The sequence below is a fragment of the Podarcis muralis genome, chromosome 12, assembly GCF_964188315.1.
Source record: "Podarcis muralis chromosome 12, rPodMur119.hap1.1, whole genome shotgun sequence".
Classification (NCBI taxonomy): Eukaryota; Metazoa; Chordata; class Lepidosauria; order Squamata; family Lacertidae; genus Podarcis; species Podarcis muralis.
Window position 1 is genome coordinate 5,315,348 of NC_135666.1, and position 262,393 is coordinate 5,577,740.

General features: G+C 48.3%; 2 protein-coding genes and 1 non-coding gene across 3 annotated transcripts; 2 read left to right on the plus strand and 1 right to left on the minus strand.

Annotated features, from left to right (window-relative positions):
* The first annotated feature begins 1,799 nt into the window (after window positions 1-1,799).
* LOC114607930 (5S ribosomal RNA) lies at window positions 1,800-1,918 on the plus strand. The gene has a single exon (XR_003709255.2). It is a non-coding gene; the product is annotated as a 5S ribosomal RNA (ribosomal RNA).
* Window positions 1,919-9,755: 7,837 nt separating this feature from the next.
* NBEAL2 (neurobeachin like 2) lies at window positions 9,756-209,567 on the minus strand. The gene is made up of 55 exons (XM_077936672.1): window positions 209,288-209,567; window positions 126,026-126,114; window positions 121,718-121,882; window positions 116,361-116,442; window positions 115,083-115,207; window positions 110,340-110,422; window positions 106,572-106,657; window positions 104,548-104,854; window positions 99,537-99,643; window positions 92,422-92,490; window positions 84,877-84,960; window positions 81,464-81,562; window positions 79,879-80,148; window positions 78,506-78,819; window positions 77,762-77,894; window positions 75,681-75,800; window positions 71,723-72,133; window positions 70,443-70,535; window positions 66,168-66,348; window positions 65,326-65,459; window positions 63,008-63,167; window positions 61,064-61,166; window positions 59,952-60,105; window positions 57,306-57,464; window positions 54,805-54,961; window positions 53,761-53,846; window positions 51,575-52,324; window positions 49,081-49,259; window positions 47,590-47,749; window positions 46,353-46,490; window positions 45,199-45,504; window positions 44,228-44,377; window positions 41,307-41,464; window positions 39,180-39,304; window positions 37,874-37,994; window positions 35,184-35,341; window positions 33,732-33,865; window positions 32,724-32,831; window positions 31,929-32,024; window positions 31,131-31,255; window positions 28,503-28,643; window positions 25,829-25,959; window positions 24,547-24,656; window positions 23,061-23,178; window positions 20,096-20,193; window positions 18,568-18,687; window positions 17,481-17,570; window positions 16,844-16,953; window positions 15,908-16,080; window positions 14,480-14,574; window positions 14,276-14,392; window positions 13,311-13,472; window positions 12,322-12,470; window positions 10,997-11,132; window positions 9,756-9,990 (listed from the first exon to the last, which is right to left on the minus strand). Exons 1-55 carry the CDS (start codon window positions 209,336-209,338, stop codon window positions 9,889-9,891), a joined length of 8,382 nt encoding a protein of 2,793 aa, XP_077792798.1. The 5' UTR covers window positions 209,339-209,567; the 3' UTR covers window positions 9,756-9,888.
* A 17,048-nt stretch (window positions 209,568-226,615) lies between these two features.
* On the plus strand, window positions 226,616-261,896 carry CCDC12 (coiled-coil domain containing 12). The gene is made up of 7 exons (XM_028750300.2): window positions 226,616-226,768; window positions 249,055-249,128; window positions 254,165-254,244; window positions 256,811-256,872; window positions 257,010-257,044; window positions 258,815-258,891; window positions 260,145-261,896. The coding sequence occupies exons 1-7, from the start codon at window positions 226,676-226,678 to the stop codon at window positions 260,222-260,224; spliced, it is 501 nt and encodes a 166-aa protein (XP_028606133.2). The 5' UTR covers window positions 226,616-226,675; the 3' UTR covers window positions 260,225-261,896.
* The last annotated feature ends 497 nt before the right edge of the window (window positions 261,897-262,393 follow it).

Sequence of the window (262,393 nt, forward strand, 5' to 3'; positions counted from 1 at the left end):
AGCTTTGTGTAGTTCGAATCCCTGTGACAGGGTGAGCTCCTGTTGCTCGGTCCCTGCTCCTGCCAACCTAGCAGTTCGAAAGCACGTCAAAGTGCAAGTAGATAAATAGGTGCCACTCCGGCGGGAAGGTAAACGGCGTTTCCGTGCGCTGCTCTGGTTCACCAGAAGCGGCTTAGTCATGCTGGCCACATGACCCAGAAGCTCCCTTGGCCAGTAAAGCAAGATGAGCGCCGCAACCCCAGAGTCGGCCACGACTGGACTTAATGGTCAGGGGTCCCTTTACCTTTAACCTTTACCTTTACTTAGATAGGATCTTAAAAAGCAGAGACATCACCTTGCTGACAAAGGTCCATATAGTTAAAGCTCTGGTTTTCCCAGTAGTGATGTATGGAAGTGAGAGCTGGGCCATAAAGAAGACTGATCGCCGAAGAATGGATGCTTTTGAATTATGGTGCTGGAGGAGACTCTGGAGAGTCCCATGGACTGCAAGAAGATCCAACCTCTCCATTCTTAAGGAAATCAGCCCTGAGTGCTCACTGGAAGGACAGATCCTGAAGCTGAGGCTTCAATACTTTGGCCACCTCATGAGAAGAGAAGACTCCCTGGAAAAGACCCTGATGTTGGGAAAGATGGAGGGCACAAGGAGAAGGGGACGACAGAGGACGAGATGGTTGGACAGTGTTCTCGAAGCTACCATCATGAGTCTGACCAAACTGCGGAAGGCAGTGGAAGACAGGAGTGCCTGGCGTGCTCTGGTCCAGAGTCGACTAAATGACTAAACAACAAAGAGCTACTTGTAATTTTATTATGAATGGACAATAAGTAATTTTAGTGGTTTTTTAATTTATAATGGACTTGTGGTATGCTGATAAATAAGAATGGAGCCAAGGAAGGGACTAGGGGGAAGTCAGTTTTTTGGTTTGGTTTTGAAATTTATTGTTGTTTTATTTTTGTTATTTTTGGAAAATTAATAAAAATATTCCAAAAAAAATACTAGGTTGCCAACTTTTTCAGCGGCCCCTGCTCCTCTGCCCTCCCTTCTGCAGCATGCAGCATCGTGCTGCTTGCCAGCACCACCAAAGCCTCCCAGTTTGCTCCCCTCAATTAAAAATATTGCAGGATCTCGCCCCAATATATTCATCCCAGGGCTTCCGTGCACGCCGGGCAGGATGGGGTTAACTCTGCCTTCAGCTGAGATTGCAGAACGAGGCTGTCGAGAGAAAGAGCCGATTGCGCCCGACCGCGCAACTTCTGCGCCTCGTCCCGGGAGGAGAGCCGCAGAGCTGCTCCGGACCGGGAGCACCTAATGAACACGCATGCGTGAGCTGGCCCCGTCCGCCGGCGTTTATTCTTGTGGTGGCTGTCTCGCCCGCGCGCCGTTCTTTTCTAAGGGATGGCTGCGCAGCGCCACCTGCCGGCAGGAGCGAGGAGAGCACAGGCTCGTTCCGCCTCTCTGACCGCTGCAACCCAGGGCAAGTTCTGGGATTTTGCAGAGCAGAATGCAAAATAAAATAAAATAAAATAATATAATGCACGGTGAGCGGTTTTTTGCAGCTCTTGCACGGTTGCAATTCCGGAGGAAAGGCGTTCTGCAGCTGCAAAGCCCCCGTTGCAAGTGCCAGCATTTTCCTGCCTGCAAGATTTGGAAGGAGAGAGGGAGAGAAAGCAAAGGAGACGCGGTTCTCCCCAGGCAGGCAGCACTGGGAGGCAGCAGGAGCAGGAAAAAAGAGCTGGGGAGGTGCAAACTCTTGCAAAGGCGGAGTCAGGACCAGAAAAGGGCCATTGAAAGCTCTTCTGCTGCCTACAGCCACACCACCCTGAATGCACCCGATCCCGTCCGATCTCGGAAGTTAAGCAGGGTCGGGCCTGGTTAGTACTTGGATGGGATTCCGCCTGGGAATACTGGGTGCGGTAGGCATTTTTTTGCATTTCTCCTTTTGCAACTCAGACCCAGGAATCCCCTCCTCTTTATCAAAGCCCACGGGCTTCTGCTTTGAAAGGCACATTGGATGCAAAGAAATGCTCTCCCTTCCGTCTCACAATTCCCCCTGAAATTGCAGCCACTTACACCGAATGGGAAATTCATGCATGGGAAAAATCTGCATCAAATCTCCCTTTTAAGGTGTCAGAACAGTCTTTGGGTTTTGGAAAAAAAAAAGAGATGGTTCCTGAGCTCTGAGATGAGAAAGTCGAAGTGACAATCAGTGGGAGCAAAAGCAAGAATCCCACCATTTCCAGGTAGTCTCCCATCCAGACCTGACCCTGCTTAACTTCCAAAATTAGATGGCACCCAATAACATAACTCTAGATGCAGCTGCTGTTTATAGAACTGTCAAGTTTGTATTTTTTGCATTTCCACTTCCATTTTTCCAAAAATCTGCGGGCCTCCGAGTCACCTGGAAAGGCAGATTTGAGCCTAAAGTTGCAACCTGATTTTTTTTCACATGCATGCACCCCGCATTCCAGATGCACGAAAGGAGGTGTGCTTCCTAACCTGTCTGCAATTTCAAGAGAAATTGTGAGATGGGGTGAGACGATCGCCCTTGAATGAGGATGCAGGTGCTCAGCTGCTCAGCTGGAGAGCTTTTTCGCACCCCAAGCCCAAGCTTGCGGAGCTGCACGCGAGATTCCCAGAGACATCTCGTTGCCTGTTGCATGTCTGAACCTAGAGCCACGTGTTTCTGCAAAAACAGGCCGCAAGAACCATTTCCTTGCTCCAAAAGTGTTAAGCTGCTGGAGCTCCCAGCTGCCTTTTCATATATTTTTTAAAAATATTTTTATTAAAGTTTTCAAGATATTACAAAAAGAAAAAAGAAAAAGAAAAAATACAAAGTAAAAACAGTTAAAAACAATTCAATCTTTCTGTGTCTTATCTTTCATTCGCTTGTTCCCCAGACCTCCTCACACCTCCCTTTTTTGTATCCAGTTCAATTAGTTGGTTCAGCAAATCCTTTCCCTCTTTGTTTTTATCCTAATCTTTACTCTTAATATATTATAACTTTAGATTATCCCCTGTTAACAATCCATTTTTACACATCTTTATAACATTACTGCTGAAAACCACTTAACTTCAATCCAACATCATTCTAACATTCATCAATTTCGCAATATTCCTGTAAATAGTCTTTAAATTTCTTCCAATCTTCTTCCACCGACTCTTCTCCCTGGTCTCGGATTCTGCCGGTCATTTCCGCCAGTTCCATATAGTCCATCACCTTCATCTGCCATTCTTCCGGTCTCTGGCTCTGCTTCTACAATATGGACATTGCTCCTTAAACCGGGCGATTGCTTCTTTCTTTCCCAAATGTGCCTGCCTCTGAGCATTGGGGCTTTACATGGGACACTGTGACATGGGCCCAAAGGCCCAAACCCTGAAATAGATCAGGCACTGTGGAAATGCACGATTCACTTCGATGGGAGCTTATGCAGGTGACCCTCCAGGAAGAGGGTGCCCTTAAATACAGCCTTTGTCAACCTGGTACCTTCAAAAAAAATTTGGACTACCACTTCCATCAGGCTGTGCTTGTTGAGCCTGATGGGAGTTGTAGTCCTGAAGGGACAGGATACCCAAATCCTGTCTGTGAAGGCACCCCGAAGTCACCCCAGGCCTCAAAACCAAATTTCCCTTTTCTTCTAAAACAGCTTTTCTCTGCTCTTCTCTGCTTTCTGATGGGGGACACCTGGCTTGAGAGCAGTACATGTGAAAAAGATCTAGGAGTCTTGGTTGACCACAAACTTGACATGAGCCAACAGTGTGATGCGGCAGCTAAAAAAGCCAATGCAATTCTGGGCTGCATCAATAGGAGTATAGCATCTAGATCAAGGGAAGTAATAGTGCCACTGTATTCTGCTCTGGTCAGACCTCACCTGGAGTACTGTGTCCAGTTCTGGGCACCACAGTTCAAGAAGGACACTGACAAACTGGAACGTGTCCAGAGGAGGGCAACCAAAATGGTCAAAGGCCTGGAAACGATGCCTTATGAGGAACGGCTAAGGGAGCTGGGCATGTTTAGCCTGGAGAAGAGGAGGTTAAGGGGTGATATGATAGCCATGTTCAAATATATAAAAGGATGTCATATAGAGGAGGGAGAAAGGTTTTCTGCTGCTCCAGAGAAGCGGACACGGAGCAATGGATCCAAACTACAAGAAAGAAGATTCCACCTAAACATTAGGAAGGACTTCCTGACAGTAAGAGCTGTTCGACAGTGGAATTTGCTGCCAAGGAGTGTGGTGGAGTCTCCTTCTTTGGAGGTCTTGAAGCAGAGGCTTGACAACCATATGTCAGGAGTGCTCTGATGGTGTTTCCTGCTTGGCAGGGGGTTGGACTCGATGGCCCTTGTGGTCTCTTCCAACTCTATGATTCTATGATTCTCACAAGATGCTGCTGCATAGGCAAAATGTTACTTTTATCAGGACGAGAAGGCTAGAAAAAGGCTAATGAATAGGCTTTGTCAATGCCAAGCATAAGCCTGGGAACTGGCTCTTATCTCATTCGGTTGTAACACATCTTGGACACGCTGAACGCAAGGCTCCTCAACCCCCTTGGCTTCTCATCCCCCCTTTCCTGGGAAGGGCGCCAAGAGTCCCAAAGACAGGAGCTTTCTGTTCATGCTCAGGAAACTCATCATGGGGCAGGGTTCCTGAGGAGGAGGAGAAAGGGGAGGGAACTGGAAGGGGAATATATGCTCTGTGCAACGACTGTGAACCCGTGCTTGTTTGTGAAATTATCACACTAGCTCCTTCTCCCAGTTCATGGATGATAGAAATAAAGCTTTTTCTCTGAAATTATTCCTTGAGTGTCTGTTTGACTCCCACTTCCCTTTCCCGAGTGCAATACTCTTCCCACCGGAGGGCAAAGCCTGAAAAGGCTACAGTCCAAAGCATTCAGAGGGCACCAGGTTGGCAATGGCTGCCTTAATCTCTCAGGACTCGGAAGGAACAGCGAGAGCCGGACTAAAAGAATTCACAGGCTGCGCTTGTTTCTTTCCAAAGTTTATTCAAAGTCACGTGAACAGGATACCGTCAGGTCTGTGGGGCAAGCCCAGTACAGCTGAAGGCAAGTAGTCATTTTCAAGTTTAAGGCAGATTTATATTAAAAAATAATAATAATCAGAAGTTCAGATTGTGCTTTTATTTCCCTTTTCGGAAAGAAGAACCGTGGACAGATCCTTGGATTTGCTGCGTTTTCCTGAGAGTAGATAGCCCAATGTGGATTTGTCCTTGTCCCTACCATCTTCCCGCAACTGGAAACATTAATATTTTTTTTGCTGTCACGCTAGAGAGAGTAAAAGGACAATTTGTGTGTCCCTCTAGGCACTTCCATAGCACTGAACACCAAGAAGAAGACCTCAAAAGCACTGATGGAGCCGATCCCTGTCTGCTTTGCTGTGTTCCATTAAGTTTCGCCAGTGAAAACAGGTGCAAATCTGCCTTTACGTTTACCTGGGCAACCTTCATATTAGTTGTGAAAAAGCAGCTACTGGCACAGCGCTTTAGGAATCAGACCAGGGGTGGAAACTTTGCAATATGTTATAATAAAGAGTTCCATTTCCCCTCCCAGGTCTCTCATCTGCTCTCCGCCGACCTCCCTGCGTAAATCATCTCCAATTGCACACCGGAAGGAAAAACTTAAGATGGGAAAAGACCTGGCCAGTTGCATGCTGACATTAAGGAATAGTAAGGCATATTGCAAGTGCTCCAGATGTGGAACTGCTGTGCTCACCAGTCACCGCAGTCCTTCAGGTGGAGGTCTGTATAGTTGCACAAAAGGACAGGAGGTTTTGGAGCAGATTTTCCCCAAGCTGGTGGAGTGGACTACAATTCCCATCAGCCGCGGGAGCTGCGGTCTAGCAACATCATGATGGCGCCAGTTTGTTCTGGAGCTGGGACCACCAGCCCTTCCTTGGGCTGTCGTCAAGCGCTCCAGCCGAGTTGCGAGAAAAACCTCAGCAACTGCAAAGGTGGGAACAGGGGCGATAAGGCTTTTGGGCATGCACAGAGCGCCACTTGGAAAACGGGGTCCGTTTTCTGCCTCGGCTGATGGCAAGAGCCGCTCTGACAGGGACCCCAAGCTAAAACTGGTCCTTCTTCCAGAAATCCTGCTATGCAAACAGATCCCCAGGTGGGAAACAGACAAAGCCACCGAGACAAAGCTCAGTGTTTGTGTCCGCCCCCTTTGCTGCTGCTGTTTTCCCCTTCTGCATCGAGTGTGACTCGGTTAGGGACGCAATCCAGCAGCCATAGGAAGAGGTTCCTCAAAGCCGCCCTCGTTCAACCTCTATTCTGAACCCGTTCCAGCTGGTAGCCCTGGTGTTTTCCCATTCGGAAGCGTTAAAACACAGAATTTCGAAGACACGCACGTGCAAAATGCAAAACAGACACTCGATTGGGAGCCGCCCAGAGTGGCTGGGGAAACTCAGCCAGATAGGTGGGGTATAAATAATAAATTATTACTATTGTTGTTATTATTTATCCCCTCCTAAAGCCAGGAGATTGCAAGGTCAAAGCGCGGAGGTAACAAAGACCTCTCCGGTGAAACGTTTGCTACGCCTTGGGAAGGTGACGAGAGCCCCTTAAAGTCTCATTTGAAACAAAAGGACAAATCCACATAGGGAAACATCAGAGGTGTTTTGAGTCTTGCTCTCTCCAAGCCAGCAGGATCTCAGAAACAGATACCCCCCCCCAATCCACTTTAAATACAAAAAAATAGAAAAGTTTGGATCAACATTATTCATAAAAGATACAAAACCTGTGTGTATATATATATATGTACACAGAAAACAGTGGGTTTTTTGGGGGGGGGTGGGGGAGTCTTTTTTGCCAAAAAAGAGAGCGTGGATATTGCACTTTGTGGAATTTGGTCTTCACCCAGGAATTATTATTTTTGGAAGAGGTCGATGGGGAGGTGGGCGGGAGGAATCGAAGGCGGCCTTTGCTTTTAGAGCCCAGGTCTTCCCTTTACGAATGAGGTGGGGGGGGGGCAAATGCCTATTGCAGCCGCCGGGAGCCATCCAAATGTTTCGGACTACAACTCCCATGAGGTTCGGTGCTGGCTGGGCCTGATGGGAGTTGTAGTCCGAGATGTTTGGAGCAGCCCAGTGGCCTGTTGTACGAATGCAAACTGCTCCTCTGTTGAACTCAGATGGGACAAGGCAAGTTGGCGGGTCATAGGTGGAGAATTCTGCAAGACTCTCCCATTCCTCACCTGGAATATTCACCCTGCCGGAAGGAACCCCAACGGTGCCCGCATTCTGCCATCTTTCTCCTTTCCCCACGGCGCTGATAGGAAGGCGACAGACAATGGGGTCTGCGGAGAAGGTGCCGACAGTCCAGCCAACCGCAGCCGTTTCCCCCCGCCCCAGTCGTAACGGCCGGTGGGAAGGGAGGAAACATGTGACCCTCTACAGCAAAAAGCACAACACAGTTGCTCAAGGGGACAAAGAGAAAGATGGACTTGTTTCCCCACTGAAAACCTTCTAACAGAACCGAGGATCTAGGGTGTGCGGGAGAGTCGTGGCGGAGGATTATCTGCACGGCGGTGCGCAGAGATGGGGAGTTTGGGGCTGGGGTTTCCTCTCCGACTTTCTGCAAATGGAGAGAACCCCAAAGAGATGGGGCCAAGTCGTCAGGTCTGCCCTCCCCACGTAGTGCGTTTGCTAGACTTCTGCAGGACTGGCAACTAGTTTTTCCAAAACAGGGGCAATCGCAGAAGTGTGGCGGAGCTGGACTGCTGCTAGCCCACTAAGGGGAAAGGCCAGCGTTGTTATTTTTTTCTGGCGCTGAAACACCGGGGGGTGGGGTGGGGTGGACTGGGTGATCCTTGGGGTCCCCCCTTCCAACTCTCCAGCCCACAACGACTCCCCTGAATCCACCCTTCCCCTTGCGTCCTTTGGGAATGCAGAATTTGCAGCAGGCGGGTTATTCTCCCAAGTTTCTCACCCGGCCAAAGTCCTGTTGTTGTTTTTTAAAAAGCTGGACCCCAAGGGGAACTTGCTGCGGGTGACATCGGCTTCCACCAGCCTGGTGCCCCCCTCCAAATGTTTTGGGCCGACAGGCTGGGCCTGACGGGAGCTGCGAGCCAAAATACCTGGTGCCAACCGGACTGGCTTTTTATGCTTGTGTGACGCTGCCGGGAGGCTTCCTGCTAACACCAGGCAAGTCGCCGATTTCAGAGTTAAACCCAAACCTGTTTTCTCCTCCTATCCACTGCCCCAGTCCACCAAGATAAGGAACTGAAGCCCAGACCGATATCCAGGGACTGCTGAACAGAATAAAAAGCATCAAGGTCTCAAAATTTGCTGCAACTGGGAAAGGGGAGAGTTGGGGAACGGTGTCTAAACCACACACCTTTCAAATTGGTACAAAAAAAGAGAGCCCTGGAAGATTCGTCTTGAGGGTTGATACAAAGGATCTACTACAGGTAGCTGTAAAAGTAAAAACCAACCTTCAGCGCCGAGCAGGTTTGGTGCTTATAAGAGAAAGCACCTTAGGGTGCAGGTGAGAGTCATTAGCAGACCTCAGCCAGCTCCTTCGAAGGCTTTTCAACGTTTGGCCGGCGACGGCAAAGGGAGCGTGGCCCCCTTAAGAGAGGAGCGCTGGGCTTGTTCCAAAGGGGGGGGGGGGAGAGCAAGAAGTCGAAAGCAGTGGGTCTGCCGGAGGGCTAGAAGGCCAGGAAGCCCACCTCTGTGGGACCAGAAGACTGCATGGATGTCTTCTCCTGAATATGCTGAGCAGAGGCCGCCGGAAACTAAGGCTTGCTGGGTAAAAATTTGGGGTGAAGACACAGAGGTTTACCAAATGGCAGGGTTTTATTGCTGGTGAAGACACTTGCGGGACCCTAAGCTAGCCGTGTGCAGTAAGATTACAGACATCCTGTTGCTCTGCTCCTTGCCCACCTACCCCCATTCCACCAATACGACCCCCTCAACTTGGGGGTCACCGATACCAAGCCATCCAGTTTCCAGAGCAAGTGGGGCTTGTGGGGAGGGGCTCCCTCGCCTCCTCCTTCCCTTTTTCAAACCAGAGGGTAGGTTGAGGGCAGGCGTCCCCAAACCCGGCCCTCCAGATGTTTTGGGACTACAAATCCCATCATCCCTGACCGCTGGTCCCAATAGCTATGGATGATGGGAGTTGTAGTCCCAAAACAGCTGGAGGGCCGAGTTTGGGGGTGCCTGGTTTAGGGGGTCGGGGTAGGACGTGCCGAAGACCCCTGGCTTAATGCTTTGCGGGTTTGCTGCTCTGCCAGAGTTATTTGCCGGCCATTGCTGCTTTCTTGAGAGCAAGAGGACAGAACTCCCGCCTGGGCGAGGGCGAAGCAGCCGTCCTGGGGACCGGTGCAAGTTTCTCGACGTAGTGCAATGAAAACGGGTCCTTTTAAGGCCGTCGGAGAAAGACCAGACCGCAGTCTTGAGGCCGGTGCGTCTATTGCGTTTCTGTCCCCCCAAAACCGCCAAGGATCGGGGGGAGGCGGATAAGGTACTCTCCCCCAACCCCCAATTCCAGTCCTCTGTCTCTTTTCTCAGTGTGACAACCGTGTCACGCAATTGCCCCTTCAAGCGCCGCAGGAATCGAGTGCTTCGGTCGGGGAAACGAGGAGCAGCCGGATGGGCTCTAGGAACCCCTTTCCCCGCGATTGTTCTGTGCGCGCCGCCCTCGGAAGGCTGCTCCAGGCGTGTTAAGAGACCTCCGACTTGCAGGTGGGTCCCTGAGGAAGTTTGTTTTCCTCCTTCTTCTTCCTCCACGCAGGGGAACTCTGCGGATCGCGACGCTCCGGGGACAACGCAAAGAGGCCTCCGGGCAGCGGAAGACGCCCCCAAAGCGGGTGAGGGTGGGCAGATCTCGTGTCCCGCCGTGGCTGCGAGGCTACAGGTGAAAGCCGACCCGAGCTGCTTACTTGGACTCCGCGGGGTTGTATTCTGTCTCCCCGGACGACACCTGGGAGATGCGACGCGTCGAACGCCACAGCCGCCTGTGGAACTGTCCTGACTTCACCTGCAGGCAGAAGGTGGACCAGGAAGTGGGGAATTAGTTTTTTTTAAAATTATTATTATTATTATTATTATTATTATTATTATTATTATTATTATTATTGTTATCAGAATTCTAAGGTCTCAAATATAAATTAAACGTTCATAAATGTACAAGGCAAACGCACACATAGGTATATATGTGTCTGAAATACCACAGGAGAGCAATCAGGAAGCCATTTTGACTCTCCCAAATTGACCTCAAATATTTCTCTGCACTCATGAAGGAAATGGGAAAGGCACCCCCCCCCTAGTCTTTTTTGCTTACAAATCCTCTCTTAAGGGCGTATTTGTGTATGAATAGGGTGAGCCTGTGACCTGGATTCAGGAACTAAGGTATTAACCGTCACAAAAGAATGCCTAGGCTGCCCAGGTAATGCAATCAGTGACCATTATCAGGTATCCTGGCAGGCAAGATTTCTGCTGTAGACCGCCTCCTTCTGTGATGTATGTACAGTGGTACCTCGGGTTAAGAAGTTAATTCGTTCTGGAGGTCCGTTCTTAACCTGAAACTGTTCTTAACCTGAAGCACCACTTTAGCTAATGGGGCCTCCCGCTGCCGCTGCCACCCGATTTCTGTTCTCATCCTGAAGCAAATGTTCTTAACCCGAGATACTATTTCTGGGTTGGCGGAGTCTGTAACCTGAAGCGTCTGTAACCCGAGGTACCACTATATGATGTTTCAGGGGGGTGGTCTCAGGGGTCAGCAAACTTTTTCAGCAGGGGGCCAGTCTACTGTCCCTCAGACCTTGTGGGGGGCCGGACTATATTTTTTTGGGGGGGGGAATGAACAAAGGGTCGGACACGACTACACGACTAAACAACAACATGGGCCGCTTGTGGCTCATAGGGCTTCGGTTGCTGACCCGTGCCATACAGGCTCTTGGATACCCCATAAGGGAAAAGGAGCAGGTTTCCCCCCCTATAACACTAGGAAGAGTTGAGCTGAAGGGCAGCTGTCACTCACTCACCTCCAGAGGCTGCCCTGCTCCGACCACAATCAGTTTCCCATCCTCCAAGCCCACGAGAATGTGGCTCTTCTCCTTCGTCACCGAAACGCTGTGGATGGGGACCTTCATTGCCAAAGGGGCAACAGCAGCTTGGAGGCTGAAAGGAGAGGAGGGGGGGCGACTGCGTTAGGTGCCGAGGCACTTAAAATCTAAAATAGGTAAAGATAAAGGGACCCCTGACTGTTAGGTCCAGTCGTGGCCGACTCTGGGGTTGCGGCGCTCATCTCGCTTTATTGGCCGAGGGAGCCGGCGTACAGCTTCTGGGTCATGTGGCCAACATGACTAAGCCGCTTCTGGCGAACCAGAGCAGCACACAGAAACACCGTTTACCTTCCCGCTGGAGCGGTACCTATTTATCTACTTGCACTTTGACGTTGAGGTTGGCAGGAGCAGGGACTGAGCAATGGGAGCTCACCCCGTCGCGGGGATTCGAACCGCCAACCTTCTGATCGGCAGGTCCTGGGCTCTGTGGTTTAACCCACAGCGCCATCTGCGTCCCTCAAAATAATGAGCATATCAGGAACAGGCAGGAACAGGCGTGGGGAAATCTTAGTGCAGTACAACTGTAAGTTAGAATTTAAAAACAAAAAATCCAAATAATTTTAATTGGTTTTCATGTAAATGTAAGAGCAACATATACCTCAAGGAGCGTCTCCTACACACACACACACACACACACACACACACACACACACCCCTCCACCCCCATCGTTCTGCCCGGACACTGAGGTCCAGCTCCAAGGGCCTTCTGGCAGTTCCCTCCCTGCGAGAAGCTAAGTTACAGGTAACCAGGCAGAGGGCCTTCTCGGTGGTGGCGCCCACCCTGTGGAACGCCCTCCCACCAGATGTCACGGAAATAAACAACTATCAGACTTTTAGAAGACACCTGAAGGCAGCCCTGTTTAGGGAAGTTTTTAATGTTTGATGTTTTATTGTGCTTTTAATCTTGTTGGGAGCTGCCCAGAGTGGCTGGGGAGAGGGCCTCAGCTGAGCTTTGGGGCTCCCGCAATGGGCATTCGGTTAGCTATTGCAGAACAGGACGCCGGATTACATGGACTACTGGCCTGATCCAGATGTGTTGCCGGACTCCAACCCCCATGAGCCCCGGGCCAGTGTGGTTGACCGTCAGGCATGATGGGAGTTGTAGTCCAACAGATCCCTTGTCGGATGTGAAGATTCAGAGGCTGCTTAATGTGGACTGCTTAGAGTTCTGAGCGAGGCATGTGAGATGCTGTCTGTTCAGACACAAGGGCAACTGAGGTGAGCATCAAGGGGTGAGCCTTTACCTCTGCAGGTCCCTGATCTGCAAGGAGCACTGAACGGTCCCCAGAACGACAAACTCTTCCGTGACGCACATGGCAGTGACCTGCTCGTCCAGAGGGATGGAGACCAGATGTTTGCCGTTGACCGAGTACAGGTGTAGGGCAAACTTGTCCTTCAAGAAATGAGAGGTGGAGGTTAATAATAATAATAATAATAATAATAATAATAATAATAATAATAATTTTTATTTATACCCCGCCCTCCCCAGCCAAGGCCGGGCTCAGGCCGGCTAACAAGCAATAATAAAAACAAGTTGAATGAATACAACTTAAAAACAACATTAAAATACAACATTAAAACACTGAAACATTAAAATACGACTGGACCTAATGGTCAGGGGTCCCTTTACCTTTAAGGGCCAGGAAGAGAGTTCACAAGGAGATGGTAAATACTCTTTCCTTGCCATCCTTCCTTCCTTCCCTGCCTGTTTACGTCCTCCGGGGTTTTGCTGAATGCATTCCTCTAGTCCTGTTTTTATTTACTCTCCGATATGTATGCATGCTCAAAGTAGTCCTTGTAGTTAACAGGAATTCTGATCTGACTTTGTCCCACGTGGGGTTTTTGGAAATGCTCAGAGGAAATCTGATTGGTTCTTACGAACACTGTGTGAAAATTCTTTTGTGAATAAAACGACCTGGGCCAAGGGGTGGACAAGAATTTATTATTGCCCTCCGCCCAGAGTCTTGCTGGTCAAGCCTCATGTGTATTTTATTAATCAGAGTCCAATCCTCCCTTGCTTTGGGAACGCTACAATAAAAACCGACACCGAATGATATTTTGGCTCCGTGGGCTCCTTCCGTCCTGATTCTACAAGCTCCCGGTTTGTTTCTACAAAGGTCCCTGCGCTGCAGAGAGAGACCCGTTTGAGAATCGCTCGGGACTCGTCTCTCTCATCCGCCAAGGTGACCCGCCTGATTCGCCCCCACCCCAAGTAAGGCCCCCCGCAGCCCACCTTCAGAGAGGCTCTCCCTTCCACGGTCGTCTGCACCACGACCTTCCCCTCGTGCCCCATGGTGAGGTTGGAGACTGTCACCGGCAAGGAGCTCTCGCAGGGAGGCCTTAGCGACTGCATGAACTGGCCTCGGCGGACGGTGTGCACGATGACGGTGCCGTCCTGGAAGAAGGGAAAGTTTTCCGCGATGAGAAGGATGCCAAGGAAGGGAACGCGGGGAGAGAGAAAGAGAGCGAATAATAATAATAATAATAATAATAATAATAATAATAATAATATTTTTTATTTATACCCCGCCCTCCCCAGCCAAGACCGGGCTCAGGGCAACTAACACCAGATATAAAAATAATTGATTAAAATACAAGTTAAAAAGAAGATTAAAATACAACATTAAAATGCAGCCTCATTTCAGTAGAAACTCAAATCAAAAACTTTGGGGGGATGAAAACGTCAAATCTTCACCAAGGCCAACTATCCAATACGATATAATACCTTTATTGTCATTGCCCCATACAGAACAATGAAAAATCTACATAAGACATTCAAAAACCCCTAAAAACTCTGCAATTTTAAAATACAATATATTCCTGTAGAGACTCCTTATACTGCGTTTAAAACCAGAATTGCCTTTGGGTAGAAACTGTTTCTCAGGCGGCTAGTCCTAGTCTTTATAACCCTGGACCTTCTTCCAGAAGGCAGAAGCTGAAAGAGATCATTTCCGGGGTGCGCACTATCCTGCGCTATCTCTGCAGCTTTCTTGTGGCACCTGGAAGCATAGATTTGGCCCAAGCCTTTGTGAGACTCATAGACACCCTTCTGCCTCTTGTCATCAGAATCTTCTGGGTTCAACTGCGTGTGTACCGGAAGGAGGCCGCGGACAAGAATGAGGTCCCTGCTAAGCGGTGCTCCCACAGGAGATCCAGAAAAGGCGCGTCCAGCCCGGAAGGCACATGCAGACGGCTCACCTTTGACCCCGAGACGGCCATGTCCAACTCGGTGCTGATGGCGACGCACGTGACTTCGTCGTCGTGCCCGTAGAGGACCTGGACGGGCTTGGGTGCCAGGCCACAGGAGAAGCCACCCTGGGGGCAGAGGAGAAAAGAGGCCGTCAACAGAATCTCTCAGAACCGTAGAGCTGGGACGGTCATCCAGTGCAACCCTCCTCTTACCTGCTGCAGGACCTGCCAAACCATGCAGGTGGTATCCCGTGACCCGGATATGAGGTAGATTCCGCACAGATCTAAGGCCAGGCAAGTGACGACGTCTGCAGGGAGAGGAGAAGGGGATCACCAAAACAGAAACACGCGGATAACGGTCCCCAGTTAGTTACCTTATCTACATGTAGGGGGTAGACATATATACTGTATTTTCTGGAGTACAAGACTACTTTTTAACCCAGGAAAATCTTCTCAAAAGTCGGGGGTTGTCTTATACGCCGGCTCCGGCAGCAGTCCTGCAGCAACTCCCCACCAAAGGACAAAACGACAGCAAATTAAATCAGAGGACGCCTAGCTCTCTAGATGAAGCAGAAATATGCTTGAAAATTAGCCTCAGAAGCCCACCCCCCCAATCACCAGCAACAGAATGACCCTAACCGCTCCCGGTACTAGACCACTAGCAAATTGCACGAGAGAGGCTCACCAAAAGCAGTAAAAAAATCCCCCCAGCAGGTCCGACAAAAGCAATAACCGAGCGAAGTTCAGCGACGTCCTAGCGATTGAGGAAGCGAGCCAAAGAGGAAGCCCTCCAGCTCGCTCCTCTGTTTAAACGGACCTGGCCACACACACCCTCCCCGGCCACTGGGAAGTGGAGCGGATTTCCGAGCCGGACTGGAGACCGGTTTTTATAATTTTTATTTGGTGTGTGTTGGAAGAGGGGTGGTCTTATACGGTGAGTATATCCCAAACTCTATATTTTAACTGGGAAAGTTGGGGGTCGTCTTATACACCCAGTCGTCTTATACGCCAGAAAATACGGTACATATGTACAAATGGAGGAGCATTCAAGGACAACTCCCTGCAGGCAGAAAAGGAGTGTGTCAGGGACGCAATAGTAAGATGACTTTAAAGACAGGAAACAAGGAAGAACAACCAGTTTAGCCATTGCTCACTAGGATGATATTCTTCGAACTTTCAGTGAACAAAACGGGAAAGAAACTCTAGGAAGAGGTAACAGAACAATAATACTATTGGAATTATGAGAATGGCTCGTCTGAAAATCCTCCTTCCCTTCTCCATTAGCATGCATTTGCTAGAATTAGTACATAAATGATAGCTTTTCAGTGGTTAGTTAAGCTTGAAGTCCCTCAGGCATGCTTTCAAAATTATTTAGGTTTTCAAATTGCGGGAAAGAAGCTTCACAGAAAAGGAAAACTTGGATGTTTCCATTCTCTTCTCTCCATAGCTACGAGGACTGAAAACATGCCCTTTTAAGACTGAAGACAGAAGGAAAGGGAAGCAGCAACTCTCAGGGTGCCAGAGCCTACACTCGAGGAGGAAAATAATACGCTGGCATTTAGACGTTCAGCATGCTCTGTTTTTTGATTCCTCGCAATTTTCAGAAGGGAGTCTCTCTTCCCGCGAGTTGTGGCCTCCTACCTATGTGCCTGTTGATGTGTCCCACAACCTTCCCTCGGCTGAGGGACGTCACCCGCAAGCTGTTGTCCCAGTGGCCTCCGCTGAAGAGGAGCTTCCCATCATGAGAGACCGTCAGCGTCTTGGAGGACACTTCCACACCTGGAGCAACGGGTCCATACAGGAAGCGCTGGGTCCTAGCAGGAGGGAGGGAGAAAGAGAGACAGATGTTCCTGCCAAGCTTCTGGGTCATGTGGCCAGCATGACTAAGCCGCTTCTAGCGAACCAGAGCAGCGCACGGAAATGCCGTTTACCTTCCCCCCAGAGTGGCACCTATTTATCTACTTGCACTTTGACGTGCTTTCAAACTGCTAGGTTGGCAGGGGCTGGGACCGAGCAATGGGAGCTCACCCCGTCAGGGGATTCGAACCGCCGACCTTCTGATCGGCAAGTCCTAGGCTCTGTGGTTTAACCCACAGCGCCACCCGCGTCCCCTGCTGCAGTGCCCTAAAGGTAAAGCGTAAAGGGACCCCTGACCATTAGGTCCAGTTGTGGCCGACTCTGGGGTTGCGGCGTTCATCTCGCTTTATTGGACGAGGGAACCCGGCGTACAGCCTCTGGGTCATGTGGCCAGCATGGCTAAGCCGCTTCTGGCGAACCAGAGCAGCGCACGGAAACGCCGTTTACCTTCCCGCTGGAGTGGTACCTATTTATCTACTTGCACTTTGACGTGCTTTCAAACTGCTAGGTGGGCAGGAGCAGGGACCGAGCAACGGGAGCTCACCCCGTCACGGGGATTCGAACCGCCAACCTGATCGGCAAGCCCAAGGCTCTGTGGTTTAACCCACAGCGCCACCCGTGTCCTACCATTTATATATATAGCTCAGAATAAATATACTGCGCCAAAGAACCTGGAACTGTGAGCATTTCTGCTAAAGTGGGAGCGAAGCCCAGACTCACTTTGCGTTGGAGACGGTGGGGTCTTTGGTGAAGCTGAAATAGTTGGAGATGTTCTTGTCGTAGGGAAGCCAGCCGTGTGTGCCTAGTAGCCCGTTGGCACTGACAGTGACCTGGAAGAAGTTGTTGGGGGGGGGGCAGATTAGTCAATAAGAGAGGCAGGAAGGCAGCTCACGGCGATGAAGGGGAGATGGGGAAGGAAGAGGGCAAACAGGAATCGCAGCATCCTTCCTAGGACAAGGGGATGCCCACCCAAAGAGCCGTAGAATTGTTGCAGAGTTGGAAGAGGACCCCCCAAATGTCATCTACTCCAACCCCCCTGCAAGGAGGCCTTGGGAGAAAAGCATCAGTTGTCTGATCGGAGGGCCTTCTCGGTGGTGGCCCCCGCCCTGTGGAATGCCCTCCCAGCAGAAATCGAGGCAATAAAACTATTTTACTTTTAAAAGACAACTGTTTAGGGAAGTTTTTAATGTCTGACGCTGTATTGTTTTTAATATTCGGTTGGAAGCCGTCCAGAGTTGCTGGGGAAACCCAGCCAGATGGGCGGGGTACAAATAATAAATTTTTATTATTTTTATTATTTTTATTATTATTATTATTATTATTATTATTATTATTATTATTATTATTTTGAACCTACCAGCATATCGGGGTATCCCTGAGTCATGAAGGAGTGGGCTTGGTTTTTGGGGACCACGGCCTGGACCAGGGGGATCCCATCACTGATGCTCTGAAAAAAGGATGAGACGAGTCACTGCGCTTTGCCGCTTGGTTTCGGCAAAATCTGTGCTGTGTTATGGTTCCCGCCTTTGTGACAATTCCCCACCACCAGCTACAGAAAAGGAACACACCCACCTCCAGCCTTGCTCTGGGAAAGGAAAGGAAGTAGGAGTACATAGGTGGGTGTCCATGCCCTTTCATACGTATCATACAATTGAGGGGCACTCAACGGTCATCTAGTCCAACCCCCTTTCAACGCAGGAATCTCAAACTAAGGCATCCACAGCCACCCAACCTCTGCTTAAAAACCTTCGAGGAAGGAGAGCCCACCACTTCTTGTGGGGGTCTGTTCCCCTGCCGAACAGCTCTTGCCACCAGAAAATTATTCCTGATGTTGAGATGGAATCTCTGTTCTTGTAACTTGCAAGTCGCTGGTTCGAGTCCCACCCTCCAGGAACAGGAGAAAACAGGGTTCTTCTGTCTTCCACGGGACAGCCCTTCAGATATTTAAAGATGGCTCTCATATCACCTCTCGGTCTTCTCTTCTTCCCCGGGCTAAGCATCCCCAGTTCCTTCGACCGCTCCTCATCAGGCGTGGTTTCCAGACCCTTGATCCACTTGGTTGCCCTTCTCTGTGCGTGTTCCAACTTGTCAACGCCCTTCTTGAACTGCGGTGTGTTTGCGTGTGCAAATATCCATTTACAGTGGTACCTCTGGCTGCAAACAGGATCCGTTCCGAAGGCCCATTCGCAACATGAAAATAGCGCAACCCACAGCGGCGCGTCTGCACACGCGCGGGTTGCGATTTGCCGCTTCTGCGCATGTGCGTGACATCATTTTGCACTTCTGCGCATGCGCGAGCGGCGAAAACCGGACGTAATCCAGTACTTCCGGGTCACTGCGGGACGTAACTTGAAAGAACGTAACATGAAGCGGACGTGACATGAGGTATAACTGTATTCTACACGTGGACACACAAAATCACACCCTGGAGGAAATAGACTTACTTCAGCAAAGAAGGACTTCAGCTCACTGAGGTTCTCAAAGACATTGGGGGGGATGGTGTCCAGGCGAGAGAGTCTCTTGGACGCTGCGTTTTCGGCAGACAGCCGGGCTGGATGGGGCTCCTAGAGGAGGGAGGGAGCAGGATATTTCAAACGGGATAGTGGCATGTTGCACCCTATTTAACTTTATGTGTCAAATCTCGGTTTCTTATGGCCCCCGCCTATTTGCTGTCCTGTACAATCCACACAGGACGCGGGTGGTGCTGTGGGTTAAACCACAGAGCCTAGGACTTGCCGATCAGAAGATTGGCGGTTCGAATCCCCGCAAGGGGGTGAGCTCCCGTTGCTCGGTCCCTGCTCCTGCCAACCTAGCAGTTCGAAAGCATGTCAAGTGCAAGTAGATAAATAGGTACCACTCCAGTGGGAAGGTAAACGGAGTTTCCTTGCGCTGCTCTGCTTCGTCAGAAGCGGCTTAGTCATGCTGGCCACATGACCCGGAAGCTGAAAAGGTGGTTCCTACCATCGTTGGTGGGAAACACAGTGATGAAGTCAGGAGGGGGCTTTCCACAGATCGTTTTCTAGGCTGACCTGCCAAGACGTAGCCAAGCAGCCAAAATGATGTTTTGATGTATTTTTAATCTTTTGTTGGAAGCCGCCCACAGTGGGCGGGGTAATAATAATAATAACAACAAAAATATATTATTATTTATACCCCGCCCATCTGGCTGCGTTTCCCCAGCCACTCTGGGCAGCTTTCAACACAAGATGAAAAATGCATTAAATACAGTGGTAACCTCAAGTTACAGACGCTTCAGGTTACACACTCCGCTAACCCAGAAATAGTACCTCAGGTTAAGAACTTTGCTTCAGGATGAGAACAGAAATCGTGCTCTGGCGGTGCGGCAGCAGCAGGAGGCCCCATTAGCTAAAGTGGTATCTCTGGTTAAGAACAATTTCAGTTTAAGAATGGACCTCCAGAACGAATTAAGTTCTTAACCTGAGGTATCACTGTATGTTATTATTGAAAGGCGCCAATGGCGCATTAAACCACCAACACTCCCTCCCCCCCCCCATTCTGATGTTGCAAATTGGGCATGGCGCTGCTGTCAGTGTCAGGCTAGGACCTAGGAGAGAGCTGGATTCGAATCCTCCCTCAGCCACAAAGCGCACTGGGTGACCTTGGGCCCATCACGGCCTCTCAGCCTAACCTACTTTGCAGGGTTGTTGTGGGGTGAAAATGGGGAGGGGGGACAACTGTGTACACCCCCTTCAGCTACTTAAAAATGTGGGAGATACACGCAATGAAATAAATCTGAAACAGAAGCTGTAAGCGGTGTGTGAAATTTAAAAACAGACCCTATTTTCAACGAGAAAGAGAAGCAGAGAAATGCAAACCAGGGCATTGCCCGCCTTCTGCCATCTTCCACCTGGGCCTTGCAAAATGGCCGCCTGCCTACAGGTCAGGTGTGTGCCGTCCCCCCCGTTGCCTTCTGGGCGAAAATCCGCAAGACACCTTGACGGCGGCTCCTACCTTCAGCAGCTGGCAGGGGGTCTGCCCAAAGTTACTGATGATGCCCTCCAGAGCCTTCCGTTGGGTCTCGTCGGCGATGGCATCCAGGTCAACTGCCCCTGAAATGAATTATGGGTGGCATGAGGGACATACGAAGTGCGGTGTAAATCAGGGCTGGGGGACCTGTGGCCCACAAGATGCAGCAGTTAGGGACTGCACTCCGGGTTGGAATAGGGTTTGCTCATGACCCTTTCCTTCTCCCGAAGATATCCCACAAGGCAGAAGGTTTAGGGTCAGAGTTTTCCTTCTCCTAGATGGGCTCCCTTCCCAGGTGGACGAGCCCCATCTGCCCCTCACTTCCCTCTGCAGCCCATGCAAAAACTGCCTTCTTGAATAATAATAATAATAATAATTATTATTATTATTATTATTATTATTATTATTATTACATTTATACCCTGCCCACCTGGTGGATGAGCCCCATCTGCCCCTCACTTCCCTCTGCAGCCCATGCAAAAACTGCCTTCTTGAATAATAATAATAATAATAATAATAATAATAATTATTATTATTATTATTATTATTATTATTATTATTATTATTATTATTATTACATTTATACCCTGCCCACCTGGTGGACGAGCCCCATCTGCCCCTCACTTCCCTCTGCAGCCCATGCAAAAACTGCCTTCTTGAATAATAATAATAATAATAATAATAATAATAATAATTATTATTATTATTATTATTATTATTATTATTATTACATTTATACCCTGCCCACCTGGTGGACGAGCCCCATCTGCCCCTCACTTCCCTCTGCAGCCCATGCAAAAACTGCCTTCTCTAATAAATAATAATGATAATAATAACAATAGTAATAATAATAATAATAATTTTATTATGTATACCCTGCCCACCTGGCTGGGTTTCCCCAGCCACTCTGGGTGGCTCCCAACAGAACACTAAAAAGAGAATAAAACATTAAAAGCTTCCCCAAACAGGGCTGCCTTCAGATGTCTTCTAAAAGTCTGGTAGTTGTTTTTCTCTTTGACATCTGGTGGGAAGGCGTTCCACAGGGCGGGCGCCACCACTGAGAAGGCCCTCTGCCCGGTTCCCTGTAACTTGGCTTCTTGCAGTGAGGGAACTGCCAGAAGGCCCTCGGAGCTGGACCTCAGTGTCCGGGCTGAACGATGGGGGTGGAGACGCTCCTTCAGGTATACTGGGCCGTTTAGGGCTTTAAAGGTCAGCACCAACACTTTGAATTGTGCTCAGAAACATACTGGGAGTCAACGTAGGTCTTTCAGGACTGGTGTTATGTGGTCTCGGCGGCCACTCCCAGCCACCAGTCTAGCTGCCGCATTCTGGATTAGTTGTAGCTTCCGAGTCACCTTCAAAGGTAGCCCCACATAGAGTGCATTGACCGTTGGACCCATGCTTGGTCTCATCCGCTCTATGTGCCACTGCCCGTTTTTGCATTTAGGGAAAATTACCAACTCACTGAGGGTTTGAGCCCCATCGGCTCCCCTCACCTGGTTTAGCCGGCCTGTCAAAGCCATTTCCTGGGATTGTGGACGCTGTTGCATGTAGACAGTTTCTAGGAGCCCCAGGTGAGACAGACTACCCTCAAAGGAGCATGACGTGTCTCCCACCTGAGGTACTACCCCAATACGTACACACAGAATCACAGAGTTAGAAAAGACCCCTGAGGTCTTCTAGCCCAACCTGACGCAACAGATTGAAATAAAATTGCAATACAGTGGTGCCTCGCAAGACGAAATTAATTCGTTCCGCAAGTTTTTTCTTCTTGCGAGTTTTTCGTCTTCCGAAGCACAGTTTCCCATAGGAATGCATTGAAAATCAATCAATGCGTTCCTATGGAGACCGTCCGGGGACAGAGGGGAAGCACTGCGCGCCTTCCCCTCTGTCCCCGGACCTGTTTTAAAGCAAGGGGCGGCGGGGAGAAGATTGCTTCTCCCCGTTGCCTGCCCCGCAATCTCCGGGGACAGAGGGGAAGGCGTGCGCGTATTCCCCTCTGTCCCCGGACCTGTTTAAAGCAAGGGGCGGCGGGGAGAAGATTGCTTCTCCCCGTTGCCTGCCCCGCAATCTCCGGGGACAGAGGGGAAGGCGCGTGCGCCTTCCCCTCTGTCCCCGGACCTGTTTTAAAGCAAGGGAAGGGGCAGTGGGGAGAATCACTTCTCCCCGTTGCCGCCCCTTGGTTCAAAAGGGGTCCGGGGACAGAGGGGAAGGCTGGCAACGGGGAGAAGCGATCTTCTCCCCGCCGCCCCTTGCTTCAAAAGAGGTCGGAGGACAGCGGGGAAGACGCGCTGCACTTCCCCGCTATCCCCGGAGCTTGCGGGGCAAGCTTCGTTTTGCGAAGCAAGCCCATAGGGAAATGCGTCCTGCGAAGCGGCTAAGAAAACGAAGAACTCCTTCGTCTAGCAAGTTTTTCGTCTTCCGAGGCGTTCGTCTTGCGGGGTACCACTGTACTTTATTGTCACTTGTACAACTTGTATACAGTGAGATGACACAAGCACCCCCCACACAGCTCTCTTAGTCTTAATTCCCCTTGTTTACTGACGCACACACTCCAAACCCGAAAGTCAGTTGCCCTGTTGTTCTCTTTTCATTCAGCCCATGGATAGAAGCTGTTCTTTACCTTATTGGTGCGACTAATCCTGCTTCTATATCTTCTGCCTGAGGGCAGGAGACCAAGAAAGTGCCGGCCAGGGTGTGAATCATCCCTGAGAATTTTCCTCACTCTCCTGAGGCAACGTTCTTCCGCTATTTCATCCAGCGGATTCACGGGACAGCCCATAATATCTTGTGCTGTATTCACCATTCTCTGTCGGCACTTCCTATCAGATGATGTCAAACCAGCGTCCCACACCATGATGCAGTATGAAAGGACACTTTCTATTGTGGACCAGTAGAAGGAGTTCATCAAATGTGCAGATCATCAGATGGCAACGAGGTCCCACCTTACCTTCATACGTGCAGTAATAGAAGACGTTCAGCGCTTCCACAGCGGCTGGTCCCCGCTGTTTGTACCCAAAGATCAAGTCAATCCACTCATGGAGGTGGGCAGACACGTACTCTGACTCCTGGCACAGACACAAGGGGACGACGATGAGGTCAAAGCACAGCACAGGCCTGCTTACACGCCACCCAACCATTAAAAAAGAACACCACCGCTTTTCCCGGGGCGCAATCTGCTCAGATACAAATACCGCCGTACCTTGGAAGCCGAACGCCTTGGCTTCCAAACAAATCGGCTCCTGAACGATCGAAACACGGAAGTGAGTGTTCCGGTTTTCGAATGATTTTCAGAAGCCAAACGTCCAGCACGGCTTCTGATTGGCTGCTGCAGGACGCTCCTGCAGCCAATCGGAAGCCGCGCTTTGGTTTTTGAATGGTCCCGGGAGTCGAACGGACTCCTGGAACGCATTCTGGGTACCGTCGTAACTAAAATGCAGGGTACCGTCGTAACTAAAATGCAGAGACACGGCAAGTAAACTTGAAACTTTCTGCATATTTTTGTTTGTTTTGCAAATAATATTAAATAATAATAAAATTTTATTTATATCCCGCTCTCCCCCGAAGCTGGGCTCAGAGCTAACTTCCCTGTGGCCCGGGACCTCCAAGATGTTTTTGTTTGAAGACCGTAAGGTCCTCCGTGGGACATACCAGGAGAGGCGGTCCCGCAGGTACGAGGGTCCTAGACCCGCTTCACGAGGGAAAAAGCAGGGTTCCCCTCCCAAGTCATTCTGCTGATCAGTTTCAGCGGATTTTTAAATTTTAAAATGGATTTGCATATCGCTAAGATGCCGAGGTGTCCTTTGTGTGAGACTGAAAAGAAGGAATTTAATAAAAGTGTGTCGCTAACTGTTTGGAAAAGGGCATGTTGCGTACTTTATTTCCCTAACTACAGCCAGAATGAAATGGCCTCAGAAAAGAAGATACAGAACAGCCCTCGACTCTCAGCAACTTGCCCTCAGCAATTAAAGCATTTGGGCTTAATTAAAACTAAAGGAAAAGGAGGGTAGTAGTATTATTTATAGGGGAGGTGGGTGGCACTGTGGGTTAAACCACAGAGCCTAGGACTTGCCAATCAGAAGGTCGGCGGTTCGAATCCCTGCGACGGGGTGAGCTCCCGTTGCTCGGTCCCTGCTCCTGCCAACCTAGCAGTTCGAAAGCACGTCAAAGTGCAAGTAGATAAATAGGTACCACTCCGGCGGGAAGGTAAATGGTGTTTCCATGCGCTGCTCTGGTTCGCCAGAAGCGGCTTAGTCATGCTGGCCACATGACCCGGATGTACGCTGGCTCCCTCGGCCAGTAAAGCGAGATGAGCGCCACAACCCCAGAGTCGTCCGCGACTAGACCTAATGGTCAGGGGTCCCTTTACCTTTTTATTATTATTTAAAGCAATAAAATCTTCCCCTCTCTCCATTGCCCTGCCTGCCTCCTCTTACCAGGGCTTTACGGTGCTTGTGGATGAAATCTTCTGGGGATTTGGCCCATCTGGGAAGGACGACGTCGCCCACTTTCTCATTCGACATCTGCAGGGAGCCTAGATCAAAGCCTAAAGGGAGGGAGAATGTGTAGAGCAAGCAGCCAAAACCAGCTTTCTCCCCCCCCAACCCCCCCAACCTTAGCTCCCCTTTTGCAAACCACACTTCCGATTTCCTGAGTCAAGAACCAGCAACTCACACTCGGCATGATCAACCTATGGGACTCGTTACTACGAAGTTACGCATCTTACTGGCGGTCCCTGATGTCTCCCCTTGATCTCTGTTTACCCACTTAAGGGAGAAGACATACCGTATTTTTTGCTCTATAAGACGCACTTTTCCCCTCCTAAAAGTAAGGGGGAATGTGTGTGCGTCTTATGGAGCGACTGCAGGCGGGAGGCTCTGCTCAGCGCTCCCTTTAAAGAGCTGCCTGGAGTGTGTGTGTGGCTCTTGGGGGCTTTTCCCCGAGGAGGGAGAAGGGCTGCCCTTCTCCACACTCCACACACTCTTTAAAGGGAGCACGGCAGCCCCTCAGTCCCTTCCCCCACCTCCTGGAAAAGCCAGCAAGAGCCACGCGCCCTTTAAAGAGCTGCGCGAAGCGTGTGTGCGGCTCTTGGGGGCTTTTCCCTGAGGAGGAAGGAGGGCAACCCATCAGTGACGGGCTGCCCTTCTCCCTCCTCGGGGAAAAGTCTGCAAGCGCCACACACATGCTCCACGTGGCTCGTGAAAGGGAGCGCTGAGCAGAGCCTGGGATGCATACAGGCTCTGCTCAGCGCTCCATTTAAAGCATATTTTTTCCTTGCATTCCCCTTCTAAAAACTAGGTGCGTCTTATGGTCAGGTGCGTCTTATGGAGCGAAAATACGGTAGGCCAGATTTGCAGAGCAAGGCAGGGGGGGGGAGAGGTTTTGAAGCATCCTCACCAGCTTCGGGGCAAGGAGTATCCTTCTCTCCCCCCTTGGGCAAACTCTGAAAAGACCCATTTTACAGCCAGATCCCAACGTTAAATGGAGGATAAGAGAGGCCTGACCCGGCCCTGCCTGGCGATTACAGGGACTGAACTTGGGATCTTCTGACTCCATCTTTGGATACAAGCCCTCTCCAAATACTTGGCCGCAAAAGGATGGTGACTTATCTCCTGCTGGTGAACCCCTCTGCGGAATCTGCCTGGTCCCTGTCAGCCAGCAGAACCAGCAGCCCAGATGGCCCAGGAATCCGAACCAGCCCAGGAAAGGAACGCTTACTGTTTTGGTTCTCCAGGAAGTCCGTAAAGTAGAAGAATTCCGGGATCAGCTCCTTCACGTCCACGGGGTTTTCCATGCGGGCTTGCCAGGCGGCGGGGACGGAGTGAAACTGGCGGTCGGAGCAGTCAAACCTGCCGGCGTAAGAGCGAGAGGAGATTGAACCGCAAGGTTGCAGGGTTGGAATTTGTCCGATCCTCTCCGCTAAAGCCGTCCCAAGTCAGCGGCCACCACCGCCTTGTCAAAATGGGCAGAGAGGCACATTCCTGGTTCCTATACAGTAATGCGTCAGTTTGCATTTCCTAGTGCAGAAAGTTATTGATCTGATGTGTAGAGATCTTTCCTATTCTACTTAATTCAAGAGAGCTCTAGAAGCTTCTCTGTGTGAAAGAAAGAAGCAGAAGGTTCGTGATGTTTGGGTTATATCTTCAGAGAAGCTGAGTACAGTGCTACCTCGGGTTAAGAACTTAATTCGTTCTGGAGGTCTGTTCTTAACCTGAAACTGTTCTTAACCTGAGGTACCACTTTAGCTAATGGGGCCTCCTGCTGCCGCCACTGAGCGATTTCTGTTCTTACCCTGAAGCAAAGTTCTTAATCCAAGGTACTATTTCTGGGTTAGCGGAGTCTGTAACCTGAAGCATATGTAACCCAAGGTACCACTGTAAAGGTAAAGGGTAAAGGGACCCCTGACCATTAGGTCCAGTTGCGGATGGGGTTGCGGCACTCATCTTGCTTTATTGGCCGAGGGAGCCGGCGTACAGCTTCCGGGTCATGTGGCCAGCATGACTAAGCCGCTTCTGGCGAACCAGAGCAGCACAAGGAAACGCAGTTTACCTTCCTGCCAGAGCGGTACCTATTTATCTACTTGCACTTTGACGTGCTTTCGAGCTGCTAGGTTGGCAGGAGCAGGGACCGAGCAACGGGAGCTCACCCCGTCGCGGGAATTCGAACCGCTGACCTTCGGATCGGCAAGTCCTAGGCTCTGTGGTTTAATCAACAGCGCCACCCGCCTCCCTAGGTACCACTGTACAGCTGCTTCTGTTATCTTTCAGTCAAGGTCATGCTGACTATAAAAGTAAGCGAGAAGGTTTCACTTTCTCTCTGTTTTCCTTCTGGTGTGGTGTTCTGTACATCAGTGTTTCCCAACCGGTGTTCCGCGGCACACTACTGTGCCGTGAGACATCGGGTGGTGTGCCGTGGGAGGGAGGCGGGCGAGAGGCGGCGGCGGCGAGGATCCGGCGGGGGTGGGGGGAGCGGGGGCCGTCGTGCGCAACCGAACTCACTTGGCGCGCTGCCGGCTTGTCCTCCTTCAACCCGGGTCGGGCCAGGCCTGCTCACGTCCCCGGATCCCCTAGCAGCAGCCGCACGCTCTCCAAAAGCGCAACGCTGCGCGCAACCGCTCGGCCAGCTGGTGCTCTGCGACTCCGCCCTTTCCCCTCCCAGCGCCGGAGGGTTCGCGCGACCGCAGCTGTTCCCTTTCGCAGCGCGCGGGAAACAATTCCAGGCCGATTGCCTTGTGCCGAAAAGCACCGCCTCTCCTTCCAGCTCAGGCCCGGGCCGCCGGCTCCCCGAATGACGTCACGGGGGCGGGGCTTTAATGGTGGTGTGCCGCGAGATTTTTTTCCGGTAAACAGGTGTGCCGTTGCCCAAAAACGTTTGGGAAACACTGCTGTACATAGTACAAGTTTAAGTCAAGTCTGCTGCAACTGGATTTCTGATGGACAGGGACAATCCTGAATGTATTGGATTTGCGACCGTTATCCTTATTTGCCTTCAGTAGCAGTAAAGCTCTGCTGGATGAAATACAATTGCCTCTGGTCTATTTTGGGGGGATCCTGCAACATGTTTAAGTTTTTACTCTGCTAACCATACGTCAAGGGGAAGAAATGGAGGCAGTGAGAGATTTTACTTTCTTGGGCTCCATGATCACTGCAGATGGTGACAGCATTCGCAAAATTGAAAGACGCCTGTTTCTTGGGAGAAAAGTGATGACAAACCTAGACAGCATCTTAAAAAGTAGAGACATCACCTTGCCAACAAAGGTCCGTATAGTGAAAGCTCTGGTTTTCCCTGTAGTGATGTATAGAAGTGAGAGCTGGACCATAAAGAAGGCTGATCGCCGAAGAATGGATGCTTTTGAATTCTGGTGCTGGAGGAGACTCTTGAGAGTCCCATGGACTGTAAGAAGATCAAACCTCTCCATTCTGAAGGAAATCAGCCCTGAGTGCTCACTGGAAGGACAGATCCTGAAGCTGAGGCTCCAAGACTTTGGCCACCTCATGAGAAGAGAAGACTCCCTGGAAAAGACCCTGATGTTGGGAAAGACGGAGAGCACAAGGAGAAGGGGATGACAGAGGATGAGATGGATGGACAGTGTTCTCGAAGCATGAGTTTGACCAAACTGCAGGAGGCAGTGGAAGACAGGAGTGCCTGGCGTGCTCTGGTCCATGGGGTCACGAAGAGTCGGACACGACTAAACAACAACAACCACCACCATACGTCGGAGTTCTGCTCTGGATCAATATTGAGTAGAATTCCATGACACTAAGTGCCCATATGACGAGAAGGGAAATGAGCAAAGGATAAGGAAGGCCTTGGCCATCATGTCTGCGTGTGTTTACTGAAGGAGCAGAAAGGGAGAAGTCTTCTTTTCCATGGCTGGCTTGCTCTCACTCACCTCCCGCTTTGCAACTGGATATGCAGAGTAGTGAAAGGCTCCGTGCGGATCAGGTAGTGCATGACGCCGGCCGCGTTGGAATAGTGGGTGCCGTAGTGGAACTTGTCAATCATGCCCGTGGGATCCTCAAAGCTCTCGTACCTGCGGGCGGAATGGCAAAGCCGGAAAGAGCAGAACTCAAGTCTGTGCGGTGACTCCAAGATGGCAGACAGAACAACAACAACAACAACAATAATAATAGTTTATTATTTGTACCCCGCCCATCTGGCTGGGTTTCCCCAGCCACTCTGGGCAGCTTCCACAAAGACCAAAAATACACTAAAATGTCACACATTAGAAACTTTCCTGAACAGGGCTGCCTTATCTTAATGTCTTCTGAATGTCTTCTGAATGTCAGGTAGTTGTTGTTCTCTTTGACATCTGCTGTAAGGGCGTTCCAAAGGGCGGGCGCCACCACCAAGAAGGCCCTCTGTCTGGTTCCCTGTAGCTTTGCTTCTCGCAATGAGGGAACCGCCAGAAGGCCCTTGGCGCTGGACCCCAGGGTCCGGGCAGAACGATGGGGGTGGAGATGCTCCTTCAGGTATACAGGACCGAGGCCGTTTAGGCCTCAAACACTTTGAATTGTGCTTGGAAACGTACTGGGAGCCAATGTAGGTCTTTCAAGACAGGTGTTATATGGTCTCGGCGGCCGCTCCCAGTCACCAGTCTAGCTGCCGCATTCTGGATTAGTTGTAGTTTCCGAGTCACCTTCAAAGGTAGCCCCACGTAGAGCGCATTGCTGTAGTCCAAGCGGGAGATAACCAGAGCATGCACCGCTCTGGCGAGACAGTCTTCAGGCAGTGAGGGTCTCATCCTGCGTACCAGATGGAGCTGGTAGACAGCTGCCCTGGACACAGAATTGACCTGCACCTCCATGGACAGCTGCGAGTCCAAAATGACTCCCAGGCTGCGCACCTGGCCCTTCGGGGGCACAGTTACCCCATTCAGGACCAGCAACAACAACTGTATACCGCCCTTCATCCAAAAGTCATGGGACGGTTCACATCGTAAAGGTACAAACACGGGAACACAAAATGCAAAACAGAACGAAAGCAAGGCAATAACTCCCTTGCCACAAACACAGCAAGAAGCATTTTCGCCAATGGTGGTTCCAAAATAGCCCCTGCGATTGAGCATGACTCGGCCACTGCTTTTCTGCTTTGAGAAATTCCCCCTACTGGGCAGCTCCCCTTGCCTAGTCCCCTTTCCGAAACCGTATAACACCAGTCCTGAAAGACCTACATTGGCTCCCAGTATGTTTCCGAGCACAATTCAAAGTGTTGGTGCTGACCTTGAAAGCCCTAAACGGCCTCCATCCGGTATACCTGAAGGAGCGTCTCCACCTCCATTGTTCTGCCCAGACACGGAGGTCCAGTGCCGAGGGTCTTCTGGCGGTTCCCTCCCTACGAGAAGCAAAGCTACAGGGAACCAGGCAGAGGGCCTTCTAGGTGGTGGCACCCGCTGTGTGAAACACCCTCCTGTCAGATGTCAAGGAAATAAACAACTACCTGACTTAGAAGGCATCTGAAGGCAGCCCTGTTTAGGGAAGCTTTTAATGTTTGATCTTTTACCGTGTTTTTAATGTTCTGTTGGGAGCTGCCCAGAGTTGCTGGGGAAACCCAGCCAGGTGGGTGGGATATTATTATTATTATTATTATTATTATTATTATTATTATTACTACTACTACTACTACAGTAGTACCTTGGTTCTCAAAAGCCTTGGTACTCAAACAACTTGGAACCCAAACACTGCAAACCCGGAAGTAAGTATCCCGGTTTACGAACTTTTTTCAGAAGCCAAACGTGCTCCCATTTTGAGTGTTACACTTCCGATTTGTGTCTTATGCTTCCGTTTTGAGTGCCACCCGTGCTCCGTTTTGAGCGTTACGCTGAAGTCTGTTTTTGCTATTTATTCTGCGTTTTTGTGGCTCTTTTTGTTTTGTTTCTGTGACTGTGTGGAACCCAGTTCAGCTACTGATTGATTGTGTGACTGCGGTACATTGTTTATTGCTTTCATTTTATGGATCCATGGTCTCGTTAAGATAGTAAAAGTCATGTTAAATTTCTGTTTTAGGGGTTGTTTTGAAATGTCTGGAACGGATTAATCCGTTTTGCATTGCTTTCTATGGGAAAGCGTGCCTTGGTTTTGGAATGCTTTGGTTTTGGAACGGACTTCTGGAATGGATTAAATTTGAGAACCAAAGTAACACTGTATTATTATTATCTCAAATGTTGAGATGAAAGCACTTTCTCTATGGACCATAGCGAGGGGAAAAGAGTTAAACCATCCCTCTTTTCCCCCAGCCGTGATTCTCCCCTTCCTGCAATTTGCTAGGGTTGGCACAGCTGGGAGAGGGAAGAAACTGATGCAAAGGTGACGCTACTAGGGAAGGGAAAGGCTAAAGAGACCGTCGGGAGGAGAGGCGGATTGCAGAGAAGCAAAAGCCTAGAGCGGTCGCTTGCCCTCCAAGTGGCTTTGGACTACAACTCCCATGTTGTCTCAAGGGAAAGAAGTCTCTGGCATTTCCTTCCACTGAGATGCTTCCTGCCTTCCCAGCTGCAACGCCACCGAGAAAACTCTGCACTCACTTCTCTTTGACATCCTTGGCGTGTCTCTCGTTGGCGACTCCGATGGGCTTGGAGAGATCCCGGAACACCGCGGGGTTGTTGAGATCCAGAGTCTCCGAGACGTAATCCTGCAGGATCCACGGGAACTTGAAGGGAGGAGAGAAAGGAGAGCCTCTGGTTTTGCCTGCTTGCAGGATCCATAGCTGTCAACTTACAGATTTGAAAATAAGGGACCAGCAGCTTCGGAAATAAGGGATCAGCAGCCAAAATAAGGGATTTTCAGAGCACAGGTATGTTCGCCTTCTGAGCCCCTCCGAGCCAAAGGCAGAAAGCCCAGCCAGCAGCCAAACGAAGCCTCAAGCGGTGGTTCCCACAGCGCAGCAGCCCGGCAAAGGGGATGCAGCAAGGGAAAACACTGCCCCCTCTCCGCTGGGAAGCGCTGAGCAAAGGCGAATCCCCAGGCAACATGGCCGATTTGATCGGCACAAGGCATGCAAGCTCCAGCCCCCAGTCGTTCTTAGACTCCTTATTGGGTGAGCAACGCAGCCAAGCAACACAGCTGGAGCCTCCCTCCTCCCTGGCCGGCAGGGAGGGAGGGAGAGGAGCTGCTTCCTTTGAAACCCGGGAAATTTAAGGGACATCATCAATAAGGGACAGCAGCGGGACACAGCGCTGGGATAAGGGACTGTCCCGCCAAATGAGGGGCGCTTGACAGCTATGTCGGGATCCAGCGTTTGCAGGGAGGGTGGGAGCAGGAGAGGAAACCGTCTTAAGGAGCACCTGAGGCTCAAGGGCGAAGGTTCGCCCTGGGATGCTTACCACGGGATACTGGGAGAGGTCGTTGTACGTGCGGCCTGCGATGGTGTTGAGCTGCATGAGGTATTCGAAGTTGGAGATCTCCCGGTTAACCCATTTCTGTTAAAGGAGGGTGAAAATAAAGCAGTGGGTTTGGTAAGGATCTGGCAAAACGGACGGGCCAGAATGGTAAATAATTTAAAAAATAATAATATTTGTTTGGTTTTTCAAATTAAAGTTTTACAATCGCATATCCGACATATATCATAAAAACAAGATTCCATAGAATCTCCTGGACTTTCCTCCTCCCTATTGTGGGTCCTATTGTTAACCATTTCCTCTTGCATTTTTTATAATAATCCAAATCTTTAAATCACCATTATGTCCAAAATTCTCCATTACTACAAGTGATATTCCAATCCTACTAACGATTTTAACTGTTTAAAATGGTTTTTAAGATAAATTATAAAATTTCCCAATTCTTTATTAAAATTTTGTTCTTCCTGATTTGATTCTTCCGGTCTTTCTCTCCCCCCCCCCCTCTCTTTCTCTCTCTCTCTGATGACGACGCGCCTCCAAGTCTGAAAAATCTTGCTAATAAATTTGCACGGTGCAATTTACAGCCACCTTGCTCCTCCTGACAACCATTCCCTTCTCCCCACTTCCAGATAAAGAGGGAAAAAAAACACATTAAAAACTTCCCTAAACAGGAGGCAAGGCTGACCACTTTGCAAACCACTTGCCTTCATTCTCAACGATCAGGAGTGTCTGTGAGTATCACATTTGTTTGTGATGAAAAGACAATGTTAAATTAAGCACCTGAGTCAAGCCCGAGGCTTTCAGCAAGTCCTGCGGTGAGCGGCTGGCAAAATAGATCTGATTCGGTGGTCGGAGGCCCAGGATGGAAGAGTAAACCTTGTTCCTGACCTGGGAGAGAGAGGGCAGAAAAACCAGCAGGGCGTTATTATCAGCTGCCGACCCAGTGAGTGACTTTCCCAGAAGGGTGCTGAGTCTGCAGAATAATAATAATAATAATTTATTATTTGTACCCCGCCCATCTGGCTGGATTTCCCCAGCCACTCTGGGCGGCTTCCACAGAGACCAAAAATACACTAAGATGTCACACATTAAAAACTTCCCTGAACAGGGCTGCCTTAAGATGTCTTCTGAAGGTCAGGTAGTTGTTTATCGCTTTGACATCTGGTGGGAGGGCGTTCCAAAGGGCGGGGGCCACCACCGAGAAGGCCCTCTGCCTGGTTCCCTGTAGCTTTGCTTCTCGCAATGAGGGAACCACCAGAAGGCCCTCGGCGCTGGACGATGGAGGTGGAGACGCTCCTTCAGGTCTACTGGGCCGAGGCCGTTTAGGGCTTTAAAGCTCAACACCAACACTTTGAATTGTGCTTGGAAGCTGTGCATTTGCAAATGAATTAATATGTGCTCCACTAGGTTAAACCACAGAGCCTAGGAGTTGCCGATCAGAAGGTTGGCGGTTCAAATCCCCGCGACGGGAGGAGCTCCCGTTGTTCGGTCCCTGCTCCTGCCAACCTAGCAGTTCAAAAGCACGACAAAGTGCAAGTAGATCAATAGGTACCGCTCCAGCGGGAAGGTAAATGGCGTTTCCGTGTGCTGCTCTGGTTTGCCAGAAGCGACTTAGTCATGCTGGCCACATGACCCGGAAGCTGTACGCTGGCTCCCTTGGCCAATAAAGCGAGATGAGCACCACAACCCCAGAGCCGTCCGCGACTGGACCTGATGGTCAGGGGTCCCTTTACCTTTACCACTAGGAGATCAAAAGATGAGGAGGAAGAGGTACCCGTCCACCATTACCTTTTTCTTAAAGTTGAGGAAGTAGTTTGCCTGGTCGATGAAGAAGAACTCCAGGGCGGACCTGCGGAGGTTGTAGCGTCGGAGGTGCAGTTCCCGGAGTTGAGACAGGGGGCGCTTGAAGTCGTAGCCGATTCCTGGGTGGGAGGATCACAGCACTTAATCTCTCAAATGTGGAGAGCCAAAAACGGAGGTCCGTTCTTAACCTGAAACTGTTCTTAACCTGAAGCACCACTTGAGCTAATGGGGCCTGCTGCTGCTGCTGTGCCGCCGAAGCATGATTTCTGTTCTTATCCTGAAGCAAAGTTCTTAACCCGAAGTACTATTTCTGGGTTAGTGGAGTCTGTAACCTGAAGCGTCTGTAACCTGAGGTACCACTGTAGGGCCAGAAGGAGCCTTGTTTTCACTTTCTCTTTCTATCTCTCTTCCTTCTGGTGTGGTGTTCTATACATAGTATTAAGTTTTAGACTTATTATAAGTTACTGTAAGTTTTAGAGGAAGCGGGTGGCGCTGTGGGTTAAACCACAGAGCCTAGGACTTGCTGATCAGAAGGTTGGCAGTTCGAATCCCCACAACGGAGTGAGCTCCCGTTGCTTGGTCCCTGCTCCTGCCCACCTAGCAGTTCGAAAGCATGTCAAAGTACAAGTAGATAAATAGGTACCATTCCGGCGGGAAGGTAAACGGTGTTTCCGTGCGCTGCTCTGGTTTGCCAGAAGAGGCTTAGTCATGCTGGCCACATGACCCGGAAGCTGCACGCCGGCTCCCTCGGCCAATAAAGCGAAAGGAGCACTGCAACCCCAGAGTTGGCCACGACTGGACCTAATGGTCAGGGGTCCCTTTACCTTGATTGTAAGTTTAAGTTAAGTCTGCTGCAACTGGATTTCTTACGGACAGGGCCAATCCTGAATGTATTGGATTTGTGGCCATTCTGTTCATCTGCCTTCAGTAGCAGTAAAGCTCTTCTGGATGAAATATTCATTGCCTCTGGTCTATTTTGGGAATCCTGCAACATGTTTAAGTTTTTACTCTGCTAGCTATACGTTGGAGTCTACTCTGGACCAAAACTAAGTAGAATTCCATGACAGTGAAATCAAGTTCAATGGCAGCTGGCAGGGCTCAGAAACAAAAGGGAGATACAGCGGTACCTTGGGTTACAGACGCTTCAGGTTACAGACTCCGCTAACCCAAAAATAGTACCTCGGGTTAAGAACTTTGCTTCAGGATGAGAACAGAAATTGTGCGGCGGCGGCGCAACAGCGGGAGGCCCCATTAGCTAAAGTGGTGCTTCAGGTTAAGAACAGTTTCAGGTTAAGAACGGACCTCCAGAACGAATTAAGTTCTTAGCCCGAGGTATTCCTGTTTCTTTTTTGGAGAGGCCATGAACTCTGGCCTCTAGACCTGGGTAGCTGGATTTGCTTCCTGGGATCAGATCCACCCCACACACCCTGCCCTTACCTTCCTCGGTCTCATCCTTCTCACAGCTGCTGTCGTAAAAGTAGATGTGCTGAGTGGTGACTTCTAGCCGCCCCGGGATCACGGCCACGATGGTGATCAGCTCGCAGTCCTCAGAGATCACCAGCTTCTCCCTCTGACTTTGTTCTTTGGGCTCCACCCTGGATGGAGGGATGGACGAAGGATTGGTAGGTAACGCTTGGTGTTCCTTTATACCTCATTGGAAGGCCACCTGGATTATTATTATTATTACTACAGTGGTAGCTTGGTTCTCAAACACCTTGGTACTCAAACAACTTGGAACCCAAACACTGCAAACCCAGAAGTAAGTGTTCCGGTTTGCAAACTTCTTTCGGAAGCCGAACGTGCTCCATTTTGAGTGTTACGCTTCCGATTTGAGCGCCACACTTTCGTTTTGAGTGTTACGCTGAGGTCTGTCTGTTTTCGCTATTTATTTTGCGTTTTTGTTTTTGCGGCTCTTTTGCTTTTGTTTTTTGTGACTGTGTGGAACCCAGTTCAGCTTGATTGATTGTGTAACTGCAGTACAGTTGTGCCTCACAAGACAAAATTAATCCGTTCCGTGAGTCTCTTCGTCTTGCGAAGCACGGCTATTAGCGGCTTAGCGGCATAGCGGCTATTAACGGCTTAGCAGCTATTAACGGCTTAGCGGCTTTAAGAAAAAGGAAACAAACTCGCAACCCATAGGGAAATTTGTCTTGCGGAACGACTCAAAAAACGGAAAACCCTTTCGTCTAGCGAGTTTTTCGTCTTGCGAGGCATTCGTCTTGCGGGGCACTACTGTACATTGTTTATTGCTTTCCTTTTATGGATTCCATGGTCTCGTTAGATAGGAAAATCCATGTTCAATTGCTGTTTTAGGGGTTGTTTTTAAAAGTCTGGAACAGATTAAGCCATTTTGCATTACTTTCCATGGAAAAGCGCGCCTTGGTTTTGGAACGCTTTGGTTTTGGAACGGACTTCCGGAACATATTAAGTTTGCGAACCAAGCTACCAGTGTATTATTATTATTTATTAAGTTTATTAACCATCCTTCATCACAGCTACCTGCAAACCACAGTAAAAGGGCCCCATCGGGGTACAGTACAGTAGGCTGCATTCTAGCTATACAGTGGTACCTCAGGTTACAGACGCTTAAGGTTACAGACGCTTCAGGTTACAGACTCCGCTAACCCAGAAATATTACCTCAGGTTAAGAACTTTGCTTCAGGTTGAGAACAGAAATCGTGCTCCGGTGGCACGGCGGCAGCAGGAGGCCCCATTAGCTATAGTGGTGCTTCAGGTTAAGAACAGTTTCAGGTTAAGAACGGACCTCCGGAACGAATTAAGTACATAACCAGAGGTACCACTGTATTGATATTCAATTTCATAGAGAATACTATTTCTTTAGCAAATCAGTCTCTTCAGCTTAAGCGAAGAAATAGCCAAGAAATAGTATCAAGGCTTTGAGATTAGACCACTGAAGAAGCCCGGAAAACTACCTTGGGAGTGGGCTACCTGCAAGCCCCAGTTAAAGGTCCCCCTCGGGGGCAAACATCGGCCTCTTGATTACTTGGACTGCCAGGGCGAAACAGGTGCAAAACGCCAGCACCCTGTCCACAACTTCACTAACATCCATCTACGACTTCACTAGCACCTCTCAGTATTGTGAACAACACCGACCTTACCTTTTGTTGGTATCTTCATGAACTTACTCAAAAAGATAAAGAAAACAAAAGACTGAGTTGAGCATTTGAAAAATCCATTGAAACCAGACATTACAAGTTCATCTCAGGTTGGGTAGTTCGCAAGTCTCTGTGGCTTTGCATAAGGTTTTGTATTTTTCTCAGAAGACTGATAAAGAACACATAATTATTTTGGTAATTATTGTGTACATATTAGTCACTGTGATGGCCTGGGAATCTGATTCAGAGGCTGAACCGGAGGAATCCCAGCCTGTACAGGAGTCCCTGCCCCCAGGGCCGGCTGAGCCGGGGCTGGGGCTTGAGCCTGAAGGGTCCTCACCTGTGCTGGGTCCTCAGGAGCAGACACCAGCTGAGTCTGCTCTGGCTCCGGAGGTGATGGAGGACCCATTGCCTGCAGGTGCTCCTCTCCCAGCCCTGTCAGGGGAAGGTGAGGTTGCCTCTGGGTCCAGTAACCCTCCATCCTCTCCTGAGCTGCAGAGGCTCAGGGCAGAGAGGCGGAGGGAACTAAGTTCCCGCAGGAGGAGTGCTCACCTCCAGGCCAGGAGAGGCGAGTCACCTGTGGACCGGGGCCGCCCTATGCCTCAGAGGAGATAAAGGCCAGTCAGCCCAGTCCCAGGTTGCGGGAGCAACGCCGTTGGAAACCTGTTTCTGCCAGCACCCAGACCTGTTTTTCCGGAGTTCCCGATTACGCCCAGCTTCTTGCTTTGGACCCCACTTCGCCCTTGGTGGACAGTCTCCAGACCCTCGACCCAGGACCAGACTCTGACCACGCCTCACGGTAACACCCCCCCCCCGGACCAGCACAGTCGCCAACGTGTTGCATGAGTTGTACTACTTCTATCGGCATCACACATTACATTTTTCTAACTCTCTTTTAATGGCACCCAGTTTGGTGCCCCATGCAGAAGTGAGTTCCAGAGTTTAACTCTGTGCTGTGCTAGCCCCCCATTGGATTCGATCTATCACATGGTTGCCCGGAAGAGAACTTACAGGTTATCCAGGAAGGAGAGGTCTTCTTCTGCGAGCTGGTCATCCTGCATCTCGCTGACCTTTGCCTCCTTGGCGACGGCTAAGGGGATCGGCTCAGCCGGGTTGTGCAAATAATCGGCCCCTGGAAGACAGAGGAAACAAATGCTGGGATCAGGACCCTGACCTCACGGCCGCACTGGGACAGGGGGTTGAATGCCCGAGGTACAATTAACAATTGCTAAGAGTCACAGAACTGAAGAGGTGGACCGATTGTCCCCTTATGAATGCTGTGCGTCTTACCAGACCAAAGATTATTGAAAGAATGGGGATGTGCTACAGAGTATATGAAAAAACATTGTTCTGGAGTAAGCATATCGGTATGTAACGAATGAAGGGACGCGGGTGGCGCTGTGGGTTAAACCACAGAGCCTAGGACTTGCTGATCAGAAGGTCGGTGGTTTGAATCCCTGCGATGGAGTGAGCTCCCGTTGCTCGGTCCCTGCTCCTGCCAACCTAGCAGTTCGAAAGCATGTCAAAGTGCAAGTAGATAAATAGGTACCACTCCGGCGGGAAGGTAAACGGCGTTTCCGTGCGCTGCTCTGGTTCACCAGAAGCGGCTTAGTCATGCTGGCCACATGACCCGGAAGCTGTATGCCGGCTCTCTCGGCCAATAAAGCGAGATGAGCGCCACAACCCCATAGTCAGCCACGACTGGACCTGATGGTCAGGGGTCCCTTTACCTTTACCTTTTTAATCTACATTAGACACAACAATTTAGAAAGAGTAAAAATTTCAAGGTCTTAGAACAAAGGAAGGAAGTCAATATGTGTATATGTACGTAATGATCAGAATGATGTGGTTTTACTTGTAGATGTGTTTTTGTTTTGTTTTGTTTGTTTTTTCCTCGTGTTTTTTTTTCTTGTTTGTACTGTTTTATTTTGGATTCAATGTTTGTTATTTTAGTTGTAAATTTGCTTTGAAAAATAAAAAATATAATAAAAAAGTGCAGAGATGGAAAGGTCCTCTATTCCAATGCAGGAAGAGGGTGATTTTTCACTGCAGCATTTATATTCCACCTTTCCCCCCCAAGGTCAAGGCAGGGGTCTGGGGCTCTTCTCCCTGTATTTATCCCACAAAGAACCTTGCGAAGTAGTCAAGACTGAGAACCGGTGCCTGGCCCAAGCTTAGCCAGGGAGCTTCACGACCGAGTGGGGATTTGAACCCTGATCCCTAGCCGGCCACACCGATGCTGGCTCACAGAAACGGGGCCGCGCGATGGGCCGTCACCCAAAGCTGCCTGTTTACTCCCAGGGAGGCTCCTCCTCACCCTGATTGTCACGCAGAGCGCTGGCCTCCGTGTGACGGTCAAAGTTGTAGTTGGGTACCAGCTTAAGCCTCATTCGAGAGTAGGTCTCGGCGCATGACAACTTCCAGTGGATCTCAGGAGGATTTCTGGAGAGAGAGAGAGAGAGAGTCAGTTAGGTCCCCTCCTCCAGCATCCTGGGTATTAACAGGAAGAATAAGGCTGAGGCCATTTCTTAATAATAATAATAATAATAATAATAATAATAATAATAACCTGCCCATTTGACTGGGTTGCCCCAGCCACTCTGGGAGGCTTCCAACATATATAAAAACAGCCTTCACACTGGCCAGATTATATGTGATGCCCTCTGCCATCCTTGAGGGCAGATACCCAAAGACTCCAACTGAGAAACAACTCTGCCCCTGTGGAGATGGCAATCTGGAAACAGTGGCTCATGTTCTCCTGTCCTGTCCCCTTTATAAAGACCTGAGGAATGAGATCATCACCCCACTCTTACTTACCACCCCAGGCCGCCCATCTGCGGCCACATTGTTCTTTCTTTTATCAGATCAAAATGATCAAACGACAGCAAAGGTTGCTAGGTTTATCGAGGGTGCAATGAGATTAAGGGCCACTATCTGAATGATAATCTTGGTCATTTGATTGTCCTTTTTACCCACTGCTGTCTTTTTAAAATTTGTATATATTATATTTGTATATACAGTGGTACCTCGCAAGACGAATGCCTCGCAAGACGAAAAACTCGCAGGACGAAAGGGTTTTTGGTTTTTTTGAGTTGCTTCGCAAGACGAATTTCCCTATGGGCTTGCTTCGCAAGACGAAAACGTCTTGCAAGTTTGTTTCCTTTTTCTTAAAACCGTTAATACAGTTGCGACTTGACTTCAAGGAGCAACTCATAGCACGCGGTGTGGTAGCCTTTTTTGAGGTTTTTGAAGACTTTGGTGATTTTTGAAGCTTTTCCAAAACTTTTCCGAAACCGTGCTTCGCAAGACGAAAAAATTGCAAGACGAAAAAACTCGTGGAACGAATTAATCTCATCTTGCGAGGCACCACTGTATTGCTTATTTTATGTTGTTGTGGCTGTTGGCTAATGCGAATAACGTTTATCTATTGTGTTGTGTATATAAAAACATAATAAAACATTATACAGTTATACCTTGGAAGTCGAATAGAATCCGTTCCAGAAGTCTGTTCGACTTCCAAAGCGCGGCTTCTGATTGGCTGCAGGAAGCTCCAGCAGCCAATCGGAAGCCCCGCCGGATGTTTGGCTTCCAAAAGAACATTTGAAAACTGGAACAGTTGCTTCCGGGTTTCGATCGTTCGGGAGCCAAAATGTCCCGAGTTCCAGGGCTTTTGACAACCAAGGGTACGACTAAAAGCTTCCCTATACAGGTAATCCTTCAAATCTAGAGTCATAAATAGCTACCGTATTTTTCGCTCTATAAGACGCATCAGACCATAAGATGCACCTAGTTTTTGGAGGAGGAAAACAAGAAAAAAATATTCAGAATCTCAGAAGCCAGAACAGCAAGAGGGATCGCTGCGCAGCGAAAGCAGCAATCCCTCTTGCTGTTCTGGCTTCTGGGATAGCTGCGCAGCCTGTATTCGCTCCATAAGACGCACACACATTTCCCCTTACTTTCTAGGAGGGAAAAAGTAAGTCTTATAGAGCAAAAAATACGATACTTTATGCCAGAGGAAGCCTATCTAGGTAAACCAGAACAGCCAGTTTAGCCAAGCAGTAGTCCAAGCAGGAGACAACCAGAGCATCCACCACTCTGGCGAGACAGTCCGCAGACAGGGAGGGCCTCATCCTGCGTACCAGATGGAGCTGGTAAACAGCTGCCCTGGACACAAAATTGACCTGTGCCTCCATGGACAGCTGTGAGTCCAGAATGACTCCCAGGCTGCGCACCTGGTCCTTCAGGGGCAGTGACCCCATGCAAGACCAGGGAGTCCTCCACACCTGCCCGCCCCCTGTCCCCCAAAACAGTACTTCTGTCTTGTCAGGATTCAACCTCAATAGCTTACACAGAAGCGGAAGCACAGCTTTTCTAAGGTCACCTGCCCCGTCCGGCCGCCGGTCAAGGCGGCTGGAGACCAGCGGAGGAATGAGAAGAGCCCTACCGATCGGCCCAGGCAGAGCGCTGGGAGGTGAGCAGTCTCCTCAAGGCCTTCCATTGCTTCAGGACAGTGTTCTGGTGGTTGTTGAGTTGCTTCAGCATATTGGTGTGGCGGATGTTCTCGTGTTTGGCCTTCTTCATCACCGGCTCCAAGATCAACTCCTGGCAAAAGGGGGACACCGAGGGCGGGGGAGGGAGAGGGGGAGAAAAGGGCAAGAGGGTGATGAAGGGAAGGGGAATGGGGCAGGGGTCCCCTCGGCTGAAAGGGGGTCCCTGCTGTGGGTGGAGCAAGAGAAAGGCGCGGTTCATCCATGGAAGCAGAAAGGGAGAGAGAGACTATCAACTGATGCCGGGATATTTTCAAGCTCACCTAAGGTGCAACTGCTAGTTTTGTTGTTTTTTTAGAATTCATAGAAATTCATAGAATCATACGAGTTGGAATAGACCACAAGGGCCATCGAGTCCAACTCCCTGCCAAGCAGGAAACACCATCAGAGCACTCCTGACATATGGTTGTCAAGCCTCTGCTTAAAGACCTCCAAAGAAGGAGACTCCACCACACTCCTTGGCAGCAAATTCCACTGTCGAACAGCTCTTACTGTCAGGAAGTTCTTCCTAATGTTTAGGTGGAATCTTCTTTCTTGTAGTTTGGATCCATTGCTCCGTGTCCGCTTCTCTGGAGCAGCAGAAAACAACCTTTCTCCCTCCTCTAGATGACATCCTTTTATATATTTGAACATGGCTATCATATCACCCCTTAACCTCCTCTTCTCCAGGCTAAACATGCCCAGCTCCCTTAGCCGTTCCTCATAAGGCATCGTTTCCAGGCCTTTGACCATTTTGGTTGCCCTCCTCTGGACACGTTCCAGTTTGTCAGTGTCCTTCTTGAACTGTGGTGCCCATTTTTATTGATTTTCCAATAAAAAACATCCAATTAAATATCCCATCATAATACTCCACTTGGAAAACTAAAAAACTAAAATAAAAAAGATCAAATTATAGTCCAAATTGTGTTTATTAATTTCTTGGGGCTCCCCACGGTCTGGATCTCTGGAGCATACAGTGGTGCCCCGCAAGACGAAATTAATTCGTTCCGCAAGTTTTGCCGTCTAGCGAATTTTTCGTCTTGCGAATTATTATTTAGACAAAGGAAACAAAGTCGCGAGACGTTTTCGTCTTGCGAAGCAAGCCCATAGGGAAATTCGTCTTGCGAGGCAACTCGCAAACGGAAAAACCTTTCGTCTAGCGAGTTTTTTGTCTTGCGAGGCATTCGTCTTGCGAGGTACCACTGTATCTCCACATCTTAGTACTGCTTCTCGATATTAACATCTCGATATTAACAGTGTTTTGTCCCTGGGTCCGGGATTCTCATTCATGTCAAACACCATATACTTTCATCTGCTGAATACAGCTTTGTTAATATACTTTTTCAACTGCCTTTTTATCAGCTCAGCTTCGTCTGATTCCGTTCCAATTCCGGGATGTTGTCCAAATCTGTTATCTTTGATGGGGCAACCACTAGTTTTTGAGTGGGGTTCAACCGCATGCCAGGAGTAATAATAATAATAATTCGAGGTGGGAGAAAATTCCCTTTCTGGGGGTTCGGTTAAGGAGCCTCTAACCAGATTCACAAACCGCCAGGCTTCTAATATTAGACAGCTTTATCATACTCAAACTTTTCGTGTCTCTTCTGTCGAAAAAATATACTTTTTGTGCATTCTGCAATTTGCACGTTTAACTGGCGCAATTTTGGCCTCTTACGAAGCTGAAATCATGATAATTAAGTGCGCACAAGGTTTTCCCCAGAGCAAAATGAGCTTTAATGCTTGCTGCCTGCCTCACTGGGAAAGGCCCGTTTGGCATGCTAAACGCTCTTGGGAGCCTAGGGACGGTCCCAGGAGATCTTGCAGGAATTCGGAAGGTCCAGCGAGATCTCGTGAGAGCATTCCAGAGCCAGCGCACCGAGTCGACTTTGCCTTGCTTATCAGAAAAGGCCCCTCGCTCCTTCTGCCAGCTCTGAAAAGGTCAGGAGATGCTTGCTCGGGGCAGTTCGATGCAGTTTTGAGGATACGCAGAACTCTTGCCACTGAACCCCCACGTAAGATGCGATCATACTGCAACGCATTACAGGACAAAGTCCCCATGAGCCTGCGAGAGTGCATCCATTAACGCACACCCTATATAGGAAAAACTGCGCCATCTCGGCTGTTTATTCGCGAGCCATCCACTTTCTGCCACCTTTTAAAGATTTATTAATATTATTATTGTCATTGTACAACCTGTGTACAACGAAATTAAACGAGCCTCCCCCCCAATCTCTTATCGAACAACACACCATCTCACAAGTCAATTTCGCTATGTTATTTTCCGTTCGACAGCCTAACAGCCCACAGATAGAAGCTATTTTTTAGCCTGTTGGTATGGCTGATTATACTTCTATATCTCCTGCCCGAAGGTAGAAGATTAAAGAGGTGATGGCCGGGGTGTGAGTCATCCCTGAGAATTTTTCTCGCTCTCCTAAGGCAACGATCCTTTGCGATGTCATCTAGCGGGCTCAAGGGACAGCCCATGATATCATGGGCTGTATTCACCACCACTTTCTGTCCGTGGCTGTCAGGCCAGAATACCACACTGTGATACAATACGAGAGGACACTTTCTATTCTGGACCGGTAAAAGGAGTCCATCAGTTGTTGTTTAACATTATTCTTTCGCAAGACCCTGAGGAAATGGAGTCTCTGTTGGGCCTTTCTGACCACCTGAGTTATATTGATTTTTCAAGTGAGGTCCTCACTAAGGTGAGAGCTGAGTGGGGGGTGCTCATGTAATCTCACTGTATACAAGTTGCACAAGTGACAATAAAGTATTTCAATTTCATCCCAGCTGTGGGAGTTGTAGCGCAGGGTGCCTGCCCGTCGCCGCCTACCTGGAACCTCCTCCTGCCCTCTGCTTTCTCCTTCTCCCTCGTCTGGGAGCTGCTCATCAAGGCATCGTAGCAGGAGTTCCAGAAGTTCGACATGTGGTCATGACTCTTGGCGAACGTGTCCACTTCAAACTGGGCCATGGTGGGCTGTACCTGTGGAGGAGACCCCATCAGGGAAGATCCATCAAGAGCCCTTTTTTATTAAAAAAAAACTCTGCATCCAATGGCACAGAGGCAGCGGGTCAAACAGCCACATCTGGAGTTCTATTCAGCCTAGTCCTACTCAAGAGCAGCAGGGTGGTGCTGTGGGTTAAACCACAGAGACTAGGGCTTGCCGATCAGAAGGTCGGCGGTTCGAATCCCCGCGACGGGGTGAGCTCCCGTTGCTCGGTCCCTGCTCCTGCCAACCTAGCAGTTTGAAAGCGGGACGGTGAACGGCATTTCCGTGCGCTGCTCTGGTTCGCCAGAAGCGGCTCAGTCATGCTGGCCACATGGCCCAGAAGCTGTACGCCGGCTCTCTCGGCCAGTAAAACGAGATGAGCGCCGCAACCCCAGAGTCGGCCACGACTGGACCTAATGGTTAGGGGTCCCTTTAACTTTACTTTATATATACAAATATCTACAGGCTGTAATACACGAGCAGTTCATACAGTCAAACGGAGTACAGTGGTACCTCAGGTTACATACGCTTCAGGTTACAGACTCTGCTAACCCAGAAATAGTACCTCGGGTTAAGAACTTTGCTTCAGGATGAGAACAGAAATTGTGCTCTGGCGGCAGCAGAAGGCCCCATTAGCTAAAGTGGTGCTTCAGGTTAAGAACAGTTTCAGGTTAAGAACGGGCCTCCAGAACGAATTAAGTACTTAACCCGAGGTACCACTGTATCTCAATATGAAAATACGGAATAACAGATACACTCTTGCTTAAAACGTATACAGGAAGTGCGGCGTCAGCGATGGAAGTCAATCACTTACGTGCTTCTCGATGAAGGCGATCCACTCCGGGGTGGTGCAAAACTCCTGGAAGTCCTCGTAGAAAGTGGGGCTGCCGTTGGTGGGGGGCAGGGAGGGGAGGAAGTGCTGCAGCCGCAGGGTGCCGTAGCACTTGTCCATCAAAGTGCGGATGATGGGCACCAGCCAGGAGAAGGTCTCCGACTTGGTGTGCAGCGAGTGGCGCAGGGGGGTCTCCAGCTTGCCCAGGACGTAGCAGGCCTCCTCCTTCTTGGGGGCCGAGGCCGTTTGCAGGAGGCTGTGGAGCTTCACGTAGGCCATGGATTGCAGCTGGAGAGGGAGGAGAGGGGCAGTTCAAGGCGGGAAGGAACAGAAGAACCGGCCATTCATTTATTGAATTGATATACCGCCCTATACCCGGAGGTCTCAGGGCGGTTTACAGAATAAAATCAAAATATTAAACCACAAAATACATCATCAAAATAAAACACAACAACCCAATAACCCCCCCCCCAAAAAAACTATTTAAAAATGGCTGTGCTATGCTGTTTTTAACTATCTTTATGTTCATAGATTAAAGGTAAAGGTAAAGGTACCCCTGCCCGTACGGGCCAGTCTTGACAGACTCTAGGGTTGTGCGCCCATCTCACTCAAGAGGCCGGGGGCCAGCGCTGTCCGGAGACACTTCCGGGTCACGTGGCCAGCGTGACATCACTGCTCTGGCGAGCCAGAGCCGCACACGGAAACGCCGTTTACCTTCCTGCTAGTAAGCGGTCCCTATTTATCTACTTGCACCCGGGAGTGCTTTCGAACTGCTAGGTTGGCAGGCGCTGGGACTGAACAACGGGAGCACACCCCGCTGCGGGGATTCGAACTGCCAACCTTTTGATCGGCAAGCCCTAGGCACTGAGGCTTTTACCCACAGTGCCACCCGCATCCCACGCATGTTCATAGATTAGGGATGGGTTAAACCACAGAGCCTAGGGCTTGCCGATCAGAAGGACGGCGGTTCGAATCCCCGCGACGGGGTGAGCTCCTGTTGCTTGGTCCCTGCTCCTTTAAAGAAAAAAACATAGCAAACCTGGGGGAGATCTTTTGCACATGTTGCAAAAGCAGCCCGGAATCACCAGGAACTGGACGGAGGAGGATGGGCCCCCCAAGTTAGCTGGACAACTTACTTGTAGGTCCTCCAGTGAGATATATCCGATGAGCACCCGCAAGCCGATCTGCGCCATCTCCTTCAAGTCGGAGGTGCCGTTGGCCAAGTGGTGCCAGACCCCCAGTTTGTCCAACAGGCTGTTGACCCCCTCATAAACCTGGAGCCAAGGAGGAGAGAAGCAGAATGTGAAGATGCAAGGACGGCTGACATATGAGAGTGCTGGAGGTGAAATAGTTAAACAGGTTACCCAATCAGGACCCAGGGGGTGGAGTCAGAGGGACTATAAAACCAGCACTGGGAGGAGTTTGTTGGGAGTTGAGTTAAGTTGTGTTGAGTTGAGTTGTGGGGAGGTTGAGTTAAGTAAAGGTAAAGGGACCCCTGACCGTTAGGTCCAGTCGTGGCCACTCTGGAGTTGCGGCGCTCATCTCGCTTTATTGGCCGAGGGAGCCGGCGTACAGCTTCCGGGTCATGTGGCCAGCAGGACTAAGCCACTTCTGGCAAACCAGAGCAGCGCATGGAAACGCCGTTTACCTTCCCGCCGGAGCGGTACCTATTTATCTACTTGCACTTTAACGTGCAAGCGAAATAAGTTGAGTCAGGAACAGTAAGGAGCTAGGAAGACGAGTAAATATCTGAGAGGTGGTTTAGCGAGTGAGAGCAGATAGCGGAAGTTATAGGTCTGGATAGGCACCCCATGATTGTAATTGACCGATACCGTTTAGGAAACCACATGCTTGTTAAACTGCAATAAATAAACAGAAGTTTATGTTCCAGTTTAACCCTGTCTGGACTCAGTATTGTACCAGGTAGGGCCTGGGGGGGGGGGCAGCGAGAAATCAAGTGGTGCCACAGGGATCAATAGACGATAAAACGTCCGGGGACCCTGTGTGATCGCCACACCGACCTCTTATGCTCCCTGGAGGCGGAGAATTCAGAAAGCCACCTAGGGTCAGGAGTGAGCCAGCAGGAAATCACACTGAGCAGGCTGGAGTTAACTCTTTATTAGACAAAGAATGATCTATCAGGCCTAATGAGCACAGCAAACCATCTCCGGTCTGTCTTGCCCCTATGAAGCTGTGGCAGAGACTGAAGGTCCCCCCTGCCTCCGCGCAGCTGCCCAAGTCCCCCCCCCCCGGGTTTTCCCCAAGCAATGAGACTTGGAGCAGCGCTGAAGGTGCACAGATCCGTGTTGCCGTTGGAGAGGAGGAGAACTGATAATTTAGGGCCCTGCATCCAGCTAGAAAGCTTCCACCAACCTTCTCGCTCCACAAGGCCTGGTTGCTGTGGCCCTCGGAGAACAGGAAGTCCTGGAGGAGCCGAAGCAGCTTGAGAGCGTTCTGCGTGAGGCTGGGCAGCATGGCGAGGGTGGCCTCTTTGATGTCCGTCAGCGCCGACTCCATCATCATCTCCAGGAGGCTGGGAGAGAAAGAGAGGTGAGGCAGTGCTGACCTTGAAAGCCCTAAACGGCCTCGGTCCTGTATACCTGAAGGAGCGTCTCCACCCCCATCGTCCAGCCCGGACACTGAGGTCCAGCTCAGAGGGTCTTCTGGTGGTTCCCTCCCTGCGAGAAGTGAGGTTACAGGGAACCAGGCAGAGGGTCTTCTCGGTAGTGGCGCCCACCCTGTGGAACGCCCTCCCACCAGATGTCAAAGAGAACAACAACTACCAGACTTTTAGAAGACAACTGAAGGCAGCCCTGTTTAGGGAAGCTTTTAATATTTGATGAATTACAGTGGTACTTCGGGTTAAGTACTTAATTCGTTCTGGAGGTCTGTTCTTAACCTGAAGCTGTTCTTAACCTGAAGCACCACTTTAGCTAATGGGGCCTCCCGCTGCTGCCGCGCTGCCGGAGCACAATTTCTGTTCTCATCCTGAAGCAAAGTTCTTAACCTGAAGCACTATTTCTGGGTTAGCGGAGTCTGTAACCTGAAGTGTATGTAACCTGAAGCATACGTAACCTGAGGTACCACTGTACTGTATTTTATTATTTTGCTGGAAGCTGCCCAGAGTGGCTGGGGAAACCCAGCCAGATGGGTGGGGTATAAATAGAAGAAGAAGAAGAAGAAGAGGAAGAAGAAGAGGAAGAAGAAGAGGAAGAAGAAGAGGAAGAAGAAGAGGAAGAAGAAGAGGAAGAAGAGGAAGAAGAGGAAGAAGAAGAAGAAGAAGAAGAAGAAGAAGAAGAAGAAGAAGAAGAAGAAGAAGAAGAAGAAGAAGAAGAAGGGCCACCTTTGAAGGTGATCCGGAAACTACAACTAATCCAGAAAGCGGCAGCTAGACTGGGGACTGGGAGCATCTGCCAAGACCATATAACATCGGTCCTGAAAGACCTACATTGGCTCCAAGTACATTTCCAAGCACAATTCAAAGTGTTGGTGCTCACCTTTCGAGCCCTAAACTACCTTGGCCCAGTATACCTGAAGGAGCTTCTCCATCCCCATTGTTCAGCCCGGACACTGAGGTCCAGCTCTGAGGGCCTTCTGGCGGTTCCCTCATTGCAAGAAGCAAGGTTACAGGGAACCAGGCAGAGGGCCTTCTCTGTGGTGGTGCCCGCCCTGTGGAACGCCCTCCCACCAGATGTCAAGGAAATAAACACCATCTGACTTTTAGAAAACAGAACGCAAACTTTCTTCCAAAGGCACCCAGAAAAGGGAGAATTTCTGGGTTCAGCGCAGGGCAGTCAACAAGAGCCTTAACCCTGGATCGGCTCCACGGGTTACACTCTGCCCACCTCAAATGCCAGGCCTTACCTGCGCTTGATCTCGTCTGGCTGGCGCACCAACTCGCAGGCCGAGCCCAGCTTGGTGAGGACCGAGAAGACCTGCCCGCGCTCTTTCCAGGCCGCGTCGTCCCAGCCCTCCACCCCTCGCCAGGTGACCGAGAAGACGATGTTGGTGAGCAGGTTGCACAGTTCTTCCTCGGGCGTCTGCTGCGGAGGAAGGAAGGAAGCAACAGGTGAGCTCACCCCAAAAGGAATCCTGCAGGCTTGGGAAAGGTTCAGAAAAGAGCAGCCAATGGGGTTAAGGAGGTGGACAGCCTCCCCTACGAGGAAAAGCTGCCGCGTTCAAGACTTCTCGGTTTATTTTTAATCTTTTATTGGGGGGAGGAGTTATTTTATCACATTACTGATGAGTCTTTGCTGCTCACCTTTGCGCAAAGAAAAGAACGCAAAGATTCAAAGTAAAGCAATTCTAGCGCCAGAGAAATAATATATTCTTGCAAGAGAAGGATGAATCTCATTTAACTCATCTGCACTTCGTATTACAAATAAGCCGTTTGTTTTTTATTATGCTAGAAACAGATCGTTTGGTATTTTGACTTCTAAAGTGACACTAACATTGGTCTGACGGTGGTCCTACCCAAATTTCGATTCCTGGGATTCAGAGACTCCCAGAAACAGAATTACACTTTCTGATTTTTCTAATGCTAGCTTAGTTTTGGATAATTGTATTTAGGATCAGACACATACGATATCTGTAAGTATGTTTAGGGAAGCTTTTAATGTTTAATAAACTATTGTATTTTAATATTCTGTTGGAAGCCGCCCAGAGTGGCTGGGGAAACCCTGCCAGATGGGTGGGGTATAAATAATAAATTATTATTATTATTATTATTATTATTATTATTATTATTATTATTACTACTACTACTACTACTACTAAGAAAAAGAGTTGCACCACCCTGATTAATACTCATGTTTTGAAAAGAGGATTTTCTACATATTAAAATAGCTTTCAGCCTGTATGCCGTTCATCAGTTTAAAAAGCGGTACAGGCAGAGAGTTAAGCAACAGAATTTTCATGTTTGAGTATTTGTAGAAACAGATTTTGCTTCCTTTTGTGTTTCATTAGCTACTGAAGCATTACAATAAAGCCAAAAAAAACATAAACATTGAAGTAGCTTAAGACTGCCTAGAAAGAATACCACTATATTCCACTCTGGGTGTGTGAAGCAAATTTAAAGGAAGGTTGGGTTGTTTCCAAAACTGCTAATTCCTTGCAGGTATTTCTGTGAAAGAGACTTCTCTTTTTTAAAAAATAATAATTTTTTTATTAGGAATTTCAACATAACAATTTATCAAAAATACATCATCCTCATTCCCCCATTTCCCCCTCCCCCCTCCCCTAAAAAGAAGAACCCACTCTCTCACGCTGGCACATAACAATGTCTTAGAAAGAGAGCATGTTTAGGTATGTTGAATGGTCTCTTTAAATGTGAAGGTTCATTATTGTTCCACAAGATGTGTATGTCTTTAAGGGCCAGAGCAAATAACGAGACCCAGTTTTACAGCTGTGAAACAGTATAGCAGGTGCTGCTAAGTTGTGTTAATTAAGCTGCGTCAGCAATTGGGTGTAGTATATAAAGAGCAGCACCTAGCTCTCTCAGTACCCTGGTGGATGGGTCTGTTGATATGTTTAGTGTCCCTGGGACGCGGGTGGCGCTGTGGGTAAAACCTCAGCGCCTAGGTCTTGCTGATCGTATGGTCGGCGGTTCGAATCCCCACGGCGGGGTGAGCTCCCGTCGTTCGGTCCCAGCTCCTGCTCACCTAGCAGTTCGAAAGCACCCCTAAGTGCAAGTAGATAAATAGGTACCGCTTTATAGCGGGAAGGTAAACAGCATTTCTGTGTGCTGCGCTGGCTCGCCAGATGCAGCTTGTCACGCTGGCCACGTGACCCGGAAGTGTCTCCAGACAGCACTGGCCCCCAGCCTCTTAAGCGAGATGGGCGCGCAACCCCAGAGTCGGTCACAACTGGCCCGTACGGGCAGGGGTACCTTTACCTTTATGTTTAGTGTAAAAGGAGTTTTTGTTTTTGTTATTAAAACCTTGTTAAAGTTACCGTATTTTTTGCTCTATAAGACTCACTTTTTCCCTCCTAAAATGTAAGGGGAAATGTGTGTGCGTCTTATGGAGCGAATGCAGGCTGCGCAGCTATCCCAGAAGCCAGAACAGCAAGAGGGATTGCTGCTTTCACTGTGCAGTGATCCCTCTTGCTGTTCTGGCTTCTGAGATTCAGAATATTTTTTTTCTTGTTTTCCTCCTCCAAAAACTAGGTGCGTCTTGTGGTCTGGTGTGTCTTATAGAGCGAAAAATACGGTATTTTTGAGTTTCTTGTAATGCGTGGTCTCCCCAGCAAGCTTTCTGCAGCGCAACTAAACTGCAAATAGCCAACAAGGTGGAGATTGCGGAGTTTGCACACCTGTCTCAGCATCTCACACAGGAAGATGCAGAGGAAAGAGGCTCACCTGTGGGTTGCTGGTGTTGGAGATGCTGTCACTGGGCAAGGTCTCCTGGTAGCTGGTGTCGTCCAGCACGTTAGAGAGGCTGGAGCTCTTCCTTACCCGCGTCCCCGGGAAGGGCTTAAAGTTCTCCAGCGGCGAGGGAGTCCCCGGCAGGCTGACGGGCGTCTGGTCTCCGCTCTCGGCTGTGGCGGCTGAGCTGGTGCTGCCCAAATCCAGGCCGAGATCGAAGGGAGACATGGAGAAGGGAGACAGCGGGTGGTAGACCCTGTCGGCTGGGAGCGTGTCCCCTGCTTGGGGGGCCTCCGTGGCCCCGGGAGCGTCGATGGTGTTGGAAGAGGAGGAGCGGCTGGCCAGGTCGGAGGAGTCGAACGACTTGAAGCCATACATCGGGAAAGCCTTGCCCCTCTGGCTGCTGGTGGGCGAGACCGAGTGGTCCGAAAAGCCTTCCGACAGCTCCGGGTCCGAGGCCTCGTATCCCAGCGGGAGGAAGACGTCCAGATCTTGGAGGTCGGAGGCCGAAGGGGGCGCTGCGCCGGCGGGCTCCTTCCCGGCCTCTGCGCCCGGCTGGTCCGAGGCCTTGGGGAGGTCCAGGCCGCCTCCGCCGTTGGCCGAGCCCGACAGGCTGTGTTGGCGTGACTCGTAGGACTCCTTGACGTAGAGCTTGGTGAGGGTGTCCTGCCAGCCGGCCAGTTTGGCCAGCTGCCTGACCGTCTGCTTGGCCGGGTCTTGCGGCTTGTAGATCAGGCGGAAGAGCTGGAAGAGAAAAAGGGGAGCCGTTGGCACCCAGGCCGGGGCAAGCGAGCTGGCAGCTGTTGCGGATGTTGACCTTGACCAAATATGGCACAACTTGGTGGGCGTAAGTAAGTTGTTGCTGAGAGAGAGAGTGTGTGTGTGTGTGTGTGTGTGAGAGAGAGAGAGAGAGAGAGAGGGAGGAAGGGAGGGTGATGGAGAGGCAGGGCTGGTCCACCCATGAGATGACCACCTCGGGTGGCAGGATCCACAAGGGGCAGCAGATTTGGCCTCAAATGAATGCTATCTGCCCAAAATACAGTCATACCTCTTGTTACGTTTGCTTCAGGTTAAATCTTTTCAGGTTGCGTCCCATGGCAACCCGGAAGTACCTATTAGCCTTAAGGTGCAGCCAGGTACTCTGACTGTATGAACTGCTCATTTATTATAGCTTGTAGATATCTGTATATATAAAGGTAAAGGGACCCCTGACCATTAGGTCCAGTCGTGGCCGACTCTGGGGTTGCGGTGCTCATCTCGCTTTACTGGCCGAGGGAGCTGGTGCACAGCTTCCGGGTCATGTGGCCAGCATGACGAAGCCGCTTCTGGCGAACCAGAGCTGCGCATGGAAACGCTGTTTACCTATTTATCCACTTGCACTTTGGTGTGGTTTCGAACTGCTAGGTGGGCAGGAGCAGGGACCGAGCAACAGGAGCTCACCCCGTCGCAGGGATTCGAACCGCTGAACCTTCTGATTGGTTCTGTGGTTTAACCCACAGCGCCACCCGCGTCACACATTTGTATATATAGCTCACAATAAATATACTGTGCTGAAGAACCTGGAACTCTGAGCATTTCTGCTAAAGTGCCGCGAAGAATTCGCGACAGAGGTTGCCACCCAAAACATCCCAGGGCCAGTCCTGGTGTGAGCAGCGGGTTGTGCATTTGGATTTCTGCCTGGTGCGAATGCGTCCGTGAAGGAGTTTGGCGACAGCGTTACAGCTGTGCTTTTTGCAATCCTGCTTTAAAGAGCATCAGACGGATTTGTGGAGGAGAGGGCTATCGATTTCTCTTAGCCACGACGGCTGTGCTCTGCCTAGTTGGAAGCAGCAATGTTTCTGAACGTAGATGTCGTCCCCCCCGGTGCGCACTTACGCACTGATGCGCGGTGCCGGAAAATAAATAAACAATTCAATTCAAACCTGGAAATGGCGGGAGAGAGCTGGGTGTCCCCTTGGGGTCCCTGCCAACTCTACAAGTTGGCATCTCCCACTGGCAGTTCTTTGCCTAAGACCCTGCACAGCGGCTGCCAGTCAGAGCAGAGTCCACTGGCCGCAAAGGCCCAATGGCCTGACTCTGCGCAAGGCTCCTTTGCATGCTTTTTCGCGTGCACTGGGCTGCTTCGCCCTGCCCGGATGAAGCATCTCAGGAGCTGGTAAGATCCTGGCTCCACCCCTCACCTCTCTGCAGATGTCCAGCCTGACGGTCAGCTCTGCCCGGTGCGAGAGGTAGATCACGGCCAACAAATCCTTGTAGTTTGGGGTGTCTGGGGAGAAAGAAAGGCAGCGGAACACAGTCTTGGTTGGAGCAAAAGGAAACAGCAGGGTGCTCAATGGTTTCTCCCCCCTCATTTTATCCTCACAACACCCCTGCGAGGTAGGTGAGACAGAAAGTGAGCGATGGGCCCTAGATCACACAGGGAGCTTCATGGCTGAGTGGCCGAGTGGGGGATTCGAACCCTGGTCTCTCCCGGGCTCTAGTCTCAACGGTTCCCAAAGTGGGAAGGACTGCCCCCTGGGGGGATACACTGGGATTATCTAGGGCAGTGGTTCTCAAAGGGCGTGTTTCTTCCACGAGAGGTCTGCAGAGCGGCAACATGAGAACAGGGCCTTTTCTGTGGTGGCTCCCTGCTTGTGGGCTGCTCTCCCCAGGGAGGCCCGCCTGGCGCCTTCACTGCATATCTTTAGCTGTCAGGTCCTAAGCTGTTTAAGGCTTTATAGGTCAAAACCAGCACAGTTGGAAACTAATTGGCAGCCAGTGCAGTCAGAGACCAGGATTGGTGCAATATCCTTAAACGGTGAGCAACCTGGCCGCTGAATTTTGCACCAGGTGAAGTTTCTCAACCACCTACCCTTGGCCATAAAGGTAAAGGGACCCCTGACCATTAGGTCCAGTCGTGGCCGACTCTGGGGTCGCGCCGCTCATCTCGCTTTACTGGCCGAGGGAGCCAGCGTACAGCTTCTGGGTCATGTGGCCAGCATGACTAAGCCACTTCTGGCGAACCAGAGCAGTGCATGGAAATGCCGTTTACCTTCCCGCCAGAGCGGTACCTATTTATCTACTTGCACTGGTGTGCTTTCAAACTGCTAGGTTGGCAGGAGCTGGGACTGAGCAACAGGAGCTCACCCCGTCGCGGGGATTCGAACCGCCGACCTTCTGATTGGCAAGTCCTAGGCTCTGTGGATTAACCTACAGCGCCACTTGCATCTCTCCCTGGGCCTTACCTGTCCCAATCACCTGCTCCCAAAGGTACCGGATTAGCATGGACACCGGGATGTCGTTCAGGTACGAGATGAAGCCCAGGAAGCCAACGTCCTTCAGCTTCAGGCGCTGCTTGCTCCGTTCGTTCATCTTCTCGTACTTCAGCATTTTGTACAGGATCTGTGCGGAACAAGGACGAGGAAGCTAGCATCCCGTGAGAATGGGAAACCCACCCACACCATAAGTGTGGGGTGTATCATTATGGAAGCAGTCAAATACAACATTTCCTGTTTTCCTAGAGTGGACACACAGGGGAGGACTTCCTGTCTTACCTGCTCTGGAGCCTACTCCCCCTGTGTGTGGCCAGGTAGATGGGCTGGACCCTAGCTGACCCAATAAAAGGGCTAGCCACACAGCCACCTTCCTCTTTTCCACCCCCATCGTTCAGCCCGGACACTGAGGTCCTGCTCCGAGGGCCTTCTGGCAGTTCCCTCCCTGCGAGAAGCCAAGTTACAGGGAAGCAGGCAGAGGGCCTTCTCAGTGGTGGCACCCGCCCTGTGGAACGCCCTCCCACCAGATGTCAAAGAGGAAAAAAACTACCAGCCTTTTAGAAGACATCTGAAGGCAGCCCTCTTTAGGGAAGCTTTTAATGTTTAATAGGTTATTGTATTCTAGTGTTTTGTTGGAAGCTGCCCAGAGTGGCTGGGGAAATCCAGCCAGATAGGCAGGGTATAAATAATAAATATATTATTATTATTGCTGCCTTTCCCCATTTTTCCTTTCTGACTCTTCCCTGGGCTCTTAGCCAGCAGAATGTGGCTCGTCCTTACAAGAGGATGGAATCCGCAAGGTAGAATACATAGCTCAGACTTCTTTTTCTCTGCAACTGTAACTACAGCCTACCTTAGGGACACCACTGTGAACTGAATGCAAGTACAGTGGAACCTCTACTTTCGGACATAATCAGTTCCGGAGGTCCGTTCGTCCGTAAGTTGATTTGGGTCGCTAGTGCCATTGTGCGCAGGCGCATTTGGTGGTGGTGTGCTTCTGTGCATGCACAAACGGCAGAAGCCGATTCTGCGCGTGCGTGAATTGCGGCAAACCTGGTACAGTGGTACCTCTGGTTAAGAACTTAATTCGTTCTGGAGGTCCATTCTTAACCTGAAACTGTTCTTAACCTGACGCAGCACTTTAGCTAATGGGGCCTCCCACTGCCGCTGTGTGATTTCTGTTCTCTTCCTGAAGCAAAGTTGTTAACCCAAGGTACTATTTCAGGGTTAGTGGAGTCTGTAACCTTAAGTGTCTGTAACCCGAGGTACCACTGTATTTACTTCCAGGTTTGCCGCGATTGCAACTTGGATCGGGCCCAAGTAGAGGCGGTCGTAAGGAGAAGAAGAAGAAGAGTTTGGATTTGATATCCCGCTTTATCACTACCTGAAGGAGTCTCAAAGCGGCTAACGTTCTCCTTTCCCTTCCTCCCCCACAACCAACACTCTGTGAGGTGAGTGAGGTTGAGAGACTTCAGAGAAGTGTGACTAGCACAAGGTCACCCAGCAGCTGCATGTGGAGGAGCAGGGAAGCGAACCTGGTTCACCAGATTACGAGTCCACCACTCTTAACCACTACACCATACTGGCTCTACTGTAAACTTTATCATTACTTTCAAAAGAAGACTGTCATGTCATTCTGGTTTTTAAGAGGGAACTGAAGGGGAATTTACCAGGAACAATCCATTCTGGACAAGCCAGACTGGATTGCTCAACTTATACGATTCTAATGAATTCATCAACTTGCTTCCTGCAATGTAGAAGGGAATGTGCTCTGCTGCCAGCTCGCTAGCTTGAGTGAGGAAGGATAATATTTAATCAATATATCCTCTCCTGCTATCCACAACATTCCCACAAAAACACAAGCCCTTACAAACACATTTAATAGGGTATAGGTTACCAATCAGCCCAAGGCCTGGGTTTAATAATAATAATAATAATAATAATAATAATAATAATAATAATAAATTTTTATTTATACCTCGCCCTTCCCAGCTCAGAAAACCAGGATCAGGGCAGCTAATAACAAATTTAAAACACTTAATTGATGCTACAAAAAAACCAGCATAAAATACGGTATAAAACGTGAAAAACAATAAAATCAAAAATCAATTTAGGGGGGAAATCCATCCAATAAGCATTCGATTATTATTATTATTATCTGCCCACCTGACTGTTTTCGCCTGGTGCCTAGAGGTATATAACGAAGGCAATAGGGAAACTGTCGCTATTTCATAGTGAAATTGCACGGGGAAGAGATTCGGGTCTACAGAAGAGATTCGGGATATGGCTGTTCCATAAATCTCACGCACAAACCCCACCAGTCAGCCTCCCGCTGCGAACTAGGCCTTTGAATTTCTGCCCACGACAGTCCACATGGTTGGGCCCATCTCGACCTGAAACCCCAACCCCATGAGAGTCCGGCGAGAGACCTGGAGCACTCGAGCCCCAGGAAGCCCCCCCAACAGCTCTCTCACCTTGAAGATCCTCTCGCGCACTTCGTCCGAGAACTTCCGCTGGACGAGCAGCGAGAAAAAAATCTCCACGTTCCCCGGTTCAAAGAGGAACGTGTAAATCTGCTCCTGGGATGGGGAGCTTTTCAGAAGGCTGTGGATCACCTCCAGCACTCCGCAGACCTGCGAGACACAGAAGAAGAATATTAAGAGGCTTACAACATACAGAAAGTTGTCGAGGGAAACGGCGAAAAGGCAGGGTTGCTGCACGAAATCACAAGAACTTGAGGAAAGCAATGTGGGTGTCAGAGCTGCCCTCTGTTGTCCGAGTCTCTAGATCAGGGGTCTGCAACCTTTAAGACAAAAAGAGCCACTTGGACCCGTTTCCAAAGGGGGGAAAAACTGGGAGCCGCAAAACCATTGCGACATTTAAAACAAATATATCTCCGGAGCCGCGATCTGACAGTGGGCGGGAAGGTGACGCCAGGACGGTGCGTGACTAACGCACGCACCGCCCCCATGCGACGTCACAGCCAGTACAGCGCCCGCCACAGTGGGGAGTGTCGGGGCGCACAATGCGCCTCCTCCCCTCGCTAGTATCTGCCCCGGAGCCGCAGCAAAGGTGTAAAAGAGCCACATGCGGCTCCGGAGCCGCGGGTTGCAGACCCCTGCTCTAGATATATCCGTGTAGGTAAAAGGTAAAGGACCCCTGGACGGTTAAGTCCAGTCAAAGGCGACTATGGGGTTGCAGCGCTCATCTCGCTTTCAGGCCGAGGGAGCCAGCGTTTGTCCGCAGACAGCTTTCCGGTACTGTGGCCAGCAGGACTAAACCGCTTCCGGTGCAGCGGGACACCGTGATGGAAACCAGAGCGCATGGAAACGCCATTTACCTTCCCGCCGCAGTGGTACCTATTTATCTACTAGCACTGGCGTGCTTTCAAACTGCTAGGTTGGCAGGGACCGAGCAACAGGAGCTCACCCCACCATGGGGATTCGAACCGCCGACCTTCTGATCAGCAAGCCCAAGAGGCTCAGTGGTTTACACCAGTGATACATCCATGTCCATCGTGTTAATACAGCAGTTCACAAAGTCAGCCATTCCCAGGTGGGTGCCCCCCCTAGATGGTATGGGGTGACGGGAATTGCAACCCAGAATCACCCGAAGGGCCGCAGACTCCAAAACCTTGTCTTAAGGACCGATAGAAAGCCCTCCCACCCAATACACGGAAGAGAAAGAATGGCTGACATGGCAGATCCAGAGATATGCCCCTCAGTTACGAGACAAATGGAACTAAAATTTGTGCAAACGCAGGAAGTTTCGGCCGCAGCATCCTATAATCTTCTGTCCTTTAGTACACACTATTGAAGGCACAGTGTGTTGGTCCCGGGGGGGTGGGTTACTGTGCGGCGTGGTCCTTGTCCGGTCCGAGACTAAAGCGGGGTCCAAAGCAAGGAGTCGGGCGTGGTCAGGAACTCTGGCAGAAAGCAGGTCAGGGTGCCGGCAGGAACAGGTAACCAATGATGTTGCTCCTGCAACCTGGGACTGGGCTGACTGGCCTTTATCTCCTCTGGGGCCTAGGGCGGCCCCGGTCCACAGGTGACTCGCCTCTCCTGACCTGGAGGTGAGCACTCCTCCTGCGAGAACTTAGTTCCCTCCGCCTCTCTGCCCTGAGCCTCTGCAGCTCAGGAGAGGCTGGAGGGTTACCGGACCCAGAGGCAACCTCACCTTCCCCTGACGGGGCTGGAAGAGGAGCACCTGCAGGCAATGGGTCCTTGATCACCTCTGGAGCCAGAGCGGATTCAGCTGGTGTCTGCTCCTGAGGATCTGGCACAGGTGAGGGCCATTCAGGTTCAAGCCCCAGTCCTGGCTCAGCCGGCCCTGGAGGCGGGGACTCCTGTGCAGGCTGGGATTCCTCAGGTTCAGCCTCTGAATCCGATTCCCAGGCTATCACACACAGCTGGACAGGGATCCAGGAAACCTAGTGCTGATGCTACTGGCACTGGAGGCCTGAAATCTTCTATACTAGGGGTTCCCAAATTCTCTCCCCCCCCCCCGTGCCGCCCCAGTTGCTGAGGGTCTTGGCGGACCACTTAAATGATTCCCCCCCCTCCATGCCTGCTGCAGCAGTCGTAAAGTGCTATGGTAGATGCTGCACGGTTTTAAATCGCATTGTTATTGCTTCCTCATTTTCTTATACATTGGACTACAATTTGAGATCGTAGAATTGTAGGGTTGGGACCCTGAGGATCATCTGGTCTAACCCCCTGCAATGCAGCTGTCCAATACGGGGATCAAACCCGCAACCGTGGCGTTATCACCGCCATGCTCTAACTAGCTGGGCTACCCAGGCTCCTGTTCCACAGGACTCAAAATTGAAAAACAATATAGGACATAAAAGAAGCAACTGAAATGCAATTGAGAATCATGAAATACAATATAGGAAATGAAAGAAGCAACCAAAAGCCGATTAAAAATAATAAAATGCACGTGCCATCTCCCCTCTTCAAAGTTTGGCATACACACCTCAGACCACCCAGATGAACCTTGTGGACCATTGGTGGTTTGTAGATAACAGCGTGAGAAACCCTATCCCATTCCAATACTCTAGCCTGGGGAGGTTCCCTTTCCTTAACAGGTCATTGCTGGCTTTCCCTGTGCCTCCTCCATACCTGGTGCTCATCATTCACAGCAGCAAGGTAGTTCAAGGTGCTCTGCATCTCCTCGGTGGAGAAGTTCCTGCAGAAGAACTCCTTGATCAGGCTGAAGAGGGACGTCTGCACCGTCTTGATGTCATCAGTTGCGATGGGCTTCTCCTTGTAAGTCCTGGGGGAGAGAGAGCAAGGGAGGGTCACCTAGAGGGGCTTGCTTTGCTGGGTCAAGCCAGGAGGTCCACATGGTCCAGCAAATTTCAAAACCATCGGCATCAATGCAGAAAAATATTGGAGAAGAGCAAGGGGAGACTCTGCAGACACTTAAAGGTCGTGTAGTGATGTATGGAAGTGAGAGCTGGACCATAAAGAAGGCTGAAGAATGGATGCTTTTGAATTCTGGTGCTGGAGGAGACTCCTGAGAGTCCCATGGACTGCAAGAAGACCAAACCTCTCCATTCTGAAGGAAATCAGCCCTGAGTGCTCACTGGAAGGACAGATCCTGAAGCTGAGGCGCCAAGACTTTGGCCACCTCATGAGAAGAGAAGACTCCCTGGAAAAGACCCTGATGTTGGGAAAGATGGAGGGCACAAGGAGAAGGGGACGACAGAGGACGAGATGGTGGGACAGTGTTCTCGAAGCCACCAGCATGAGTTTGACCAAACTGCGGGAGGCAGTGGAAGACAGAAGTGCCTGGCGTGCTCTGGTCCAGGGGGTCACGAACAGCCGGACACAACTAAACAACTAAACAACAACAAAGTTATTTCCACTGAGTTACCCAACATGGCCAACTTTCTCCAACATAGCCTTGCATTTTATTGCAGCCCTGTTCAGGGAAGTTTCTAATGTGTGACATTTTAGTGTATTTTTGGTCTCTGTGGAAGCCGCCCAGAGTGGCTGGGGAAACCCAGCCAGATGGGCGGGGTACAAATAATAAATAATAATAAATTATTATTATTATTCCACCAAGTTTTCTGCAATATAAGGGCAGGTCAACAATAAATCACACCAAGTAAGTGGAGTTAACTCTTGCGTACATACTGTTTATGTACGCAATGACAGCAGCAAGGATGCTCCCCAAACAGTATTTCCTTCCTCTATCCTCACAATATAAGAAGACGCTCCGAACTCACCCGTAATACGTCCTGATGGAGTCTAGGATGTACTGCACGCCGTATTTCCTACGGATTCTCTGCTTGTGGTCCTTGATTACGTTTGACAGGTACTGGATGTGACCTATTAAGTACGGAGGTGGAAAGTGAAGGTAAAAAGAAAGGTAAAGTACTCCTGGACGGTTAAGTCCAGTCAAAGGCGACTCTGGGGTTGTGGCGCTCATCTTGCTTTCAGGCCGAGGGAGCCGGTGTTTGTCCACAGACGGGTTTCTGGGTCACGTGGCCAGCACGACGAAACCGCTTCTGGCACAACGGGACACCGTGATGGAAACCAGAGCGCATGGAAACGCCATTTACCTTCCCGCTGGAGTGGTACCTATTTATCTTATTGCACTGGCGTGCTTTCGAACTGCTAGGTTGGCAGGAGCGGGGACCGAGCAATGGGAGCTCACTCTGTCGCGGGGATTCGAACCGCCAACCTTCTGATCGGCAAGCCCAAGAGGCTCGGTAGTTTAGACCACAATGTCATCTGCATGCCTGGAAAGTGAGGGAGGAGCCCAGCACATTTGAGAAACAGGCTGCCTAATCTCAGGTCAAAGCTGGCAGGTTTTCTGGCGCACATGGAGGCCACTTTCAATCGCGCCACAAGAACATCGGAAGCTGCCTATGTCAGATCACTGGTCCAACTAACTCAGGCTTTTCTACACTGAACGGCAGCTGAGATTCTCTGGGGCTGCAGGCAGGGACTCCGCCTTGCGGCTCTACCTAGGAATGTCACGGATTGAACCGTGGACCTCCCGCATGCCAAAGCAGATAGAATAACAGAATTGTAGAGTAGCTGACCTTTAAAGCCCTAAATGGCCTCAGTCCAGTATACCTGAAGGAGCGTCTCCACCCCCATCATTCTGCCCGGACGCCGAGGTCCAGCACTGAGGGTCTTCTGGCAGTTCCCTCTCTGCGAGAAGCCAAGTTACAGAGAACCAGGCAGAGGGCCTTCTCGGTAGTGGCGCCCGCCCTGTGGAACTCCCTCCCACCAGATGTCAAAGAGGAAAACAACTACCTGACTTTTAGAAGACATCTGAAGGCAGCCCTGTTTAGGGAAGCTTTTAATGTATAACAGACTATTGTATTTTAATATTTTGTTGGAAGCCGCTCAGAGTGGCTTGGGAAATACAGTCATACCTTGAGTTGAATGTGCTTCGGGTTGAGCACGTTCGAGTTGCACTCCGCGGCAACCCGGAAGTAACGGAGCGCGTTACTTCCGGGTTTCGCCACTCGCGCATGCGCAGACACTCACAATGCCGCCACGCGCATGCGCAGTAGCGGCAAAACGCGACCCGCGCACGCGCGGACACACCGTCGCGCCTTGCATTCCGTTTGGGATGCGAGCGGGGCTCTGGAACGGTTTCCGTTCGCAACCCAAGGTACCACTGTAAATAATAAATTATTATTATATTATTATTATTATAATTTATCTTGATGCTATCCTATACCAGTGTTCCCCAACCTTGGGCCTCCAGCTGTTTTTGGACTACAATTCCCATCATCCTTGACCACTGGTCTTGCTAGCGAGTGATGATGGGAGTTGTAGTCCAAAAACAGCTGGAGGCCCAAGGTTGGGGAACACTGCTATACTACAAGAGAACCAGTGCCCTATAGGAAGCTGCTGTATACCAAGCCAGAACAATGGTGCACCAAGCTCAATATTTTGTACACGGGCTGGTAGTGGTTCGCCAGAATTTCATGGCAAGGGTCTCCCCCAGGCATTGAACCAGGCACCTTCCGCACGAGAATCAAGCGCTCTACCACTGAACAGCAGCCTGTCGTAACACAGCCACACAAACAACCTTCTCCTGGGTAGGGGCGACAACGCCCCGAACCAGCAGGAGCACTCGAGTTCAGGTGCACAGCTTCAACCCTGCCACCTGTCCGTCCCTGGGGCTGCAAGGGCTGCTCTAAGCTCACCCAATCGGACGGCAAAGTCGCTGTTGCTCCAGATCCGGAAGTCAAAGAGCAGGAACTGGTACAGGAGGTGCAGCAGAAAGTTGTGTCCTTCCGCGGCCACCTGCTCCATGAGGATTTGAGAAGCCATCAGAACGTTCATGTCCATCGTCTGGCTGGAGACCTGCAAGGCAGAAAAGATAAATTATGGCTGCCTGGTCAAAGAGAGGTGCAGCCACTACGCGACAACAGTGGCAAGAATTTTGATTGCTAGCTATTGGAAAGAAGAAATCATCCCAAGAAAAAGAGAATGGTTGGGGAAACTTTGCAAGTACCTGGAATTAGCAAAATTGACAGATATAATAAGGAGAAAATCCAAAACTATGGTTATGAAGCAATGGGAGTGTTTAAATTTACAAAACCAGGGCTCAATGACAAAAATCTGGTTGTGTTTAGAATAATCTTGTGCATAATATATTTTAAAAAAAATACAAAGTGGGACATTAAGGAAACCCAAAGGGAAAATATGAAGAACAGAGGCTCTGAAGAATGGATTATTAAAAACGCGTGAGGTAAACGGTGGAAGTCGTTTTTCCGTTTTTCCTTTTTTTTCCTTTTTCTGTTTTTTCTTTTTTCTTTCAAAAGAAACAATTTGTTTAAGGACAAGACGAAATTATACAATTGAATGTAAATATAGATGGGAAATGGCTATGTATTGTGAGTGCTTATCTACTTTTTAAAAATTTTCATATATGATCTGTTTTTTTACCTTTTTATTTTCTTTTTGTTCCCTTTTCCTTTACTCTGATATCTTACATTTCATTTCACTGTGTTATCATGAGAGGTATAAATAACTGTAAATATGAAAAGAGACAAAATATTCTCTAATTCCTTTTCCTTGGATAGATGTATTTGTTTTCCTCTTTTGTATTTTCTTTTGTTGTGATTATGTATGTATTTTAATGTCTTCACTTAGGCCTCCCCCTTTGTTCTTCCATTCCACTCTGCGAATCCAACAATACAGAAGTCTAAACTGGATGCTCCAAGCTTAGACTGTGTGGTTTTAGATTAAGATTAAGATTTTTTTTGGGGGGGGGGAATATACGATGAATCAAAAAAGATGATGGGGATAACTTTTATTAAAAAACTGGAGGCATTTCTATTAAGTATTTTAGATAACGAGATCCCAAAACATCCAAGAGAGGTATTCTTGTATGCAACCGCAGCGGCTCGAATACTTGCGGCCAAGGGATGGAAAGATCCCGAGGCTCCAAAAATAACAGATTGGCAAATCAAATTACAGTAATTGGTGGAGACGGCTCAATTGACTAGCAAACTCAGAGGAAACTCAAAGCAAAAATTCGCGGAAAAATGGGGTGGTTATAGAAGATATGTTCAAAAATACAATAATAGTTTTGACTCCGTGCTAGCATTCGAGTCATAAAGGAACTAAAAGGAGGTGGACAACAATTAAGGATTTATTATGTTTTCAGTATATATTGGAAAATTTATATAGAAAGGTTTTTTGTTTCGTGTACATTCGATTGTAAGATAAAATATATGCAAAGGGACTTGACAGGAAGTCAAAGTTGAAGAAAAGATTTTGTAAGATAAAAGGGGGAAAATATTTACTTTTATTATCATTTTTTGTGGGTGGGTGGGTGGGAGGGTGGGTGTCTGTACATATGTGTGTTTTTGTATGGAATGTTTGGGAGGAAATAAGACAGTAAATAACAAATAACAAATTAAATATTGATGTATGTAATTTTTATTTCTTAATGATATTTAGTGGTAGTATGGTTGTATTGTTTTTTGTAACATAAAATCATTCAATAAAAATTATAAAATAAAATAAAATCGATTGTGGTTTATAAACAAGCCATCTTTGTGTTTCTATACAAATAATTTAGATACATTGACCACTTGTGAACCTAACTTACACTCCCTGTGTTTTCTCGCTGCTGTACGGAAAAGCACATGAACCTGACCTTTAAAGAGTTTGTAAGTAAACCACTTTCAACTCACCAAACGTGTGGTCTCTTTCCATGCAAAAGTGAGGAACTTTGGAAGCAGCTGAGAAGGGGATATTTGAAGGTCTAACAGCCTATATTTTGACGCTACGCTTTGCTGAACCTTTTGTGATATTAAATCTCCGCTGGGGTTCTCTCACCATAGAGTACTTGCCCCAAACCTAGACCCTGGCATCTAGGGAATTCTCCCTTTTATTACAGCTCATATTTCCCCCTTTAACCAAAATGCAAAATGCCAACACATTTCACCTGGAAAAGTCAGATACCCTGATCAATCTGGGCAAGTCTGGTACCAGCATGGTAATCGCTTACCTTCTGCAGAAGCGCTCCGATGATGGCTGGCCCCTGGCATTGGACCAGGCTCTCCTGGTTGACTGGGTGACAATGGATGAAGTTCTTAATCAGCAGCAGGAAGGCAGCGACCCCGTTCCTTTCCAGTCTACCTTCTGTGGGTGGAGGGGGAAAGAAAACTGTTTTGAAGGAAAGGATCTTTGACCCATGGGAGAGGGAGGGCTGGCAGGAGCTAACAGTTTCAGGTTAAGAACGGACCTCCGGAACGAATACAGTGGTGCCTCGCAAGACGAAAAGAATCCGTTCCGCGATTCTCTTCGTCCGGCGGTTTTTTCGTCTTGAGAAGCAAGCCCATTGACAGCTTAGCGGATTAGCGCTACAGCAGTCTAGTGGCTTTCAGTGATCAGCTGTTAAGCGGGTTATCAGCGGAACAGCTGATAGGCGGCTTAGCGCCTTAGGAAAAGGGGGGGTAAGCGAAAAAAACCCACGGGGAAGCGCAAGATTTTTTTGTCTTGCGAAGCAACCCCATAGGGAAATTCGTTTTGCGAAGCGCCTCCAAAACAGAAAACCCTTTCGTCTAGCGGGTTTTCCGTCTTGTGAGGCGTTCGTTTTGCGGGGCACCACTGTAAAATTCTTAACCCAAGGTACCACTGTAGTTGGTCAAGGGAGCCATGGACTCAAAAAGGTTGAAAACCTCTGTCACAAATCTTTAATATTCATTAAAAGCAATAATTTAAAATCAGCCTTTATAGAGCAGTGGGGTGAAGTGACCAGTGATGTTCAACAGAGGCTGACAAACAAACAAACAAACAAACAAACAAACAAACAAACAAACGGGTTTACACAAAATTCAGCCTGGATACCTCGATAACCGGAAGATTTCCCCAGCGGAATGACCATGCCCTGGGCGTTGCGGGAAGAGGTCAGCTCCGGGCCCACCAAGTCGTGGGTTTCCTGGTGGTCTTCTGACTCTTTCCTCTGAGACGCCACCTGGTCCAGGAGGGGGAGCAGCACCCCCATTCCACCCACACAATTCACCACGTCCTGCAAGAACCATAAAGCACTGTGAGACCATCAGAGGGCTCTCCCCCAGGCTGGCTGGTTTCTGCACGGCGGTATTCACCACCGAATTCCAAACCAAGATCATAGACTCATAGAATCATAGACTCATAGAGTTGGAAGAGACCACAAGGGCCATCGAGTCCAACCCCCTGCCAAGCAGGAAACACCATCAGAGCACTCCTGACATATGGTTGTCAAGCCTCTGCTTAAAGACCTCCAAAGAAGGAGACTCCACCACACTCCTTGCCAGCAAATTCCACTGTCGAACAGCTCTTACTGTTGTGCTCTCCCAAGCCCTGCTAGTGCAGCGATTTGACTTCACCCCAGAAGGTGAACTCCAATGTCTCATGAGACAGAAAGGTGCCAAGAACCAGTTTTCCTGGGGGTGGGTTATGAAGCTTCATTGCTTGAAGGACAGGGGCCAGCATCTAACTGATTAAAAAAGGTAAAGGGACCCCTGGCCATTAGGTCCAGTCATGGCCGACTCCGGGGTTGCGGCGCTCATCTCGCTTTATTGGCCGAGGGAGCCGGCGTACAGCTTCCGGGTCATGTGGCCAGCATGACTAAGCCGCTTCTGGCGAACCAGAGCAGCGTACAGAAACGCCGTTTACCTTCCCGCCGGAGCGGTACCTATTTATCTACTTGCACTTTGACATGCTTTCGAACTGCTAGGTTGGCAGGAGCAGGGACCGAGCAATGGGAGCTCACCTCGTCGCAGGGATTCGAACCGCCGACCTTCTGATCAGCAAGTCCTAGGCTCTGTGGTTTAACCCACAGCACCACCCGTGTCCCTTATCTAACTGATTAGGTGAGAGATAAATATAATAGTAAATAAACTTCAATGATCTCTGATCCTTGGCCATACTTGTAGGTGTTGATGGAAGCTGGAGTGCATCAAGTTCTAGAGGGCCATGTGGTCCTCATTCTTGCTTTACATAAGAGCCCAAGAAGAACCTCGCTGGGCTCACCTAACCCAGTGGCCAACCAGGTGCCCATTGGAAGCCCACAAGCAGCTCCTGGGCATAGCAATGCTCTCTCGTCAACTGAGGTTTCCAGGCATACTGCCTCCAACACTGGTAGCAGAAGGTAGTTATCATGGCTAGTCGTCCTCGATGGTTTTTAGCAATGGTGCCTCTACAATGGCTTGGCCATATCCACAGAATGGAAGATGGCAGGATCCCCAAGGATGTGCTCTATGCGGAGCTGGCTGTTAGAATTCCTGCTCCGTGATCGCAGTCATGGGATTGTTGTCTATTACATGACGGTGTATGTTTTGACTCCCCAGAGTGGGAAGTGACGGAGACAGGATGTTTGTGTTACTGTGTTCCGTAAAGTGGGACTGTTGTCCTTTGTTCTTTCTCTCTTTGCTGTCTGATGCTAGAGAGAGAGGGAGCCATGTTGCAGTGCTCCGTGTGTGTTTATCTGTAAATAAAGTAGATTAGCCAAAATGCTGAGTTGCTGAGGTCTGTTACACAAACTGAAAAGACTCTGCGGATCCCTAAGTGTGCCAATGTCTGTTGGCATCAGTCTCTGTGATGTTCGGGCACAAGAAAGCTTTTGAAGATCCTGAACGATTGACCAGGAGTCAGGGAACATGCCAGCCAGGCAGGTATCTCTGCCAGGGTCCTACTCGAGTGTAGGACGAGCTCCTCACACCTGCTTCAGGCACCAGGCCTGTGGGCAGACCAACTCTGCACTACAAATATGTCTGCAAATGTGACACGAAAGCTTGAAACATCAACCTCACATCAACCTCCCCCTGTGGGAATCCCTTGCAGACGACCGCAGTGCCTGGAGACAAGCAGGCAGGTCATGCATTTATAGCAGTAACCAGAGGAGGAATGACTGCTGGGAGGAACGCAGAGAGAAGAAGTGCCGTGGTGTATCTGCAGCAACACAACCATCTGCCCTGGCTGCAACAAAACATGTCTCTCCCATATCAGTCTCTACAGCCACAGCAGGCGCTGCAACCACCCAACAGATTGACCTCACCCCCAAAGGAGCATTCTGTGACTTTGCATTTCTCAGTAGAGAAAGTATTGATCTGGTGTGTAGAGGTCTTTCCTATTCTACTTAATTCCAGAGGGTTCTGGAAGCTTCTCTGTGTGAAAGAAACAAGAAGGTTCCTGATGTTTGGGTTATTCCTTCAGAGAAGCTGAATACAGCTGGTGGAAACTGGTTATGTTATCTCTTCTGTCAAGGTCATGCTGACTATAATAATAAGGCCAGAAGGAGCCTGGGTTTCACTTTCTGTTTCTCTCTCTCTCTTCCTTCTGGTGTGGTGTTCTATACATACATACATATTTCAGATAAAAAGGTAAAGGGACCCCTGACCATTAGTTCCAGTCGCGGACGACTCTGGGGTTGCGGCGCTCATCTTGCTTTATTGGCCGAGGGAGCTGGCACACAGCTTCCGGGTCATGTGGCCAGCATGACTAAGCCGCTTCCGGCGAACCAGAGCAGCGCACGGAAACACCGTTTACCTTCCCGCCGGAGTGGTACCTATTTATCTACTTGCACTCTGACGTGCTTTCAAACTGCTAGGTTGGCAGGAGATAGTATGCTTAGTGTTAAGATTTAGACTTATTATAAGTTATTGTAAATTTAAGTCAAGTCAGCTGCAACTGGGTTTCTTATTGACAGCGCCAATCCTGAATGTATTAAATTTGCGACCATTCTCCTCATCTGCCTTCAGTAGCAGTAAATCTCTGCTGGATGAAGTATTCATTGCCTCTGGTCTATTTTTTGGGAATCCTGAAACGTGTTTAGGTTTCTACGCTGCTAACTGTACACTGGAATATACTCTGGATCAATATTGAGTGGAATTTAGATGGCACATTCCTCCTCTGTCTCCTGAGACAGATACCAGGAATAGTATTCTGCAACACTTCACTGATGCAATGATAGTACATTGGTGCTTGGATTATACTGGGCCGTCTGCACATCGTTCTGCTTTATGGGCAATTCTGTGATGTTTCTCCAGAGGCATCACTGACATCCGCAGAGGCCCTCTCGCACTGCGGCACAACGAAAGCAGGACAGAACCCCCCACATAATCCAGAACGTTGTCTTTGTCCATGGAGTTTTCTTGGCAGGGAGACTGGAATGGCTTGCCGGTTCCTTCTCCAGGTGGATCACGTTTGGTCAAAACTCTCCACTATGACCTGTCCATCTTGGGTGGCCCTGCACGGCATAGCTCATAGCTTCTCTGAGTTATTCAAGCCCCTTCGCCACGGCAAGGCAGTGATCCATGAAGGAGAGAAAGGCTCCTTGGGAGAAAGGCGATGGCAAATCTAGACAACATCTTAAAAAGTAGAGACATCACCTTACCAACAAAGGTCCATTTAGTTAAAGCCATGGTTTTCCCAGTAGTTATGTATGGAAATGAGAGCTGGACCATAAAGAAGGCTGATCGCCAAAGAATTGATGCTTTTGAATTCTGGTACTGGAGAAGACTCTGGAGAGTCCCATGGACTGCAAGAAGATCAACCTATCCATTCTGAAGGAAATCAGCCCTGAGTGCTCACTGGAAGGACAGATCCTGAAGCTGAGACTCCAAGACTTTGGCCACCTCATGAGAAGAGAAGACTCCTTGGAAAAGACCCTGATGTTGGGAAAGATGGAGGGCACAAGGAGAAGGGGACGACAGAGGACGAGATGGTGGGACAGTGTTCTGGAAGCTACCAGCATGAGTTTGACCAAACTGCGGGAGGCAGTGGAAGACAGGAGGGCCTGGCGTGCTCTGGTCCAGGGGGTCACAAAGAGGCGGACACGACTAAACAACTAAACAACAACAATCCAGAACGTTTGCAATATAAAAAGTGGCAGGATTTCTGAAGAAAGCAATGGATCTGCGGTGACGGGAAGCAACGCACGATGAATGCATATGCAGCGACTGCAATGGGACTACTCTGAGGGAAACAAGCAACTGGTGCAAACCAATGCACTCCGCAAATTAAGCTCCCTGAAAATTCTGCCCCCCCCCCCCAGGGCCCACCATTCTGACCGTGCCCATAGACCTAGAACGGAATCAAGAGGTGACCCGCTCCACGGCTGCTGCGTCATGACGCCCGTACCTTGACATCCCAGTTCACCACTTTGTGTCCAGTCAGCCTCCCGTCAAAGAAGTGGTTCGGGGAAAGGTCCAGGCAGATGTTGTTCTTGCAGGCCTAGAAAGTCACACGAGAGGAAGGGGAAATAGAAATTTAAGTATAAATCTCTTGGTGGGGGAACTCACAGGCTTGGTGAAAGAGGACACGTCCATGCATGTGGAATAACAACAACAACAACAACAACAACAACAACAACAACAACATATAACAACAACAACAACAACAATATATAACAACAACAACAACAACAACAACAACAACAACAACAATAATAATATATGATTTATACTCTGCCCATCTGGCTGGGTTTCCCCAGCCACTCTGGGTGGCTTCCAGCAAAATATGAAAACACAACAATTCATCAAATATTAAAAGTTTCCCTAAACAGGGCTGCCTTCAGATGTCTTCTAAAAGTCAGAGAGTTGCTTATTTCCTTGACATCTGCTGGGAGGGCGTTCCACAGAGCAGGCACCACCACCGAGAAGGCCCTCTGCCTGGTTCCCTGTAGCCTCACTTCTCGCAGGGAGGGAACCACCAGAAGGCCTTCGGAGCTGGACCTCAGTGTCTGGGCTGAATGATGGGGGTGGAGACGCTCCTTCAGGTATACTGTGCATTTGAAGCCGTTTTGGGCTTTGAAGGTCAGCACCAACACTTTGAATTGTGCCCGGCAACATACTGGGAGCCAATGTAGGTCTTTCAGAACCAGTGTTATATTGTCTTGGTGGCCGCTCCCAGGCACCAGTCTAGCTGCTGCATTCTGGATTAACTGCAGTTTCTGGGTCCCCTTCAAAGGTAGCCCCATGTACAGCGCATGGCAGTAGTCCAAGCGGGAGATAACTAGAGCATGCACCACTCTGGCAAGACTGTCTGTGAGCAGGGAGGGTCTCATCCTGCATATCAGATGGAGCTAGTAGACAGCAGCCCTGGACACAGAACTGAACTGCGCCTCCACGGACAGCTGTGAGTCCAAAATGCAGTGGCGTAGCGTGGGTTGTCAGCACCCGGGGCAAGGCAAGTAATTTGCGCCCCCTAACCCGTGGATTTGCGCCCCCTAACCTGTGGATTTGCGCACCCTAACCCATGGATTTGCCCTAACCCCAGATGTTGCGCCCGGTGCGGCCGGCCCCCCTGCACCCCCCACGCTACGCCACTGCCAAAATGACTCCCAGGCTGCGCACCTTAGGGTTTGTACCGTCTGTCGCTTCTTAGAGAGGGCTGAGGGATGCTCCTGCCTTGACACTCACCTGCGGTGTGTAATACAGCAGCAATTTGCTGCCGAGCTCCAGAAAATCCCCTTCTGGCTTAAAAGGCGACGTCACATTTGGTCCCGAGGAGTAGAGCGCTTTCACTTGAGCAGGCTGGAGGACTTCGTAGAAGATTGAGACGGAGCCCAGGTGACCCTCTAGGGAGGTGGGAACCCCCCATTCGGTGTCCTGGCTGCCGGCCACCGTGACCGAAACCACGCCTTCCCGGGGGGGCTGCGGGGGGATGGGCGTCCAGGCGTGGGGGGCCAGGGAGGCCGGGAACGATTGGGAGCGGTTGAGCGAGGGGTGGGATGGGAAGCCCAGGTCCGGCGAGTGGGATGGGGAGGGGTGGACGGCGGAGGTGGTGGTGGTCCGGTGGCCGGCTGAGCCGATGCAGCAGGAGGTGAACGACTAGGAAAGAAGATTTGCAAAAAATAAAATAAATAAATAGGTTTATTTGCATGAGAAGCATCACTTTTTCTCCTGCCCTGTTGGAAATGCGGCGGCCAGCCACCCAGACTTTTTGCCTTTGCCCACTCCATAGCCGGGCAAGGCTGTTCTCTTTGGGCCGGGCCAAGGTCTCTAACCAAAGCAACATGGTGTTAGAGGCGGGCGCAACCAAGTTGTGGTGTCTGCAGTGCAGGCGAATGTGTGTGCAAGCCTGACTGCGAGTGCTAGAAAAAGCGTCCCCCGCAAACTCCCCACACATCTGCCGGGGGGCTGAGGAGAGCGTTTGCAGGGTTACATCAGCCCCCCCCCCACCGATGGATAAAAATCAACAATTTAAAAAAATAAATCGGATTTAAATCAGATTTTTAAAAAATAAAAAACGAACGTTCGGTCATGCTTAGACTAACCTTGTGAAGAATAAAGATTAGACGGACTATGAAAGAACTTAAGGAAAGGAAGTGCCTGAAGAACAGATGTAAAGGTGAATTAGACAACCAAGAAACGCGTGGTGAATGCGGTGGAAGTCTATTATAATATTTTAACTAGGATTTATATATTGTAATGTTTGAAGTATGAATTTGGAATTATTGATTATGAAAAGTATTTTTTTCTCTTCATTCTTTTCTTTTTCATCTTCTTTTCTAGTCTGCATTCTGGGAAATTGTGTAGCTAAATGTTTTTATGTACGGCTATGTATTATTTCTATTTCTTTTTTTCTTTTCATTTTTTTGTAACATCTAATAAAAATTAATATTTTCTTTTAATAAAAAAAATGGTTTGGAGGAGAAATGTCAAGCTCTTCCACAGGTTTCCGTAAGATTATTTGGGGCAGTTTTTTCTAACGAGACGGTATTATCACGGATGCTCGTTTTTGCAATTCTCAAAAGGGTGAATTTGTGTTTGCAGAAGTAACATGCCTTTTCTTCGCAGGAAAAAGGTTGTAAAATAAAGATACAGTGTTGAGGAAGAAACCTTAATCCCATCGTTCCTTTGCACATTTATGTACACAGAACCAACCCCTTACCTCTTAAATGCGAATTTCCAAGAGGTTCGATGAATAGATTGTTTGGAGTGCATTAGATCTGCACAAGTGGCTAAGCGTAAAGCAGTGAAAATGAAAGCACAACCTTGTGAGCAGAATACTCCACAAGTCTTGGGATCGTTGTGTAATCCTTGTGCAAGTTTGTTATTCCAAAAAATGAAACCTTTATCTGGTTGTAAATACTAAGATTACAGAATGAGTCCTTCTGTAAGGAAATCAAGTCTTACTGGGTAGTGATTTAAATCGATTTGATTTAATTCGATTTGATTTAAATCCAATCCACCCGGCTCCCTGCTGACCTCGTGGACTACAATTCCCATCAGTCCCAGCTCGAGCGGCTGTGGTTGCGTTCCCTGCAATTGCAAACCCCCATCAAAACTAGGGCGTCCTTCCCGGAAAATCAACAACACGCTTTGCTGGGCTTACGAGGACAGCAGGGAACATCGAACCTGTTCCTTGCAAACTGGATTAAATGAACCAGATTGGGTGGCGCAACACCGGACCCCAAATACTGGGCCCCTTCTCTTTTCCAGCCTTTGGCCTTCATTGCTTTGGGGGTCCCGAATGGCAGGGACAGTGCCTTACACAGAAGTCAGACCATTGCTTCACCCAACCCAGAGCACCCCTCTTTGACTTGCAAGAGTTCTCCAGCTGTAATACTGTAATACATTACAGCTGTAATACTGTAATACTGTAATACAGTGGTGTCTCGCAAGACGAAATTAATTCGTTCCGCAAGTTTTTTCTTCTTGCGAGTTTTTCGTCTTGCGAAGCACGGTTTCCCATAGGAATGCATTGAAAATCAATTAATGCGTTCCTATGGAAACCGCTTGCCAGGCTGGCGGTGAGGAGAAGGGCTTTTCTCCCCACCGCAAGCCTTCAGGACAGGTACGGGAACAGAGGGGAAGGCGCGCAGCGCTTTTCCTCTGTTCCCGGGGCTTGCGTGGGAGGAGGGTTTTTCCTCCCCACCGCCAACATTCAGAACAGCCTTCTGAATGTTGGTGGTGGGAAGGAAAACCCTCCTCCCACCCCAAGTCTTCAGGACAGCCATCCGAAGGCTGGCGCGGGGAGAAGGTCTCTCCGCCCCTCCGCCAGAGGTCCGAGGACAGTGGGGAAGACGCGCTGCGCTTCCCCGCTGTCCCGGAGATTTCCCTATGGGCTTTCGTCTTGCGAAGGAAGCCCATATGGAAATTCGTTTTGCGAAGCGCCTCCAAAACGGAAAACCCTTTCGTCTAGCGGGTTTTCCGTCTTGCGAGGCGTTCGTCTTGCAGGGCACCACTGTACATCAAACATTAAAAGCTTCCCTAAACAGGGCTGCCTTCAGATGTCTTCTAAAAGTTTGGTAGTTGTTGTTCTCTTTGACATCTGGTGGGAAGGCGTTCCACAGGGCGGGTGCCACCACCGAGAAGGCCCTCTGCCTGGTTCCCCGTAACTTGGCTTCTCGCAGCGAGGGAACCGCCAGAAGGCCCTCGGTGCTGGACCTCAGTGTCCAGGTAGAACGATGGGGGTAGAGCCGCTCCTTCAGATATACTGGATTTTACATGGCTCCACCATCAGCTCATAAACTTTATTCTCTTGCCAGGAGCCAGGGTGGATTTGATGTAAATCACGATTTAAATCACTAGTCAGTAAGACTTGATTTAAATCATTTTTTACAGAAAGACTCATTCTTGCATATTTACAATTTCATTTTTGGAATAATAAATTTTCAGAGTAGTTTTTGCACTTATATCAAAAATTACTGATTTGGTTATACTATTAGAAATACGTAGACAGATAACTACAAAAATATGGTGAGGCTTAATAAGTTTAACTGTTTATATTTGGACAACTTTTCTGCCGTGCTTGATTGGAGGAGAAAAATAAACATTTCCTTAATAACAATTTAAGCAATTTATTTAACTAAAACAATAACGGCATAGCATACGTATCCATGTTTGTTAACCGATGTGGTTAAATGTGTTTAAAAACAAAACAAAACTTAGACTGAGTTTTAGCACACATGAAAAGCTTAAAACAAATCCTCATTTCCTGATGAATAGCCTTTGGACTAGAATGTAACTTAAATAGAAAAACTCTCTTTAGAAAGATTTTTCCTCCAAAAGCATTTTATTTTAAAAATCCAATTTAAATATAAAAAAATCCAATTTTAAAAAAATAAAATCTGATTTTTAACATTTATTTATTTTTTAAAAATCATGGATTTTTATCCACCTGGCTCCCCAGTAATTGAATCCTGCTACCTGCCAATGCAGGTGACCCACTATGATTTTTTAAAAAAATATTTGATTTTTATTCACCCTGCCAGGAGCCGCTGCCTGGTCTTTTGCCCTCTCCTCTCCTGTTTCTGCGGTTTGATTCCCCTACTCTCTCCAAGGACAGTCTTAACATGTCCCCCCACCCCCACCCCGGCAGACATAATTACGGTTCCCTCAAAGCAGGAGGGGTTGCGGGAAGAGCCTCTACCTCGCCCAGGGAGGGGAACCGCAGTTGAGCCGTCTTCCGGAGTTCCCCGTCCACGTAGATGTTCACGAGGTTCTGGCCGAAGGGACGGCGGCCCGTGATATGGATGACATCGACGCAGTGCTGTTTTGGGGGGGGGGGAGAGAGTGGAAGGAGGCGTTTATGGGTCCATCGAGCAACATATTCCGCTCAAACAGCACCTGTGCAGTTCAGTACACTGGTATCTTGGTTCTCAAACTTACTGTATTTTTCGCTCCATAAGAAGAGAAGAAGAAGAGTTTGGATTTGATATCTTGCTTTATCACTACCCAAAGGAGTCTTAAAGTGGCTAACATTCTCTTTTCCCTTCACTCTGTGAGGTGAGTGGGGCTGAGAGACTTCAGAGAAGTGTGACTGGCCCAAGGTCACTCAGCAGCTGCATGTGGAGGAGCGGGGAAGTGAACCCGGTTCACCAGATTACGAGTCCACCGCTCTTAACCACTACACCACACTGGCTCCCATACAGAATAAGCGTCACAAAGCTATGTTTTGGGATTGTTTGTTTTTTTCAGTGCAATGGATCTGAATTTCCTTCTGTCTTATGCAAAATATCCCAAACCTCAGTTTAGCCAGGGGAAGGCACTTAGGCCTAGAGCCGTGTTCTGAAATTATCGACGACAGTTCATTTTTTGTTGCTCAACCAATTTTATTACCTGTCTATCACCTACAGGCTTCAAAGCTGACCAGAGTAACATGCGTGGTCCAGATAATTCGCTCTTGACTGAGAGTGAGATTGTGTGTCTCTGTGTGTCTCTCTCTCGGCGTGTGTCTGTATTTCTGCTGCCTATTATTGCATACTACACCACACTGGCTCTCATAAAAGGCGCACTTCCCCCCCCTAAAAAGTAAGGGGAAATGTCTGTGCGTCTTATGGAGCGAATGCACTGGGCGGCAGAGGGATCCCTCGTCTGCCGCTGCAGTCGCGAGCTGAGGGATGCCTCTGCAGCCGGAGCCATGGCTCCCGTCCGTCGCTCGCTGTGAAGCCAGCAGAGCAAGAGCTGCTGACACGCTCTGCACAGCTCTCACTTTTCTTGCTTTACAGCGAGGCGGGAGGAGGGACGGACAGCAACCCCTCCCGCCCTCCTCCCAGCTGACTGTAATTCAAGCAAAGTGAGTTCCGCTTACACGGCTCCTGTCCCGGCGTCTCATCCTCATCTTTTTGCTCTGGTTCCGGCGTCACCTCAGAGGCAAGGCAAGGCAAGGCAGCTGCCCGTCACAGACACGTAGAAATGTGAGCTCTCCCTCTCTCTTTCTTCCTTCTTTCCTTCTTTCCTTCCTTCCTTCCTTCCTTCCTTCCTTCCTTCCTCCCTCCCTCCCTCCCTCCCTCTTCCAACTTGAATAAAATATTTGATTCAGAATACCGTATTTTTCACTCTATAGGACACACTTCCCCCCCTCCAAAAATTAAGGGGAAATGTGTGTGCGTCCAATGGAGCGAATGCTGGCTCCTTGGCTTCAGCGATAGCAACGCGAAGCCTCCAAAGCGCAGAGGGAGCACTCCTTCCGCGTTCCGGAGGCTTCAGGTTCCTTTCGCTGAAGCCAGGAGAGTCTTCAGCAAAAGGAACCAGAAGGCTGAGGAGCGCAGTGGGAACTTGCGCTGCGCTCGGAAGGCTTCAGGGATAGCCGCGCGCAGCCCCTCTGGCAGGGAGAGGCTGCACGGGGCTAAAGAGGAAGCCAAAACAGCGAGCGGGATCCATCCTGCTCACTGTCTTGGCTTGTGCCATAGCCGCCCGCAACCCCTCTGGCAGGGAGAGGTTGCGCGCAGCCTGTACACTGCTCTTTGGGGCTGGGGGGGGGAGGGGAAATAAGATTTTTTTTCTTGTTTTCCTCCTCTAAAAACTAGGTACAGTGGTACCTCGGGTTACAGACATTCTGCTTTGCTTTGACAACACCAAGAAACAACAAAGCTCAGCTTCTTCATGGCTCTCATTTACAGCGGAACGTATCTCACATTTACACCGATAATCCCAATAGGGGCACAGAGGCAGGATTAAGGGCGCCAAGGAATCTGGTTGCAGCCAGGTCTGCTCCAGCCCCTTACTCACCCAGGCTGCATCGTTGAACGGAAACTCTTGCAGGGCCACCGTCATGTACTCCTTTTTGGTGCAGACAGCCACCACCAGCGTCCCGTCGGCTGTGAAGAAGGCCTCAAAGCCCGTCCCGTTGGTGGTGAAGAAGCTGGGGGGATCGAAGGACAGGGTAGGTTACAAGCTGGCCGGATGGATTTCTCCCTTGCTCACAGGAGCCACACTGAGACCCAGTGCCGGATTTACGTAGAAGCTAAACAAGCTATAAGCTTAGGGTTCCACTCTCCTGGGGCCCCCAAAAAAATTAAAGGGGAAAAAACTGGATGCACATTTCCAAAATATAAGATAAAATGAAACCTACCCCATTTTAAGTTACTTCTTAATACAGTGGTACCTCGGGTTATGTGCTTAATACATTCCGGAGGTCCGTTCTTAACCTGAAACTGTTCTTAACCTGAAACACCACTTTAGCTAATGGGGCCTCCCGCTGCCACCACCGCACAATTTCTGTTCTCATCCTGAAGCAAAGTTCTTAAACTGAGGTACTATTTCTGGGTTAGCGGAGTCTGTAACCTGAAGCGTATGTAACCTGAAGTGTATGCAACCCGAGGTACCACAGTAATTGACTTTCCATTTCTATTCTTTGTATATCGTACTGTTGCTTTATCGCTATGGCCGATGGCTGACGCAAATAAAGATTCATTCATTCATTCCGCCCCCACCCGAACCCAGCCCGATTTCCGCTGCCCCCTTCCGACCGACCTGTACAGCTGTTTCCGCTTCAGCCTGGCCGCTTCCTCCGGGAAGTCTTTGGCCTCTTCGACGAGGCACACCCAGGCGTGGAAGGCGAAGCCGCTCCCGGGCCACTTCTGGATGGAAGGCACCATAATCCCCGCCATGCTGGGCGTGAGGTCGAAATACTGCAATGCCCGCTCGGCGCCATCTTTCCTGGCCATCCCAGAGAGGGCCCGGATGACTTGGACGGTGTAGGGGTGCGGCCCCTTGCCCTGCTCGGTCCGGAGGAGCTTCAGGAGCTGCCTCAGTTCCCCCGGCCGGATGGAGAGGCCGCCCAAGACCTGTCACCAAAAATGAAAAAAATCGGGTGATAATTAGTGTTGGAGGTGTAATAGAATGACTGGAACATTAAACCACATGTGGTGGTCATGTCCGGAAATTAAGAAATACTGGAAGATGATACACGAGGAAATTAAAAAGCTAATAAAAACATCACATAATAAAAGAGCAGAATCATACTTATTAGGAATTTTGAATGGTGACATCCCAAATGACAAAATTAATATTTGACCTGTACGCGACAACACCAGCGAGAAAGTTAATAGCCAATAATTGGAAAGGGAATTACGTCCCAACCAAAGAAGAATGGCTGAATAAATTATGCGAATTCTTGGAATTAGCAAAGCTGACTGATTTGATAAGACCAAAACCAAAAAATATAATCCAGAAACAACGGAAATGTTTAAATGATTATTTATGTAGACAAAGATTAAGCGTAAGGTATTGGTTGTGCTTAGAATAGATTGATGAAAGATTTAGAAAACTTATTGTTTAGAATTATTTGTATGAGATTGTATGGGAAAAATATGGAATAACAGATACAATCTTGCTTAAAATGTATATTGGAAGAGCAGTGTAAGCGATGGAAGTCAATGAATGAAATTTTATTATTGAGGTATTTGAAGAATAAATTTGGAAGAATTCTTCCAACTTTTCTTCTTCTTCCAATTTTTCTTCTTATTTTTTCTTTATCTTTTCTTTCTTTTTTGTTCTTTTTATATACAGTGCTACCTTGGGTTAAGTACTTAATTCGTTCTGGAGGTCCGTTCTTAACCTGAAACTGTTCTTAACCTGAAGCACCACTTTAGCTAATGTGGCCTCCTGCTGCCGCCGCACCGCCGGAGCACGATTTCTGTTCTCATCCTGAAGCAAAGTTCTTAACCTAAAGCACTATTTCTGGGTTAGTGGAGTCTGTAACCTGAAGCGTCTGTAACCTGAGGTACCACTGTATGTGTGTGCTTTTATCTGAAATATATATGTATGTATGTATTTGCAGTATTTTGTAAGAATTATGTTAAATAAAATTTAATAATAATAATAATAATAATAATAATAAAGACCTGCAGGAGGTAGAGGAGGTTCTCGGAGCACTTGGGGTCCAGCTCCTGCCCCGTGGCACACAGGGCATCCAGCAGGCAGCTCACCATCCCTGCCTTGACGCAGGTGGTACGGCTCTGCAGCGAGGCATCGCAGATCTTCTTGAGCCACTCGGAGAGGAAGATCTGGAGCTCCCGGGACTTCAGCTCTGGGATCCACATGATCAGGATCAAAAGGGGCTGCTCGTTGTGGATCAGGCGTGCGGGAGAAGAGCTGTGGTCGCCTTCGACGGCCTGAAGTGGGGGGAGAGTCAAGTTGTAATCATTTTTAAAAAATAAATAAATATATTTTTATTAAATTTTCTGTTTTACAATTTAAAATACAGTCACACCTCGGGTTACAGACGCTTCAGGCTGCGTTTTTTTGGGTTATGGAGCGCCGAAACCCAGAAGTACCGGAACGGGTTACTTCTGGGTTTTGGCGGCCGCGCATGCGCAGAAGCACCGAATCACAAGCCGTGCATGTGCAGATGCACCACTGCAGGTTGCGGATCCTGCGGGTTGCAAACGTGCATCCCGCACGGATCACGTTCACAACCCGAGCGTCCACTGTACAGTCATACCTTGGAAGTCAAACGGAATCCGTTCCAGAAGTTTGTCCAGCTTCCAAAACGTTCAAAAACCAAATCGCGGCTTCCGATTGGCTCCTGCAGCCAATCACAAGCCTCGTTGGACCTCTGGTTTCCAAAGAACGGTCGAAAACCGGAACACTCAATTCCATGTCTGCGCAGCGTTTGGGAGCCAAAACGTTCAGGAACTAAGCTGCTTGACTTCCAAGGTACGACTGTACTCATTTAAACATCCTTAAAATACCAATGACTTCCCTTCCTCTCTTTCCATGGTTCACTTTGCATAACATAAATCCCTGCATATTTTACGAACACTAAACCATTCAGCATTCCATTATTGCAGCAATCAAAACCGGTCCATGGGGTCACGAAGAGTCGGACACGACTAAACGACTAAACAACAACAAAGGTAAAGGGACCCCTGACCATTAGGCCCAGTCGTAGCCAACTCTGGGGTTGCGTCGCTCATCTCGCTTTATTGGCCGAGGGAGCTGGTGTACAGCTTCTGGGTCATGTGGCCAGCAGGACTAAGCCGCTTCTGGTGAACCAGATCAGCTCACAAAAACGCCGTTTACCTTCCCGCCGGAGTGGTACCTATTTATCTACTTGAACTCTGACGTGCTTTCGAACTGCTAGGTTGGCAGGAGCAGGGACAGAGCAACGGGAGATCACCCCGTCATCGCGGGGATTCGAACCGCCGACCTTCTGATCGGCAAGTCCTAGGCTCTGTGGTTTAACCCACAGCGCCACCCGCGTCCCAGCGCCACCCGCATCCCAACTGTTTGGAGGTAGACTGTTTGAATTGTGCATTGCTGTCTGAATTGTGCATTGCTTTCTAACGATTTGTTGGGTCTCTGGCCCGTAATAAAGATTGATTGATTGATATTACGCCTTTCATGCAACTGAACTGTGGACGGATCCTGCTTAGCTCTGCCAACGTGCTGGCAGATTTTAATTCTCTCTTGTCAAAAAGATCTCACCATGTTGAGGAGCTCCTGCAGCAGTTTCTTGGTCGGCTGACTCTGGCTCTTCAGAACTTCATATAAGTGCAAATAGCCAATTCTTTCTTTGAACACCTCCTGAAAAATGCAGGCTGCCGTTAAGGATTAGCGAGAGCAGATCAGGCCATTAATTCCCGAATTCCCACCCAAAGCAAACTGGGGAGGGGGAATTAGAGAGGGGGGGCTCAAACTTTTCTATTCTGCTTCAAGTACGATTTGGGATTTCTCGTTCCGTTACCCTGACGTCCACATATGCATTTGCCGGGAGCTTATGTGATTAAGAAACAACATGAATATAGCACAGAATTCGGTTGGCCAAGGCAAAAGTGGGTGAACAGCGATTTGTTTTGTGTTTGAGCTCTTTATTAGGTCGCAAAAATTATATCCTGGCTTGATTGTAACCAAACCCCTCTAAGCAGTTTACAGGAAGTGTTGAAATTGCCAATGAAAACAAGTACTTCTAAACATTTAAATGAGCGTTCAGATTAACAGCAAAAGATTTGAACGTGCAAGCATCTACGCGTTTGGGTTTTATGCGGCAGCTGCAGCAGGGCTAAGTCTACAGATCAAATTGGTCGGACGGGTGCAAAAGGGGTAAGGCAATCCCACAAGCTTTCAGCATGAAGACTGTTCAAAGATTAAACAAAACACAAAAACAGTGTCGAGTTCAGTTAAAGCTAAAGAAGTCAGTGGTGGAATAAAATCAGTGTAAAGTCGGAAAGTCCCAACTCAAAATAGAGATGTTAGTTGCTTCTCAAGTTTTGGTTTGTGGCACGTATGAATAATAAAGTGAGCATTCAGATCTAGGTAGGAAATATTGTGGGGTATTGAGAGAAATAGATCATCCATCTCCAACCAGCCTAGAGTTTAGGACTTCGGAAGAACTTTACAAAAGTTCACACGCAAAACACACCGCCCACTTTCAAAACGGCCAACGCTTAGACTAGACCAGGGGTATGCAACCTTTAAGACAAAAAGAGCCACTTGGACCCGTTTCCGGAAAGAAAAAAAAAACTGGGAGCCGCAAAACCATTGTGACATTTAAAATAAACATAACACTGCATATATTGTTTCTTACCTTAATGCTATATATACAGGATCGTAACGCACGCACCGCCCCATGCGACGTCACTGCCAGTACAGCGCCCGCCACAGTGGGGAGTGTCGGGGCGCACAATGCGCCTCCTCCCCTCGCTAGTATCCGCCCCGGAGCCGCGGCAAAGGTGTAAAAGAGCCACATGCGGCTCCGGAGCCGTGGGTTGCAGACCCCTGGACTAGACCCACATAAATTAACTTGGGTCTCTTCATTTGAATGGGTCTATTCTGAGTATAATCTACTTTAGGCATAGGCAAACTCGGCCCTCCAGACGTTTTGAGACTACAATTCCCATCACCCCTGACCACTGGTCCTGTTAGCTAGGCATGATGGGAGTTGTAGTCCCAAAACATCTGGAGGGCCGCGTTTGCCTACGCCTGATCTAGTTGAACACAACCCTATTTTTTAGGTTCCTAGACGCTGACTCTGTTCTACAAACCCCAGATCAGAATCTTAAGTGAGAATGTATCTGAGACTCCAGACCCGAATTGGGCGGGACACCCCAGAATTACAGAAGGCACCCCAGCTTCGGATTGGATCCTGGGATGTCCCGTTTTTGGTTCTCATGAAAGTGCGGCCCCGAAAGATGGGCATCCCGATTTTCCTCTGCGGGACGTTGGAGGGTGTGAGACTCTAATCGCATCTTTGTTTAAGTAATCTTGTTAAAGGTAAGAGGATAATTCTTCTACTTGCTGCCATCAGTGTTATCTCAAGCACTGTACTTCCCCCAAGGAAATACACAGGCAGGTAACTGGTGGGGAATTTGGTACTGCACACAACATTTTCAAGTTTCTACCCCTCATGATTCAAGAAAATAGATCTTGCCTTCTGTGGGTATCAAATGAAGCCACGTCTTGACAATAATATACCGAAGTGTCTTTCAAACCACATGCAGAGAGTTGTGAGAACTCACACCTTTTTTTCTTCCTTGGACTACAAATGCATTTTTAGTAACTCTTTTAGATACATTTCCTCTGGCAACAGGGTTGCTGAGGCTGCTACCTGTCTTCCTAGTTATCTCCCGCTTGGACTACTGCAATGCGCTCTGTGTGGGGCTACCTTTGAAGGTGACCCGGAAACTACAATTAATCCAGAATGCGGCGGCTAGACTGGTGACTGGGGCTGGCTGCTGAGACCACATAACACCAGTCTTGAAAGACATACACTGGCTCCCAGTACGTTTCCAAGCACAATTCAAAGTGTTGGTGTTGACCTTTCAAGCCCTAAACGGCCTCGGTCCAGTATACCTGAATGAGCGTCTCCACCCCCATCGTTCAGCCCGGACGCTGAGGTGCAGCTCCAAGGGCCTTCTGGCGGTTCCCTCCCTGTGAGAAGCAAAGTTACCGGGAACCAGGCAGAGGGCCTTCTCGGTGGTGGCACCCTCCCACCAGATGTCAAAGAGATAAACAACTACCAGACTTTTAGAAGACATCTGAAGGCAGCTCTGTTCAGGGAAGTTTTAAATGTGTGACATTTTAATGTATTTTTAATCTTTGTTGGAAGCCGCCCAGAGTGGCTGGGGAAACCCAGCCAGATGGGCGGGATACAAATAAATTATTATTATTATTATTATTATTATTATTATTATTATTATTATTATGTCTCCAGCTTTAGCTGTATATATTATTATTTATTGCATTTTTCTCCCACTATCTTTTCCTCCAAGGAGCTCAAGCTTGCATACATAAAAAGGTAAAGGTACCCCTGCCCATACGGCCAGTCTTGACAGACTATGGGGTTGTGCGCCCATCTCACTCAAGAGGCCGGGGGCCAGCGCTGTCCGGAGACACTTCCGGGTCACGTGGCCAGCGTGACATCGCTGCTCTGGCAAGCCAGAGCCGCACACGGAAACGCCGTTTACCTTCCCGCCAGTAAGCGGTCCCTATTTATCTACTTGCACCCGGGAGTGCTTTCGAACTGCTAGGTTGGCAGGCGCTGGGACCGAGCAACGGGAGCGCACCCCGCCGCGGGGATTCGAACCGCCGACCTTTCGATCGGCAAGCCCTAGGCGCTGAGGCTTTTACCCACAGCGCCACCCGCGTCCCTTTGCATACATAGTCCTCCCATTTAATCCTAACAACAACCCTGAGAGGTAGGTGAGGCTGAGAGGCAGGGACGGGCCCAAGATCACCCAGGGAGCTGCTTGGCCAAGAGGGGATTCGAACCCTGGTCTCCCAGGTCCTAGTCTGATGCTCTAACCGCTGCGCCACACTGTCTCTCTTGCTGTTCATCCTGTGCTCCTTATTTTACCAAAAATAAATATGGTCCCAAGAGGCGAGGAATGCGTGTCCCTTACCTTGGCCGAAGGAGAGTTGCTCATAATAGATGTGAGCACTCCGATAGCGTGGATGGGAATGGCGTCAGAGTTGTTGTCGAAAACCTGAAGGCGAAAAGGAAGGCGGTAGGTGAGAAATCAAGACCCAACATCTGTCTACCTGGCAGGGTGGAAAATCTCGGATGCGATGGGCCGCCCAACTTCTGAAGCTCTCCCAAGATGGCTTCCCTCACCCTCGAGCGAATACCGTCTCGTAAACAGACTGTACAGTGGTACCTCGGGTTAAGTACTTAATTCGTTCTGGAGGTCTGTTCTTAACCTGAAACTGTTCTTAACCTGAAGTACCACTTTAGCTAATGGGGCCTCCTGCTGCCGCCCCGCCGCAGAGCACGATTTCTGTTCTCATCCTGAAGCAAAGTTCTTAACCTTGAAGCACTATTTCTGGGTTAGCGGAGTCTGTAACCTGAAGCGTATGTAACCCGAGGTACCACTGTAATGGCGACTGCTGCCCTGGGTTCCTGGTTTCTCTTTAGCTCTTTGATAAGCCTAAGAAGGACACTGCAAGAATTCGATCCTCTCTGCTTTCAAGCCAGGAACAGCAGCGGGTTCAAAGCAAGCGCGGAATGCGAGGTGCTTAAATCTCATGAAGCGGAAGGAGGGTTTGGGGATGCAGACCTTCCAACTGTGACATTAAGCCGCGGCACGTATCACAAAAAGCAGGCACATTAAATTAACGTCGCAAGGCACATCACAGGCACGAGCAAGAAAGATACTGAAAAAGAGGGGCAGGGAACGTTTTACCACGGCTGCCTGCTACCCTGGGCTCCTTCGGGAAGATAGATACAGTAAAAAAACTAAACTCTCAAAACCGGTATTTCTGTTCCCTCACTGCGAGAAGCCAAGTTACAGGGAACCAGGTAGAGGGCCTTCTCGGTGGTGGCACCCTTCCTGTGGAATGCCCTCCCACCAGATGTCAAAAAGAACAACAACTATCTGACTTTTAGAAGACATCTGAAGGCAGCCCTGTTTAGGGAAGCTTTTAATGTTTGATGCATTACTGCATTTTAATATTCTGTTGGAAGCCGCCCAGAGTGGCTGGGGAAACCCAGCCAGATGGGCGGGGTATAAATAATAAATTATTATCATTATCATATATTTTTCCAAGGCCTCGTTTTTGGCTGATCTGTTTTTGATCTTCAAGTCACCGTCTCCCCCCCCCCCCCCCCGTGTGGGGAACAAAATATCCCAATTACGTGTCGGCAGTCTCTTTGGCACGCATCCAGAATTGCAAGTAAATTGGCAGCGTGAATTTTCAGAAGTCATTACAACACACGCAAACACACACAGAGAACTCCTAAGCCTCCAATGCCACGAACTAAGTTAGGAAGAACAGATCTGAAAATCCACATGAAATGGGAAATAAGTCTTTGAAACGTCTGCAAAGAGAAGAGGCTGCAGTAGGGTTCGCTGACGGCAGAACTGGAAGGGCAGATGGAACAACAGGATGAAATCGGACCCTAACAGGCTGGCAATACCTGACCCATCACATGCAATCCTCTGCCATTTCTCGGATGGGCAATGGGGGCACAATTCTGGACTCCTTACAAACTCCCTCCCTCCGCAAGTCTCACAGCAAGAATTGCCAGGGCTGCACCCATTATATAGTGAAAATACAACATAAACACAATAGAGCAGTACAGTGGTACTTCGGGTTAAGAACCTAATTCGTTCCGGATGTCCATTCTTAACCTGAAACTGTTCTTAACCTGAGGTACCACTTTAGCTAATGGGGCCTCCTGCTGCACGATTTCTGTTCTCATCCTGAAGCAAAGTTCTTAATCCGAGGTACTATTTCTGGGTTAGCGGAGTCTGTAACCCGAAGCGTCTGTAACCTGAAGCGTATGTAACCCGAGGTACCACAGTATTTACTTCCGGGTTTGCCGCGGTCGCAACTTGGATCGGGCCCAAGTAGAGGTGGCTGTAAGTAGAGGTTCTACTGTTAAATTTATCATTACTTTCAAAAGAAGACCGTTATGTCATTATTGTTTTTAACTCGAGGTACCACCGTATAATAATAATAATAATAATAATAATAATAATAATAATAATTTATTATTTATACCCCGCCATCTGGCTGGGTTTCCCCAGCCACTCTGGGCGGCTCCCAACAGAACATTAAAAACACGGTAAAACACCCAACATTAAAACTTCCCTAAACAGGGCTGCCTTCAGATGTCTTCTAAAAGTCAGATAGCTGTTTATTTCCTTGACATCTGACGGGAGGGCGTTCCACAGGGCGGGCGCCACCACCGAGAAGGCCCTCCGCTTAGTTCCCTGTAGCTTCGCCGTGAAGGAACTGCCAGAATTTGCAGCTCCTGAAACAACCATCTTTCAAAATCCACCACCTCTCTGAATCTTGGGGTGCAGTTCTCCAGACAAAATAATGCGTACAAAAATGCACTATACATATATATTTGGGAACGTGTGCATAACACGCATCTGTTAGTGAAAATAAAAGGAAACCGGATTCTGGTAGCAGGCGATGTTGAAGCAACCTAACACCTTGCAAATCAACCTTGCAAATCGGAAACCAAGAAAGCGGTGAGATGGAGGTAGGAGTTCACACATTAATTTGAGTCGGCCAGCCGGCGGAGTCAAATTCTAGTCCAAAAACCAGCAGGGAAAGATACAATCGGCTTCTCGGTTTGGAAAGGCGGCTCCTATAATTAAGCCGTCCGGAGAGACTCCAAGCTGTAAATACTTTTCGGCTGCCTCACCTTCAGGGCTGACGGCACCTTCCTTTTCTAAAGAGATTACCCTCTGCGACTTCCCTTCCCAAACAGGCTTTTTTTTCTGGGACATACCGCTGCATTTTCTGAAAGGTTTGGGAGCCAACGATGCGAACTTCTAAAGAGCCTTTATCCGTTTCCATGGCTACAGAGGATGGTGGCTATTGGCAAGTCAGGGATGCTGCCGGAGAGCTGGGGCAAAACCATGGCTGTCAACTTACAGATTTGAAAATAAGGGGCCAGCAGCCTCAAAAATAAGGGATCAGCAGCCGAAATAAGGGATTTTAGTCAACCAGCAGCCAAACGAAGCCTCAAGCGGTGGTTCCCACAGCGCAGCAACCCGGCAAAGGGGATGCAGCAAGGAAAACCACCGTCACCTCTCCGCTGGGAAGCGCTGAGCAAAGGCGAGTCCCCAGGCAAGGCGGGCTATTTGATCGGCACAAGGCATGCAAGCTCCACCCCCCAGTCGTTCTCAGACTCCTTATTGGGTGAGCAACGCAGCCAAGCAACACAGTTGGAGCCTCCCTCCTCCCTGGCCAGCAGGGAGGGAGGGAGAGGAGCTGCTTCCTTTGAAACCCGGGAAATTTAAGGGACATCATCAATAAGGGACAACAGCGGGACACAGCGCTGGGATAAGGGACTTTCCCACCAAATAAGGGACGGTTGACAGCTATGGCCAAAACCACTCTGGGGATAGGGAAATCGGCTTACGGCTAGTAAGGAAGCTGCTGGGGTTGCAGCAAGATTGCGAGGACACAATTGCATCCACGGTTTCCTCCTAAGAACATGAGATGAGGCTGCAGGGTCAGGCCAAAGTCCCATCTGGTCCAGCATCGTGTTCTCACAGTGGCCAACCAGATGTCCATGAGAAGCCCATTCCCTCCAACATTCCTCAGATGAAAATAGGGACATTTCTCACTTTTCCCCGTTTTTCTTCCCGCTCTCCTCCTCCTTTCTTCCTCTCCTGCTCTCCAGTAGCCGCTATGGGCTGCCCGAGGGAGGACGGCAGTGGTAGTCATGGAGAGGTCAAGGAGAGGCAATAATAATAATAATAATAATAATAATAATAATTTTTTATTTATACCCCGCCATGCCCGGTTCAGAAAACCGGGCTCAGGGCGGCTAACAACAAATTTAAATTAGTCAATGCAACAAAAAAACAGCATGAAATAAAATATAAAATGTGAATAACAATAAATTCAGAATTCAAAAATCAATCTGGGGGGGAAATCCATCCAATAAACATTAGATGGCTAGCTGGCTAAATTAGTCCTCTTTGGGCCAGCGAGGAGACCAGGGGAGAATTAGCTGTGGGATCCCAGAGTGGGTGATCTTCATAAAAGGGGAGGGGGAGGGAAGGAAGGGGAATAAAAGATCAGGCGGAATTCAAATTGAAGGCCAGGCGGAATAGCTCTGTCTTATTGGCCCTGTGGAAAGAGGTTAAATCCTGAAGGGCCCTGGTCTCATGGGACAGAGCATTCCACCAGGTTGGAGCCATCACTGAAAAGGCCCTGGCCCTGGTGGAGGATAGTCTGACTTCCTTAGGGCCCGGGACCTCTGAACTATGATTATTCATGGACCTTAAGGTCCTCTGCGGGACAGACCAGGAGAGGCGGTCCTGTAGATATGAGGGCCCTAAGCCACAAAGGGCTTTAAATGGGATGCTCCTTCACCGCTGCCGCTTAGAACCAGCGCCGACTCATCCTCTTCCCTGAGCGCGGCGGCAGCAGCACTGGAGCAGGAAATAGGGACATTCTGGAATCAAATCAGAAGCCAGGATAGCATACAGAATTCTGGGTCTGTCTCTGGAAAATCAGGCACGAATGAAGGAGGACAAAACTAAGTTAAAGCCAGCAGAAACCGATCAGGTTTTATTGACTACTGTAGGGTCAAAGTACAGTGGTACCTTGGAACGGAACCCGTTCCGTCTGACTTCCAAAACCTTCGGGAACCAAGGCGCAGCTTCCGATTGGCTGCAGGAGGCTCCTGCAGCCAATCGGAAGCCAGGTCAGACGTTCAGGTTCCAAAGAACGTTCGAAAACTGGAACAATCACTTCTGTTTTCTATCGTCCAGGAGCCAAAACATTAGACTCCCGACGCGTTTGAAAACCAAGGTACGACTGTAATACACCAAAGTAGTCAATATTGGCTCTCATTAACCTAACATCAGCAGCTATTTTGCATCTGTATGTAGCAGAAATAATGCAAGGTATTTAAATATTGACTATTCAATTTAAGAAAAGCTCATTAATTCATTTCCCCTTTCTTTCTTTAATGAGCATCTTTTATACTGTAGGAAGCGATAATTTTCTCTCTTTATAATTCCATCTGTGTACTCTTGTATCGTTGTTTGTAGAATCTTATCAACCTTACAATGCAAAACCAACCAACCAACCATATTTTTTTAATCGCAGTTTGGGGGAAAATCCCAGTTAATTTTAATCACTGCTAGGTCTTATTTGGACGCAAGTGCGAACTACAACTATAGCAAACTACAGAAGAGAAGATAAATCTACTCACGAAAAGAGAAGAGGGAGGAAACTAACCCACACAGAATATTTCCAATTGTCAAGTTGGTTTGGAGAGCAAAACACTTTGATGTCCAGTGACCCATGCAAAAGCATTGCTTGGCTGGTGAGCTATCGAAAGGTGGACACGGCGGGGGTTTGCTACAGATCACTTGACAGGTCACAGAAACTGCAAATTCCCCATTCTCAGGGAGCGGCGCCGGTTTTCCAGAAAACCAGGAACAGAAAAAAATCCCTACACAAATCCGGGGGACTTTGCCTCAGAAAGCTTGTCCTGGAATTTATTCTGGAGTGCGAGCGAACCAATTTAGCATGTTTATTTTCCTTGCATTTAGGAAGCAAAAGCTAAAAGCTAAAACTGTCAGGCTTCCATAATACTGAATTTGCGGTTGGTGCCCTTTTGAGGAACTTAGGAAACAGAAAGGTTTTCGACGGAAAAACAGAGAACTGGGAAATCCTCTGCCCAATACAGTGGCATCTCGGTTTTCGAACATAATCTGTTCCGGAAGACCGTTCGACTTCCGAAATGTTCGAAAACCAAGGCTCAAAGAGTAATCTGCCAATTCAATAAAGAAAATTGTGAAAAACAACAGAGAACACCCAGCGGAAGCCATTTGACTTCTGAGGCGTCTTCGAAAACGGAAGCATTTACTTCTGGGCTTTCGGTGTTCAAAAACGAAAGAGTTCAGCAGCAGAGATGTCCAAAAACTGAGGTACCACTATCAGTGTTTCCATGCCAACAAGCAACGTGCGGCAGCCAGAAGGAAGGAGCCCAAAGTGAGAAAATTTTGTGCGGCAAGTGTTGCATGGCTGGGCCCTCTCATGTGGACACAGCCTAGCTTGGTACTGTCCACACAAAGGAAAACTAAGCGAGTTTGCCTCGATACGGCAAACTGAATGCAAAAAAACCCACATAAAATTCAAGGTGCTGTATGAATGTCAGGGACTGTCAGAAAACTGAGTAGTGTGAACTCGGATAAGGGAGGCAGGAGGCTGGAGTCTGACTCAGGAAAGGAGATAAAAAAATTCTTTCCAGTAGCACCTTAAAGGTAAAGGTAAAGGGACCCCTGACCGTTAGGTCCAGTCGTGGCCGACTCTGGGGTTGCAGCGCTCATCTCACTTTATTGGCCGAGGGAGCCGGCGTACAGCTTCCGGGTGATGTGGCCAGCATGACTAAGCCGCTTCTGGCGAACCAGAGCAGTGCACGGAAACGCCGTTTACCTTCCTGCCGGAGTGGTACCTATTTATCTACTTGCACTTTGATGTGCTTTTGAACTGCTAGGTTGGCAGGAGCAGGGACTGAGCAACGGGAGCTCACCCTGTCGTGGGGATTCGAACCGCCGACCTTCTGATTGGCAAGTCCTAGGCTCTGTGGTTTAACCCACAGCGCCATTCGTGTCCCTTATGTAAATAAAGTAGATTACCCAAAATAGTGAGTTGCTGAGGTCTGTTACACAAACTGCAAACACTCTGCGGATCCCTAGGTGTGCCGATGTCTGTTGGCATTGGTTGCTGTGATGTTCGGGCCGAAGAAAGCTTTCGAAGCCCCCGAACGATCGACCAAGAGGGAGAGAACATGCATGTGTCTCTGCCAGGGTCCTACTTGAGTGTAGGATGAGCTCCTGACAAAAACTTCCCTCTGCAGCAAGGAACCGTCCACTCTCCACCCTTGTAAGTCCTTTCTCGGTTCCATTCATTCTCCCAGAGACGCCTAGCCAGAATTGGCCGGAAAAGCAGACTTTTATTATTCTTACGGGACGCGGGTGGCGCTGTGGGTTAAACCACAAAGCCTAGGACATGCCTATCAGAAGGTCGGCGGTTCGAATCCCCACAAAGGGGTGAGCTCAGGTTGCTTGGTCCCAGTTCCTGCCAACCTAGCAGTTCAAAAGCACAAAAGTGCAAGTAGATAAATAGGTACCACTCCGGCGGGAAGGTAAACGCCGTTTCCGTGTGCTGCTCTGGTTCACCAGAAGCGGCTTAGTCCTGCTGGCCACATGACCCAGAAGCTGTACGCCGGCTCCCTTGGCCAATAAAGCGAGATGAGCGCCGCAACCCCAGAGTCGGCCACGACTGGACCTAATGGTCAGGGGTCCCTTTGCCTTTATTATTCTTACCTCTTCCATATTATTTAATTTACCTCTTTTCAAATCCCGGGAAATCCCTCCGTGCCCCGTGAAGGAAAAAGGAGAGCGCATGCAAGCCCCCGTGCAAAGCCCACCATCTCACACACCACAAGCTGCAGGCAATACCTGGTGGGTTTCCGTCTCGGTCGCGGCAGAATCGTCCCCGGACGCTTTGCATTCCCCACTCAGGTAGAGCTGTCGGAAACGGGGTCAGAAAACCAAGGTCATTCAAGGGAGAAGGGAGAGGGAAGCAAGCGAGGACTGACAAACTGGAACGTGTCCAGAGGAGGGCAACCAAAATGGTCAAAGGCCTGGAAACGATGCCTTATGAGGAACGGCTAAGGGAGCTGGGCATGTTTAGCCTGGAGAAGAGGAGGTTAAGGGGTGATATGATAGCCATGTTCAAATATATAAAAGGATGTCCTATAGAGGAGGGAGAAAGGTTGTTTTCTGCTGCTCCAGAGAAGCGGACACGGAGCAATGGATCCAAACTACAAGAAAGAAGATTCCACCTAAACATTAGGAAGAACTTCCTGACAGTAAGAGCTGTTCGACAGTGGAATTTGCTGCCAAGGAGTGTGGTGGAGTCTCCTTCTTTGGAGGTCTTTAAGCAGAGGCTTGACAACCATATGTCAGGAGTGCGCTGATGGTGTTTCCTGCTTGGCAGGGGGTTGGACTCGATGGCCCTTGTGGTCTCTTCCAACTCTATGATTCTATGAGGAAGGAGGAGAACAGGCACAGGCTAGGCCAGGGCTAGCCACAGCCGCGTTGAGGGCCAGCGCTTCATTACATCTTGCATCGTTGCCAAATGTAGAAAGCTCATGGCAGGTCAAATGCACAGGCTGGTCGAGGCTGAGGCGTCTGAGGGCATCTGAACGCCCGTCTCAGCATTCGCCCCAAGGCTATACGACAAGTCCGTGTTCCACCTGGGAGTCATTTTGGACTCGCAGCTGACCATGGAGGCACAGGTTAATTCTGTGTCCAGGGCGGCTGTCTCCCAGCTCCATCTGGTACGCAGGCTGAGACCCTCCCTGCCCACTGTCTGTCTCGCCAGAGTGGTGCATGTTCTAGTTATCTCCCGCTTGGACTACTGCAGTGCGCTCTACGTGGAGCTACCTTTGAAGGTGACCCAGAAACTGCAATTATTCCAGAATGCGCCAAGACCACATAACACCAGTCCTGAGAGATCTGCATTGGCTCCCAGTACGTTTCCAAGCACAATTCAAAGTGTTGGTCTGACCTTTAAAGCCCTAAACGGCCTCGGTCCTGTATACCTGAAGGAGCGTCTCCACCTCCATCTTTCAGCCCAGACACTGAGATCCAGCGCCGAGGGCCTTCTGGTGGTTCCCTCCCTGCGAGAAGTGAGGTTACAGAGGAACCAGGCAGAGGGCCTTCTCGGTGGTGGCACCCGCCCTGTGGAATGCCCTCCCATCAGATGTCAAGTAAATAAGCAGCTATCTTCTCTTTAAAAGACATCTGAAAGCAGCCCTGTTTAGGGAAGTTTTTAAATATTTAATGCTGTACTTTTTAAACACTTGATTGGAAGCCGCCCAGAGTGGCTGGGGAAACTCAGCCAGATGGGTGGGGTATAAATAATAAATTATTGTTATTGTTATTATTATTATTATTATTATTATTAGTAGTAGTAGTAGTAGTATTCCACCAACATGAGAAACGGCCAAAGTTAGGACCATGTGTATGCTATGAATCTGTAGAAGTGTAAGAACGGCAGCATATTGAGCACCAAAACCCACCTCCTGAGAAGCACAGCTGCATTTCTAAGCCAAAGGACTGCAAGGGCGGGTTTAGAAGGTGTGGGGTTCGTGGTATGTAAAATGTGAGAAACCCAAGAGGCTGAGCATGTGACATTTCTAATAGTGTGGCTGCAGATGCTCCCTTCTTGATACACCTATGAAGAATCCAGTCCCGATATGTGCATCTTAATACAGTGGTACCTCGGGTTAAGTACTTAATTCATTCTGGAGGTCTGTTCTTAACCTGAAACTGTTCTTAAACCTGAAGCACCACTTTAGCTAATGGGGCCTCCTGCTGCTGCCGTTCCGCCACCGAACGATTTCTGTTCTCATCCTGAAGCAAAGTTCTTAACCTGAAGCACTATTTCTGGGTTAGCAGAATCTGTAACCTGAAGCGTATGTAACCCGAGGTACCACTGTACAGTGCTAAATTGGTTCTCAAACGCCTTGATACTCAAACAACTTGGAACTCAAACACTGCAAACCCGGAGGAAAGGGTTCTGGTTTGCGAACATTTTTCGAAAGCCGAACGTGCTCCGTTTTGAGTGTTACGCTTCCGATTGGAGGGCCACGCTTCCGTTTTGAGTGTTATGTTGAGCAAATACATTTGTTGTTTATTTTGAGTTTTTGTTTTTGAGGCTCTTTTTTGTTTGTTTTTGTGACTGTATGGAGCCCAGTTCAGCTACTGATTGATTGATTCTGTAACTGCAGCACATTGTTTATTGCTTTCATTTTATGGATCCATGGTCTCGTCAGATAGTAAAAGTCATGTCAAATTGCTGGTTTTGGGTTTGTTTTTAAAAGTCTGGAACGGATTAATCCATTTTGCATTAGTTTCTATGGGAAAGCGCACCTTGGTTTTGGAACACTTTGGTTTTGGAACGGACTTCCGGAACGGATTAAGTTTGAGAACCAAGGTACCACTGTAATAAATAACAATAATAGCCTCAAAGCTCTAAACCAGCCTTTCTCAACCTGTGGGTCCCCAGATGTTGTTGAACTACAACTCCCATCACCCCTAGCTAGCAAGGCCAGAGCTCAGGGATGATGGGAGTTGTAGTCCAACAACATCTGGGGACCCAGAGAATTGCAGCTCTAAACGGTCTCGGCCCTGTATACCCAAAGGAGAGCCTCTAACCCCCATCATCCAGCCAGGACACTGAGGTCCACCTCTGAGGGCCTTCTGGCAGTTTCATCACCGTGAAAAGTGATGTTACAGGGAACCATCAGAGGGCCTTCTTGGTGGTGGCACCCACCCTGTGGAACGTCCTCCCATCAGATGTTAAGGAGATAAAGAACTACACAACCTTGAGATGACATCTGGAGGCAGCCTAGCTCAGGGAAGTTTGTAAAGGTTGATTTTTTTGTGTTTTTAATATTTTTGTTGGGAGTGTGGCTGGGGCAACCCAGTCAGATGGACGCCATACAAATAATAAAATTGTTATTGTTGCTGTTGTTCTTATTCCGTGGCGCTTGTCCCAACATGTGTATGCGTGCGCGCACACAAATAAAGCCCCAGAATCTTTGAACATGAGCCCGGCTGTATGCGTCCAATGAATAAAAATGCCCGTCAGCTGCTGAAAGCAGTAAGCACGGACTATAAAGCCGTTTCCCAGAGACGCCCCACGGTGCAGGCATTACACTGATGCTTAAATCACAGGGTAGAAGCGGAGAAAAGCCTGGTTAAGATTCCTAAGGAGGATTGTGGCAAACAGCTTCAAAGCAATTGCGGCTAAAATGGGAGCTTAGCACCTCCAGGTCAGCTCAGCGGGGCGGGAAGGAAGGCAGAAGAAAGCTGGTTCAGCCTTTTGCAGGATGTAAGTTTTGTGGGAATGAACGTGTCTACCATCTCTCTCTCTCTCTCTCTCTCTCTCTCTCTCTCTCTCTCCGGTGTTTGCAGGTACTCCCGCTACATCAGCAAGGCCCAAAAGCGATATGAAATTCTGAACCTCCACCTTTGGCCTAAGACAAAGAACTGGACAGCAGCAAAAAGATGTACCATATTTTTCGCTCTATAGAACACACCCGACCATAGGACGCACCTTGTTTTAGAGGGGGAGAACAAGAAAAAAAAAATTATCCCCCTCTTTGCTCAGCGCCCCTTCAGCGAAGCGGCAGGAGAAATGAAACTGAAGCTCTCCCGGCTTCAGCAAAAGGAACCCGAAGCCTTTGGAGCGCAGCGCGAGTTCCCGCTGCGCTCCAAAGGCTTCAGGCAGCTATCCCTGAAGCCGGGAGATCGAGAGGGGTTGGTGCGCACCGACCCCTCTCGCTCTCCAGGCTTCAGCGAAAGCAACGCATAGCCTCCGGAGTGCGGAGGGAGCGCTCCCTCTGAGCTTTGGAGGCTTTGCGTTCCTATCGCTGAAGCCAAGGAGCCTGCATTCACTCCATAGGACACACACACATTTCCCCTTAATTTTTGGAGGGGGAAAAGTGCGTCCTATAGAGCAAAAAATGTGGTACGTGAACAGCTGCAAAAACCCGCAAGAATAAACTCCGACCATGCGAAGAAGTATAAAGGCACAAGAAAAAAAGGGATAAAAATCACTCAGACACAACAATGTATGTTCTCGGACAGTCCAGAACGACGCCAAAGCAGCAAAACAATGCAACAAGGAACAGGGAGCAGTATAAGTCTACTCACTGTTTCGTCACATCAGTTGGGTGTTTAGGAATCTCGATGTACGAGATCATGCATTAGTGTGCTTGAGTAATTTTATCTGTATCTTTATGGCACGTTTATACTTTTTGTGGAATTCGAACTGCGTTTCATATTTTGCTCTCGCCCAATTCTGCGCCTACGTGGCGAGAAAAGGCCCTGATCCCATGACTGGAAGAAATTATGGAAACTGTGTGTGTGATAGGAATTTTGTCTTAGATATATGTTAAATGTTCATAAGTGTACCAACCAAGCACGTACATAGATCAGCACAGTAAGACCGACCTGGAACCATTTTGATTCCTAAACTGAGCAAATGTTTTCTCTCCAAGGTCAAAGTGGGAAACCTCCCCATTGTCTCTTTCCTCACAAATCCTGTCTTAAGGGTATGTCTGTGTTGGAATAGGGTGTGAGCCTGTGACCTGGCCCAGGAACTAAGTATTTATCATTACAAAAGACTGGCCAGGCTCCCCAGGCAATCCAATCAAGTAAGCAATCAAGTAACCTGCCAGACAGGAGATAAATAACGACAGGAGAAAAACAACATTCAAATTTCTGTTGTAGACCGCCTTTTCTGTGATGTAGGTATGATGTATCTGAGGGGTGGTCTTAGGTTACACCCCTTCTGTGATTGATGTATGTATGATGTTTCTGGGGGTGGTCTTGATCTACAGGGTGGCAATTTCAAAAGTCTTTATAAGGCCTTGCGCGCCATTGTTCTGGGCTCCTCCTCCCTCCTTCGTGTGGTGAGTGAGGACCCTGTTGCAACAGATCAATAAAGATCTGATAAAAAATTTGCTTCTCAATATTCTCTGGTTGGCCTCTGTTATTTTCTCCTACCAATAGGGAACCTACGTAAGGACTCTGCAGGATCCGTGGAGGATGCTTAGATACAAAGCACCAAAGCATCTTGATTTGTTCTGCAGGAAGGCTGCTATCATTCCTCCCCTCTCTTCCGACCACCCCCATTGCTTCCTTCTGCAGGTTCACCGGCAAATCTCCAAGCCCAAAGGCCGGAGGTGAGACACTTTTGGCCCTCCAGATGTCCTGGGACTCCAACTCTCATCAGTCTCTGCCACCACGGCCAATGATCAGGAGTCCTGGGACTCGTGGTCCAGCAAGACAGGCTCCCCATCCCCAACGAAGGCAAAAGCTTCGCCCACACTTCTGCCTGCGCCGTGCCTAGAAAACACGGGTCCAAGCGGCTCCCCCCCCCGCCCCATCATCCCTTCCCAGGGAAAACTCGCTCTTTAAAGACAGATTGGAACAAATGGCAATCCGAGTAAAAAACTATTTTTCACAGGGTTTTCATTGTACGCCTTGTTTTTATCTTTTTTCGTAACCTGGCAGCTAGTAGTTTGCAGCCCTCACCCCTCATATTCATCATTGTTTTAAATATAATAATTGTACCATTGTGGGAAGGGGTGTCACTGGTCTGTTTTGCTTTTGTTTCATTATGTATTCTTTGTTTTCGTATGTTGTGAACCACCCTGTGAACTTTGGATGAAGGGTGGTATAATAATAATAATAATAATAATAATAATAATAATAATAATAATAATAATAATAATAGGGAAAGACCTGGGGAATGCAGAGGGACGAGACATACTTCTCCCACCTGACCAATGGCTCATGCCGCTTGAAAAGGCTCAATTTTGCACCCCGGAGATTACCGTATTTTTCGCTCTATAACATGCACACCCGACCATAACACGCACGTAGTGTTTAGAGGAGGAAAACAAGAAAAAAAATATTCTAAACGAAACAGTGGATGTATGATTTTTGTGGTTCATGCTGTGGCCACAGACATGTGATCTGACAGTGAGTTTGGAGTAGCCCAGTGCAAAAATCCTGAGGATCCATGTGGATCCATGCTTTGTAGCCACGTTTTTGCACCACTGCGGCCCCAGGCAACAGTGGGTGCGTGATTTTTTTTGGTGCAAGATGTAGCCATGGACATGCTATGTGATCTGATGGTGAATTTGGGGTGACCCAGTGCAAAAATCCTGAGGATCCATGTGGATCTGTGCTTTGTAACCATGTTTTAAGTGGGGAGGGAAGGAAAAGCACTCAAGGGACAAGGAGCACGCGTGGGGTGGGTGGAGAAGGATGCTGCTAATAATGCAGAAGAGGGGTTTAAGGGGAGAAGGCTCCTCTCCTCTCCCACTTTGCTCCTTTAAAGCAAGCAGGCTCTCTGTCCCTCTCTCCTCCCCACTCCGCGGCTCTTCTCCCGCTTTGCTGTTTCAAAGCGAGCCACGGAGGAGGGAAGGAAGGGGAACCATGGATCCTCTGCTTACGACTGCAGCAGATCCCCCCCGCCATCCGTAGGCATTCGCTCCATAACACGCACAGACATTTCCCCTTACTTTCTAGGAGGAAAAAAGTGAGTGTTATGGTGCAAAAAATACGGTAACTTTTCCTGGCCGCTGTGAACCAGAACACCCCTGGTTTCTGAGCTCGTAAGCTCAGCTTTAGGCATCTCAGACCCTCAACTGCGATGTTATCTGTTCTACTTTTATTCTGCTTTTTCTCCCAAGAGCTCAGGGTAGCAAGGGGAACAGAAAAGGCACACAAAATGCCATTATTTTCAAGCGTGTGTGTGTGTGTGTGTGTGTGTGTGTGTGTGTGCCTTAACTGCACCACGACTAGGGGATATTCAAAGAGAGATTTGAGCATCTCTTGTAAAACTGGCATTGCCTTGGGCGACGGCGTTAGCCGGACTCCTTTCCAAAAGCAGGATTTTTTAAAAAATTGTTTTTTAAAGCCATTTGATAGGACTCAAGTGAATGCAAAGCCAAACCCCCAAGGATGGTACTGTATTATTACTGTACCTTACTGTTCTGGATCAGGCGTATGATGTGCTCGAAGCAGTTGTTGCTCAGGAAGAGGGCCTGCAGGACGGGACGGTCATCGCAGTTTAACATTTCCGGAATGGCATCTGCAGCGGAGGTAGAAGACAAAGGATCTCACTAATAATAATAATAATAATAATAATAATAATAATAATAATAAATTTTATTTATATCCCGCCCTCCCCAGCCGAAGCTAACAACAATAAAATAGTACAACATTCTAAAATCATTTCATTATAAAATTAATTCAACTCAATTTGATGGCAAGCATTAGGCTAAAGTTCTGTGAAGATTGCCAAAGGAGGGAGTCAGACTGTGCCTTGGCTTGGTGGAACAGCTCTGTCTTGCAGGCCCTGCAGAAAGATGTCAAGTCCCACAGGGCCCTAGTCACTTGTGACAGAGCATTCCACCAGATCGGGGCCAGTACTGAAAAGGCCCTGGCCCTAGTTGAGACCAGCCTAATCTCTCTGTGGCCTGGGACCTTCAGGATGTTTTTGTTTGAAGACCGTAAGGTCCTCCGTGGGACATACCAGGAGAGGTGGTCCTGTCGGTACGAGGGTCCTAGGCCGTATAGGGCTTTAAAGGTTAAAACCAGACCTTATACCTGATCCTGTACCCCACCGGGAGCCAGTGCAGCTGGTAGAGCACCGGGTGAATGTGATCTCGCAGCGAGGACCCCGTAAGGAGTCTCACTGCGGCAATCTGCACCCGCTGGAGTTTCTGGGTCAGCTTCAAGGGCAGCCCCACATACAGCGAGTTACAATAATCCAGTCTGGAGGTGACCGCCGCGTGGATAACAGTGGCTAGGTCAGGGCGAGAGAGGTAAGGAGCCAACTGCTTAGCTTGGCGGAGATGAAAAAACCATCAGCACACAACAGCCAGAGCATAAACCTTTAGATTGATGGAGGTGGACTGAAATTCAGGTACCCCAGCATTTTTGCTAAACAGAGAGCCGTACGAGAACAATGATTGCAGCAGAAAGGCTTTCCTGCTCCCGCGACGCTTTGTCCCTGCACTCAGTTCCTGAAGATTTCCACTCCTCCAACTCTCCTTCCAGGAGTCTGTACCCTCCACTCCTGTTTACACAAGGCTTGGGGCCAAAAGGGATGGTCAAAGGAAGAGATCAATATGTCGGACAATTTGTGGAAGAGGGGAAGACCTTTGGGGATCATTTGAAAAAAAATATCATAACCAAATGAAATCGCGGGGAGGGTTTGAAACTTGAGCAACAGGAAGAAAGTGATAGTAGACGGAATAAAGGTAAAGGGACCCCTGACCATTAGGTCTAGTCGTGGACGACTCTGGGGTTGCGGCACTCATCTCGCACTATAGGCCGAGGGAGCCAACCTTCTGATGGCCAAGCCCTAGGCTCTGTGGTTTAACCCACAGCGCCACCCTTCCGTATATGGAATAGAGGAATATAAATGAGAGGGATATGTGATATTATGCAGTAAGTGAAGGGGATGGGGATAAAAACAGCATGGAAGGGAAGGTGGGAAGTCAAATTATCAGAGAGGTGTAGAAGAAATTTGAAATTAATTGGATAAAGTTATGAAAATTTAATAAAACCTAAGTTTAAAAAGGGACGCGGGTGGTGCTGTGGGTTAAACCACAGAGCCTAGGACTTGGTCTGACTCTGGGGTTGCGGCGCTCATCTCGCTTTATTGGCCAAGGGAGCCGGCAGACAACTTCTGGGTCATGTGGCCAGCATGACTAAGCCGCTTCTGGCGAACCAGAGCAGCGCACGGAAACGCCGTTTACCTTCCCGCAAGAGCGGTACCTATTTATCTACTTGCACTTTGATGTGCTTTTGAATTGCTAGGTGGGCAGGAGCAGGGACCGAGCAACGGGAGCTCACCCCGTTGCTGGGAACCGCCGACCTTCTGATCAGCAAGTCCTAGGCTCTGTGGTTTAACCCACAGCGCCACCTGCACCTCATAGCTTGTTTAGCTATGTAAATCTGGCACTGGGCACTGCACCAAGGCATGCCAGTTTGAACAACTGTGATGCTCTGAGAAATAGCCAGGCGCTATTTGCTTTCCTGCACTGATCAAGCCCAATTCACAGATGTCGAAAGCAAAGGCTCCAGAAGGGAGCTTGCTTATTCTAGCAACTCTACAGTCCTTGCGATGCATCAGTCTCTGATGACAGAAGTTGGCAGAAATGAAGGTGCTCAAGGGGCCTTCAAAACTAGAGACTGCCTTTTTGAATGTGATCCTTCCTTCTAATGGACTGATACCTTTTTGGAAGATGGGAGCAAGGAGCTGCGTCCCTCCACGCCACCACCCTAGCAACGTACAACCTGTTTCCATGGCAGCCCTTCCAACTTAGTTCTAGAAGAGCAGGGTACTTGGAATTTAAAGCTCTCCACAGTGGGATTTCCCCTTGACTCGCCACACCACTGGGAAAAGAGCAATATGTTTCCGAGCACAATTCAAAGTGTTGGTTCTGACCTTTCAAGCCCTAAACGGCCTCGGCCCAGTATACCTGAAGGCGCGTCTCCAGCCCGGACACGGAGGTCCAGCTCCGAGGGCCTTCTGGCGGTTCCCTCACTGCGAGAAGTGAGGCTACAGGGAACCAGGCAGAGGGCCTTCTCGGTGGTGGCGCCCGCTCTGTGGAACACCCTCCCATCAGATGTCAAGGAAATAAACAACTGTCTGACTTTTAGAAGACATCCGAAGGCAGCCCTGTTTAGGGAAGTTTTTAATGTTTGGTGTTTTATTGTGTTTTTAATATTCTGTTGGGAGCCACCCAAAGTGTCTGTGGAAACCCAGCCAGATGGGCGGGGTATAATAAATAATAAATAATTATTATTATAGTATGTGCTACCAACTTTAACACTGAGTTTTTTGTTTGTTTTTAAAGATATATATGCAACATGGGTTCATACTGCCTGAAGCAACAATCTTCATTGTTTTGAGACAAGGGACCCATTTTTTTTTACCCAAACATGCATTTGGGGGACCCATTTTATTATTATTATTATTATTATTATTATTATTATTATTATTAATACTCCGCTCATCTAGCTGGGTTTCCCCAGCCACTCCGGGCAGCTTCCAGCACGTATAAAAACATAATAAAATGTCAAACATTTCTTAATTTCTTTGCCGTATACTTGTATGGTGTTATTGCTGCTGGTGCAAACCGCCTTAGGCCAGTCCATGACCCACCAAGTTGGAAGACCCAATGGCCTAGATCGGCCTTTCGCAAGGTTGAGTCCCCAGATATTCCTGAACTACAACTCCCATCAGCCCAAGGCATCTTGGCCCAAATTGGACCAGGGATGGTGGGGATTGTAGTCAAACAACACCTGGGGAACTAAGCTTGGAGATAGCTGCCTAGAGGACCCAATTGGCTGTAGCTTCATGCAGACGTATACGATGGCAGCCAAGGACGAGGCGTGGAAAAGACAACGGAATCCAGGCCAGTGAAAAAAGGACCGTCACGGAACCAAGAAATTACACAGAACAAAAGAAATTAGCGTGAAAATCCCTGAAACGAGAAGTAATTGACTACAGTGGTACCTCGGGTTACATACGCTTCAGGTTACAGACTACGATAACCCAGAAATATTACATCTGGTTAAGAACTTTGCTTCAGGATGAGAACAGAAATTGTGCAGCAGCAGCAGGAGGCCCCATTAGCTAAAGTGGTGCTTCAGGTTAGGAACAGTTTCAGGTTAAGAACAGACCTCCGGAACGAATTAAGTATGTAACCAGAGGTACCACTGTATAGAATAACAAAAATCAAAAAATAAACTAGAATTAAACAAAGGCTTAACGAGAAGCCGGCTACAAAACTCGTTTCACTGAACTAATCAGTTTCCTCAGAAGGAAATAAAGAAGTTATAAGATTTCAAGTGATATCAAACAAGCTCAAGAGCAGGGCTGAAAATGCTTCCTCGAGTTTACAAAGAAGGTATGAAAACCTCAATGACAAGTTTTAAACATGGCCCTATTTAAGAGAACCAAGCAGTAGTAATAAGTAATTGAGGTTTTAAAGTTTCAAACAAACTCAAAAAAACAGGGCAGAAATTCAAAAAAGTTTTAAACATCACCCTATTTAAGAGAACAAAGCAGCAGTAATAAGTAATTGAGGTTTGAAGTTTCAAGGAAACTCAAAAACAGGGCTGAGGCGCTCCTGGCTGCTGATGTTAAAGAAGGTGTTATGTACTGAAGTTCTCACCCTGGGCCAGCAGGGGATACTGTAGATAGTTATGCAAATACGGGGTCGAAAGTGACGTTCAGTGATTGGATAGTTTTAGAAAATTGTTACAGTTACATTGTACTGGAGCTCTATATAAGCAGGCTGACTGAACCCTTCAGTTCAGTTCTGTCCTGGTCTGTGAATAAATAAGAGCTGTTTGAAGAATCGCTGTGTCATCTGATATGTTCACCCACAACTTAACAAAAGGTATGAAACCTAGACAACATCTTAAAAAGTAGAGACATCACCTTGCCAACAAAGGTCCGTATAGTTAAGGCTATGGTTTTCCCAGTAGTGATGTATGGAAGTGAGAGCTGGACCATAAAGAAGGCTGATCGCCGAAGAATGGATGCTTTTGAATTCTGATGCTGGAGGAGACTCTTGAGAGTCCCATCGACTGCAAGAAGATCAAACCTCTCCATTCTGAAGGAAATCAGCCCTGAGTGCTCACTGGAAGGACAGGTCCTGAAGCTGAGGCTCCAAGACTTTGGCCACCTCATGAGAAGAGAAGAGTCCCTGGAAAAGACCCTGATGTTGGGAAAGATGGAGGGCACAAGGAGATGGGGACGACAGAGGACGAGATGGTTGGACAGTGTTCTCGAAGCTACCAGCATGAGTTTGACCAAACTGCGGGAGGCAGTGGAAGACACAAGTGCCTGGCATGCTCTGGTCCAGGGGGTCACGAAGAGGCGGACAAGACTAAACAACTAAACAACAACAACAACGAAACCTCAATGGCAAGTTTTAAACATAGCCCTATTTAAGAGAATCCAGCACCTACCCAACATGTTCACCCTGAGCGCGATGAGCCTCTCCTCCCAGTGAGGGCCGGGAGAGCCTTCCAGCGACGCCATGGGCTGGTCCGAGTTCAAAACCTTGAAGTAGCTGTCTAAGATGGCTCGGATCTCGACTTGGCGCTGGTCAGGGCTGCTGGCGTGGAGAACGTGGACCATTCCGACCAAGCCCTTCAGGGTCAGCTGCAGCAGTTTGGAGTCTCTGGGGGGCCCGCTGACCGGGGAACACCACCTCCGAAGCACCAGCATGAGGACCTCAACCGAGGACGGGGTGACCACCAGGAGAGCGTTTTGCTGTTGAGAAAAGCAAGCAAGACCAGCTTTCAGAGCCTGCGCTTGAGAAAGGCTGTGCTGAAGTATTTCCCACTGTGCCAAAGCAGAGCTTTCCAAAGTTTTCATGTTGCCGACACACTTTTTAGACACACGTCATTTTGGTAATTCAGTTTTATAAGCAAAAGGTAAAGGTAAAGGGACCCCTGACCATTAGGTCCAGTCGTGGCCGACTCTGGGGTTGAGGCACTCATCTCGCTTTACTGGTCATCTTCCGGGTCATGTGGCCTTCTTCTTCTTCATCCCGCTGCCCGGGAGAGGCTGTACGTGGCTATCCCATAAGCCAGGACAGCAAGAAAACAAGAAAAAAAATATTCTGAATCCCAGAAGCCAGAACAGCAAGAGGGATCTGGCTTCTGGGATAGCCGCTTGCTGTCCTGGCTTCTGCCTAAGCCGTGTGCAGCCTCTTCCAGGCAGGGGGAGCCTTCATGTGCAACATGTGTGTCAGAGCTGCCCCCGGTCCCAGCTCACAGAGGACCAACGCCAGTCCGTTGTTATATTAAATAGTTTTTATTGAAGTTCAGTTTCTCATTTACAGCCACGGCGCGCAGCTCTACGTCTTAAACCCTAGACCGCCGAAGCTCCGTCTGAGTCTCCTCCCCCCAGACACCAGTTTAAGACCCTAGCCTTGCTCCACCTCTTTCTCTGCTCCCTCTTCCTCTGGGTCCACCTGTCCGCCGGGGTTTTCCCCTTTCTAGACTCTTCTGACGCTGACTCCCCCGAGTCTTCCCCCTCCCTCCGGCGGGCTTTAGGACCTGGTTCCCAATCCGGGCTTTCTGCTGTCCCGCGCACCTGTACATTTGAACTTGGCGCGCGCGCCCAGCCTGCCACCTTCCTTCTGACCGTTATACTGCTCCTGTCGCTGCTTGCCGAAGGAGACGCTGACTCTGACCTATGGGGCTCTTCCCTCTCACTACGCTCTGGTGGGGAAGCTGGCCCTGATTTCCAGCTACTGCTCTGGGAGTCTCCGCTGGCCCCCTGCTTCTGGTGTGTCCCCCCTGGGACCCCCCTTGCCCTGGCCATCGGCGCCCCCTTCTGGGAATCTTCTGATTCACTGGAGAGGCTTATGGAATCTCTCGGGTCACTGTCATTCTGCCCTCCGCTGCCCTCGGATTCTTCCCCTTCGCTCTCCATTTCCTCTCTCCCCTGCGCCTCTGCTCCTGAGCCCCTGACAATGTGCAAATGGCTTGAGATATTTTTTTTTCTTGTTTTCCTCCTCCAAAAACTAGGTGCGCCTTATGGTCTGGTGCGTCTTATAGAGCGAAAAATACGGTATGTTTCACAGGGTGCAAAAGAAGGGTTTTGCACCTTGCCTGGCAAAGAAACCACGCGCCTTGCGCCCCTCCTGTGCAATGGCCACCCACTCGCGACTCCCAAGCCTCCCCCGATCTGTCAAAACAAAGGGGGCAGGAGATCTGTACCACCGGACATCCCTGGTTCCCACTTGGCAGTGGCGGCGGCAATAAGCAGCTCCTGAAGCCAGCCAGAGCCAACTACCAGGCTGGCTCCAGGCTGCTGAGGCTGCCGCTGCCACGTTTCCCAGGGACAGATTTGCAAATCTGGGGACTGTCCCCGGGAACGTCTGGTAACCCTAGCATAACTGTACCACCAGCAGAGGGTCTCTACTTCCTGGGCTCCTCCAGAAGACAGAGCCTGGAATTTCACAGAGAGGAAAGCTTGCCTTGGCTCCGGAGACGATGGCGCCGAAGAGATGGATCAGCCGCACCTGAAGGACTTCGGGAAGCTGCTCGCCCTCTTGGAAGCACTCTAGCGAAGGAGGCAAGAGAGAAAGGCGTTTTGGATGGGGAAGAAATACATGGGAAAACAAAGAGGAACAACTCTGAGCAGTGCTCGGTTTGTAACACAGAACACAAGTGCTTGCTCTCATTTTGGAAAGATAACCTGTATCCACCCCGATCGTTTCCACCCCGATCATTCAGCCCGGACACTGAGATCCAGCACAGAGGGCCTTCTGGCGGTTCCCTCATTGCGAGAAGTGAGGTTTCAGGGAACCAGGCAGAGGGCCTTCTTGGTAGTGGCGCCCGCCCTGTGGAACGCCCTCCCACCAGATGTCATGGAAATAAGCAGCTATCTTATTTTTAAAAGACATCTGAAGGCAGCCCTGTTCAGATAAGTTTTTAAATATTTAACGCTGTATTTTTTTATTACTTGATTGGGAGCCGCCTAGAGTGGCTGGGGAAACTCAGCCAGATGGGCGGGGTATAAATAAATTATTATTATTATTATTATTATTATTATTATTATTATTATTATTATTTATTATTACTATCCATATTCTGAAAATAAAAAGATAAGTTATTTTAATGCTATACTGTGTGGAAGACAGTGATGGTATAGTGGGCCCAGGATTTAGGGGGAAATATTATGATGAGCCAATGGGAACTGCTGTGGAAAAGAGATATCAAATTTACGGCATGCTATAATTTAAGAGAGAATGTAATGAAAATACCATACAGATGGTACCTGACCTCGGTCAGACTGATAAAAACTGTAGTGATGTCTGATGGTGATGCAACAATGGGGCTGGAACATTTCTACATATGTGGTGGGAGTGCTAAGAGATCGTGGGATTCTGGGAAAATATCTATAACGAACTGAAAAAGATGTTTAGATTTTCATTTGGGGGGAAAACCAGAATCCTTTCTCCTAGGTATCATGTCAGAGGAAATAAAAAGAACGGTCAGACCAATTTTTATGTATGCAACTAGGGCGGCAAGGTCATCGATTGCCAAAAATTGGAAAAGCAGCAGCGTCCCAACTAAAACAGACTGGTTATCTAGAATGATGGAATACTTCCATATTGCCGAACTAACAGGGAGGATAAGAGGAGATATGGTACAAAAAGTGAATGGGCTATCTTTAAGGAATGCATCAAAATTTATGTGGAAAAAGTAGAATTTCTGGCAGATATTGAGTGGATCCAGAAAATGGTTAGAGTGAAAGGAGAGTAAAGTCAAGATAGAAGAAGAGATTAAAGAAATAATGTTAATGTCGCAGAACTGCAGAGCTGGAAGAGATCCTGTGGGTCATCTAGTCCATGGGTAGGCAACCTCAGGCCTGGGGCCAGATCCGGCCCAATCAACTTCTCAATCTGGCCAGATCCCGGGGCCAGATCCGGCCCAATCACCTTCTCAATCCGGCCCGCAGATGGTCCAGGAATCAGCATGTTTTTACATGAGTAGAATGTGTCCTTTTATTTAAAATGCACCTCTGGGTTATTTGTGGGGCATAGGAATTTGTTCACTATTTTTTCCAAAATATAGTCTGGCCCCCCGCAAGGTCTGAGGGGCAGTGGGCCGGCCCCCTGCTGAAAAAGTTTGCTGACCCCTGATCTAGTCCAACGCTCTGCAATGCAGGATCGATCCCCGATAGACTGAGAAAGACCTCTAGCCTGAAGCCCAGGAAAGCTGCTGGGAGTCAGCGGAGGCTTAGCTAGAAAGATGGACCCATGGCCTGATCTGGTATAAGGCAACTTGCTACCTTCTTGGACCAAGCGGGGTTAAGCGTTGGTCATGCTCAGTCGGGGAGAGCATGAGACTCTTAATCTCTGTGTTGTGGGTTCGAGTCTCAGATTGGGCAAGAGGGTTGGACTGGATGACCCTCGGGGTCCCTTCCAACTCTACGGTTCTGTAATCACACGGCTGCACCCAAAACGACCCAAATAGCTCAGAGAAATCCCCCACTGGCAGCCAAAGCCAGTCAATGTGAGTGCCTTGCAGTTTGCAGGCACCTGGCAAGGGGGAAAAAACCCCCCTGAAAACTCCTAGGGAGTTTTTTATAGATACGAAAATAAAAAAAATCAGAAATCTGCCAACAGTTTCTGCAAATCCATTCCCCTGAACTAATTTGATGCTTTTTGAAGAAGAGCCTCTTGACAAACCAGCGGCAAAGACCTTCCTTCTCACGGAGATCAGCCCAGCCTTTATTGACTGTCATCCCTTCAGCAGCCCAGAGGATAAATAAAAACCAACAAAGGAGATGAATTAAATTTAGATTGGCGGGGAAGGGGAGAGATAATGGCACTTTAAATGCCTGGAATTGGCGGGTGGGGGGGGGAATTACATCTCCCTTGCTTTTTTTTTAAATAAAAATAAATAGCTACTCATAGATGCCCTTATTTTTCTTTCAGTTTGCATAGATGCTCCCCCCCCTTTAGAGCTGACATGTGAATCTAATACATATCTTGGCAGGAGAAAAGGCTGACCATGCAAACTGGCAGGGATATCTGGTCTCCCAGGGTAGAAGAAAGTCACTTAATGCAGATTAATTGCTCTTTAATCACTCTTAAAAAAAATTGGCAGGCGTAAGATGGTTGCCCTCAGCACTCTGGAAAACAGGCTTACTGGGAGAGAGGCGACTGGGAATGTCGTTTGTGGGCAGAAGGGGCAGTGGAACCTGTTTATTTTTAAGCAAGGTGAAGGGACCCCTGACCATAAGGTCCAGTCGTGACCGACTCTGGGGTTGCGGTGCTCATCTCGCTTTACTGGCCGAGGGAGCCGGCGTACAGCTTCTGGGTCATGTGGCCAGCAGGACTAAGCCTCTTCTGGCAAACCAGAGCAGTGCATGGAAACGCCGTTTACCTTCCAGCCGGAGCGGTACCTATTTATCTACCTGGCACGACAGAACTTGGAATGAGTGGATCAGGAAAACTTCGGTGTTGCAAACACCTGGATCAGTTGTGTTAAGATGAGTTGTGCATGGACAGCGGGACAGGCGGTGAACAGGAAAACAGTGGTACCTTGGTTCTCAAACACCTTGGTTCTCAAATTTCTGAAAACCCAGAAGTGTTCCGGTTTTCAAACGTTTTTCGGAAGCCGAATATCCAATGCGGCTGTCAGCTATTGCTTCCAGGGCATCTACCCCAAATCAGAAGCTGATCCTTGGTTTTCGAACATTTCGAAAGTCAAACGGACTTCCCAAACTGATTAAGTTTGGTGCTTTTGTTTCTGCTACTTTGCGATTTTGTTTTTGAGGCTTTTTCAGTTAATTCGTTTTTGTGACTATGTGGAACCCAGTTCAGCTACTGATTGATTGTGTGACTGCAGAAATGGATAAAAGCCCCCCATCCAAACAATGGCTATCATCAGTGCAGGTAAGAAAAATATATTATTTTAATTTTTATCACCTACAATACTGTCATATTTATTTTATAGTACAGTCCATTGATTATTGCTTTCATTTTATGGCTCAGTGGTCTCGTTAGATATCAAAATTCATGTGAAATTGCTGCTTTAGGGGTTGTTTTTAAAAGTCTGGAACAGATTAATCCACTGTGCATTGCTTTCTATAGGAAAGCACACCTTGGTTTTGGAACGCTTTGGTTTTGGAACGGATTAAGCTGGAGAAGCAAGGTACCACTCAAGGTTCTTGAGTGGAAAACCCCAGGAAGGCCGCGATGGTGGGGAGAGAGCGAACCTGAAGTATTTACCTTGGAAAAACGAGTTGAACTCCTGAGGCAACACAGCTGGCGCAAACTTGTATTTGCTCTTCTCTTTCATGCTGACGATCTCCCTAGGAGAGGCGAGAAATGCAGAGGGGCGTGAGAAAGGTTTTGTAGACGAAGGAGGCAGCTTTCACACAGGGTGGTACAACACAACACAAGCACAAACGCCAGCGAGAAGCGTTCCTCTAGTTAGGACTCCCTGGTCCTGAGTGGGGTAACTGTGCCCCTGAAGGACCAGGTGTGCAGCCTGGGAGTCATTTTGGACTCACAGCTATGCATGGAGGTGCAGGTTAATTCTGTGCCCAGGGCAGCTGCTTACCAGCTCCATCTGGTACGCAGGATTAGACCCTCCCTGTCTGCAGACTGTCTCGCCAGAGTGGTGCATGCTCTGGTTATCTCCCGCTTGGACTACTGCAATGCACTCTACGTGGGGCTACCTTTGAAGGTGACCTGGAAACTACAACTAATCCAGAATGCGGCAGCTAGACTGGTGACTGGAAGTGGCCACCAAGACCATATAACACCAGTCTTGAAAGACCTACATTGGCTCCCAGTACGTTTCCGAGCACAATTCAAAGTGTTGGTGCTGACCTTGAAAGCCCTAAATGGCCTTGGCCCAGTATACCTGAAAGAGCGTCTCCACCCCCATCGTCAGCCCAGACACTGAGATCCAGGGCTGAGGGCCTTCTGGCAGTTCTGTCCTTGCAAGGAGTGAGATTACAGGGAACCAGGCAGAGGGCCTTCTCGGTGGTGGCGCCCTCCCTGTGGAACGCCCTCCCACCAGATGTCAAAGAGAAGAACAACTACCAGACTTTTAGAAGACATCTGAAGGTATTATTATAGAGGTTGCAGGAGGAGTTAGGAACACGGGAAACTGCTTTATCCAGAATCAGGACAACTGGTCTACCCGAGGGCTCACCAACACTTCCCTATGTCCCCACTGCTTTATCCCAGGAGGGAAATCCTCTTTAAGGCTGTGGGATGTGATACCTAAGTAGCAGTCAAGTATAACATTCCTTGTTTTCCTAGAGTGGACATGCAGGGGAATGTTTGGTCCAGCCAGTTGAAAACTTCCTGTATCCTCCTGGCTGGGACATCCTTCCATTGCATGTGACTAGAGGTGGGCGTGACCTTACCTGCCCAGGTAACAAAAGGGACAAGGCACACAGGACTCTCCTTCTTTTTGACTCCCTCTGTTGTTGGAGCAGCTTTCGAGGGAGCTGTTTGTTGGAGCTGTTCAAGGAAGCTTTTAATGTTTGATGGACTACAGTCATACCTCATGTTACGGACGCTTCAGGTTACGTCTTTTCAGGTTGCGTCCCGCGGCGACCCGAAAGTACCGGAAAGGGTTACTTCCGGGTTTCGCCGCTTGCGCATGCGCAGAAGCGCTAAATCGCGCAGCGCACCTGCGCAGATAAAGCGCTTCAGGTTGCACACTTTTCAGGTTGCGAACGGGCCTCCGGAACGGATCCTGTTCGCAACCAGAGGTACTACTGTATTGTATTTCAATATTTTGTTGGAAGCTGCCCAGAGTGGCTAGGAAAACCCAGCCAGATGGGTAAAGGACCCCTGACCATTAGGTCCAGTCGTGGCCGACTCTGGGGTTGCAGCATTCATCTCGTTTTATTGGCCAAGGGAGCCGGCGTACAGCTTCCGGGTCATGTGACCAGCATGACTAAGCCGCTTCTGGCGAACCAGAGCAGTGCATGGAAACGCCGTTTACCTTCCCGCCGGAGTGGTACCTATTTATCTACTTGCACTTTGACGTTCTTTCGAACTGCTAGGTTGGCAGGAGCAGGGACCGAGCAATGGGAGCTCACCTCGTCGCGAGGATTCGAACCACCGACCTTCTGATCGGCAAGTCCTAGGCTCTGTGGTTTAACCCACAGCGCCACCCGCGTCCAGAGTGCCCAGAGTGGCTAGGAAAACCCAGCCAGATGGGTAGGGTATAAATAATAAATTATTATTATTATTATTATTATTATTATTATTATTATTATTATTACCATCATCATCCCGTACGGGGATCGAACCTGCAACCTTGGCGTTATCGTCGCTGTGCTCTTGCCAACTCAGCTGGGTGAAGGCGAACCAGAGGACGCTGCTGTTTGTGCCCACCCTGTGATTGACCTGTCTCCTTGACAGATCCTTGACACTTGGTTCCCTACCGGCTGGTTTCCTAACTGGAAATGCCAGCAGCTGAACCCGGGAGGTCCTGCGTGAAAATGGCTGAGCTGCCACGGACTTCCAGCCCCGTCCCCAGTCGCAACCCGGACTCTCGTCGTTCCACGCATCTGCAATCACCCTTCGCAGGAATGGATTTTGGCAGCCGGCCCAAAAACCTGAGCCCACAAATCACGGCAGCCGCTCTCCTGCTGCCGGGCGCAAGCCAGCGCTTCATTGATTTCCCAGTAAAATTAAGTGCACTTGATTAATGGAAGGTATAAACAAACCGAAGCTTTTGTTTTAACAGCCCTGCTTGGCATTCTCTGCCTGCCCCAAGGGAAATGGGCATTTTCAGATCTCAAGAGCGCCTTCAAACCGTAAACACTGAAATGCCTTTCTCCGGCTTCGTAGCAAGACCCCAGAGAAACGCAAACCGTATAATCAGCCAAGAAACTCATCCGCCTAGCAGCCTCCTTTGGGAAGCATTTAATTTAATTTTTAATTTGTACACTGCCTTTCTACATCACACTGGGCAGTTTACAAGCCGACGAAACAACAAGGATCACACACACCTTATAACTATCCGATCCAATACAAAAAAAGTCATAACAGAACTTTAAAATAAATAACTTATTTCAAATACAGTGGATGCTCAGGTTGCGAACGTCATCCGTGCGGGATGCATGTTCGCAACCTGCAGCGGCGCGCCTGCACACGTGTGGGTCGCAGTGCGTCACTTCTGCGCATGCGCAAAGCGCAACTTAGCACCCCTGCGCGCGCGCGACCGCCGAAACGCGGAAGTAACCCGTTCCGGTACTTCTGGGTTTTGGCGGTCTGCAACCTGAAAAAACGCAACCTGAAGCGTCTGTAACCTGAGGTATGACTGTAAAGTAACCCTCAATAATCCATCAGAATGTAACAGTGCACAATGAAATTAATTATCAGCAAACAATCATTAACAGGAAGTCAACTGCGATAAATAATTACTAAACTATTAGCAATAAAAATAGCAGTGAGTCACAAGGCGTAAAATACCACAACGCATAGAGAACCATGTAAGAGGTTCAAACAGCGAAACAAAGGTACTTTAAAAATTGTTGTTTTTTTAAATCCCGGAATTCCTCTTCTCTCGGTTTGGCAGCTGAGCAGCACCAGACCCTCAAGTGATAACCCCAAGGTTGCAGCTATCCTGGAGAAGAGGAGGTTAAGGGGTGATATGATAGCCATGTTCAAATATATAAAAGGATGTCACATAGAGGAGGGAGAAAGGTTGTTTTCTGCTGCTCCAGAGAAGCGGACACGGAGCAATGGATCCAAACAACAAGAAAGAAGATTCCACCTAAACATTAGGAAGAACTTCCTGACAGTAAGAGCTGTTCGACAGTGGAATTTGCTGCCAAGGAGTGTGGTGGAGTCTCCTTCTTTGGAGGTCTTTAAGCAGAGGCTTGACAACCATATGTCAGGAGTGCTCTGATGGTGTTTCCTGCTTGGCAGGGGGTTGGACTCGATGGCCCTTGTGGTCTATTCCAACTCTATGATTCTATTCTATGATTCTATGATCACCAGATCCTGGTTTAATGTCTGAGTTGCCTGCCGGTGGCCAAAGCCTCCTTCCTGACATGCAAGGTCTAAACCCAGAGCAGGGAACCGTTGGCCCTCCAGGTGATGCCGAACTACAACTCCCATCAGCCCTAGCAGGCATGGCTAGTGGTCAGGGATGATGGGAGTTGTAGTTCAGCAGAATCAGCCTGCACAGCTCAGTCGGCTAGAGTGTGGTGCCAATAAAAATAATCAATGAATAATCAATGGATAAAAATCAATGAATTTTTTGTAATCGTTTTTTAAATTTAAATTGGATTTTTAAAATAAAATGCATTTGGAGGAAAAATCTTTCTAAAGATAGTTTTCTGTTTAAGTTACATTTTAGTCCAAAGGCTATTCATCAGGAAACAAGGATTTCTTTAATGTTTTTCATGCGTGATAAAACTCAGTCTAAGTTTGTTTTTTAAGTGTTTAACCACATCAGTTAACAAACATGGATACATATGCTATAATGTTATTTTTTTTAGTTAAATAAATTGCTTAAATTGTTATTAAGGAAATGATTATTTTCCTCCTTCTGATAAAGTTCAGCCGAAAAGTTGTCCAAATATAAACAGTTAACTTATTGAACCTCACCACAATTTCATAATTATCTCTCTGTGTATTTCTAATATTATAACCAAATCAGTAATTTTTGATGTAACTGTAAAAACTACTCTGAAAGTTTATCATTCCAAAAATGAAACCTTCCCTCTGGTTGTAAATATTACGATACCAGCAAGAATGAGTCTTTCTGTAAGAAAATGATTTAAATCAAGTCTTACGGACTAGTGATTTAAATTGTAATTTAAATCGATTTGATGTAAATCAAATCCACTCTGCAATCACGCCAAGGTTGCAGGTTCGATCTGGGTATTCCTGCATTGCAGTGGGTTGGACTAGATGACTCTGGAGGTCCCTTCCAACTCTTACGATTCTATGATCCAGTGGATCCCCATACCGGTTGTACAATGCACTCACCCGCTCAGCTGCCTCCTCCACGTCTGGTAGGGATCAAAGAGGCATTCATAGAGGTGCAACACGTAGAGAGTTACGTTCTCCAGCTGACTCCGGTAACGCAAATTCTGTCCCTGGGTGTTCTTCAGCTGCCAAGGACACAAGCGGCTCGGTTAATCTCCAGATTGCAAGGTTCCCCCCCTTCCTTTCTAGTTCTGGAGAAAGCTTTTTCTCCAACCCAACAGCTAGCCGAAATACATTCGTGTCATTAAGCGTGCTTTTGAAGATGTGAAAAGAGCCCTGGGCACTCATTCAATTCATCTGATAAAAAGGCCAAGAGAGCCAGGAGAGGAAAGGAAAAAAGACCGGGCGGGGCGGAGGAAAACGAGCGTGCGACTTGAGGCCTGCTCCAAAAGGAAAACCTCCGTCCGAGAGGTCACCTCGGGGCGTTGTTCTGTGCATTGCAACAATGATCGGAAGGGGGTTTGTAAATTAAGCGAGTATATAGAATTGGCAAAATTAACTTCAGTTATAAGGTATCAATCAAATCAAAAGTTAAGAATGGAGTGGAAGTATTTCGATGATGATGTGTCAAAATATTGTTCTAAAAATAACATGTTAAGAGGCTTAGAATGAAAAATGTAAGCAGTAACAAAACAAATAAAGAAAGAAGGAAAAATCAGGATTTAACAGAAATAATTGCAAGGGGGGGCTAGGTAGAAAGAAATATACAGAAATTGAATTGCTGTGGAGGGAAGTAGAGGGTGGCTGATGGGTTTTATAATTAAGTTTATAATTATGCAACTGTTGTAATTTAGATATTATATTTTGTGTGAGGGAATCATTGGGAATTTTGATTATTATGTATATATGTTAAGATTCAATAAAGACCTTTGAAAATTAAAAATTAAAAAAAAAACAATGATCGGAAGAGGACCAAGGATGCACGTTGAAAGGGATTAACCACTTGGCTCTATCATGTTTCTAGTCCATATTGTTTCTGCCCTGTACTCGTCCAATGGATGTAGCAAGCAACCGGGAAAAGGGAAAGAGGAAAGGAGGCCGTTAAGGGTGGAATGAGATGCTGGCGGTCAAATAATGCATGCATGTTGCTCCTGTATATAACTGGAAGCAAGCCCTGTCTCTTCCCCATCATCAAATCCATCATTCTTCCCCTTAAGGACTCTGAGCTAGGTATGTGAATTTCATCACCTAACTTGAACCACTTGCTAACTCCTCGGTTCCTAGGAATTTGAAGCATCCAGCCCCGGCGAACACACAGGGCGAGGAATTTGAGCTTACCTTCTTCGAGTAAGCAGAAAGCAAACTGGTCACCTCGTGAATAAACACCGGGGGCCGGTCAGTTTGGACGTTTTCGAGATTCCTGGAAAGAAGCAATAGGGGAGGGATGAGAAACAGTCCAACAAGCACAAAGTCCTTTGTCATCTGCAGCCGCCGGAGACCCAAGCCAGCTAATTTCTTCACATGCATGCTAATGCGCTGCAAAAGAGAGATAATGGTAATATTTATTATGTATGAAGCACCTCACACTAGGCGGTAATGAGAGAGCGAGTAAGTTGGCAAAGAGGAGGAGGGGCGGCTGTCCTGCTAATATTACAGTTGCAGAAATTTGCATATAAATTAAGCCATGAGCCTGAGTGCACAGCCCATGAATTTAGGCGACAGCCAATTTTCTAGCCCTCAAGATCTAGGAAAATTGGAGGTGCTCTGTTTGCAAACGGCGTCCGGTACTCCGGACAGTCGGTTCTGCCTGTCTCTCGTTCATGGCTGTCAATTTACAGATTTGAAAATAAGGGACCAGCAGCCTCGAAAATAAGGGATTTTGCTGAGCTTATACAGAAATCTGGCACTGATGAAGCCAGGCTGCTTTGGCTGCGACTGACTGTGTTTTGCAGGGGATTGGACTAGATGATCCTAAGGGTCTACAACTCCGACCAAAGAATAGTGGCAGACAAAACCGATGAACGACGTCGAGATGGCAAAGCTTACAGGCAGAATTAGAAACCAGGAAGAGGACCTCTTTAATAAAGAATGGGGAAAGTTTATAATTTATTTGAAAAGCTATTGTAAAGAGTTACATACATTGGTAGGATTGACAGAAAACTTGTAGTAAAAATTTGAACTATGGATGGACAAATGATTTATAAAAATAGGGTTATGAAAGGGATGCAGAGGGGGAAATCACTACATTAAGATGCTGCACTGGTTGGAGTGGATGCTAAGCAGCAGTCGGGGCTGCCGTCGTCCTGGCGCAAGGAGTTCCATCGGCCCTTCCCTGCATGAGAGAGAGGGAGGGAGGGAGGGAGGGAGGGAGACTCTCGCTCATGCCGCCCGCGAGCCCGGCATGAGGCAGTTGTGGTGCTGCCACGGCCACTGAAGCGCCACCCTTCTGCGTCCCTCCCCATCCCCTCCTCTTCCTCCTCCCTCAGGCTACCTCCTCAGCCGCCTCCAGCTTCCCCTGGCAGCGTGGCAGAAGTCTTGCAAGAGAGGGGCTGCCTGCCTGCCCGCTGCCACCCGTCTCCTCACGACGTGCCCTTGAGGGGGAAAAGGGAGAGACGGAGACGCGGCAGCTCATGCGTGCGCGCTCTCTCACGGCGGAGGACCCCGAGCCGCTGCTTCCCTCCTGAGCCGGGCGAGCATGAAACCCAGGAAATATAAGGGACATCATCAATAAGGGACAGCAGCGGGACACGGCGCTGGGATAAGGGAGTTTCCCGCCAAATAAGGGACGGTTGACAGCTATGCTCTCGTTCCATCGCATCCCCTTCCATCAATACAACGCAGAGTCGAAAATACGTATGAAGTTTGCATGATGACAAGCCTGCAAAACGGGAGAGCAATTTTCTCCATGGGATCATGCTGCTGCTCAAAGGGAAATAATGTTTGTGCATGCGTGTTAATATCAAGATACGACGATGCAGAATTAGGTAAATTAACAGGAAGGATTCGAAACCTGCGGGATCAGAGATTCTTAGAGGACTGGAGTAAATATATGAACTATTTGAAAAGTAATTGTGATGAACGCTAGTAGATTTGCAAGAAGTTTTGTAAGGTGGATTACTTGATTACTTGAAATGTTACAAGAAAGACTATGAAAAGAATTATTAGTTAAGGACAATATAGAAATTTAAAAATGCGGAATAAGTGATAAAGAATGGAAAATCATCAGAGGTGCTGACGGAAGTCTAAAATATCGTATAAGTTGAGAAGGTATGTTGTATGACTGTTGGAACTGGTTTGTTAAAAAACCAATAAAAATGTATATACATATCCCGTATTTTTTGCTCTATAAGACTCACTTTTTCCCTCCTAAAAAGCAAGGGGAAATGTGTGTGCGTCTTATGGAGCGAATGCAGGCTGCACAACTATCCCAGAAGCCAGAACAGCAAGAGGGATTGCTGCTTTCACTGTGCAGCGATCTCTCTTGCTGTTCTGGCTTCTGAGATTCAGAATATATATTTTTTTCTTGTTTTCCTCCTCCAAAGACTAGGTACGTCTTGTGGTCTGGTGCGTCTTACAGAGCGAAAAATATGGTATATATTAAAAAATCAAGATCAACAAACACACACAGAAGGCAAATGGGTCAATGATTCAGTTCTTCTTCCCGCCGGAGAGAAAATTACTGGAGCTGCTTTCGCTTAAACCACCCTCTTCAATACGGACGGGGCAACTGCTCCCTCCAGCCCAAAAACCCTAAATATATTTAAGCTGAATGCTGAGGAAATACTCAAAATCCCCCACGGAAACCCCCCAAAATGCCAGCCTGAAAATTCCCCCAAGCCTAACGTTGAAGCACACTCAATTTGAACACAGCTGTTTTTCACACAGGGGACTCCCCACAGCCTGGGTTCAGTTTTACACAAACTCATAGGCAGCGCAGTCCTCTTTGGGGTTGTCACCTTTTCCCTAGCTGGGCTCCTGCGCTTTTCAGTAGGTGAAGTTTCCCCCCAATAAGAGAGAAAAGCTTTTTCAAGGGACAAGAGCCCTGCTGAGGAAGAGAACAACCCGAAACCCTATAGCCTGACGCTCACAACCTGCATAGCTCAGTTGGGCTGCAGGTTCGATACCCGGATGGGACAACTTCATATTCCTGCACAGAGTGGATAAAAATCAACTCAAGATAAGCGGATGCGGGTTTAACCTATTTTCTCGCGTGCACAGAAGAAAACATCTCCCCTTGGCCTGGTCCACACACACAAAAAAGTCACGAAGAAAACGGTCTGTCTACGCCTTGCCCCTAAAGTGGTGGGTGGGTGGGTGGGTGGGGGTCTGAGTGGGCACAACCGGTTAGCCTGGCCTTGGCTGGAAGCCCTGAGCCATTATTCCGCACAGGCAAATCTCCGCTCCTGACTCACGTCCAAGTTGCCTGTTCCGGGCACAATTCCAGAGAATGCCAGTCACCCAGGGCAGCTCAGCAAAGAGGCTTGTTTCAGTGGAGATGCTGCAGAGGTCCAGCAGGTGTGCAAAAAACAAAGAACCCCCCCCCCCACACCTTTCTCAAAGTCCACCACAGGCCTACTTCAAAGGCATTCTTGGCCCCTCTATTAATAAAGGCACTTCCAGCCAAGACCCTTCTCCTTGGGAATTTCATTTCAGGTCTCTGCCAGCCCCCCGGTAGTGTTTTGTAACTGTGCGAGAAGAGCAATTATCAGCCGGTCCTTATCTCTGGCTCGCAGACCTCACAGGAAGACAGAGCATGGCTTTGCAGCACACCAGACCCAGAATAGCCCAGGGTTTTTGTGTGTGTGTGTGTGTGTGTGTGTGTGTTTTTAAGAGAGGTGGAGCCAGGGAAGCAGAGCAGCCACAGATATTCAGCGGCAACAGAACGGCTGGAGGCGGGCTGGGACTCAGGCCAGGAGGGAGGAAGGAAAGGGAGTTTCGATAGCAGAGCGATAGCTGGTTATTGCAAAGGGACGGCCCAGGCTCTCAGCTGCTGGAAACCAAAGCGGGCGAGGAGCCAGAAAAGGCCGATTCGGGGCAGGACGGCTTGGTGGGACAAATCAGTTTTATGCTGTCTCTTCCTCAGACGCACGAGAAGAGAAGGGGGCAGAGTGCAGCGCCCTTTGGACAAGAGAGTAATAATAATAAATAAATAAATTTATTATTATTATTTATTATTATTATTATTATTATTATTATTATTATTATTATTATTATTAATTATTTATACCCTGCCCATCTGCCTGGGTTTCCCCAGCCACTGTGGGTGGCTTCCAACAGAATATTAAAAAACAGTGGTACCTCAGGTTTAGGGACGCAGGTGGCGCTGTGGGTAAAAGCCTCAGCGCCTAGGGCTTGCCGATCGAAAGGTCGGCGGTTCGAATCCCTGCGGCGGGGTGCGCTCCCGTCGTTCGGTCCCAGCGCCTGCCAACCTAGCAGTTCGAAAGCACCCCCGGGTGCAAGTAGATAAATAGGGACCGCTTACAAGCGGGAAGGTAAACGGTGTTTCCGTGTGTGGCTCTGGCTCGCCAGAGCAGCAATGTCACGCTGGCCACGTGACCCGGAAAGTGTCTCTGGACAGCGCTGGCCCCCGGCCTCTTGAGTGAGATGGGCGCACAACCCCAGAGTCTGGCAAGACTGGCCCGTACGGGCAGGGGTACCTTTACCTTTTACCTTTACCTTACCTCAGGTTAAGAACTTTATTCGTCCTGGAGGTCCGTTCTTAACCTGAAACTGTTCTTAACCCGAGGTACCACTTTAGCTAATGGGGCCTCCCGCTGCTGCCGTGCAATTTCTGTTCTCATCCTGAAGCAAAGTTCTTAACCGAGGTACTATTTCTGGGTTAGCGAAGTCTGTAACCTGAAGCGTCTGTAACCCAAGGTGTTGTTGTTGTTTAGTCGTTTAGTCGTGTCCGACTCTTTGTGACCCCCTGGACCAGAACACGCCAGGCACTTCTGTCTTCCACTGCCTCCCGCAGTTTGGTCAAACTCATGCTGGTAGCTTCGAGAACACTGTCCAACCATCTCGTCCTCTGTCGTCCCCTTCTCCTTGTGCCCTCCATCTTCCCCAACAACGGGGTCTTTTCCAGGGAGTCTTCTCTTCTCATGAGGTGGCCCCTCATGAGGTAAAAGCTAAAGGGACCCCTGACCATTAGGTCCAGTCGTGGCTGACTCTGGGGTTGCGGCACTCATCTCGCTTTATTGGCCGAGGGAGCCAGCGTATAGCTTCTGGGTCATGTGGCCAGCATGACTAAGCCGCTTCTGGCGAACCAGAGCAGAGCACGGAAACGCCGTTTACCTTCCCGCCGGAGCGGTACCTATTTATCTACTTGCACTTTGACGTGCTTTCGAACTGCTAGGTTGGCAGGAGCAGGGACTGACCAACGGGAGCTCACCCTGTCGCGGGGATTCAAACCGCCGACCTTCTGATCGGCAAGTCCTAGGGTCTGTGGTTTAACCCACAGCGCCACCCGTGTCCTTAGGGATGCAGGTAGACTGCCTCTAAATGGGAGGTTCCATCAATTTGTTTGTTAAAGCAACAGTGCCGTATTTACCTATAAGCTAAACAAGCTATAGCTTAGGGCCGCATCTCTCTGCAATTCAATAAAGTATTTTTAATGAATAAAATAAAATAAAAGTCAGAAAATGAGAAGCAGCGCTAACCAGAGTCCAAAAGCGAGGAGGAGTAACGACGCCTACCTGCAAATGATGATGAAGAACTTGATCAGCAAGAGGGCCTGGTTGAGGCCTGCCTCAGCCACCTCCTGGCGGGAGATCTGGTTCACACAAGACGTCAGCTGCTGGGTCAGGGTCTGCAGGACGTCGCAGGGGAGCAGCGGGATCTCGGAGACAGAGTCCTCCGGCCTGCAAGAAAAGGGCATAAAAAATAAGTTTCCAAACTCCCCTCCGTGGAAATCAGCCCTCGAGAACATCGCTCCCTTCCGAAGTTACCCAGGTGGGTAAAACTGGCTTAGCCCACGACGCCATGGGCTCTCTCTGCCAAATCTGCTCCATAGGGGTGTTGTGATGCTATAAGGAGAAAAAGCTACACTCCCTGGCAGAAGGAGGTACAGATTAACAGGCAAGTCTTCTTCCAAGGCATCTGGGTAGTTGAAAAAGAGATGTTGCTGTTATTGTTATTGTTATTATCATCATCACCACCTCAGATGGTGACAGCAGTCACGAAATTAAAAGACGCCTGCTTCTTAGGAGAAAAGCAATGACAAACCTAGACAGCATCTTAAAAAGCAGAGACATCACCTTGCCAACAAAGGTCCGTATAGTGAAAGCTCTGGTTTTCCCAGTAGTGATGTATGGAAGTGAGAGCTGGACCATCAAGAAGGCTGATCGCCGAAGAATGGATGCTTTTGGATTATGGTGCTGGAGGAGACTCTTGAGAGTCCCATGGACTGCAAGAAGATCAAACCTCTTCATTCTGAAGGAAATCAGCCCTGAGGGCTCACTGGAAGGACAGATCCTGAAGCTGAGGCTCCAATACTTTGGCCACCTCATGAGAAGAGAAGACTACCTGGAAAAGACCCTGATGTTGGGAAAGATGGAGGGCACAAGGAGAAGGGGACGACAGAGGACGAGATGGTTGGACAGTGTTCTCAAAGCTACCAGCATGAGTTTGACCAAACTGCGGGAGGCAGTGGAAGACAGGAGTGCCTGGCGTGCTCTGGTCCATGGGGTCACGAAGAGTCGGACACGACTAAACGACTAAACAACAAAATGATAATATGCCACCCTTCATCCATAGATCTCATGGCAGTTTTAAATACAAAATTACAGCACAAAAGACACAAAATGCATAACAAAGACAAGAACAAAAACAAGGCAAAAAAACCCACCCCAATTCCACATCACATTTTAAAAGGGCAAACTATGATGGACTATGCTGAAATGGCAAAGCTGACTGGGAAATCAAGAAGAGGACAAAAACTTTACAAAAGAATGGGGGAAATTTATAAGCTATTTAAGAGACCACTGTAAGCAGATGGAAACATTGGCAGGATTTTGATTTCGCTTGTAGTGCAACAAATTGCCACGGAAAATATGGATTGATATACTAGAGTATGGAAGAAGGTGCGGTTTTAAATGTTTAAAATGGGACTCCAGGGAGCGGGTTGGGGGAAGTCCTGAGATTCGGAGGAATCTCTGTATAGTGGTACCTCGGGTTACAGACGCTTCAGGTTACATACGCTTCAGGCTACAGCCTCCGCTAACCCAGAAATATTGCCTCAGGTTAAGAACTTTGCTTCAGGATAAGAACAGAAATCGTGCTCTGGTGGCACGGCAGCAGCGGGAGGCCCCATTAGCTAAAGTGGTGCTTCAGGTTAAGAACAGTTTCAGGTTAAGAGCAGACCTCCAGAACGAATTAAGTGCTTAACCCGAGGTACCACTGTATATGGGTATGTATTTGAATTTTTAAAAAATATAAACTTTGTAAAAATGATTTCAAACAAAAATAAAAATATAAGGGCATCGGATGTCAACCAGCCCAAGGCCTGGAATGTTTTAAATTAGTTGTTAGCCGCCCAGAGCCTGGTTTTGAACCGGGAAGGGCGGGGTATTAATAATAATAATCATTATTATTATTTTCGCTTAAAGTTGTATATTGAAGGCGCCAGCCAAACCTCCTTGGGGAGAGCATCCCATAAACAGGACAGTGGCAAGGAAGTTTTTTTTCCATCCAGACCGCTTCATTCCTTTCAGGAGCCACAAAAACAAAGGTGGCTCAAGCGATACCCATCCTACGGTCGGCAGAAAAGTCGAAGGGGCTTCCAGGTAGCGGTTTAACGGTCAACCCCTCTTCCCAGGGAACTCTGGGAATTGTAGTTCAGTGAGGGAGATAAGGCTCTCTCTCCCAGAAACACCCAGCACCTTCAACAAGAGATCTTGGCTTTTCAGGGGAGGGACGAGCGGGACCATAAACCGTTTCCGGGACAGAAATTGCGCATCACATAAACAGAGCACGAAGAGCTTAAATTCACCGATCCAAGCCCCCTAGCCGTCCACCAATACTTTGCAGATGAAGCAAAAAACCCCCCAAAACAGCTCACATTTTTCCTCAAAGAAAAGATGGGATGCACAGGTGGAAAAGGTGCTTGCAGGATATATAGCCAAACAATAAGATCAGATAAGGCAATACAGTGGTGCCTTGGTTCTCAAACTCTGAAAACCTGGAAGTAAGTGTTCTGGTTCTCGAACGTTTTTCGGAAGCCGAACATCCAATGCGGCTGTCGGCCATTGTTTCCAGGGCGCCTGCACCAATCAGAAGCCATGCCTTGGTTTTTGAACATTTCGGAAGTCAAACGGACTTCTGGAACGGATAAAGTTTGGCGCTTTTGTTTTTGCTATTTATTTTGCGTTTTTGTTTTTGAGGCTTTTTCAATTAATTTGTTTTTGTGGCTGTGTGGAACCCAGTTCCGCTACCGACTGATTGATTGTGTGACTGCGGAAATGGATAAAAGCCCCCCATCCAAACAATGACTATCATCAGTGCAGGTAAGGAAAAAAAATTAATTTTAATTTTTATCATCTACAATACTGTCTTATTTGTTTTATAGTACAGTGCATTGATTCTTGCTTTCGTTTTATGGATCAATGGTCTCGTTAGAGAGTAAAATTCATGTGAAATTGCTGTTTTAGGGGTTGTTTTTAAAACTCTGGAACGGATTAATGTGTTTTGCATTACTTTCTATGGGAAAGTGCGCCTTGGTTTTGGAACGCTTTGGTTTTGGAACGGACTTCCGGAACGGATTAAGTTTGAGAACCAAGGTACCACTGTATAATATGTACTCCGCACTTTCTCTCTCTTTCTCTCAGACACACACACACACACACACATCTCCTACTCAAAAGGAACGGGGAACTACACCATAGATGGGTCCCCTCCAACAACTGTCACAACAGGCAGTTGTGTGTGTGTGGCAACACAACGGCAGTGTGGAAACCAGGAAGTGTGCTAATCACAGGCCGAGGGAACACACAAATGGTGTTGGGAACAGAAAAGGAGAGGGCTTAAGATGAGGCCTCGAGGCAAGCGATTTCCACCAAGGGCATTTGGGTGTTTTTTCACATGCCTGCAAGCATTGCTCGCCACGCAGAAAAGTCATGCCTTAAGCAGGCCCAATGAGCCAAGGCAGGAACCGCAACTGTGCTTGCCAAAGATAGCGTTGCCACATTTCAGAAAGCGAAAATCCGGACGCAAAAGCCTTTTTTGTCTTTCCCCTGCCCAAAGCTGTAGAGCTTTTCTTGCAAAATCTCCAACAAAATCCAAGTTTTTAAGGTATATTTTAAGGGAAATTGTTTGATATGGGCTGCCATACACCTGGGTTTCTCCAGACATTAAAATCAATTTTTGAAAATTCTGCTCAGATGCCATTCTTGACGGACGAATCCTGGCTATGTCCGGGAAATTCCGGACATATTGCAGCCCTGGCCAAAGAAGGTGATGCTAGCAGGCCAAGCTGGGAACGGCCCTCCTGTTGGGCAAATGGGATACTTCCCCAAGCACTAGCTAAACCAATGGCATCAAGAGCTGCTTGTTATTATATTACGAGAAACGTATGCCTAGTTTCATTGCCTAATTTCCATTCAGCCCCCATCTTCCATCTCACCCTCAAGGGCCGGAAGGGAGTCCTATCCACCAAGCAGCTGAATGACCACCGATATTGTTGGACCAGCAAAGAAGAAGAAGAGTTTGGATTTGATATCCCGCTTTATCACTACCCGAAGGAGTCTCAAAGCGGCTAACATTCTCCTTTCCCTTCCTCCCCCACAACAAACACCTTGTGAGGTGAGTGGGGCTGAGAGACTTCAGAGAAGTGTGACTAGCCCAAGGTCACCCAGCAGCTGCATGTGGAGGAGCGGGGAAGCGAACCCGGTTCACCAGATTACGAGTCCGCCGCTCTTAACCACTACACCACACTGGCTCTACTACACTACTGCTACTACTACACTGGCTCTACCACACTAGCAAAGCGCAAGATGCATTCTGCTTACCTCCTCGGTTCCATCGAATGCACGGTGATGATCTTCTCAAAATTTGCGACGAACGCTTCCAGCCACTGCTGCAGGTACGCCAAGTCCTTCTGGAAGAAGAAAGGAAGGAGAAGAAGCGATTAGAAAGTGCAATCCCCTTCTATCACAGGGCCAAAATATCCCAGGAGGCAAGCCCTCACTGGGCTAATGTCAAAGCTCGTTCGGTTAGGAGGACATTGATTATTCGTAGCTCAATATCCGAAGTTATAGGGCAGGGTAGGCAACCGACAGCATCTTAAAAAGCAGAGACATCACCTTGCCAACAAAGGCCCGTATAGTTCAAGCTCTGGTTTTTCCAGCAGTGATGTATGGAAGTGAGAGCTGGACCATAAAGAAGGTTGATCGCCGAAGAATTGATGAGATTTAGGACGAGATTTAGGGCAAATATTTTTGGCTCTAGTTTTTTTCAGCATGCGTTGATTCTTTGCAGAGAAAGTGGTTAAAATGTATAAGACGGGATAAAAATCTTGTTGGAGATGTAAAGAGAAAGATGGTACGTTTTATCATATGTGGTGGGAATGCAAAAAAGGTCAGAAATTATTGGGAAATGATATATAATGAATTGAAAAAAATGTTCAAAAATACTTATGTTAAGAAACCAGAAGCATTCCTCCTAGGGATTTTACATCAAGAAATAAGAAAAGACAACTGGAAATTATTTGTGTATGCAACAACAGCGGCAAGAATTCTACTAGCACAAGCTTGGAAAACAGAAGGAACCCCGACAAAAGGACAGTGGCAAGACAAACTCATGGAATATGCAGAATTAGCAAAATTAACAGATAAATTACATGAAAGGGACTTAAACCAAAACTTTAAAAGAGAATGGGAACCATATATGAAGAGACAACATGAAAAGTTGGACTCATTGGCAGGGTTTGAGTAAATATTCACAAATGTATACAATAAAAAATAGATGTAAAGGTATTAGGAATTAATTGGGGAAATAATACGCAGGATGAATAAATTGAAAGTAAAACAAAGTGGAGGTATGAGGGAAGCAGGAAAAAACGGAAGATATTTCATAAAGGATGTATATATTGAAAAACCAATAAAAGCTATTTAAAACAAAGAACAAAACAAAAAGACGTATTCGTTTAAAATTGCTCCCCACCCAGTCGTTCATCACCACAATGAGCCAAATCTGATGAGTTGCACTGATCAGCACACACACAAGTTTACTAATGTTTACTAAGCAGTTTTCTTATTCCTTATATAGACTACTTGCTGGTCGCTGACTGCCAAATTAATTATCGCCCTGGCTTTTGCATCTCCTTTCGACCAAGCATTAGTCACAGGGTTAGGAGGGTCATCAGTTACATAGGTCCATACTTCTCTAGAGGTCAAAAGCGCCTCCACCCGAAAAGACCATAAACTATAGTTCTCATCTGTTAGCTGTGGGAAGACCAGAGCCTTCTCAGCTTCAGGAACCCGGTCAACCATTCTGGAACTCTTCCAGACCCACAAAAACTACACTAACAGGAGAAGGAGTTTTCAAACCTTTCTCAGAGTCCAAAAATATGCAGTCATCCACTCAGCAGCTGGGCCCATAACCAAAGATGTTGGCTATTTGCAGTATGGTAGCGCTGCAGATAGCTTGCTGGGGAGATCATGCATTAAAAATGAAAAGGACTCAAAAATAACTTAAACAAGGTTTTAATAAGAAAAACAAAAACTCCATTTACACTAAATACATTAACAACCAAACCAGACCCAACCACCAACCCAAACCCCAGGGTAATGGGAGAGCTAGGTGCTGCTCCTTATATACTAAACCCAAATGCTGACACACCTTAATCAAATACAACTCAGCAGCACCTGCTATGTTTCACAGCTTTAAAGTTGGGTCTCGTTATCTTGCTCTGGCCCTTGCTCTGGCCCCTTAAAGACATACACATCGGGTGGAACAATGATGAACCTTTACATTTAAAGAAACCATTCAACAGGAACATCAGTCAAATATTATGCCATGACATCACCCAGTTTACTATGTGATCTCTGACTCAGTGGGATCTCGCCCGTACGGTTAAATTCAGGAAGGAGGAGGCGGTGGCAGAGGCAGCACACAGGGCAAACAATTGCACCAAACCATATATAAGGAGAATTTTAATTGTTGCATTTTCGCACCACCCTTCCTCCCAAAGGGAGCCGGGGCAGCGTAAACACAATCCAGAATAACAAAATATAACGTTTACACACTCGTATATTTTTTTAAAAGTGCAATAAAGCAATGATACGTCCCGGGAAGCGAGAGATAAAAGGAATAATTGCACAATTCTTTTTAGAAAGGGTCCGCTAAATAGTAGGTTGGATTGGGAAACTGAAGCTTCTGAATACAGTCATATCTCGGGTTGCAAACGTGATCCGTGCGCATAGCTGTAAACCATCCCTTTTTTGGCAGGAAATTCCCTTATTCAAAGCGCCGTTTCCCGCTGCTATCCCGTATCGTTAGATATCCCGTAGACTGTCCCCAGGACAGGTGAGGCTGCTGATCCCTTATTTTCAAATCTGAAAGTTGGCGGCTATGTCCGTGCGAGAGGCACATTTGCAACCCACAGCGTTTGCAGCCTGAAGCGCCGCATTTGCGCATGCACGTAACACGCGTCTGCGCATGTACGTGATTTCAGTTTGTGCTTCTGCGCATGCGCGAGTGCTAAAACCTAGAAGTACAGTGGTACCTCTAGTTGAGAACGGGATCCGTTCCGGAACGCAACCTGCGCATGCACGTGACGTTATTTTGCGTGTCTGAGCATGCGCGAGCAGAGAAACCCGGAAGTAACCCTTTCCGGTACTTCCAGGTTGCCGCGGGACGGAACCTGAAAAGATGTAACCCACAGTATTCGCAACCCGAGGTATGACTGTAACCTACTTCTAGGTTCGGCGTGGTCCGCAACCCGAAAACGCACAACCCGAAGCGTTCGTAAGCCGAGGTATGACTGTAGTCAGCGTCAGTGCTATTTTTTCTAGAAAAAGAGGTGCCAGAACTCACAGTGACAATGGTGCCCACCTGAGAGGGGCCGGAACTCAGTTCTGGTGAGTTCCGACTGCAAAAAACCCCAACCCTAACCAGTATAGTTTTTGAATTATGGTGCTGGAGGAGTTAAAGCTATGGTTTTCCCAGTAGTGATGTATGAAAGTGAGAGCTTGACCATCAAGAAGGCTGATCACTGAAGAATGGATGCTTTTGAATTATGGTGCTGGAGGAGACTCTTGAGAGTCCCATGGACTGCAAGAAGATCAAACCTCTCCATTCTGAAGGAACTCAGCCCTGAGTGCTCACTGGAAGGACAGATCCTGAAGCTGAGGCTCCAAGACTTTGGCCACCTCATGAGAAGAGAAGACTCCCTGGAAAAGACCCTGATGTTGGGAAAGATGGAGGGCACAAGGAGAAGGGGACGACAGAGGACGAGATGGTGGGACAGTGTTCTGGAAGCTACCAGCATGAGTTTGACCAAACTGCGGGAGGCCGTGGAAGACAGGAGTGCCTGGCGTGCTCTGGTCCAGGGGGTCACGAAGAGTCGGACACGACTAAACGACTAAACAACAACAACAAAAACCAGTATAATGAGAACACTTCACTCCATCACCCCTTCCCATAATTCATTCATAGGAAGACCTGCAGAAGTCCTGAACTGATGCTTGGAGCTGATGATGTGGGCAAGGAGGTCAAAACCAAGAGGACCGCTGGCTGAGAAAACGGCCAGCCCAACAACAGATATACCACCTCTGTGCCCGACGTCGCTTTTTTCCTCTTCCCTCCCTCTCACCTTTTCCTTTCGTGCTGCGTCTTTCAGCTCGTAAACCTGCAGGAGGCAGCTGCCTCGTTTTAACCGATTCTCTGTAACTTGCTCTAGAAGCCTTTTTGGCTGAACAGCAGAGTACAAGTGCTTCAAACCAACAAACCTGTGTTGTAGGGCTGGCCGATATATTGATATATCGCCCCAAGCTGGTATGAAGTCCATATCGTGATGTTGGTTTCAGTATTTTTGACCTTACTGTATACAGTGGTCCCTTGGTTCTCAAACTTAATCTGTTCCGGAAGTCCGTTCCAAAACCAAAGCGTTCCAAAACCAAGGCATGCTTTCCCATACAAAGTAATGCAAAAAGGATTATTCCGTTCCAGACTTTGAAAAACAACCCCTAAAACAGCAATTTGACATGTATTTTACTATCTAACGAGGCCAATGATCCATAAAATGAAAGCAATAAACAATGTACTGCAGTCACACAATCAATCCACCAGTAGCTGAACTGGGTTCCACACAGTCACAAAAACAAAACCGCAAAATAAATAGCAAAGTTATTTGCTCAATGTAATACTCAAAACAGAGGTGTGGTACTCAAATTGGAAGCGTAACACTCAAAACAGAACACGTTCGGCTTCCGAAAAAGGTTCGCAAACCGGAACACTTTCCTCCAGGTTTGCAGTGTTTGGGTTCCAAGTTGTTTGAGTACCAAGGCGTTTGAGAACCAGGGTATGACATACAGTGGTACCTCGGGTTAAGAACTTAATTCGTTCTGGAGGTCCGTTCTTAACCTGAAACACCACTTTAGCTAATGGGGCCTCCTGCTGCTGCTGCGCCGCCGGAGCACGATTTCTGTTCTCATCCTGAAGCAAAGTTCTTAACCTGAGGTACTATTTCTGGGTTAGCAGAGTCTGTAACCTGAAGCGTCTGTAACCTGAAGCATCTGTAATCCGAGGTACCACTGTATTGCAAATCAAGATGTGTGTGTGCGTGCATCTCTGCGCTCTGCAAAAATCACAGTGTGGGGAAAACCATGAAGCCAGCCAAAGCTTCTCTCGATTCGCGCAGCCCCTTGTTAACCCTGCCGGGTGAGAGCTCCTCTGCCTATTGCAGGAAGAAGCAAAACACAAGAATAGTCGCAGGCAAAAATCACGATGTGTGGAAAACCATGAAGCCAGTCAGTGCCTCTACATAGTTCGACTCTTATTTCAGAAACTGCAGTATATTGGTATACAGTGGTACCTCGGGTTACATACGTTTCAGGTTACAGACTCCGCTAACCCAGAAATAGTGCTTCAGGTGAAGAACTTTACTTCAGGATGAGAACAGAAATCATGCTCCAGCGGCGGGAGGCCCCATTAGCTAAAGTGGTACCTCAGGTTAAGAACAGTTTCAGGTTAAGAATGGACCTCCAGAACGAATTAAGTACTTAACCTGAGGTGCCACTGTATTGCGATGTTTAGTAGGTGATGTATCATGATGCTGAAAACCAGGTATCGCCCAGCCCTACTGTGTTGTTTGGGGTTTGCATTCTCTCTAGGGACAGCTGTTATTCATAGCATGGGGTGCTATTGGACCTGCCTTGCACCTAGACACTGATGTGACCCAGCCAATAAGTGCATTTTATCAGCTCAGGACTGGTTTGCAAGCTCCACCCTTTCCTGCCGACGAATGACCTAGCCGCTGTGAGTCACAACCTAATCGCATCCAGATTAGACGACAGCAACACGTTCTACGTGGGACTGCTTTTTAAAAGGTGTCCGGAAACTTCGACTGCCATGAAGTGGCTCTTTGCTCCACCCAAGCCAACGTTCTTCCGCAACAATCCCAACAGCGTCAAAGCGGTTCACCGGAAATTTGTGGGGTTCCTCCGCTGAAGAACCACAGCCTACATTCTGCCTGCTCTTGTCTGCGATGATATATTTATTCTCAGTAACAGAAGATTAACTAAGGCCATGAAGACAGGGGCAGGGACCTGAATGACGAAGGGGCTGGACCAAATTCTGGATGAAATTTTACAATGCTTGGAGGTTTTTAGCTCAGAGAAAAAAGACAAGCACAGTGGTACCTTGGTTCTCAAACTTAATCCGTTCCGGAAGTCCGTTCCAAAACCAAAGCGTTCCAAAACCAAGGCGTACTTTCCCACAGAAAGTAATGCAAAAAGGGTTATTCTGTTCCAGACTTTTAAAAACAATCCCTAAAACTGCAATTTAACATGGATTTTACTATCTAATGAGACCACTGACCCATAAAATGAAAGCAATAAACAATGTACTGCAGTCACACAATCAATCCACCAGTAGCTGAACTGGGCTCCACACAGTCACAAGAACAAAACAAAAAGAGCGGTAAAAACCAAAAACGCAAAATAAATAGCAAAAATAGACAGACCTCAGCGTAACACTCAAATCGGAAGCGTGGCACTCAAAACGGAAGCGTAACACTCAAAATGGAGCACGTTCGGCTTCTGAAAATACTTCGCAAACCGGAACACTTACTTCCGGGTTTGCAGTGTTTGGGTTCCAAGTTGTTTGAGTACCAAGGCATTTGAGAACCAAGGTGCCACTGTGCAGTAAAGCGGACCAGAGGCTTATAAAATTATGCACAAAGTGGAAAAAGTCTGGGGGTCATCTAATGAAGCAGAAGGACAAAAGGAAAGACCTATTCGCACAGCACATTCGATCACATTCTGGCAAATTCTGGTTGCACAATTAAAGTTGATTGCGCAAGAAACCCACTTCCCCAGAGTATCTGATTTTCTTTTGTGAAATGGAAAGTGATGGGAAGACCATACAAAGTGTGGGATAACAACTTGCTTTGATGCAACCTTGACTAGCCTCCCCGCAAACAAATCAGAATGAATAAGCAACATCATCTCATCTCCCTGAGTCCTAAAGGTAAAGGGACCCCTGACCATTAGGTCCAGTCGTGGACGACTCTGGGGTTGCGGTGCTCATCTCGCTTTATTGGCCGAGGGAGCCGGCATACAGCTTCCGGGTCATGTGGCCAGCATGACTAAGCCTCTTCTGGCGAACCAGAGCAGCGCACGGAAACGCCATTTACCTTCCCGCCGGAGCAGTACCTATTTATCTACTTGCACTTTGATGTGCTTTCAAACTGCTAGGTTGGCAGGAGCAGGGACCAAACATCGGGAGCTCACCCCGTCACGAGGATTCGAACCGCTGACTTTCTGATCAGCAAGTCCTAGGCTCTGTGGTTTAACCCACAGCACCACCTGCGTCCCCCCCTGAGTCATAGTCCCACTCTTTTCTGCCTTGGTCAGACCACACCTGGAATATTGTGTCCAGTTCTGGACGCCACAATTTAAGAAGGATGTTGACAAGATGGAAGGTGTGCAGAGGAGGGAGACTAAGATGATCAAGGGTCTGGAAACCATGTCTTAGGACAGGCTTCCTCAACCTCAGCCCTCCAGATGTTTTGAGACTACAATTCCCATCATCCCTGACCACTGGTCCTGCTAGCTAGGGATCATGGGAGTTGTAGGCCAAAAACATCTGGAGGGCCGAGGTTGAGGAAGCCTGCCTTATGAGGAACAGTTGAAGCCTGGAAAAGAGGAGACTGAGAGGAGATATGATACCCATCTTCCAAAATCTGAAGATGGAGCAAGATTGTTCTATCCTGCCCTGGAGAGCAGGACTTGAACCCAGGGCTTCAAGAGCAGCAGCAAGACTAGGTCATGCTAAGAATTGGGAAGAAAAAGCAGTCCCAATGAAAGAACAATGGATGTATAAATTGACAGAGTTTGCAGAATGAGCAAATATGACAGCCAAACTGAGGAACTGGGGTGAGAGGCAAACAAGGGGCAAATGGGAATATTTTGGAGAATACTTAAAAGGAGAGGATATTAAAACCAATCTGCAAGTAGGGATAATCTCTTGAGCAACAGTTAACAAAACGAAGGAATTGAGGGAAGGAAACAGGGTAGAGAAATTAACGGATATTCAGCCAACTAAGGTCGCCTAGAAAGTCAAGGAGTGATAGGCGGGGAAGTCGGTATAGAAACAATGTACGACGAAAGATGTACGATGCAGAAAATGCAAAGTGGAAAGTGTATTTTTTAAAAATTACAGCGAGAGAGAAAGATACAATCCATCGTTTTATTGTGTGTAGCCAAAGGCCTTTGCAACGAACAGCAGAGGGCAAGACAAACCACACAACATAACCTATAAAAGTTTACAGGATAAAAAATTTACAGGATAAAGTTTTAAAATTAGAAAGCATTAGCATAGCCGGAACGGAGCTTCGCAGCTGCCAGAGCAAATTTGACTACCGGGTGCGTAATTTGTGGATCTTTATCAGGTTAGAGCTTGACAGTCACTTCATGGGGGGGAATTGACCAGAGAACCAGTTAAGAGCAGGCGATAAAGAATTTTCTCTGGGCATTGCATATATGGGAGAGAGAAAGATGGAAAGATGCTGAAAATCAAATGGGCACAACCAAGGAAAGCAATGTATAAGTCCATTTTAGTGTCCTGTTCAGAAGCCTATGCACTCAGATCTGGAGAACACTTGGCGTTCAGCCTGAGCCCACCCAGTTTCCCAAACATATGCAATGTGGGTGTTTTAGGACGTGGGCACGTTCTGCCCCTAATTCAGGGCACAGAACGGCCTTCAGGTCTGCGGCTGGACCGAGTGACCTTCAGGCTAGTTTCCAGACCAGCCGTTTGCTAAAAACAAGAGCTAACATTCCGCGGTAATCTTTGTCGGCAAACACGGCGAGATGGGGCCATAACACACCGCCAGGCCCCTTCTCTATTTACAGCAAAAATCCAGACCAGAGATAAGGAGGAAAATAAAGCCTAGAGATTATTGTCTTTGCCTAGTTCCCCTTTTCTCCATCGTCCCCCCCCCCACAAAGACCCCCCACCAAACTGCTGCTTGGATAACATGAACATGGACGCTCTGGTGTGGAGAGCATCCGGCCACTCGCCGGCTTTTTAAAGGGGTCTGCTTTAAATTAGGAACTCCTTTGGTTTTCAAAATATCCGTAAGATGCATTTCCATACAAAAATATTAATAACAAGACTAGAGGGACGCGGGTGGCGCTGTGGGTAAAAGCCTCAGCGCCTAGGGCTTGCCGATCGAAAGGTCGGCAGTTCGAAACCCCGCGGCGGGGTACGCTCCCGTTGCTCGGCCCCAGCGCCTGCCAACCTAGCAGTTCGAAAGCACCCCCGGGTGCAAGTAGATAAATAGGGACCGCTTACTAGCGGGAAGGTAAACGGCGTTTCCGTGTGCGGCTCTGGCTTGCCAGATGCAGCTTTGTCACGGTGGCCACGTGACCCGGAAGTGTCTCCGGACAGCGCTGGCCCCTGGCCTCTTGAGTGAGATGGGCGCACAACCCCAGAGTCTGTCAAGACTGGCCCGTACGGGCAGGGGTACCTTTACCTTTACCTAGGAGATTCCAGCTAAACATCGGGGAAAACTTTCTGATGGCAAGAGCTGTTCAACAGTGGAGGTGGTGGCAAGCAGGCTCTGTGGCGCAATGGATAGCGCATTGGACTTCTGGGCTAATGACTGGGTGAAGTCATTCATAGGTTGTGGGTTCGAGTCCCACCAGACTCACGTTTTGTTGGGCTTCCTTCAACAACAACAACAACAATTTATTTATACCCCGCCCATCTGGCTGGGTTTCCCCAGCTACTCTGGGCGGCTTCCAACTGAATATTAAAAACAATACAGCATCAGACATTAAAAACTTCACTAAACAGGGATGTCTTTTAAAACTAAAATAGTTGTTTATTGCCTTGACATCTGATGGGAGGGCGTTCCACAGGGCAGGCGCCACTACCGAGAAGGCCCTCTGCCTGCTTCCCTGTAACCTCACTTCTTGCAGCGAGGGAACCGCCAGAAGGCCCTCGGCACTGGACCTCAGTGTCCGGGCAGAACAATGGGGGTGGGGACGCTCCTTCAGGTATACAGGACCGAGGCCGTTTAGGGCTTTCAAGGTCAGCACCAACACTTTGAATTGTGCTTGGAAACGTACTGGGAGCCAATGGAGGTCTTTCAGGACTGGTGTTATGTGGTCTTGGTGGCCGCTCCCAGTCACCAGTCTAGCTGCCGCATTCTGGATTAATTGCAGTTTCCGGGTCACCTTCAATGGTAGCCCCACGTAGAGCGCATTGCAGTAGTCCAAGCGGGAGATAACCAGAGCATGCACCACTCTGGAGAGACAGTCTGCGGGCAGAAAGGGTCTCAGTCTGCATACCAGATGGAGCTGGTAGACAGCTGCCCTGGACACAGAATTAACCTGCGCCTCCATGGACAACTTTAAAAGAAGCAAAAATAAACAAATAACAGCGGAGGTGGTGGTCTTTCCTTCCTTGGAGGTTTTTAAGCAGGGGCTGGATGGCCACCTGTCGTGGATGCTTTCGGTGAGATTCCTGCATTGCGGGGGTCAGACTAGATGACCCTTGGAGATCCCTTTCAATGCTAAGATTCTATGATTGCTGCGATAGCATCAATAGCACAAATAATCATGACAGCCCAGTGCAAAGAACATCAGGAGGGGCCCTAATTCAGCAGCCCAAGTCGTTTTGTTGCTGTTAAGACAGTTGGAAAGCTTTGCCTGATCTATTGATCTATTGCAGATCACCGAGAGATCTGTCAGTAGATCCCACTCTGCCAACCCCTGATCTCTACCTGATTCCTGTCTGCCGGGCTGGCACAACTCTGCGAAAGGGTGTCAAATTTTGCAAGTGACTATCGGGGGGTGGGGTGGTGGAAAATATTTTTACAGCGCATTAGGTATCTGGGAGTCCTTCGTATCATCGGATTTTTCACCTTGGCTGCTGCTGTCAAATTGTTGTTGTTGTTGTTGTTTAGTCATTTAGTTGTGTTTTTTTAAAAAAATTTATTAAGATTTTTACATTACAAAATAGAAAAATACCAAATAAAAATACAAAATAATAATAGTTAAAAACAATCAATCTTTTCATCACATTATTTTTCATTTACTTGTTTCTCGGACCTCCTCATACCTCCCTTTTTTGTATTCCAGTTCAATTTATTAACTCAGCAGTTTCTTTCCCTCTTTATTCTACCCAGATCTTTAATCTTAAATTATTATAACCTTGAATTTGTACTTATAAAAAAACATTTTTTCATATTCTTTTATACCATTTCAGCTAGAAACCACTTAATTTCAATCCAAGTTTAGTCATTTAGTTGTGTCCGACTCTTTGTGACCCCATGGACCAGAGCACGCCAGGCCCTCCTGTCTTCCACTGCCTCCCACAGTTTGATCAAACTCATGCTGGTAGCTTCGAGAACACTGTCCAACCATCTCGTCCTCTGTCGTCCCCTTCTCCTTGTGCCCTCCATCTTTCCCAACATCAGGGTCTTCTCCAGGGAGTCTTCTCTTCTCATGAGGCTGCCAAAGTCTTGGAGCCTCAGCTTCTGGATCTGACCTTCCAGTGAGCACTCAGGACTGATTTCCTTCAGAATGGAGAGGTTTGATCTTCTTGCAGTTCATGGGACTCTCAAGAGTCTCCTCCAGCACCAGAATTCGGCAATCAGCCTTCTTGATGGTCCAGCTCTCACTTCCATACATCACTACTGGGAAAACCAGAGCTTTAACTATATGGACCTTTGTTGGCAAGGTGATGTCTCTGCCTGGACTCAAACAAGGGACTCACTGGTTCACAGCTACACTCCACTAACTTGGCCAAGTCACACACTGATGGGAGCCACAGTCTATCTGGAGGCCAGACCAGGATGGCGAAGGCTGAAACAGAGGGCACACCACAAAAACAGCACCATTGCCACATCCAGCTAACCGTTGTACAAGCCGGGTTTGAGCGCTGCCATGCAACTCTAGCAAGAGGCGCAGGGCGGACATCTTGACTGAGAAACGCATCCCCTTCTTCTTCCTCCTCTTCCTCCCGGCTCCGAGGCTGCCGAAAGGCTCTCGGAAGAGTTTGGGGGCGAGAAATGAAGTCATCACGAAACCACTTCCTGGCAAACACGTTCCCTTGAAAGCCAGCGGGTGGAATCTCCTTCCAAGTTTAAAGGCGCCTGTAGAGGTCAGGCCTGTCGCCATGCCCCTTTTAGAGTGCGAAAAATTAAAGACCCCCTCAAAACCCAATACAGTGGGTGCTCGGGCTGCGAACACGATCTGTGCGGGATGCACGTTCGCAACCCGCAGCGTTCGCAACCTGCAGCGGCGCACGCATGGGTTGTGATTCAGTGCTTCTGCGCATGCGCAAAGTGCGATTTAGTGCTTCTGCGCAGGCGCGACCCCCAAAACCCAGAAGTAACCAGTTCTGGTACTTCTGGCATAGCTGTCAACTTTTCCCTTTTCTTGCGAGGAATCCTATTCGGAATAAAGGAATTTCCCTTTAAAAAAGGAATACGTTGACAGCTATGACTTCCGGGTTTCGGCGGGTCCATAACCCGAAAAAACGCAGCTTGAAGCGCCTATAACCCGAGGCATGAAGATGCTCTGTCTGGAGTTCATTTCCCAGCATACCCAAGGAGCGAGGGGGAATCTCCCTGGCCAGCTGCTGCCAGCCAGTGTAGACAAAACTAAGTTGGGTGGACGAGTGGTCCTTTATATGGCAGCTTGCTCCCAGTGTTCCTAAGCTGAAACCCAGCGCTGTCCACAAAGACCTCCTTAGGACCGGCAGCCCCTCTTGCTGTGTACAGGAATAGCTCAGTCGGCAGAGCACGATGCTCTTAATCTCAGGGATGCGGGTTCGAGTTCCGCGTTGGACAAAAGATTCCTGCATTGTACGGGGTTGGACTAGATGACCCTTGGCTCCCTCTTCCAAGTCTATGGTTCTATCAGATCTTGAAGGCAAGCCCCAATGGCTAACTGCACTCCTGAGATCCAGAGGGAAAGTTGACTACAAGGGCAGCAGCTCAATAGCGGCCCCTGCAGGTGGAGGAGGAACGCAGGAAGAACAACCGCCACCATCTGCCCAGATGAGAACGGGCTCCTGTGCCCACCATTCATGGCTGGCTAATGCACCACACTAGTATATCAAGGGTTTGCCACAGCCAAATCGTTTCCCGATACTTCTAGCCTTGGCACCCACAAAAGCTCCCAGAGGGCAGAAGAGGCGGGCGGTTGGTTCAAAAATCTGCATCTACTTCCCCATCAATTTCCCCATTCTCAATTCATCGCTTCTTTCTCTGCCTTGAGTCTGGGCTCCCAAGTCTCCCGGTTCCCAAACGTATATTTCACTCCATAGGGTGCACCGGACCATAGGGCACACCTAGTTTTTAGGGGGGGGGGGTAAAGAATTTTTTAAAAAAACTCCCGCCGCACTCCGAAGGCTTGCAGATAGCTGCGCACCGACCCCTCTCGCTCTCCAGGCTTCAGCGAAAGCCTGCGTTCGCTCCATAGGACGCACACATATTTCCCCTTCATTTTTGGAGGGGGAAAAGTGCATCCTATAGAGCGAAAAATACGGTATACCTCAGTAGGATTGCCTATGATCAACTGATCACCCCAGCCAAACTGAACATTTCCCCTTCCCTCACACAAACCGGGCTGCAAGTATTCAGGCAACTCTGTTCTCAGAGCCGCTGGAAGGTTTTGTGGCGTACGCCAGCTCAGAGGCTTCCCACCCAGAAGTGCAATGCGAGAGAGGCTGCCCATCGCGAACTGGGCCCAGCACAAGGAAGAACGTTTGAGAGAAACACGCAGAGCTCAGGGGCAGGTCACACGCTTGGCATGCCGAACGTCCCTGAAGAGAAGCAGCCAAGAATAAAAACATCCACAGAAAGTTTAAGAACCTTCAGGGGAAGGAAGCCTCAATGTCAGCCAATTACCCATCATATCCAGAGTCCACTGAAAAACCGGGTGTTAATAAGAATCAGGACTCGAACCGTGGATTTTAGACACACATCTCTGAGCATGTACAAAGTGCCTTCTGCGCGGGTAGCTCTCTTAACGCAGGCAATCAAGCAGTTTCGCAATGCAGGCTAAGCACACAAGACGGACCGGTTCTAACCCAACACCACTTACCAGGCTTTGCAGATTAAACGGTTTATATAAATACCTTCGATATATACGTCATCAAAGTTGGAAGGGAGCTCCCCCCAAGGTCATCTAGTCCAACCCGCTGCAACGCGGGAATAGGTAGCTGACCAAACCTGCAACCTTGGCATTACCCGCAGCATGCTCTACCCAACACGGCGCAGAAACACAAGCTGAAAAATCAACCGGATGCCAAAGACATGAGAGGGGTTATTTCCCAGGCAAGGGTCCTTTGGGACTCCTTGCAACATCCCGACGCAGCCGGGTCGCTTGGGAGAGAGCGGAGAGCAGGCTGCAGTCAGCTGAGACAGGTGGCTTCAGCGGCCGCGGCCGAAAAGCGGACTTTGGCGGAGGTTTTTACCTGGCAGGGCACGGCCGGGAGGTTTGGCAAACCCGCTGAGGACTCCATCGCCAGCTGGAGGAGGGAGGAGGGACAGCTAGGAAAATAGGAGCAGCCGAAAATCCATGCAGGCGGCAGGTTTCAGGACGGTGTAAGCTCTCAGAGGTCAGATAGCGAAGGAGGCTGAGAGAGCGACGAAAACAAGAAAGCGGCTTTGACAGAGCAACACTTCTTGTGTAAAAGGAAACGTCAAGTCACTATAACCGACAAGACTTCCTTTCCGCGCTGCAAACGAACCACCGCAAAAAGGAACACACACACCACAACCTTGTCTCTTGAGAAAAAGAAACCGTGCCAAACAGAAAAAAAGTCTCCTTTGCTCGCACAATTTCTGGTAGCTAAATACACACACAAACGCACAAGTGCACTCCCAAAAACTTACACTCGCAAGCTCGTTTGCACATTACTTAAAGGGTGCTCATCAATGGTTCCTCTTCATCCTGGAGAAGAGTGACTAGTGGGGTGCCACAGGGTTCTGTCTTGGGCCCGGTCTTATTCAACATCTTTATCAACGACTTGGATGATGGACTCAAGGGCATCCTGATCAAATTTGCAGATGACACCAAACTGGGAGGGGTGGCTAACACCCCAGAGGACAGGATCACACTTCAAAACGACCTTGACAGATTAGAGAACTGGGCCAAAACAAACAAGATGAACTTTAACAGGGAGAAATGTAAAGTATTGCACTTGGGCAAAAAAAATGAGAGGCACAAATACAAGATGGGTGACACCTGGCTTGAGAGCAGTACATGTGAAAAGGATCTAGGAGTCTTGGTGGACCACAAACTTGACATGAGCCCACAGTGTGACGCGGCAGCTAAAAAAGCCAATGCAATTCTGGGCTGCATCAATAGGAGTATAGCATCTAGATCAAGGGAAGTAATAGTGCCACTGTATTCTGCTCTGGTCAGACCTCACCTGGAGTACTGTGTCCAGTTCTGGGCACCACAGTTCAAGAAGGACACTGACAAACTGGAACGTGTCCAGAGGAGGGCAACCAAAATGGTCAAAGGCCTGGAAACGATGCCTTATGAGGAACGGCTAAGGGAGCTGGGCATGTTTAGCCTGCAGAAGAGGAGGTTAAGGGGTGATATGATAGCCATGTTCAAATATATAAAAGGATGTCACATAGAGGAGGGAGAAAAGTTGTTTTCTGCTGCTCCAGAGAAGCGGACACGGAGCAATGGATCCAAACTACAAGAAAGAAGATTCCACCTAAACATTAGGAAGAACTTCCTGACAGTAAGAGCTGTTTGACAGTGGAATTTGCTGCCAAGGAGTGTGGTGGAGTCTCCTTCTTTGGAGGTCTTTAAGCAGAGGCTTGACAACCATATGTCAGGAGTGCTCTGATGGTGTTTCCTGCTTGGCAGGGGGTTGGACTCGATGGCCCTTGGGGTCTCTTCCAACTCTATGATTCTATGATTCTATGATTCTACTTTATTGTGGATGTGAGTTGCATGCAGGGATCGAGCTGCTTTTGAGAATTCGATTCCCTGGGTCTATCGAAAGGGACCGAGAAAGTCTTTGCACATCTGAGGTAGAGATCAGCGCACTGTTTAGGAATCGTAGGTACCGAGATCCCAAAGGAGCAGAAAAGGCTTTTTAATGTGAGCGATGACAGCCGCACGGATGCTGCTAGCCCAGAGATGGAAAGATGATAAAGTCCCTACTAAATGGCAAACTAAGCTGGTTGAACTGTGCCGAAATGGCAAAACTGACCCTAAAAGCTCAGGAACCTAGAAGACCAGAACTTTTAATAAAGAATGGGGGAAATTTACAATTTACTTGAGAGACCACCGTAAGAAGATGAAAACATGAGCAGGATTGCGGTAACACTTGTAACATGGAAAATAAGATGGATAAAAATGGAGAGATACAAAAATTGGAGGATGAAATATTATGTACAGTGGTACCTCGGGTTACATACGCTTCAGGTTACGGACTCCGCTAACCCAGAAATAGTGCTTCAGGTTAAGAACTTTGCTTCAGGATGAGAACAGAAATCGTGCTCCGGCGGTGCGGCGGCAGCAGGAGGCCCCATTAGCTAAAGTGGTGCTTCAGGTTAAGAACAGCTTCAGGTTAAGAACGGACCTCCGGAACAAATTAAGCACTTAACCCGAGGTACCACTGTATGCAGTTGAAAGGACCCACTTTTTCTCGGATTTGATGAGTGAGAAGGACACGGACGTTTTTAGCATATGCACCGCCAGGGAGCAAAAATCCGTCCAGCGCCCCCAAATCATTGAGTCTGACAAGCACCACCGTTGTGAATGATAAGCGTCGCCTCTGGCGCGGCGCATCTTTGGTAAATGAGCACACAAAGCCGATACATTTCAGTTATACCTAGGTTTATGTATTTTGTTTTTCTAGCTTGATCAAAATTATTTATTGTTTCGTAACAGGTAGATAGTTAAGAACCTAGGCCAGGCATAGGTAAACTCAGCCCTCCAGATGTTTTGGGACTACAACTCCCATCATCCCTAGCAAACAGGACCAGTGGTCAGGGATGATGGGAACTGTAGTCTCAAAACATCTGGAGGGCTGAGTTTACCTATGACTGAACTAGATTATACTCAGAATAGACCCATTCAAACGAAGGGACCCAAGTTAATTTATGTGGGGCTACTCCAAGCGTTGGCCGTTTTGAAAGCGGGCGGTTTGTTTTGCATGTGAACTTCTGTAAAGTTCTTCCGAAGGCCTAAACTCTAGATGGATGATCTATTCCTCTTAATAGATAAAGGTAAAGGGACCCCTGACCATTAGGTCCAGTCATGACCGACTCTGGGGTTGTGGCGCTCATCTCGCTTTACTGGCTGAGGAGCCGGCGTACAGCTTCCGGGTCATGGGCCAGCATGACTAAGCCGCTTCTGGCGAATCAGAGCAGCGCACAGAAACGCCACTGACCTTCCCACCAGAGCGGTACCTATTTATCTACTTGCACTTTGACGTGCTTTTGAACTGCTAGGTTGGCAGGAGCAGGGACTGAGCAACGGGAGCTCACCCCGTCGCGGGGATTCGAACCGCCGACCTTCTGATCGGCAAGTCCTAGGCTCTGTGGTTTAACCCACAGCGCCACCCGTGTCCCTATTCCTCTTAATACCCCACAATATTTCCTACCTAGATTTGAACCCTCGCTTTATTATTCAGGGGTGATGGGAATTGTAGTCTCAAAACATCTGGAGGGCCAAGTTTCCTATGCCTGGCCTAGGCGGCTTCAGCGGTGGGCACCCCCCAGAATTCGGTGCCTGGGTGCCCCGCACCCCTTGCACCCCTGAGTAAAGATGGCCCTGGAGAAGGATAGGAGAGGGTGGTCCAGAAAGCACGTGGTTTCTGAATAGGTAGGGAAGACTCTCTCCTGAAACCCTGCCAGTTATCCTGTCCTGGACGGACCATTGCTTTGACCCCCTAAAAGTCAACTTCCTGTGTCCCTACAAAAGCATAGCTTAGCTCTTGCCTAGCTCTTTGTGGCTTTCAATAACACAAGCTTCCTGGTGTTGCGTATTCAGGAGTCATCTGCCACGGGCTCTTTTGACCCTAGCTGTCAACTTACAGATTTGAAAATAAGGGACCAGCAGCCAAAATAAGGGACCTGCAGCCTCACCTGTTCCAGGCACTCCAGTCTTCCTGTCCTCCTGCAGTCTGGTCAAACTCATGCTGGGTAGCTTCGAGAACACTGTCCAACCAACTTTGTAACCAGAGGTTCAACTGAATAGAATCTGAATCACATGCACCACAAGGCCTATGCAGCCTCAACTTAAGATCTAGGAGTCTTGGTTGACCACAAACTTGACATGAGCCAACAGTGTGACGCGGCAGCTAAAAAAGCCAATGCAATTCTGGGCTGCATCAATAGGAGTATAGCATCTAGATCAAGGGAAGTAATAGTGCCACTGTATTCTGCTCTGGTCAGACCTCACCTGGAGTACTGTGTCCAGTTCTGGGCACCACAGTTCAAGAAGGACACTGACAAACTGGAACGTGTCCAGAGGAGGGCAACCAAAATGGTCAAAGGCCTGGAAATGATGCCTTATGAGGAACGGCTAAGGGAGCTGGGCATGTTTAGCCTGGAGAAGAGGAGGTTAAGGGGTGATATGATAGCCATGTTCAAATATATAAAAGGATGTCATATAGAGGAGGGAGAAAGGCTGTTTTCTGCTGCTCCAGAGAAGCGGACACGGAGCAATGGATCCAAACTACAAGAAAGAAGATTCCACCTAAACATTAGGAAGAACTTCCTGACAGTAAGAGCTGTTCGACAGTGGAATTTGCTGCCAAGGAGTGTGGTGGAGTCTCCTTCTTTGGAGGTCTTTAAGCAGAGGCTTGACAACCATATGTCAGGAGTGCTCTGATGGTGTTTCCTGCTTGGCAGGGGGTTGGACTCGATGGCCCTTGTGGTCTATTCCAACTCTAGGATTCTATGATTCTAAGATGGCTCCCTGGCCTGGCTTTGCACTGCAAAGTTTGCAGCAGCACCTGCAACAAAATGGCATCCAGCATTCAAAAAACCCCTCAGGGCATTAACTAGCCACACACAAGGCATGCAAGCTCCACCCCCCAGTCGTTCTTAGGCTTCTTATTGGGTGAGCAACGCAGCCAAGCAACACAGTTGGAGACTCCCTCCTCCCTGGCCGGCAGGGATGGAGGGAGAGGAGCTGCTTCCTTTGAAATTTAAGGGACATCATTTAAGGGACATCCATCAATAAGGGACAGCAGTGGGACATGGCGCTGGAATAAGGGACTGTCCCTTCAAATAAGGGACACTTGACAGCTCTGCTTTTGACCATCACCTCTGGCACTTGACCCATGCTGGCCAATGGCCCCATTACGCAGCCGGGAACATCGAGGACCCCCAAAGCCTGGCTATTTGGGGCTCTCACAGTGAGCCACTAAAGCCTCAGACTCGCAGGAAAGGATGGAGCATGGAATCACAGAATTGCAGTCAGTGGGGACCCCAGGGGTCATCCAGCCCAACCCCCGCAATGCAGGAATCTTATGCCCAACCCAGGGCTCGAACCCACAACCCTGAGGTTGTATGTATGTACGAGATTAAAGCTTGCCAGGTTGCACTGAGTTCGATTTCCCCTTGGCAGTTTGAGACGTCCATTTTCCTGCTTAACCCAACCATCCACACCCGGGTCTTTTCACCAAAATATTCTGCATGATTTGATGTAAATGGATTACAAGGTTTTATTTATGATTACTGAACAGGGGTCGTTAAATACAGTGGTACCTCAGGTTAAGTACTTAATTCGTTCCGGAGTTCCGTTCTTAACCTGAAACTCTTCTTAACCAGAAGCACCACTTTAGCTAATGGGGCCTCCTGCTGCCGCCACACAATTTCTCTTCTCATCCTGAAGCAAAGTTCTTAACCTGAAGCACTATTTCTGGGTTAGCGAAGTCTGTAACCTGAAGCGTATGTAACCTGAAGCGTATGTAACCTGAGGTACCACTGTAAACTGAAATAATGGCGGTGGTGCCGCCCAGCTTGGGCTTAAGAGCCAGGGGGCCGTTAGTCAGCGAATCTGCCTTGCCGTTTATTACAGCTTTTTAGGGCTAGTCGTTTTGGCGAGTCTTTGAGAAAGCTGGAAGAGCACAACTTGGTGGGTTGGTTTTCCGGGAGGAGGGCAAATAAATGAAAATAAGAGCCTCCCCAGAGCAGCAGCCGAAAAGCCCATCAAAAGGAAATAACTGAAATCCTCCCTGAGGAAGTTTTGCAATTCCCCTTCTCCCTCAATTCCCTGCCCTCTTGCAAGAAATTGGGCAAGAGATTGGGCAAGCAGTGATTAAACAACCTCGCTGCTCGCAAGGGGAAGGAGGGGAGCAGCCAGGTCGCAGCTTGCCTGCACCTTGCAAAAGGAAATCCACGTATAAACACACACCCTTTTTTCCCTTTTACAATGTCATCCTCCAAGCAGGTGGGAAGGATGAGTGTGAAGACGAAAGCACAGCACTGGCTTTTTATTTGATATAAGAGACACACAGCCTTTTTGCCGTGTAAACAACCTCCCTAAAACCTTTAAAGCCCTAAACAGCCTCAGTCCACATAACACCCGTCTTGAAAGATCTACATTGGCTCCCAGTATGTTTCCGAGCACAATTCAAAGTGTTGGTGCTGACCTTTCAAGCCCTAAATAGCCTCGGTCCAGTATACCTGAAGGAGCGTCTCCACCCCACCGTTCTGCCCAGACCCTGAGGTCCAGCTCCAAGGGCCTTCTGGTGGTTCCCTCGCTGTGAGAAGCCAAGTTACAGGGAACCAGGCAGAGGACCTTCTCGGTGGTGGCGCCTGCCCTGTGGAACGCCCTCCCACCAGATGTCAAAGAGAACAACAACTACCAGGCTTTTAGAAGACACCTGAAGGCAGCCCTGTTTAGGGAAGCTTTTAATGTTTGATGTATTGCAATATTTTGTTGGAAGCCGATCAGAGTGGCCGGGGAAGCCCAGCCAGATGGGCGGGGTATAAATAATTAAATAATTAAATAATAATAATAATAATAATAATAATAATAATAATAATAATAATAATGTCATCCATTGCACAAAGTTCATTGCATGAGAATTTGCTTCATGGCAGGGTTAGAAACTGCCAGAAAGTTTCCCAGAGGGTCTTACCTAAGATCAGCAGAAAAAACAAGCCTTTACTCCTCAGACGTATAATCGAAAAGAGGTGACACGAAAGGAAAAGGAGGAGGAGGAGGAGGGAAGAGGAAAACGAGCAATTGCTAATTATGCAAATTATGCAGTTAGAAACTCAGATATATAAGCTCCTTAAATGGCTCCTTAAACCTAGCTTACAGCTTAAACGGAATGTCTAGTTCAGGGATTTAAAAAGCAATTATTTCATAAGTGGTGTCTCTTCGCTTCCCAATTTGATCCTTTTACATGGTTTCGCATGTATTGTATTATTTCATGCATTGTGACTTGCAGTTACTTTTATTGACAATAGTTTCGTAATTACTTGTTGCAATTGTGAAGGGTGAATTTATGTTTAATTATTATCTGGTGTTTTGAGAGTTTACCGAACATCGCTTCATTTGACAGAAGTTCCCTTTTCAAAACTACGTTTTGTTATAACTTTCTGTATCGGATCAGATTATTATAAGCTGCAAGTTCTCTGTTGTATGTTTTGCCGCTGTGAACCGCCTTGCTTAGAGCAATACCGAAAGGCAGTATACAAACTGAAAGTGAAATGAAATTTTGGGGCAGGCCAGCTTTAAAGTCTTATTTTTCAAAGGGCAGATTGACTGTGACTGATCATCAGTTAAACATCTGGCTAGTTCAGATTTGATACAAGAGACACACAAACCTTTTGCCGCGCAAACAACGCGGGTGGCGCTGTGGGTTAAACCACAGAGCCTAGGACTTGCCGATCAGAAGGTCAGCGGTTCGAATCCCCGCGACGGGGTGAGCTCCCGTTGCTCGGTCCCTGCTCCTTCCAACCTAGCAGTTCGAAAGCACACCAGTGCAAGTAGATCAATAGGTACCGCTCCGGCGGGAAGGTAAACGGCGTTTCCGTGCTCTGCTCTGGTTCGCCAGAAGCGGCTTAGTCCTGCTGGCCACATGACCCGGAAGCTGGACGCCGGCTCCCTCGGCCAGTAAAGCGAGATGAGCGCCGCAACCCCAGAGTCATCCACGACTGGAACTAACGGTCAGGGGTCCCTTTACCATTTACTAGTTCAGATTGCTAACTTGAGCTCGGTTCAGAACTTTGAGAACCGAAAGAAGAAAAGTCCCTTGATCCAGGGGCAGGTCACGTATCTACTGGGCAATTCTGACCTCTTTTTCTTAATGGCGACAGGACCATTCATAATGTAGGGATATTCTGCAGGGCAGTCAAGCAAAGACAAGCTATAATTAACTATAACGTTGTTCGCTGCAGGGGGTTGGACTAGGTGACCCACGCGGTCCCTTTCCAACCCTGCAATTTTGACTCTATTACCCTGGTTCAGCTTTAAAAGCTGCGCTAAGGATATGGAACTGGAGGGCGGGGGACTTTATTCGGCCCTCCGAAGAGGAAGAGAAAGTCCCCCTTAGGCTTGGCAAACCAGGATCTGAAAGAACCAGCGGTCTTTTCAATTCTTTCAGTGAAAACGCTCTCCCCGCCACTTCCTCTGCTGCCTCCGTCCAAAACAAAAGTCGCAGGTTCCTGCTTTCGGTAGCTCTCAGACGCCTGGGCGGCTGCCTCCAAATCATACGCAAATGTCTTGTACTGCCGGGCTGGCTGCACAGAGCGGAAGGACATAAATCGTACAGGTGAAATGAGCGCTGCAAACCTCACCCGTACAGTGGTTCCTTTTTACGGAGAAACTGATCCAGCAGTTCTCAAACTGCGTTGTGTTGTGTTGTTGTGTTGTGTTGTGTGTGAGAGCACTGGAACACCTAGAAGGGGGTGGGGCAAAATCCTAAGGGTGTGTGTGTGTGTGTGTGTGTGTGTGTGTGTGTAAGTTTCCAGCCAAGCTTCTAGCAGAGAATAAAACTCACATTCCCTAGATCAGAAACTGAGATAAGATAAGCTAATTGCCAATAGCACCTTAAACCTAGGTTGCGGTCGCCAAATCAAAACGTCTAGGCTCCGTTTCCCCCCTCTGCAATGGCATTTACAGTCATACCTCGGGTTACAGACGCTTCAGGTTGCGTTTTTTCGGGTTATGGATGCGCCAAAACCCGGAAGTACCGGAACGGGTTACTTTCGGGTTCCGGTAATCGCGCATGCGCAGAAGTGCTAAGTCACGCTTTGCGCATGCGCAGAAGCGCTGAATAGCAACCTGAGCGTGCGCAGACGTGGCGCTGTGGGTTGGGAACGTGCCTCCCGCACGGATCACGTCACAACCCGAGCATCCACTGTATTGCTATTATAGTCGTACCTTGGTTGTTGAACGCCCTGGAATTTGGACGTTTTGGCTCCCGAACGACGCAAACCCGGAAGTGATTGTTCCAGTTTGCAAAGAACGTTCTTTTGGAACCCGGACGTCCAACAGGGCTTCCGCAGCTTCCGATTGGCCTGTGGGAGCTTCCTGCAGCCAATCAGAAGTTGCGATTTTGTTTCCGAACGTTTCTTCATTGTAGTATAGGATAGCATCAAAATACATTATAATAATACTACAGTGGTACCTCGGGTTACATACGCTTCAGGTTACAGACTCCGCTAACCCAGAAATAGTGCTTCAGGTTAAGAACTTTGCTTCAGGATGAGAACAGAAATCGTGCTCTGGCGGCGTGGCAGCAGCAGGAGGCCCCAATAGCTAAAGTGGTGCTTCAGGTTAAGAACAGTTTCAGGTTAAGAACGGACCTCCGGAACGAATTAAGTACTTAACCCAAGGTACAACTGTATTATAATAATAATAATAATTTATTATTTATACCCTGCCCATCTGGCTGGGTTTCCCCAACAAAAAATTAAAATACAATAGTAAACATTAAAAGCTTCCCTAAACAGGGCTGCCTTCAGATGTCTTCTAAAAGTCTGGTAGTTATTTTTCTCTTTGACATCTGGTGGGAGGGCGTTTCACAGGGCAGGCGCCACCACCAAGAAGGCCCTCTGCCTGGTTCCCGGTAACTTGGTTTCTCGCAGGGAGGGAACTGCCAGAAGGCCCTCGGAGCTGGACCTCAGTGTCCGGGCAGAACGATGGGGGTGGAGACGCTCCTTCAGGTATACTGGACCGAGGCCGTTTAGGGCTTTAAAGGTCAGCACCAACACTTTGAATTGTGCTCGGAAACGTACTGGGAGCCAGCGTCTGCCTTCGCTGCAGTGTGCAAACATTTTGGCTGTGGTTACTAATCCCAGCCTGGCACCCGCAGGAAAGGGAACTGATAATAGATACTTCTGGGTCCCTCCTAAAACCGCACACAGAGAAGTGGACCCAGGCTGAAGAAGCGCCTATTCTTAGCTTGGGCTTCTCCTTATCCCACCCCCCTGATGCTCAGTGTTAGAAATTAGCCAGGAGCCAGGCGTGTTTTGTGACTGGCACTGGTCCAATTGCGACCACGTAGAGATCTCTGGGTGCCTGATTGCTGACTGACATCTCCACCTGGCTGGCCCCTCCAGCTTTCAAAGTAGCTCAGCGGAAGAGCTCATTTATTGTGTTTATATCACACCCTTTTCTCCAAGGCAGGGGTCAGCAAACGTTTTCAGGGGGCCGGTCCACTGTCCCTCAAACCTTGTGGGGGGCCGGACTATATTTTGGAAAAAAATAATGAACGAATTCCTATGCCCCACAAATAACCCAGAGGCGCATTCTAAATAAAAGGACACATTCTACTCATGTGAAAACACGCTGGTTCCTGGACCATCCGCAGGCCGGATTTAGAAGGCGATTGGGCCGGGTCTGGCCCCCGGGCCTTAGTTTGCCTGCCCATGGTTTTGTTTCATATTTTGTGTTCTTACTTTGCAATTTTATGTTGTGAACGCCCTGTGATCTTCAGACGAAGGGCAGTATACAAATTAAATACTACTACTGCAACAACGAGGGACGCGGGTGGCGCTGTGGGTTAAACCACAGAGCCTAGGACTTGCCGATCAGAAGGTCGGCGGTTCGAATCCCCGCGACGGGGTGAGCTCCCGTTGCTCGATCCCTGCTCTTGTCAACCTAGCAGTTCGAAAGCACGTCAAAGTACAAGTAGATAAATAGGTACCACTCCCGCGGGAAGGTAAACAGCGTTTCCGTGCGCTGCTCTGGTTTGCCAGAAGTGGCTTAGTCATGCTGGCCACATGACCCGGAAGCTGTATGCCGGCTCCCTCGGCCAATAAAGCGAGATGAGCGCCGCAACCCCAGAGTCGGCCACGACTGGACCTAATGGTCAGGGGTCCCTTTACCTTTACCTTACTACAACAAAATAATAATAATAATAATAATAATAATAATAATAATAATAATAATAATAATAGATTCAGGTAAGCATCCCTCCCTGCCCTATCTGGAGAAGCCAGGAATCAAACCTGAGACCTTCTACACACAAAATAAATGCTCAACCTACTGATCTACAGGCCTGCCTTCCCTTTGCGAGAGTAGAAACCCAATTCTCGCAACTGCACAAAGAAAGGACCTCAGATTTCTTTATGTGAAGCTGCCTTAACCTCCTTTTGGATTCAAAACACCCGCAGCAAATGTGCAGCATCTGAGAAACGCACTCCCTCATGCGGACAATCAGGACGGGGGATCCCAAATTCTTCCCTAGGCGAGAGGCTCTATTCTGGTTCATTCATTCGATTCATACGCTCTCCTTTATCCAAAGACCTCGGGCCGGTGTACAGCATTAATGACGTAATCTGCGCAGCATAACGGTAGAAGCAGTCGGACCTGTGCCGGTCGCAAAATGCGCCGGGGGGATTTCAAACACTGGTTGGACTCCAGTTCCTGAATTTGCCCCATCCAGCACGGCCAAGGTGTTGATGGAAGATGCAGTCCAAAGGCATCCGAAGTCCCCCATTCCTGGTTTAACAGTTGTCCAGGGGTGACATCTGGGGGGGGGGGCCGAGGAACTGAGGCCCCCAAAACTTTCAAGGAGGTGTCCAGGCACCCTCAATATTCTGCGGCAGAGCCCGTCAGGCTTACCTGTGGCCGCAGCAGGCCCCTTTGGGTCTTCCCATGGCCACAACAGGCCCTGCTGGGCCTCATCCTGCTACATGGTGTCACACACACATGCCGGCACCCCCCCCCCAAAAAAAGGTTGGGCGCCACAAGCTACATTATGAGACAGCGGCATTGCCGTCCGGAAGCAAAAACTTTCTAGTGCTTTGCTTTTAATGACAAATGTTAAACATTTTAATGACATACGTTAAACATTTTCAACTGGGCCCATCACCTCCTGGCAAATAGAAGAGGAAGAAATGGAGGCAGTGAGAGATTTTATTTTCTTGGGCTCCATGATCACTGCAGATGGTGACAGCAGCCACAAAATTAAAAGACGCCTGCTTCTTGGGAGAAAAGCAATGACAAACCTAGACAGCATCTTAAAAAGCAGAGACATCACCTTGCCGACTAAGGTCCATATAGTTAAAGCTCTGGTTTTCCCAGTAGTGATGTATGGAAGTGAGAGCTGGACCATAAAGAAGGCTGATCGCCAAAGAATGGATGCTTTTGAATTCTGGTGTTGGAGGAGACTCTTGAGAGTCCCATGGACTGCAAGAAGATCAAACCTCTCCATTCTGAAGGAAATCAGCCCTGAGTGCTCACTGGAAGGACAGATCCTGAAGCTGAGGCTCCAAGATTTTGGCCACCTCAGGAGAAGAGAAGACTCCCTGGAAAAGACCCTGATGTTGGGAAAGATGGAGGGCACAAGGAGAAGGGGACGACAGAGGACGAGATGGTTGGACAGTGTTCTGGAAGCTACTAACATGGGTTTGACCAAACTGCGGGAGGCAGTGGAAGACAGGAGTGCCTGGCGTGCTCTGGTCCAGGGGGCCACGAAGAGGCGGACACGACTAAACAACTAAACAACAACAATAAAACGTTTTCAATCTAGGAGATACAACAACCAAAACAGCCATAAAGGCATCCCACTAGGAAATGCAGGAGAGGAATACAGAAAATACAGGGAAACAAAGGGACAAAACAGAGAGAAGTAGTAAAGTTAACAACACAGACCCAAAAAACGACCACTGTTATCATTCTCGGAGAGTCCTTGAAGAGGATTTGAAAAGCTTCTCTAATATTCCTTTGAAGGGTGAAGTGCTGTTTGCAGCGGTTCTCTACCTGTGGGTCCCCAGATGTTGTTGGACTACAACTCCCATCTTCCCTGACCACTGGTCAAGCTGGCTAGGAATGATGGGAGTTGTAGTCCAACAACATCTGGGGACCCACAGGTTGAGAAACACTGGCTTAGGGGCTGTTAGGGCTCCAACTGCCATGCGGACATCCCAGCCCTGTGATTGGCTGGGAGACCCTATATAAGCCCTGGGAGAGCTCGGTAGGCAGAGCGCAAGACTCTTAATCTCAAGGTTGTGGGTTCGAGTCCCGCTTTGGGCCAAAGTTTCCTGCAATACAGTCAGTTGGACTAGATGACCCACAGGGCCATCTCTACGGTTCTATGAAACCTTCCACGGGAACCCAACCTGCGCCAACCCCGGTCTTAGAAATTGTGCCACCTCTCTGCAGTTTGGCACCCTATACAGTGGTACCTCGGGTTAAGTACTTAATTCATTCCGGAGGTCCGTTCTTAAGCTGAAACTGTTCTTAACCTGAAGCACCACTTTAGCTAATGGGGCCTCCTGCTGCCACTGCGCCACGGAGCCCGATTTCTGTTCTCATCCTGAAGCAAAGTTCTTAACCTGAGGCACTATTTCTGGGTTAGCAGAGTCTGTAACCTGAAGCGTATATAACCTGAAGCGTATGTAACCTGAGGTACCACTGTACCTCCATTCAGGTGTTGCCATTCTCAGAGAACAACGGAGAAGTTCATGGAGAGCTCCATCCCCTCTTTTTCTGGAAAACCAGCACTGCTTCCATCCGCTTTTTTACCAGCTTCCGTCACAGGATTTCACCACAGATACAGACCACAGCCTCCAAACAGTTGCCTCTTCTCTGAGGAGTCCACAAAACTTCAATTTCATTAGGATCATCTGCCTGAGAGCATCCTCACCCGGGCCCAAACCAAACATCTGGCCCCCACCCGAGAATCGCAGGGGGAAATTTGGCCCAGAAATTTGAGGCTGCTCCTTACCGCGCGCCCCGGATCCAGGCCGCCCGAGTCCATCCTCTCATCCCTGGCCACGGCCGCTCGGAAGAGGCCACCTTAACCGGCTCATCTCCTCTCTCCTCTCTTCCCAGGAGACGGGGTGTGGTTTAGGGCCGTGCCGTGCATGCGCAGCCGTCACAAATGCATGCTCAGGCACAGCCACATGGCCAGGCCCCAATTACACCTGTGGGATTTTTGGAGAGGTGCCCGAACCCCAGCGTTACGCCCTTTCTTCCCCCTTAAGCTCTCGGAGCAAGCAAAAAGGGAAGGCGATTGAAAGCGGCGTGAAATGCGTAAAATGCTTTCCTCTAAGGTCTGGGCGCAAGCCCTCCTGCCCTGACAAGTCCTAGCAGGGAACGGGGAGGGCAGGCGGGTGAACACCCCCCTCCGTCATCAAGCAACACACATGCCTTCTTGCATTTCCTGCTCCCGCAGTAGCAGCTGATACGACATAACCATCTCCCTTCCCTTGCAAAGCCTGTTTGGCTGCTCCCGGGCCAGGGAGATTTATTGACCTGATTTAATATTCTGGCAAGAGGGGAAAAGAGAGGATCGGCTCCAGGAAAGGCCACGTTTTTTAAGGGAGGGGTAGATGCCACACCGCAGCCGAATCTAACAAATACCTCCACGTTCTTCTCTCGGATTCCCCCTCCCAATAGTACCACTATCGTGCCCACTATTAAGCTCAGAGATTGCGTTTGTGAATACATTATTCATACAACCAGTGTTAGGAACTCAGATACATTCACACCTCATGTTATGTTTGCTTCCTGTTACGCTTTTTCAGGTCGCGTCCCGCGGCGAGCCGGCAGTACCGGAAAGGGTTACTTCCGGGTTTCGCCGCTCACGCATGCGCAGAAGCGCTAAATCACGCTTCGCGCATGCGCACAAGCGCCAAATTGCGCAGCGCACCTGCGAAGATACGGCGCTTCAGGTTGTGGGCTTTTCTTGTTGCGGACGGGCCTCCGGAACGGATCCCAACCAGAGGTACCACTGTATATAAGCTAATTGCCAAATTGTACCTTTGACCTAGGTTGCGGTCGGCACAACAGAATATCTAGGCCCCTTCCCCCCCACCACTGGTGGGGATTATTATTATTATTATTATTATTATTATTATTATTATTATTATACCACCTTATACCCAGAGGTCTCAGGGCGGTTCACATAAAAAGATCACAGTACATAAAACAAAAATAAAAGCAATAACCCAATAATAGCCCTCCCCCAAAAGAGCCACATTTTAAAAGGGTATGGGATGTTGATCAGGTCAACCAAAGGCCTGGTTTAAAAGGAACATTTTTGCCTGGCACCTAAAGGAGTATTATTATTAATTATTATTATTATTAATTATTATTATTATTATTATTATTATTATTATTATTATTATTATAGTTCCACTTTATATTTTAAAGGAAGACTCTCAAATAATAATACGGTGGTACCTTGGGTTAAGAACTTAATTCGTTCTGGAGGTCCGTTGTTAACCTGAAACTGTTCTTAACCTGAGGTACCACTTTAGCTAATGGGGCCTCCCGCTGCTGCCACATGTTCTCATCCTGAAGCAAAGTTCTTATCCCGAGGTAATGTTTCTGGGTTAGCGGAGTCTGTAACCTGAAGCGTATGTAACCCGAGGTACCACTGTAATAATAATAATTTATTATTTATACCCCAGCCACTCTGGACGGCTTCCAACAGAATATTAAAATGCAATAGTCTTTTGTTGTTTAGTCGTTTAGTCGTGTCCGACTCTTCGTGACCCCCTGGACCAGAGCACGCCAGGCACTCCTGTCTTCCACTGCCTCCCACAGTTTGGTCAGACTCATGTTGGTAGCTTCGAGAACAGTGTCCCACCATCTTGTCCTCTGTCGTCCCCTTCTCCTTGTGCACTCAATCTTTCCCAACATCAGGGTCTTTTCCAGGGAGTCTTCTCTTCTCATGAGGTGGCCAAAGTATTGGAGCCTCAGCTTCAGGATCTGTCCTTCCAGTGAGCACTCAGGGCTGATTTCCTTAAGAATGGATAGGTTTGATCTTCTTGCAGTCCATGGGACTCTCAAGAGTCTCCTCCAGCACCAGAATTCAAAGGTAATATTTCTGGGTTAGTCTATTAAACATTAAAAGCTTCCCTAAACAGGGCTGCCTTCAGATGTCTTCTAAAAGTCTGGTAGTTGTTTTTCTCTTTGACATCTGATGGGAGGGCGTTCCACAGGGCGGGTGCCACCACCGAGAAGGCCCTCTGCCTGGTTCCCTGTAGCTTGGCTTCTCACAGGGAGGAAACCGCCAGAAGGCCCTCGGAGCTGGACCTCAGCGTCCAGGCAGAACGATGGGGGTGGAGATGCTCCTTCAAGTATACTGGACCGAGGCCGTTTAGGGCTTTCAAGGTCAGCACCAATACTCTGAATTGCGCTCGGAAACTCATTAGTCCATGACAGATGGCCACCCAACCTCTCCTTAACCCCCCACCCCCATGAAAAGGAGTCTACAGCCTCCCAAGGGAGACAGTCCCACCGTCAAACAGTTTTTACTATCAGAAGGTTCTTCCTGACATTTCGTCAGAATCGCCTTCCTTGCAACCTGAAGGCATTGGTTCAGGTCCTACCCTCCAGAGCAGGAGAAAACAAGATTGCTCCATCTTCCGTGTGACAGCCCTTGAGACATAACGCTTGCTGCCTGCACGCATGGCGTTTCCCAAACTTTGGGGTGGGCCACTGACCCCTTGGTTCTCAGTGCCCCCTAGGAAAAGCATTCGGAATAGCGGTTTGCATAGCCCACTAAGGAAGGTAAGAGCACGATAAAATTCAAAACGGCTGACCCTCGATTGCACCTTTATTCAAAATCCAATTATAACACTTTAGTTCAGTTAATTAAAAAAAGGCTAACGGGCTGGATCCAGTGATACCAATCTTTTTGAAGTCAATGAGTCATTTGCATATGCGGCCCTCTTGTTTCTTATCGTGCCCCCCCAGGTAATCCTACCATTGAATGAGAGCATAAAAAACATTGTTTCATCAGCGGAATAATAAGGGGATATATTGATGGAAAATGTATTGTTGCAGGAATTTATGTATAGGTTGGGGAGGGGTTGCCCCTCCAGCAGGTATCAGGGGTGTGATTAACTTGGCTGGGTAACAGGGAAATGTAAATACAGTGGTACCTCGGGTTAAGTACTTAATTCGTTCCGGAGCTCCATACTTAACCTGGAACTGTTCTTAACCTGAAGCACCACTTTAGCTAATGGGGCCTCCTGCTGCTGCCGCGCCGCTGGAGCACGATTTCAGTTCTCATCCTGAAGCAAAGTCCTTAACCTGAAGCGTATGTAACCCGAGGTACCCCTGTACCACTTTTGTTACACTTGATGGGTGTTTGATGGAGGGCAAAGAGAACCATGGGGCAGGGTCCAGGATGCTCAGATTACTGCCACCAGACCTCCCCTTTCATGATGTAACCATGATGTAGTTAGGGGGGTGTAACATGGGGATTAAAGGTAAAGGGACCCCTGTCCATTAGGTCCAGTCATGACCGACTCTGGGGTTGCGGTGCTCATCTCGCTTTACTGGCCGAGGGAGTCAGCATACAGCTTCCGGGTCATGTGGCCAGCAGGACTAAGCCGCTTCTGGCAAACCAGAGCAGCGCATGGAAACGCCGTTTACCTTCCTGCTGGAGCAGTTCCTATTTATCTACTTGGACTTTTGACGTGCTTTCAAACTGCTAGGTTGGCAGGAGCAGGGACCGAGCAACGGGAGCTCACACCGTTGCGGGGATTTGAACCGCCGACCTTCTGATTGACAAGTCCTAGGGTCTGTGGTTTAACCCACAGCGCCACACCCGCGTCCCAACATGGGGATTAGCAGCTAATAAAAGGTTGGGCTCTCTTTTGTTTGGGGCTTCCATCTTGTTCCACCTTGTGGCAGGTGGGAGTCCTGTTGCGACAGTCTTCAATAAAGACCAAGCCTACTGGCTGCTGTTTTGCTCTGGTATTCCTGGCTGGTGTCCTTGTTTTTTGTCCAAGGGAGCCCTCAGATTTCTCCGTTAACAGTTTGTAACTTTTTAATAATAATAACAATAATAACAACGACGGTAGCAAGCTCTTCATCTGTACCAGATCCAAGACATTAATAAGTACTGATGGAAGCAATCGACTAACACTTTTGGTGTACGATTGGCAGATTTTAAAAAGACCTCTATACAGTGGTACCTCAGGTTAAGTACTTAATTCGTTCCGGAGGTCCGTTCTTAAGCTGAAACTGTTCTTAACCTGAAGCACCACGTTAGCTAATGGAGCCTCTTGCTGCCGCTGCGCCGCTGCTGCACAATTTCTGTTCTTATCCTGAAGCAAAGTTCTTAACCTGAGGTACTATTTCTGGGTTAGCGGAGTCTGTAACCTGAAGCGTATGTAACCCCAGGTACCACTGTAAATGCATGGACGTGACACTGGCATCAGCCCCGAAGGGAGAACAATTTAATCTGTTTTTCTCTGCACCAGAGATGAATCCCTTCTATGTCCAAGAATCCGCAGCTGAGAGATAACCTTGCGCCTCGTCTCTGCCCAACATCCTGGCCCCTTCCTCAGCGGGGAAGGCAGGTATCTCTGTCATCTCAGAAGCAGATTAAATTGTCCTCCCCCCAGACCCCTCTGGAGGAGGAGAATCTGGGAAGCAGCAGGCGCGAAGGAGAAGGCACGTTTTGCGACAGCCACAAAAATCAATTTCCTCCCGAGGCAAAGGAGCAGGATGCTCAGAAGACCGAGGAGCAACGGGGAGTAAGGGTTGCCGATTCAAAAGCTCTCAGCCGACTCGTCTGCCCTCGATTTGCACCAAGGAGGTACAGTGGTGCCTCGCAAGACAGAATTAATTCATTCCGCGAGTTTTTTCGTCTTGCGATTTTTTCGTCTTGCGAAGCACGGTTTTGGAAAAGTTTTGGAAAAGCTTCAAAAATCACCAAAGTCTTCAAAAACCTCAAAAAAGGCTACCACACCGCGTGCTATGAGTTGCTCCTCGAAGTCAAGTCGCAACTGTATTAACGGTTTTAAGAAAAAGGAAACAAACTTGCAAGACGCTTCTGTCTTGCGAAGCAAGCCCATAGGGAAAATAGTCTTGCGAAGCAGCTCAAAAAACAAAAAACCCTTTCGTCTAGTGAGTTTTTTGTCTTGCGAGGCATTCATCTTGCGAGGTACCACTGTACTACTAGAAAAATGCAACGTGTGCTGCTGATAGAAGTACAGTGGTACCTCGGGTTACATACGCTTCAGGTTACATACGCTTCAGGTTACAGACTCTGCTAACCCAGAAATAGTACCTCGGGTTAAGAACTTTGCTTCAGGATAAGAACAGAAATCGTGCTCTGGCGGCACGGCAGCAGCAGGAGGCCCCATTAGCTAAAGTGGTGCTTCAGGTTAAGAACAGTTTCAGGTTAAGAACGGACCTCCGGAACGAATTAAGTACTTAACCCGAGGTACCACTGTAGTACGACTCATGCAACACGCTGGTGACTACATACACACAATAATGACCAAAATAATTATACATTCTTTATCAATCTTCTGAGAAAAAACCTTGTGCAAAGCCCACAGAGACTTGCGAACTACCTAACCTAAGATGAACTTATAGTGTCTGATTTCAATGGATTTTTCAAATGCTCAACTCAGTCTTTTGTTTTCTTTATCTTTTTAGGTCAGTTCATGAAGATACAGTGGTACCTCGGGTTAAGTACTTACCGTATTTTTCGCCCTATAGGACGCACTTTTTCCCCCTCCAAAAATGAAGGGGAAATCTGGGTGCGTCCTATGGGGCGAATGCAGGCTTTCGCTGAAGCCTGGAGAGCGAGAGGGGTCGGTGCGCACCGACCCCTCTCGCTCTCCAGGCTTCGCGGACCTCTCCACAAGCAGCGGGAGCGCTCCCGCTGCTTGCGGAGAGTTGCCGGCATGCCGAAGCCTGCGCACGCTGAGATCAGCGCGTCCAGGCTTCGCGGACCTCTCCCCAAGCAGTGGGAGCCAGCGCTGGGCTCCCACGGCTAGCAGAGAGCTGCCTGTTTGGTGGCTGGGGTCGGGGGAAGCTGGGGGGGGAAATAATTTTTTTCCCTTTATTTCCCCCCCAAAAAACTAGGTGCACCTTATGGGACGGTGCATCCTATAGGGCGAAAAATACGGTAATTCGTTCCGGAGCTCCGTTCTTAACCTGAAACTGTTCTTAACCTGAAGCACCACTTTAGCTAATGGGGCCTCCTGCTGCCGCCACACGATTTCTGTTCTCATCCTGAAGCAAAGTTCTTAACCCGAGGTACTCTTTCTGGGTTAGCGGAGTCTGTAACCTGAAGCGTCTGTAACCTGAAGCGTATGTAACCCGAGGTACCACTGTACCAACAAAGGATCTCGAACGCTTCGGCTCCTGAACAGATCGGCTCCCGAACAATCGAAACCCGGAAGTGAGTGTTCCAGGTTTTCAAACGATTTTCAGAAGCTGAACATCCGACAGGGCTTCCGACTGGCTGAAGCCGCGCTTTGGCTTCCGAACGTTTTGGAAGTTGGACGGGCTTCCAAAACGGATTCCGTTCGGCTTCCAAGGTACAACTGTACTTCTTAATTGGGTGGCGGAAAGCTTTTGCTCAGTCCCGGGTTTCCAAGAAGTGCCCGGCAGCTTGGGGAGAGCTGTAACTCCAATTCCTGAGGGCCAAATGTGCCTATGGCTCTGATACAGAAGGGGGGGGGGCATGTCTTCTTCACCTTCTTCTTCGCTACAATATATCCATTTATTTCCATTTGTCAATGTCAAAAGGGACTAAAATCTATAAAATTCATAGAAAATCAACGTGCCAATTTGCTCAATTTCTCTAGGACTCCATGACACCTCCCCTGTCCTCCATAATCCCTCAAGTAAGGTGTCAAGACCCTAATTCTGTTAAATCACTCTGCCAAGCCTTTCCTCCGGGCAATGCCAGGTGACAGAATATGCATACATGGACCATTGACTTCTCATCACCGGTACTCAGGAAGTGCTTATCTGCGCATATCTCCAGCTCTGCATATTCCCCCCTCCCTCCTCCATATGTTAATCCGGTGTAACCCAACCTCTTCTCAATGTATTCATGATTTAACTGGGATGTATTTTGCACCGTATTCTGGGACATGGAGGGAGTTTCAAAAGTTCATGTCACCCCTTTCTCGCTGTTCAATCTCGCCTTGAACCTGTTGTGCAATAAACTTGGATCTTCTGCAGTTTGCTCCTGTGCCCGGCTGAGCTCATTTTCTTCCACAGGGACCCGCGGACTTAGTCCGACGAGCTGGGTGGCAGAGTAGCCCCGCACCCAGATTTTACCGTAACAGCTCTGAGGTCCTGGTCACTGAAAAAGGCACAGAAATACAGTAGTACCTCAGGTTAAATATGCTTCAGGTTACATACGCTTCAGGTTACAGACTCCGCTAACCCAAAAATAGTACCTCAGGTTAAGAACTTTGCTTCAGGATGAGAACAGAAATCGTGCTCCGGCGGCAGCGGGAGGCCCCATTAGCTAAAGTGGTGCTTCAGGTTAAGAACAGTTTCAGGTTAAGTACGGACCTCCGGAACGAATTAAGTGCTTAACCCGAGGTACCACTGTAGCGTGGTGACTGAAAATTGACAACGGAGAGCCTGCAACTTACAGAAATTCTCAGGAGTTGCGCGACTCTTAAAAGGAGGGTTGCACTTTGGAAGATGCAGCTGGGTATCACTAGGCCGACGCAACAACCTGCTCATCTGTTACCTGGCGCTTCCATGCTCTGCGACCCCTTGCAATTTGCTTGCATTAGGAATAGACACCCTTGATAAACAAACAAGCACATTTCCTTTACATCTGCTGCGCATTAAAACTGCTCTGCCCAGCAACTACAAAGCCTTTTGCCTGGACCGACACGGTAAGCAAAGTTACTCATTAAAGAAGCACTGTAGCAGAAAGCGAGCCTCTTGATATACCGTATTTTTTGCTCTACAAGACTCACTTTTTCCCTCCTAAAAAGTAAGGGGAAGTGTGTGTGTGCGTCTTATGGAGCGAATGCAGGCTGCGCAGCTATCCCAGAAGCCAGAACAGCAAGAGGGATCGCTGCTTTCGCTGCGCAGCGATCCCTCTTGTTGTTCTGGCTTCTGAGATTCAGAATATTTTTTTTTTCTTGTTTCCCTCCTCCAAAAACTAGGTGCGTCTTATGGTCTGGTGCGTCTTATGGAGCGAAAAATACGGTATATTCTTTGCCAAAATCTTAAAAAGTATACCCCCTTCCTGGACATAATGATCAACTTTGCTGTAAACTATCAGGTTCCATTGGCTAGAACGACCTATGCAGGAAATATTCTTATTTAGGAAATATATACAGCAGGACGTGGGAAACCATTGTTGGAAAAGAAAACAAAAACCCAATGAATTTGGCCTTTTTTTTCTTGACGACGCAAAGGATAGCTCAAAAAGCATTGACTTTTTGAGGCAATCCTTTTACCACACGCTCTCTCTAAATTTGGCACATGGGCAGAGACCCAGGAAAAGTTGCTTTGCGGACAGGCCACGGGCTGTTGCTCAAGATAGCCCCTCGTCAGCATAGAATACTGCCGGTTTTGAAAGTTCACATACAATATTTCGGTGATGTTCACAACAGCCCTGTAAGGTAGGTGAGAATGCCAGGATGGAGGTCTGCCAAGCCTGAGTGCCACGAATACTTCTACAGTGGTACCTTGGTTCTCAAATTCAATCCGTTCTGGAAGCCTGTTCCAAAACCAAAGTGTTCCAAAACCAAGGCGCGCTTTCCCATAGAAAGCAATGCAAAACGGATTAATCCGTTCCAGACTTTTAAAAACAACCCCTAAAACAGCAAGTTGACATGGATTTTACTATCTAACGAGACCATTGACCCATAAAATGAAAACAATAAACAATGTACTGCATGTACAATCAATCCATCAGTAGCTGAACTGGGCTCCAGACAGTCACAAAAACGATACAAAAAAGAACCGCAAAAGCAAGAGTTTTGATCGCAGCAAAATGGAAGAGTAATGAAATCCCCTCTATACAAGATTGGATCCAAAAGCTGACAGAATATGCCGAATTAGATGGTTTATCAGAAAAAATAAAGAATAAATCAAAACAGGAATTTGTTTCTAAATGGGAGGTTTTCAAAGATTATCTGAAAAATAAATATAGTAGTTTAAATTCTGTTGCAGCATTCGAGGAACTTCAGTAATAGTTGCTAGGTAGATAGAAGAAATTAGATTTATTGAGAATAAGTTTAATTATGAAAAAAATGTGTATTGGCAATAAGGAATATGAATTTGAAATATGGAATAGACGGGAAGTTGGGTCTTTAGTGTTAAGACCTATAGATGTTTTATTGTTTGCCAAGAAAATTATGTGTCTATGGTTATTTTTGTAATTTGTGTGTAATTTGGTATTTGTGGTTTTTTTGTGGGGGTTTTTTTTCTTGTTGTATAAATAAATATTAAAAAGTTTAAACAAAAAAACAAAAAACAAAAATGCAAAATAAATAGCAAAAACAGACAGACCTCAGCGTAACACTCAAAACGGAAGTGTGGCACTCAAAACGGAGCATGTTCGGCTTCCAAAAAAAGTTCGCAAACTGGAACACTTACTTCCAGGTTTGCAGTGTTTTGGTTCCAGTTTGCTTGAGTACCATGGTACCACTGTATCTGGAAGAGAGTTGTGGGCAAATTACATTCGCCAGGAGCAATGCCTCAATGCCTTCCACATGCACCGTGTTCGGAAGATTTCAGGCATCACACGGCAGGACAGAGTCTCAATAATAATATATTAATAATAATTTATACCCCGCCCATCTGGGTGGCTTCCAACCAAATATTAAAATACAGTAATACATCAAACATTAAAAGCTTCCCTAAACAGGGCTGCCTTCAGATGTCTTCTAAAGGTTTGGTAGCTGTTTCTCTCTTTGACATCTGGTGGGAGGGCGTTCCACAGGGCGGGCGCCACCACCGAGAAGGCCCTCTGCCTGGTTCCCTGTAACTTGGCTTCTCGCAGTGAGGGAACCACCAGAAGGCCCTCGGAGCTGGACCTCAGCGTCCAGGGAGAATGATAGGGGTGGAGACGCTCCTTCAGGTATACAGGACCGAGGCCATTAGGGCTTTCAAGGTCAGCACCAACCCTTTGAATTGTGCTCAGAAACGTACTGGGAGCCAATGTAGGTCTTTCAAGACCGGTGTTATATGGTCTTGGCGGCCGCTCCCAGTCCCCAGTCTAGCTGCTGCATTCTGGGTTAATTGCAGTTTCCGGGTCACCTTCAAAGGTAGCCCCTCATAGAGCGCATTACAGTAGTCCAAGCGGGAGATAACCAGAGCATGCACCACTCTGGCGAGACAGTGTGCAGGCAGGGAGGGTCTCAGCCTGCGCACCAGATGGAGCTGGTAAACAGCTGCCCTGGACACAGAACTGACCTGCACCTCCATGGACAGCTGTGAGTCCAGAATGACTCCCAGGCTGTGCACCTGGTCCTTCAGGGGCACAGTTACCCCATTCAGGACCAGGGAGTCCTCCACACCCGCCTGCCTCCTGTCCCCCCAAAAACAGTACTTCTGTCTTGTCAGGATTCAACCTCAATCTGTTAGCCGCCATCCATCCTCCAACCGTCTCCAGACACTCACACAGGACCTTCACCGCCTTCACTGGTTCTGATTTAAAAGAGAGGTAGAGCTGGGTATCATCTCAAGCTAAGATGTGCTCACCCAAGGCCACGTTTGCAATAAGGTCTCAGCGACGTCTGCGCTGGTCATGCCCATGACATGGGACGTGGCAGGATTCCCTAAGCGATGGCAGGGGCCATCACTCCCTCCAGTGGCAGGCAGTTCCATAGGTCGACTGCTCTTCCTTTTATTGGTCCTAAAAAATTCTATTTCATCGGAGGCAACAGGGAGGCGAGAGACCATGGACGACAACGTCACAGGCCGCAGCCAGGAACAGCAAAAGTTCCAGAAAGAAAAAATGGGGGGGAGGAGGAATAAAGGAAAGCAGGGAACTGATCCCAAGGAGCTCAGCCCTGCCCTTGTTCAATATTGACCCTGGGATTAAGGCGCTGTTCATTGTTCCCCACTCCAGAAGGCGAGGGGAAGGGGGGGAGGCAAAGGCATGGCAATGCCCACCCCCTTCCTGTTTGTTCCCCCCCCCCAGGCAGCTGTTCCGGTTGCCAAGGAAACCAGGGCCCACGGACAGCATCCCAAATGCTCATTTGTACCTGGAAGACGAGAGATAATATGTGTGTTTGTGTTGATTCACACCTGGTGCATGAAAGAGCTGGTGGTTCAAGGTTCCTAAATGGGACCCTGTGGAGATTAGAGGAGTGGGGGAAAGTCTATTTTTATTTAAACCATAATGGGATGGAAGCAATTTGCAGGGAGGCTGAAATATAAGCAGCACGTCTTATGAGGATTCCCCATTTGATTTCTGGAACGAAGACAAACCAAAGGCATGGAAGGCAGACATTCAACAGGTGCGGCGTAGTGCAGTCTTTAAAAAAGTTGCTTCCAGCCTGGAAGCTACAACTAATCCAGAATGCAGCAGCTGGACTGGGAGCGGCCGCCGAGACCATATAACACCGGTCCTTAAAGACCTACATTGGCTCCCAGTACATTTCCGGGTACAATTCAACGTGTTGGTGCTGACCTTTAAAGCCCTAAATGGCCCTGGCTTAGTATACCTGAAGGAGCATCTCCACCCTCATCGTACAGCCCGGACACTGAGATCCAGCACCGAGGGCCTTCTGGCAGTTCCCTCCCTGCGAGAAGTGAGGTTGCAGGGAACCAGGCAGAGGGCCTTCTCAGTGGTGGCGCCCGCCCTGCGGAACGCCCTCCCACCAGATGTCGAGGAAATAAGCAACTATCTGACTTTTAGAAGATATCTGAAGGCAGCCCTGTTCAGGGAAGTTTTTAATGTTGGATATTTTATCGTGTTTTTAATATTCTGTTGGGAGCCGCCCAGAGTGACTGGGGAAACTCAGCCAGATGGGCAGGGTATAAATTTATATATATATATATATATATATATATATATATATATATATATATATATAATGATGATGATGAAAATAAGCACCAGCACCTCCTCACCCTTTTTGGACAGCTGCAGGTACACCTGGAGACCCTCTCCAAGGAAGAAGTGCTGGCTTTAGATTTTGGGGACCACTAGGTGAAAATGGGACACGGGTGGCGCTGTGGGTTAAACCACAGAGCCTAGGACTTGCCGATCAGAAGGTCGGCGGTTCAAATCCCTGTGACGGGGTGAGTTCTCGTTGCTCAGTCCCTGCTCCTGCCAACCTAGCAGTTTGAAAGCACATCAAAGTGCAAGTAGATAAATAGGTACCGCTCTGGTGGGAAGGCGTTTCCGTGTGCTGCTCTGGTTCGCCAGAAGCGGCTTAGTCATGCTGGCCACATGACCCAGAAGCTGTACGCCTGCTCCCTCGGCCAAGAAAGCGAGATGAGCGCCGCAACCCCAGAGTCGGCCACGACTGGACCTAACGGTTAGGGATCCCTTTACCTTTACCTTTAGGTGAAAATGACACACCCACCCCACAAAGACACCTTCTCCTCACAACTGGGGCTACTGCCCCCTTCACTCGCCTCTGCTTGTGGGCAGGGCTTAAACCCACTTTGATTTCTAGGGCCAAACCACCTGAGAGTGGCACCCAAGCAGGGTACGGTTTTCTTGCCCGGGGAAGGAGCAGTTTCTGGCAAGTTGGGGGAAAGAAAATGGCAAAGCTGGTTCCAGTTTCTGCAGCTCTCAGCAGAGGAAGGTGTGGCTGCTTGCAAAACGAAACCGAAATCTAAAACGTGCCCTGTCTATAACTCAAGACCGACTGCCAAAATGTGTGCCAACCAGACTGCACCCTGTTCCAAACTGCGGTGATGACAGCTCTCTGCATGTCTCCCCTTTAAAAAAAACCAAAAACCTGTTTTGATTTGTGGCGCTTAGGGAGTTATTCAGCCAAATCCCTGTCTGCAAGGATCAAAGATGAGAGATTTGGCATTGCTATTAAAACATTTCTTTTTTTCCTGCATTGCAGCAGGTTGGGCTAAATGATTCTAGGATTCTTTCTTTCTTTCTTTCTTTCTTTCTTTCTTTCTTTCTTTCTTTCTTTCTTTCTTTCCTTCCTTCCTTCCTTCCTTCCTTCCTTCCTTCCTTCCTTCCTTCCTTCTTTCTTTCCTCCCCTTTCTCTTTTTCTTTTTTAAATGTACAAGGAAAACACTTTGGACAAGGGGGGGACTGTTCCAAAAAAGGTAAAATAGATGGAGAGGTGTGTGACTTTCAGAGGCTGGCTCTGTCCATTTTGACAAATACTGGACCATATTTCCCTTTTCTACACCCTTCCCCCCCCCCCCAGAAAAAACGCTTTCAAGTTAGTGATCCTGGTCATATATTTTACTGGTCACTGTGTAGCTATGGAATTGTGTTTTATGCCATTTTAATTGTGTACTTTAATTCTCTTGTACTCTGGTTTGGGTTTATTATTACAGTCATACCTTGGGTTACAGACGCTTCAGGTTGTGTTTTTTTGGGTTACGGATCGCCAAAACCTGGAAGTACCGGAACGGGTAGTCGCCCTTTGCGCATGCGCATAAGCGCCAAATTGCAACCCGCGCGTGCGCAGACGTGACGCTGTGGGTTGCGAACGTGCATCCCGCACAGATCATGTTCGCAACCCGAGCATCCACATTATTATTATTATTATTATTATTATTATTATTATTATTACATTTATCTATATCCCGCCCCGTTCCCAGTCCGGGATCCAAGGCAGCTTATACAGATAAAATAATAATGAGCCAAAAAATATAGAAGAGACCCTCATTAAACACAAATAGAATTGAAACAGTATGAAAACCCCATTAAACACGGACAATAACAATAAAGGCATCCTGGCCCCAGCCCTCTCCTCAAAGGCAGGGGTCATCTAGCCGTCTGTCTCTTAACAACTGCCAGCCAAAAGGACTCCGCAAGCTGAAACAGGGAGCACAGAGGTCGTGATCCTTCCTTGACCTTTATCCCCAGAATCCGGCCAGGTATTCTAAGGTAGAATGCCTCTAAATGCAGAGTGTCTAATAGACCTCTCCCTGAACGGATCTGTGCAAATCCCCTTTTGAAGCCAACTAAACCAGTATATCATATCCTGAGATGGGGGTGGGTTTTACTTATGGGTACTGACTGACCAGGACGCGGGTGGTGCTGTGGGTTAAACCACAGAGCCTAGGGCTTGCCGATCGAAAGGTCGGTGGTTCGAATCCCCGCGACGGGGTGAGCTCCCATTGCTCGGTCCCTGCTCCTGCCAACCTAGCAGTTTGAAAGCACACCAGTGCAAGTAGATAAATAGATACCACTCTGGCGGGAAGGTAAACGGCATTTCCGTGCGCTGCTCTGGTTCGCCAGAAGCGGCTCAGTCATGCTGGCCACATGACCCGGAAGCTGTACGCAGGCTCCCTCGGCCAATAAAGTGAGATGAGCGCCGCAACCCCAGAGTCGGTCATGACTGGACCTAATGGTCAGGGGTCCCATTATTATTATTATTATTATTATTATTATTATTATTATTATTATTATTATTTAGTGAAGGTAATGGGGCCCTTTATATATCCAGCTGTCCTTTGTCAACAACCAATTGTTGCTGTTTTTTGTGTTGAATACATGCTACAGGTATATGGTAATTTATGGACCTCATAGGTATCTAAAGCCATTTGCACATGCAGAATGTAGGCACCCTATATATAGAATTGAGCAAACAGTGATATTTTAGGGAGCAGGCTAGCAGGCAGGGCCCATGACTTACATCCTAGGAGCCTACACATCAGAAAACACTGTTGCTGTATGTAGGTTTTATTTTACTTGTTTTTTATCTTATATTTTGGAAATGTACATCCAGCAGGGTTTTTTCCTTTAATTTTTTGGGGGGGTCCCCAAGAGAGTGGGGCCCTGAGCTCTAGCTTGTTTAGCTTAGGCGTAAATCCGGCACTGTCCGCGGGCCACAAACACTAATAATGAATTCACAGAGGAAACGAAGCAGGCTTTGAAAAGGTTGGGTGACTAATTGTTCCAAGACATCAACTCTGATTAGATGCAAACTCGACACGGAAGGCATAGCAATGAGAGAGAGAGAGAGAGAGAGAGAGAGAGAGGAAGAGAGCGCCACTGGCACAAGCGCACATTGCAATGGTAGCTACTCAGAAGCAAAATGCAAGCTTTTCACAAAAAAGGTGGGTTCTCTTTCCTTGGGCAGCCATTTGTCAGGGATTCTTCAGCTGAGATTCCTGCATTGAAGGGGTTGGGCTAGATGACTGCTGAGGGTCCCTTTCAGCTGTGTGATTCTAGGAATTCCTCTTTGCTTACAGAGGATGCCATCCAAATTTCTATCTCAGATGCTGCTCAGACAGCGGTACAGTGGTACCTCGGGTTACATATGCTTCAGGTTACAGACTCCGCTAACCCAGAAATAGTACCTCGGGTTAAGAACTTTGCTTCAGGATGAGAACAGAAATCGCATGGCGGCGGCGCAGCAGCAGCGGGAGGCCCATTAGCTAAAGTGGTGCTTCAGGTTAAGAATAGTTTCAAGTTAAGAACAGACCTCCAGAACGAATTAAGTACTTAACCCGAGGTACCACTGTAGATGAAATGTAAGGTATAAAAGCCCCACCAAGGTGCATTAAAATGTCCTTTAAAAGCAGAAAATGTGTGGCTTATTTTCCCCCCAGCAATCGCCACATATTTTTATACCATAGTGCTAAGTTTAGGTCTTTTAGCGTTTATTGACATGTGTGAGATTTCTGTTGTTTTTAACTCTAATTCCAGGGTTTTCGATTGTACACCATGTTGAGATACATATTTTTTATGAAAATGTGGTACAGAGCTAGGAGGGTCCACACCTTTCGCATGAAACAAGGGTTAAGATCTACCATAGATAGAGGGCTTTGTAAAAATATATATGTTTACCTTTTCCCTCTCTTTGTTTTCTTCTTCCTCCTCTTTTTTATTTGTTTTCTATTGTATTGGATGTTGAAAAGTTTCAAAAAAAGAGAGAAACATTTAAATAAATAACATCCCATCAGCCCTAGCCAGCACAATTCCTCTGAGCATGTGTCAATCACTTTCTCTGAAAATAAAGGTGTTACTTAAGAGCAGAGGCAAACAAAATAACATTGGAGAGTGAGTTGCTGGGGTTTGGGGGTTTTTTGCTGCTCTCCTTAAAAATTGGCCCAGTGTCTCTGAGACTCTGCCCATTGCCTCCATCCCTGTTAACCGGTTTTAAGGGAAAGAGTTCCACTGGGCATGCGCAAAGTACCTCTGAAACAGAAAAGCACCCACCTGTTGTTTCTTAACTGATCTTCTATAAAGGAGAGCAATAAAACTGCAGGACTCCAAACTGGCATGTTGACACCTGGCCACAAGGGATGGGGACAAATTTCTAGGCTAATGAAATCCTGAAAAAGTTTGCACAAGGTAAAAAGGTAAAGGACCCCTGGACGGTTAAGTCCAGTCAAAGGCGACTATGGGGTTGTGGCACTCATCTCGCTTTCAGGCCAAGCGTTTGTCCACAGACAGCTTTCTGGGTTGTGTGGCCAGCAGGACTAAACCTCTTCTGGCGCAACGGGACACTGTGACGGAAACCAGAGCTCACAGAAACTCAGTTGACCTTCCCGCCAGAGCGGTACCTATGTATCTACTTGCACTGGCGTGCTTTGGAACTGATAGGTTGGCAGAAGCTGGGACCGAGCAACGGGAGCTGACCCCGTTGCAGGGATTCGAACCGCCGACCTTCGGATCGGCAAGCCCAAGAGGCTCGGTGGTTTAGACCACAGCCCTATCCGCGTCCCCGAATAAAATCCTGAAGAGGTTTGCACAGCCAGCACGATCGGGATGCTGGTACCAGGACAGTCGGAGGGCAGGGGTGAAACGAGGCTTTATTTCACCCGGGTCAAAGACCTAGTTTTGGCACATGCACCCCACACACATTTGCACACACACACGGGCTGGGAGCCTCAATGGCGTCGCTCTCGAGGCTTTAGGTAAAGGGACCCCTGACCATTAGGTCCAGTCGTGGCCGACTCTGGGGTTGCAGTGCTCATCTCGCTTTACTGGCCAAGGGAGCCGGCGTACAGCTTCCAGGTCATGTGGCCAGGATGACTAAGCCGCTTCTGGCGAACCAGAGCAGCGCACGGAAATGCCATTTACCTTCCCGCTGGAGTGGTACCTATTTATCTACTTGCACTTTGACGTGCTTTCGAACTGCTAGGTGGGCAGGAGCAGGGACCGAGCAACGGGAGCTCACCCCATCGCGGGGATTCAAACTGCCGACCTTCTGATTGGCAAGTCGTAGGCTCTGTGGTTTAACCCACAGTGCCACCCGCGTCCCAGGTCAAAAAACGCGGCTAGCCCCTCTCCCAAGCTACAGCTCTGCCAAGGGTCCCTATCTAATACATCTAACCACACTCTTTGCGGCCTAAGTGGCCTTTCTCGGGGCTGCAAATTTTCCGCCTCGCAAGGCACTTACCTCGCCACTTGGCCGCTATCTAAGGAACACATTTAACAAAAAATATTTCCTTTTCTGCCTGCTGTTTGCCAGTCAGAGGCTGATTTATTACCTCTCCGCTGCCTCCCTAATTCTAGGGTGGTAAAGTTCAAATTGATCAAACTGACAAGTCGTGGGGAGGTGGAGGGGTGCGCAGAAAACGAGCTATATTTTCCTTCTGAGTCACCGGCTCACTCATGCACTGGGAATGTACGTTTGCAGAGAGTGCTGGGCTAAACCAAAGCCCTCACCCAAAACAAATGCTTGCAGCTTTCTCACGAGAAACCCCCGAGACTGGCGAAGGGAGATCAAGGGTCAATAGGACCCAGGATCTCTCCGGATGTTGATATCCCCAAACACCACCATCCCACAAACACACACACAAAAACCACCAAGCCTCTATTTACCAAGGATTTGATTTTGTACTGGGTGGAGCTGACCGCAAGGTGACTTGCCTATCAGGTAAAATGACCGCAGACAGGATATGTTGCGCAGATAGGAATCCAAGATTTTCAAGGTGGCATTCTCAGAAAGGATAGCCCCCCCGCCACTGGGCTACCCAGACAGGTATCGGCAGTTTTCTGAAACATTTTGAATTGCGTCGTCGTCCCCCCCCCCATTTGTATTATTTTTTAATTTTGTTGAACAACAAAAACAGGCAACACAAAGAGAAAGAGGAATTGAGAGAGAGAAAGAATGCATTAAGAACAACCCAAAAAGTTCTACGTTGGGAGCTTCGGACAATATAGTCAAAACAAAACAAAAAACCCAGAAGGGAATGAAATGGATGCAATTCTAAAATTATGAATAGAGTAGGAAAACTCAACTTACATCATGCAACGAAGGAGGCTAGGAGAAAAAGCTCTCGCCTGTTTATAAACACTTCCAAACAAAACTGTATTTCAAAGGGGTTTGCCACCTTTGTGACTTTGTTGCCATATATTTAATTAGGTAAACATAAAGGGACCCCTGACCATTAGGTCCAGTCGTGGCCGACTCTGGGGCTGCGGTGCTCATCTCGCTTTATTGGCCGAGGGAGCCAGCGTACAGCTTCCAGGTCATGTGGCCAGCATGACTAAGCTGCTTCTGGCGAACCAGAGCAGCGCACGGAAACGCCGTTTACCTTCCCGCTGGAGTGGTACCTATTTATCTACTTGCACTTTGAGGTGCTTTCGAACTGCTAGGTTGGCAGGAGCAGGGACCGAGCAACGGGAGCTCACTCCGTTGCAGGGATTCAAACCGCCGACCTTCTGATCGGCAAGTCCTAGGCTCTGTGGTTTAACCCACAGCGCCACCTGCGTTCCTTAAAGGTAAAGGGACCCCTGACCATTAGGTCCAGTCGTGATCAACTCTGGGGTTGCGGCGCTCATCTCACTTTATTGGCCAAAGGAGCCGATGTACAGCTTCCGGGTCATGTGGCCAGCATGACTAAGCCGCTTCTGGCGAACCAGAGCAGCGCACGGAAACGCCGTTTACCTTCCCGCCAGAGCGGTACCTATTTATCTACTTGCACTTTGTGACATGCTTTCGAACTGCTAGGTTGGCAGGAGCAGGGACCGAGCAACGGGAGCTCACCCCGTCGCGAGGATTCGAACCGCTGACCTTCTGAATGGCAAGCCCTAGGCTCTGTGGTTTAACCCACAGCACCACCCGCGTCACTTAGCCATATTTAATTAAGGACCCCCCAAACAGAGGTAAAATCAGAAGGGCCAGCGCCATCCTTAGCCGCTCAAATATTACACATCCATTTCTTTAAGATAGCAACGAATGTAACTTTCTTGAACCGGCTATCTAGCGTGCAACTTCTTTCCAGCTCATAGCAATTACTAATCAAACATTTACAAGAAGAAATACCATTAACTGTTTGCATATAAGATCCACATGGCCTTAATAAAATAAAAAATAAAAACCAGACAAAATTCATAGTTAAGAGCCCAGGATCACATTTTCACCTCTAAGCGCACTGATTTCTGCAATCACTTGTTTCCAAAATTCATTAACTATGGTGCAGCTCCACCGCATGTGCCCATGAGTTCCCTCTCTTCCCCACATTGGAAAATGGGTTGGGGGAAGTTTCTCAATGCACATTCAGCTAATCTGCACAGGAACCATTTGCACTGGGTGGAATATGTTCCGATGCTCTTGAGAGTGATCTAGCTTAGCATGTTGATTTCACGTGCATTCGGTAAACAAAATAAATAAACTTTGTGAAACTGCCAACTTTGCCTAACGGTGTATTTGCAGTTGGCGTCCAATCACGGTTGCTAGCGAACTTACAGAACGAAGCATTTCCCGCAGCAAAATTAAGCACTGGAAAGTACAGTGGTACTTCGGGTTAAGAACTTAAATTTGTTCCGGAGGTCTGTTCTTAACCTGAAGCACCACTTTAGCTAATGGGGCCTCCCACTGCCGCCGCGCCGCCGGAGCACAATTTCTGTTCTCATCCTGAAGCAAAGTTCTTAAGGAGGTAATATTTCTGGGTTAGCGGAGTCTGTAACCTGAAGCATCTGTAACCTGAAGCGTATGTAACCCGAGGTACCACTGTATTTTGGTTTAGACATTATGCTGCCCCGATCACTGTCTGTGTGGAGTGCAAGGGTTCAGATTGTTTGGGTGCGAGGGAGTATTTCGGAACAATACAACACAGCGGTGCCCCATAAGGTAAAAGGTAAAGGTAAAGGACCCATGGACGGTTAAGTCCAGTCAAAGGCGACTCTGGGGTGTGGCGCTCATCTCGCTTTCAGGCCGAGGGAGCCACTGTTTGTCCACAGACAGCTTTCCGGGTCATGTGGCCCCATGACTAAACCACTCCGGGTACGACGAGACACCGTGACGGAAACCAGAGCGTACAGAAACACCTTTTACCTTCCCGCCACAGTGGTACCTATTTATCCACTTGCACTGGCCTGCTTTCGAACTGCTAGGTTGGCAGGAGTTGGGACCGAGCAACGGGAGCTCACCCCGACGCGGGGATTAGAACCGCTGACCTTCTGATCTGCAATCCCAAGAGGCTCGGGGGTTTAGACCACAGCGCCACCCACATCCCTTCCATCAGGGACAGGCTGCTCTTGAAGTGGACTACTACTAACTCATATCAAAAAGAATGCTTTGATGAGGTTGTAAGTATTCCAGGTCTTCCAAATGGGTATAAATTGGCAAAAAGCTTAGAGCAGGACATGCCAGCTGCTCAGAGACTAAAAGGAAGGAATGCACGTTCCAGAGACATTTGAAAACAGATTATGAACTAAAAGAGGAGAAAGCAACAACTTGGGAAATAGAGGAGGCCTTTTCCCAGGTGTAACAGAGAGCTTGGGTTTGGGCCACATGGAAAGCAGAGGGAGCAGAGAGGAATGATAAATAGAAAAGGAGGAGTGGGAGGAAGTTTCATAGCCTATTTGATGCACGAAGGACTTTCTCGTATCTGAATCTTCCAACATTCAGCTTCTAGGACTGAGGTCAAACTGTGAAGCTCCCTTGTTATTTTTGCTCTCTAAAGTTGTGTGTTGCTTAAGCAATGTTATTATATTTACAGGACTGAAATGTGTGTTTTAATTTGCTATTGTTTTGCTATGTTGTTATGAAATTGTTACTGTGTTATTCTTTTGCTATATTATTTTTTTGTATAGTTGTTTGAAATGCATTCCTGTTTTCTTTGCGGAAAGCTGCTCTGAGCATGATTTTTTTTAAAAAAATGGAAAAGTGGCGCACATATGAAAGAATGGATGGGTGGATGAATGAATGGTAAAGGTAAAGGTAAAGGGACCCCTGACCGTTAGGTCCAGTCGTGGCCGACTCTGGGGTTGCGGCGCTCATCTCGCTTTATTGGCCGAGGGAGCCAGCGTACAGCTTCCGGGTCATGTGGCCAGCATGACTAAGACGTTTCTGGCGAACCAGAGCAGCGCGCGGAAACACCGTTTACCTTCCCGCCGGAGTGGTACCTATTTATCTACTTGTACTTTGACGTGCTTTTGAACTGCTAGGTTGGCAGGAGCAGGGACCGAGCAACGGGAGCTTACCCCGCCGCGGGGATTCGAACTGCCGACCTTCCGATCAGCAAGCCCTAGGGTCTGTGGTTTAACCCACAGCGCCACCCGCATCCCGGATGAATGGTGGATACAGGAATATTGCAGGATTCTGGTTTTGCAAAATCCAGGTAAGAAAGGAAAAAATGTCCGTGTGTACAGGTGAATTTTAAGTTTCCAGTAATGTGAAATTCTGGTTAAGAAGCAGAAAGTAGCGTGGATGCACAGGTAAAGATAAATCTATGTGAGTGCATGTTGTGCATAGAAAGGAATGGGGTGGAAATATAGATTGAGAGGGAGAGGAGTCCCACATAAAGGCTTAAAAGAGTTATTAGAAGGGACTAAAAACCTCTTTCTTTTCTTAGGGTTGGGGCTTAGGAACAACATGGCAGGGGGAGCTGGAACTGGGATTAGGATTGCGGTGGACTTTAGGGATGGAATGTGAGGGTAAGGAGGAACGGGGTGAAAGAATGAGGCTGGCAACACACCATCTTACCTGGAGCACTGGAAAGACTGGACAGATTTGCGGTCTCGCCCTGAGACGTGAGTGGTGCTGTGGTCTAAACCACTGAGCCTCTTGGGCTTGCTGATCAGAAGGTCGGCGGTTCGAAACCCCGCAATGGGGTGAGCTCCCGTTGCTCTGTCCCAGCTCCTGCCCACCTAGCAGTTCAAAAGCACGCCAGTGCGAGTAGATAAATAGGTACCACTTCAGCGGGAAAGTAAATGGCGTTTCCGTGCACTCTGGTTTCCGTCACTGTGTCCCGTTGCACCAGAAGCGGTTTAGTCCTACTGGCCGCATGACCCGGAAAGCTGTCTGTGAACAAATGCCGGTTCCCTCGGCCTGAAAGCGAAGTGAGCGCCGCAACCCCAGAGCCACCTTTGACTGGACTTAACCGTCCAGGGGTCCTTTACCTTTACTCGCCCTGCCGTCCTTGAAGGACAGATCCGGAAAGCCTCGCTTCCTCCTCCCCAGCTTAAGCCTACCATGTTTACAGACGATTCCCTGCTAAACTGATACATTGGCATTATCTCCCTTTTAGGATGTTGTGGAGGGGTGACGGTGGACTTTTGCCCCAGGCTGTGGGTCTGCAGGAAGCAAAGGTCAGCTACGGCCTAGATGCAAAGGCTTCAGGTCAAACGGTTGCAGCTCTGTGGTCAACACCACAGGGGTTGTGATGACATCCGTCTGTCTCGGGAGACAGGCTGAAGTCAAACTGCTGGAAGGTTACAGGACCCGCTATGGCTGCAGAGGCCAATAAGGAGAAGGATGTTTTGAAACCCTAGTGCTCGGACATTACACCAATTGGGTTGAGCTTGCAACTGCTGCCGCCCGTCTTGTTTTTGCTGCGCCGGCAGCACCAAAATGGCTTGGCTGCAGGAGTCACCAGAAGGAGGTGTGCAGTCATACCTTGGGTTACAGCCGCTTCAGGTTGTGTTTTTTCGGGTTACGGACCGCCGAAACCTAGAATTACCGCAACAGGTTACTTCTGGGTTCTGGTGGTCGTGCATGCGCAGAAGCGCCGAATCGCAACCCGCACATGCGCAGACGCGGGTTCTGAACACTGCGGGTTGCGAATGTGCATTCCGCACGGATCATGTTCGCAACCCGAGCGCCCACTGTACAAGCAGTACTAGAAATTCAGATACAGTGGTACCTTGGTTCTCAAACTTAACCCGTTCTGGAAGTCCATTCCCAGACCAAAGCGTTCCAAAACCAAGGCACGCTTTCCCATAGAAAGTAATGCAAAACGGATTAATCCATTCCAGGCTTTTAAAAACAAAAATCCTAAAACAGCAATTGAACATGAATTTTACTCTCTAACGAGACCATTGGTCCATAAAATGAAAGCAATAAATAATGTACTGCAGTCACACAATCCATCCATCAGTAGCTGAACCGGGTTCCACACAGTCACACACAAAAAACACAAAAAGAGCCACAAAAATGCAAAATAAATAGCAAAACCATACAGACCTCAGTGTAACACTCAATTTGTGGGGCCTGCCTGGTGTTTTTACATGAGTAGAATGTGTGCTTTTCTTTAAAATGCATCTCTGGGTTATTTGTGGGGCATAGGAATTCGTTCATTTTTAATTTTTTTTCAAAATATAGTCCGGCCCCCCACAAGGTCTGAGGGACAGTGGACCGGCCCATGGCTGAAAAAGGTTGCTGACCCCTGGCACAGAGCCAAATCTGAAACTGGAAGCAAAACGCTTCTTGACTGGTTCACAAATCACACGGGCGCCGAAGCAACACGGGGTTTGCACGATTCCAAAACTGTCATTTTCCTTAAAAGGTCAAGCGTCTGTCTATCGTTTGTCTTCAGCCCTGCATACCTGAGTGAACGGCAACTAAATTTAGAAGGACTGTGTTTATGAACTGCGTTTCTCAGGAAAAGAAACAGACTTTGGGTCCAAAGGTGTTTTTGCCGGGCAGTCTGTGCGCCTTATGTCAGAAAAGCCCTGCTGGACCCAAACAAAGGCTGATATTATTATTATTATTATTATTATTATTATTATTATTATTATTGTTATTGTTATTGTTATTATTAAAATTTGGATACTTCTCTTCATCTGTAGATCTCAGGGCTGTTTGCAACATAAAATTACAATTAAAAAAAAGAAAAAATACATATTAAAAGCAAGGGGGGGGGAATGAACCAAAAATCCTACCACCTAAAAACACATTTAAAAGGGCATTGAATGTCAATCAGCCAAAGGCCTGGCAGAAGAGGAACATTTTTACCTTGTGGCTAAAGGTGTATAATGACATTACCAGCCGTCCCGCTCTCCAGTTGTCTGACCCAGGCAGAATATTACTTCTTTTGATCTGGACACTATATTTATTTTTCTCTAATCCTCTTTTAAAGCCGTCCCACGTTGCCACCTCTCTAGATTATTCAAAGTGTAAAAAAGGTAAAGGTAAAGGGACCCCTGACCGTTAGGTCCAGTCGTGACCGACTCTGGGGTTGCGGCGCTCATCTCGCTTTACTGGCCGAGGGAGCCGGCGTACAGCTTCCGGGTCATGTGGCCAGCATGACTAAGCTGCTTCTGGCGAACCAGAGCAGCGCACGGAAACGCTGTTTACCTTCCCGCCGGAGCGGTACCTATTTATCTACTTGCACTTTGACGTGCTTTTGAACTGCTAGGTGGGCAGGAGCAGGGATCGAGCAACGGGAGCTCACCCCGTCGTGTGGATTCGAACTGCCGGCCTTCTGATCGGCAAGTCCTAGGCTCTCTGGTTTAACCCACAGCGCCACCTGCGATGCGTGCCAAGAAAACGCAACAGGGGCTGGTCCCGTCCACCAACACTACAGAGATTGCGGCATCAGAGTCCCAATTTAATTATCACTCCATAATGCACATTGCCTGGCTGCGAAACGCTAAGAGCTTGGCTGTTATATCTCAGTGCGGAGGTGAACGCAAGAACAAAACAAGCGGCCCCTTAGTTAATGACCCAAGAACCAACCTGCTGGATGAGACCGAAGATCCAATTCCCTAAGTGATCAGCCAGTTAGCAGGGCAGCAACTGATCCTCCATAGGTGAAACCCACCTATGACATCATTCAATTAAGAATCGCTCGTTTTCCTCTTCCCTCCTCCTCCAGCTTTTCCTTTTGTGTCATCTCTTTTAAGATCAGGGGTCGGCAAGGTTTACCTCACCTGGGCCAGTTCACTTCAGCAGAGATCCCTCTGTGGACCGGATTGTGAACACGCGCACCTGCGATTTCCGGCGTCTGCGCAGACGCGATTTTCGGAGCCACGGAAGCGAATCCCCGCGCCGACCCCAGTTTTAGATGGTACACCTGTAGGTTGGGGGCTTGTTTTCCTGCTGATCTTGTTCCGCCTGGCCTTTGGCTTGGAATCAATTTGATTCCTTCCCCCTCTTTCCTTTTTCCTTCTGTGATGGAACTCCTATTTAGGGACTTCCTTGGCTTTTTCTGGTCCATGTAGGACCAGTCTGGATAGTTAGCCCCAAAAACTTTTTGATTGAGTTTCCACTGAAATGAGGTTGCATTTTAATGTTTTAATGTTCTACAGTGATACCTTGGGTTACATACGCTTCAGGTTACATACGCTTCAGGTTACAGACTCCGCTAACCCAGAAATAGTACCTTGGGTTAAGAACTTTGCTTCAGGATGAGAACAGAAATCGCACTCCGGCGGCACGGCAGCAGTGGGAGGCCCCATTGGCTAAAGTGGTGCTTCAGGTTAAGAACAGTTTCAGGTTAAGAACAGACCTCTGGAATGAATTAAGTACTTAACCACTGTATTTTAATCTTGTTTTTTAAGCAGTATTTCAATCATTTGTTTTTATAGTTGGTGTTAGCCACTCTGAGCCCGGTCTTGGCTGGGGAGGGCGGGGTATAAATAAAAATTACCATCGTCATCATCATCATCATCATCATCTTAGGCAAGACTGTCCAGGAACCTTTCTGGCAGGTTCTCAAATGCTTTATAGCGACCAAATAAAAATGAACGGGCTCTAGCACCGTCAATGTTGTTTATCCCTGGACACATCTGGTGTGTGAGCAACATTTAAACCCCCCAGGGAAGGAGAGCAAGAGATGCTCTTACCTGGGGTTCCCTTACCTGAGCTGACCTTTAAACACGAACTTCTCAGGCCTCATTAAACCATCTGAAATATGCTTGTTCTTTCAATGAATCTGTGGTCACTCCTATTCAAAACAGCAAACTGCAGGAAAACGCTGGCAACAAGTTGATCCATCCTTGTCTGTAAATTACTTTGAAATTCCAGAATTATTCTTAAGATCATTTATATACTGCTCTTTCTGTTCTATGGGACGCGGGTGGCGCTGTGGTCTAAACCACTGAGCCTAGGGCTTGCCGATCAGAAGGTCGGCGGTTCGAATCCCCGCAACGGGGTGAGCTCCCATTGCTCAGTCCCTGCTCCTGCCAACCTAGCAGTCCGAAAGCACGTCAAAGTGCAAGTAGATAAATAGGCACCGCTCCGGCGGGAAGGTAAATGGCGTTTCTGTGTGCTGCTCTGGTTCGCCAGAAGCGGCTTAGTCATGCTGGCCACATAACCCAGAAGCTGTACGCCGGCTCCCTCGGCCAATAAAGCGAGATGAGCGCCACAACCCCAGAGTCGGCCACGACTGGACCTAATGGTCAGGGTTCCCTTTACCTTTCTGTTCTATACATCAGTTTCCCTCAACCTGACGTGCTCTGGATGTTTTGGAATACAGTGGTGTTTTGGTTCTCAAATGCCTTGGTTCTCAAACTCCAAAAACCCAGAAGTAAGTGTTCCGGTTTTTTAACGTTTTTTGGAAGCTGAGCGGCTGTTGGCTATTGTTTCCGGGGCGCCTGCGCCAATCAGAAGCTGTGCCTTGGTTTTTGTACATTTCGGAAGTCAAATGGACTTCCTAACTGATTAAGTTTGGCGCTTTTGTTCTTTATTTTGCTTTTTTGTTTTGAGGCTTTTTCGATTAATTTGTTTTTGTGACTGTGTGGAACCCAGCTCAGCTATTGAATCATAGAATCATAGAGTTGGAATAGACCACAAGGGCCATCGAGTCCAACCCCCTGCCAAGCAGGAAACGATTGATTGATTGATTGATTGATTGATTGTGTGACTGCAGAAATAGATAAAAGCCCCCCATCCAAACAATGACCATCATCAGTGCAGCTAAGAAAATAATGATTTTTATTTTTATCACCTACAATACCGTCTTATTTATTTTATAGCACAGTACATTGATTATTGCTTTCATTTTATGGATCAATGGTCTTGTTAGATAGTAAAATCCATGTTAAATTGCTGTTTTAGGGGTTTTTTAAAAAGTCTGGAACGGATTAATCCATTTTGCATTAATTTCTATGGAAAAGCGTGGCTTGGTTTTGGAACGCTTTGGGTTTGGAACGGACTACCGTAACGGATTAAGTTTGAGAACCAAAGTACCACTGTATATGTCCCCCCCATCACCCCCTCCAGCGCATGGACAATCACGCTTGGCCTCAAGTTTCTCAGCTGCAAAATGGGAAGATTTAGCACCCTGCCTCACAGAAAGGATGGAGCGTGTTAGGAGTGCACTAGATAACAAAACAGTATCTTGCATGACATTCTTAACATGATGGCCTGGGCTTCGGGGTGTTAAGGGATTTTATAATCTTAATCTAGCAGAGAGAGGACATCATCCTGTATTTAATAATTATTTTTAGCGTTTTGATCTTGGGATGCTACGACTGGTTTTGAAAAGAACTCGCAGGAAGAGAGCCTTGCATCATAAATGTAATAAGAGGGCATGAGAGATATCTGCCACTCAAATCAGGAACGGCAAATTTAGAGGTTGACTGGGGACGCATCAGTTAAAAGGTGACAAAGGGTTTTCCTGTTATGCATCTTGAGAGACGGTCAAGGCAAGCTGTTGTGAATCTTCAGGGCACCCTACACATTTTGCAGAAGTCGCCCACTTTCTATCTGAGCCACTTATTATTGCACGATGAGTAAACCCCAGCAAATCCCACACTGGAAAAACTACTCAAAAGGAAGTGGTATTTTCGCTTCTTCCATCCGCAGAGCGCAGTGCGCTTCTGTAGGGTGACCGTATTTCAAGAACTGAAAATCCGGGAGGAAAAGTTGTGGAGCTTTTTCTGCAAAATCTCCCCCACCCCCAAAGAGAAGTATTAAAGCTATTTTTATGAAAATCCACCAAAAAAAAATTCAGCAATTCCAATAAGGACTGCCATGCGCAAACATTTTAACTAATTTCCGAAAATTCTGCTTGGACGTCATTTTCGTAGGACGAATCCTGGCTATGTCCGGAAAATTATGGACGTATGGCAGCCCTAAATTCTGCCTTGTGTGATATATATCACAAGTGCTTCAAACTAATAATAATAATAATAATAATAATAATATTTGTACCCCACACATCTGACTGTGTTGTTCCAGCCCAGGCATCCCCAAACTCAGCCCTCCAGCTGTTTCGGAACTACAGTTCCCATCATCCCTGACCACTGTTCCTGTTAGCTAGGGATGATGGGAGTTGTAGTCCCAAAACATCGGGAGGGCTGAGTTTGGGCATGCCAGCTCCAGCCTCTCTGGGCAGCTTCCAACCAATATAAAAACATAACAATAAGCATTAAAAAATTTCCCTATACAGGGCTGCCCTCAGATGTCTTCTAAATAAATAACCCAGAGATGTATTTTAAATAAAAGGACACATTCTACTCATGTAAAAACACACTCATTCCCAGACTGTCCGTGGGCCGGATTGAGAAGGTGTGATTGGGTCGAAGAACTATCGACAAAAGAAGAATGGCAGACAAAATTAATGGACTATACAGAATTAGATAAGATGACAGGAAGGATCCGAAACCTGTGGGACCAGAGATTCTCAGAGGACGGGAGTAAATATTTGAACTATTTGAGAAGCAATTGCAATAAACAGATTACACTTGTAGGACTGCAATAAGTTTTGCAAAGAGGATTATGCGAAATATTGCAGAGAAGACTATGAAGAGAGTTATTAGTTCAGGACGATTAAAAGTACAGTGGTACCTCTGGTTGCGAATGGGATCCATTCCGGAGGCCCATTCGCAACATGAGCAGAACGCAACCCGCGTCTGCGCATCGCAATTTGCCGCTTCTGTGCATGACGTCCTTTTGCATGCGCGAGCAGTGAAACCCGGAAGTAACCCTTTCCGGTACTTCCAGGTCGCCGTGGTACGCAACCTGAAAACGCTCAACGTGAAGCAAACGTAACATGAGGTATGACTGTAATAGAGAAATTAAGAAATGTAGATTAAGTGATAAAGATTGAAAAATCTTCAGATGCGGTTGCTGGAAGTCCAAAACATTGTACAGTGGTACAGTGGTTACAGACGCTTCAGGTTACAGACGCTTCAGGTTACAGACTCCGCTAACCCAGAAATAGTACCTGGGGTTAAGAACTTTGCTCCAGGATGAGAACAGAAATCGCGCGGCGGCAGCGGGAGGCCCCATTAGCTAAAGTGGTGCTTCAGGTTAAGAACAGTTTCAGGTTAAGAACGGACCTCCAGAACGAATTAAGTATGTAACCAGAGGTACCACTGTATAAGATAAGAAAGTGTGTTATATGATTTTTGGAAATTATTTGCAAAAATCAATAAAAAAATTTTTTTAAAAAAAGAGAGAAGGTGATTGGAACGGATCCGGCCCCTGGGCCTTAGGTTGCCTACCCCGGTATAGAACGTCAAACAAACACAGCTGGGAAAGACTGGAGGATCTCCGTGTGGTTTTTCTGAGTCACAGAAGTGGCAAGGAGGTAGTCTGAGCCATGAATGACTCCCTCGGGAAAGGATTTGCTGGCACGCCCTGTATTTTTGCACCCAAAACATGTTTTCAAGATTTATTTTGAGAGGGTGCAAAAAATTTTTAAAACCCCCTATGTGGCATGGGTGTAGCCAGCACTCAGGGGTACAAACTTCTATAAAATAACACACACACACCCCATAATCGATCCCATAATGCAGTGCTCAAACACCGTTTGAATGGCAATACCCATCCTTTTTCTGTGGGGAGGCCCCTCAAATATTTTATTAGGGGGGAGGTGAAGGGACCTCGGCCCTTAGGAGTTGGCTCCTATGCCAGGATTTGTGTTTGGGGGGGCAGGACACCCCACCTGCCATCACCTCTGTCTAGCAGGTTCAGAATGAGATGCCTCAACAACAGTGGTTTTAAATTACCGTATTTTTTGCTCTATAAGACTCACTTTTTTCCCTCCTAAAAAGTAAGGGGGAAATGTGTGTGCGTCTTATGGAGCGAATGCAGGCTGCGCAGCTATCCCAGAAGCCAGAACAGCAAGAGGGATTGCTGCTTTCACTGCGCAGCGATCCCTCTTGCTGTTCTGGCTTCTGAGATTCAGAATATTTTTTTTCCTTGTTTTCCTCCTCCAAAAACTAGGTGCGTCTTGTGGTCTGGTGCATCTTATAGAACGAAAAATACGGTGCTTTGTTTTGACGCCAAGGGCTCAGAAAAAAAACCCCGTCATTTTTAATTTCAAATATCCTATTTCTACTTTTAGTTAAGTATTTTTATTTATTTACTTGACGGGGGGCAGCTATCCCCCTGCCCCCCCCAGCTATGCTCATGCTAAGTGGCTTGTTGCAATTTGTCCACCCCCCTGATAAACTGCGGCTTAAACCCCCACGTTTAAATACCGCATTTTTTGCTCTCTAAGACTCACTTTTTCCCTCCTAAAAAGCAAGGGGAAATGTGTGTGTGCGTCTTATGGAGCGAATGCAGGTTACGTAGCTATCCCAGAAGCCAGAACAGCGAGAGGGGTTGCTGCTTTCACTGCGCAGCGATCCCTCTTGCTGTTCTGGCTTCTGGGACTCAGAATATTTTTTTTCTTGTTTTCCTCCTCCAAAAACTAGGTGCGTCTTGTGGTCTGGTGCGTCTTATAGAGCAAAAAATACGGTATTTCCTTCACTGCAGGTCGTGGGACGAGATGACAATTTGGCCGCCTTCTAGCTGTCCAGTTCTATAAATCTTTTATTTGTCAGCGTAGCATCAGAGATTGCACTGCAGGCGTAGTGATAAAGTGGAATGGTTTTCAAGCGTCTCGAAAACATTTACTTTGAGGCTTCAGAGCACATATATTTCATAATCCTTGGGTGTCATCCAGACACAAAAAACAGTGCCCAGACTTTTTGAGGTGCTCGCAAACAAAGAATCTTTAGGCGCAAAAGGCGCCTGGCGCCCTGCTAATTTCGAACCCTGTCCGAAAGGCGAGCAGGAGGAGACCTCAGCAGTCCAGAAATCAAATTCCAACTTATCTGTGTTCATAAACATATCGGGTGACTTTGTACACGTCACTCCCTCTCTCAGCCGTCGACTCCCCATCTGTTGAAAGAGGAATTATTCTCCAAATCCCAAGACTGTTTGCCAAGATGAGTAACAGGTCCTTAAATATTTGAGTGCAGAATCTGGCGTCATTCTGCTTGCTCGATAATCCGTTTAAATGCACAGGTGTTGCTGCCGCACATACATATATACAGTGGTACCTCAGGGTACATACGCTTCAGGTTACATACTGCGCTAACCCAGAAATAGTGCTTCAGGTTAAGAACTTTGCTTCAGGTTGAGAAGAGAAATCGTGCTCCGGTGGCGCAGCAGCGGCAGGAGGCCCCCATTAGCTAAAATGGTGCTTCAGGTTAAGAACAGTTTCAGGTTAAGTCTATATATACACACACACACACACACGTATATATAGACATATACACACACACACACACACACAGATAGATAGATAGATATAGATATAGATATAGATATAGATATAGATATAGATATAGATATAGATATAGATATAGATATAGATATAGATATATAGATATATATAGATATGGGGACGCGGGTGGCGCTGTGGGTAAAAGCCTCAACTCCTAGGGCTTCCCGATCGAAAGGTTGGCAGTTCGAATCCCCGCGGCGGGGTGCGCTCCCGTTGCTTGGTCCCAGCGCCTGCCAACCTAGCAGTTCGAAAGCACCCCCGGGTGCAAGTAGATAAATAGGGACCGCTTACTAGCGGGAAGGTAAACGGCGTTTCCGTGTGCGGCTCTGGCTCGCCAGAGCAGCGATGTCACGCTGGCCACATGACCCGGAAGTGTCTCCGGACAGCGCTGGCCCCCGGCCTCTTGAGTGAGATGGGCGCACAACCCTAGAGTCTGTCAAGACTGGCCAGTACGGGCAGGGGTACCTTTACCTTATTTTAAGGGTGACACAGACAATACATAACGTAAGAATATTCTTCACAACTGAGAGCAGGGCAGTGGGGTGCGTTATGTGAAGACAAGCGACAACAATTAACATTATTTACCGGTCCTGTTCACGCTGCACAGAAAAAGCATTTTGGTTCCTGAAATTCATTCTGATTGTGCAGATAAAATATAATAATTCTGCAGGATGTGTTGCTGGTGTGTGAAAACAGTCCAGCTCCAAGGATCCCCCTGATAGTGGAGATATCAGGCGCTATCCTGGGACCCGGGCATATTCACTCGGTCCCAAGTGGCCGGGTGCCGGGTGCGAAACACACTTGGCAAATTTCGAACCCAGCCTCGGAGGAAAGGCGGGGTGGTCAATGTGGCAACAAACAAACCTCTCTAACCCTCTTCTGGGACCTGGAAGCAGCAATCAAGAGGACCAAGGACGTCTGGGGAGTTATGCGCCCCAGATAACCCCGGGACCAGAGCGCCATCATCAGGGCTCAGGTTGCGAAACTTTAGCCAAGCACCTTCCAGGAAACCTGACCTAAATGCATGAATAAGGAAAGAGTTTCCTAGTCGGTCCTGACGCGCCGAGGCTTAAACATCCTGACACCCTGAACTTTGCGAGCAAATACTCCATTTCCAAAGAGCTGGGTAGGATCAAGAGATCTGGCAAACTCCCGGTAGGGCAACTCAGCGCTCACCCAAGAACCGCAGGCTAAGGAAGGCTGCCAGAAGCTTTTGTTCCTCAGGGCCTCGCCCAACTACGCCCAAACCCTGCCCACCGCTCCAAAGTCAAGCTGGATTACAGAACCGGAAATGGACGAGAGGAAAATCCTGCAGGTTTCGCAACGCTCGGTTTCCAAAAAACAAGACCCCCAATCAGGGGCGTACGAAGTGGGGGGCGGAGGGAGCGGGGCGACCCAGGTGCCACCTCGGGGTGTGTGTGTGTGACAGGGTGGCCCCTGCCTCCCCCCAGCTGTAGAGCGGCCGAGGGCGCGCGGCGTCCGTATGGGCTGCCATTCTCGCACGGCGACCGTACGGGATGCTGCACATGCGCACTCTGTACAGGATGCGCACTCCGTATGGGATGTGCACTCTGTATGGGATGCCGCACATGCACAGTCCATACAGGATGCCGCACATGTGCACTCCGTACGGCCACCGCACATGCGCACTCTGTACGGGATGCGCACTGCGTATGGGATGCTGCACATGCGCACTCTGTACAGGATGTGTGCTCCGTACGGGATGCCACACATGCGCACTCTGTACAGGTTGCACACTCCATACGGGATGCCGCACATTCGCCCTCTGTACAGGATGTGCGCTCCGTACGGGATGCCACACAGCAGGCAACATTTGGGAAACTGAGGGGAGGGTTCCTGGATCAGAGGCAACAATTTCTCCATAAAAACATGAGCTTTTCCATCCATCTCTCTCTTTAAAAAAAGCTAAACAGCCAAGGACTCTATTTCTGGTATTTAAGACGCCGCACTCCGACATCAGAAGCGATTCCATGGCAAAACACATCCACACATTCCCCGCTAAAAAAACTCATCTTTCTCCTTGACTTGCCAACTGAAGATTCATTACCAGCCTTGAAAACACCAAGTCTGCAGATTTCTGGGTATTATTTTTTATATAAAAAACCTACCCTCTTCATTTACATTTTAGAACATCTTTATCCTCAGCCAGCCAAGGAGCTCGGCGTGGTGTGAAATGCTTTCTATTCCCATTTTCTCCTCACAACAAACCTGTGAGGAAGGACGAGCGAAGAGAAGAGCGACTCGTCCAACGTCCCCCCCCAGAAAACTTCAGAGATTTGAACCTGGGTTTCCTTGGTCCAAACCCAAAACCCTAACCTGCTCTAACCACTACACATGCTGACCTTGCCTCCACACACCTATGCAAGCAAATCCCCTCCTTTCCACTCTAAAAAAAAGGATGCAGTCCCCCCCAAGTTTCTCTGAGCCTCTCAACCAGGAGGGCGAGTGATTGTTATTTCATTTTTATCCTGCAAGGAGCTCAGACTGGTCTTCCACTTTAACCCTCACAAGCTAGGAGGGGCAACCTAATGAACTCATAGGAAGATAGCTATGTTTTCCCTTCACTATCAGAGGTAGTAAACCTCTGAATACAGTGGTACCTCTGGTTAAGAACTTCGTTCGTTCTGGAGGTCCGCTCTTAACCTGAAACTGTTCTTAACCTGAGGTACCACTTTAGTTAGGTACCGCTGCCACTGCAGCGCGATTTCTGCTCTCATCCTGAGGTAAAGTTCTTAACTCGAGGTACTATTTCTGGGTTAGCGGAGTCTCTGTAACCTGAAGCGTCTGTAACCTGAGGTTTGTTGTTGTTGTTTAGTCGTTTAGTCGTGTCCGACTCTTCGTGACCCCCTGGACCAGAGCACGCCAGGCACCTCTGTCCTCCACTACTTCCCGCAGTTTGGTCAAACTCAAGCTGGTAACCTCGAAAACACTATCCAGCCATCTCGTCCTCTGTCGTCCCCTTCTCCTTGTGCCCTCCATCTTTCCCAGCATCAGTGTCTTTTCCAGGGAGTCTTCTCTTCTCATGAGGTGGCCAAAGTACTGGAGCCTCAGCTTCACGATCTGTCCTTCCAGTGAGCACTCAGGGCTGATTTCCTTAAGAATGGATGCGTTTGATCTTCTTGCAGTCCATGGGACTCTCAAGAGTCTTCTCCAGCACCATAATTCAAAAGCATCAATTCTTCGGCGATCAGCCTGAGGTACCACTGTACTATTTACTGGGAATAACAAATGAGGAGGGCGCTGTTCTGCCTGCACACTGTCTGGCCAGAGTGGTGCATGCTCTGGTTATCTCCCGCTTAGACTACTGCCATGCGCTCTACGTGGGGCTACCTTTGAAGGTGACCCGGAAACTACAACTAATCCAGAAGGCGGCAGCTAGACTGGTGACTGGGAGCAGCCACCGAGACCATATAACACTGGTCCTGAAAGACCTACATTGGCTCCCAGTACGTTTCTGAGCACAATTCAAAGTGTTGGTGCTGATCTTGAAAGCCCTAAATGGCCTCGGCTCAGTATACCTGAAGGAGCGTCTCCACCCCCATCATTCAGCCTGGACACTGAGGTCCAGCTCTGAGGGCCTTCTGGAGAAACGGCCAAAGTTAGTACCATGTGTATGCTATGAATCTGCAGAAGTGTAAGAACGGCAGCATATGCAGCACCAAAACCCACCTCCTGAGAAGCTCAGCTGCATTTCTAAGCCAAAGGGCTGCAAGGTTGGGATTAGAAGGTGTGGGGTTCGTGGTATGCAAAATGTGAGAAACCCAAGAGGCTGGGCATGTGACATTTCTAATAGTGTGGCTGCAGATGCTCCCTTCTTAATGCACATGTGAAGAATCCAGCCCCCATATGTGCATCTTAATAAATAATAATAATAATAGTCTCAAAGCTCTAAATGGCCTCGGCCCTGTATACTTGAAGGAGCATCTCCACCCCCATTGTTCTGCCCGGACACTGAGGTCCAGCTCCGAGGACCTTCTGGCGGTTCCTTCCCTGCGAGAAGTGAGGTTACAGGGAACCAGGTAGAGGGCCTTCTCGGTGGTGGCGCCCTCCCTGTGGAACGCCCTCCCAGCAGATGTGAAGGAAATGAACTATCGGCTTTAGAAGACACCTGAAGGCAGCCCTGTTTAGGGAAGTTTTTTTAAAATGTTTGACATGTTTTTATATGTGCTGGAAGCTGCCCAGAGATGGGTGAGATAGAAATAATTCAAGCATAAGAGAAACTCCTGTGGTTTCCAGCAGGGTTAGAAATTAGCCAGGCGCCAGGCGTGTTTCGCTACTAGCATGGGTGCAACTGTGACTACATGGAGATTTCTGGGCGCCAGGTTGCCGACCGCAGTTTAAAAACCTCCGCCTTAGTCCATAGTTAATTCCATTTCTGCCTCCACTATGTGTATTGATCCTTTTTGCATACTGGGACGAGCAAATTGTTGTAAGAGCAAGCGTCAGCCAAGCATTGTTGTTGAAATCGTAGAATTGTAGTGTTGAAAGAGATCCCTAGAGTTATACAGACCACCTTCTTCTTCTTCGGCGATCCTTTGTAGCTGAGTAAGATTGTCTTCCATAAACACAGTTTAAACAATGAGTCCGTAAGTGACTGTGGAGGCCAATTCTGGACCCACACGTCCTTCCACAGTGGGGACATTGGTTTCTGGGCGGGAGTTGATCCCGGTGTGGATTTGCCAAGCGTGCCTTCCTCTTAGCACATTTCTCCCTTGCGTCCTGAGTTTGAGCATCTTCAAAGCCCATGACACCTTTGGTAAAGGCTGTTCTCCAACTGGAGCGCTCACAGTCAAGTGTTTCCCAGTTGTCAGTGTTTAAACTACATTTTTTTAAAGATTTGCCTTGAGACAGTCTTTAAACCTCTTTTGTTGACCACCAGCATTACGCTTTCCATTTTTAAGTTGGGAATAGAGCAGTTGCTTTGGAAGACGATCATCAGGCATCCGCACAACATGACCAGTCCAACGAAGTTGATGTTGAAGAACCCCCAGGCAAATAGATTTTCCGTTGTGGTGACCACAACCTAGATACAAGGTGCCATTTGGTACCTGAGTTTCTAACACTGGTTTCCAACAAGTAGCATTCAAAAGCATCACTGCCTCTAAACATAACAGGCAGAGCATAGCCATTGGAACTGGTAGCCATCAAAAGCTCTGTCCATGAATTTTTTAGCTCTGAAATTCCCCACTCCTCTTGCGAACAGACTCTTACCCACATAACATTAAATTTGGCCTCAGATCATATCACAACACCACGCCAAACACACACACCCCAACACAGAGTCCACCATATGCCTGCATTCTGCTTTTGCTCACAGACACCTGTCGATCTGGGCGCCGGTCCAAAGAGAAGCGTTGAAACGATAAAAGGATGAGGAACAAAGCTGTATCGCTTCCAGCTCCCTTTACCAGAACTGGAAACACGGAGAGCCGCCTTAGGACAGATCAAAGCGTTTAGCCATCTCAACCATCGCTCTCTACTGACCATGCCTAGATTTTGCTCCATCATTTCAGCCAAGCCTTTGGCTCATTAGCCTTTGGCTCATTAGCATATTGTACTCCTTTTAAGGAGGCGCTGTGGGTTAAACCACAGAGCCTAGGGCTTGCCGATCAGAAGGACAGGGGTTTGAATCCCCACGAAGGGGTGAGCTCCCATTGCTCGGTCCCTGCTCCTGCCAACCTAGCAGTTCGAAAGCACATCAAAGTGCAAGTAGATAAATAGGTACCGCTCTGGCGGGAAGGTAAACGGCATTTCCGTGCGCTGCTCTGGTTTTGCCAGCAGCGGCTTAGTCATGCTGGCTGCATGACCCGGAAAAAACTGTATGCAGACAAACACTGACTCCCTCGGCCTAAAGAGATGAGATGAGCGCCACAACCCCAGAGTCGTCCGCAACTGGACTTAACTGTCAGGGGTCTCTTTACCTTTACCCCTTTTAAATGCATTTGTGGAAGGCAGTGTTCGGGTTCTTGGCTTCCTGCTCTTGTTTTTATAGTATATTTTGTGCTTTCATGTTGCATTTTTTATGCTGTTAACCACCCAGAGATCTGTAGCTGCAGGGGAGCATAGACCTTTAACAAATAAATAATAATAAATCATCCCTGACTGTTGGGTGTGGCGGGAGTTGCAGTGCAACATCTGGAAAGAACTAGGCTGTGGAGGAAGGAGGGTCTAGGCTCTGGCTGGCAGCAGCTCTCCAAGCTGAGATTCCTGCAGTTGGACTCAATGACCCTCAGGTGTCCCTTCCAACTCTTAAGATTCCAACGTTCTTGGGCTGGATATATGTGAATTCTCACAGAATTATCTCACGACACTAGAACCTGTGAAGATCCACGGAAGCCGGAGGCTGGAAGACTCAGAGCAGTCAAAAGAAAGTACTTCTTTGTGCAGTTAAACTGTGGAACTCACCTGTGCAGGAAGCAGTGGTGGCGACCAACCTAGGTTAACCTGTTTAGTTGTGTCCGACACTTCGTGATCCCCTGGACCAGAGCACGCCAGGCACTCCTGTCTTCCGCTGCCTCCCTCAGTTTGGTCAAACTCATGCAGGTAGCTTCGAGAACACTGTCCCACCATCTCGTCCTCTGTTGTCCCCTTCTCCTTGTGCCCTCCATCATTCCCAACATCAAGGTCTTTTCCAGGGAGTCTTCTCTTCTCATGAGGTGGCCAAAGTCTTGGAGCCTCAGCTTCAGGATCTGTCCTTCCAGTGAGCACTCAGGGCTGATTTCCTTCAGAATGGAGAGCTTTGATCTTCTTGCAGTCCATGGGACTCTCAAGAGTCTCTTCCAGCACCATAATTCAAAAGCATCAATTCTCCGGCGATCAGCCTTCTTTATGGTCCAGCTCTCACCTCCATACATCACTACTGGGAAAACCAGAGCTTAAACTATACGGACCTTTGTTGGCAAGGTGATGTCTCTGCTTTTAAAGATGCTGGTTAACCTAGGAGTAGACAAATTCACAGAGGACTCTTGCACTTGGCTGCTACTTGTGGGTTTCCCAGGCCTCTGGCAAACAAGAAGGGCCACTGGCCTGATCCAGCAACCTCTTCTCATGTTCTGAATGGAAACAGGAGCAGAAATCTCCAGTGTTCCCTGATTTATCCCATATCCAGAACGGGTATCAGTCCAGCAAATGCAACCCAGTGTTGCTGCTTTCAGCTCACAAACAAAACACAACAATGCTCAAAGGGGCTTGTGGATTATCCAGCAACTTCTGAAGAACCACAAATTTCCCATCCCTGATCTGGCAGGTGTTTTTACTTTCAACGCCTTCTGCATTTTCCTGCTTCTCTGGCGGCAAAGGCTATGGTGCACAAGTCGCAGGAGCTTGCAATTTTCTCCTCCTGCTGCCTGTATCAGGTATATTTGCAATTTTTGTTATACAGAAGGTATAAAGGCGTTTGCAAGCTTTGAGGCTGCAGTCCGTGTGTTGACTTATCCGGGAGCAAACTCTGCTAAACAGAGTGGAACGTGCTTCTGCAAAACCAGGCGATGGATTGCTCTGCAAATGGCACATACATTTTAAATAGCACAGCTTTATATGTCAAGTTATAAATGACATCTTATGCTGGCAAACCAGTAACATAAGCTTAGGTTTGACAAGAAAACAAGTACTGGATACCATTTCAATCCTCTTCCTCCTGTTTCAGTCCCCCCCCCCCCCGGAGTTGTAGGGGGAAAGCGAGGGGACTTCCACATCTTCGAAATTCCCGAAGAATGGGGTTGCAGTCAACCCTGCTCACCTACTGATGAGAGCTGCCCCATCACGGAAGGACTCTAGGAGGTTGCAGTGGTTAGAGTGTCAGACTAGGACCTGGGAGATCAGGGTTCAAATCCCCACTCAGTCCTTAAGTTCCCTGGGTGAGCCTGGAGTCAGTGAAAGCCCCTTAACCTACCTCACAGGGTCGTTGTAGAGATGAATTAAGGAAAGGGGTGAACCATGTGTCCTTGGAGGAATAGGTAAAGGTAAAGGGACCCCTGACCAATAGGTCCAGTCGTGACCGACTCTGGGGTTGCGGCGCTCATCTCGCTTTATTGGCCGAGGGAGCCGGCGTACAGCTTCCGGGTCATGTGGCCAGCAGGACTAAGCCGCTTCTGGCGAACCAGAGCAGCACATGGAGACACCGTTTACCTTCCCGCCGGAGCGGTACCTATTTATCTACTTGCACTTTGAGGTGCTTTCAAACTGCTAGGTGGGCAGGAGCAGGGACCGAGCAACGGGAGCTCAACCCATCATGGGGATTTGAAGCGCGGACCTTCTGATCGGCAAGTCCTAGGCTCTGTGGTTTAACCCACAACGCCACTCACGTCCCTCCTTGTAGGAATATAAACACCCTGGGTGGCTTCCAACAAAGTATTAAAATACAGGGGTCTGTTAAACATTAAACGCTTCCCTAAACAGGGCTGCCTTCAGATGCCTTCTAAAAGTCTGGTAGTTGTTTTTCTCTTTGACATCTGCTGGGAGGGCGTTCCACAGGGCAGGTGCCACCACCGAGAAGGCCCTCGGCCTGGTTGCCTGTAACTTGGCTTCTCGCAGGGAGGGAACCGCCAGAAGGCCCTCAGAGCTGGACCTCAGTGTCCAGGCAAGGAGGGAGGGGGTTGAAAATGTCCTCTGCGCCCCGAGAGGCCGGTGCTCTGGTGCAACGCACCACTAAGACCAATGGGAAAGATGGCTCTGATCAGAGCAATGGATTCTAGGCTCAAAAAACTCAAAACACCAGCCAACTTGCAGATCACATCCGCAGGGGTAATCTTTACTGACAGGCAGCCTAGCATGTTTATGATCAGAGATTGTTAATTATTCTTTACGAAGGAACGAGCGATCGACTGCCGCCCGGAGAAGAAGGAACGGGGCTACTGCGGGGGCCCCATCCTCAGTGAGAATGAGGAAACGAGAAAGCAGCTCGTGCTTTTCGGGCCCGCATCACCCAAAATATGAGCACATGCAGTTCAGGTGGCAATTGCAAGCATCCGGGGTCTGGGAGATGCATAATGGAGCACAGCTTCTAGGAACGGGGGTGAAGCAATAAATATGGCACCAGCCTGGTCCTTAACTGCAGGGTTAGAAACTCAGATATACAATGGTACTTCTGGTTATGTACTTAATTCGTTCCCGAGGTCCGTTCTTAACCTGAAACGGTTCTTAACCTGAGGTACCACTTTAGCTAATGGGGCCTCCCGCTGCCGCCGGAGCACGATTTCTGTTCTCATCCTGAAGCAAAGTTCTTAACCCAAGGTACTATTTCTGGGTTAGCAGAGTCTGTAAGCTGAAGCGTATGCAACCCGAGGTATCACTGTATAAACTGTGGGATGGAATCCACTGGGAGCAGTCAAGTAAAGCATTCCTTGTTTTCCTAGAGTGGACATGCAAGGGAATGTTTGCTCCAGCCAGTTGAAACTTCTTGTTCCTCCTGGCTGGAGCATCCTTCCTTTTGCATGCGATAGAAGGGCGTGACCTTACCTGTCCAGGTAACAAAAGCAGAAGTCACCCAGCTTTTCTTTTTGACTTCCTTCTTCCTTTGACCAGCTTCTAGCTAGGACTGCTCTGCTAGCTCTCAGCTAGCAGAAGCACTGGGATTATTCCCCCATACAGGGTAGATCCACACGTACATACTTGTAACTAAGTCTGCCTTCAGGAATCCAACCGTGAACTGATGTGAGTAAACTTCTTTTATTGACTTTGATTAAGATTGTGGCGCCTTTATTCTTTTAAGAGGGATTCAAGGGAACTTACCAGAAACGTACAATTCAGTCCGAGACAGACTAAATAGTGTAACAGTGAGAGGCTCACACGAGCCTGCAACCAGCTATCCACTGTGCATGTAAAAGGGGGAATGCAACTCTGATAAGCAAAGGAACTTGCTAGCACAAGTTAGGAAGGATATTAATAAATATCCTGAACATTTTCACATAAGCTAGGTGCCAAATGGCTCCTTAAACCAGTCGCCAAAATGTCTGGTTGCCATTTTGGGGTAAGACAGCTCTAAAGTGTTATTTTTCAAACGAAATACTGACGGTGATGGATTGTCAATTAAACATCTGCCTGGTTCAGAGGAAAGCTTTGAGCTAGGTTTGAGAACTTAAAGAAGAAAAGTTACTTGATCCAGGGACAGTTCACATCTATATTGGCCTATACCAACCTCTTTTTCTTAATGGTGACACAGACCATTCATAACATAAAGTAAAGGTAAAAGGGACCCCTGACCATTAGGTCCAGTCGTGACTGACTCTGGGGTTGCGGCGCTCATCTCACTTTATTCACTGACGGAGCCGGCGTACAGCTTCCGGGTCATGTAGCCAGCATGACTAAGCCGCTTCTGGCGAACCAGAGCAGCGCACGGAAACACCGTTTACCTTCCCGCCGGAGCGGTACCTATTTATCTACTTGCACTTTGATGTGCTTTTGAACTGCTAGGTTGGCAGGAGCTGGGATCGAGCAACGGGAGCTCACCCCGTCGTGGGGATTCGAACCGCCTACCTTCTGATCGGCAAGCCCTAGACTCTGTGGTTTAACCCACAGCGCCACCCGCGTCCCATTCATAACATAGGGATATTCAATTTCTGGAAACTGCAGAAGGGATTGCTCTCGTGGACTTTTGCCTGGTTTCAATTCAATTTTAAACCAGTCCGTTCCTATGCTGCTCTCAATATCATTTTTATGCCGGCCGGCGGGGTTTCTCTGATTTCCAAGTGATCGTTTTATTGACGCCGTTTGTGTATTTTATTGATTTTCGCCAATCTCCAAGAGGACTTTGGTCGATGGATTGTCCAGAAATGGAATAAATTGATCTTCTAGAACCATGTTCCTCCTAAGACAGCCCTCAGGCCAGCCAACCTGTCAAATTCCTCCAGATCTCTTGCTCCCATTATCCTTCTTCCCATGGAAGTCCAATGACGCCTCGTCACACTAATTTTCCTCACACAAAGAATTAACTGAAGATACTTGATAGATAAGCTAGGTAGCAAATGGCTCCTTAAACCACGGTTACAGTCACCAAAACAGAATGTCTAGTTGTCATTTTGGGGCAAGACTAAAGCCTAATTTTCCAAATACAGTGGTAGCTTGGTTCTCAAACTTAATCCGTTCCAGGTGTCCGTTCCAAAACCAAAGTGTTCCAAAGCCAAAGCTCACTTTCCCATAGAAAGTAATGCAAAACGGATTAATCCATTCCAGACTTTTAAAAACAACCCCAAAGCAGCAATTTAACATGGATTTTACTATCTAACGAGACCATTGATCCATAAAATGAAAGCAATAATCAATGTACTGTACTATAAAATAAATAAGACAGTACTGCAGATGATAAAAATTAAAATTAACTTTTTTTCTTACCTGCACTGATGATGGTCATTGTTTGGATGGGGGGCTTTGATCCATTTCCGCAGTCACGCAATCAATCAATCGTAAAACGAAAAACAAGCCACAGTCAGAAAAATGAAAAAGCCACACAAACAAAAACATAAAAAATAGCAAAAACAAAAGCGCCAAATTTAATCCGTTCTGGAAGTCCGTTTGACTTCCGAAACGTTTGAAAACCAAGGCGCAGCTTCTGATTGGTGTAGGCATCGCGGAAACAATAGCCGACAGCCGCATCAGACGTTCGGCTTCTGAAAAACGTTCGGAAACTGGAACACTTACTTCCGGGTTTTCGGCATTTGAGAACCAAGGCGTTTGCGAACCAAGGTAGCACTATAATGGACTGACTGCGCTTGATTCTAAGTTGATCGTCTGGCTACTTCAGCTGACAACCTTGAGCTTGGTTAAGAGCTTTGAGAAGAAAAGTCACTTGAGGCAGGGACAGTTCACCTATATATTGGCTGATTCCGACCTCTTTATTCCTAACGGTGACTGCTCCTGCTCAGGCTGGGCGGAAAAAGCAATTTGGTTCCCGAAATTCATTCTGATGGCGCAGATAAAATAGAACGGATTGAATTCTACAGGATGTGTTGCTAGTGTGTGAAAACGGCCCCGATCCAAGGATCCCCAGGCACGCAGCTCCAGATGGTGGAGACGTCAGGCACCATCCAGATGTCCAGGCATCCTCAATTGATCGCAAGTGTCTGAGAAAAAAGGTAAAGGGACCCCTGACCATTAGGTCCAGTCGTGACCGACTCTGGAGTTGTGGCGCTCATCTCACTTTATTGGCCAAGCGAACCGGCGTACAGCTTCCAGGTCATGTGGCCAGCATGACTAAGCCGCTTCTGGCGAACCAGAGCAGCGCATGGAAACGCCGTTTACCTTCCTGCCGGAGCGGTACCTATTTCTCTACTTGCACTTTGACGTGCTTTCGAACTGCTAGGTTGGTAGGAGCTGGGACTGAGCAATGGGAGCTCACCCCGTCATGGGGATTCGAACCGCCAACCTTCTGATCGGCAAGCCCTAGGCTCTGTGGTTTAACCCACAGCGCCACCCGCGTCCCTTTGTCTGATAGCCAGGTGCAAAATGCGCCTGGCGAATTTTGAACACGAACAGGCTGCGTGCATTTCTCTGCCATGCTTGGACTGGGGCCAATTAAATAAATTGAGGTTAAGAGCCAAGGGGAAGCAAGATTTTTAGAAGCTCCCGGCGAGCGTAACGATCATCACTTTCCTGAGACCGCTGCAGGCCTTCTGGAAATGGCTCTCGCCGTCGCTTTGAGTTTCACGCGGAGCAGTTTATAGTCAAGGCGGTTATCAGGAATGAACCTGCGTCCGTCGTGTGGTTCAGAGAAGCAGCTCAACTCAGGCTTTAGCTCAGGCAACCAGGCATTTGACAGCAGCAAGTCAAGGTGAAAAACCCGATGATATGAAGGACTCCCAGACAACTAGGGCGCTGCAAAAATATTTTCCATTTCCTCCAAAGAGTCACTCGCAAAATGCAACGCCCTTTAGAAGTCAAATTTGCACACTTGGGAGCTAACCCGGAAGACAGGAATCAGGCTGAGATTGGGGACTCATGCAACATGTTGGCGACTAATATACACACATCAATTACCAAAATGATTATACATTCTTTATCCAACTTCTGATAAAAATGCAAAACCTTATGCAAAGCCACAGAGACTTGTGAACTACCCAACCTAAGCTGAACTTATAATGTCTGATTTCAATGGATTTTGCAAGTGCTTAACTCAGACTTTTGTTTTCTTTATCTTTTTAGGTAAGTTCATGGAGATACCAACCAAAGGTAAGTTTGGTGTCGTTCACAATACTGAGAGATGCTAGTAAAGTTGTAAAGGGACCCCTAGCCATTAGGTCCAGTCGTGACCGACTCTGGGGTTGCTGCGCTCATCTCGCTTTATTGCCCGAGGGAGCCGGCGTACAGCTTCCGGGTCATGTGGCCAGCATGACTAAGCTGCTTCTGGCGAACCAGAGCAGCACACGGAAACGCAGTTTACCTTCCCGCCGGAGCGATACCTATTTATCTACTTGCACTTTGACTACTTGCTTTTGAACCGCTAGGTTGGCAGGAGCAGGGACCGAGCAACGGGAGCTCACCCCGTCGCGGGGATTCGAACCGCCGACCTCCTGATCAGCAAGCCCTAGGCTCTGTGGTTTAGTCCACAGCGCCACCCGCGTCCCACAAAAGAGGTAGAGAAACCAAATAATCTGTCAATAGACATGCAGAGAGAGAGAGAGAGAGAGAGAGAGAGAGAGAGAGAGTTGGCTTTGATGCGTCTAGCTCAGACTCGCAGATTCATTTCGCTCAATGTTGCCTACACTGATTGGCAGAAACTTTCCCGCAATTTCCGGCAGCAGGTCTTCCTATCGCTTCCTGAAAACACCAGCCAGAGTCTGAGTCCTGTGAGAAAAGCAGGTGCTCTACCTCTGAGCAACTCCATGGAAGGAGTCCTTCGCCCATAGCTGTCAACTTACAGATTTGAAAATAAGGGACCAGCAGCCTCGAAAATACGGGATCAGCAGCCAAAATAAGGGATTTTCAGAACACAGGTATGTTCAACTTCTGAGCCCCTCCGAGCCAAAGGCAGAAAGCCCAGCCAGCAGCCAAACAAAGCCTCAAGCAGTGGTTCCCACAGTGCAGCAACCCAGCAAAGGGGATGCAGCAAGGAAAACCACCGTCACCTCTCCGCTGGGAAGCGCTGAGCAAAGGCGAGTCCCCAGGCAAGGCGGTTGATTTGATCGGCACAAGGCATGCAAGCTCCACCCCCCAGTCGTTCTTAGACTCCTTATTGGGTGAGCAACGCAGCCAAGCAACACAGCTGGAGCCTCACTCCTCCCTGGCCAGCAGGGAGGGAGGGAGAGGAGCTGCTTCCTTTGAAACCCGGGAAATTTAAGGGACATCATCAGTAAGGGACAGCAGCGGGACACGGCGCTGGGAAAAGGGAGTTTCCCGCCAAATAAGGGACGGTTGACAGCTATGAGCCAGAGTCCGAGTCCTTCTGTGGGAAAAGCGATGCTCTACCTCTGAGCTACTACACGCGTCTCCATGGAAGGGCTCCTTCTCCCAGTGCACCCTGCGGAACTCCCTGCCACAAGATGCGGTGACGGCCGATGACTTGGATGAGCTTAGAAGTAGGGATGAGACAAACCCCCGTGGCTTTAAAAGGATACCAGACAAATTCAACTGAGAGCAGGCACAGCAAAACAGACCAGTAAATGAACCCCGCATCTTAACCTTCATATAAAAAGTCAATTTGTTAATTTACGACCCGGAGCAGAAAACGAAACGAAAAGACCAGAGCGACCCAATTCTTTATCTCTATTTAAACCTTTTTTTTTTTTTTTTTACCTCTTCTGCCATTGCTCTTCTGATCGGCGCAACGGAGGCACCACCACCCTGAGTATTCTTTTTAAATATATATATTTATTTTTGCAGATGCTTATTCCAAGCAAATCAGATCTTGTTTATTTTCCTCAATTGGCTTTATTAGTATTCTGCAAGCTACATTGGCTTCCTCTTCAACACAACAACAACAGAGAGAGGAATTCCCCTTCGCCCGGGCAGTTTTCGCTTTTTTTCTTCTTTTTGCAGAATGAAAACAAAGATCTTGTTGTAGGGGACACAATTTGCCTAACGGAGGGACGGTAGCCAAAAAAAAAAGGGGAGGTAGAGAAGAGGGGAAGAAATATCTGGGAAACTGTTCTGTTGGTTTGGCCCTGAAACGAGAGTCTGCAGAGAAGGCCGGGAAATATTTTGTCTCCTGTATTCAGCGATCCGAGACCCGATCCCTCAAGTAACCTCAGACAAGCAGCCCAGAGCCCAGACAGACAATCTCCTTCCCTGAAGTGGCAACTCTCGAACTCGCAACGGCAGCTGCCCTGACCTCCCTGCTCCCGGTTCTGATCTCCGGAGAGGGAAGTGATTTTGGGGAGGGCAAAACAGCCAGAACTGTCAATGTGACAGAGAGGAAAGCAGCCCTTTCATAAACTTTTTGTGTTGCACAGTGTGCTGTAGTGGCTAGAGCCGGCTTTCTCAAACTCGGCCCTCCCCCCAATTGTTTATTTTATTTTATTTTATTTTATTTTTATTGATATTGCAAGAAAAAACGAAAAAACACAAATACCATATTACACACAGGAATAACCATAGACACATAATTTTCTTAACATATAAGGAAACTCAGAAGGGAGGGACTAGGAAGTCAATTAAGAGGTTTAAAAAGGTGGGATATTTAAAGAATTAAGTCTGTTTTTATTCTTTATTTGTTTATTGTTCCTTTTTCTTTCTTCTATAATGTTGTAATTTTCCTTTTTTCCTGTTTTCGTGTGTTATTTTGCTCTGTGGTTTTTGTTATAATTGTGGAAAATTTAATTTTTTTAAAAAAAGAAAAAACAACATAATTTTCTTAAACAATAAAACATAAATTGGTCTTAACACTAAAGACCCAACCTCCTGTCTATTCCATATTACTTATTGCCAGTTATTTAATGCCAATACACACTTTTATCATAATTAAACTTTTTTCTTAATATATCTGTTAAATATAACTGTTTTGGGACTACAATTCCCATCATCCCTGACCGCTGGTCCTGCTGGCTAGGGACAATGGGAGTCGTAGTCCAACGGCATCCAGGGTCCCATGGCTGCGTTAAGAGTGTCAGACTAGGACCTACGAGAGACCATTGTTTGAATCCCCGGCTCTCTGCCACGAAACTCACTGGGTGTGTGGCCTTGAGCAAAGTGCTGCCTCTCAAACCAGCCTACCTTACAGGGTCGTTGTGCGGCAAAAACAGAGACAGAAACTGTAGGCGTCGCCTCAAATTCTTTGAAGGAATGTGGGGCCCAAGCGTAATAAATAATATCTGCGATTTCTGCATTGCAAGCCGGGTTGGTCTAGATCAGTGTTTCCCAACCGGTGTTCCGCGGCACACTAGTGTGCCGCGAGACGTTGCCTGGTGTGCCGTGGGAGGGAGGCGGGCGAGTCGGGCGGCGAGAGGCGGGGCGGCGGCAGCAAGGAGAGGCCGCCCAGTGCGGGGCTCTCGCCGTCTGCCTGCCTGGCTGCCTGCGTGGCGCTGACGTCACGGGGCTGTAACGTGCCCCACATAGGCACACGCGGGGCGGCGAGCTCCCTCCCTCCCACATCCCATCGCCGCTCGCTTCGGCCGGCCTACTGGGCTGTCGCAGGCGGAAGGCCTGCGCATGCGCAAGGTTTTCACGCCTTCGGGATTCCCTTCACGCCTTCCTCCTCCCGGGTCCTTGAGAGCGCGGGAAGCGGCAGCGCGAGACCGGCGTTGAGCCTGGTAGGTATTGCGCTTGCCAAGGCAGTCATTTGGGAAATGAAAACTTGCAAAGCAAGCAACCAGTTCAATCTGAAGTACGTGTATGCTTAATATCCTGTATCTGAAACCTGTTCTGCCCCCTCCCCCACACTTGGTGCCATTTTCATCCACACATGCAGCAGAGTAAGTTGACCCAGAATAGTACCAATTCAGATGGCAGATGGGAGAATGACAGTGCTGAATGCTTTCCCATGTAGAACAGTCCCTGCAAATAAAAACCTAGCATATTTGGAAGAGGGATGCTAGCCTAACCATTGCCTTCTATGCTGTTACTATTTTTTTATTTTTTTTTACATAAGTAAAAGTTTATATATAGTCAATATAGGCACAGAGTTAATTTTTTAAACATTTTCTAATGGTGGTGTGCCTCGAGATTTTTTTCATGAAACAAGTGTGCCTTTGCCCAAAAAAGGTTGGGAAACACTGGTCTAGATGAGCCTTGGGGTGCCCTAGAATTCTAGAATTCCGACGGCTATCCAGACTGAAGGCAGCAGGTGCATTTTTTGAAACGCGCTGGGATCCCGGTTTCAGCATTGCAAGAACGGTGAGCCGTAAGTGAGAGAACATCCTTTAAACCTCACTTTGTATGCGACAACGGCGGCAAGAGTCTAAATAGCACAGGGATGGAAGAACGAGGAAATCCCGACTAAAGAACTATGGCAAGAAAAACGGATGGACTATGCAGAATTGGCAAAATTGACACATAAACTACGGGACAACTGTGACTTTAAAGATGAATGGGAACCTTTTACAAAGTACAGTGATACCTCGGGTTAAGTACTTAATTCGTTCCGGAGGTCCGTTCTTCACCTGAAACTGTTCTTAACCTGAAGCACCACTTTAGCTAATGGGGCCTCCTGCTGCTGCCGCGCTGCCGGAGCACGATTTCTGTCCTCATCCTGAAGCAAAGTTCTTAACCCGAGGTACTATTTCTGGGTTAGCGGAGTCTGTAACCTGAAGCGTATGTAACCCGAGGTACCACTGTACTTAAAGAAGCAACAAAATGAACTGGACTCCTTGGCAGGTTTTGAATAAAGACTCGCAAACTTTTTTATTGACAATAGTCAGTTAGGTAAATTAAGGATCCATACAATTTTGTAACATGCAGAGAATAACATTTGTTGATAAACCAGAGAGAGGAGCTGAGGGAAGTCTGGAGGGGGGGGGTTATTTTATGGGGAGGGGGGAAATAGGGGGGATTAAGGTTGATATGTTTGTTGATAAAATGTCTTGTTGAAATTCCTAATAAAAAATATTTTAAAAATAAATAAATAAACCTCACAACACTTTTTTGAGGGTTTGAAAAGGCTCGGCACACGTCGCTTGGTTTGTGTCTCTGCTGCTACCCAGGAAGGCAAGATCGGGGCTATTCTCCACAATGCAGGACGAAAGGCAGAGGGGGGTACCCGGATTTGAACCCGCGACCTTCTGAACGCAATACGTGCCCCCGTACAAGGGAGCTGCCCTAGATCTGTGTCTTGAGACTGGAAATTCCCCAGCTCATCCCTCCACTAGTCCAACGAGGGTCTTGGCAAATCCAGCCCTAATTCAGGTCATTGTTGCCTGAGGAGGTTGGAAAACAAAGGATCTCTTTCGGCAAACAAGGCTAAAAATAAAAGTCCACGCTGCTTTTTGGTCTCGTTATTTATTTATTCAACACCCACGGTTCTCCCCCCCTCCCCATCTAATCTCCACAACAGCTCTGCGAGGTAGGTTCATAGCTGTCAACTTTCCCCTTTTCTTGAGAGGAATCCTATTCGGAATAAGGGAATTCCCCTTTAAAAAAGGGAAAACGTTGACAGCTATGGGTAGGTTCGGCTGAGAGGCGGTGAGTGGCGCCCACGGTCACATCTAGTGAGCTCCATGGGCCGAGTGAGATTCGAACTCGGGTCTTCCAAGTCTGACGCTCGCTATGCTGCCTCCGCCGGACATTCCACAAGTATTTAACCCGAAATAACTAAAGGGGGGAAATTAAGGCACACTTAATGTGATTTAAGCATTCTGTTATGTAGAGGTGTCACCTGGAATACTGTATTTGGAAACATTTAAAAGACAACAGCAGATCCTTCCTTTTCTTAGAATCACAGAATTTGAGTTCAAAGGGACACCGAGGGTCATCTAGTCCAACGCCCTGCAATGCAGGAATCTTTTGCCCAACGCAGGATTCAAACCCACCACCCTGAGATGCAGAGTCTCAGACTCTTATCACCTGTACTGAAAACTGTTGAGGAATAAATTCCAACAACCCAAATCACTGCCTGCGATCTCCCGATTCACACACTCGGAGGGGACAATGACCTGTGAAAACATTAATCACGATTTTGAAACTGTCAAGTTTCCTAATTACTGGGTTGCGTTCAATGTTCGCCCTACTCAAAATAAACTCGTTTATTTTGTGAATGGACACGGAAAACCTGGGCCCATCCATTTCCAAGGGGTCTACCCTAAGTAAAGCTTGGTTTGATACAATTCCCTGTGTGGTACCCAGCGAAAAAGTTACATTCACTCAAGGAAACTCCCCTTTCTCTCATCTCCTTTCCATGTGAACCCCTAAATCTATTCTAGGGTTCACCCAGCCCTTCAGAGTAGATTTTGGAAGGGGTGTATAAGGAGTAGCTAGGTGGGGGAGAAAGTTAATAATAATGATAATGATGATGATGATGATAATGTATTATTTATACCCCGCCCATCTGGATAGGTTTCCCCAGCCACTCTGGGCAGCTTCCAACAAAACACTAAAATACAATAACCTATTAAACATTAAAAGCTTCCCTAAACAGGGCTGCCTTCAGAAGTCTTCTAAAAGTTTGGTAGTTATTTTTCTCTTTGACATCTGGTGGGAGGGCATTCCACAGGGCGGGTGCCACCACCGAGAAGGCCCTCTGCCTGGTTCCCTGTAACTTGGCTTCTCGCAGTGAGGGAACCGCCAGAAGGCCCTCGGAGCTGGACCTCAGTGTCCGGGCTGAACGATGCGGGTGGAGACGCTCCTTCAGGTATAAAGGACTGAGGCCGTTTAGGGCTTTAAAGGTCAGCACCAACACTGACCTTAAACACTGATGGTCCTTAAATGGGTTGATGGTTCAAAACATCTCAGGGCACCAGGTTGGCAAAACCTGCAGTAAATCATCAACCCCTGCAGGGAAAGGTCGCAACGTGGAGTGTTTCACATTCCTGGTCCCCGCCAGCCACTCCCTTTCCTAAGGCACTCCATTCCATTGCCCTCTCTCCAGTTTCCCAGCCCTGCCAATTCCCCCTCTTCATTCCATGGTCACTGAGAACGTGCAGGCTGCATACGCACCCTATATTAAAAGCACACAGCTTCCTGAAAATAATGCTGAGAAATGTAGTTTGTCAAGGGTGCCGGGAGTTGTAGCACTGCGCGTGGTAAACTACAGCTCCCGGGCTTTTCCGAGGGAAGCCAAGTGCATTAAATGTGCTGTAAACATATAGCGAATCCAGACAAGACAGAAGTACTGTTTTGGGGGACAGGAGGCGGGCAGGTGTGGAGGACTCCCTGGTCCTGAATGGGGTGACTATTGCCCCTGAAGGACCAGGTGCGCAGCCTGGGAGTCATTCTAGACTCACAGCTGTCCATGGAGGCACAGGTCAATTCTGTGTCCAGGGCAGCTGTTTACCAGCTCCATCTGGTACGCAGGATGAGACCCTACCTGCCTGCAGACTGTCTCTCCAGAGTGGTGCATGCTCTAGTTATCTCCCGCTTGGACTACTGCAATGCGCTCTACGTGGGGCTACCTTTGAAGGTGACCCGGAAAATACAACTAATCCAGAATGTGGCAGCCAGACTGGGAGCGGCTGCCGAGACCACATAACACCGGTCTTGAAAGACCTACACTGGCTCCCAGCACGTTTCCGAGCACAATTCAAAGTGTTGGTGCTGACCTTTAAAGCCCTAAACGGCCTCGGCCCAGTAGACCTGAAGGAGCGTCTCCACCCCCGTCATTCTGCCCGGACATTGAGGTCCAGCGCCGAGGGCCTTCTGGCGGTTCCCTCACCACGAGAAGCCAAGTTACAGGCAACCAGGCAGAGGGCCTTCTCGGTGGTGGCACCTGCCCTGTGGAACGCCCTCCCACCAGATGTCAAACTACCAAACTTTTAGAAGACATCTGGAGGCAGCCCTGTTTAGGGAAGCTTTCAATGTTTAATAGGTTATTGTATTTTAGCGTTCTGTTGGAAGCCACCCAGAGTGGCTGGGGAAACCCAGCCAGATGGGCAGGGTATAAATAATTTTATTAATTTATTATTATTATTATTATTATTATTATTATTATTATTATTATTATTATTAGTGTTGGAAGCCGCCCAGAGTGGCTGGGGAAACTCAGCCAGATGGGTGGAGTATAAATAAGTTGTTGTTCTTATTATTATTATTATTGAGCAGAGTCGGCAAGAGCAGGATATGCTTTTCCAATTAAATAATAATTTCTTAATTTGCGACCTGCACAAATTAACGTGCAAGGGACCCCTCCCTGGCCCTCGGGAGGAGAGATGCTTTGCAGGCTGACACACACAAGAAGCAGGATTTCCGAGGGAGGTCATGCCTTTGCTCGGAGCCGCCTCCCATGCAAACTTCTCCAGGCTATTGTGTCTTTAATTTATTTATTTAAGAGCAGAAACAAACAAAAAACCCAGCCCAAGGATCCGGACAAAACACACACACACACACACACACACACACACACACACGTGTGTGTCTCTGGAGTGGGCACATGCAAACATTCGTGAGGCGGCCACCCCCCCCCTTTTTTTTAAATGGAGAAAAGGAAAAGGAGATAAAGAACAAAAGCCCGTCCAAAAAAAGCAGCCAAAAACCACACACACACACACACACACACACACACACACACACACACACACACACACAGCAAAGGGACCCAGGAAGTAGACTAGCTATTCGACTCTCCCACGCCGCTATTCCCTAAGGGCCTGCTTCAGGTTTGGGGTTTTTTTTTGGGGGGGGTGTTAATTGGGAAGGAGGGAAATGGGGGGGAGAAACTCACAAAAAACGAACCTTTGCTTCTCCTTGCCCTTGCAAAAGGAACAATGGTTTTTGCACAGAGTGAATCGCCGAGATTCCGTCCCCAAGGAAAGTGTGGGGGGGGTGACCTGACGGCCATCCAATCCAAACCAAACCACTACCCCCCCCCCCGCGCATCGCACACTTGCTCCGCGGTTCCCCAAATCCACCACACACAGGTCACAATAGAAAGCGCACCTTCCTGCTCTCCGACTGGAACCCGCAGGGGGTTGCAAAAATTTGCAATTCTATTTTGCATCAGACGGCGAAGGGGATGGATAGGCAAAGGAGAGCCCGGCGCCTGGTGTTTTCTCTCCCCCACCCCCAGCAAATGCTCCCCTTTAGGGATTTTTTTTTCTGGCAGCTACAGATACCCACCCCCCACCCCAAAATAGGAACCCACAGCCCAAGAAGAGGGAAGCAAAGGAATTAAGATTTCTTTGGTGCTTTAAAGACATTGCGCCGGGAGAATTGGCGAGGAGGAATAGAAAGCGCAGGGATTTCAGGTAATTGTGGGAGAGTTGGGGGAGCACCCCATGAAACGCATTGGAGATGGATGGGATTATATTATCTGCAAACTAAAGGTCCACCCAGAGTTTCCCACTGGAAAAAAAATCGCCTCTTCCAGGCATGATGTCCCAGGTGAAAGAAAGAAACTGGGGGGTTAACAGGTGCAAAGGGGGATGGATTGGGTCCAAAGTCACTCACACCAGGAAGTTTTTTTTTGGGGGGTGAATCAGCAGGGGGTCAGAAAATGGACACTGTCCCCTCCAATAAACTTAAGGCAGAAAGTTTGTACCTTCTCAAGAGTAGGCCTACTGAAGTTAAAGGGACACGATGACTAACTTCGTAGGGCTTAAGAGGAGTCATGGATCCTGAACCGCAACACCAAAGGGAACTTTCCAAGGAGCATATAATATTTTGGGGGGGGATGGACAGGTGGAACAAAAAAAGGGGTGACAGGTGGAACAAGGTAAGGAACATTATGGACTGCAGGTAACCCAAGTAGAGTGCAGGAGACTTGGAGCGAGACTTGGAAGTGGTACAGGAGGTGCCGGGTTCAAATTCTGAGCATCTCCAAGCCAGAGGATTGGTGGTGGTGGTTTTTTTTAAAACCGCAGGTAACAGGTGTTGTGGTCTGACTTCAGTGTTTTGAAAAGGGGGGGGGGGTAGAGAAAGAGAAAGATGTTCGCTCCAAGGAAGGCATGGTGTTGGGAGCTTGCCAAGACAAAAGTAGAAATTGGAGCCGATTTGTGGGGTGCCGCAGGTGCCCCCCAAAAGGTGCGAAGGAGAAGCAGAGGTCGGTGGGGAGCAAACTGATGGAGTGGGGGCGTGGGGAGGAAGGATTCTCTTCTCGAACCGATAACAAAAGGAAAGAGCAGGTAAATCGAGGGTGAAAGAGAGTTCTCGATTCACCTGGATTCTCCTTTGGAGCGGACAGGTGCGAGGGAGCAAACAACTTAAGAGCAAGCAGGTAACCTCTCCCTTCCCCCCACCCCACCCCCCGGGTATTTTCCAAAAGAAGGAGGCAACCGGTACCCCCCAGAGATGGGAAGGAAATAAACAATAGGGGTGCAACACACGGACCCCAAATAAACGCAAAACAAGGAACAAAAGGATTAAATTCGGAGGAGAGGCAAGGTTTTAACAAGCAACAGACGTGGGGGGGGGGTGTCAGGTACCCCCAAAACCAGAGGTCCTTTTTATTCCCGGGGAGACGGCGCAGGTGTTTCCAAAGGCGAAGGAAACAGACCCCCCCAAAAAATAGGGGCGCAGCCTCACCCCCCCCCCCAAAAAAAAATAGGGGCGCAAGCGCGCGCGCAAAGGGGAAGCGCCTACCTTGGCAAAATAGAGCATCCACAGCTCGTAGAGGCGCTCCTTGGAAGCCATGGCGCGGGGCGGTTGCGCCTCCCCGTCCCTCCGTTCCCGGCTCACGCGGCGGCCAGATCCATGGCGCGGTGGCGGCGCCTTTTCCCCCGGGCGAGCGCAAGGACAACTTTACGCGCGGCGCCGCTTTTCACTCCAAGCGGCGCGCAAAGCTCCCCCGGGCGCCGCGATCGGCTCCCTCCGCCATGCTGGTGGCGACGGCCGGTGCCAGCCCTCCGGCTCCGGCTCCTCCTCCTCTCCCAGCACCTGATTCGCGGCCCGGCCCCGGCCCCGAGGGAGGAGAGACGCCGTCGCCTCGCCGACAACGCCGCCGCCGCCGCCGCTGCTCCTCCAGGTGTGCGCCACGGCGCGCAGCCTCGCCTGGGGGCGCACGGATTCCTCGCCTTTGGGGTGGGGTGGGGGCCCCGATTCGGCGAGGCGCTTTACTTCAGAGTAGTCCCGTGGCCGCCAGCTGCGGAAGCGGGGAAATGCCTCCCCGTTCTGGGCCTGATCCTGAGCTTCACGCAGGGAGAACTGCCTCGCTTTACTCGCGGAGTCCCCGCGGCCTGCGGCGTTGCTTGCGGTTAGGGCTCAAATGCCCGTTTCCCCCCGCCCGGTCTTCTTTTACGGCGAGTTCAAAGGAGGGGCTTTACTCCCGAGTAGGTTCAAGGATTGTTGCTATTTATTAAATTAGCCTCTCGAGCTCCTGGGATCGCAGCCCCAACGGCCGCCGCTTTCTTTTCCTTTTCTTTCCAGCCGCTCAAGGCTTTGCCTTCTGCCGGACAGGTCTTACTCGGGAGTAAGGCCCGCTGAGCTGCATGGAACTTACTCCCGGGTAAGTGCGTCTTGGCTTTTTTTAAAATGCTGGCTTTTATTTATTGAATTGAATTTCTACACCGCCCTTCATCCGAGGGTCACAAGGCGGTTTACAGTAGAAAAACACAAGAAACACGTAACTTTCTTACGGGAGGGGTTTCTCACGTTAGTGGCGATGCGGGTCTAGACTTGGAAACGAAACCTCTACGCGCACAAGTTTAATGGGACTCCTCCCTCCCGTTGAGAAAGTATGCAAGTTGCGACCCCTCTTCGCGCGCTGACTCGGGGCCGGATCCTTCCTTAAACAGGAGTAAACGCGTTGCAGTGATAACAAGACTGTCCGGGAATCTTTAGCTGAGATTTCTGCATTGCAGGGGGTTAGACTAGATGACCCCGGGTAGTCCCAACTATGACTTGACCCTCTCTAGGGGTGCAGTATAGTTGGAAAATAGCCCAATTGCAGTTACAGCCAAGTCAGACCACAACTGGTATGTGTGTGTAGTCAGAATCACTCCAGTGTGCCCTTGTAATACTGGGAACATACAAAAATACCAGCTTTTTCCTTCTTTTTTAAAGTAATTTTTATCAGTTTTCCATTTAATAATATACAATCATATCACTGTTATCCACTTTACCTCTCTGGCTCTTTGGAGTCCATCCACTTCCTTCCTTCCCTCCCGCCTCATGGCTTTCAAAATCATCCTTTATATCATTTCATTTTATATACTTTTCCCAATTCTAGATTCACTCATTACAAAAAGGCATTAAAATTTGGGTTAAAATAAAAAGGGAGAGAGCTTCTCGTTACGAGTTTTCAGGCAACCCTGCTAGTGATGTTAATCGCTTGCAGTAATCTTTCAAATATTGTATAAATTTACTCCGGTCCTTTTAGAATACTTGATCACGCTGGTTTCAGATTTTTCCCGTCAGCTTCGCCAGTTCCGCAAAATCCATCATTTTCATCTGCCACTCCTCTTTCATTGGTACTTCTTGCTGTTTCCATTTTGGAGCTAAAAGGATTCTTGCCGCTGTTGTAAAATACGTGAACAGTCTTTTATCTTTCTTTTGGTTTCTCTTCACCTACTATTCCCAGTAAAAAGGCTTCTGGTTTTTGAACCTTTTCTTTAACTCATTATATATCGTTTCCCAGAAAGCCTTTACCTCTTTACAGGTCCACTGCATATGGTAAAATATACCTTCCCTTTCTTTCCATTTCCAACACTTGCTCGCTCTTGCCTTATACATTTTAGCAAGTTTTGATGGTGTTAAATACCATCTATACATCATTTTCATCACATTTTCGTTAAGTGCACTTCATGCAGTAAAACTAATACCTTCATCCCACAGTCTTTCCAAAGATTCTATCCAGCTATTAGCTTTCAAGAATTTTTATAGTAGAAGCAAGTGAAAGTAATTTCTTTCTGACTTTTGTATGCTGCAGGCAGCCTACCAAACCTATTGAGTATATTTAGGATTGTGGTGTGTGATTGGGTTAACTTAAGGACAGATGCCTTATACCATGGGTAGGCAAACTAAGGCCCGGGGGCAGGATCCGGCCCAATCGTCTTCTAAATCCGGCCCGCGGACAGTTCAGGAATCAGTGTGTTTTTACATGAGTAGAATGTGTCCTTTTATTTAAAATGCACCTCTAGGTTATTTGTGGGGCATAGGAATTTGTTCATTATTTTTTACTCAAAATATAGTCCGCCCCTCCCCAACGTCTGAGGGACATTGGACCGGCCCCCTGCTGAAAAAGTTTGCTGAACCCTGCTTTATATACTATATTCTTAACTCTAACTTCCTCCAGCACCACTTAAAAGTTAGCCCAGCTGAGTTCCAGGAAGCAATTTGGCCTATTGAGACCTATTGAGGTCAACAGGACTTTCAAATAATTCTGCATAGGATTCCAGCCTTTGCTAAGGGTTTGGCATCAACCAGTTGTTTTTTTAAATGGGGTTTTTTGGTATTCTGTTTTATAAAAGTTAAGAACTATAAGAAGAAATCAAACAAAGCATTAGCCAGTGTTCGATACTTAAAACACTAAAATAATGAATAGGTTAATTAATTGGTTAAAGGGAAATGTTTTTAATTGTGTAACACCACCGACCACCTTAACATCTACTGCAATCTGTGCAAAGTTACTCAAAAGTAAGTCCGTGTTTAATGGGGCTTACTCCCAGGTAACCCAGCTTTCAAAGTGGCAATATACTCGCAAGTAGTATAAAAATAGGCAAGGAAGCAAGTTTGTATGGAAGCTTCTTGATTTCTGGTTTAAATGATCCAGCCCTTATCAGTTCCACACCCTGTCAGAAATCCTTGCTGGAATCTGCAAAATATTTTTAGTCTTTTGATACATTTATAACCAAGCAAGGACTAAACTAAGTTAATGGTGAATGTAAGACTAAATCATTTTTATCAGTGCTTTTATACTCTGTTCCCAATCATATTCCCAGGAGTGGTTTGCAATATTTTATTATTATTTTTAAAATATTTTTTATTTGCGTTTACAAGTGTAGAGTTATAACAATACCAAATAAATATCAACATTTAGAGATTTCTCTGAATCTTTAGACTTCCCACCATCCCCTCCTTGGGCTTTATTGTCAACATTTTCAGATGCATATTATTTCATAATCCATATTTTAAATCTGTCCATATTGTCCATAGTATTTGTTACATTACAAGTGTTATTAAAATCCTGCTAATGTTTTCATCCGCTTACAGTGGTTTCCTAAATAAATTGTAGTTTCCCCCCCATTTTTTCTTAAAATTCTTGTCTTCTTAGAGCTTTCCGGTCAGTTTGCCATTTCAGCGTAGTCCAACAGTTTGGTTTGTCATTTCTAGGAACTTTATCTTCTTTCCATCTCTGGGCTACTAGCATCCGCGCGGCTGTTGTTGCATACATAAAAAGTTTTTTCCGATCCTTTGAAATATCCAGTTCCTAATGAAAATCCTCCTGGTTTTTTGATAAAAGATATTTTAAACATTTTTTTCATTTCATGATATATCATTTCCCAGAATGCTTTTATGACTTTGCACGACCACCACATATGATAAAAAGTACCTTCTTTTTCTTTACATTTCCAGCAGGTATTTGGACTTTACTCATACATTTTTGCTAACGTAAAGGTAAAGGGACCCCTGACCATTAGGTCCAGTCGTGGCCGACTCTGGGGTTGTGCGCTCATCTCGCTTTACTGGCCGAGGGAGCCGGCGTACAGCTTCCGGGTCATATGGCCAGCATGACTAAACCGCTTCTGGCGAACCAGAGCAGTGCACGGAAATGCCGTTTACCTTCCCACCAGAGCAGTACCTATTTATCTACTTGCACTTTGACATGCTTTCAAGCTGCTAGGTTGGCAGGAGCAGGGACCGAGCAACAGGAGCTCACCCCGTCATTGGGATTCGAACCACCAACCTTCTGATCAGCAAGTCCTATGGTCTGTGGTTTAACCCACAGCGCCACCCTCTGTGTATATTGGGAACACCCATTGAAAAAGCCTGCAAACACCCTCTAAACCAGTGATGGCCAAACTTGGCCCTCCACCTGTTTTGGGACTACAATTCCCATCACCCCTGACCACTGGTCCTGTTAGCTAGCGATGATGGGGGTTGTATTCCCAAAACAGCTGGTGGGCCAAGTTTAGGCATCTAAACCATGGGTAGGCAAACTAAGGCCCGGGGGCCGGATGCGGCCCAATCACCTCAGTCCAGCCCACGGATGGTCCAGGAATCGGCATGTTTACATGAGTAGAATGTGTCCTTTTATTTAAAACACATCTCTGGGTTATTTGTGGGGCCTGCCTGGTGTTTTAACATGAGTAGAATGTGTGCTTTTATTTAAAAGGCATCTCTGGGTTATTTGTGGGGCATAGGAATTCATTCATTATTAATTTTTTCAAAATATAGTCTGTTCCCCCACAAGGTCTGAGGGACGGTGGGCCAGCCCAAAAAGTTTGCTGACCCCTGCTCTAAACCTCCGAAAACCCTAGAAAAAACCCTCTTAAAAACAAGCAGTGCTTGCCCTGGTGGTGGGAATGGTGGCAAATCAACCAAGCGACCACAATTTCTCCCTCCAGGCTACCTTGCTCAAATGCACGCGCTCCGTAGACCTCGACGGTTTGTGCAAGGGCTCTTGTGAAAACACTTGCAAAGGCTTGTGGGATTGCTAGGCACTTTTCACCCCATTTTGCCATTTCTGCGCTCTTTCCTAGGGCTGTTTTTGCCCTCTTTCCGTCGCTTCCAGGTTCGCGGCAACGCGTGTGGTTGTGAGTGTATTGAATGCACGTGAAATGGCTTTGTTGCCTGTGTTGCACACACGGGTCCAGTTGTGTGTGTGTGTGGTTTGGTGTGGGAATGACAGCCAGGGTCAAGAGAAATGGTGTTTGGCTGGCCACATGCAAAGAGGCACCTTTAAGATTTCAGGAGATGGACTGTCCACAGGTGCTCCTGGTCTCCAGGAGGAAGGGCGGGATATAAACGGAAGAAAGTAATAATATGTTAATTAAGGTAAGTGAGTTCCACCTGCAGAGATCCCCTCTTCTGCACAGCTGTTAAAGATGCAAGAGCTTTGGCTCCACAATCAATGCTTCTGAATGGCCCTTGCTGGAAATTGCAGAAGATGAGATCTTGCAGGCATTTTGCTTTGGGGGCTTTTTGCTTAGTCCTACACTTGGGGTCTTCCTTTGCATCTGAGCCCCCCAGTTGTTGTTGTTTTATTGAATTTATATACTACCCTATACCCGGGGGTCTCAATATTCAAAATCAAAAAGTACATAATAATGTACATAGGTAAAGGTAAAGGGACCCCTGACCATTAGGTCCAGTCGTGACCGACTCTGGGGTTGCGGCACTCATCTCGCTTTACTGGCCAAGGGAGCCGGCGTACAGCTTCCGGGTCATGTGGCCAGCATGACTAAGCTGCTTCTGGCGAACCAGAGCAGTGCACGGAAACGCCGTTTACCCTCCCACCAGAGCGGTACCTATTTATCTACTTGCACTTTGAGGTGCTTTCAAACTGCTAGGTTGGCAGGAGCAGGGACCGAGCAACGGGAGCTCAGCCCATCGCAGGGATTAGAACCAGCGACCTTCTGATCGGCAAGCCCTAGGCTCTGTTTTTTAACCAATAAAGTACAATAAATTATAATAAAAATGAAAACAACAACCCAATGTTGTTGTTATTTAGTCGTTTAGTCGTGTCCGACTCTTCATGACCCTCTGGACCAGAGCACGCCAGGCACTCCTGTCTTCCACTGCCTCCCGCAGTTTGGTCAAACTCATGCTGGTAGCTTCGAGAACACTGTCCAATCATCTTATCCTCTGTCGTCCCCTTCTCCTTGTGCCCTCCATCTTTCCCAACATCAGGGCCTTTTCCAGGAAGTCTTCTCTTCTCATGAGGTGGCCAAAGTATTGGAGCCTCAGCTTCAGGATCTGTCCTTCCAGTGAGCACTCAGGGCTGATTTCCTTAATAGCCCCCCCCCAAAACACACACACACACAACAACAACACATCTTAAAAGGGCATAGGATGTCAATCAGATAAACCAAAAGCCTGGTTGAAAAGGAACATTTTTGCCCGGCGCCTAACGGTGTATAATGAAGGCTCCAGGCGAATCACTCTGGGCGGCTCCCAACAGAATATTAAAAGCACAATAAAACATCACACATAAAAAACTTCCCTACACAGGGTTGCCTTCAGATGTCTTTTAAAAGTCAGATAGTTGTTTATTTCCTTGACATCTGATGGGAGGGCATTCCACAGGGTGGGTGCCACCACCGAGAAGTCCCTCTGCCTGGTTCCCTGTAACCTCTCAGGGAAGGAACCACCAGATGGCCCTCAGAGCTGGCCCTCAGTGTCCCCACAACACCCCTGCAAGGCAGGAGAGGTAGGGACTGGCCCAAGACCATCCAGTGAGATTTGTGGCCGATTGGGGATTTGAACCCTGGTCTCTCAAAACCTGGTTTGACCCTCTAACCACTACACCACAATAGCTCCTTCAAACAGCTTCTGGAAAAGGTACATCTTAGTCAGCCAGCCAAAGAGACAGGGACAGATACACTTCAGTGCAAAGTTCTACATATATGGAGCCACCACTGCAAAGGCCCTGCCCTGGGCCTCCCCACCATTCACTTCACCCCACATAGGGACCGCTTAGAGCAGGCACCCCCAAACTCAGCCCTCCAGATGTTTTGGGACTACAACTCCCATCATCCCTAGCTAACAAGACCTGTGGTTAATGGAAACCACAGGAGAGGACAGGTGTATAACGGGCTTCCTCAACCTCGGCCCTCCAGATGTTTTGAGACTACAATTCCCATCATCCCTGACCACTGGTCCTGCTAGCTAGGGATCATGGGAGTTGTAGGCCAAAAACATCGGGAGGGCTGAGGTTGAGGAAGCCTTGTGTATAATGAAGGCTTCAGGCAAGGAGAGGGCTCTTGTGGTCGCATCCTGTTTGTGAGATCTGGCATCTGGTTGGCTGCAGTGGGGACAGGATCCTGGACTACACGGGCCATTGGCCTGATCCTGCAGGCTCTCCTTATGTCCTTTTTTTATATATATAATTTTTTATTAGTTTTTTAACATATCATTTTCAACAGTAATTAAACATACTTTTACATCTTATTCAATTTTTTTGACTTCCATCAGTCCTGTCTGAAAATTTTCCAATCTAATCTCTTAGTATGCATTTCTTATTTTCCTTATTATATTTCAAACTCATAACCAATATCTCTATCTTTTTCTGCTTTGTAACACTTTGTATATTTCTCCTTACAAAACTTCTCGTAGTCCTACTAGCGTAATTTGTTGATTACAGTTGCTCTTCAGATAGTTCATATACTTCTTCCAATCTTCTGTAAATCTCTGGTTCCGCAGATTTCGGATCCTTCCTGTCATTTTGTCCAATTCTGCATAGTCCATTAATTTCGTCTGCCATTCTTCTTGGATCTCCTCATGTTCTTATGACTTTAAAGCAGAAGGAATGCCTGTAGCTATGAAAGTTCAAGAAGAATCGATGAACCTTCGTGGTTCTTCTTACTCTGCTCTTGCGTAAATCTCCAAACTGCAGGAAGGGACTTAGCAGAGCGCATGATGCCCAGCGCACTGCTTCTCTGCAGGCCATGTGGGTGTTGACATTGCTACACGTCCCCCTTCTGCTTAAGAGCATGCAGTTGCAAAATTCTACCAATGACCGTGCATAACATCGCTAGGTGTCTATCATATTGTGCAGAGTTTGTTGTTGTTGTTTAGTTGTTTAGTCGTGTCCGACTCTTCGTGACCCCATGGACCAGAGCACGCCGGGCACTTCTGTCCTCCACTGCCTCCCGCAGTTTGGTCAAACTCATGCTGGTGGCTTCGAGAACACTGTCCCACCATCTCGTCCTCTGTCGTCCCCTTCTCCTTGTGCCCTCCATCTTTTCCAACATCAGGGTCTTTTCCAGGGAGTCTTCTCTTCTCATGAGGTGGCCAAAGTCTTGGAGCCTCAGCTTCAGGATCTGTCCTTCCAGTGAGCATTCAGGGCTGATTTCCTTCAGAATGGAGAGGTTTGATTTTCTTGCAGTCCATGGGACTCTCAAGAGTCTCCTCCAGCACCATAATTCAAAAGCATCCATTCTTCGGCAATCAGCCTTCTTTATGGTCCAGCTCTCACTTCCATACATCACTACTGAGAAAACCATAGTTTAACTATACGGACCTTTGTTGGCAAGGTGATGTCTCTACTTTTTAAGATGCTGTGTGCGGAGTTTAGGCTGTCTCGATTAGTGAGAATGGCTTTCTGCGGCCTGTGGTTTTTCTTGCCAAACCTGAGGGGCGATCAGAGATGTAACCAAAGGAGCCTGATAGTCCCTCACGATCCGGGCTCTCTCCAGCCTTTGGAATGCAATGCCGATCAGTTTGCAAAGGTGACACCCTCCAGCTAGCAAGAGAGGCAGAGGTACCATTTGAAGCCATTCTTTGTAACAGGAACCTATTTTCGTAATGGAAACCGGGGAGCAGAATGTGGAGTTTTAGCCAAAGCTATCTAAAACTAAGACCAGCGTGCGTGGCACCTGCTCCCTGAGAAATTGACACTGTGCTGCTTTTCTTAAGTTATTATTTTTTTACTATTGCTTGTTTCATTCAATTGCTGCACAAAATGTCTCTGAGTGGCTTAATGTTATAAAAGTAGATGCAATGCAAAATTTAAAATACAGTGGTACCTCGGGTTACAGACACTTCAGGTTACAGACTCCGCTAACCCAGAAATAGTACCTTGGGTTAAGAACTTTGCTTCAGGATGAGAACAGAAATCGCACGGTGGTAGCGGGAGGCCCCATTAGCTAAAGTGGTACCTCAGGTTAAGAACAGTTTCAGGTTAAGAACAGACCTCCGGACCGAATTAAGTTCTTAACCTGAGGTACCACTGTACAGCCCAAAGAAAAGAAGAACATTAAGTGACTAAAAGTGCTCATCCTGCAGTCATATATGAAAGACAAATCCTAGCCCACCCGACAATATAGGATAGGGTATTTTCATGTTAAAGGTAAAGGGACCCCTGAGAATTATGCCCAGTCGCAAATGACTCCGGGGTTGCGATGCTCATCTCGCTTTATAGGCTGAGAGAGCCGGCGTTTGTCTGCTTCCGCAGACAGTTTTTCCGGGTCATGTGACCAGCATGACTAAGCCGCTTCTGGCGAACCAGAGCAGCGCACGGAAACGCCGTTTACCTTCCTGCTGGAGCTGTACCTATGTATCTACTTACACTTTGACGTGCTTTCGAACTGCTAGGTTGGCAGGAGCTGGGACCAAACAACGGGAGCTCACCCCGTTGCAGGGATTCGAACCGCTGACCTTCTGATCGGCAAGTCCAAGGCTCTGTGGTTTAACCCACAGCACCACCCGTGTCCCCTATTTTCATGTTAAAGGTAAAGGTACCCCTGCCCGTACGGGCCAGTCTTGACAGACTCTGGGGTTGTGCACCCATCTCACTCAAGAGGCCGGGGGCCAGCGCTGTCTGGAGACACTTCCGGGTCACGTGGCCACCGTGACAAAGCTGCATCTGGCGAGCCAGCGCAGCACACGGAAACGCCGTTTACCTTCCCGCTAGTAAGCGGTCCCTATTTATCTACTTGCACCCGGGGTGCTTTCGAACTGCTAGATGGCAGGCGCTGGGACCGAACGACGGGAGCGCACCCCGCCGCGGGGATTCGAACCGCCGACCTTACGATCGGCAAGCCCTAGGCGCTGAGGCTTTTACCCACAGCGCCACCCGCGCCCCTATTTTCATGTTATGTGACCTCAATTAAGAGCCAAATGCCTGGGTTAACAGGAAGCCCAGGAAGCTGATGATGATGGAGCCAGGCACATCGGACTGGGGAGAGCATTTCACATCTAGGGAGCCACCACTCGAAAGGCCCGTTTCTGTCTTGCCCCCCTCCATACTTCCATTGGAGGGGGAACACAAGGAAGAGCATCGGATGATGAATGGAATGTCTGGACAGGTTGTTGTCATCCATCTGTCTCAGGATACAGTAGAGAGAAAACAGCAAAGACCTGATGAAGAGAGCACAGCAGAGGTTATATTTTCTGAGAATCCTCCGGAAAAACAATCTCTCAAAGGACCTGTTGATGTCATTTTACCATTGTACTGTGGAGAGTGTATTAACTTATGGTCTGTGTGTGTGGTTTGGGAGCTGCACGGTCAGGGGAAAAACAATGCTGTCCAGGGTTGTAAAGACTGCGGAGAGAATAATTGGGTGCACTCTTCCCACCTTGGATCAAATCTATGCTTCCAGGTGCCATAAGAAAGCTGCAGAGATAGTGCAGGATAGTGCGCACCCTGGAAATGATCTCTTTCAGCTTCTGCCTTCTGGAAGAAGGTACAGGGTTATAAAGACTAGGACTAGCCGCCTGAGAAACAGTTTCTACCCAAATGCGATTCTGGTTTTAAACGCAGTATAAGGAGTCTGTATGGGAGTATATTGTATTTAATTATGGGGTATCAGAGTTTTTAGGGGGCTAACCAGGCTGGGATAGCAGGCTTGTTGGTTTTTGAATGTCTGATGTAGATTTTTTCAGTTTCGTTGTTCTGTATGGGACAATGACAATAAAGATTATCGTATTGGAGGGGTGTGCCTTTGGGGGTGAAGTCAAACTGTTGGGAGATCGCGGCACCTGCTGTGGCTGTAGAAACCTACAGTGGTACCTTGATTCTCAAAATTAATCTGTTGCGGAAGTCCGTTCCAAATCCAAAGCGTTCCAAAACCAAGGCGTGCTTTCCCATAGAGAGTAATGTAAAATGGATTAATCCATTCCAGACTTTTAAAAACAACCCCAAAACAGGAATTTAACATGGGTTTTACTATCTAACGAGACCATTGATCCATAAAATGAAAGCCATAATCAATGTACTGTACTATAAAATAAATAAGGCAGTATTGTAGATGATAAAAATAAAAATAATTATTTTTTCTTACCTGCGCTGATGATAGTCATTGTTTGGATGGGGGGCTTTTATCCATTTCCGCAGTCACACAACCAGTTAATCATAAAACGAAAAACAAGCCACAGTCACAAAAATGGAAAAGCCACACAAACAAAAACGCAAATTTGTTTGCAAAAACAAAAGCACCAAATATCACCTCAGAACCCAGCCACTCTGGCTGGCTCCCAATCAAGTGTTAAAAACAATACAGCATTAAGTATTAAAAACTTCCCTAAACAGGGCTGCCTTCAGATGTCTTTTAAAGATAAGATAGTTTATCTCCTTGACATCTGATGGGAGGGATTCCACAGGTCAGGCGCTACTACCAAGAAGGCCCTCTGTCTGGTTTCCTGTAACCTTACTTCTCCCAATGAGGGAACCGCCAGAAGGCCCTCGGAGCTGGATCTCAGTGTCCAGGCTGAACGATGGGGGTGGAGACGCTCCTTCAGATATACTGGACCAAGTCTGTTTAGGGCTTGAAAGGTCAGTACCAACACTCTGAAGTGTGCTCAGAAACATGCTGGGAGCCAATGTAGATCTTTCAAGACTGGGGAAATGTGGTCTCGGCAGCCACTCCCAGTCACCAGTCTAGCTACTGCATTCTGGATTAATTGCAGTTTCCTGGTCATCTTCAAAGGTAGCCCCACGTAGAGTGCACGGCAGTAGTCCAAGCAGGAGATAACCAGAGCATGCACCACTCTGGCCAGACAGTCTGCAGGCAGATAGGGTCTCAGCCTACGTACCAGATGGAGCTGGTAAACAGCTGCCCTGGACACAGAATTAACCTGCGCCTACATGGACAGCTGTGAGTCCAAAATGACTCCCAGGCTGCGCACCTGGTCCTTCAGGGGCACATTTGTCACACAGGCCAGATCATGGCATCACATGATTGACAGGTGAGTAGGGCAGTCTCGCCTTGTTTATCTTTTAAGTCTCTGAGATTGGCGACTTGCAAAAGGCTTAAAGAGCCTTTGGAGGCTCAGACAAGAGACCAGGATCTGTCTTAAAGCCTTTGCAAAAGCCTCTTTGATGTGGCACCGAGCTGATTCAAAGAGCTCTTTTGCACAGGGCTTTAATCCCCACTCATCTGATGAGTGGGGGATTAAATCCTGCTGTCTCTGCTGTCTGATCTTGTTCCTGCTAGGAACAGGATTTTGCAGCCAAACTAGGATTAAGCCCCATCTTCCTGCCTGTCAGCTGATGGGTGGAACAAGTGGCTGTCACTTAGGGAAAACAGTCTTGGCCCACACAGCACAGGTTCCCCATCCATGGCCTGGATAGTGCTCTCTAGATGTTTGTGGACTACTTCATCCTCACTTAGCGTGGCCAACTACCAGGAATGATGGGAACTGTGGCCCAGGAACATTTGAAGAGCATCACACAGGCTGTCCCTGTCTAAAGTTTTAGGATCAATATTTCTGCCAGATTCCTAATTGAAATCCCGGACCCTCTTTCTCTTCCACCCTCTCTCACATAAGTAAAGGTAAAGGGACCCCTGACCATTAGGCCCAGTCGTGGCCGACTCTGGGGTTGCGGTGCTCATCTCGCTCTATAGGCCGAGGGAGCCGGCGTACAGCTTCCGGGTCATGTGGCCAGCAGGACTAAGCCGCTTCTGGCGAACCAGAGCAGCGCACGGAAACGCCGTTTACCTTCCCACCAGAGCGGTACCTATTTATCTACTTGCACTTTGACGTGCTTCCGAACTGCTAGGTTGGCAGGAGCAGGGACCGAGCAACGGGAGCTCACCACTGACCTACTGATCAGCAAGTCTGATCGGGTTTAACCCACAGCGCCACCGTAAATTCTGGTATTTAAATTTAAATACTGGTATTTAAATTCCCGGAACCTCCCTCATTACCCTCCTCTGTTTCACACACAGGCAGGCACCATCTTTGGGTGATCTTTGTCTGCAGATCAACGCTCTACATCATAACACAACAAAAGTCAGTCGCAAGGGCAAACATTGCATATTCATGCATCTCATCGTACAAAATCTCTCTGAAATAACCTCTGAAAGGCTGAGTAATTTATTCTAGGGAGAAGCATTAATCTCTGTCCTTCATCCTTTTTCTTTCTTTTTGACGGCTAACTCTTCTCCCTTTGCTTTGATGTCTGCTCCGTACACTGGCTTCTGAATTATTTAAAATGCAAACATCTGGATGAAATAAGCCAGAAGCATCAGGACTGCCATTGCACATTCACGCTGGTAGGGCTGATGTGGAAATGCGGAAGAGAGGCAAAATTGGGTGCATTGGAAATGGTTCAGATCTGAGTGAGGCCAAATAATAATAATATTAATAATAATAATTTATCATTTATACCCCGCCCATCTGGCTGAGTTTCCCCAGCCACTCTGGGCGGCTCCCAATCAAGTGTTAAAAACAGTACAGCGTTAAATATTAAAAACGTCCTTGAACTGGGCTGCCTTCAGATGTCTTCTGAATGTCAGGTAGTTGTTTATCTCTTTGACATTTGATGGAAGGGTTTCCACAGGGCAGGCGCCACCATCGAGAAGGCCCTCTGTCTGGTTCCCTGTAGCCTCACTTCTCGCAATGAGGGAATCGCCAGAAGGCCCTTGGCGCTGGATCTCAGTGTCCGGGCTGAATGATGGGGGTGGAGACGCTCCTTCAGGTACTATACAGGACCGAGGCTGTTTAGGGCTTGAAAGGTCAAAACCAACACTTTGAATCGTGCTCAGAAACGTGGGCCAAAGTCCCACGCCAAGCAAATGTCAAGATTTGTGGACTGTAAATAAAACAAAAAACTGGGCAAAATCTTGTGTCTCCATTGAATGAAGCTCACAAATGGAAATAATAATAAAATTTGCTTTCAATTCAGTAATGGTTAAAGATAGCCTGATTTCTATCAAGAGAAAGGGAGCTTTTGTTTTCTATTGATTATTGTTAAGTTTATTATGGAGAGATCAATACTTTGGTGATTTACTCCCAAATAAGTGTGCATATATTTACCTGGGAGTCTGCCCCATTGAATTCTGTGGGACTTACTTCTGAGTAGACATGTCTATGTTTGCTACGATAGTGTGCTACATAAATTACCAATGGCCAGCTGTATTGATTCTCTCCATAATAAACAATAATCAGTAATAACTAATAAGCAAAAACATGAAATATACTGATTAGGCTTGCCAACTTCTATTTCCCTTCCAGTAAACTTTCTCTGTTGTAGAAAGTGATATAGAAATGCCTTCAAACTCAAGCAGTAGGTCCACCTGCAATCCTATCCCTGTTGTCAAATCCAGCACAATCCTAGGCATGTTTTCTTGGAAGTAAATCCTATTCAGAATGCCCAAGATTGCACTCTGGCATGACAACTGTTGGCAGGTGTTGTTGTTGTTGTTTTTTAAATGGAAATGAAATTACCTGTTTTAACCCACCATGGAAGAATGGCAGATGAAAGTGATAGACTATATGGAATTGGCGGAAATGTCTGGCAGAATCCGAGACCAGGGAGAAGAGTTGGTGGAAGAAGATTGGAAGAAATTTAAAGACTATTTGCAGAAATATTGTAAAATTAATGAATGTTAAAATGATGTTGGATTGAAATGAAACGGCTTTAGCAATAAGGTTAAAAAGAATATGTAAAAATGGATTGATAATTAGATGAAAATACGAAGTTATAATATGTTAAGATATAGAATTAAGATAAAAACAAAGAGGGAAAGGATTTGCTGAATTAACTATGTGAACTGGAATACAAAAAAGGGAGGTGTGAGGAGGTCAGGAAACAAGTAAATGAAATATAAGACATGAAAATACTGATTTGTTTTTAATTGTTTTTTTTACTTTTTATGTATTTTGTATTTTTTCATTTGTATTTTTGTACCTTTTATTTTCTTTTTTCTTGTTACTTTTTTACTTGTTCCTTTTTAATTTTGTAACGCTTTCTTGTCTGTAAAATCTTAATAAATATCATTTTTTTTAAAAAAAGAAATTACCTGTTTTACAGTATAAAATTGTTTGCAACATTGAATTTTTATCAATGGCTCTTCTAATATTGACAGCACAGCTGCTTTGTGAAGGCCTTCCCCGTTCCCTTTACTCAACATGCCAGCTAAGCAAGCATATGCATGCCTTTTTGTTGTTGTCGTTTAGTCGTGTCCGACTCTTCGTGACCCCCTGGATCAGAGCACGCCAGGCACTCCTGTCTTCCACTGCCTCCCGCAGTTTGGCCAAACTCATGCTGGTAGCTTCAAGAACACTGTCCCACCATCTCGTCCTCTGTCGTCCCCTTCTCCTTGTGCCCTCCATCTTTCCCAACATCAGGGTCTTTTCCAGGGAGTCTTCTCTCCTCATGAGGTGGCCAAAGTATTGGAGCCTCAGCTTCAGGATCTGTGCTTCCAGTGAGCACTCAGGGCTGATTTCCTTCAGAATGGAGAGGTTTGATCTTCTTGCAGTCCATGGGACTCTCAAGAGTCTCCTCCAGCACCATAATTCAAAAGCAATCCCCTTCATGCCTTGCCGTGGCGAAGGGGCTTGAATAACACAGAGAAGCTATGAGCTATGCCGAGCAGGGCACCCAAGATGGACAGGTCATAGTGGAGAGTTTTGACCAAACGTGATCCACCTGGAGGAGGAACCGGCAAACCACTCCAGTATCCCTGCCAAGAAAACTCCATGGACAGAGACAACAGGCATATATGCATGCCTACTCAGAAGTAAATCCCAGTGAATTCAATGGGGCATATTGGCAGGTAAATGCAAACTGAATAAATCAAATAATAATAAACAAATAAGAGTGCATTGGTTCACAAGCTTATCCCTGGTTGTTGTTGTTTTGCAGATGTTAGCCTCAATTATGGTGTTATTTATATATTTTGTAAAATTTAGACATCCTCCCGCAATGGCAAGTTATTGGCGCAGCAATAAAACTGCTAGCACATTTGCCAAGCGAAGCAGGGTCCAGTATGGTTTCAGCCGGTTAGACCGCGTCTTCAATTTCCTGCATTGCAAGGGGGGTTGGACTAGATTTCCCTCGGAGGTCCCTTCCTACCATTCTATGATTCCCTGGTGGGCCTCTCTCACCCTCAAGCTGCCCTAACATTGACCACGAACAATGAAACATATGTTGTGGATATTTTCCCACATTTATCATGCTATTTTTGTGATATACAAATGACATGAGAAAACTTGGGGGGGAAACCATAATATGGACAAAATTTAAGAAAACGAAATTAAGTACTGCGCTAGATGATTGACTGGGACGTGGGTGGCGCTGTGGGTTAAACCACAGAGCCTAGGACTTGCCGATGAGAAGGCGAAGGGGTGAGCTCCCGTTGCTCGGTCCCTGCTCCTGCCCACCTAGCAGTTTGAAAGCATATCAAAGTGCAAGTAGATAAATAGGTACCACTCTGGCAGGAAGGTAAACGGCGTTTCCATGCACTGCTCTGATTTGCCAGAAGCGGCTTAGTCATGCTGGCCACATGACCCAGAAGCTGTACGCCAGCTCCCTCGGCCAATAAAGCGAGATGAGCACCACAACACGAGTCGGCCACGACTGGACCTAATGGTCAGGGGTCCCTTTACCTTTGCTTTAGATGATTGACTAAGTGGTAGATGCATGATGGAGTGACGGGAAATTGTTAGAAATTCAAGAAGAATGTATTGTGATGGGATGTAACATATATTACTATTTTCTTTTTTTCTTCTGGATTACTCTTTTGTTTGTTACTTCTTTTTATTCCCAATAAAGCATATATTAAATAAAATAAAATTTGGGGAAACCCCCCCCCAGCGCAGAGTCCCTCCTGAGTGGGGAAAGCACTCTGTGCATGGTCAGAGGCACTGTGGCTGAACAGACCCCTCCTCCAACCAAAAGGGCCACCTTCTTCTCTCTTATGCCCCAACCTACACTAACCCCTCTCAAAATAAAATTAATACTAAATCCTCCTCACATTTTTATACCCGCCCCTCCCCCACTTTTCCTCCGATCGATGTTCTCTGCGCTCCGCTCGCCTCGCCTCCCTCCGCACTCACAACGCCGCCCATCGACCACTCGGCAGTCTCCCGCCGCTCGCCGGGCCCTGCGCTCCGCCGCTCTGCGCCTGCGCACTAGGGGCCAAGATGGCGGCGCCCGGTGGGCTGCAGGAGGAGGCGCTGAAGAGGAAGGAGCGGCTGAAGGCTCTGAGGGAGAGAACCGGGGCGACGGCCAGGCAGGTCGGCAGGGGGAGCGGAGCGGGGCAGGAGGGTTAAGGGCGGCGGCTTCGGGTCCGAATGGGGCGGGGGGGGGGAGCAGGGCCGAGGTCGGCTTGGCGTGGTGGGAGAGCAGGAAGGCAGCCCTGGTGGATCGGGCCCCTCAGCTTCCCCTCAGCCCTGTGGATCCCGAGGGGGAGGGGGAGGGGCGAATGACCGTCCCTGCCAGGTCACTTTTTGTGTCCCCCTTCAAATAATTTTTATTTATTATTATTATTTTATTTTATTATTAATTTTCTACTTAGTAATATATCACCACATCAGTGTTTTCCACTTTACTTTCCTGGCACTTTGGAGCCTATTGTTTTAAGCAGGCTTCCTCAAACTAGGCCCCCCAGATGTTTTTTTTTTTTTGGCCTACAACTCCCATGATCTCTAGCTAGCAGGACCAGTGGTCAGGGATGATGGGAATTGTAGTCTCAAAACATCTGGAGGGCCGAGTTTAAGGAAGCCTGGTTTTAAGTAATAAAGCTGCTCTTTTTCCCTTATGGGGTATCCAAGAGCCCATATAGAGTTCTTTTGTAGGTTCTCTATTGGTAGGAGAAAATAACAGAGGCCAACTAGAAAATATTGAGAAGCAAAGCAGCTAGGAAGCCTGATCTTTATTAACTGTTGCAACAGGGTGCTCACCCCCTCCCGCCCCAACGCAGGAGGGAGGAGAGGAACCCAGAACAAAGGTGTGCAAGCCCTTATATAAAGGTAAAGGTAAAGGTACCCCTGCCCGTACGGGCCAGTCTTGACAGACTCTGGGGTTGTGCGCCCATCTCACTCAAGAGGCCAGGGGCCAGCGCTGTCCGGAGACACTTCCGGGTCATGTGGCCAGCGTGACATCGCTGCTCTGGCGAGCCAGAGCCGCACACGGAAACGCCGTTTACCTTCCCGCTAGAAAGCGGTCCTTATTTATCTACTTGCACCCGGGGGTGCTTTTGAACTGCTAGGTTGGCAGGCGCTGGGACTGAGCAACGGGAGCGCACCCCGCCGCGGGGATTCAAACCGCCGACCTTTCGATGGGCAAGCCCTAGGCGCTGAGGCTTTATATAGACAATTAAAAAAAAAAGCCCTTATATAGACATTTTAAATTGCCCACGCTGGAGTCCAAGACCACCCGAAGAAACATCGGACATACATCACAGAAGGAGTGTAGCTCAATTCCACCCCCCAGGTACATCATACCTACGTCACAGAAAAGGCGGTCTACAACAGAAATCTGAGTGGGTTGTTTTTACCCTGTCTGCCATGTTACAATTTTTTTTACACTATCTGAAGAAGTGTGCATGCATACGAAAGCTCATACCAATAACAAACTTAGTTGGTCTCTAAGGTGCTACTGGAAGGAATTTTTTTGTTGCCAGGTTACCTGTTAATGGTCACTTTGACTGGGTTACCTGGACAGCCTGGCCATTCTTTTCTAATGATAATACTAAATTCCTGAGCCAGGTCACAGGCTCACCCAATTCACACCTTAAATGTGCCCTTAAGGCAGGATTTGTGAGGACAGAGATAATGGGAAGGTTTCTGCATTTCCTTCAACCTTGTTGAGAAATATTTCAGGTGACTGAAAGAGTCAAAATGGCTTTAGGACTTTTCCTGTGGGTTTCAGGCATGTGGTTTTATATATTTATATATGTGTTTGCTTGGTACATTTGTGAACATTTAATCTATCTATCTATCTATCTATCTATCTATCTATCAATCATCTATCTATCTATCTATCTATCTATCTATCTGTGTGTGTGTAAAGGTAAAGGTACCCCTGCCCGTACGGGCCAGTCTTGACAGACTCTAGGGTTGTGCGCCCATCTCACTTAAGAGGCCGAGGGCCAGCGCTGTCCGGAGACACTTCCGGGTCACGTGGCCAGCGTGACAAAGCTGAATCTGGCGAGCCAGCGCAGCACACGGAACGCCGTTTACCTTCCCGCCAATAAGCGGTCCCTATTAATCTACTTGCGCCCGAGGGTGCTTTCGAACTGCTAGGTTGGCAGGCGCTGGGACCGAGCAACGGGAGCGCACCCCGCCGCGGGGATTCGAACCGCCAACCTTTCGATCGGCAAGCCCTAGGCGCTGAGGCTTTTACCCACAGCGCCACCCGCATCCCATATATATATACACACACATAAATATATGACGTAAACATTCTTATAACACTATCAACTTCCTTCCCTTATGATTTTCTAAATTAACTTTTATATCAGTGCTTAGGGATGATGGGAGTTGTAGTCCGTCAACATCTGGGGACCCAAGTTTCTCAAGTCTTCATTAGTGGAAGGATTTATGCTGGTGTAATGGCACATGGCCACTTTCCTCCCCCAGGGTGTGCCCCAGGGCCTCCCCAAATATGCTCTGAAGGAAGGGGGAACCCTCAGAACAGATTTAGGACGTTTGTGGGGGGAGGAAGTGTGGGAAGTTCTGTTTTACATGCAGAAAAACCTTGTATTAGCAGAGCAAGTGGCTAATGCTAATTTGGATACAAAGTTGCGATTCCTTTTGGAAAGCAGGTGTGTTTATTTGTAAGACACACAAGAAAATGATTGCCAAATCATACATACATAATTTTATTTGTAAGCCACCTTTCCACAGCTCATACCACGCTCAAGTCAACTTGCAACATGAAAATAAACATAACTACAATGTAACAAAAGTAGTCATTAAAAATATGCAGTTAAACTGAACAGTTTGCACAAAAATCACAACAATATCTGTAATAAAGATTAAAAAACCCCACAAACTTCAACACCCCAACCCAAGAGTCTTTTCAGCTTAAGCTTTTGTAGCTGGATTCAGTCAGGGTCCTGCCCTCCCAGGTCAAGTGAAAAAGGCCTGCAGGACAGGGAGCAGATTCTGCAGGACTCACAGCCAAGATGGTTTCCCACATGTTACTGAATTAAAAGGGTTCTTTCTCTGATGTATGTACGTTTAAAGGGATTCCACACAGATGATGCAGCAGATTTGTGGTTTTTCGGTTGCTTTACAGGGAATGACCAAAACTCACAAGTTAGGGGATTTTGACTGGTCCTGAGAGATCTGCATTGGCTCCCAGTATGTTTCCGAGCACAATTCAAAGTGTTGATGCTGACCTTTAAAGCCCTAAACAGCCTCGGTCCAGTATACCTGAAGGAGCGTCTCCTCCCCCATCGTTCTGCCCGGACACTGAGGTCCAGCTCCGAGGGCCTTCTGGCGGTTCCCTCATTGCGAGAAGTGAGGTTACAGGGAACCAGACAGAGGGCCTTCTCGGTAGTGGCACCCTCCCTGTGGAATGCCCTCCCTTCAGATGTGAAGGAAATAAGCAGCTATCTTATCTTTAAAAGACATCTGAAGGCAGCCCTGTTTAGGGAAGTTTTTAATATTTAATGCTGTATTTTTTTTTAACACTCGATTGGGAGCCACCCAGAGTGGCTGGGGAAACTCAGCCAGATGGGCGGGGTATAAATAATTATTATTATATTATTAAGACTCAACATTAAGAAGAATTTTCTGGTGGTACAAGCCATTGGGTAGTGCAATAGACTGCCCTGGAAGGTTGTAGAGTCTCTTCGTTGGAGGTTTTTAAGCAGAGATGAGATGGCAACCCAGCAAGAGAGTTGTAGTGGTAGATTTCCTGGATTGCTAAAGGTTTGGACTAGAGTCTTTTACCAGCATTAAGGGTCTGTGTTACTCAAACTAGAAAAATTTGTATCTTAAATTGAACGAGAATACCAAAACTCGAGCCTCAGTTATGAGATTTGGGGCACAGGAAGTGAATGGGAATATGTAGGGCAGGCACCCCCAACTCGGCCCTCCAGATGTTTTGGGACTACAATTCCTATTATCCCTGACTGCTGGTCCTGTTAGCTAGGGATGATGGGGGTTGTAGTCCCAAAACATCTGGAGGGCCGAGTTCGGGGGTGCCTGACATAGGATATGAGGGACTTGGATCTCCTGTGATCCTCAGAAATGAGCTCTAATGTGTTTTAGGGGTGGGTGGGGAGATTGTGGTAACTTTTGAAGGCCTAGAGGTAGGGTTTTGGAATCCAGGAGCGTGTGAGTAGCTTAAGGTGCCATGATATGAAGGATTTGAGGAGGCAGAGATTTCTATATGACATCTCTTTGATGATATAGTACAGGCACGTCCAACTCCCAAGAGACTGCGATCTACTCCCAGTACAAAAAAACTGGCTGATCTACCCATTTTTTTTCAGGGAAAAGCCAAAGTTATAGAGCTTGCTTTGGGGGGGGGGGGGAGCCAATGGATACCCCTAGCGCAGGGGGCGGGAGGAGGCATCATTGCTAGACCGCAATCGACTACGAACGGGAGGTGATCTACCAGTTGATCACAATCAACCTGTTGGACATGCCTGATATAGTATACATATGGTCAAATGAAAGAGACTGTGCACTGGACCAGAAACCCTGGGTACAAATTTCTACTTGGTTCTGAGTGCGGTAGGCAGCCTTGAGTGTGTTTGTGTGTGCTCCGCCCCTGTCTTTTAATTTGTGGGTGATAATACTGATAAATAACTTGCAGATTGATCGTTTATCTGTATTACTGGCACAGTGTACACATACCACTTTAAACACTTTAAAAGCACTCAACGGAAACTCCCCGTTTACACGCGTTCAAGGCATACGTGCATTGCCACAAACCTGGAAGTGGTACGAAAAGTGGCAAAAACACCTCTTAAAAAAGCACGAAAACAATCTTGGGAGCCCTTGCACCGACCTTTGAGGCCTGTGGAGATTTGGAGTTTGAGTGATGAGGTTTTGAGGGAGCGGTTGTGCTGTTTGCAGGCTTTTTCGATCTTGTTCCCAATACAGTATATGCAATTTCACTTAAATGCCTCAGAACATTTACCCTGCATAAATAGGGAGTTTGCCTGTATAATAATTTGTTGTTGTTTAGTCATTTAGTCCAACACTTTGTGACCCCATGGACAAGAGCATGCCATAATAATTTAGTAATATTTATTGGGCATTTTCCTTATGATGGAAGGCATAAGCATTTGGGACTTCTTTTTTTTGGGTAGTGAATCCTGAGGAGTTATGCTTGACGATTATGAATGGTGTAGCAAGGCAAAAAGAATTTGTCTGCTATGAACCCACCAGTGAAAATGATTGGCAGTAGATTCAGTTGCCGATGAAGAATATCGCTAGAAGTTCCTTTGAAAAAAGAACTTCCATATTCACAGAGGAATAGATCTGTCAGAGGCTATTTGCTAAAATGGAAACCTCCCTTGTTCAGAATACTTTTGATAATCTGGTACTAGGAACTAATAGGACTCCGTTAGCTCCATCGTTCCTCAGCTGTGAACTGCTGGGAGCATCTAGCTGGCTACTATTGGAATACCAGGCTAGAGTAAAATAGGCAGTCCATATGTTTTCATGATTTGAACACTTTATTCCAGATCTTCTCAGGGCACACCTGTGTAGGTTTAGCATTGGGTACTTCATGCATAACCTGTGTACCATGACAATATCTTCAATATATCCTGAAATAACTTGATAACGTGAACTGACTTGGTGATTCTACATTGAGGAGGGGGGATTCCATTGGCCCCAGCTGAGGCCATGTAGTGCTTGTTCTCTCACAAGCTGTTGTCTACTTCACATCTACGCCGTCATGGAAGAGCGCTGCTTTTGTCCCTTGGAAACCTTTTATTTCTTAATTAAAAAGAAATACGATAGCTGAAGGTTTGCTGGCGCTTTCCTTGCTGCCAGTGCCCCCAAGAAGTTGCGGCTTCTATGAATTATCCATGTTAGGAATAAAGTGATCTGTCAAGATAAACCGCCTACCCCCACAGCTCATCGTTTATTAATAGCCTGACTAATAAAGTTTCTGGCAGCTTGGGAAAATGGATTGCTTCAGGCCAGGCGGTTCAGCCTCTCAGACCAGGTGGGCCGCAGCAGTACTTTGACACAGAACCCACGAGCCACACACTGAATTAAATTTCCATATTATGAGTTAAAGTGTTCACAGTACAGTGGTACCTCAGGTTACATACGCTTCAGGTTACATACATTTCAGTTTACAGACTCCATTAACCCAGAAATAGTGCTTCAGGTTAAGAACTTTGCTTCAGGATAAGAACAGAAAATGTGCTCCAGCGGCGCGGCTGCAGCAGGAGGCCCCATTAGCTAAAGTGCTTCAGGTTAAGAACGGACCTCCGGAACGAATTAAGTACTTAACCCGAGGTACCACTGTATAGCTAATATTATTTAATATACACAATATATTTAATAGAATATATGTAATTAAATGCACAATTAATAGATTTAATATACTTATTTATTTCGCAAAATTAATAACGCAGACATTGAGCTCCTGTCAGGATATAAAAAGATGGGGTATAAATAAATATTATAATAAATTATTTTAGACGGCTTCCAGTCAAAATGATTCAAGGCTTTGGTGAAGCCAGTAGATAAACGCAGCCCGTGAAGAAGAAGAAAAGTTCACAGAGTTGTGGGGCCAGTGCTTGAAATCTGCCAGGCATACAATCCTGTGTTGCCCAGTTGCGACCATATGGAGATCTCTAGATGCTAGGTTGGCAACTGACATCTCCATCTGGCTGGATGGCACTGCTGCAATCCTGTTGTTGTTGTTGTTGTTGTTGTTGTTGTGTCGTTTAGTTGTGTCCGACTCTTCGTGACCCCATGGACCAGAGCACGCCAGGCACTCCTGTCTTCCACTGCCTCCCGCAGTTTGGGCAAACTCATGATGGTAGCTTCAAGAACACTGTCCAACCATCTCGTCCTCTGTCGTCCCCTTCTCCTTGTGCCCTCCATCTTCCCCAACATCAGGGTCTTTTCCAGGGAGTTTTCTCTTCTCACCATGTGGCCAAAGTCTTGGAGCCTCAGCTTCACGATCTGTCTTTCCAGCTGCAATTCTAGGCACACTTTTTTGAGGATAAGAAAGCTCCTCTGGATGCAGCAGTTCTTACTTCCAAGCAAATAACAACAACAACAACGAAGTTCCTTGAAAATAAAGGAAAAATAGCGCCTAGACCATGGGTAGGCAAACTAAGGCCTGGGGGCTGGATCCGGCCCAGTTGCCTTCTAAATCCGGCCCACGGACGGTCCAGGAATCAGCGTGTTTTTATATGAGCAGAATGTGTCCTTTTATTTAAAATGCATCTCTGGATTATTTGTGGGGCATAGGAATTCGTTCATTTTTTCTCTCCAAAATATAGTCCGGCCCCCCACAAGGTCTGAGGGACAGTGGACCGGCCCCTTGCTGAAAAAGTTTGCAGACCCCTGGCCTAGACAGTCCATTTTGACGATTGTAACCTAGGCTTAAGTCGCCATTTGGTTATATATACGGTGGAACCTTGGGTTACATACCGTCCTCCTTACAAATATTTCTGGTAACAAGCTCCACTAACCAAGGAGCCCCTAGTTGCGAACTTTGCCCCTGGATGCGAGCGGAAGTCGCGCGCCGGCGGTGCGGCAGCGGTGGGACGCCCCATTAGCGGAAGCGTGCCTCGTGTTAAGAACTGTTTCGGTTTAAGAACGGACCTCCAGAATGAATTAAGTTTGTAACCGGAGCTACCACTGCAGCTGGGTTTCTAACTCTGGCGCCCACCCGCACCTGGGCTTTGCCGCTGGACGAAGAGCTCCCAGGTCAAGTGTGTTGGGGTGGCCAAGAAGGGAGATGTGTCTCAGCTTCGCTCCGCCAGGTGAGAGTGGGCGAGTGGGCAAAGATCTGCAGATGGAGGCGGCTCTGGAACAGCCATGCCACTGACGCTGCCAGTGGGAGCCCAAAGCAGTGTGGCACAGGATCGCTCCCTCGGCCGCTGTGGGAAAGTGCTGTCTGCAGACCCCCCTCTTCCTGTCAGCTACCAAGGGCTGAATGTTGGCTCACCCAGCGTAGACTAAAGCCTGCTTCTGGTTTTGCTTTGGGGGAGTTCTTGTTGCATCTTGGTGACCCTATAGGCCCGAAAAGACACAAAATAAAGCCTAATGCGAGTCACGTTCCTCACGGAGATGGTTTTTTTTTGTCCAGGCCTTATTAAAGGGATGACACTCTGTTCAGCTGTGCATTTCCTGTTTTCTTTCCTGTTTTCACACTGCATGAGGAAGTGGAACAGCGTCTTCAGGCCACGTTAAGCAGAGCCCCAGAGAAAAATAGGAAAGAGACCGCTTGCGTTGGTGTGATAAGGTCTGTGGTTTGCTCCGGCTAAGGCAGGAAGTGAAGCTCTTGTGTCGCTGCCTGATTTCAGAATACAAATGATAGCTTTCCATTTTAACAACCAAAGCCTGGTTTCGCTGGCTCACGAAACACTTTCTGCTGTCTTAGCAAATGATCGTTATCAAGGCTTAGGCTGGGTAGTTTTTAAGGGATGTTAATGCATTTTTTAAAAAAGTAACTGACTTATTTGGATTTTAAATTGCATTAAAAATAAAGAAAAGATGCTACAGCAACAGTCCCTGTACAAAGGAAGAACTGCATGTACAGTGGTACCTCGGGTTAAGAACTTGATTTGTTCTGGAGGTCTGTTCTTAACTTGAAACTGTTCTTAACCTGAAGCACCACTTTAGCTAATGGGGCTGCCTGCTGCCGCTGCGCCACCGCTGCACGATTTCTGTTCTCATCCTGAAGCAAAGTTCTTAACCCAAGGTACTATTTCTGGGTTAGCGGAGTCTGTAACCTGAAGCGTATGTAACCCGAGGTACCACTGTGTTGCTCTGCTCGCATGTGGCTCTCAGAAGGCTGTTCAGAAGTGCTAAAGGGATACATATGGAGATAACGTTAGTCCTTCTTCATGCCAGTGACCTACCCTGGCCCAGCGGCTTTTCACATCTTGGTGCATGCTTTCAACTTAAGCGAGTTTAGTAAGGCCCTTGTTTTGAGAGGTTTATGCCTCACTTGTTTCCACACCCCTGATATCTGCGGCTACAGGACTCCCACTTTTGGAACTGCCCTGCGGAGTGTTTTCCCAGTCCCAAATTGCAGCCTTTATATATTTTAGCCGGGTTTGTGGTGCTGTATGCATGCTAGAAATATTCCCTGCTGGTAGCATTGCTGCGCCTCTGTGGCATGGGACAGGAGAACTTTCCAATCCAGCCAGTTGTAACTTATTTCTTGAGCAACCCCGAAGCCACACGGTTCACATTCCCTCCCTCCTCTCTTCTGCAGAATCTGGGTCTTGGCAGCAGAGCGTTGCTCAGAGTTAAAGAGAAACTGTGCTAACAGAGGGCAGAAAAGGTGGTGAAATCTCTCTCCTTGAGCGCAGAGGACGTGACAGCTTTGAAAACTTGCTATCAAGCTTTTTAGATCGGTCGGCGCCAGTCTGTGTACTGGTATAAATAAAGAAGCGAAAGAGGGCTAGATGTGGATAACAAATGTGGAACAAGGCTGCGAGACAACTTTCTAAACACATTTTACAAGTACATGGAAAGTGAGGAATTTTATAGCAAAGTGCCTTCCGTGTCTTAAGAACCCATGCTGTGTTCTTTTTCCCCAACCCACCCACTTAACTTTTCCAGTCTTGGCTAATTCTCTCTTTCTGGATTCACCTTGTAGTCATGGTTTATAGGGGTCAGAAAAAAAGAATTGAAATTTAGGCCAGGGGTAGCCAGCATGGTCTGCTTCAGATGTTGTGGACTCCCTTCATCCCAGACTGCTGGGAGTTGTAGTCAGAGTCTTAAAGTTCTGCCGATGGAGCACCTAGCGACTTGCTTTTTAATCCCCTTGGCCAGGAAAGCCTTCCAAAAGGTTAATATGCCGGGTTTGTGCACAAGGCCGAAAAACGTTTCAGCTTCTTACATTCTGGCATCAAAATATAATGGGTGTCCAGGTAACCCGAGGCCTAGCACAATTGATGCTTTTGAATTCTGGTGCTGGAGGAGACTCTTGAGAGTCCCATGGACTGCAAGAAGATCAAACCTCTCCATTCTGAAGGAAATCAGCCCTGAGTGCTCACTGGAAGGACAGATCCTGAAGCTGAGGCTCCAAGACTTTGGTCACCTCATGAGAAGAGAAGACTCCCTGGAAAAGACCCTGATGTTGGGAAAGATGGAGGGCACAAGGAGAAGGGGACGACAGAGGATGAGATGGTTGGGCAGTGTTCTCGAAGCTACCAGCATGCGTTTGACCAAACTGCGGGAGGTAGCGGAAGACAGGAGTGCCTGGCGTGCTCTGATCCGTGGTGTCACGAAGTGTCGGACACGACTAAATGACTAAACAACAACAACAAGCACTTTGAAGATCCATGCCGTAGTGGCTGCAATCTTGGGCAGCGAATTCTAAACATGCCTTGACCATTTTGTCTGTCTCTCAAATATTCTCCTCCTTAACAGCCTGAGCCAATGCAACCCTTACATTCAAAGCTAGCTGGTTTTAGTGTTGGAGGATTAACCTTTAGGCCACCAAGGTGGCTCTTGCGGCACCTAACCATTGATGCCATAGAATTGGTTTTCCTGGTGGTAGCCAAGTGGCCTGGTGTATTCTTCTGCACATATCTGAGTGGTTTGCCGCACCTCGGTGGTTAACTCTGTTGTCTTCAGCCGGGCAGGAGTTGCTCTCAGCCAAGGTCACTTTTAATGAATGTTAGATTTCCCAGCCAAAGTTTCGGCCCTCCCTTCTTGTTTCCAGGCTTACAATCCAAAGATAGCAGCAGCGACTCCCCTTGTGAAGAGCCAAGGCTCCTCAAGGAATTTCAGGTTTTGAAAGGACAAAATCAAATGCCCATGAAGAGCGTGTTCTCTTTTCTGCTTTTAAAATGCCAGCCCTGGCTTGGCTAACTGGGCCTGTATTATTGAACTGTATCCCTCGTCAAGCAGCTCTGCCTTTCCCCAACAGGGCTTTTGTGTTTGATTTAAAAAGGGATTGTGAGGGAGGGGGGTGGTAAGAGAAGACTAGGGGGAAACTAGGTTAATGATCAACTCCAAAAATGCACAGTTAGATCTGTGTCTTGCACCCAAGTGGGAATGCTTAATTAGTATCTGCGAAGCATGTGATTTACATCTGCAAACGACTCCCTGGTGTTGTTTGAAATTAACCTGTTATGTGTGTTCACATCATATATATAAATAGCAGCTTCGGTCTTGAATATTTGTTAATATCACAGCAGTGCTGTACACGGATGGCTATTTACAGACGGCTGAAGAGAGAGCGAGAACACAAGAACAAGCTTTTGCCCTTGAGGACCTTATAACCGGATAGGTTTGAACGCTTTCTTCTGTGCAAACCAGGAAGAATCAGTTGACACATTCAGGGCTGGCTAACTGGTACAAGGGGGAAGAACTCACAGTTTTATATTCTGCAGTGGCTTCCCCATTTTTAGCATAGCCAGTGTTTAGCTTTTCACAGACATACTGTCTGGGCTTGTGGGGTGGCATGTTGAACGCAAAATCTGAGAGGAGATTTTTGGATGCCCATGTTTGGTGGCCAATGGTTTCTTTTTAAATATTTGCAAATTTCCCTTTACAGTGGTACCTCAGGTTACATACGCTTCAGGTTACAGACTCCGCTTGCCCAGAAATAGTGCTTCAGGTTAAGAACTTTGCTTCAGGATGAGAACAGAAATCGTGCTCCGGCCGCGTGGCGGCAGCAGGAGGCGCCATTAGCTAAAGTGGTGCTTCAGGTTAAGAACAGTTTCAGGTTAAGAACGGACCTCTGGAACGAATTAAGTACTTAACCCGAGGTACCACTGTAATAGGGACGCGGGTGGCGCTGTGGGTAAAACCTCAGCGCCTAGGACTTGCCGATCGCACGGTCGGCGGTTCGAATCCCCGCGGCGGGGTGCGCTCCCGTGGTTCGGTCCCAGTGCCTGCCAACCTAGCAGTTCGAAAGCACCCCCGGGTGCAAGTAGATAAATAGGGACCGCTTACCAGCGGGAAGGTAAACGGCGTTCTGTGTGCTGCGCTGGCTCGCCAGATGCAGCTTGTCACGCTGGCCACGTGACCCGGAAGTGTGTGCGGACAGCGCTGGCTCCCGGCCTCTTAAGTGAGATGGGCGCACAACCCTAGAGTCTGGCAAGACTGGCCCGTACGGGCAGGAGTACCTTTACCTTTACCACTGTAATAGCTTTTACCAAAATCGGTTTTGGTACAGTCAAAAAAATCCCAAAAGCCATATAGAAGAAGATGCATTAACAACAACAACGTAGCAAGACGAAATATTTATTATGTGGTACATAAAAATGAGAAGGCCATTGCCTTGCTCATTTTCCTGCAAAGAAACTCAGAGATTAGTAGTCTTAAAAAAACAAAACATTTTTAAATAGCCTGCCCACCCACATACAGCTGTGTCAGTGATGTCAAAAAGTGCAGGTGTTGGGTGGGTGGGTGAGGCAATGGGACATCTCTTTGTTAAGATCTCCTCCTTCTGCACTTGGCTGATTTGGCAGCCAGGTGAAGCTACCTTTTTGCATATATTTCTAACTGTTAACCACCTTCTTGGAAGGGAAAACAGCAGTGTTGTCACATCGGAGAAACTCCAGAACTTTGCGTGCAGGAAGGTCCCTGATTCAGTCCTTGGGAATTCCAGTTTTAAATGAAGAGGTAGCAAGTGACTGTCATAATAAGTGTCAAGAGATTTCCTGCACATGGCAGAAAGTCAGTTGTTGCACAATAAGGAAGTGAATTGAGACCTCGGTATACATAAAATGTAATGGTAAAGGACCCCTGACAGTTAAGCGATTCACCCGCTTGTCAGAATAGTCATGCGATTTAGTGAGTAGATCCAGTGAGTTGGCCAGAGATACAGATACAGTGGTACCTCGGGTTAAGTACTTAATTCGCTCCGGAGGTCCGTTCTTAACCTGAAACTGTTCTTAACCTGAAGCACCACTTTAGCTAATGGGGCCTCCTGCTGCCGCTGCGCCGCCGCAGCACAATTTCTGTTCTCACCCTGAAGCAAAGTTCTTAACTCGAGGTACTATTTCTGGGTTAGTGGAGTCTGTAACCTGAAGCGTATGTAACCCAAAGCGTATGTAACCCGAGGTACCACTGTACTTGTAAGGTGGGGGCAGTGAAGGGGTTTTTTGGGGATGGAAACTGCATCAGAAAATGTTCAGTTTGCATTGGAAACTGATGACTTAGAACAGCCTTCACCAACTGGCTGCCCTCCAGATGTTTTGGACTACAAATCCCATCAGCCCCAGCCAGCATGGCCAGGGATGATGGGAGGGAGTTGTAGTCCAGGCTTCCTGAACCTCGGCCCTCCAGATGTTTTTGGCCTACAACTCCCCTGATCCCTAGCTAGCAGGACCAGTGGTCAGGGATGATGGGAATTGTAGTATCAAAACATCTGGAGGGCCGAGGTTCAGGAAGCCTGCTGTAGTCCAGAACTTCTAGATGGGGCGCCAAGTTGGCGAAGGCTGCCCTAGAAAGGGATCTGCTTTGGCATGTTTATTTTACTTGCCTTTTATAAACCAAGTTAAAGACTCTGAAACTGCCAAGCTTTCATAGGATGGTATTTGCAGTTGGCGCCCATTCATTGTTGCTGGTGAACTTAGAAAATGGAAAGTTTTCTGTGCAAGAATAAAGCACTGGGCAATGGGGGAAAATCCTGCCTCTCATTGCTGAGCAGAGATCGAGAGGTCATAGCTCAGTGCCGGAGCATCTTCCCCTATGTGGAAGGGTCTCAAGATTAATTTTTGGAATTCTCCATTCAGAAGATTTGATAGCTGGCGGTGAGAAAGGGCTTTGCCCAAAGTCCCAAAGAACTACAGTGGTGCCTCGCAAGACGAAATTAATTCGTTCTGCGAGTTTTTTCGTCTTGCGATTTTTTTCGTCTTGCGAAGCACGGTTTCGGAAAAGTTTTGGAAAAGCTTCAAAAATCACCAGTCTTCAGAAACCTCAAAAAAGGCTACGAGTGCTATGAGTTGCTCCTCGAAGTCAAGTCACAACTGTATTAACGGTTTTAAGAAAAAGGAAACAAACTTGCAAGACGTTTTCGTCTTGCAAAGCAAGCCCATAGGGAAAATCGTCTTGCGAAGCAACTCAAAAAACCAAAAACCCTTTCGTCTAGCGAGTTTTTTGTCTTGCGAGGCATTCGTCTTGCGAGGTACCACTGTACCACCGTATGGTACTTAGGCATTGAAGGACCAGCGGTTTGAAATAAATGAATCCAAAAATGGTGCAAGTATAACATTAGTATCTGTGTCTCTATTTACTTTGGGGTGTGTGTGGTGGCAAAAATCACCACAATTAAAATTACAAATAAAAGTAGCTCACTTTCCCACCCCACCCTGGGCTCAAGTGCCTATTCTGCACTGGGGGGAAAACGCCCCCTTTATTGCACAATATAAATGCCAACCTCTCCCGGTTGGTTTAGCTTTGCTGACGGGTTCTTGGCGTGCATTTCAGCACACACTGCCCCCTCCACTTTTGAGTGCTTGGAAATCCAAGGGAATGTTTCACCCTTTGGAGTGGCAGGGCGGAAGTTTGCAGCCTCTGATAAAGGGAGGCGATGGAATGAGCACTGTCTGCCTGAGTTTGCTGTTTTGAGTTCTGGGTTATGGCTGCTTGGGCAGTTTTTTCTTTCTTTCTTTCTCTTTTAATGGACTCTTGTAAGCATACCGGTTTCTTGCAAACCATTTTTGTACCCAGCAAACCTTCTGCTTTGGTCCTTTTGTAGGCAGATGTTAGCTTTCTCCATATAAAAAGCAGGTAGGCAACCACAGAGTTTGGCTGATCTTGGTAAAAGGTAAAGGTAAAGGGATCCCTGACCGTTAGGTCCAGTCGTGACCGACTCTGGGGTTGTGGCGCTCATCTCGCTTTATTGGCCGAGGGAGCCGGCGTACAGCTTCTGGGTCATGTGGCCAGCATGACTAAGCCGCTTCTGGCGAACCAGAGCAGCGCACGGAAACGCCGTTTACCTTCCCACCGGAGCGGTACCTATTTATCTACTTGCACTTTGACATGCTTTTGAACTGCTAGGTTGGCAGGAGCAGGGACCGAGCAATGGGAGCTCACCCTGTCACGGGGATTCGAACCACCGACCTTCTGATCGGCAAGCCCTAGACTCTGTGGTTTAACCCACAGCGCCACCCGCAGAGTTTGGCTGATCTTGGTAGGCAACCATTATTAGTAGCTTCCTGCAAATCTTTGGGCACATGTAGAAGACACTCTATCCTTTCATTTCTTTCTTTCTTTCTTTCTCTCTCTCTCTCTCTCTCTCTCTGCGCATGTGTGTTGATATCTCATTTTCACATCGCATTTCAGAGACACTCTGGAGCAGTAGAAACCTGTTGCAACTTATTAAAGGTAAAGGGTAAAGGGACCCCTGACCATTAGGTCCAGTCGTGGCCGACTCTGGAGTTGCGGCGCTCATCTCGCTTTATTGGCCAAGCGAACCGGCGTACAGCTTCCAGGTCATGTGGCCAGCATGACTATGCCGCTTCTGGCGAACCAGAGCAGCGCACGGAAACGCCGTTTACCTTCCCGCCAGAATGGTACCTCTTTATCTACTTGCACTTTGATGTGCTTTCGAACTGCTAGGTTGGCAGGAGCTGGAACTTAGTGTTTCCAAACCCCAGCATGAATTGAGATGAACTTCCCCTCAAGGGTCTTGTTTGGTTGATATGCAGAGAGGTGTTCCTGGGGTCCTGAGCCGCATAAGATTTCACAGGTTTTGATCTCTCTCCCTGTAGCCTGAAGTCTTTCATCAGCTGCACCTCCATCATCAGCCCTGTTGTTGTGCATCTTCCTTGAATGTTTTTGCCTTTCTGGAATGTGTCCTTGAGCACTGATAACACCTCTTCCTTGCCTGGGCGGTGAATAGAGAGGGGGTTGTGTGGAGAAACTAGCCTACTGTACAAAGGCAGTGTTAGAAACTCAGATACAGTGGTACCTTGGTTATCGAACTTAATCCATTCCAGGAGTCTGTTCAACTCCCAGAATGGTTCGAAAAGCAAGGCACGGCTTCCAATTGGCTGCAGGAGTTTCCTGCACTCAATTGGAAGCCATGTTGGACGTTCAGCTTCCTAAACGGCCTCGGTCCAATATACCTGAAGGAGCGTCTCCATCCCCACCGTTCTGCCTGGACACTGAGGTCCAGTGCTGAGGGTCTTCTGGCAGTTCCCTCCCTGTGAGAAGCCAACTTACAGGGAACCAGGCAGAGGGCCTTCTTGGTAGTGGCGCCTGCCCTGTGGAACGCCCTCCCACCAGATGTCAAAGAGAAAAACAACTACAAGACTTTAAGAAGACATCTGAAGGCAGCCCTGTTTAGGGAAGCTTTTAATGTTTAATAGAGTCTTGTATTTTAATCTTTTGTTGGAAACCGCCCAGAGTGGCTGGGGAAACCCAGCCAGATGGGCGGGGTATAAATAATAAATTATTATTATACAGTGGTGGCCCGCAAGACGAACGCCTCGCAAGACGGAAAACCCGCTAGACGAAAGGGTTTTCCGTTTTGGAGGCGCTTCGCAAAACGAATTTCCCTATGGGCTTCCTTCGCAAGACGAAGCCCATAGGGAAATCTCCGGGACAGCGGAGAAGCGCAGCGCGTCTTCCCCACTGTCCTCGGACCTACTCCGAAGGCTGGCGGCGGGGCGGAGAGACCTCCCGCCACCAGCCTTCGTTTCTCCGCTATCCCGGACGGCTTTTGAAGGCAGGTGGGGGGGGGGGAGCAAAGACTTTTGTCCCCCGCCGGCCTTCAGAAGAGGTCCAGGACCTCTTCTGAAGGCCGGCGGGGGGCAAAAGTCTTTGCTCCCCCCTGCCTGACTTCCCGGGGGCTTTTAAATCGCCCCGGGACAGCGGAGAAGTCCTCCGCTGTCCCAGGGTTTTTTAAAATGCTGGGGGTGGGAAGAAAAGCCCTTGCCCCCCCCCCCAGCCTTCAGAAGAGGTCGGGGGACAGACTGTGCCCGGACCTGGTCTGAAGTCGGTTTCCATAGGAACGCATTGATTGATTTTCAATGCATTCCTATGGGAAACCGTGCTTCGCAAGACGAAAAACTCGCAAGAAGAAAAAACTTGCGGAACGAATTAATTTCGTCTTGCGAGGCACCACTGTATTGGTTCCTCCACCCACTTTTGGCTCTGGCCCTGCCTGCTGCTGGCATGTGGCCCCTGAGTGGTTGCCCATAAGGGAATGTGTCCCTCAGTTTGAAAAAGCCCCCTCACACACCCCAGACTAAAAGAAGCAGGAGACTGCTTTCCTTTCTAGCTGCCGCCGCCACTGCAACCCCATCACCTGTTTGTTCCGTTGTGCAAAGTCGTAATATTCAGGCTGCGGTTGCCATCATTTCCATAGCAACCTGCTGCGACTGAGCAAGGATTATGACTTCAATAAGGAGTGAACACCAGGAACAACGGCAGGCTTTCGGGCTGGCTGGCTCTTTGAAAGCAGCTAAGGAGATAAGCACATTTTCCCCTTGTAGACGGGAATTTCTGAAGGATCTTCCAGTCCTCCATGCTCTCGCACCCGGGGCTGGCGCAGGGGCAAAATGCAAATCCCAGACCGGTTTTCAGACACTCCCGACCAATTGGCAAGCCTCTTCTATGCAGATACGGGGTAGGAAAGATCTCAGATCCATAATTGCAGATTTCTGGGTGCCTGAAATCCCCCGCCCCCTGTCGCCTGAGAGTCCCTTGTACATTGCAGGGGATTCCAGTGGAGGCAGATGGGTCAGGGCATGGGGTGGCCCCTGAAAAGAGAGGCTGGTTGCAGCCTAGACTACGCCAGCCAGAGCCTCCCTTGACTTGTTGCTGCATAACTCCTGTCTTCTGTCTCTTTCTTCATGCCAAGGCTCCGATTTGGAGAGTGTGTTAAACCAGCTGTGCAGGTGGAACCCCCATCCTTATTGCTTAAGCTGTAAATCTTCATGAAGTGACAGTCATCTCCGATAGCCCATTGGCAATGATAGCCATTGCAGGACCTTAGAACTGATGGGATCCATTAATAATAATAATAATAATAATAATAATAATAATAATAATAGCAATAATTTATTTATACCCCAGGGACGCGGGTGGCGCTGTGGGTAAAAGCCTCAGCGCCTAGGGCTTGCCGATCGAAAGGTCGGCGGTTCGAATCCCCGCGGCGGGGTGCGCTCCCGCTGCTCGGTCCCAGCGCCTGCCAACCTAGCAGTTCGAAAGCAGCCCCGGGTGCAAGTAGATAGATAGGGACCTCTTACTGGCGGGAAGGTAAACGGCGTTCCGTGTGCTGCGCTGGCTCACCAGATGCAGCTTTGTCACGCTGGCCACGTGACCCGGAAGTGTCTCCGGACAGCGCTGGCCCCCTGCCTCTTGAGTGAGATGGGCGCACAACCCTAGAGTCTGTCAAGACTGGCCCGTACGGGCAGGGGTACCTTTACCTTTTTTATTTATACCCCACCCTTCCTGGTTCAAAAACCGGCTACGATTAGGAAACTTTTGCTTCAGCAACTTGAATAGGTGAATTGGAAATTAAGTTATAAGAAAGACGAGGTGGACAATATGAAATAACTATACTATGTTTATTTTTAAGGTACAAATAAAGGAGATACAGTATTTTGAACTTAGAAACATAGTATTTGAAAGATACAGTAAGATATGAAATAAGGTAACAAATTGCTGATGTTTTAATTGCAAAGAACGCAGGGTTCGGAAGATGTGGGGAAGTCCAGTTGGAATGGCAAAAATATTTTGGAAAGTTGGTTTCTATGTATCTCTTTCTCTTTTTATCTTCATTCTTTATTCTTTATTCTGTAAATTTCTAACTGTTGGAAAGAAAACTTAATAAAATATTATAAAAAACAAAAACAAAAACCGGGCTCAGGGCAGCTAACAACAAATTTAAAACACTTAATTGTAAAAGCAGCATAAAATACAGTATAAAAACTTGAATAACAATAAAATCCAAAAAATCAATTAGATAATCCCCAGGGCTAGCTGGCTGAATTGGTCCCACTTGGGCCAGTGAGGAGGCCAGGGGAGAATTAGCTGTGGGGTCTCAGAGCGGGTGATCTTCATAAAAGGGGAGGGGGAGGGAAGAGAAGGGAAATAAAAGATCAGGCTGAATTCAGATGAAAGGCCAGGTGGAATAGCTCTGTCTTACAGGCTCGCCAAAAGGAGGTTAAATCCTGAAGGGCCCTAGTCTCATGGGACAGAGCATTCCACCAGGTGGGAGCCATCACTGAGAAGGCCCTGGCCCTGGTAGAGGATAGTCTGACTTCCTTAGGGCCCGGGACCTTTAAACTATGGTTATTCATGGACCTTAAGGTCCTTTGCGGGGCAGACCAGGAGAGGCGATCCCGTAGATAAAGCTCTGGAGGATGATTTAGGGGAGGGGGCGACTCCTCTAGGAAGAAAGGTGGCAATGTTTGGGATTTCCCCTCCCCCCCCCCCATTCTGAGAAGAGATGAGGAAGAATTGACGTGTTAGAAGTTTATAAAACCATGCCTTGCATGGAGAACATGGGCAGAGGAACGTTTTTCTCCCTCTCTCACAACACTAGAACACGCAAAGAAGCTAAATATTGGAACTTTCAGGACTGATAAAAGAAAGCACCACTTCTTCACTTAGCATATGGTTAACCTAGACAGCATCTTAAAAAGCAGAGACAGCACCTTGCCAACAAAGGTCCGTATAGTTCAAGCTATGGTCTTCCCAGTAGTGATGTATGGAAGTGAGAGCTGGACCATAAAGAAGGCTGATCGCCGAAGAATGGATGCTTTTGAATATGGTGCTGGAGGAGACTCTTGAGAGTCCCATGGACTGCAAGAAGATCAAACCTCTCCATTCTGAAGGAAATCAGCCCTGAGTGCTCACTGGAAGGACACTTGGGCCACCTCATGAGGAGAGAAGACTCCCTGATGTTGGGAAAGATGGAGGGCACAAGGAGAAGGGGACGACAGAGGACGAGATGGCTGGACAGTGTTCTCGAAGCTACCAGCATGAGTTTGACCAAACTGCAGGAGGTAGTGGAAGAGAGGAGTGCCTGGCGTGCTCTGGTCCAGGGGGTCACAAAGAGTCGGACACGACTAAACGACTAAACAACAACAACCTATGGAACTCCTCCCCACAGGAGGCAGTGATGGGGGGGAGAGTAGACACTTGTGTTCGAATCCTGCTTGTGGGTTTCCCACACTTGACTACTGCGAGATCAGGATGCTGGACTAGGTGGGCCATTGGCCTGATCCTGCAGACTCTCTCTATGTATTCTTTGGTTTAATTTTGTGAGCAGTTGAGGCAGCGTTCCTCAATTACCCAGGGCTGCAAAGTTTATCTTTTTAGGAGGGGAAAAGTGCGTCTTATAGAGTGGAAAATACGGTACCAAGGGCTGCAAAGTTTATCCCCTGAATTAAGCATGGTGTGCTCCTGGTCTGCCTTCCCTGTTATCTGTGCATGTGTGTTTGTGTGTGTGATCTTTAGAAAACAGGTTGTGCTGTTTGCTATCTCCTGGGTTTTGGGGTCCAATCTGTCGGATGCCTGACTCAATCGCAGAGCGAAGGAGCCGGCGAGTTGGAGAGCGCGCGTGCGGCTCCTCCCCCAAAGCTCCTGATTGGCTCTTGTGTCGCCACCTGCCACCTGCTTGGTGTAACTGCAGCCAAACGGGACCCTCCCGCCATCTGTCTCTTGCTCACAGAACGCAACAGGCTCACTGATTCAAAGTGCTGATTAAAAGGTCCCAGATGGCTGGCGAATCCCAACAGCGCCGTTGGAAAGGGCAAGGAAGGATCGGGGGAGGAAAAACACCAGACGTTGGGCAGAAACATCTCTGAAACGAGAGCCAGATCTGCTGCGCCGATGAATGCCCAAAGTTCCAAGCACGGCTCACAAAACTGACACGTGGGATGGTGTGTTTTGCTCTGTGCTCTAGCGAGATGGCATTTTTCTGCCCAGGGATAAAAGGCTGTGCCAGGATAATTCTAAATTCTGTGCCTTCCATCGCCTCGCCAGGTTGGTGCCCTGTGCGGGGTCTTCCTTCTGGCTACCTGAAATCCGCCTCCTGGATTTGAAGGGCATCACAGCAGGCCTTCTTAGGTTTCCGAGCACAATTCAAAGTGTTGTTGCTGACCTTTCAAGCCCTAAACGGCCTCGGTCCAGTATACCTGAAGGAGCGTCTCCACCCCCATCGTTCCGCCCAGACGCCGAGGTCCAGCTCTGAGGACCTTCTGGCGGTTCCCTCCCTGCGAGAAGCAAAGCTACAGGGAACCAGGCAGAGGGCCTTCTCGGTGGTGGCGCCCGCCCTGTGGAACGCCCTCCCACCAGATGTCAAAGAGAGAGAAAACTACCTGATATTTAGAAGACATCTGAAGGCAGCCCTGTTCATAGAAGCTTTTAATGTGTGACATTTTAATGTATTTTTAATCTTTGTTGGAAGCTGCCCAGTGGACTGTAGCCTGTGGCAGTTTTGCCGTAAAAACGTCTTTGAGGTGCTACAATACTCTATTTGGTTCTTTTTACCCTCCCCACCCACAAGACCTGACGCTTAAGCTACTCAGTCAATGTCAATCTTTAAACATGGTTGGATTGAGCACCCAGTTGTTCCAGTTTGCTTATTCTTTGTGAGCTCCTACATGTTTTCTTATTTTACTGCAGGCACCCCCAAATTCGGCTCTCCATCCGTTTTGGGACTACAACTCCCATCATCCCTAGCTAAGAGGACCAGCAGTCAGGGATGATGGGAATTGTAGTCCCCAAAAAAATCTGGAGGGCCGAGTTTGGGGGTGCCTGTTTTGTAGCTGTGCGGAAGGCTTGTTGTTGTTGTTAAAAACCCCATCTCATTCTACATTCCCATGCAGCTGTACTGACACTAAGCAAGGCGCAAACCCAGCAAAGCTCTGCATGCAATCTAGCCATGCATTCCCTTGCCCTTCGCTCTTACGTGTTTGGTGCACCTGCACCAGAGTACAGAAGGAGCCACTGTTTATCCTGGCATTCGTCACGTTCCAGGAAACAGTGTCAGCTTTCATTTGACTCTAGTGTGTGTGTGTGCATTCTCTCTACCACCCCCCTCTCAAACTCTCCCTCCCCCAGCGCCAGCTCTCTACTTGCTTTGCTCATCCAGCTTGGGCCACAACAGTCCCCAAATGCACAACTTGCTCTGGACGTCCCAGCACCCGCCAAACATCTAATTCATTTCCCTCCTCGCTGGCCTCATGTGTGTCTGCGGACCTTCCATTTCTCTTGTGCGCGCAAGTCACAGTGGGGAATTCAGCCTGGGGCGAAATGAAATTAAGCCCAGACACCGAAGAACCCTGGGCCTGCTGGATCATTTACATGCAGTTCAGGCACCGGGCCTGGGGTTTTTTTTTTTTGCATTGAAATCTCGCACTGGAGAAACGTCAGGCTTGATGGGTGCTCTCCTTCCCCCTAATTTCCCCCCTCTTTCTTTCTCTCCACAGAATAAAGATGATGGCGCACCGGAGCTCAAGCATTTCCGAGGCGACGGTGAAGAGAAAGATATGGGAAAGCATAAGTAAGTTGCTGCTTATCCCCCCTCTCTCTCTCTCTCTGTTTGGGATTTGAGCCGTATCATGGCTCTGTCGTCTAGCGTAGAGGTCAGTGTTTGCTCCCTGCTTGCAGATCAGGAGGTGAGCTTTGGACTGTGTGTTCTCCATACACACACACACACACACACACACACAGCCCCCTCGGAAAGGAAAAACCGGCTTGTTTATAACAGGGAAACTTGCTTTTCCTGTTAAAGCAGCGTACGAGGTAAGCGAGCCGCGAGGCGGCTTGTTACGCGATCCCAAGGGTGGTGAATAATGAATGATTTTGATATTGCATTTTCCGTTTCTGCTGATTAAGGCTAACGGTTGGAGCGGACCGCAGAGCAGGCACGTCAAGAGAGGCCGGCCGGTGCCTTCTCTGTTCCACAACACAAGGCAGGGTTATTGAAATGTTGAGCTGAGAAGAAACACTCGGGTTGTCTGAGCTGACCTGTGGATGAAAACATCCTGACAAGGCGACTGACTCATCTCTTTTCATTTTCCACCCTTCTCTCTCTCTAAAACAACAACAACATCTGGGGATGGGGATTTCCGTAGCTTCCCAGAGGGGATGTTTGCCTGTATACCTCCCTGTGATGTTGTGAATGCAAGTGGGGTTTACAGAGGTCCACATGAAATGGAATAAGATGCCAAGCCCTGGAGAACGGGTACCAGTTCCCATCCCCTGTCTTCAGAGACGGGGGCAAGGGATGGATCCTGAGCGCAGAATTGGGAGCTTCTCTCCTGAACACCCTCCTCCTCCTCCCCACACTGCGGGCTGCACAACCCATAGGACTCTCCTGGGAGGTCTCTTGCCGGGAAGAGGCAGCGCTGCTAATTGCGTGTGGCAGGCCTGCGAGAGCCTCGCATTTAGTGTTTAATTAAAGGGATTCGGACCTGTCCGTTTGGACAGGCTAGAGAAATGTAACAAGCCTCCAGCGGTTCCCTGGGGGGCATGGGGTGTCGTGCGGCTGGTTTCTGGCTCCTGGCATTGCTCTGATGCTGTGGAATTGAACGGAAGGCCCAGCGGCGCAACCCGTTTTTAACTCTGCATTTAGACCCAGAGACGATCCTTTGCTGAGATGCCGCACGTAGGTTACTCACAAGGAGCATAGGATCCACGGTGGTGCGGTAGCGTGGGTAGAAACCTCACACCTGGAGCATAGCACACACATGACCATGCCCCGGTGGAATAGCCATTTTTTTAAAAAAAGAAGAAGATAAATCTCCATGATTTAAACCTCTCCTCCGCTATCTTGGATATGCAAAATAAAACTGGTTGTTTGCTTCAGTTGGAATGTTAACGGACCCCAATGTCTTCCTCTCCCCTCTAAGAATTTTAAAAGAAACACGGAACCACCAACTGCTTTGGTGGGGGAAATGAGTTGCGCAGGCTAGGTGGAATGCTTTGCATATTTCAATATGCCTCCGGGATTAGTTATAAACCCCAATTGCATAGGAGGGTTAAAAATCATTGTTGCATATTTCTCTGGGGTGTTCAGGTCTATTAATTCTGCTCTCTGTGTCTCTCCCCCTCCTATTTCCTCCCTTTAAATAAACTGTGAGCATCTCCTTTTCCCTCTCTCTCTCTCTCTCTCTCTCTCTCTCTCTCTCTTCCTTTCTTTCTCTCCCTCCCTCCCTCCCTCCCTCCCTCTCTCAGCCCTCCTCAGTTACTTCCTGCTAAGAATCTGGTTTTCAGATAATAGACTGCCTCTGAAGACGGAGGCTCTGTTTAATTTTCTTAGCTAACCATCACTGGTAGAACTCTCTTCCATCATCAGTGTGCCTTAAATTGCTAAGCATATACCAGTTTCCATTACAGTGGTACCTCGGGTTACATACACTTCAGGTTACATATGCTTCAGGTTACAGACTCTGTTAACCCAGAAATAGTGCTTCAGGTTAAGAACTTTGTTTCAGGATGAGAACAGAAATCGGGCTCCAGCGGCACAGTGGCAGCAGCAGGAGGCCCCATTAGCTAAAGTGGTGCTTCAGGTTAAGAACAGTTTCAGGTTAAGTACTGACCTCTGGAACGAATTAAGTACTTAACCCGAGGTAAAAAGGTAAAGGTACCCCTGCCCGTACGGGCCAGTCGTGTCCGACTCTAGGGTTGTGTGCTCATCTCACTTAAGAGGCCGGGGGCCAGCGCTGTCCGGAGACACTTCTGGGTCACGTGGCCAGCGTGACGAAGCTGCTCTGGTGAGCCAGCACCAGCGCAGTGCACAGAAACACTGTTTACCTTCCCGCTATAAAGCGGTACCTATTTATCTACTTGCACTTAGGGGTGCTTTCGAACTGCTAGGTGGGCAGGAGCTGGGACTGAAGGACGGGAGCTCACCCCGCCGCGGGGATTCGAACCGCCGACCATGCGATCGGCAAGTCCTAGGCACTGAGGTTTTACCCACAGCGCCACCCGCGTCCCATAACCCGAGCTCTCTCTCTCTGTGTGTGTGTGTGTCTGTGTGTTCACAGTGTACTGCTTTGACAACGTTTGTTGGAAAGCAGTTTATAAATCCATAAATAAAAAAACGCCAGCCCCCAAAGACCCAGAGGTGTGGCTCACTGCACATACCCTGAAAATTACCCACCGGTTATCGTTCCTGCTTGGAGAGAAGGTTTTGGCCACAGGGGGTAAATCCTGTTGAACTCTGCGGGACTCGCTTCTAAGGAAACATGCATTGAAAGAGGCGGGAGAAAAGAGCGGAACCTGAGCAAATAAGTGCTGATGCTGCCTAGCAACATTTCATTCCTCGCCTTGCTTGTCCCCTGCAAGATTAAGCAGCTGCACTAAGGAGAGCAACGAAGAGAAAGATGCTCTCCCAAGTCCCCAGCCAATTTTTATTTTTGCCCCACACGTCTGCCAAACGCACAAGCAGCCCACTCCTCCTGCTGTCCGGCATCTTTCTGAAGGGGTTTGATAGTTGGATGTGGGTCTGTGCCGCAGCAACGCAGTCTGGCTTTTGAGTCCCCCTCTTGCTGGTTTCTGTGTCCAGCGGCACAAAATCTCCCAGGTTTCAGGGCTCTCTGCTTCTCTATGCCACCACCTCCTCCCAACTCAGAGGCAGAAAACTGCCTGTCCGTAAGGCTCTGAGCTCCTGCTACAGACAGAGCTAAGCTCAGTGGCAAGATCTCTCCCAGCTCTCCAAATCCAGGGTTGCTGCATCCAGTCTCATCTCTGTCTCCTGGCCCCACTCCTTTCCAACCTCTGCATCAGGACTGTTCTTTGTGTCAGGAGCTCATCCTACACTCGAGTAGGACCCTGGTAGAGACACATGCCCGACTGGCATGTTCTCTCCCACGTGGTCGTTCATTTGGGAGCTTCAAAGAAGAAGAAGAGTTTGGATTTGATATCCTGCTTTATCGCTACCCGAAGGAGTCTCAAAGCGGCTAACATTCTCCTTTCCCTTCCTCCCCCACAACAAACACTCTGTGAGGTGAGTGGGGCTGAGAGACTTCAAAGAAGTGTGACTAGCCCAAGGTCACCCAGCAGCTGCATGTGGAGGAGCGGAGACGCAAACCCGGTTCACCAGATTACGAGTCTACTGCTCTTAACCACTACACCAAAATGGCTCTCAGCTTTCGTCAGCCCGAACATCACAGCGACCGATGCCAACAGACACGGGCACACTTAGGGACCTGCAGAGTCTTCGCAGTTTGCATAAAAGAACTCAGCAACTCAGCATTTTGGCTAATCTACTTTATTTACATACAAACACACACGGAGCACTGCAACATGGCTCCCTCTCTCTCTAGCATCAGACAGCAAAGAGAGAAAGAACAAAGGACAACAGTCCCACTTCACGGAACACAGTAACACAAACATCCTGTCTCCGACACTTCCCACTCCGTGGAGTCAAAACATACACCATCATGTGATAGACAACAATCCCACGACTGCAACCACGGAGCAGGAATTCTAACACTTTGCCCCAGCTTCCCTCTGCCCACTTAACCCTGCTGCCCCTTCAGCTTCTGACACCTCCTCTTCCCAGTCTGCTCCCTCACTAAGTAATTTATAAGACTGCAAGTGAAGATCTCATACTGTATCATTGTTTTCTCTGTGTGACATTTATTCTGTCCACGATGTTTCTTCCTGTCCTTGTCTGTCAGTCTTATTCCCTGTTGTTGCTGCACGCCATCACGCTCCCTCTGCCCATCTTCACCCCACCACCAACCCTCTGCTTCTGAGCTTTCTTCCCTTGGGGATTCCCCAGCTGATGCCTTCTTCCACTCCTCTACAGCCAGCCAGTCCAGGACACCCCATGCAAATACCGTATTTTTCGCTCTATAAGACACACTTTTCCCCCTTCAAAAATTAAGGGGAAACGTGTGTGCGTCTTATGGAGCGAATGCAGGCTCCTTGGCTTCAGCGATAGCAACACGAAGCCTCCGAAGCGCAGAGGGAGAGCTCCCCCTCCCCCTGTTCTCCGGAGGCTTCGCGTTGCTTTCGCTGAAGCCCCCGGAGCGCAGCGCAAACTCCCGCTGCGCTCCGGGGGCTTCAGGCAGCTATCTGCAAGCCTTTGGAGCACAGCAGGAGTTCCCGCTGCGCTCTGAAGGCTTGCGGATAGCCGCTGAAGCCTGGAGAGTGAGAAGGGACGGTGCACACCGATCCCTCTTGCTCTCCAGGCTTCGCTGGAGAGGCGCTGCACAGTTTTCCCATTCTGCGCAGCGCCCCTTCAGCGAAGCGGGAGGAGAAATGGAAGGGGCTCCGTTTCTCCCACCGCTTCGCTGAAGGGCGCTGCGCAGAGAGGGGGAGATTTTTTTCCCCCTGTTCTCCCCCTCCTATGGTCTGGTGTGTCCTATAGAGCGAAAAATACGGTACCTGCTTGGGCCCCGAACAATCCTTGCTTTCGGCCTCTCCTTCCTAGGATCCCATTCTCTCACCCTCGAAACTACCCCTGCCAGGCAGAACGAGCTGCTCTTTGCTGGACACCAAGCGAGTGGCCTTTGTCGGAGGCTGATGGGTAGTCGTATGTGACATCAGACTAAGCTTCCCTCTTTTCTTCTTTCCCCTTTCCAGGGAGCTCAAGTTGCGGAATTACACTCCGGAAGACAAAGAGCTCAAGGGGCGGGTGGTGCCCAAAGCAAAGCCCGCCTCAGGTGAGTGGGCATCCAGAACCTCTTCTGAAATGGACCACAGCATCTTGCTTGCAGCAGCGACCAATCAGGTTCCTTCTGCGAAGCTCAAAAAGAGGGGCAGACACACTCGTTCTCCTGAGAGTCAGTGCAGTGTAGCAGTTGTCGAGTGTTGGGCTAGGACCTGGAAGACCAGAGTTCAAATCCATACTGTAATGGTTCTAGGGGTTGCTTGTGTGTAAATCAACGCCACCCTTGGCTGGTTGCCTGAATGAACCCTTTCTGTCTGGACAGCCACACGCCCGTGGCTGTCTCAATCGCTGGCAGAATCCGTTAGTGGGCGTTTCTTGAACTTCTTCCAGCAAAGAAGCTCTTTGACGCCTAGTCTCCGCCTACTTTCCCTGCGCGGAAGCCTTCTGCGCAGGGAGGGTGTGGGCATCGGAGGACCCGTGCTCTCCCCACTGGTTCCTGGCGAGGAGTCTTGGAGCCACCTCACCGATTCCCCCATCTGCCCCCCTTCTCCACTGGTGTTACGCTGATTTCCTTCCCCAGAAGATGTGCTGCTTCTCTCCCTCCCGGGACGCTCTCTGGAATCCCTCTGGAGCCCTCCCTCTCCCTCTGGCTCCGATGGCAGTTCCCTGACACCTACTGACCTTGGGCCAGCCCCAGTCTCGTAGCCGACCTCGCAGGGCTGTTGCGAGGATAAGATGAGGAGGGGGCAAGCCCTGCACACCGCGTTGAGCTCCTTGGAGGAAAAAGGTGGGATATAAACACAATAAGTAAAAATAAAAGAGAACACACATGGGAAGAATTGCTCCTTGCCTCTCAAATAATCAGTTGTTTGCAGGCAACAAAAGACACTCCTGTTTGGTTTCACATGGCAGATAGCAAAGAAACTCCTATGTGGTTCTCAGGACAGATCCAAGAGTTTAGCTAAGCTATGAAATTTGCTGTTGCAGGAGGCAATGATGACCGCCAACCTAAGTAAAGGTAAAGGGACCCCTGACCATTAGGTCCAGTCGTGGCCGACTCTGGGGTTCTGGCACTCATCTCGCTTTACTGGCCGAGGGAGCCGGCATACAGCTTCCGGGTCAGTGGCCAGCATGACTAAGCCACTTCTGGCGAACCAGAACAGCGCACGGAAACGCTGTTTACCTTCCCGCCAGAGCGGTACCTATTTATCTACTTGCAGTTTTGAGCTGCTAGGTTGGCAGGAGCAGGGACCGAGCAACAGGAGCTCACCCCGTCATTGTGGGGATTCGAACCGCCAACCTTCTGATCAGCAAGTCCTAGGCTCTGTGGTTTAACCCACAGCGCCACCCGAGGCAATGATGACCACCAACCTAGATGGCTTTAAAAGAGCTTTGGGCTAATTCATGGAGGAGGAGAGAGGCACTGATGCTTCTGAATATCACTTGCCATTGGCACACATCCAGAAGGCTCTGTTTACATTCTTTGCCATTGATTAGACTTCTTATTCAGGAATTTGGCTGGCCCTCTCCAAAACAAGGGCTGCGTCTCTGCAGAGTTGCTTCTAACCTGAACCTTGGGGAGGAAGAAGACTGTATGAACCAGAACAGATAAGCTTGCAGGAGTGATCAAAGCACTTCACTGAGGGCCCTGCCAGACTATCTGAGGATTGGTCCTTCCTTTTCTGAACACGGGAATTAAGGGTACACCTGTGTCTCACCTGTGAACTGGCTTTTTGTGTCTTTTCCCCAAGGCGTTTTGGGAATTGTAGTACCGCTGGAGAATAGGGTCCTCTGGCAGAAATCCTAGCGTCTTAGAGACTTAGAGTTGGAAGGGGCCACAAGGGTCATCTAGTCTGACCCACCGTTGTGGGGTTCTAACCTGCGACCCTGAGATTAAGAGGCTTACTCTCTGCCGACTGAGCTACTTGAGTCTTGCCGTGGCAGCTTAAGTTTGCGCCCTCGGTTCATCTGATCGGGGAGGGATTCCAGTTGAGGTTCTTAATGACTAGGCCAGCGTTGGCCAACCTGGTGCCCTCTCCAGGTGTTTCGGGCTGCAACTCCCATTGGCCGACTCTGGGGTTGCGGCGCTCATCTCGCTTTATTGGCCGAGGGAGCCGGCGTACAGCTGCCGGGTCATGTGGCCAGCATGACTAAGTCGCTTCTGGCGAACCAGAGCAGCGCACGGAAACGCCATTTACCTTCCCACTGGAGTGGTATCTATTTATCTACTTGCACTTTGATGTGCTTTTGAACTGCTAGGTTGGCAGGAGCAGGGACCGAGCAACGGGAGCTCACCCCCGTCGCGGGGATTCAAACCGCCAACCTTCTGCTCGGCAAGTCCTAGGCTCTGTGGTTTAACCCACAGCGCCACCCATTGGCCCTGCTGATGTCCAAAACATCTGGAGAGGGCATCGGGTTGGCCAAGGCTTGTGGCCTTGTCCTTGTGCTCTCCAGCATGCATGATGTTCATCGCATGCTTCCACCAGGGACTCCCAGAGAGCTTCTCTCCCTCTGTGACCTTCAGTGGACCTTCCCTGTCTCTGCACCGCCCCCCTGACCCTCCTTCCCACCTGTGCTAAAATCGCCGCAACATCCTTCTGTCTCCTTCTGCCCCCTAGTGGAAGACAAGGTGAAAGAGCAGCTGGAGGCTGCGAAGCCCGAGCCCATCATCGAAGAAGTGGTAAGTCTGGAACCTTTGGTGCTTCCCGCTTCAAACGAAACTGTTTTTAAAAACCCCGCCTGTTTTGTTACAAAGCTGATTAGTAGTGGCTCTTAACGAGGGGTTCTTTTGTGTTCCTCCCCTCTCCACTTTCCCAGGACTTGGCAAATCTTGCGCCCAGGAAACCTGACTGGTGAGTAGGAAGCTCTGAATGGGGTTTGCGGGGCGACCGCACAAATTATTTGGGGATAAAATGCCTGCATGGTTGCTTAGATTTTATATTATTAGTAGTACAGTGCTACCTCGGGTTACAGGCGCTTCAGGTTACAGACTCTGCTAACCCAGAAATAGTACCTCGGGTTAAGAACTTTGCTTCAGGGTGAGAACAGAAATCGCGCGGCAGCGGGAGGCCCCATTAGCTAAAGTGGTGCTTCAGGTTAAGAACAGTTTCAGGTTAAGAACGGACCTCCAGAACGAATTAAGTTCTTAACCTGAGGTACCACTGTATTAATATTAGCATACTGCCCTTCATCTATAGATCTCAGGGACGCTCACAACATAAAAATGCAGTATTAAAAACACCAAATACATAATAAAAATAAGAGTAAAAACAAACCAATAATATCCTCCTCCACAACATAATCAAAGGGGGATTGGATTAGAAACCTACCCCAAGTGCCACTGGAAAATTCAGAACAGATAGAGAAAGTACTTCTTCACACAGTGCTTTTGGGGGTTTGTGCCATTTTAATAGAAGCATGAGAATGTAGAGCTGGAAAGGGACCCCAAGGGTCATCTAGTCCAGCCCCCCAGGAAGCACAATTAAAGAATAGCTGTCAAACCTCTGTTTGGAAACCTCCAATGAAGGAAGGCCCAGCACCTTCCGAGGGAGTCTGTTCCACTGTTGAATGGCTCTTATTGTCAGGAAATTCTTCCTGATGTTTAGTTGCAGTCATATTTGAATCCATGCGTCTGGGTCCTCACCTCCAGAGCTTGTTCCGTCTTTCATGACAGCCCCTCAGATATTTGAAGGTGGCTAAGCATATCTACGGGTGGCGCTGTGGGTTAAACCACAGAGCCTAGGACTTCCCGATCAGAAGGTCGGCGGTTTGAATCCCCGCGACGGGGTGAGCTCCCGTTGCTCGGCCCCTGCTCCTGCCAACCTAGCAGTTCAAAAGCACATCAAAGTGCAAGTAGATAAATAGGTACCACTCCGGCGGGAAGGTAAACGGCGTTTCTGTGCGCTGCTCTGGTTCGCCAGAGTCATGACCCGGTTCACTTAGTCATGACCCGGAAACTGTATGCCGGCTCCCTCGGCCAATAAAGGAAGATGAGGGCCGCAACCCCAGAGTCGTTCGCGACTGGACCTAACGGTCAGGGGTCCCCTTACCTTTACCTAAACATACCCACCTCCTCATAAGGCTTGGTTTCCAGACCCCTGATCATCTTGGTCACCCTCCTCTGCACACCTTCCACCTTGTAAACATCCTTCTTAAATTATGGTACCCAGAAGTGGACCCAGTATTCCAGGTGTGGTTTGACCATGGTGGAATAGAGTGGTACTATAACTTCCCTTGATGTGGATGCTAGACTTCCATGTTTCTGCACATAATAGCTCTGGGTGTTCATTTATTTTGCACCCGGATTTTGTAATGCAGTTCTCTGTCCTGGGCACTTTTGTTAATCAAGTGTGCCATAAATCAGAATGTTTTCTCAAGGGACTGACAATTCAGCCCAACCATTTCCTTCTACTTTCTACTGAAGGGGTTTTCCGTTCTGCACAGCCGCCCAGCCTAGCCCAGGAGGAGCCCTAGTCCTCTTCTGATTTCCTTGCAGGTACTGCTGCCGCGTTGCCAAAGGAACTTGCAATCCTGAGGCCGGATAGGTGCCCTTCAGGGCCTTGGCCTCCCTGTCTCCTCCTTGGGCCTGAGCTCATTTTGTTTCCATTTCCTTCACTCCTCAGGGACTTGAAGCGGGACGTGGCTAAGAAACTGGAGAAGCTGGAGAAGCGAACCCAGAGGGCGATAGCCGAGCTAATAAGTGAGTGAGCGTTTGCGGGAAAATGTGTGAAGCAGTGCTGGAGGTGTCCATTGCAGTGCTGAGCATCCCACAGGTCCCTTCGCCATTTAGTTTTGGCTCTCGCTCAGCCCTCTGTGCCTCCCCTTGGTATCCTGGTGTCTCTGCCCCATTCCATAGGAAGCCGCCTTATACCGAGCCTGACGGCTGGTCCATCTAGCCCAGTTTGGTCTACACTGGCTGGCAGCTGCTCTCCAGGATTTCAGGCAAGTGTTTCTTCCAGCCCTACCTGGAGATGCCAGCAGGGGTTGAATCTGGGACCTCCTCCTTACAAGACAGATGGTCTCCCTCTTGAGTTGCAGCCCTTCCCCAGGGAAACGTAGCTCAGCTTGAATTCCTAATGTGGATTCTTGACAGGCCAAGAGGCAGAGATGAGTCAGGTTGGCAAAGAAGCCAGAATGCCTCCTGCTGCTGCTGCAACAAGCTCATACACCCCCCCCCCCCAATGTCTCACAGGACCAGGAGAGGCGTGAAGCAGGAGGAGCAAAGGCAGGCACACTGGCATAGTCTGAGATTGCTGGGGGAAACCCTGGAGAGGTGGAGACTCAGGCAGCTGTGTGAAAGCAGGGACCTTTAGTTTCCGCAACTGCCTCATAGGGGCAAGACGACCTCCTGAGAAAGGCTGCTGTGCTCATTAGGCCTGGCAATCCTGTATTTCTAAGAAAGAGTTAACGTCACCGGTCCTGAAAGACCTACATTGGCTCCCAGCACGTTTCCGAGCACAATTCAAAGTGTTGGTGTTGACCTTTAAAGCCCTAAACGGCTTCAAAGGCCCAGTAGACCTGAAGGAGCGTCTCCACCCCCATCGTTCCGCCCGGACGCTGAGGTCCAGCTCCGAGGGCCTTCTGGTGGTTCCCTCACTGCGAGAAGCAAAGCTACAGGGAACCAGGCAGAGGGCCTTCTCGGTGGTGGCACCTGCCCTGTGGAACGCCCTCCCACCAGATGTCAAAGAGAAGAACAACTACCTGACATTCGGAAGACATCTGAAGGCAGCCCTGTTCAGGGAAGTTTTTAATGTGTGACATTTTAATGTATTTTTAAACTTTGTTGGAAGCCGCCCAGAGTGGCTGGCGAAACCCAGCCAGAGGGGCGGGGTACAAATAATAAATTATTATTATCATTATTATTACTACTACTACTACTACGTGGTGTGGTTTACTGTGGGCTCGCTTCAGACAGGCAACAGTTGCTGAGTGGTGTTTCTGTTTCCCTCGCAGGAGAGAGGCTAAGAGGCCAGGAGGAAGATCTGGCGTCAGCGGTTGACTCAGCAAAGCAGGAGGGAAGCGATTCGGACTGAGGCGGCCCATCCGGCAGGCTCTCCTTTGCCCCGGGTGGCCCTTGCGCGAAGCTTCTCTGACTCTGTGCTGGATGCAGGGCTGTGGAACGAGGGGACGAAGCACGCTTGACACAAATCCACAAAATGCAAGGGCATGCCTGGTGTTTACGTCTTCTCCAGGCAGGCTTTTGCTTGGGGGCGTTGCTGGCAAGCAAACGAGTGGGGCAGAGGACTTTTCTCATGCAAGGGAGAACCAGGAAGAGGGCCAGAAGTATGAGCCTGCAGAAGTGGGTCCCAATCGCTTACAGAACGGTGTCCCTGTGGATACCTGCAGTACAACAGACATATCTGAGGAGGACCCAGGGAAAACCTCACCCATCCCAAAAAAAATCATAACATGAAATGCTGCATTTTAAATGAAAGAGGAAATTCTCCCTTGTGGATTTTCATAATACAAAAGCACACGAGTGTTTAGAAAGTCCTTGGTCTCTTGCAAGCCAATTCCAGTATGCTTGGCAGACTACCTTGAAGTGTCCCAGAAAGTCACGTTGGGGAAGAGGCTGACTTGAATGTAGCTTATCCATATATCAAAGGGAGTTGGTCTCAGGGAAAGGACCCTGGATTCTGCCTCTGGCAGCTCGCCTCTGGCAACTATGGGGCCTGTGGTTAGAACTAGCACAGATTTTCCTTGTGTACCTTTGTTTTAAAGGATGCTTCAAAATCCCCAGCCCAGCAGCTGTGAAGTGTGGCGCTGCAGGAGACACCCAGAAATGCAGCAGAAAGCTCTTTGCAAAGTTTCCATAGGAAGTCCCCGGCGCATTTGCCAATAATCTTCTCTCGAAGGCAGTTCCCTACCAGCAGTGCCACGCCCCGACCTTGCGAAAGAACATAGCTGTCAACTTTTCCCTTTTCTTGCGAGGAATCCTATTTGGAATAAGGGAAATTCCCTTAAAAAAAGGGAAACGTTGACAGCTATGCGAAAGAAAAACGAGACCCGCGTGCTCTTGGCTGACACAGGACCCCCTCCTTCCTCCAGTCCTGTGCGTGCCGCAGCCTAAGCGAAGACCCTTGCAGTTTGTGGCACGAGATTTCGGGTGGAGAATTTGAGGCTTGGCAAAAGAGCAAGATCGCTTTGAAAATCCAACCCAGGAGTCCGCCCTTGCGAGAATTATTGGCTGTGATCGGGGAGTGTGTCGGGTTTTTTTCCAGGGGGAACCAGGCCCTAAGGCACTGGGCTGCCTCTCATGGCCAAAACCCACAGTTCTGTAAGTGGTTGTGGTTGGAAAGGCCCTGTCCTTCTGTACCCCAGATCTCTAACCCCTATAGATAAGTTCTTCTTGCTGCTATCTGCTTGCAAAACATCACCTGAGTGGCAGTCCCACTTTAGCATAAGTCTGCAAAGCCACGGACTAACTAGTTCTGAGCACATCCGATGCGGGGCAAGCAAGCGGGCGTCTCCTGGAACAGTTTTGTGGCCAGGCCACTTCTTTGTGGGTTGCTAAAATAACAACCTCTCTTGCATTGCAGCCTGGGATGTTAATATTTCATTTTGACATGTTTTCAGATCTGCTCGTCAGCTCCCAATTTTGAAAAGTCAGTGCCACTCCTTGTGGCCATCTTCGTGTTCTTTAATCGATTCGCCTTCAGTCGTGCAGAGGTTTTTAAAAAAAATAATAAAATGTTCTAAAGATAATCCATACTGCCTTGTATTTTCTTTCACGTTCCTGAGTAATTAAATTAAAAACCCAACTGGGAGATGCACCATCTGACACAGCATTTCATGCATGGAATTTTTCTGGAGAGGAGAATAGCTTTGGGAAGCTGGATTAGGCCTGCCAGTCAGTCCACTGAGCCACAAGATATCAGGCAGACATTCTGTCTGGCAGGTGAAGGTGTGGTTGAGCCAAGACGCTATCTGCCTCTCAGGTCAAGTCGTTTTATTAAGTAAGGTCAATGACCAGTATCAAGACGAAAACACCGATTGTTGTTGTTGTTTAGTCGTTTAGTCGTGTCTGCCTCTTCGTGACCCCCTGGACCAGAGCATGCCAGGTACTTCTGTCTTCCACTGCCTCCCGCAGTTTGGTCAAACTCATGCTGGTAGCTTCGAGAACACTGTCCAACCATCGGGTCCTCTGTCGTCCCCTTCTCCTTGTGCCCTCCATCTTTCCCAACATCACGGTCTTTTCCAGG

What these genes read in the sequence shown, in the direction of transcription:
- CCDC12 (XM_028750300.2), top strand. Translation starts at nt 226,676, where the DNA reads ATGGCGGCGCCCGGTGGGCTGCAGGAGGAGGCGCTGAAGAGGAAGGAG. An exon ending in AGCCCATCATCGAAGAAGTG is followed by an intron (nt 256,873 to 257,009) that starts GTAAGTCTGGAA and finishes CCACTTTCCCAG; the next exon opens with GACTTGGCAAATCTTGCGCC. An exon ending in GCGCCCAGGAAACCTGACTG is followed by an intron (nt 257,045 to 258,814) that starts GTGAGTAGGAAG and finishes TTCACTCCTCAG; the next exon opens with GGACTTGAAGCGGGACGTGG.
- NBEAL2 (XM_077936672.1), bottom strand. Translation starts at nt 209,338, where the DNA reads ATGGCTTCCAAGGAGCGCCTCTACGAGCTGTGGATGCTCTATTTTGCC. An exon ending in GGATGCTCTATTTTGCCAAG is followed by an intron (nt 126,115 to 209,287) that starts GTAGGCGCTTCC and finishes TTCTTCTTCCAG; the next exon opens with AAGGACTTGGCGTACCTGCA. An exon ending in TGCTGTATTACACACCGCAG is followed by an intron (nt 70,536 to 71,722) that starts GTGAGTGTCAAG and finishes GTGACTTTCTAG; the next exon opens with GCCTGCAAGAACAACATCTG.